Genomic DNA, 288358 nt, shown 5'->3' with positions numbered 1-288358 from the left:
TTTGGTTGGTTCTAAACTAGAATTATTTCATCAGGTTTGGTTGGTTCTAAACTAGAATGATTTCATCAGGTTTGGTTGGTTCTAAACTAGAATGATTTCATCAGGTTTGGTTGGTTCTGAACAATAATGATTTCATCAGGTTTGGTTGGTTCTAAACTAGAATGATTTCATCCGGATTGGAAGGTTCTGAACTAGAATGATTTCATCAGGTTTGGTTGGTTCTAAAGTAGAATGATTTCATCAGGTGTGGTTGGTTCTGAACTACAATGATTTCATCAGGTTTGGTTGGTTCTAAACTATAATTATTTCATCAGGTTTGGTTGGTTCTGAACTAGAATGATTTCATCAAGTTTGGTTGGTTCTAAACTAGAATTATTTCATCAGGTTTGGTTGGTTCTGAACAATAATGATTTCATCAGATTTGGTTGGTTCTGAACTAGAATGATTTCATCCGGTTTGGTTGGTTCTAAGGTAGATTGATTTCATCAGGTTTGGTTGGTTCTGAACTAGAATGATTTCATCCGGTTTGGTTGGTTCTGAAGTAGAATGATTTCATCCGGTTTGGTTGGTTCTGAAGTAGAATGATTTCATCCGGTTTGGTTGGTTCTGAAGTAGAATGATTTCATCCGGTTTGGTTGGTTCTAAACTAGAATGATTTCATCAGGTTTGGTTGGTTCTGAAGTAGAATGATTTCATCCGGTTTGGTTGGTTCTAAACTAGAATGATTTCATCAGGTTTGGTTGGTTCTGAAGTAGAATGATTTCATCCGGTTTGGTTGGTTCTAAACTAGAATGATTTCATCAGGTATGGTTGGTTCTAAACTAGAATAATTTTATCAGGTTTGGTTTGTTCTGAACTAGAATGATTTCATCAGATTTGGTTGGTTCTGAACTAGAATGATTTCATCAGGTTTGGTTGGTTCTGAACTAGAATGATTTCATCCGGTTTGGTTGGTTCTGAACTAGAATGATTTCATCCGATTTGGTTGGTTCTGAACTAGAATGATTTCATCCTGGTTTGGTTGGTTCTAAACTAAAATGATGTTCTGGGGTTTGGTTGGTGTCCTTTCATCTGTCCAGTCAGTCTGTCATGGATCATGTTGGTGTGTGACAGAGGGTAGTGCATACGGCGCAGTACATAACTGAGGCCAAGCTTCCTGCCATCCAGGACCTCCATAATAGGTGGTGTCAGAGGATGGCCCAAAAAATTGACTCCAGCCATCCAAGTCATAGACTGTTCTTTCTGCTACCTCACGGCAAGCGGCACTGGAGTCTGTGTTCAAAAGGCTCCTTAATAACAGCTTCTACCCCCAAGTCATAGACTGTTCTCTCTGCTACCTCACGGCAAGCGGCACTGGAGTCTGTGTTCAAAAGGCTCCTTAATAACAGCTTCTACCCCCAAGCCATAAGACTGTTGAACAATTGATCAAAGACAACCCATAGTATTATTTAAGATACTCTTTGAAGAGATAGGATTTCAGATGTTTTTGGAAGATGGGCAGGGACTCTACTGTCATAGCTTAAAACCTGTTTGGGATAGGGGGCAGTTTTTTCACATCCGGATGAAAAGCGTGCTCAAAGTAAACTGCCTGCTACTCAGACCCAGAAGCTAGGATATGCATATAATTGAGATGTGGGTAGAATACACTCTAAAGTTTCAAAAATTGTTAAAATAATGTATGTGAGTATAACAGAACTGATTTGGCAGGCGAAACCCCGAGGACAAACAATCCAGGAAAAAATACATTTCAGTTCACTGTGTTTTCTATTAGTTTCTATGGGAAACTAGATTCATGAGGCACCTGGTTGCAGTTCCTATGGCTTCCACTAGATGTCAACAGTCTTTAGAAATTGGATGATGTTTTTCCTTTGAGAAATTAAGAAGTAGGGCTGTTCAGACTGAGTGTCAAGCCAAGTGGATTCTTTTGTTTGGTACGCGTGACCTGGAACTCACTCCTCTTTGATTTTATCCGCTATTGATTTTATTCCGTCTTAAATTTTATGTAATTGTTATGGTGCATTATATATGATGAGGCGCTGTCCTCAGATAATAGCATGGTTTGCTTTCACCGTAAAGCCTTTTTGAAATCTGACACGGTGGCTGGATTAACAAGAAGTTAAGCTTTATTTTGGTGTATTGCACTTGTGATTTTATGAAAGTTAAATATTTCTAATCATTTAATTTGAATTTCGAGCTCTGCAATTTCACCCGATGTTGTTCCACTAGCGGAACATCTAGCCATAACAGGTTTGAAGGGGGAAGCTGGTTCCACCATTGGGGTGCAAAGACAGAGAAAAGCTGGGAAAAAAATTGGCTGTTTTTCTCCGTACATCCACGGATGAGCCAGTCACACTTCATATGCAATGTAAGATTTGGGATGGTAGCTCTCTAAATGCACAGACGCAACACAACACTAAATACTTCATCCAAGCTAGCTAATCACTGTAGCTAGCATTACCATAATACACAGCTCAAAGATAAACACAAGATTTTACTGAGTTAGAGTTCATATAAGGAAATAATTGAATTTAAATCAATTCATTAGGCTCTAATCTATGGATTTTACTTGACTGGTAATACAGATATGCTTTGTTAGTCACAGACACCTTAAAAAAAACGATAGTTGCGTGGATCAGAAAACCAGTCAGTATCTGGTGTGACCACCATTTGCTTCAGTCAGTGTGACACATCTCCTTCGCATAGAGTTGATCAGGCTGTTAACTGTGGCCTTTGGAATGTTGGCCCACTCCTCTTCAATGTCTGTGTCCAAAGTTGCTGGACATTGGCAGGAACTGGAACACGCTGTCATACACGTTGATCCAGAACAGCATACTTCTCACCCACACGACGCCATACCTTCTGTCAGGTATACTTGAAACCGGGATTCATCTGTGAAGAGCACACTTTTCCAGCGTGCCAGTGGCTATCGGAGGTGAACATTTGCCCACTGAAGTGATGAGGAGGACGAGCACGCAGATGAGCATCCCTTAGACGGTTTATGACAGTATGTGCAAAAATGATTTGGTTGTACAAACTCAGTTTCATCAGCTGTCAGGGTGGCTGGTCTCAGACGATCCCACAGGTGAAGAAGCCGCATGTGGCGTTGTTACACATGATCTGTGGTTGTGAGGCCAATAGTACCTTGTCATGCTGCTGATACAGTTTCTGCTGTAGTGCCTGTACTCTAGAACCCTAACCTGTTCACCAGACATGGTACCTGGTCATGCTGCTGGACCCAGTTTCTGCTGTTCTGCCTGAACTATAGAACCCTAACCTGTTCACCAGACATGGTACCTGGTCATGCTGCTGGACCCAGTTTCTGCTGTTCTGCCTGAACTATAGAACCCTAACCTGTTCACCAGACATGGTACCTGGTCATGCTGCTGGACCCAGTTTCTGCTGTTCTGCCTGAACTATAGAACCCTAACCTGTTCACCAGACATGGTACCTGGTCATGCTGCTGGACCCAGTTTCTGCTGTTCTGTCTGAACTATAGAAACCTAACCTGTTCACCAGACATGGTACCTGGTCATGCTGCTGGACCCAGTTTCTGCTGTTCTGCCTGAACTCTAGAACCCTAACCTGTTCACCAGACATGGTACCTGGTCATGCTGCTGGACCCAGTTTCTGCTGTTCTGCCTGAACTATAGAACCCTAACCTGTTCACTGGTCGTGCTTCCTTGTCCCGAATCTGCAGTCTCGTTTCTCTCTCTCTCTCTCCCTCGATCTCTCTTTCTACCTCTCACCGCACACGCTGTCTCGAAAAAAGGTATTATGCAGGGTAGATAAAACTAGCTTGAAACCGAGACGGGTTATGAAACCAATTAGAAAAAAGTTAGCTAACTAGTTAGCGGCCTTTGGGTTGCTTGAAAGTTGCCACGTTCAAAATGCTCAACAGCTAGTTCAGCAGCTTGATCACTCACTTTCGGCCATGCCGTCCATCCCGACTTTAAAACACTTGTTTAGGTTATTCAAACTTGATCTAGCTTGTTTTTGCTTGTTTTTGAATTGCACAAAGTGGTGATGTCGTTTTTCGCATCAATATTTTTGATTTATGCTGTTGAAGAGTGACACTACTTCTGCCTTGCCTCAAGCTAGCTAGATGGTAACCTATACCTTACACTTTTGTGTTTAGCTAAGTGCATGCAGTTGTGGTAACCTGTGTTGAATTGGCAATTCACCATCTTTGCTTTGTAGCTTGAAATACATTGTAAAACAAAGTTATTTGTTGAAATTCAACTTGATGGCTCTCACATCAGTAGAGTAAGAGTGGAACTCCTGTAGTCCTCATAGTGTGCCTGTGTCACTGCTTCTAAAGTCCACATCCACACACTGCTCTATGAATGTTCAGGGTTGGTAGAGTGGCTCTCGTTCCAGGGAATGGGAGTCCAGAGAGTGGGAGTCTGGTGGCAGGTAGCCTAGTGGTTAAGAGTGTTTGGCCAGTAACCAAAAGGTCATTGATTGGAATCTCAGAGCCGGCAAGGTGGAAAAATCAGCTGTTCTGCCCTTGAGCAAGGCACATCCCTCAACAACAACTGCTCCCCGCGGGCTAATGACATGGATGTCGATTAAGGCAGCCCCCCGCACCTCGCTGATAAAGAGGAGTTGGGTTAAATGCGGAAGACACATTTCGGTTGAATGTAGTCAGTTGTACAACTGACTAGGTATTCCCTTTCTGGGGACTGTCAGTCTCTCTTTCCAGGGAGATTGAGTCTGTCTTTCCAGGGAGTGAGAGTTTGCACAGCGTGATCGTCTCTTCTGATTCAGAGGGTAACACCTTCCCTTCTCTCGTCTCTTCTAAAGCCCAGTAAACAACACATTCTGTTCAGAAACACTTGATGTAAACAACAACATAAACATCGTAGCTCAATGTGATCTCCCTCTGCTAACAGGTGATTGACAGGTCTCTGTCTTCCTGCTGTAACTCAATACACCTTCACACATTAATGGTGGCTGTTATTATAGAGCATTAACCAATATATATTCAGCGTTTCTCTCTTCAGTTCTAAGGCCTCTCTTCAAACAGATTGCTGTTAGTGAGCTGCACCACAGTGGATTCAGGAGAGTTGAAACACCGTTTTAGAACAAGGCAGAGAGAGTCACTGCAGAACTACATTCCCCCGAGCTGTTTTTTACTAAACTAAATAAACTAAAATAACTCAAGTTTGTTTTAAATTTGAAAGTCTTCATAAGTGAAAATAAACAGTAGGTGTAAACTGTGTGCAGCTGAATTCTGTCTGCATACCAATGAACATCCCCGACTCTGTTTCTGGGCCTTTTGGATTTGACTTTCTCTTTCAATTATTCAACAGTCAGTCTCAGTTCTCTCTGGTTCCATTGTGCTCCGGTCTGTCTGATAGCTGATTGGACAGAGCAGTTAAAGGTTTCTATGCTCATGTGGCGATGATAAAGAACATAGAAATGAAAAAGTGTCCTGTGCTTTGATAGAAAACACATTGACCAAACTGGAGCAGGGAGTCTGGGGCTTTGATAGAAACATGGTGACCACAACTGCATGGCATCATCAAGGTGGCGAAATGAGTAATTGTCCAACATGCCTGGAAGATACCCAGATGAGATGTTGTACTCCAGAAGCTTTGCCTGTGTTTTGAACTTTATGTTCAGCTTACATAGGGAGAGAGGGACCTTAATAATGATCCATAAGGACGAGCTGCTAGTGACTACAGTACTGTGTTACAGCCCCTCCTAGTTGGACTGGGGCTGGAGCATGGGGTCTGGGGCTGAGGCAGGGGGTCTGGGGCTGAGGCAGGGGGTCTGGGGCTGAAGCAGGGGGTCTGGGGCTGAGGCAGAGGGTCTGGGACGGACTGGTGCGAGCTGAGGCATGCTAGGGCAGGGGTCTGGGTCGGACTGGGTCTGGGGCGGCCTGGGACAGGGGGTCTGGGACGAGTTGAGGCAGGAGTTCTGAGACGAGCTGAGACTGGAGGTCTGGGACGATCTCAGGCAATCTACACACAATACCCTATATTGACAAGGCAAAAACAGGTTTAGAAATGTATTAAAAATAAACAGAAATACCTAATTTACATCAGCATTCATACCCTTTGCTATGAGACTCGAAATTGAGCTCAAGTGCATCCTGTTTCCATTGATCGTCCTTGAGTCCACCTGTGGTAAATTCAATTGATTGGACATGATTTGGAAAGGCACATGCCTGTCTATATATACATGCCTGTCTATATAAGCTGAGACTGGATTGTGTTGAGGCACAGATCTGGGGATAGGTAGACTATGTACAGCTGCAGCGATCGGTTAGCTGCTCAGATAGCAGATGTTTGAAGTTGGTGAGGGAGATAAAAGTCTCCAACTTCAGCGATTTTTGCAATTCGTTCCAGTCACAGGCAGCAGAGAACTGGAACGAAAGGCGGCCAAATGAGGTGTTGGCTTTAGGGAGGATCAGTGAGATACACCTGCTGGAGCGCGTGCTACGGATGGGTGTTGCCATCGTGACCAGTGAACTGAGATAAGGCGGAGCTTTACCTAGCATGGACTTGTAGATGACCTGGAGACAGTGGGTCTGGCGACGAATATGTAGCGAATGGGAGAAACTCCCTAAATACAGATGAGCCAAGCTTGTAGCGTCATAGACTCCAGGCTGTAATCATTGACAAAGTTGCTTCAACAAAGTACTGAGTAAAGGGTCAATACTAATTTAAATGTCATATTTCCGTTTTCTATTTTTAAGAAATGTGCTAAACTTTTAAAAAACAAGATTTTGCTTTGTCATTATGGGGTATTGTGTGCAGATTGAATTTAATTGCTTTTCACTCATTTTAGAATAAGGCTGTAAGGCAACAAAATCTGGAAAAAGTCAAGGGGTCTGAATACTTTCCCGAATGCACTGGATGTCGGCTCAATCTGATATTACCTTAACATTTATATCATGAAATCTGAGTATGGCTCTAAATATACTGTATGACTGAGTCCAGAAGAGCCTCACCAAGCCGCCTGCATACATTAACATAAATTATACATGCTAATTACCATGAGGCTCCACTTTAATTATCTTAAAAATAACATGGTGGGTTACTGTTTGGTCTATTCATCCTCTAACAGAGCACGACCTCATGTCTTAGTGGAACATCTGACACCATAGAACAGGGACATTGTTGCTTTTGAATTTAGAGAAGTGATATCAGCAGCCTATTTTCAAACAGACTGACTCGTCTCATAATCTGAGTGTTTAGCACTCACTACAGCATCAACTAGGATTATAAAGAACTAATTTAGTACTATAAAAAAGAGAAAAGAGAAAATAGCCCCTTAACCCCTCAAGGAAATCTAATTAACAAAATACAAAAATCCCCATAAAAATCCATCTGTTTCAGCTAGTTTTTTTTTGCATGGGCTGCGTCTCAATCCACCACTGATATCACCCTTCTGCATGTGAGGTGAAGGTGGCAGAGCTACAGCGGTGTTTGTCAGACCTAGAGACATCCCTAACATCGGTCTATTCACAAAATTGTCTGTAGCGTCAGGGCGGTTTGGCCAACACACTATTAATACCGTTATCGAAAGAGGACTCACGTTGGTGCTCTGTTTTGCTCTAGGACGCCCACTTGTCTTAAGTTCCTCTCAAATCAAAATCAAATCAAACTTTGCCACATGCGCCGAATACAACAAGTGTAGACTTTACTGTGAAATGCTGACTTACAAGCCCTTAACCAACAGTGCAGTTCAAGAAGAAGAAGAAAATATTTACCAAGTAGACAAAAATAAAAAGTAGTAATACAAACACAATAAGAACAACGAGGCTATATACAGTTTCAAAAATTAATGGAAGTGCTGTATGTATGGAGATAGTTTAGTGCTTAAAGTAAGAGGATAAATAGATGTCAAAAAATGTAGAATATCTGTTGTTCCATGTAGTGAATATGTTATTCAATGGGTTTCAATTGGCTAATAGCAGTAATGCCAAATTCAATGTTTCATTCAAAAAAAATCTATAGTTTAAGGGGTCTTAAAATTCAAATAGCTAAATAATCATTGGTATGACCCTTTTAAAACAATTCCATATGTTGCAACATCAGCAAATAAAACTCTGATCTAGCTCCCGAGTGGCGCATCGGTCAAAGGCATTCAGTGCTAGAGGCGTCACTACAGACCCTGGTTCAATTCCAGGCTGTATTGCAACCGGCTGTGATTGGGAGTCCTATAGCGCGGTGCACAATTGGCCCAGTGCCGCCCGGCTTAGGATTTGGCCGGGGTAGGATGTCATTGTAAGTAAAAATGTGTTCTTAAATGACTTGCCTAGTTTAAAAAATAAAAGCAGATAGTGATTTTAAATATACATACATATATTTCACCTTTATTTAACCAGGTAAATTAGTTGAGAACACCTTTATTTAACCAGGTAAATTAGTTGAGAACACCTTTATTTAACCAGGTAAATTAGTTGAGAACACCTTTATTTAACCAGGTAAATTAGTTGAGAACACCTTTATTTAACCAGGTAAATTAGTTGAGAACACCTTTATTTAACCAGGTAAATTAGTTGAGAACACCTTTATTTAACCAGGTAAATTAGTTGAGAACACCTTTATTTAACCAGGTAAATTAGTTGAGAACACCTTTATTTAACCAGGTAAATTAGTTGAGAACACCTTTATTTAACCAGGTAGGTTAGTTGAGAACACCTTTATTTAACCAGGTAAATTAGTTGAGAACACCTTTATTTAACCAGGTAGGTTAGTTGAGAACACCTTTATTTAACCAGGTAGGTTAGTTGAGAACACCTTTATTTAACCAGGTAAATTAGTTGAGAACACCTTTATTTAACCAGGTAAATTAGTTGAGAACACCTTTATTTAACCAGGTAAATTAGTTGAGAACACCTTTATTTAACCAGGTAAATTAGTTGAGAACACCTTTATTTAACCAGGTAAATTAGTTGAGAACAAGTTCTCATTTACAACTGCGACCTGGCCAAGATAAAGCAAAGCAGTGCGACACAAACAACAACACAGAGTAACACGTGGAATAAACAAACATACAGTCAATAACACAATAGAAAAAAAGAAAGTCTATATACAGAGTGTGCAAATGGCGTGAGGAGGTAAGGCAATAAATAGGCCATAGTAGCGAAGTAATTACAGTTTAGCAAATTAACACTGGAGTGATAGATGAGCAGATGGTGATGTGCAAGTAGAAATACTGGTGTGCAAAAGAGCAGAAAAGTAAATACTAACAATATGGGGATGAGGTAGGTAGATTGGGTGAGCTATTTACAAATGGACTATTAGCTGCTCAGATAGCTGATGTTTAAAGCTTGTGAAGGAAATATAAGTCTCCAGCTTCAGCGATTTTTGCAATTCATTCCAGTCATTGGCAGCAGAGAACTGTAAGGAAAGGCGACCAAATGAGGTGTTGACTTTGGGGATGACCAGTGAGATATACCTGCTGGAGCACGTGCTCTGGGTGGGTGTTATGGTGACCAGTGAGCTGAGATAAGGTGGGGCTTTACCTAGCAGAGACTTATAGATGACATGGAGCCAGTGGGTTTGGTGATGAGTATGTAGGGAGGACCAGCCATCAAGAGCATACAGGTCGCAGTGGTGGGTACTATATGGGGCTTTGGTGACAAAACGGATGGCACTGTGATAGACTACATCCAATATGCTGAGTAGAGTATTGGAAGCTATTTTGTAAATGACATCGCTGAAGTCGAGGATCGGTAGGATAGTCAGTTTTATGAAGGTATGTTTGGCAGCATGAGTGAAGGATGCTTTGTTGCGAAATAGCAAGCCGATTCTAGATTTAATTTTGGAATGTAGATGTTTAATATGATTCTGGAAGGAGAGTTTACAGTCTAGCCAGACACCTAGGTATTTGTAGTTGTCCACATAGTGATGCTGGATGGGCGGGCAGGTGCGTGCAGTGATCGGTTGAAAAGCATCCATTTCGTTTGACTAGCATTTAAGAGCAGTTGGAGGCCACGGAAGGAGAGTTGTAATGGCATTGAAGCTCGTTTGTCCAAAGAATGGGACAGATGTATACAGAATGGTGTCGTCTGCGTAGAGGTGAATCTGCTAGAATAGTAGCGGAAAAAAGCAGGGAGTGAATTGACTGACCTGGATAAAGAGAATTGGCAGCTAGAATAGTAGCGGGAAAAAGCAGGTCGTGAATTGACTGACCTGTATAAAGAGAATTGGCAGCTAGAATAGTAGCGGAGAAAAGCAGGTGGTGAATTGACTGGCCTGGATAAAGAGAATTGGCAGCTGGAATAGTAGCGGGGAAAAGCAGGTAGTGAATTGACTGGCCTGGATAAAGAGAATTGGCAGCTGGAATAGTAGCGGGAAAAAGCAGGTAGTGAATTGACTGGCCTGGATAAAGAGAATTGGCAGCTGGAATAGTAGCGGGAAAAAGCAGGTAGTGAATTGACTGGCCTGGATAAAGAGAATTGGCAGCTGGAATAGTAGCGGGGAAAAGCAGGTAGTGAATTGACTGGCCTGGATAAAGAGAATTGGCAGCAGCATGCAGAAGTCAATATAAAGGTTGAATAGATTATTCATTTAATGATGAACGAAAATACTGTATAGACTCCAAACTTGAAGCTAGAAATTCACCACTTGTGTTTTAATCACCCGGAGTAAACATGAATACAATACACACAATGCAAGAACGGGAAACCCAGAGCACTGATGGGCAAACATGGTCAGGAGGAGGGGAGGGGTGGATTTAAATTCCAAAGGGGTCTCTGAGCCCGTTTCCCAGTTCCCCAGTCAGCAATGTGTCTGTGAGAAATCAGTCTTTTTGTCTACTCGAAAAAAGGCTAAATCTACATTGGTGGCCCAGTCGAAGTTTGCAATTCTTTGCTCTTTCTATTGAGTGAATGGAGAGAATGAAGTGGCTAGAAGGCGGTATTTGATCTAGTCAATTGGAGAAAGTGACAGAATTCTAAAGTATTTGTTTAATGCGCCGAGATGGGCTATTTCTTTCACAGCACCTGATGTCACTGACACTGAATGAATGCATTTTAATAAAAATAAAAATACAATTCAACATATAAGCTATCAATGTAGCACACTTAAGGACAACTTCACACGTGGATATATATAGGCTATTTCGTATTATACAAAAATACATAAGAAACAATTAAATAAATAGAGATAAAACATATTGTCTACTGTGATTATTGCATTGTGAAAGAATGCACATGCAGAGATACATTTCGTTGATTGTAAATTAATTTCTAAAATTGTCTTGTTAGGCTATCCATACTATCAATGTCAGCTATGTAATATATGGCTTAAACAAGTCCAATTCAAATTAACTTGTGCAAAATGGTTAGCAGTTTTGTCAATGCAAAACATAAAAACTGCATTGAATGTTAACCTTTCTTAAATGATAATTCCGATTTTTATAATGTGCTAGACCTACTCTGTTCATTTGTTGATATGTTTTGGAAGTCAGAAGAAAATCGCATGGTGTTATGTAGCCTAATGTAACTGTATTCCATCGCCGTGTGTTACTTCATTTATTGAGGGTATATTAGTGTGTAGCTGAATGAATGAGGCCGGTTGTCTGCGCTGTGACTACGGCAGTACCTCCATGCATTCTAATCACCCGCATTCTGATTCTGATTCAGCAGTTCCAAAGTTCTGTTCTGACTGCTCCTGTGGGAGCGGCGCGACGAGGGTTCTGGTGTAGCCTATACACTGTACACCGCGTTCTGTACTCAGGTCTAGACACTGAAATACACAGCAATATACCACATTGAGCTATATTCATGATTATGTAAACATGATTTGATTTACTTTATATTTGTAATGGAAATAAATTAAATATTAGAAAGTGAAGAGTCATATTGAAATCAAAAAGTTGTATTGTTGTTAATATATAATACTAATAATTATTATCATGCCATAAGGATATCTGTCTGGAAGTTTTCCCAGTTGTAAATCAGTAGGTGCATGATAACAGCATTATTCCGGCTGTTAACAGAATACACCAACCATTATAATGTTTACACTATTTACACAGAATACACCAACCATTATAATGTTTACACTATTTACACAGAATACACCAACCATTATAATGTTTACACTATTTACACAGAATATATCAACCATTATAATGTTTACACTATTTACACAGAATACACCAACCATTATAATGTTTACACTATTTACACAGAATATATCAACCATTATAATGTTTACACTATTTACACAGAATACACCAACCATTATAATGTTTACACTATTTACACAGAATACACCAACCATTATAATGTTTAGACTATTTTAATGGGAAAATATTTCGATGACCAAGTTTCTAATTCATTGCAGACTATATGAACACTTTTCAAAAGCAGTCATGCTTTTTCATTAACATAGAAAAGTCAACAGTTACATATTTTAATCACATGTATATCACCATGGTTTTAAATCGCTTTACACTACAGCTTCACAGAAAAGCTACTGCAAAATAGATATCTAAAACGTTTAACTAAAAAGTGTATTTTACAAAATTTTCATATGAACTTATTTGCAATTATTCACATTTATTCACATATTTATTTTGCATTTAGTAAAGACCCTATAGTTCCCCTTACTATTTTTTAAGATTGAAAAAAACATCACAATTCACTTAGTTATTTTTACATAGATAGCAGAAATAAATCCAAGTAAATATATTTCATGCGCCTGCCAGCCGCTGTTTGCATTGCCTCACTAATTTACAAAACACACTGATAAAACTGACACAACGAATACCTTTTAAGTTGAACAGCAATATTTCACTGTCTCTCTGCTGGAACTATGTTAGAAGACAATTAGCATTCAAAGCAAAACACCGACATCAAAATACACTGCAGCACGGAAGTCTATTGCCTAAATTAATTGTAGTTATTCTCAGCCCAAGATGTCAGCGGTAAAAGTCAAAATGAACGTTGGATTTGGTTTGAGCCTGCTGGTCTAGTTTATAAAGAGTTCTGTAGAGTTCTTAATGTTAGTGCACTGCCACGGACTGCAGTGTCGGGTTGGTGTGAGTCTCCCTGGGAGTAGGGGGGCTGCTTTGGCTGGTGTCTGTCTGCGGGGAGGTGGGGCTCAGAGATTGGGGAGAGTTCGAAAGGAAGGCGGATGTGTGTCGCGTCAGCCCCGCCGAGAGACCTACCGTGGTCGGGTTGGGCTTGATGGGCACCGGAATGGCGGGTAGGGTCTGTCCTCCGTGACACAGAGATTTAAGAGGCATGCGGTAGGCCACGTAGTCACCGCTCATAGAGATAGGAGAAACAGGGTCCACCATAGTGTTGTACATGTGAGGCCAGGCCGTAGTCAACTGGTTGTGCAGCGGGTAGCCTGCAGACATCGACTGCATGGTGGAGAACGCCAGACTCCCGGGAACCTTGTACTCTCTGGCGATGATGTTCTCTATAGCAAATGGGTGTTTAAAAGTTGATGGCTGTGACACTCCCAAGTTATAGCTGGACATCTGAGGGAGGTGTGTGCCGGTGGCAGCCAGGGCGCTAAGCCTGAGATAATGGGCTGCGTCAGACTGCTTGGACTGAGCCAGGTGCTCCTGCGCCATCATCATCATCACCTTGAACCGTTTACGGCGCCGCAAGAAGCTCCCGTTCTCGAACATGTCCCCGCAGCTGGGGTGCAGAGCCCAGAAGCTACCCTTCCCGGGCTGGTCCGGACGCCGCGGGATCTTGATGAAACAGTCGTTGAAGGACAGGTTGTGCCGTAAGGAGTTCTGCCATCGCTGGGTGTTCTCTCTGTAGTAAGGGAACCTGTCCATAATGAACTTGTAGATCTCGCTGAGAGGGAGCATCTTCTCCGGGCAGGACTGGATGGCCATGGCGGTGAGGGAGATGTAGGAATAGGGAGGTTTCTGGTCGCTGTACGTGTTCCTCCCTGGTCGGGGCATCCTGACAGTATTCTTTCACAACACTTTACTTCAAACAACTCGTTCCCCTTAGTTTAGCTTCGTTATATAAACTTCTTAGAACTCATGAAAATTACATATTCTGCATGCGTAAAATACAAAACACGTGAGTAGTAGCCTACTGCAGTAAAAGTTTAACTGATAGAAGTTGAGTTGAGATGAGCTAAGTAGCAGCTACACTTCCATGTCCTCCCTTTTCTGCCGTGTGATAGTTGATTGTGGTGACAGCCATATAATAGACCCCCCCCCCCCAGAGCAGCTCCACTAATGTGCCACCTCTACATATCACATGACAACCACCCAGGGAGGAGGGGGCTCCTCGCGGTGAAAGGCATAATCTGCTTTCATTGACACCTATTTACATGGACACCTTGGGCCAATGGAAATCCTTTCCATCTGAAGACCGAGCAACGGGTAAAAAGGCTCGGTAAGCGGAATGGAATGAACAGTGATGGCACTCGGTAGCTAAGAGTGTGTATGCGCTAACCTTTTTCAGTGGGTTTAAAGCCGTCAATTCACACTACATTTGGAGCTTTTGAGCTATGGGATGTTTGACATGGAAATTGGCTGACACTTCCACTGTGTTTTGTATTATTAGTGTGTATTAGGTGGTTTGTTGTCATGACATTACCTTATAGGAAATCGCCGTTAGTGTTTTGTTTTGTCTTTGTTTTGTATGCCACTGTCAATGTTGAAATGTATGTATGTCGCTTTGGATGAAAAAAAAAATCGGAGGAATCTGAGGAATCTGAGGAATGACCACATTATGCTCTTTACAAAGCACAATGTTCAACTACAATTTGAAGTCGTATGTTCTATTTATGTTAGTCTATGCATTCAGTAGGCAGCCTGTGTGTGAGTCGTGTGTTCTATTCATGTTAGTCTATGCATTCAGTAGGCAGCCTGTGTGTGAGTCGTGTGTTCTATTTATGTTAGTCTATGCATTCAGTAGGCAGCCTGTGTGAGAGTCGTGTGTTCTATTCATGTTAGTCTATGCATTCAGTAGGCAGCCTGTGTGAGAGTCGTGCATTGGTGTGTAAAGCTGATAAATAAGCGTTACGTTAAACTGTCAATAGTTTCACCCATAACCAAACAGGAAAATCGTATTTTAAAATTCGTAGACACACTTTATTTTATTGCTATTAAATAAAGGCACTATAATTAAAATCATAGTTCTATACTAGACCAACAATAATTATTCCCTGAAACAAAAAATAACCATCTTGATTGATTAATCCAATGGTATGAAACTTGAACCAGCCTCAACGTATTATCTTTCCCTGCTTAGCCAGGACATAAGGGTATAGTGTGGTCTATGAAACTTCATGAAGGCCAGTGAGTATTTTGTGTTCATGTAAAAAAAAAATGAAAAGTACTTCAGAAATGCAAATAAAGTCTCTGGGGTTGAAAACTATAAAATATCCATAAGTGAATTATATGAATGTGTAAACCAAATGCAAGCCTATTTTCAGCCCTGGCCATTCAAACTTTTTGCCAGGCTCACCATGGAGCAATTTTCTGCTTGGCGGGTTCTCAATGCCAGGGACCACACATGCCCACGCGGATTTGGTCATAATTTATGCTAATGAGCCTCCATAAATCCACAATACAGGCCATTGCAGGCTGACGGATTAGCAATAGAATCTGCTATGGGAGGAGACTGGAATTGTTGACTATAGTAACAGCTATGGGTTTAGAGATATCAGGAGCTTGAGGAAACTACGGCTATAAAAGATGATCTTCTCCAAGTTGTTAAATATTTACAAAACAGAAAATAAAGTAGGCAGACCAACCAAACGGGTTAGGGTTTCCTTGGTTGCCACACAATCCCTGTCGGAACAAAATAGACTGCAGGAAGTCAGATCCACGCTGCGCATGGAAGCATCTTTTTATTTCCATGGGCTTTTATTCGTCATGAAGAGATTCTTTTAACTCGTCATTCCTCTATTGGTGTTAGGCAGAAAGGAGTCTGGTTTTCAGGCTTTTCAACAGACATTTCTTAAAGTGTCCCAACTGCCCGTGAACCTCGGGACGCCCTGGGTCCAGAGGGTCCATTATTTAGGTGATAATGCCCTCGAAGCGGATGTTTGGAGGATATATTGGCACGGGTGTTGCTCATCCAGGACCGGCAAACCTGCCAATATATCCTCCAAACATCGGCTTCGAGGGCATTATCACTATTATACAACTGGTTACCAACATGTTCAAATAAAACATTATTTGTATGAATTTATTCATATTATTTCATCCTTCCCCCCTTGCAAAGAAGATTGCAGTCAGAGTGCACAATAATTGCAGTACACTGCAGTTATTCTGCAACAACTGCTTCCAAAATACCACAGTAGACTGCAGTTACAGAACTTTTACTGCAGTTTCAAAACGGCAATCTTTTTTTGTATGGGTTCCACGAGATATAGTCCCGACATAAATCTAATGCTACCCAAGCCAGCTGGTTGTTTGTTCTATCAGTTAGACCCCGTCTTTAAGTATTTTTGTTCTGTATCTATAGACGACCCAGTCGTTCGTTCTAAATGTTCTATTGCCATTCTGTCTGGCAACGTTCTTATCCCTTGCTTGCTTGCTAGCCAACTACGGCTAACTTACAGTCCGGTCAAACAGCGCAGCCAGAATAACAGCAAAGTAGCTGCATTTGCATTTGTTTAAGCATTTTTTTGTGTGACATTTAATTGAATACATCCATAACAATAAGCTAATGAGTCACGACTTTGCCTGCCATAGAAAATGTGCTCTCTAGTCAGGACACTGTTGTTCAGAGTAGCTAGCCAACAACAGACCTAACACAATCACTTCAAACTGAAGCTGGAAAGACTGCAAACTAGCTGCATTTAGTTACGTTTGACCTGTTTTCTGTTGACATTCCTTATATATATATATAAATGATGCCAGCTGATTCATTACTATGGAACAGCTGGAGATCAAATGTCCATATTGAAACAATGTTGCAAATGTCGGTGAGTCAGACAGCAAGGATATATACAAATCTCTGCTGTTGAAAATCAAATGTTAGTGTAAAAGAAATGTGAGATAATGTGAGATGCTTTTTATAGTAGAGATCAAGTTTATACATTAGATGGCTGGGCTGATGTGACAGTGGATTGTACAGTGAGAACAGTCAATAGTTATTTTAACATCACAGCTTTAGCAGGTGGTAACTTGTGGAATAGACACCCGCTGGAATGCTATTTTAACCAATCAACATCCAAGATTAGACCCACCCGTTGTATTACTCAGTACAACAGTATTTACAGTGCCTTCGGAAAGTAATCAGACCACTTTTTCCACATTTTCTTATTTAAGTTACAGCCTTTTTCTAAAATGTATTATATTGTTTTTTCCCACCATCAACCTACACACAATACTCCATAATGACAAAGCAAAAACTGGTTTCTCGAATCTTTTGCAACGTTATAAAAAAACTGAAATGTCACCTGTAAGTAAATATTCTGACCATTTACTCATTACTTTGTTGAAGCACCGTTGGCAGCGATTACAGCATCGAGTCTTCTTGGGTATGACGCTTGGCACACCTTTAAGCATTTCACTGTAAGGTCTACAACTGTTGTATTCGGCGCATGTGACAAATACTATTTTATTTTATTTGGGGAGTTTCTCTCATTCTTCTCTGCAGATCCTCTCAAGCTCTGTCAAGTTGGATGGGGAGCGTTGCTGCACAGCTATTTTCAGGTCTCTCCAGAGATGTTCGATCAGGTTAAAGTCCAGGCTCTGGCTGGGCCACTCAAGGACATTCAGAGACTTGTCCCGAAGCCACTCCTGTGTTGTCTTGGCTGTGTGCTTAAGGTCATTGTCCTGACTGTTGGAAGGTGAACATTCACCCCAGTATGGAGCAGGTTTTCATCAAGGATATCTGTCTACTTTGCTCCGTTCATCTTTCCCTCGATCCTGACTAGTCTCCCAGTCCCTGCCGCTGAAAAACATCCCCACAGCATGATGCTGCCACCACAATTCCTCACCTTTGGGATGGTGCCAGGTTTCCTCCAGACGTGACGCTTGGCATTCAAGCTAAAGTGCTCAATCTTGGTTTCTTCAGACCAGAGAATCTTGTTTCTCATGGTCTGAGAGTCTTTAGGTGCCTTTTGGCTAACTCCAACCATGCTCACATGTGCTTTTTACTGAACAGTGGCTTCCGTCTGGCCACTCTACCGTAAAGGACTGAATGGTGGACTGGTGCAGAGATGGTTGTCCTTCCGGAAAGTTCTCCCAAGTCCTTTCTACCCTGATTGCTCATTTTGGCCGGGCGGCCAGCTCTAGGAAGATAATTGGTGTAGAATGATGTAGGCCCCTGTGTTCTTGGGGACCTTCAATGATGCAGAAATGTTTTGGTATCCTTCCCCACATCTGTGCCTAGATAGGTGTGGTCAATTGAATTTACAACAGGTGGAGTCCAATCAAGTTGTATAAACATCTTCAGACAGATCAATGGAAACAGGATGCACCAGAGTGTCACGCCCTGACCGTCGATTGCTTTGTATGTTTCTATTTTTCGTTTGGTCAGGGTGTGATGTGGCTGGGTATTCTATGTTGTATGTCTAGGTGTTGTGTTTCTATGTTTAGGCCTGGTATGGTTCCCAATGAGAGGCAGCTGGTTATGGTTGTCTCTGATTGAGAACCATACTTAGGCAGTCTGTTTTCCCACTATGGGTGTGGGTAGTTGTTTTCTGTCTTTGTGTGTCTGCACCAGACAGAACTGTTTCGTTTGTTCTTGTTTTAGTTTTTTCTAGTGTTCAGTTTCTTTATTAAATGTACCATGAACACGTACCACGCTGCATTTTGGTCCTCCGATCCTTCTTACTCTTCCTCAGACGAAGAGGAGATTCGTTACACAGAGCTCAATGTCGAGTCTCATAGCAAAGGGTCTGAACACGTAAAATATATATTTATGTTTTATTTATACATTTGCAAAAATGTCAAACTTATTTTCGCTTTGTCATGATAGTGATAGGGTACTGGGTGTCAATTAGAATAAGGTTGTGACGTAACAAAATTTTGAAAAAGTCAAGGGGTCTGAATTTTTTCCGAAGGCACTGTACAGTATATGATAATGTACTATTGTCACTATCTAGTATTTGGATGATATAAGGTGCAGTAGACTACAGTACAACATTACTAAATGATAACAATATAGCCTTGTCACTAGGTAGTAGTTGATTGATGGGGTACAGTAGGCTACAATACAACATTACTAAATGATAACAATGTAGCCTTGTCACTAGGTAGTAGTTGATTGATGGGGTACAGTAGGCTACAATACAACATTACTAAATGATAACAATGTAGCATTGTCACTAGGAAGTATTTGATTGATGGGGTACAGTCGGCTACAATATTACTAAATGATAACAATGTAGCCTTGTCACTAGCTAGTAGTTGGTTGATGGGGTGGGATACAGTAGACTACAGTACAACATTACTAATTGATAACAATATAGCCTTGTCACTAGGTAGTAGTTGATTAATGGGGTACAGTAGGCTACAATACAACATTACTAAATGGTAACAATGTAGCCTTGTCACTAGGTAGTAGTTGATTGATGGGGTACAGTAGGCTACAATACAACATTACTAAATGATAACAATGTAGCATTGTCACTAGGAAGTATTTGATTGATGGGGTACAGTCGGCTACAGTACAACATTACTAAATGATAACAATGTAGCCTTGTCACTAGGTAGTAGTTGATTGATGGGGTACAGTAGGCTACAATACAACATTACTAAATGATAACAATGTAGCATTGTCACTAGGAAGTATTTGATTGATGGGGTACAGTCGGCTACAATATTACTAAATGATAACAATGTAGCCTTGTCACTAGCTAGTAGTTGGTTGATGGGGTGGGATACAGTAGACTACAGTACAACATTACTAATTGATAACAATATAGCCTTGTCACTAGGTAGTAGTTGATTAATGGGGTACAGTAGGCTACAATACAACATTACTAAATGGTAACAATGTAGCCTTGTCACTAGGTAGTAGTTGATTGATGGGGTACAGTAGGCTACAATACAACATTACTAAATGATAACAATGTAGCATTGTCACTAGGAAGTATTTGATTGATGGGGTACAGTCGGCTACAGTACAACATTACTAAATGATAACAATGTAGCATTGTCACTAGGAAGTATTTGATTGATGGGGTACAGTCGGCTACAGTACAACATTACTAAATGATAACAATTTAGTCTTGTCACCAGATAGTAGTTGGTTGATTAGGTGAGGTTTAGTAGACAACAATACAGCAAAAGTATCCTTCCTGCTGTTCGGTTATGCGTTGGGTATGGAACATGGTAAATTAGCCAAAATCAAAGATCACACATTCATGCAGCACTGGTGGTGTAACATTGTCTTTATCCATACCATAGCTGCTGTGTTGGTGTCACGTTGTCTTTATCCATACCATAGCTGCTGTGGTGGTGTCACGTTGTCTTTATCCATACCATAGCTGCTATTGTGGTGTCACGTTGTCTTTATCCATACCATAGCTGCTATTGTGGTGTCACGTTGTCTTTATCCATACCATAGCTGCTATTGTGGTGTCACGTTGTCTTTATCCATACCATAGCTGCTGTGGTGTCACGTTGTCTTTATCCATACCATAGCTGCTATTGTGGTGTCACGTTGTCTTTATCCATACCATAGCTGCTGTGTTGGTGTCACGTTGTCTTTATCCATACCATAGCTGCTATTGTGGTGTCACATTGTCTTTATCCATACCATAGCTGCTATTGTGGTGTCACGTTGTCTTTATCCATACCATAGCTGCTATTGTGGTGTCACGTTGTCTTTATCCATACCATAGCTGCTATTGTGGTGTCACGTTGTCTTTATCCATACCATAGCTGCTATTGTGGTGTCACGTTGTCTTTATCCATACCATAGCTGCTGTGGTGTCACGTTGTCTTTATCCATACCATAGCTGCTATTGTGGTGTCACGTTGTCTTTATCCATACCATAGCTGCTGTGTTGGTGTCACGTTGTCTTTATCCATACCATAGATGCTATTGTGGTGTCACGTTGTCTTTATCCATACCATAGCTGCTATTGTGGTGTCACGTTGTCTTTATCCATACCATAGCTGCTATTGTGGTGTCACGTTGTCTTTATCCATACCATAGCTGCTATTGTGGTGTCACGTTGTCTTTATCCATACCATAGCTGCTATTGTGGTGTCACGTTGTCTTTATCCATACCATAGCTGCTATTGTGGTGTCATATTGTCTTTATACCACAGCTGCTGTGGTTTTCTTTATCCATACCATAGCTGCTGTGTTGTTGTTATCCATAGCTGATGTGGTGTTGTCGTTATCCATACCATAGCTGCTGTGATGTAGTCCTTTTGTCTTTATCGATACCATAGCTACTGCTATGGATGTGCCTTTTACTTGAGAGCTCTGGCGTCTTTGCCAGGTCTCCCTTGATGTTATTGTTGACCTGGTAAAATAAGCTAAAGGTTGTGGGCACTTTCACTAGATAGTTGTGTTATCAAGTGTCAGATTTTCAAATGGAAAAAGACAGTCAGTGATTTGTTTCGAATTCAAAGCACACTTAACCGACATGGCTACCACAGCATTCTGCAGCGATACGCCATCCCATCTGGTTTGCGTTTAGTGGGACTTTATTTTTTATTTTTTAACAGGACAATGACCCAAAACACACCTCCAGGCTGTGTAAGGGCTATTTGACTGAATTAGATGACCTGGCCTCCACAATCACCCGACCTCAATCCAATTGAGATGTTTTGGGATGAGTTGGACAGCAGAGTGAAGGAAAAGCAGCCAACAAGTGCTCAACGTATGTGGGAACTCCTTCAAGACTGTTGGAAAAGCATTCCAGGTAAAGTTGGTTGAGAGGATGCCAAGTGTGCAAAGCTGTCATCAAGGCAATGGGTGGCTACTTTGAAGAATCTAAAATATATTTTGGTTTAGCACATTTTTGGTTACTACATAATTCCATACGTGTTATTTCATAGTTTTGATGTCTTCACCATTATTCTACAGTGTAGAAAATAGTACAAATAAAGAAAAACCCTTGAATGAGTAGGTGTGTCCAAACCTTTTGACTAGTACTGTATGTATATATGTGCATGTATATATGTGCATGTATATATATATGCAATTGTAAGGACTATTTCTTGACTATGGACTACTTGTCAAATTACCCTGAAATTGCACTCTTGTCCAGGACTACAGCAAAGACTGTCATTTTGCATTTGAAATATTTTTTTTACTCGTCATGGCATCTCCCTAGTGGTAGTTTCTGATTAATGCCACAGCTTGCTTGCAGTGAGTTGAAGATGTTTGCAGAGCATTATAAGATGCATTATCATAAACCACCACTAGGGTTATCCCATACCCAGCAAAACAAATGTTTTCAAATGCAAAATGAAAGTCTTTGATGTCAGAATTTGTATTTGGCGCAGAAAAATGACTCTCTGGCCCTCGCTCACATTTCTCAGCTCCCAGATGTCCTTCATGCACTCTCTGCAGCATCTCCTGACAAGTGTTTTATTTTATTTAACTAGGCAAGTCAGTTCAGAACAAATTCTTATCTACAATGACAGCCTGTGAACATTGGGTTAACTGCCTTGTTCAGGGGCAGAAGGACAGATTTTTACCTTGTCAGCTCAGGGATTCGATCTAGAAATCTTTCAGTTACTGGCCCAATGCTCTAAAAACTAGGATACCTGCCACCCTGAGTACATATCACCTTTCTGTTGTTCTTCAACAGCACACCGTTGACCTTGCAAAGAATGGAATATTTTGTGGTCTCTTCAGCTATTGTCCTTAGTTGCTGATCAGAAACAGGAAGTGACTCCATGACCATACGAACTTGCAAGGCAACCTCCTCCATAGACTCCTGACTGAGGCTGATTTGGGCTACCACTGGTAGAGCCCTTGAAAGGGCATCTGTTACCACTAAAGTTGACCCAGGCCAGTTGTGGAAAAATAACCAAATGTTCATACTTGAGTAAAAGTAAAGGTGCCTTATAAGAAAATGACTCAAGTGAAAGTAATACTACTAGAGAAAGTATTTGATTTTAAATTGACTTAAGTCGTAAAAGTATAAATCATTCAATATTAAGCAAAACTGATGGCACATTTTTTTACATTTTATTTACAGATCGCCAGGGGCACACTACAACAACACTGAGACGTCATCTACAAATGAAGCATTTCTATTTAGTGAGTCTGCCAGATCAGAGGCAGTAGGAATGACCAGTGATGTTCTCTTGATAAGTGTGTGAATTAGACAATTTTCCTCTCCTGACTACTTTTGAGATGCTTGTTCTAGGTCCCAAGAAACCGATCTTCTGTTGCATCTGACAATTCATCTTGATGGTTGGACAGTCATCTCAAATAAAACTGTGAAGGACCTTGGCGTTACTCTGGACCCTGATCTCGCTTTTGATGAACATATCAAGACTGTTTCAAGGACAGCTATGTCCCATCTATGTAATGTTACAAAAATCAGAAACTATATGTCCAAAAACTTCTAGGTTAGATTATAGCAATGCTCTACTTTCCAGCTACCCGGATAAAGCACGAAATTAACATCAGTTAGTGCTTAAAACGGCTGCTAGAATCTTGACTAGAGCCAGGAAATGTATCATTACTCCAGTGCTAGCCTCTACACTTGCTTCCTGTTAAGGCTGGGGCTGATTTCAAGGTTTTACTGCTAACCTATAAAGCATTACATGGGCTTGCTCCTACTTACCTTTCAGATTAGGTCCTGCCATATATACCTACACGTACACAAGACGCAGGCCTCCTAATTGTCCCTAGAATTTCTAAGCAAACAGCTGGAGGCAGGGCTTTCTCCTGTAGAGCGCCATATTTATGGAATGGTCTGCCTATCCATGTGAGAGACGCAGATTCGGTCTTCACCTTTAAGTCTTCATTGAAGACTCATCTCTTCAATAGGCCCTATGATTGAGTGTAGTCTGGCCCAGGGGTGTGAAGGTGAACAGAAAGGCACTGGAGCGACGAACCGCCCTTGCTGTCTCTGCCTGGCCGGTTCCCTCTCTCCACTGGGATTTTCTGCCTCTAACCCTATTACAGGGGCTGAGTCACTGGCTTACTGGTGCTCTTCCATGCCGTCCCTAGGAGGGGTGCGTCACTTGAGTGTGAGTCATTGACGTGATCTTCCTGTCCGGGTTGGCGCCCCCCTGGGATTCGTGCTGTGTTTGGGAGATATTTGTGGGCTATACTCAGCCTTGTCTCAGGGTAGTAAGTTGGTGGTTGAAGATATCCCTCTAGTGGTGTGGGGGCTGTGCTTTGGCAAAGTAGGTGGGGTCATATCCTGCCTGGTTGGCCATGTCCGGGGGTATCGTCGGACAGGGCCACAGTGTCTCCCAACCCCTCCTGTCTCAGCCTCCATTAGTTACGCTGTGTTGGGGCGCTAGGGTTATATCTCAAGTATTTCTCCTGTCTTATACTTTGTGCTGTGTGGATTTAAGTATGGTCCTTCTAATTCACTCTCTCTGTCTCTATCTGTCTCTCCTTCTACTCTCGGAGGTCCCGAGCCCCAGGACCATGCTTCAGGACTACCTGGCCTGATGACTTCTTGCTGTCCCCAGTCCACCTGGTCGTGCTGCTGCTCGAGTTTCAAATATTCTGCCTGCGGCTATGGAACCTTGACCTACTCACTGGAAGTGCTGCCTTGTCCCGGACCTACTGTTTTCGACTCTTTCTCTCTTCCGCACCTACTGTCTCTAACTCTGAATGATCGGCTATAAAAATCCAACTGACATTTACTCCTGAGGTGCTGAACTGTTGCACCGTCTACGACTACTGTGATTAATATTATTTGACCTTGTTGGTCATCAATGAACGTTTGAACATATTGGCCATGTTCTAATCTCCCTCCGGCACAGCCAGAAGTGGACTGGCCACCCCTCAGAACCTGGTTCCTCTCTAGGTTTCTTCCTAGGTTCTGGCCTTTCCAGGGGGGGTTTCCTAGCCACCATGCTTCTACATATGCATTGCTTGCTGTTTGGGGGTTTAGGCTGGGTTTCTGTAAAGCAAGTAGTAAAATTAGATGTAAAAAACAGATAAAAAAAAACACTTAAGGAACAGCGGGGACTGTGAAGCAACACAAACATTGGCACACACGCGATAACATACTATACATACACATGGATCTAGTACTGTAGATATGTGGTAGTGGCCATTAGTTCCTGCCAAAGCAGCAGCTACTCTTCCTGGGGTCCAACAAAATTAAGGCAGTTTATACATTTTTTAAAAGATTACATTACATTCACAGTTTTCACAACACACTGTGTGCCCTCAGGGGGGATCCATAATAAACCCCAGGAAGAGTAGCTGCTGCTTTGGCAGGAACTAATGGGGATCCATAATACATACAACTGCTTTGACATCTTCTGATGTGAAAAAGGGCTTTATAAATACTTTTGATTGATAAACACTTAGTTCTTGTTTTCTCCTTTACAGTTTGCAGACACAAACCTTTAGTCTCAATTGCTTGGCCATTGTACACTTTGAGAGCCACTGCCTTTTGCATGATGGCTGGTTTGTACTTTCGCTCATGAAAATCCCTCATGTTGATCAGGTGTATCCAGCTTTAAGGTCAGAATTATACCATTGACCACGAGTGGTACAACCCAGTAGACACTAGCTACAGTATGGACCTGTGATGGTTCTTGCACATCCTCCATGGAATCCACAGCGCCCAGGAACAAATCACTTTGTTCATTCTCCCCCATTTCAATGGTGTGAACATTTTTTCTCCTATACCTGTCCTTTGCCAAAAACATCAAAAAAAATAAAAAAAATCCCTTGCACTTGTTGAACATTTTTCCACAATCAGGGCACTTCCTGGCCTGGCGCTTGGTGCCACACCTGTTACAATCATATTTCCTGTGACTCCTTTGGTCAAAGTCATACTGCATGTGATTCTTTTGCTCTACCGCCCCCTTGTGTCCTTGTCTACATAATCCACTGGTGCGCTCTCCCCCTCGAAGGCAGTGTTTGTTGGTGTTGAGCTAAAGGTTTTAATATGCAATTCTGCCAGCTGATTCGCATTACATATTTTTACTGCAGTTTCCAAATGCAACTCAACTTTCCCGCAGCAATCTTTCTCTAACTCTGGATTAATTTATACCAAACACAAACTGATCTCTAAACGTAGATGAGGTTAGGTCTACAAAATTACACGTAGCTGCTATTAATTTCAAATCCATGAGAAAGACATCAAACTTTTCAACTTGCACGAAAGCGAAACACATAACATCCATATGTCTCGTTCTTCAAACTGATTCAGTACCTCCACAAACTCCATGGTCAACATCAGTGGTAGCACATGCCCTCTCAAAGGCTGTACCACTGGTGGCCTAAATAAGTGTCAGTACAATAGATACCAGTAAACAAGACATGAGCACACTAGATACTAGAAATGAGTAGACAAGATACTAGAACCATAAACATGAGTACACTAGATACTAGTACCCTAGATTTCAGAACACTAGATACAAGAAATGAGTAGACAAGATACTAGAAATGAGTACACTAGATACTAGAACCATAAACATGAGTACACTAGATACTAGAAATGAGTAGACAAGATACTAGAACCATAAACATGAGTACACTAGATACTAGAAATGAGTAGACAAGATACTAGAAATGAGTAGACAAGATACTAGAACCATAAACATGAGTAGACTAGATACTAGAAATGAGTAGACAAGATACTAGAACCATAAAGGGGGCGGGGGCATATGCCTTATGGCTAACGTGACATGGTGTGATGAAAGAAACATACAGGAACTCAAATCCTTCTGTTCACCTGATTTAGAATTCCTCACAATCAAATGTTGCCCGCAATATCTACCAAGAGAATTCTCTTCGATTATAATCACAGCCGTATATATCCCCCCCAAGCAGACACATCGATGGCTGTGAACAAACTTTATTTAGCTCTTTGCAAACTGGAAACCATTTATCCGGAGGCTGCATTCATTGTAGCTGGGGATTTTAACAAGGCTAATCTGTAAACAAGACTCCCTAAATTTTATCAGCATATCGATTGCGCAACAAGGGGTGGAAAGACCTTGGATCGTTGTTACTCTAACTTCCGCGACGCATATAAGGCCCTGCCCCGCCCCCCTTTCGGAAAAGCTGACCACGACTCCATTTTGTTGATCCCTGCCTACAGACAGAAACTAAAACAAGAGGCTCCCACGCTGAGGTCTGTCCAACGCTGGTCCGACCAAGCTGACTCCACACTCCAAGACTGCTTCCATCACGTGGACTGGGATATGTTTCGTATTGCGTCAGATAACAATATTGACGAATACGCTGATTCGGTGTGCGAGTTCATTAGAACGTGCTTTGAAGATGTCGTTCCCATAGCAACGATTAAAACATTCCCTAACCAGAAACCGTGGATTGATGGCAGCATTCGCGTGAAACTGAAAGCGCGAACCACTGCTTTTAATCAGGGCAAGGTGTCTGGTAACATGACCGAATACAAACAGTGCAGCTATTCCCTCCGCAAGGCTATCAAACAAGCTAAGCGTCAGTACAGAGACAAAGTAGAATCTCAATTCTGCTCAGACACAAGAGGCTCAGACACAAGAGGCATGTGGCAGGGTCTACAGTCAATCATGGACTACAGGAAGAAATCCAGCCCAGTCACGGACCAGGATGTCTTGCTCCCAGGCAGACTAAATAACTTTTTTGCCCGCTTTGAGGACAATACAGTGCCACTGACACGGCCTGCAACGAAAACATGTGGTCTCTCCTTCACTGCAGCCGAGGTGAGTAAGACATTTAAACGTGTTAACACTCGCAAGGCTGCAGGCCCAGACGGCATCCCCAGCCGCGCCCTCAGAGCATGCGCAGACCAGCTGGCCGGTGTGTTTACGGACATATTCAATCAATCCCTATACCAGTCTGCTGTTCCCACATGCTTCAAGAGGGCCACCATTGTTCCTGTTCCCAAGAAAGCTAAGGTAACTGAGCTAAATGACTACCGCCCCGTAGCACTCACTTCCGTCATCATGAAGTGCTTTGAGAGACTTGTCAAGGACCATATCACCTCCACCCTACCTGACACCCTAGACCCACTCCAATTTGCTTACCGCCCAAATAGGTCCACAGACGATGCAATCTCAACCACACTGTACACTGCCCTAACCCATCTGGACAAGAGGAATACCTATGTGAGAATGCTGTTCATTGACTACAGCTCGGCATTCAACACCATAGTACCCTCCAAGCTCGTCATCAAGCTCGAGACCCTGGGTCTCGACCCCGCCCTGTGCAACTGGGTACTGGACTTCCTGACGGGCCGCCCCCAGGTGGTGAGGGTAGGAAACAACATCTCCTCCCCGCTGATCCTCAACACTGGGGCCCCACAAGGGTGCGTTCTGAGCCCTCTCCTGTACTCCATGTTCACCCACGACTGCGTGGCCACGCACGCCTCCAACTCAATCATCAAGTTTGCGGACGACACAACAGTGGTAGGCTTGATTACCAACAACGACGAGACGGCCTACAGGGAGGAGGTGAGGGCCCTCGGAGTGTGGTGTCAGGAAAATAACCACACACTCAACGTCAACAAAACTAAGGAGATGATTGTGGACATCAGGAAACAGCACAGGGAACAGTAGTGGAGAGGGTAGCAAGTTTTAAGTTCCTCGGCATACACATCACAGACAAACTGAATTGGTCCACTCACACAGACAGCATCGTGAAGAAGGCGCAGCAGCGCCTCTTCAACCTCAGGAGGCTGAAGAAATTCGGCTTGTCAACAAAAGCACTCACAAACTTCTACAGATGCACAATCGAGAGCATCCTGGCGGGCTGTAGCACCGCCTGGTACGGCAACTGCTCCGCCCTCAACCGTAAGGCTCTCCAGAGGGTAGTGAGGTCTGCACAACGCATCACCGGGGGCAAACTACCTGCCCTCCAGGACACCTACACCACCCGATGTTACAGGAAGGCCATAAAGATCATCAAGGACATCAACCACCCGAGCCACTGCCTGTTCACCCCGCTATCATCCAGAAGGCGAGGTCAGTACAGGTGCATCAAAGCTGGGACCGAGAGACTGAAAAACAGCTTCTATCTCAAGGCCATCAGACTGTTAAACAGCCACCACTAACATTGAGTGGCTGCTGCCAACACACTGACACTGACTCAACTCCAGCCACTTTAATAATGGGAATTGATGGGAAATGATGTAAATATATCACTAGCCACTTTAAACAATGCTACCTTATATAATGTTACTTACCTTACATTATTCATCTCATATGCATGCGTATATACTGTACTCTATATCATCGACTGTATCCTTATGTAATACATGTATCACTAGCCACTTTAACTATGCCACTTTGTTTACATACTCATCTCATATGTATATACTGTACTCGATACCATCTACTGTATCTTGCCTATGCTGCTCTGTACCATCACTCATTCATATATCCTTATGTACATATTCTTTATCCCCTTACACTGTGTATAAGACAGTAGTTTTGGAATTGTTAGTTAGATTACTTGTTGGTTATTACTGCATTGTCGGAACTAGAAGCACAAGCATTTCGCTACACTCGCATTAACATCTCCTAACCATGTGTATGTGACAAATAAAATTTGATTTGATTTGATTTGATAAACATGAGTACACTAGATACTAGAAATGAGTAGACAAGATACTAGAAATGAGTACACTAGATACTAGAACCATAAACATGAGTACCCTAGATACTAGAAATGAGTAGACAAGATACTAGAAATGAGTACACTAGATACTAGAACCATAAACATGAGTACACTAGATACTAGTACCCTAGATTTCAGAACACTAGATACAAGACATGAGTATACTCGATACTAGAAATGAGTAGACAAGATACTAGAAATGAGTACACTAGATACTAGAACCATAAACATGAGTACCCTAGATACTAGAAATGAGTAGACAAGATACTAGAAATGAGTACACTAGATACTAGAACCATAAACATGAGTACACTAGATACTAGTACCCTAGATTTCAGAACACTAGATACAAGACATGAGTATACTCGATACTAGAAATGAGTAGACAAGATACTAGAAATGAGTACACTAGATACTAGAACCATAAACATGAGTACCCTAGATACTAGAAATGAGTAGACAAGATACTAGAAATGAGTACACTAGATACTAGAACCATAAACATGAGTACACTAGATACTAGAAATGAGTAGACAAGATACTAGAAATGAGTAGACAAGATACTAGAACCATAAACATGAGTACACTAGATACTAGAAATGAGTAGACAAGATACTAGAAATGAGTACACTAGATACTAGAACCATAAACATGAGTACACTAGATTTTTTTTAAATTTTTATTTTACCTTTATTTAACTAGGCAAGTCAGTTAAGAAGAAATTCTTATTTTCAATGACGGCCTAGGAACAGTGGGTTAACTGCCTGTTCAGGGGCAGAACGATTTGTATCTTGTCAGCTCGGGGGTTTGAACTTGCAACCTTTCAGTTACTAGTCCAATGCTCTAACCACTAGGCTACCCTGCCGCCCCAAGATACTAGAAATGAGTAGACATGATACTAGAACCATAAACATGAGTACACTAAATACTAGAAATGAGTAGACTAGATACTAGAAATGAGTAGACAAGATACTAGAACCATAAACATGAGTACACTAGATACTAGAAATGAGTAGACAAGATACTCGAAATGAGTACACTAGATACTAGTACCCTAGATTTCAGAACACTAGATACAAGACATGAGTGTACTAGATACTAGAAATTAGTAGACAAGATACTAGAAATGAGTAGACAAGATACTAGAAATAAGTACACTAGATACTAGAAATGAGTACACTAGATACTAGAACCATAAACATGAGTACACTAGATACTAGAAATGAGTAGACAATATACTAGAAATGAGTACACTAGATACGAGAACCATAAACATGAGTACACTAGATACTAGTACCCTAGATTTCAGAACACTAGATACAAGACATGAGAACACTAGATACTAGTACCCTAAACATGAGAACACTAGATACTGGAACAATAGCCATGAGAACACTAGATACTAGACGTGAGAACACTAGATATTAGACATGAGTCCACTAGATACTAGACATGAGAACACTAGATACTAGAACAATAGACATGATAACAATAGATACTAGACATGAGAACACTAGATATTAGACATAAGTCCACTAGATACTAGTACCCCAGATGTAAGAACACTAAATACAAGACATGAGAACACTAAAAATCTGTACCCTAGACATGAGAAGACTAGATACTAGTACCCTAAACATGAGAACACTAGATACTAGACCAATAGATATGAGAACAATAGATACTAGACATGAGAACACTAGATATTAGAAATGAGTCCACTAGATACTAGTACCCCAGATTTATGAACACTAGATACAAGACATGAGAACACTAAATACTAGTACCCTAGACATGAGAACACTAGATACTAGTACCCTAGTCATTAGTACACTAGATAATAGTACCGTAGACATGAGAACACTAGATGCTAGACATGAGTCCACTAGATACTAGACATGAGAACACTAGACATGAGGAAAACTAGATACTAGACATGAGGACGCTAGATGCTAGACATGAGGACACTAGATAATAGACATGAGAACACCAGATACTAGACATGAATCCAATAGATACTAGTACCCTAGACATGAGTCCACTAGATACTAGTACCCTAGACATGAGAACACTAGATACTAGAACAATAGACATTATAGCTACTAGACATGAATCCACTAGATACTAGACATGAGAACTATAAACATGAGTACACTAAATACTAGAAATGAGTAGACTAGATACTAGAAATGAGTAGACAAGATACTAGAACCATAAACATGAGTACACTAGATACTAGAAATGAGTAGACAAGATACTCGAAATGAGTACACTAGATACTAGTACCCTAGATTTCAGAACACTAGATACAAGACATGAGTATACTAGATACTAGAAATTAGTAGACAAGATACTAGAAATGAGTAGACAAGATACTAGAAATAAGTACACTAGATACTAGAAATGAGTACACTAGATACTAGAACCATAAACATGAGTACACTAGATACTAGAAATGAGTAGACAATATACTAGAAATGAGTACACTAGATACGAGAACCATAAACATGAGTACACTAGATACTAGTACCCTAGATTTCAGAACACTAGATACAAGACATGAGAACACTAGATACTAGTACCCTAAACATGAGAACACTAGATACTGGAACAATAGCCATGAGAACACTAGATACTAGACGTGAGAACACTAGATATTAGACATGAGTCCACTAGATACTAGACATGAGAACACTAGATACTAGAACAATAGACATGATAACAATAGATACTAGACATGAGAACACTAGATATTAGACATAAGTCCACTAGATACTAGTACCCCAGATGTAAGAACACTAAATACAAGACATGAGAACACTAAAAATCTGTACCCTAGACATGAGAAGACTAGATACTAGTACCCTAAACATGAGAACACTAGATACTAGACCAATAGATATGAGAACAATAGATACTAGACATGAGAACACTAGATATTAGAAATGAGTCCACTAGATACTAGTACCCCAGATTTATGAACACTAGATACAAGACATGAGAACACTAAATACTAGTACCCTAGACATGAGAACACTAGATACTAGTACCCTAGTCATTAGTACACTAGATAATAGTACCGTAGACATGAGAACACTAGATGCTAGACATGAGTCCACTAGATACTAGACATGAGAACACTAGACATGAGGAAAACTAGATACTAGACATGAGGACGCTAGATGCTAGACATGAGGACACTAGATAATAGACATGAGAACACCAGATACTAGACATGAATCCAATAGATACTAGTACCCTAGACATGAGTCCACTAGATACTAGTACCCTAGACATGAGAACACTAGATACTAGAACAATAGACATTATAGCTACTAGACATGAGTCCACTAGATACTAGACATGAGAACTATAAACATGAGTACACTAAATACTAGAAATGAGTAGACTAGATACTAGAAATGAGTAGACAAGATACTAGAACCATAAACATGAGTACACTAGATACTAGAAATGAGTAGACAAGATACTCGAAATGAGTACACTAGATACTAGTACCCTAGATTTCAGAACACTAGATACAAGACATGAGTATACTAGATACTAGAAATTAGTAGACAAGATACTAGAAATGAGTAGACAAGATACTAGAAATAAGTACACTAGATACTAGAAATGAGTACACTAGATACTAGAACCATAAACATGAGTACACTAGATACTAGAAATGAGTAGACAATATACTAGAAATGAGTACACTAGATACGAGAACCATAAACATGAGTACACTAGATACTAGTACCCTAGATTTCAGAACACTAGATACAAGACATGAGAACACTAGATACTAGTACCCTAAACATGAGAACACTAGATACTGGAACAATAGCCATGAGAACACTAGATACTAGACGTGAGAACACTAGATATTAGACATGAGTCCACTAGATACTAGACATGAGAACACTAGATACTAGAACAATAGACATGATAACAATAGATACTAGACATGAGAACACTAGATATTAGACATAAGTCCACTAGATACTAGTACCCCAGATGTAAGAACACTAAATACAAGACATGAGAACACTAAAAATCTGTACCCTAGACATGAGAAGACTAGATACTAGTACCCTAAACATGAGAACACTAGATACTAGACCAATAGATATGAGAACAATAGATACTAGACATGAGAACACTAGATATTAGAAATGAGTCCACTAGATACTAGTACCCCAGATTTATGAACACTAGATACAAGACATGAGAACACTAAATACTAGTACCCTAGACATGAGAACACTAGATACTAGTACCCTAGACATGAGAACACTAGATACTAGAACAATAGACATGAGAACACTAGATATTAGACATGAGTCCACTAGATACTACACATGAGTCCACTAGATACTAGTACCCTAGATATGAGTACACTAGATACTAGACATGCGAACACTAGATACTAGTACCCTAGTCATGAGTACACTAGATACTAGTACCCTAGTCATTAGTACACTAGATAATAGTACCGTAGACATGAGAACACTAGATGCTAGACATGAGTCCACTAGATACTAGACATGAGAACACTAGACATGAGGAAAACTAGATACTAGACATGAGGACGCTAGATGCTAGACATGAGGACACTAGATAATAGACATGAGAACACCAGATACTAGACATGAATCCAATAGATACTAGTACCCTAGACATGAGTCCACTAGATACTAGTACCCTAGACATGAGAACACTAGATACTAGAACAATAGACATTATAGCTACTAGACATGAGTCCACTAGATACTAGACATGAGAACTCTAGATACTAGACATGAGTCCACTAGATACTAGACATCAGTCCACTAGATACTAGACATGAGTCCACTAGATACTAGACATGAGTCCACTAGATACTAGACATGGGGAAACTAGATACTAGACATGAGTCCACTATATACTAGACATGAGGAAATTAGATACTGGACATGACTACAATAATTACTAGTACCCTAGACATGAGTCCATGAGATACTAGACATGAGGACACTAGATACTAGACATGAGGACACTAGATACTAGACATGAGTACACTAGATACTAGAAATGAGTACACTAGATACCAGACATGAGGACACTAGATACTAGACATGAGGACACTAGATACTAGACATGAGTACACTAGATACTAGACATGAGTCTACTAGATACTAGACATGAGTCCAATAGAGAGTAGTACCCTGGACATGAGTCCACTAGATAATGGACATGAGTACACTAGAAACTAGTACCCTAGACATGAGTACACTAGATACTAGAACCATAGAAATTAATACAATAGATACTAGTACCCTAGATATGAGTACACTAGATACTAGACATGAGTACACTAGATACTAGAACCCTAGACATGAGTCCACTAGATACTAGTACACTAGTCATTAGTACACTAGATACTAGACATTAGTACACTAGATACTAGAACCCTAGACATGAGTGCAAAAGACACTAGTACCCTAATCACGAGTACACTAGACACTAGAGGTCAGGAAGCACAACTTAGCCTCAGCGTTTAAATCAGCTAGAAAGATGTGTCGGCATCGAGTAATTGTCTCTCTTCCCCTCCAATTTAGGGGGAGTAATGAGCTCTATAGCAGAGTCTCACAACTCAATCACTGGTTGAAAAATGTTTTCTGTTCCTCCCAAAACATAGAATTTGTAGATAATTGTCCCTCATCCTGGGACTCACTCATAAACTGGACCAAGCCTGGTTTGCTGAGGAGTGACAGACTCCATCCTAGCTGGAGGGGTGCTCTCATCTTATCTACAAACATAGACAGGGCTCTAACTCCTCTATCTCCACAATGTGATAGGGTGCAGGCCAGGCAGAAGGCTGTTAGCCAGCCTGCCAGCTTACTGGAGTCTGCCACTAGCACAGTCAGTGTGTTCAGCTCACCTTTCCCCATTGAGACCATGCCTGTGCCTCGATCTAGGTTGGGAAAAACTAAACATGGCGGTGTTCGCCTTAGCAATCTTACTGCAATAAAGACCTCCTCCATTCCTGTCATTATTGAAAGAGATTCCCTCACTTCCAAGGCAGTTATAGTCAATTCACTAATCACTGATCCTGATCTTGATGTGATTGGCCTGACTGAAACATGGCTTAAGCCTGATGACTTCATCGTGTTGAATGAAGCCTCTCGTCCTGGTTACACTAGTGACCATATCCCCTGTGCATCCCGCAAAGGCAGATGATTTGCTAACATTTACGATAGCAAATTTCAATATACAAAAAAAATATGTTTTTGTCTTTTGAGCTTCTAGTCATGAAATCTATGCAGCCTACTCAATCACTTTTTATAGCTACTGTTTACAGGCCTCCTGGGCCGTATACAGCGTTCCTCACTGAGTTCCCTGAATTCCCATTGGACCGTGTAGTCATGGCAGATAGTATTCACATGGAGAAGTCCACAGACCCTCTCCAAAATACTTTCAGAGCCATCATCGAGTCAGTGGGTTCTGTCCAACATGTCTCTGGACCTACTCACTGCCACAGTCATACTCTGGACCTAGTTTTGTCCAGTGGAATAAATATTGTGGATCTAAATATTTTTCATGATCCTGGACTGTTGCACCACCATTTTATTATGTTTGCAATCGCAACAAATAATCTGCTCAGACCCCAAGCAGGAATCACCAAAAGCCATGCAATAAATTCTCGGAGCCCCCAAAGATTCCTAGATGCCCTTCCAGACTCCCTCCACCTACCCAAGGACGTCAGAGTACGACAATCCGTTAACCACTTAACTGAGGAACTTAATTTAACCTTGCGTAATACTCTAGATGCAGTCGCACCCCTAAAAACAAAAAACATTTGTCATAAGAAACTAGCACCCTGGTATACAGAAAATACCTGTGCCTTGAAGCTTCCAGAACATTGGAATGGAAATAGCGCTACACCAAACTGGAAGTCTTCTGATTAGCTTGGAAAGACAGTACCGTGCAGTATCGAAGAGCCCTCACTGCTGCTCGATCATCCTATTTTTCCATCTTAATTGAGGAGAATAAGAACAATCCTAAATGTATTTTTGATACTGTCGCAACGCTAACTAAAAAGTAGCATTCCCCAAGAAAGGAGGGCTTTCACTTCGGCAGTGATAAATCGATGAACATCTTTGACAAAAATATCTTGATCATTAGAATGCAAATTAATGCGTATTTCTCAAAAGCTCAGTTGTCCTGAGTCTGCACAACACTGCCAGGCACTAGAATCAAGGGAGACGCTCAAGTTTTTTAATATTATATCTCTTGACACATTGATGAAAATAAACCTTCAAGCTGCATACTGGACCCTATCTCAACTACTGAAAGAGCTGCTTCCTGTGCTTGGCCATCCTATGTGGAACGGCTCTCTATCCACCGGATGTGAACCAAACTCACTAAAAGTGGAAGTAAGAAAAGCCTCTCTTGAAAAAGACAAACCTTGACCAGAAAATATCAAAAACTGTCGGCCTATATCAAAATCTCCCATTCCTCTCAAACTATTTTGAAAAAGCTGTTGCGCAGCAACTCACTGCCTTCCTGAAGACAAACAATGTTTACGAAACGCTTCAGTCTGTTTTTAGACCCCATCACATTTATTTTTTATTTTTTTTACCTTTATTTAACTAGGCAAGTCAGTTAAAAACAAATTCTTATTTTCAATGACGGCCTAGGAACAGTGGGTTAACTGCCTGTTCAGGGGCAGAACGACAGATTTGTACCTTGTCAGCTCGTCATTACTGAGACTGCACTCGAGAATTGGTCAGCACGGACAAGTTCTGGCCTGGTTTAGATCTTATCTGTGGGAAAGATATCAGTTTGTCTCTGTGGATGGTTTGTCCTCTGACAAATCAACTGTACGTGTTGGTGTTCCTCAAGGTTCCGTTTAAGGACCACTATTGTTTTCACTATATATTTGACCTCTTGGTGATGTCATTGAAACATAATGTTAACTTTCACTGCTATGCGGACGATACACAGCTGGACATTTTGATGAAATATGGTGAAGCCCGAAAATTGCCCTCCCTGGAAGCCTGTGTTTCAGACATAAGGAAGTGGAGTGCGGGCAAATTGTTTTACTTCTAAACTCAGACAAAACTAGTGCTAGTTCTAGGTCCCAAGAAAGAAAGAGATCTTCTGTTGGATCTAACAATTAATCTTGATGGTTGTACAGTCATCTAAAATAAAACTGTAAAGGACCTTGGCGTTACACTGGACCCTGATCTCTCTTTTGACATATCAAGACTGTTTCAAGGACTGCTATTTTCCATCTACGTAACATTGCAAAAATCTAAAAATGTATTTAAAAAAAAAATGCAGAAAAATGAATACAAGCTTTTGTCAATTCTCCATTAGACTACTGCAATGCTCTACTTTCCGCAATGCTCTACTTTCCACCCGGATAAAGCTCTAAATAAACATCAGTTAGTGCTAAACACGGCTGCTAGAATCTTGACTAGAACCAAAAACCAGACTAGAACCAATTTTTATGGAATGGTCTGCTTATCCATGTGAGAGACGCAGACTCGGTCTCGACCTTTAAGTATTTACTGACTTAAAGGGATGTGAAGGTGAACGGAAATGCACTGGAGCGACATTAATAACATACAGCCTGTGGGTTAAACATTCTATCGGCAGGATAGAACAGCAGCCTCTGGTAAAACACGGGGCGGGGGCCTATGCATATTTGTAAACAACAGCTGGTGCACGATATCTAAGGAAGTCTCAAGGTTTTTCTGGCCTGAGGTAGTGTATCTCATGATAAGCTGTCATTTGTAATTTCATCAGTTTTTTATTTTGGCTGCCTACATAGCACCACAGACCAATGCTGGCACTAAAACCACACTCAATGAGCTGTATACGGCCATAAGCATACAGGGAAACACTCATCGAAAGACGGCGGTCCTAGTGGCCGGGGACTTTAATGCAGGGAAACTTAAATCAGTTTTACCTCATTTCTATCAACATGGTAAATGTGCAACCAGAAGGAAAAAAATTCTAGATCGCCTATACTCTACATACAGAGACGTGAACTAAATTCTCCCTCGCTCTCCATTTGGCAAATATGACCATAATTGTATGCTCCTGAATCCTGCTTACAAGCAAACATTTAAGCAGGAAGCACAAGTGACTCTGTCTGTTAAAAAGTGGTCAGATGAAGCAGATGCTAAGCTACAGGACTGTTTTGCTAGCACAGACTGGAATATGTTCCGGGATTCTTCCGATGGCATTGAGGAGTACACCACATTACTCACTGGCTTCATCAATAAGTGCATCGAGGACGTTGTCCCCACAGCGACTATACGTACAAACCCCAACCAGAAGCCATGGACTACAGGCAACATTCGCACTGAGCTAAAGGGTAGAGCTGCCGCTTTCAAGGAGCGGGACTCTAACTCGGAAACGTATAATTAATCCCGCTATGCCCTCCGATGAACCTTCAAACAGGCAAAGCATCAATACAGGACTAAGATTGAATCGTACTGCACCGGCTCTGACACATGTCGGATGTGGCAGGGCTTGCAAACTATTACAGACTACAAAGGGAAGCACACCCGAGAGCTGCCCAGTGACACGAGCCTACCAGACGAGCTAAATAACTTCCATGCTCGCTGCATGCTCAGTCCCCTCCTGTACTCCCTGTTCACACAGGACTGCAAGGCCAGGTGCGACTCCAACACCATCATTAAGTTTGCCAATGACACAACAGTGGTAGGCCTGATCACCGACAACGATGAGACAGCCTATAGGGAGGAGGTCAGAGACCTGACCGTGTGGTGCAAGGACAACCACATCTCCCTCACCATGATCAAGACAAAGAAGATGATTGTGGACTACAGGAAAAGGAGGACTGAACACGCCCCCATTCTCATCGACAGGGCTGTAGTGGAGCAGGTTGAGAGCTTCAAGTTCCTTGGCATCCACATCACCAACAAACTAACATGGTCCAAACACCAACACATCCGTGAAGAGGGCACAACAAAACCTATTCCCCCTCAGTAGATGGAAAATATTTGGCTTGGGTACTCAGATCCTCAAAAGGTTTTACAGCTGCACCATTGAGAGCATCCTCACAAGTTGCATCACTGCCTGTTATTGCAACTTCTCAGCCTCCGACCTCGACGTATTACAGTATGGCCCAGTACATCACCAGGGCCAAGCTTCCTGCCATCCATGACCCATATACGGTGTGGCAGTTAGCCTAGTGGATAGAGCGTTGGGCGAGTCCCTGAGCTGACAAGGTAAAAATATGTTGTTCTGCCCCTGAACTAGGCAGTTAACCCACTGTTCCCCGGTAGGCCGTCATTGTAAGAATTTGTTCTTAACTGACTTGCCTAGTTAAATAAAAGTTAAATAAATACATATATCTACCAGGCAGTGTCAGAGGAAGGTCCAAAAAAGCCCCCCCAAAAAATTGTCATAGACTGTTCTCTCTGCTACTGAATCGCAAGCTGTACCAGAGCACGAAGTTTATGTTCAAGAGGCTTCTAAACAGCTTCTAACCTCAAGCCCTCAGACTCCTGAACAGCTAATCAAATGGCTACCCAGACTATTTGAATTGCCCCGCCTCCTCGACTATGCTACTACCCTTATTATCGCTGCAAAGTCACTTTAATAACTCCAACTACATGTACATATGATTTGATGGTGTGATTGTGATAACAAACAGAACCTCAAGTCCTTTTGTTTTCCCAACCTAGAATACCTCGCAATAGAATTATCTTTGGTTATAGTCAAAGCAGTGTATATTCGCCCACAAGCTGATACCACGACAGCCCTCAAAGTCTCGTTGTTGTCGGTGATCAGGCACTGTTGTGTTGTCTGCAAACGTAATGATGGTGTTGGAGTCATGCCTGGCCATGCGGTCGTGGGTGAACAGGGAGTACACGAGGGGAATGAGCACGCACGCCTGTGGAGCTTCAGTGTTGAGGATCAGCGTGGCAGATGTGTTGCTACCTACCCTCACCACCTGGGGGTGGCCCGTCAGGAAGTCCAGGATCCAGTTGCAGAGGGAGGTGTTTAGTCCCAGGATCCTTAGCTTAGTGATGAGCTTTGATGGCACTATGGTGTTGAACGCTGCGCTGTAGTCAATGAATAGGATTCTCACATAAGTGTTCCTTTTGTCCAGGTGGGAAAGGGCAGTGTGGAGGGGCAATAGAGATTGCATCATCTGTGGATCTGTTTGGGCGGTATGCAAATTGGACTGGGTCTAGGGTTTCTGGGATAATGGTGTTGATGTGAGCCATTACCAACCTTTCAAAACACTTCATGGATACAGACGTGGGTGCTACGGGTCTGTAGTCATTTAGGCAGGTTGCCTTTGTGTTCCTGGGCACAGGGACTACGGTGGTCTGCTTGAAACATGTTGGTATTACAGACTCAATCAGGGACATGTTGAAAATGTCAGTGAAGACACCTGCCAGTTGTTCAGCACATGCCCGGAGCACACATCCTGGTAATCCGTCTGGCCACGCAGCCTTGTGAATGCTGACCTGTTTAACCTTTCTGATCCACCCATCCCGGATCCGGGATAATTGTCATCAGCAACGCTGAATAGCATAGCGCCACAGTCAAATAATATTACTAGAAAATATTAATATTCAAGAAATCACAAATGCAATATTGCAAAACACAGTTTAGCCTTTTGTTAATCCACCTGTCGTCTCAGATTTTGAAATGATGCTTTACAGCGAAAGCAATACAAGCATTGGTGGACATGTCCGAGGCTGGGATAGGTGGACGTGTCCGAGGCTGGGATAGGAGCCATGCTCTCACAGCGCTCGGGTACGCCACCAAAACCCCGCCCCTGTGCTTTCATCTCAAAGAAGCTCAGCCCAGCGGAGCATAACTATGATGTGGGAGACCGGGAGCTGTTGGCTGTGGTTAAAGCGTTGAAGGCGTGGAGACATTGGCTGAAGGAGGTTAAACACTCTTTCCTCATCTGGACTGACCACCTTGTCAGGAATCCTTGTCAGGAATCCTCGTTACCCTGTCCTACAGACCAGGTTCTCAGAATACGAAGGCAGACGCATTGTCCCGGCTGTATGACACAGAGGAGCAGCCCATGGATCAGACTCCCATACTCCCAGTCTCTTGCCTGGTAGCGACGGTCGTGTGGGAGTTGGACACAGTCATTGAGCAGGCGTTGTGTACAGAACCCGCTCCCCTCCAGTGTCCGGTCGGGCGTGAGGATCTATGTTTCCTCCTGCTCGGTGTGTACCCAGAGTAAGGCTCCGAGACACCTGCCCAGAAGTAAGCTACACCCCTTACCCGTTCCACAACAACCTTGGTCACACCTGTCTGGGGATTTTTTAACTGATCTACCTCTTTCACAGGGAAACACTACAATCCTGGTCGTTGTGGATCGTTTCTCTAAGTCCTGTCGTCTCCTCCATCTGCCCGGTCTTCCTACGGCCCTATAGACTGCGGAAGCCCTGTTTACTCATGTCTTCCAGCACTACGGGTTCCTGAGGATGTAGTGTCTGATCGGGGTCCCCAGTTCATGTCAAGAGTCTGGAAGGCGTTCATGGAACGTCTGGGGGTCTTGATCAGCCTTACCTCGGGTTTTCACCCCGAGAGGCAGGTAGAGAAAGTCAACCAGGATGTGGTCAGGTTTCTCAGGTGCTATTGCCAGGACCGGCCAGGGGAGTGGGCGGCGTTTGTGCCCTGGGCCGAGATGGCACAGAACTCGCTTCGCCACTCCTCCACTAATCTCTACCCCTTTCAGTGCGTATTTGGGTAACAGCCGGTTCTGGCATCGTTTCATCAGGGTCAGACCGAGGCTCCTGTGGTGGACGACTGGTTCAGGCTTGCGGAGGAGACATGAGAGGCCGCACATGTACACCTTCAGTGAGCCGTGCTTCGCCAGAAAACCTGTGATTATTTTATTACATTTTGCACAAGGAGGATTATTAAAGATATTTTTAAGTGTCACAAAACCATTAGAATCAGAGGACTCAAAAAATACTATCTTGAAAAGTTTAGGGAGGAAGTGGGTAAAAATGACTGGTGACCTGTGCTAGATAGTGTAGGTGTAGACAGTGCCTGGGAAGACTTTAAATGTAGATTCCTTGATGTGGTGAATGTGATGGCTCCCATTAGACGGGTCAGGGTAAAGCAGAGATCAAGCCCTTGGTTTAATCATGAGATTCTATAATCTATCCAAGTAAGGAATAGGGCCTTTAAGAAATGTAAGAACTCTCAAGAGCAGCATGATGTTGTCCTATATAAACGTCACAGAAATGAAGCACAGAGCAGGATGGATGAAGCTAAGAGGAGGATGGATGAAGCACAGAGCAGGATGGATGAAGCACAGAGCAGGATGGATGAAGTTAAGCTTAAATGCTCCAAAGCCTGAGGCCTGGATAATATTTGTTATAGATTCTGCTGAGCAAATTGGCCCTTGTATATTGTGCATATCGTTAATCTCTCTCTTGAACAAGGTACCTTACCCAGGGACATGAAACAAGCTAAAGTTATACCTCTGTATAAGAAGGGGATGAAGTCTGACCCTGGGAATTATAGGCCTGTATCTATCCTCTGTGTACCATCAAAGATCCTGGAGAGAGTTGTACATGATGTATGAATATGTGTAACAAACAGGGTCTAATATATGATTTTCAAACGGGTTTTTAAAAAACATACTCCACTGATTCATGTCTACTTCAGGAAAGAGATTGATGAGGGAAATCTGTGTGGAATGCTACTGCTTGACCTACAGAAGGCCTTTGATATAGTTAACCACTGTCTCCTAATGTCCAAACTGGAGGCACTGGGGTTAAGCAGTATCCCTCTAGGCTGGGTAAAGTCCTATTTATCAGGAAGGGAGCAAGTAGTAGAGGTTAATGGTTCACTGTCTCAGGCAAAAACCAATGAGTTGTGGCGTTCCGCAGGGGAGAGTGCTTGGGCCTCTTCTGTTTTTATTGTATATTAACCATATGAAAGATGCTTGTTCTTGCCGTCTTTTGTCTTTATGCGGATGACTCTACACTTCTGGTGTCTCACAAAAGTAAAACTACGTTGGAGAGAATACTTAGCACAGAGCTTGCTAACATTAGCAAATGGCTTGGAGATAACAAGCTATCTCTACACTTATTTCTCTACAATTATTTTGGGATCCAGACCTACATTGAATATGTCCTCTGAAATCAGAGTGGAGTTAGGGGGTGAGGTGCTGACTACTAAAACCTCTGTTAGCTACTTGGGACGTATCCTTGATGGAAGCTTGGGAGGCGTGAGAATGGCCAATAAAGTGCTAGGGAAGGGTAATGCCAAGTTCTTGTCTAGAAAGTCCAAGCTGCTTGATAAGGACTCCATGAAAGTGCTAGCTACTGCCCTCATTCAATGCCATCTTGACTATGCTAGTACTTCCTGATTTGGGTGCTTATCTAAACTAATGAAGGGGAAGCTCCATATAGCCCAGAATAAGCTGATCAGGGTAGTATTGAAGATGAGTCCACGTACTCACATAGGCAGGAGCTGCTTTCAGAAACTAGACTGGCTGCCTGTTGAGGCTACGGTGTCCCAGATTAGACTAGGTTGGTTTACAGGAGTATTTATGGTCCTACGCCCAGATATCTAAGTGATTACTTTCCTCGTGTTAGGGATGCACACAATCACAGCACCAGATCAGGTGTTGTTGATGTGTGCTTATACGGGTTCAGGAGTAATGCTGGGAAAGGTACTTTCTTGTATACTGGAGCCTCAGAATGGAATGATTTTCCTCTGCCCATAAAAATAACATCCTCTATGGGCAGCTTTAAGAATAAAAATACATTTGATGTCTTCTGTGCCCTTATGAATAACCCCTATGATGTAACTGGAATGATGAGATAGACGTTCTTCTCTGTTTTTGTTTTATTATTTCACTGACATACTGTGTTCCATCTTGTCTCAAGAGGACCACAATGGAAATAAGTCCCAGACTTTACTGTTTGTTATCCTCTATGATTTTATTTATGTGCATGTACAGCATTTTCAAGTTTTATGTGTGCTTGTTTTATAAAATGGTCAAACTAATAAACTAACCTAAACTAAACCGTACCTCTCTCCCCTGATTCCACAGAACCCTATCCCTCTAACCCCTACCTCTCTCTCCCACCTCTCCCCTTATTCCACAGAACCCTACCCCTCTAACCCCTACCTCTCTCCCCCACCTCTCCCCTTATTCCACAGAACCCTACCCCTCTAACCCCTACCTCTCTCCCCCACCTCTCCCTGGATTCCTCAGAGCCCCATCCCTCTAACCCCTAACTCTCTCCTGATTCCACAGAGCCCTATCCCTCTAACCCCCACCTCTCTCCTGATTCCACGGAGCCCTATCCCTCTAACCCCCACCTCTCCCTGGATTCCTCAGAGCCCCTACCAACCCTCCTTTACCCAGCCCCAGCCTGTGCTACACCTTGATGAGTATCTGAATGGGTAATTCAGACTGCAGGCTTAATTAATCCTGTGTCTAGTTTGATTAATGAATCCTGTGTCTATTGTGATTAATTGTGTGTCTGGATTGATTAATTGACTCTGTAACTGAGCAGTAATGGTCTGATATTTCACTTCCTGAACAAGGACCATGTGACTCTATTGTTAACAGTGGAACTGGGGAAAGTCAAAGTCATGAATTCCAAAGCAACCCATACTCCTAGCTCGGTTACTGCCTTCTGTGGACTCCTGTTTCCTGTGTTCCTCATGTCCTCTGTGGACTCCTGTTTCCTCTATAATTCCTGTCCTCTGTAGATCCTGTAGAATCCTTTTTCCTGTATAACTCCTGTCCTCTGTGGACTACTGTTTCCTGTGTTACTCCTGTCCTCTGTGGACTCCTGTTTCCTGTATTACTCATGTCCTCTGTGGAATCCTGTCCTCTGTGGACTCCTGTTCCCTGTATAACTCCTGTCCTCTGTGGAATCCTGTCCTCTGTTTACTCCTGTTTTCTGTATTACTCCTGTCCTCTGTGGACTCCTGTTTCCTGTATTAATCATCTCCTCTTTGGAATCCTGTCCTCTGTGGACTCCTGTTTCCTGTGTTACTCAGAAACTAGCTCCCTGGTACACAGAAAATACCCGAGCTCTGAAGCAAGCTTCCAGAAAATTGGAACGGAAATGGCGCTACACCAAACTGGAAATCTTCTGACTAGCTTGGAAAGACAGTACCGTGCAGTACTGAAGAGCCCTTACTGCTGCTCGATCATCCTATTTTTCTAACTTAATTGAGGAAAATGAGAACAATCCAAAATTCCTTTTTGATACTGTCGCAAAGCTAACTAAAAAGCAGCATTCCCCAAGAGAGGATGGCTTTCACTTTAGCAGTGATAAATTCATGAACTTCTTTGAGGAAAAGATCATGAGTATTAGAAAGCAAATTACGGACTCCTCTTTAAATCTGCGTATTCCTTCAAAGCTCAGTTGTACCGAGTCTGCACAACTCTGCCAGGACCTAGGATCAAGAGAGACGCTCAAGTGTTTTAGTACTATATCTCTTGACACAATGATGAAAATAATCATGGCCTCTAAACCTTCAAGCTGCATACTGGACCCTATTCCAACTAAACTACTGAACGAGCTGCTTCCAGTGCTTGGCCCTCCTATGTTGAACATAATAAATGGCTCTCTATCCACCGGATGTGTACCAAACTCATTAAAAGTGGCAGTAATAAAGCCTCTCTTGGAAAAGCCAAACCTTGACCCAGAAAATATAAAAAACTATCGGCCTATATCGAATCTTCCATTCCTCTCAACATTTTTTAGAAAAGGCTGTTGCGCAGCAACTCACTGCCTTCCTGAAGACAAACAATGTATACGAAATGCTTCAGTCTGGTTTTAGACCCCATCATAGCACTGAGACTGCACTTGTGAAGGTGGTAAATGACCTTTTAATGGCATCAGACCGAGGCTCTGCATCTGTCCTCGTGCTCCTAGACCTTAGTGCTGCTTTTGATACCATCGATCACCACATTCTTTTGGAGAGATTGGAAACCCAAATTGGTCTACACGGACAAGTTCTGGCCTGGTTTAGATCTTATCTTTCGGAAAGATATCAGTTTGTCTCTGTGAATGGTTTGTCCTCTGACAAATCAACTGTAAATTTCGGTGTTCCTCAAGGGTCCGTTTTAGGACCACTATTGTTTTCACTATATATTTTACCTCTTGGGGATGTCATTCGAAAACATAATGTTAACTTTCACTGCTATGCGGATGACACACAGCTGTACAGTTCAATGAAACATGGTGAAGCCCCAAAATTGCCCTCGCTAGAAGCATGTGTTTCAGACATAAGGAAGTGGATGGCTGCAAACTTTCTACTTTTAAACTCGGACAAAACAGAGATGCTTGTTCTAGGTCCCAAGAAACAAAGAGATCTTCTGTTGAATCTGACAATTAATCTTAATGGTTGTACTGTCGTCTCAAATAAAACTGTGAAGGACCTCGGCGTTACTCTGGACCATGATCTCTCTTTTGAAGAACATATCAAGACCATTTCAAGGACAGCTTTTTTCCATCTACGTAACATTGCAAAAATCAGAAACTTTCTGTCCAAAAATTATGCAGAAAAATGTATCCATGCTTTTGTCACTTCTAGGTTAGACTACTGCAATGCTCTGCAGCTGCTAGAATCCTGACTAGAACCCAAAAATGTGATCATATTACTCCAGTGCTAGCCTCCCTACACTGGCTTCCTGTCAAAGCAAGGGCTGATTTCAAGATTTTACTGCTAACCTACAAAGCATTACATGGGCTTGCTCCTACCTATCTCTCTGATTTGGTCCTGCCGTACATACCTACACGTACGCTACGGTCACAAGACGCAGGCCTCCTAATTGTCCCTAGAATTTCTAAGCAAACAGCTGGAGGCAGGGCTTTCTCCTGTAGAGCTCCATTTTTATGGAACGGTCTGCCTACCCATGTCAGAGACGCAAACTCGGTCTCAACCTTTAAGTCTTTACTGAAGACTCATCTCTAAAGTGGGTCATATGATTGAGTGTAGTCTGGCCCAGGAGTGGGAAGGTGAACGGAAAGGCTCTGGAGCAACAAACCACCCTTGCTGTCTCTGCCTGGCCGGTTCCCCTTTTTCCACTGGGATTCTCTGCCTCTAACCCTATTACAGGGGCTGAGTCACTAGCTTACTGGTGCTCTTTCATGCCGTCCTTAGGTGGGGTGCGTCACTCGAGTGGGTTAAGTCACTGATGTGATCTTCCTGTCTGGGTTGGCTCCCCCTTTGGGTTGTGCCGTGGCGGAGATCTTTGTGGGCTATACTCGGGCTTGTCTCAGGATGGTAAGTTGGTGGTTGAAGATATCCCTCTAGTGGTGTGGGGGCTGTGCTTTGGCAAAGTGGGTGGGGTTATATCCTTCCTGTTTGGCCCTGTCCAGGGGTGTCCTCGGATTGGGTCACAGTGTCTCCTGACCCCTCCTGTCTCAGCCTCCAGTATTTATGCTGCAGTAGTTTATGTGTCGGGGGGCTAGGGTCAGTTTGTTATATCTGGAGTGCTTCTACTGTCTTATCCGGTGTCCTGTATGAATTTAAGTATGCTCTCTCTAATTCTCTCTTTCTCTCTTTCTTTCTCTCTCTCGGAGGACCTGAGCCCTAGGACCATGCCTCAGAACTACCTGGCATGATGACTCCTCTCTGTCCCTAGTCCACCTGGCCGTGCTGCTGCTCCAGTTGGGTTGAAATATGCTACTCTCTTTGTTGACATTGTGACATCATCAGTTAATAGCTTCTTTCGCCGAAAAGCTTTTAAAAATTGGACATGTTGGCTGGATTCACAACGAGTGTAGCTTTATTTGAGTATCTTACATGTGTGATTTAATTCAATTAGATTTTTATATAATTATTTGAATTTACCGCGCAGCATTTTCCCTGTTTTTTTCCCAAGTGGGACGCAACCGTCCCCTATACCATAAGAAGTTAACCTCTCTGGGATATGTGGGACGCTAGCGCCAAATGCCAGTGAAAATGTGGAGCGCCAAATTAAAATAAATTCATATAAAAATTAAACTTTCATGAAATCACACATGCAAGATAGCAAATTAAAGCTACACGTGTTGTGAATCCAGCCAACATGTCAGATTTCAAAAAGGCTTTTCGGCAAAAGCAAACGATACTACTTTCTGAGGATAGCACCATAGTAAGCAAAGAGAGAGAAGCATATTGCAACCCTGCAGGCGCGACACAAAACGCAGAAATAAAAATATAAATCATGCCTTTGACGAGCTTCTTCTGTTGGCACTCCAATATGTCCCATAAACATCACAAATGGTCCTTTTGTTCGATTAATTCCGTCGATATACAGTGCCTTGCGAAAGTATTCGGCCCCCTTGAACTTTGCGACCTTTTGCCACATTTCAGGCTTCAAACATAAAGATATAAAACTGTATTTTTTTGTGAAGAATCAACAACAAGTGGGACACAATCATGAAGTGGAACAACATTTATTGGATATTTAAAACTTTTTTAACAAATCAAAAACTGAAAAATTGGGCGTGCAAAATTATTCAGCCCCCTTAAGTTAATACTTTGTAGCGCCACCTTTTGCTGCAATTACAGCTGTAAGTCGGTTGGGGTATGTCTCTATCAGTTTTGCACATCGAGAGACTGACATTTTTTCCCATTCCTCCTTGCAAAACAGCTCGAGCTCAGTGAGGTTGGATGGAGAGCATTTGTGAACAGCAGTTTTCAGTTCTTTCAACAGATTCTCGATTGGATTCAGGTCTGGACTTTGACTTGGTCATTCTAACACCTGGATATGTTTATTTTTGAACCATTCCATTGTAGATTTTGCTTTATGTTTTGGATCATTGTCTTGTTGGAAGACAAATCTCCGTCCCAGTCTCAGGTCTTTTGCAGACTCCATCAGGTTTTCTTCCAGAATGGTCCTGTATTTGGCTTCATCCATCTTCCCATCAATTTTAACCATCTTCCCTGTCCCTGCTGAAGAAAAGCAGGCCCAAACCATGATGCTGCCACCACCATGTTTGACAGTGGGGATAGTGTGTTCAGGGTGATGAGCTGTGTTGCTTTTACGCTAAACATAATGTTTTTCATTGTTGCCAAAAAGTTCAATTTTGGTTTCATCTGACCAGAGCACTTTCTTCCACATGTTTGGTGTGTCTCCCAGGTGGCTTGTGGCAAACTTTAAACAACACTTTTTATGGATATCTTTGGCTTTCTTCTTGCCACTCTTCCATAAAGGCCAGATTTGTGCAATATACGACTGATTGTTGTCTATGGACAGAGTCTCCCACCTCAGCTGTAGATCTCTGCAGTTCATCCAGAGTGATCATGGGCCTCTTGGCTGCATCTCTGATCAGTCTTCTCCTTGTATGAGCTGAAAGTTTAGAGGGACGGCCAGGTCTTGGTAGATTTGCAGTGGTCTGATACTCCTTCCATTTCAATATTATCGCTTGCACAGTGCTCCTTGGGATGTTTAAAGCTTGGGAAATCTTTTTGTATCCAAATCCGGCTTTAAACTTCTTCACAACAGTATCTCGGACCTGCCTGGTGTGTTCCTTGTTCTTCATGATGCTCTCTGCGCTTTTAACGGACCTCTGAGACTATCACAGTGCAGGTGCATTTATACGGAGACTTGATTACACACAGGTGGATTGTATTTATCATCATTAGTCATTTAGGTCAACATTGGATCATTCAGAGATCCTCACTGAACTTCTGGAGAGAGTTTGCTGCACTGAAAGTAAAGGGGCTGAATAATTTTGCACGCCCAATTTTTCAGTTTTTGCTTTGTTAAAAAAGTTTGAAATATCCAATAAATGTCGTTCCACTTCATGATTGTGTCCCACTTGTTGTTGATTCTTCACAAAAAAATACAGTTTTATATCTTTATGTTTGAAGCCTGAAATGTGGCAAAAGGTCGCAAAGTTCAAGGGGGCCGAATACTTTCGCAAGGCACTGTATATCCAAAATGTCAATTTATTTGGCGCGTTTGATCCAGAAAAACGCCAGTTCCAACTTGAGCAACGTGACTACAAAATATCTAAAAAGTTACCTGTAAACTTTGCCAAAACATTTCAAACTACTTTTGTAATACAACTTTAGGTATTTTTTTAAAGTAAATTATCAATAAAATTGAAGACGGGATGATCTGTTTTCAATACAGGAGGAAAACAAACTGCAGCTAGCTTTCTGGTCACGCGCCTCTATCTAACAGTACACTACACGTTACCCTCGTTCAAGATGGCCGTACTTCTTCATTACACAAAGGAAAAACCTCAACGAATTTCTAAACACTGGTGACATCCGTTTGAAGCGATAGGAACTGCAAGAAGGTCCCATAGAAATCTCGATTCCCAATGAAACTCATTGAAAAGGGAGTGACTTCAAAAACAAAAATCTGAATGGTTTGTCCTCTGGGTTTCGCCTGCTACATAAGTTATTTTATACTCACAGACATGATTCAAACAGTTTTTGAAACTTCAGAGTGTGTTCTATCCAAATCCACTAATAATATGCATATCTTATCTTCTGGGGATGAGTAGCAGGTAGTTGAATTTGGGCATGCATTTCATCCGGACGTGAAAATACAGCCCCCTGTCACCAAGAAGTTAAGCATGTCCTTGTTTAGGTCACCTAACTGCACAAGCTCTGAAGATAGATGGGGGGTAAATCAATTCACACATGCTGTCCAGTGCACAGCTGGGGGCAGAAGTTGATCTATAACAAGTGGTAACAGTAAGAGACTTGTTACCTGGAGAGGTGGATTTTTAAAAGTAGAAGCTCAAATTGTTTGGGCACAGATCTGGATAGTTAGACAGAACTCTGCAGGCTAACTCTGCAGTAGATTGCAACTCCGCCCCCTTCGGCAGTTCTATCTTGTCGGAAAATGTTATTGTTAGGGATGGGAATTTCTGGGTTTTTGGTGGTCTTCCTAAGCCAGGATTCAGACATGGCTAGGACATCTGTGTTGGCAGAGTGTTCTAGGGCAGTGATTAAAACAAACTTAGGGGGGTTGACCTGCATTAAACCAAGGCTTTTACGGTTACAGGAGTCAATGAGAGCACCTGGGGAATAGGAGTGGAGCTAGGCACTGCAGGGCCTTGATTCATCTCTACATCACCAGAGGAACAGAGGAGGAGTAGGATAAGGGTACGGCTAAAGGCTATAAGAACTGGTCGTCTAGTACGTTCGGAACAGAGAGTAACAGGAGCAGATTTCTGGATGTGGTAGGATAGATTCAGGGCATAGTGTACAGGCAAGGGTACGATAGGGTGCGAGTACAGTGGGGGTAAACCTAGGCATTGAGTGATGATGAGAGAGATTGCATCTCTGGAGGTGCCAGTTAAGCTCGGTGTGGTCTCCGCATGTGTGTGGGGTGGGACAAGGGGGCTATGTGAGTCATGTTGAGCAGGCTTAGGGGCTCAGCAGTAAAATAAAACAATGAAACCTGCCCTAAACAACAGTATACAAGGCATATTGACATTACAGAAAGGCATAAAGCAATCACAGGTGTTGATTGGGAGAGCTAAGACAACAACAGGTAATGGCGATGAATGGGCAGAGATGGTCAGTTAGCTACACACGGGGCCTGAGTTCGAGGCCGGGGCCGACAGATGTTCATGTCAGTAATAATAATAGTAGCATGCTCATTGTCCATGTTTAGCCTTATATTGTCCTATTATGTATTCTAGTTTTCTATTTTGATTAACTGTTGCTAGGCGATTGTTGTTATTTCAATGTATTATTATTTACTACCATTTTATATTAGTATTCTTCATTATTTTATTACAATGTATATTGTATAGATTGTTGCTTTGGCAATATTGACACAATGGTGTTCATGCCAATGCAGCAGCTTGAATTTGAAAGAGAGATAGAAGACAAAGAGAGAGACAGAGAGATCAACCGTTAACCGTTGATAGCCGACACCCGCATAGCTGGTGTTTTGTGTCAGAGGTGGAATATTGGAGCTATGAAATCTGTGAGCAGCTGCTCTTGTCATCATGGTCACGAAGCTACACCCATTCCAGTCCTGTTAGAAGTTCAGAACGAGAAGATGCAGGCTATATAGAAATTATTATGCTCAAATTTAGAATCCTAAATCAGCCTAATCGACGTGTAGATTACATATCACATTCCAGTGTTAGATCTTGTAAGAAAGGCTGCCTGGGATTTATGTTACTGTGACTCCATGAAGCGAATGGCAATGTCCTCTTTAAGAATAATGCCAGGAGCCGCTTGTGGATTTGACAGCTCTAACGCAGTTCCTCCTCCAACACCATCAAAACATAATCTATGCGGATGTTGGCTGAAGCAGATCTGATTAACTCAAGCTTTGAGAAATAGAGAGAGGGAGATGCTGCTGCTGCAAACTTGGCCTCTGCTGGTGTTTCAGTGTGTCTAACGGCCTGTAACTTCACCTGGGAATCTCCCTCCTCTACGGTGGATAATTAGCCAAGTAATTACCAGGTTGAACATGAGTTTTTGCTCTGCCCTCTCTGACAGAGTCATCAAGGATAACAGGTGTTCACCATGCCTAGGAGGGACAGAGATTAAATATGATTTCCTTATTCTGAGTCTCCTTCAGGCAGGTCTGTCCTGTGTTCTGTCCTGTCATGCAGATACAGAGAGGAGGGGAGGGCCGTGAAGGGCTGGTTGTCCCCTGACTGGGTGGGTTTAGAGCTGGGACGAGCTGGGATACAGCTGGGGGGGGCAAAGCGAGGCCGTTTGACAGAGACTGAATGCTGTTTCATCTGGGAGAAGAGCCTGTCCTTGAAAATCCCAGACGCCCAAATAAAAGTTTATTTGTCGCACACACAGTTTTCCAGATGTTATTGCAGGTGCAGCAAAAATGCTTATGTTTCTAGTTCAGAAATGCAGCAATATCTAGCAACCCCATAGCAATACAATTAAAATACAATAACAGCACCATAACAATAACATAATACAATTACAATTACATAACAATCTAAATATGATAACAATACCATTACAATACAATTACAATACCATAACAACACCAGAACAATACAATCAAAATACCAGAACAAAACTATAACAATCAAATCAAAATACCAGAACAAAACTATAACAATAAAAAAAGATAAAATAACCAAACTATAACAATACAATCAAACTATAATAACAATCCAATAACAAGACTATAACAATCCAATAACAAGACCATAACAATACAATCAAACTATAATAACAATCCAATAACAAGACTATAACAATACAATAACAAGACCATAACAATACAATAACAAGACCATAACAATACAATAACAAGACCATAACAATACAATAACAAACCATAACAATACAATAACAAACCATAACAATTCAATAACAAGACCATAACAATACAATAACAAGACCATAACAATACAATAACAAGACCATAACAATCCAATAACAAGACCATAACAATCCAATAACAAGACCATAACAATACAATAACAAGACCATAACAATACAATAACAAGACCATAACAATACAATAACAAGACCATAACAATACAATAACAAGACCATAACAATACAACAACAAAACTATAACAATACAATCAAACCATAATACAATAACAAGACCATAACAATACAATAACAAGACCATAACAATACAATAACAAACCATAACAATACAACAACAAAACCATAACAATACAAAAAAAATGAAACCATTTTTAAAATGTAACCTTTATTTAACTAAGTCTTAACCATCAGAAGAGTGTTTTGGAGATTTGCAATCTGAGTGACTACTAACTACTCTGTCGCTGTTGTCTAGGGCCATTTGACTTGATAGGTCTTTAACCTTCTCACTGACTGTTGCTGATATTGGTACTGGTACTCAAGTGGACCAGGTATCCTACTGATATATTCTGGAATACATGATTAGAGATTTTGCTAGGTGCATTGTAGTTGAAACTACATCTGATATGGACTGATACATTTTAGCTATTTGTTTTGGAGGTGCAACGTCCACTGGACTTCTTTTACTACCAGTGTGGTACGCCTCAATGATATCATAGATGTGTTCTAAGGTTCTGTTGCATGTAGTCTTGACCCCCCCCCCCCCCCCACTGGCCTTGATCATGGGTCTGGGCTGGTATTCCCCCCCTTTGCATCTCGGGATCCTTCCACCAGCGGTTAGTGTTTGTGTCTGAGGCACGAACGAAAAGATCGGACCCTGTGTACGAGTTGTCAGCGGCCGCTTTGTCATTAGAATGGCTGTAACCTTTCAACCAAATCTCCTGGTATTTGTGGTTGAAAACGCTTAGTGGCTCTCGAGGCCTGTCAGTCACCACAGTGTCCACTTGTGGCAACCTCTTCAGTACCTGCAAACTGAGGCGAGGATATCTGTCTTGTGATATTACAAAGTGTTTCACCAGTGGGAGTCATTGGGTCAGTTGTGGGACTGATGCCATTAGTGTCATTGTAAGGTGTGACAAAGGTGTGACAAAGGTGTCACAAAGCGGAAGATGTATCATCGGAAGCATGGGTCACTGTGTGTCACATTCTGACCTTTATTTCCTTTGTTTGTATGTATTTAGTATGGTCAGGGCGTGAGTTGGTGTGGGCAGTCTGTTTGTTTTTCTATGGTTTGGGGATTTGTATGTTTCGGCCTAGTATGGTTCTCAATCAGAGGCAGGTGTCATTAGTTGTCTCTGATTGAGAATCATACTTAGGTAGCCTGGGTTGCACTGTTTGTTTGTGGGTGATTGTCTATGCTAGTTGCTTGTGTCAGCACAAGTCTCATTTATAGCTTCACGGTCGTTATTGGTTTATTGTTTTTGTATTCAGTGTTCAGTACTTTCTTTAATTAAATATTCACCATGAACACATACCACGCCGCATTTTGGTCCTCCGATCCTTCTCGCCTCTCCAGATGAAGAGGAGGAAGACCGTGACACTGTGCTTCTATATTTTTTTTGCTGAGACGGCCGCATTACTTGCGGCCAAAGGGCAAGAAAAGTTAATCTCAACCACAGTATTGCACGACTTCAAAGAAGAAGGAAGTTCAAATCAAATCAAATTTATTTATATAGCCCTTCGTACATCAGCTGATATCTCAAAGTGCTGTACAGAAACCCAGCCTAAAACCCCAAACAGCAAGCAATGCAGGTGTAGAAGCACGGTGGCTAGGAAAAACTCCCTAGAAAGGCCAATACCTAGGAAGAAACCTAGAGAGGAACCAGGCTATGTGGGGTGGCCAGTCCTCTTCTGGCTGTGCCGGGTGGAGATTATAACAGAACATGGTCAAGATGTTCAATGTTCATAAATGACCAGCATGGTCGAATAATAATAAGGCAGAACAGTTGAAACTAGAGCAGCAGCACAGTCAGGTGGAAGTTGAAACTGGAGCAGCAGCATGGCCAGGTAGACTGGGGCCAGCAAGGAGTCATCATGTCAGGTAGTCCTGGGGCATGGTCCTAGGGCTCAGGTCAGTTGAAACTGGAACAGCAGCATGGCCAGGTGGACTGGGGACAGCAAGGAGTCATCATGTCAGGTAGTCCTGGGGCATGGTCCTAGGGCTCAGGTCCTCCGAGAGAGAGAAAGAAAGAGAGAAGGAGAGAATTAGAGAACGCACACTTAGATTCACACAGGACACCGAATAGGACAGGAGAAGTACTCCAGATATAACAAACTGACCCCAGCCCCCCGACACATAAACTACTGCAGCATAAATACTGGAGGCTGAGACAGGAGGGGTCAGGAGACACTGTGGCCCCATCCGAGGACACCCCCGGACAGGGCCAAACAGGAAGGATATAACCCCACCCACTTTGCCAAAGCACAGCCCCCACACCACTAGAGGGATATCTTCAACCACCAACTTACCATCCTGAGACAAGGCTGAGTATAGCCCACAAAGATCTCCGCCACGGCACAACCCAAGGGGGGGGGGGGCGCCAACCCAGACAGGATGACCACAACAGTGAATCAACCCACTCAGGTGACGCACCCCCTCCAGGGACGGCATGAGAGAGCCCCAGCAAGCCAGTGACTCAGCCCCTGTAATAGGGTTAGAGGCAGAGAATCCCAGTGGAAAGAGGGGAACCGGCCAGGCAGAGACAGCAAGGGCGGTTCGTTGCTCCAGAGCCTTTCCGTTCACCTTCCCACTCCTGGGCCAGACTACACTCAATCATATGACCCACTGAAGAGATGAGTCTTCAGTAAAGACTTAAAGGTTGAGACCGAGTTTGCGTCTCTGACATGGGTAGGCAGACCGTTCCATAAAAATGGAGCTCTATAGGAGAAAGCCCTGCCTCCAGCTGTTTGCTTAGAAATTCTAGGGACAATTAGGAGGCCTGCGTCTTGTGACCGTAGCGTACGTATAGGTATGTACGGCAGGACCAAATCAGAGAGATAGGTAGGAGCAAGCCCATGTAATGCTTTGTAGGTTAGCAGTAAAACCTTGAAATCAGCCCTTGCTTTGACAGGAAGCCAGTGTAGAGAGGCTAGCACTGGAGTAATATGATCAAAAAAAAATTCTAGTTAGGATTCTAGCAGCCGTATTTTGCACTAACTGAAGTTTATTTAGTGCTTTATCCGGGTAGCCGGAAAATAGAGCATTGCAGTAGTCTAACCTAGAAGTGACAAAAGCATGGATAAATTTTTCTGCATCATTTTTGGACAGAAAGTTTCTGATTTTTGCAATGTTACGTAGATGGAAAAAAGCTGTCCTCGAAATGGTCTTGATATGTTCTTCAAAAGAGAGATCAGGGTCCAGAGTAACGCCGAGGTCCTTCACAGTTTTATTTGAGACGACTGTACAACCATTAAGATTAATTGTCAGATTCAACAGAATCTCTTTGTTTCTTGGGACCTAGAACAAGCATCTCTGTTTTGTCCGAGTTTAATAGTAGAAAGTTTGCAGCCATCCACTTCCTTATGTCTGAAACACATGCTTCTAGCGAGGGCAATTTTGGGGCTTCACCATGTTTCATTGAAATGTACAGCTGTGTGTCATCCGCATAGCAGTGAAAGTTTACATTATGTTTTCGAATAACATCCCCAAGAGGTAAAATATATAGTGAAAACAATAGTGGTCCTAAAACGGAACCTTGAGGAACACCGAAATTTACAGTTGATTTGTCAGAGGACAAACCATTCACAGAGACAAACTGATATCTTTCCGACAGATAAGATCTAAACCAGGCCAGAACATGTCCGTGTAGACCAATTTGGGTTTCCAATCTCTCCAAAAGAATGTGGTGATCGATGGTATCAAAAGCAGCACTAAGGTCTAGGAGCACGAGGACAGATGCAGAGCCTCGGTCCGATGCCATTAAAATGTCATTTACCACCTTCACAAGTGCCGTCTCAGTGCTATGATGGGGTCTAAAACCAGACTGAAGCATTTCGTATACATTGTTTGTCTTCAGGAAGGCAGTGAGTTACTGAGCAACAGCCTTCTCTAAAATTTTTGAGAGGAATGGAAGATTCGATATAGGCCGATAGTTTTTTAATATTTTCTGGGTCAAGGTTTGGCTTTTTCAAGAGAGGCTTTATTACTGCCACTTTTAGTGAGTTTGGTACACATCCAGTGGATAGAGAGCCGTTTATTATGTTCAACATAGGAGGGCCAAGCACAGGAAGCAGCTCTTTCAGTAGTTTAGTGGGAATAGGGTCCAGTATGCAGCTTGAAGGTTTAGAGGCCATGATTATTTTCATCATTGTGTCAAGAGATATAGTACTAAAACACTTGAGCGTCTCTCTTGATCCTAGGTCCTGGCAGAGTTGTGCAGACTCAGGACAACTGAGGTTTGGAGGAATACGCAGGTTTAAAGAGGAGTCCGTAATTTGCTTTCTAATAATCATAATCTTTTCCTCAAAGAGGTTCATGAATTTATCACTGCTAAAGTGAAAGTCATCCTCTCTTGGGGAATGCTGCTTTTTAGTTAGCTTTGCGACAGTATTAAAAAGGAATTTCGGATTGTTCTTATTTTCCTCAATTAAGTTAGAAAAATAGGATGATCGAGCAGCAGTAAGGGCTCTACGGTACTGCACGGTACCGTCCTTCCAAGCTAGTCGGAAGACTTCCAGTTTGGTGTGGCGCCATTTCCGCTCCAATTTTCTGGAAGCTTGCTTCAGAGCTCGGGTATTTTCTGTGTACCAGGGAGCTAGTTTCTTATGAGACATTTTTTTTGTTTTTAGGGGTGCAACTGCATCTAGGGTATTGCGCAAGGTTAGATTGAGATCCTCAGTTAGGTGGTTAACTGATTTTTGTCCTCTGGCGTCCTTGGGTAGGCAGAGGGAGTCTGGAAGGGCATCAAGGAATCTTTGTGTTGTCTGTGAATTTATAGCACGACTTTTGATGTTCCTTGGTTGGGGTCTAAGCAGATTATTTGTTGCAATTGCAAACGTAATAAAATGGTGGTCCGATAGTCCAGGATTATGAGGAAAAACATTAAGATCCACCACATTTATTCCATGGGACAAAACTAGGTCCAGCGTATGACTGTGACAGTGAGTGGGTCCAGAGACATGTTGGACAAAACCCACTGAGTCGATGATGGCTCTGAAAGCCTTTTGGAGTGGGTCTGTGGACTTTTCCATGTGAATATTAAAGTCACCAAAGATTAGAATATTATCTGCTATGACTACAAGGTCCGATAGGACCTTGTGAGAAACGCTGTATATGGCCCAGGAGGCCTGTAAACAGTAGCTATAAAAAGTGATTGAGTAGGCTGCATAGATTTCATGACATTTGCTATCGTAAATGTTAGCAACACCTCCGCCTTTGCGGGATGCACGGGGGATATGGTCACTAGTGTAGCCAGGAGGTGAGGCCTCATTTAAAACAGTAAATTCATCAGGCTTAAGCCATGTTTCAGTCAGGCCAATCACATCAAGATTATGATCAGTGATTAGTTCATTGACTATAATTGCCTTTGAAGTAAGGGATCTAACATTAAGTAGCCCTATTTTGAGATGTGAGGTATCATGATCTCTTTCAGTAATGACAGGAATGGAGGTGGTCTTTATCCTAGTGAGATTGCTAAGGCGAACACCGCCATGTTTAGTTTTGCCCAACCTAGGTCGAGGCACAGACACGGTCTCAATGGTGATAGCTGAGCTGACTACACTGACTGTGCTAATGGCAGACTCCACTATGCTGGCAGGCTGGCTAACAGCCTGCTGCCTGGCCTGCACCCTATTTCATTGTGGAGCTAGAGGAGTTAGAGCCCTGTCTATGTTGGTAGATAAGATGAGAGCACCCCTCCAGCTAGGATGGAGTCCGTCACTCCTCAGCAGGTCAGGCTTGGTCCTGTTTGTGGGTGAGTCCCAGAAAGAGGGCCAATTATCTACAAATTATAACTTTTGGGAGGGGCAGAAAACAGTTTTCAACCAGCGATTGAGTTGTGAGACTCTGCTGTAGAGCTCATCACTCCCCCTAACTGGGAGGGGGCCAGAGACAATTACTCGATGCCGACACATCTTTCTAGCTGATATGCACGCAGAAGCTATGTTGCGCTTAGTGATTTCTGACTGTTTCATCCTAACATCGTTGGTGCCGACGTGGATAACAATATCTCTATACTCTCTACACTCGCCAGTTTTAGCTTTAGCCAGCACCATCTTCAGATTAGCCTTAACGTCGGTAGCCCTGCCCCCGGGTAAACAGTGTATGATCGCTGGATGAAGTTGCTCATTCACAGAGACTGATGGCTTGAAATCATGAGAAGAATGATCAATCAGGTTTACTGATGGAATGTGTCGAGATATCGTAATATCTCCTTGGATCGGATTCTGCACCAAGAGGTTACGAAACGTCTTTTTCCCAAGGGGTGCTTTCGACAGATACCCATCGTGGATTACTGTGTTTCAGTTAGCGTTGGGGGAGGACAGTGTGGTCAGTGGCGAAGGCACTGTGACCTGTGACCATATGTGGTATGTTTTGCAATACATCAGTGGGAGTAACACATCAATCAAGTTTGCTCCAAGTTGCAGGGTTTCTGATTCGTGGCTGGTAATATACACAGAGTGAACAAGGGATACGTCCTGGAAATGTAGCTTCAGCATGACTCTCAATGTGAGAGGCAAGGTAGTCTGAGTGAAACCTCGAAGTGTAGTGTAGCATCGTTTCACTTTTAACCAACGTTTAGATGGCTTCAAAGCCCCTTTGAGATCATTGAACAATGTTTGAGATCTATGCTAATATTTGTCATACGCAAAATAATTTGCGCATGACAAGTTAAGCAGTCCTCCAGGACTGTTTCCAGATATGGCCTTTTAGAGTTGCGTTTAGTGGAGTGGTGTGATGTGTAATTTATGTTCAATTTGAAAGCAGATCGACTTATCAGAATTTGAATGGACTTGGCTTTTGCGAATCTTTTGACCTCTTTCTTCGCAGCCTTTTAGTCAGAGTTTACAGACAAACGCCTGTGGGCTTGTTTCTTGATCGAGCCGGCCCTGGATAGGGTCTTGAATAAGAACGGGAGAAATTAGATTTTTAACGTCCTTGCTAAGGGTTTTAATACCTGCAGACCTGGTGTGCGGCAATTCCCTGCTTAGTCCCTGTGACATATATTTTTCCATATTCTCACATTTTTGTCGCTTTAGTTCTTCATGTAGTGGAACTTCTAGAGAACATTGGTCTTTGTTTTGATCATCCTTGAACCTTTTGTTACCCTTGTGCTCTGACTCTTTGTGTAGGTTGGGTGCAGGAACGTAGCGAACAGGTCGATTGTAGCGGTATTCGTTTCAATGTCGACGTACTTTACAGTTATTTTGACCTAAGTGGTTATTGGAATCGGGGTTTGTGGTTGAAACCGTTGTTGTGCATCATGTCTCAACTCTCCAATACCTGATAAGGCACCCTCTAACTGGAGTGAGTGCTCATGGTCAAACTTCAAAACCAAGATGTCAGGGCTCTTAGCATTGCATGCTTTTGATGCCTCAAAAGCTGTGCTTGCAAGCTGTAAGTTGTAAGATAGGCAAGCCAAAGTGGGCTGTATGGCCCAAGTAGGTAATGAAGGTGGGATACATGTTCGACAGAAACATTTGTTTGAATGGTAACAGCTCTTCCATTCCTGTTTCAGTGAGTAGGCCAAAGTAAGCTGAATGAAGCCTATGAAAGTATGCCTGTGGGTGTTCATTCCCTAGCATGTTTGACAGTTTAAGCCAGTGAGCTATTGTGTTTGCGAGTCGCAGAACAACTGAATTCTACTTTCAAACCTGTGGCAAGTTTAGCGTAGTCGTTTAGCACATGTTGCAGTTGTAGACCACTGAACCTCGTCATGTGTCTTTTTGATGTTCGCATCAACAGGTAAAGCCTGTCAGTACCAGTAGCGTTCGAGTAGCCATTCAATATATTCTCCATGTCAGCTATGAACGTCTCAGTGTCGTTTGACTGACCTGTAACGGGGTCAAAGGTGGGGAAGTTTTTGACAAGTATATCAAGGTGTTCCGTGCCAATATGGGAAATGGGAATATGGGAAAATTAGGGCCTAAAGCCAAGCCTTGGCTTTGTTGGCGAAGAGGCGCCATATTTCTCTGTGGCCAAGAGTAGAAAACTGAGGGACACATGAGGGTTGCAATGTCTGAAACCTTTTATCGTCTTCACTCCAACCGGGCTCCGGTTGCTTGGTTTGGGTAGTCACGCTGTAGCGCCTGATCATTCTGGAATTCCACCCGATGGTACCCAAGGGTGGTATTCTGCATCATCATAGAGTCCATTTAAGCACTTAGAGCACTTATTTTTTGACACGTGAGTGTTGCATTTTCTCCATTCGGCCTCATACTTATTTGTCATGGTTTTCAGATAGAGGTCTTGAGTACGGAGCGAGAAATTCAGTGATGAGAATTCCTCCGCTTGCTTAGAAATCAATATTTCCATATACATCACCTGAGTTCTCTCTTCATTCATTTGGTCAGCAACTTCAATGAGTTCTGCTGATTTGTCATCCAACTTAATCATTGTGGTCATTAATGGATTGTCTTTGGTCTGCATCATTTGGAGGAGAACATTGTTACTTTGAGTAACGTTCAACAAAACTGCATGCGTATTATCAACGTATTATCAACGCTCCCGACAGAGTTAACTCTCGTTCCAGTGCTTTTCTGCAGACAAAGGAATTCTCCGGTTGGAACATTATTGATGTTTATGTTAAAAACATCCTAAAGATTGATTCCATACATCGTTTGACATGTTTCTAAAGGATCATAACAGAACCTTTTGAGTTTCTATCTGGACGAAGTGCCTGCGCCTCATGAAGATGGATTACTGGGCTGAACACGCTAACAACAAGTGGCTAGACATAAATGATGGACTTTATGGAACAAATCAGTCATTTCTTGTCGAACTGGGATTCCTGGGAGTGCCTTCTGATGAAGATCAAAGGTAAGTGAATATTTATGGTGTTATTTCTAACTTTGTGGACTCCAAAATTACAGATATTCCTCTGGCTGTTTTGGGTTCTGAGCACCGTTCTCAGATTATGCTTTTTCCGTAAAGTTAAAAGAAAATCTGACACAGCGGTTGCATTAATTAAGGAGAAGTCTATCTTTAATTCTGTGAATAACAGTTGTATCTATATTTCAGCTTTTTGTGACTCCTCTCTTTGGCTGGAAAAATGGCTGTGTGTTTTTTTTATTTGGCTATGACCTAGCATAATCATATGTTGTGCTTTCGCTGTAAAGCATTTTTTAAATTGGACACGATGGGTAGATTAACAAGATGTTTATCTTTCATTTGCTGTATTGGACTTGTTAATGTGTGAAAGTTACATATTTCTAAAACATATTTTTGAATTTTGAGCACTGCCTTTTAAGCTGAATGTAGCCCTAGAAAGATTAATCAATGATAATGATTAATTATAACTGAATAGGCTATCTGGAAATTAAACTTTAATTAACCTGAGAAGTTGGTTCATCTAGGTTAATATTGGAAAGTTTAAAATATCTAATTTAATTGGAAGAACCTGAATAGGTATGTTCAGCAATTTAACTTCTTAAATTGAATGAGACGATGATATCCAATCGATTGAGATTACTGGTTGCACTTATTATAATCCAGTCAGTTTAAATATGAGGGTACTTTCACCACCAGGGTCACTTATCGCTAAGGCTGAAGCCACGTGGGATTCCCGTGAAGGCAGGACTTTGTCAATACTGGAGCAGTACTGGGGGTTTGGTTCCAATTATCTTTTAAAAGCAATTTGAATTCATTAGTCAGTGATAATGATTAATCATTAATCATAGGCCATCTGGGGATTAAACATGAATTAACCAGAGAGCATTCCTTCATCTAGGTTAATATGGAAAAGTTTAAAATGTGTAACCAGTAGTTCAAATGTGAGGGTACATTCACCACCAAGGTCATTATCCCTAAAGCTGAAACCACATTGGATTCCCACGAAAGTGGGACTTCCGTCAGAACTGGGGAGAGAGTCAGTGAGCTTTGCAAAAACAAATTTGATTGATTAATCAATGTTAATGATAAATCAAACCTTTTTAGGCTATTTGGGAATTGAACTTGAATTAACCGGAAAGCATTCTGTATCAAGGTTAATGTGAAAACGTTTAAATTAGCCATTTGATGAAACCAAATAAATGTGGATATTATTCAAAATGTCAATTTGAAAAAGGTAAGTCTGGCAACTTTACCTCTTAGTTAAATTGAATGAGACAACGACATCTAATCAGTTGAGATTAGCCATATCAGAAGAGTAACCACTTGTTATAAATGTGAGACCACGTTGGGTGGCAAATAGAACTAAATGTTTTTTTTTTTAAATGACTGCCGATTCTTCACTGATCGCAGAAAGCTGAAATCAAACAGAAGTACAGAGGGGTGGGACTCCCGTCACCCAAGACGGGGGAATTTCAACGTGACACAGGAAACAAAATGGCTGCTCTCCCATTGTTAGCTTTAGCATCTCGTGCACAGCTAGCTGTTCATATACTGTTCCAAGCACACAACAGAATAATTTACACTATGGGAAGAGGGTTTGCAAGTGACGTCTCACATTCAACCCATTCGGCATTCTGCTTTGCTAGCCCTTTATTACCGGGATGCGCGGTAATTTAAAAAGAGATACGCTTGTGGCCTACCCGCAAGTGAGGTAGATGGATAGATAATACTCCGGCCCGGTTAACAAATAGAGCTATCCTCAAATTTCTAACATTGCTTGCTCTAGAAATTACTACTGACCGAATCACTTGCTCCTAAGACGCGAGTGACAGAAATAGTACACATTTGGTCTAACGGACTATATCTGAAATTGAACATCTCATGTAACTCTGATGTCTTCAGATACACAACACCGGGGACAACTTTGATGGTTACACAGACACACCAAAATCCTGCCAGTGGCTCTCTTCCTATACAACAGTCTGCTTGCACAATTCATATTTATACAGTACTTAATTCAACAGTTAAGTCTCGCTCTTAGACGCTTCACACGTGGCAACATATGTCGTAAAGTGACTATTCATTAATGTGAAGACTGTTATCTCAAATCAATGTGTAATTATTATTACGTGATTAAACTAATCATGTAAACATGAATTAACTAAGAAGTCGGGGAACCACGGGAAAATGTTTTATTTATTTACGATCGAATTAAACAATTACAGAATACACAAATAGACACTAACAATATACAGCAAATAGTCTCGAGAAGACAGGACAGATTGGTTGTAAACACAGTGGTGAATTCAGAGAGCGCGTGGGGGTGAGACAAATTAGTTACTCTATCGGACATTGAGCTTCGCTCATGAAAATACTAAATATTTACTCTAACTGCTCATTTGGAAAAAGAGATTGCAATTTATAAATTTATGATTGAGCTGTCCTTAATCGTCCATTCCTTTGGTCATGGAGATGTTGGGTGTCCGACTGGTTCGGCCACCAAAGATCACCATGTCCTTAAGAAAACTACCTCTCTATAGACCAAGCAGACTAAGGCGTGAGCTGGATGTGGCAAAATGGTTTAAAACTACAACTCTACCAAAGGACAAGGCCAGAGAATGTGAGGACGCTGGTCCCCAAATTGAAATGTTTACCACCCTATAGACCAAGTAGACTGAGATGTAAGCTGAATGTCGCAAAATTGTTATAAACTCTGAATCTATTGATCACTACAGAAGAAGCAAATCCTAGATGTCGCATTATCAGTCTGCAGCTGAAAATGTACGCAGCCTAGGAAGAGAACACCAACAACCTCTGAAGTATTCTAATGAGATCAACTCTAAGAAATACTGTACAGGGTACGTCAAAGTATCCATTCTTACCACTACCACGACCAGGAGCTCTCCCTGGTGCTTCATGTAACTGGTCTAATATGTTAATTCTTCAGCGCATCCTTTTAAACACTTGAGGAAAAAGCGTGTTCCATTACGTTTTGCATAATCTCTGTGCATACTTGGGCATGGTTATTGACTTGATGAACTTTACATGAAAAAATATTTTCTCATTTAGAAGACTAAAATCACATTTCTATCTTTTTCTAAAGTTTTCTTATACTTAATGATTGATTTTATACAACATTCAGATGTAAACCTCATAATTGAGAAGTGTATATAAACAGAGATACAGTTATGTGGTTCTACCGTCTTTCATGATGTCACAACATAAAAAGTACATATATTTTAGTCTCCACTGACCATTTCCACCTAAATATTGTTCAATTCTCCAATTTCAGGGAGGTAGGAGTTTTGGGGGGAGAAAACGGTGTGGAGGTCTCTCCCTCCACACTGCTTGGCAAGGAACGTATTTACAACCATCATAAAACTGGCCAACATCACCAGGAGGGGGAGCACCCCCGATCAGCACCCACGATCTCCATCTCAGGACTGGCAAGTCATGACACTTCTCTTCCTCTGTATCTGCCACTTTCAATCACTCAAAATGTATTGCGTCTGCCTCTAACCCTATAAAACTATTTCACACCTTCTCCTCGCTCCTTAACCCCCCTCCCCCTCCCTCCTCCCTCTCTACAGATGACTTTGTCAACCACTTTGAAAATAAGGTTGGCGACATCCGCTCCTCATTCACTCAGCCTATTTTATTCACTTGTCCCACTCACACAGAACTACTCTACGCCTTGACCTCTTTCTCACATCTCTTTCCAGATGAAATCCTATGACTAGTGAGCTCTGGCCAGCAAACAACCTGCCCGCTCGACCCCATCCCCATCTCTGTAGACCTTCTCCCGCTCCTCACTTCCCTCACCAACTCATCCCTGACCACTGGCTGCATTCCCTCTGGCTTCAAAATGGCCCGAGTCCCTCCCCTTCTCAAGAAATCAACACTTGACTCCTCTGACATCAAAAACTATAGACCAGCATCCCTTCTTTCTTTCCTTTCCAAAACACTTGAGCGTTGTGTCTCTGACCAACTCTCACTATCTCTCTCATATCAATCTTCTTGACCCTAACCAGTTAGGCTTCAAGATGGGTCACTCAACATGAGACTGCTCTTCTCTGTGTCACAGAGGCTGTCAAAGCTACATCTCTATCCTCTGTTTTCATCCTAGTTCTGTCCACTGCCTTCAACAGCATGAACCATCAGATCCTCCTCTCCACCGTCTCAGGGCTGGGCGTCTCAGGCTCTGAAACACTCTTGGATTGCATCCTACCTGGCAGGACGCTCCTACCAGGTTACATGTAGAGGATCTGTGTCTGCACCACGTACTCTCACCTGGAACTGAGCCCTGAGTCCCCCAGGGCTCAGTTCTAGGCCCTCTTCTCTCTTTACACCAAGTCACTTGGCTCCATCATATCCTGACATGGTCTCTCCTAGCATTGCTATGCAGATGAAACTGAAGACCCTTTCTCCTCCCCCTTTCTGACACCCAGGTGGCAACACCCATCACCTCGTGCCTAGTTGATATCTCAGCTTGGATGTCGGCCCAACACCTCAGGCTAAACCTCAACAAAACGGAGCTGCTTCCTCCCGGGGAAGGCCTACCTGCTTCAAGACCTCTCCATCACAAATGACATGTCCACCATGTCCCTCTTCCTGAGTGCAAAGAAACTTGGCGTGACCCTTGACCAAACCCTGTTGTTCTCTGCAAACATCAAATCACTGACTCACTCCTCCAGGTTCATGCTCTACAACATCTGCATAGTTCGACCCTACCTCATATAGGAAGCAGCGCAGGTCCTAATCCAGGCACTTGTCATCTCCCATCTGGACTACAGCAAATCTCTGTTTGGCTGGGCTCCCTGCTTGTGCCATCAACCCCCCTCCCAACTTATCCAGAACCCTGCAGCCTGGTGTTTAATCTTCCCTAGGTCTTCCATGTCACCTCTCTCCTCCACACACTCCTCTGGCTTCCAGTCAAAGCTCACATCCACAACAAGACCATGGTACTTGCATACGGAACAGCAAGAGGAACTGCTCCTCTCTACCTTCAGTCTATGCACAAACCATACAACCCAACCCGAGAACTCCATTCTGCCACCACTGGTCGATTAGCCATCCCACCCCTACAGGAGGGCATCTTGCGCTCAGCCCAAGCTCATCTGCCCATCTTCCAAAAACATGTTAGTTCACAAAAGTATACTTTACTAACATTTCCTCCCCCCCTTAACTTGCTGATAGGGTTAAGGTTACCTTGCTGACAGCTACTTTATTGAGGAAAATGTACTTACTATGAATCTGATGTGGTTGTCCCACCTAGCTATTTTAAGATGAATGCACTAACTGTAAGTCCCTCTGGATAAGAGCATTTGCTAAATTACTAAAATGTAACAATATGAAAAAAAGATGGTTGTGTTTTGCTCTACCTCGTGTAGGGGTATCTCAAATTAACACACTTTTTAAGGATTGGCCACTAGCCTACAACGCCAACCTCCTGATCTCTAACTAATCTCTCCACCATGCTCTGTTGAATTTCGATAACCTTTTATGTATCAAGCCAAAGGTAGAGATGTTGACTTTGTCTTAGTTACTGTTGTATCTTCAATGTATTTAAGGCACTCTGTTAAGGCTTGATGCATATTATTCATTACATTTCAATCTTTATTTCCAGGTGAAAGGACAGAGATTCATATATTTTTATGGTTTCTTTGATTTGAGCCTAATTCTAGGTCACATGACCTCTACAGAGTTAAATAGAGCAGGTTTCACAGCACCTGGAAATGCTTTACTGCATGTCTCAGAGCACCTGGAAAGGCTTTACTGCTGATGTCTTTGTAGGAATCCTGCATGAAAAAAAAGTTGCTGTCCCAACTGTCCCCTCTCCCCTGAATGTGTTCTCTCCGCCTGTCTGTATATTTCATGTGAAAACAGAAAAGAGATATAGGTTGAGGCTAGAACTGAATGTGATGCCAGTCTAACTGTCTGTATTTATGAGGAAGGATTGGACAGAAGAGCACACTGCTTCCGAAGTGTATGACATATAGTTACTACAGTAGTTGGCAATACATACAGTTGGCATTGTTACGGTTTTCTTCCTCCTCCTCTGAAGAGGAGGTGTAGCAAGGATCGGACTAAAATGCAGCGTGGTTATTCTGATACATGTTTAATAAAAGATTAACACAAACAAATACAAAACAATAAACGTACCGTGAACAGCCTCTACTGGTGCAAACTAACACAGAGACAGGAACAATCACCCACCAAACACTCAAAGAATATGGCTGCCTAAATATGGTTCCCAATCAGAGACAACGATAAACACCTGCCTCTGATTGAGAACCACTTCAGGCAACCATAGACTTTTCTAGATAACCCCACTATACCACAATCCCAATACCTACACAAAAAACAAGACAAAACACACCACATAATATACCCATGTCACACCCTGGCCTGACCAAAATAATAAAGAAAATACAAAATACTAAGACCAGGGCGTGACAGGCATATTTATTCTTAATAAATGATATACTACAGTAACACTAAATTACATGACAAGACTGGGTTTCATGTTGGACTCAAGTTAGATACAATCATGTCTTAGGTATACAGTCAACATACAGTACGCTGTGCAAAAATGATTGATGATGGTTCCAACAACATTTTTTTTTAATGAGTAGGCAAAGTAACAAGCAGCCTTAGTACCTTGGTGTAACTCAAGATATTGTTGACATTAATTAAAGTGACATTGATTAAAACACTGAGAGAAGATTAGCTGATTCTGTAATCAATAACTTATCATGATATATACAACCTTCACCCCGGCATTGTTGAGTACACATATATAACTGTGTCCAGTTAGACAAGTCATTCCACTAGATGGCGGTGCTGCGTAATAAATAACGAGTACAGGAGGATATATATCTAGGAAATACAGTACATGGCATTCAGAAAAATCTACAGTGCAACCCCAACAGTTAAAGAAACATAAATGAACATACATGACTGTATTTCCAACCTTCAATACAGTATCATCAGAAATATACAACAATCACTAATGTTAAGTTGCTCTGGATAATAACGAAAATGTCAATACAATCCAAAACATATTTTAAATAAGCATGGCAATCATAAATATACAGTATTAACATAAATATTCTGTACAAATCAGAAATATATCATATATTATAAATAAATGTGTATTACCGTATTTACAACCTGTAAACATTTAATAGTTTTGGTACGATACTCCCAGATTCCACTGTCTTTAAGGATACACGGTGTGTTGCTTTGAAGCGCAGGTATGACTCCAGACATCTAATAGCCACATCATCCACCTCGGGGTCAAACTTGTTAGCGATAAGGTGGTGTTGGTTTAGGAGCCACTGCAGGTCTCCAGCTCCATAGACACACACAGCTCTCCTGTAGGTCCCGGAGCAGTGGGGGTAGGGGGCTCCGCTCCTCACATCCCCAGCCAGGTAGCTCCACCTCACTACCCTGGCTATGGAGTTCATATCAGACTGCTGGTACTTACTGTTGGAGGGGTTGGAGCCTGGGACAGCGGTCATGCGCTGCAGAGTGGCCCACAGGTGTTCATCAGGACTATATGTGTCCTTCTCCCACTCCAGCAGAACCTGGACCTCCTGACTCTTCATCACGTGACGGACGAAGGCCCTGGATGCCACAAAGTAGGCGTTGCCAGAGAACATGGGGGTGTTGATAGGTGGAGGGGTCTTCTTAACCTCTGTCCTGACCACGGTGTTGGTGACGTTGTGGTGGAACTGCCATCTGCCCTTCTTGTAGCTGTTGGTGACCTCTGACTCCATGCTGTTCTTTCCGTTCAGCAGCTTGAGGGCCTGAACCATCTCAGCATTGGTCTTAATGGGGAAGTCGGTTCCACAGGTGTTGAGAAGGTATCGCCACTGGACAGGTGATTTTAGCAGGTCCTCCATGCAGTTCAGGTCAGCCTGCACTCTGGACCAGGAGGCATAGATGACACTCTCTATCTTACTGGCCACAAACACATTGGGTAGGCAGGACACAATAGCCCTCACTGCACTCTTGAAGTCCTCGGATGATTTCTGGTCGATGTGGACGCAGTAGATGTTCTGAGGAGTGTATAAAGCACGCAGGAGCCGGTCAAACATCTCAATCTTCTCGTGGATGACCATGGAGAATGCAATAGGGAACTCTTCCTCCTCCCGGCTGAGAGGCATGGTAATGAACTCTCTGTCTGTGACGAATCTCTGGCAGTCCTGTGTCACGTTGTGGTAGAATGCCTCCGACAGCAGCTGGCTCTTCTTCTTGGTCTTCAGCAGTCTCCTGAGCTGTTCCTTCTCCAGACCCTCTATGTCTCCTCGGATGATGGCTGAGCAGGCAGGCAAGTCTACAGCGTAGTGCAGAGGGAGGAGGTCTGGAGAGCGGAGAGGCTTCCTGTCAGAGCAGGGTCTGAGAGCTGCCCACAGGAACAAACAGACAGAGCCACTCAGTATGATCAGAGATACGTTCCTGAAGACTCTCTGAGAGCTTGACAACCGAAGTAGAGACATGCCTAGTCTTTTATTATCTATGATGTATTATTCTCTGTAGCAGTGACGGTCTATGTGGTGGTATTAGTATCTACATCCAAGGAGCTGCCCACTGCTGCTCAACTGAGTAATGCTCATACCTCAGAGCTAAAACAAATGACAAGTCTCACACCTCAGTATAAAAGGACATTTGTATCATTGACTTTAGTGGGCATGGTCTGTGTGCATGGGGTAAACACTCTAGTTGGTATGGGAGTGGCTCAAGAGTGGCTCAACCTGTAGTACGCTATGCATGGTTTCCCCTGTACATGGATCATTTGCTGGTCGATGTGCGACTGACGTTTTGTGGGCGAGGAGAGCTCTGGACATCTTGTTGATATGACATGCATTACCACAGACTTTTACCTACGGAGGAGCGGCAATTTGGGAAGAAATTTGAATGTCTTTGAACTTCAGAGAGTTGGCTCAACTAATGTTGGACCAGAGCTAACAATTGATCATGACTCAGTTCCATTACATTACAGATAATACTGCCTAGAGTTTTACAGAGCTAGACCAGAGTTAGCTAACAAGCTAGCAATAAGCTAACAAACATGTTTGTGCAGACTGGCACCAGAATTCAAATAAAAACATGTCTTACCTTTTTGTAGTTAATAAATCCAATGTGATAACTATCATGTGATAACTATCCAAATATGAAAACTATCATATCCTTAACTAGCATTGAAAAAGTTAATCCACTGTTCTCTAAATAAATATCTCTCCTTAATTACTGAATTGGCGAGGGGCAGGTAGCCTACACACACACTGGTAAAGATGTTCAGCTGGCAGGCAAACACTGGCAGTAACTTTTATAGTGGCTTTGAGGGCTTTGCATAATGACTTCGTTGCATTTTTTGTGGGGCTGGAGAAAAAAATGGAATGTAAAAGAACGTTATTGACCGGGTCCCATGCTCTTAAAATAACAGTTCTGTTCTGGAACAGATCACTTTCTTTCTCGGTTCTGTTCCTTGAAAATGTTTGTTATTTTCTGGTTTTCGGATCTGTTCCAACCCCTGTTTGAAATAAATGATAAAGGTCAACTTCCTCTCTCCTCTCTGTAACTTGACCTGTTTAGAAACCATGAAAATTATAATGGGAATTATGTCCTTGAGCAGCAGAGAAACAGAAATGGATTAAATACCTATTCTCTCCTATGTTACAGGTGTCAGCAGTTACAAAACACTAGATTTATTAATCCATGTGAAGGATCACCTCCGTTTATTTTGGTTAGCAATGGTGTCTGGGCATTTCCCTTCTTTTTAATCAGTAAATATCCTTGACTAACATCTTAGACATCATATTACCACCGACAGACAGCAACCAACTTTATTGAATCATGATAAACAAAAGGCAGAGCTGAGGGTGAAGATAAGTTATATATACACTGGAAAAAAATATAAACGCAACATGCAACAAGTTCAGAGATTTTACTGAGTTACAGTTCAAATAAGGAAATCAGTCAATTGAAATCAATTCATTAGGACTAATCTATGGATTTCACATGACTGGGAGTCCAGCTATGCATCCATTGGTCATAGATACCTTAAAGAAAAGGTAGGGGCATGGATCAGAAAACCAGGCAGTATCTTGTGTGATCACCATTTGCCTCATGCAGAGTGACGAAGAGGAGTAGTAGGAAGGATTGGAGGACCAATGTGCAGCGTGGTAAGTGTCCATTTTAATATATAAAACTGAACACTACAAAAATACTAAATAACAATGTGAATGAACAAACGAAAATCGAAACAGCCCCGTATGGTACAAACACAGACACAGGAAACATTCACCCACCACTCAAAAGTGAAACCAGGCTACCTAAGTATGGTTCTCAATCAGGGACAACGATTGACAGCTGCCTCTGATTGAGAACATTACCAGGCCAAACACAGAAATCCCAAATCATAGAAAAAGGAACATAGACAACCCACCCAACTCACGCCCTGACCATACTAAAACAAAGACATAACAAAAGAACTAAGGTCAGAACGTGACAGTACCCCCCCCCCCCCCCCAAAGGTGCGGACTCCGGCCGCAAAACCTGAACCTATGGGGGAGTGTCTGGGTGGGCGTCTCTCCGCGGTGGCGTTGGCGGCACGGGACATGGACCCCACTCCACCACAGTTTTTGTCCGTCTCTTCACCTGCCTCCGAGGCCTCTTTAGAGCGGCGACCCTCACCGCCGACCTCGGACTGGGGACCCTAGCAACGGGAGGACAGTCAGGACAGACGGGAGACTCTGGCAGCGCTGGACAGGGGGAAGACTCTGGCAGCGCTGAGCAGGCGGGAGCACCTGTAGGGAGGAGACGGAGAGACAGCCTGGTTGGTGCGTGGAGGCGGCACCGGATAGACCGGACTGTGGAGGCGCACTGGAGGTTTCGAGCACCGAGCCTGCCCAACCCTACCTGGCTGAATGCTCCCCGTAGCCAGGCCAGTGCCGCAAGGTGGAATAGCCCGCACTGGGCTGTGCTGGCGAACCAGGGACACCGTGCGTAGGGCTGGTGCCATGTACCACGGCCCGAGGAGACGCACTGGAGACCAGATGCGCTGAGCCGGCTTCATGGCACCTGGCTCGATGCCCACTCTAGCCCGGCCGATACGAGGCGCTGCTATGTATTACACTTTGCATGGTTATCAATACACAGTCACTACAAAGATACAGGTGTCCTTCCTAACTCAGATGCCAGAGAGGAAGAAAAATACTCAGTGTCACGCCCTGACCTTAGTTACTTTTTTATGTCTCTATTTTGGTTTGGTCAGGGCGTGTGTTGGGGTGTTGAACACAAAACATGTTGTTTTTCTATGTTTTTGTTTCTATGTGTTTGGCCTGGTATGGTTCCCAATCAGAGGCAGCTGTCTATCATTGTCTCTGAGTCTTTGTAGCGAGATAGGAAGCCGATTCTAGATTACATTTTGGATTGGATATGTTTGATGGCAGGAGAGTTTATAGTCTAGCTAGACATCTAGGTATTTATAGTTGTCCACATATTTTTAGTCAGAACTGCACAGAGTAGTGATGCTAGTCGGGCGGGCGGGAAGGTGCGGGCAGCGAACGTTTGAAAAGCATGCATTTAGTTTAAATAGCTGAATTTACCAATGTGTCACAATGTTGACCAGGAAAAGGGAAACCCTGAATTGAGGTTCTCCCAACAGAGCTTGTATTACCAATTAACATCGTAGTTATTTGAACATACCACAATAACATCCTAGACATTTCATTAACGTCTTATGGCTGGGGGCAGTATTGAGTAGCTTGGATGAATAAGGTGCCCAGAGGTGCTCAGAGCAAACGGCCTGCTCCTCAGTCCCAGTTGCTAATATATGCATATTATTAGTTTTTACAACTTTTTGAATGATGTCTGTGAGTATAACAGAACTCATATGGCAGGCAAAAACCTGAGAAAAATCAAATCAGGAAGTGGGTTGGTCGATTTTCAACTCAGCCCCTATCGAAAACACAGTGGGATATGGTTCAAGTTGCACTTCCTAAAAAAAAAATTGACATTATCGTACAAATCAAACATTTATTGTGGAAGTAGGATTCCTGGGAGTGCATTCTGATGAACATCATCAAAGGTAAGTTAATATTTATAATGTTATTTCTGATTTCTGTTGACTCCGTTCTCAGATTATTGCATGGTTTGCTTTTTCCATAAAGCTTTTTTTAAAATCTGATATTAAGAAGAAGTATATCTATAATTCCATGTTTAACACTTGTATTTTCATCAACATTTATGATGAGTATTTCTGTAAAATTGATGTGGCTATGCAAAATCACGGGATGTTTTTGGAACTACTGAACGTAACGCTCCAATGTAAACTCAGATTTGTATATAAATATGAACTTTATCAAACAAAACATACATGTATTGTGTAACATGAAGTCCTATGAGTGTCATCTGATGAAGATCATCAAAGGTTAGTGATTCATTTGATCTCTATTTGTGCAGTTTGTGACTCCTATCTTTGGCTGGGAAAATGGCTGTGTTTTTCTGTGGCTTGGTGGTGACCTAACATAATCGTTTGTGGTTTCGCTGTAAAGCCTATTTGAAATTGGACACTGTGGTGGGATTAGCAACAAGATTACCTTTAAAACGGTATAAAATACATGTGTGTTTGAGGAATTTTAATTATGAGATTTCTGTTGTTTTGAATTTGGCCCCCTGCACTTTCACTGGCTGTTGTCATATCGATTCGATTGGGTTCCCAATCCATCCCAATGGAATGCAGGTCGCTATCATGTGAATTGCGCGTGACCAGCCCTTGGCTCTCTGCCAGACACCTGGCTCATTCAGCTCCCACTCATTCCCACAACACAGTAGAAGCCTCATTCAAGTTTCTAAAGACAGTTGACATCTAGTGGAAGCCATAGGAAGTGCAAAATAACCAATATTCCACTGTGTATTCAATAGGGGTGAGTTCAAAAAACTGGAAACCTCAGGTTTCCCACTTCCTGTTTGGATTTTTTTCTCAGGTTTTAGCCTGCCATATGAGTTCTGTTATACTCACAGACATCATTCAAACAGTTTTAGAAACGTCAGAGTGTTTCTATCCAATACTAATAATAATATGCATATATTATCATCTGGGACTGAGTAGGAGGCAGTTCACTCTGGGCATGCTATTCATCCAAAAGTGAAAATGCTGCCCCCTATCCCAAATAAGTTTTAATACAGGCAAGATAAACGGTTTCCATTTTCCAAACAATGAGTCCAACCAGCTTGTAAACGCGGTGTCTACTCCTGAATTGTCAGCAATCTCATGTGCCAATGTGGTGAGACCTTGCAGTGCCTTAGTCACGGATCCATCCATCTGTGTTATTTTGGATAAAAGTACAACATATCGATCCAAACATAACACACACACCTCCCTTCTCCGCCAACAGCCATGCCATAAGACTAGGAGCCACTGTCTGTTCTGCCAGGCCCTTGATAGCATCCCTAAAATGATTAATGAATCTTTGTTGATTATAATAAATGTAATTGATCCAATCAACAATCTTAAGACTTGACCACCAGAAGATGCTAGACTCCAGTCCAGCTAATATCTGATTCCTGGCTCTGATTTCTTCTGGCACCCCTCGAGGCACGCCTATGTAATCTTTATATACCCCACCATCAAATGACCCCTCGGGCAATCACATGCTTCCATGAGTTACAAGGTGACATGCGGATATATCTTCCCTAGGTTGTAAGACTCCTGGTTTACTGTTATGAACCCCTTTTGCCCTGCAGTCTGGGGGGGATGGAAATGAGACCCGTAACATATCTCATGCAAATCATAATAGTGAAACTATTATTAGAAACTAACAGTGAGAACAAAAAACCACAGACAACTTAAATCTACCATCAAACACTCATAGTTTATTTGGTAAACACAGGGTAATGGGGGGGACTGAGCTGGACCCAAAGGAAATAAGTAATAAGTATCCAAAAAACCCTAAGCTAGACCACCTGCTTCAACAACAGCTAGCTCACTAAACAATAAAATACAGTGGGTGTGCTGCCCAGTTCTAACTAGTGTTCTTTAGACAATATTTACCTACGGGTAGTCTATACCCATGGGCGACTTGTCTTGGTACCCCTTTTTACCACCAACAAAAAAACAGTCATGAAGCACAACAATACATACTCACATGATTATGGACAAATGTGACATGTACGCAAGCTATTTTAATTAGTTCCCCGCATCCAGTGCAGGCGGGAGGGATTGTTAATTGCGATACCAAACTGCCCCTAATCAAAACGAAACAAAACGGCCTAAACCCAGCCGTCAGAAAACACAGAAAATGTAACTTTTTTCAATGTGTCAATCACTCTCGAGTCATCTGGGACCCACGTGCTAAGCCCAAGGGACTACTAGGGGGGCACTTGAACATTCGTAGTGGCATTCCAAAAAGTGATAAAATTCAACATCTACTCACAGACTCCAACCTTGACTTTCTCTGCCTCTCAGAGACATGGCTCCATAAACACTCTCCATGTGCTGCTTTGGTTGTGCCTGGCTACAATGTTTTCAGGAGAGACAGGATTGAGGGAAGAGGAGGGGGTGTGATGATTTACATTAAAGAACATGTCCGATGTAAACAAATTGAGTGGTCATGTGATAATGAACTAGAATGTATCGGCCTGAACGTTACACTGTCTCCCCAAATGTCTTTTACCCTCATTGGAATGTATAGTCCACCTTCCACCAAAAGTGTGTTTTTTGATCAGTTTAATACCATGCTTAGGGAATGTGATTTTGGGAAAGAGGTCATCTTAATGGGAGATTTTAACATTAATTATGAAGACAAGTGTTGTAGGAAAACCCTCAAACGGATCACTAATACCTTTGACCTTACACAGCTAGTTAAAGGGCCAACCAGGGTGACTTGTTGCTCTAAAACACAGATTGATTTGGTGTTCAGTAATAAACCAGAGAGAGTGACTAAATCATTCAATATGGTTACTGGGCTGTCTTATCATAATCTGACACTTATAGCCAGAAAGCTGTCTAAGAGCAGGTTTAACCTCTCTACTGTTAGAAAGCCGGATCAACTCAGAATACCTAAGATTGAATTAAATAATTTTGAAAAAGCAATTAAGGGAATAAACTGGAATGATCTCTTGTCCTATACAGACGTGGAAGCTGATAGTCAGGTTTTTCTATCCACAATCCAGACTACAATAAATGGCTTCCTAAAGAAAATCAAATCCATCCCTGGCCAAAAGAGCACTCTTCCTTGGCTAAATGGAGAAATCTGGAAATTGATGAAAGAACGAGATTATGCTCTAAAAATAGCCCTAAAATCTAAATTAGAGCATGACAGACGTAGGTTTACCATGTTGAGAAATAAGGTGATGAAAGAAATCAGACAGGCCAAGGCAAACTTTTTTATTAACATAATTGGTGAAGCAAAGGGAAATTCTAAATTTATGGGAGAATCTAACAAAGTTAACAGGGAAAGACCATAGTAACACTGCAAAAAGACTAGAAATCATGGCGAATAACAATCTAACACAGGATGCAGTCGAAATAGCAATAGCCTTCAATTCCTACTTTATTGACTCTGTCAGGGTACTGACACAGAACCCCTCCACTTGTTTCTTGGGCTCAGTGCTAGTGAATGACACTCAACCTGTCTTCATCATAAGGGAGGTTTCTGAGTCAAAGGTGAACAAGGTGATTAGCTCACTAAAGAACTCTAAAGCCAAAGATGTGTTTGGGATGGACTCTACCTTTCTTAAAAACTACAAAGAGTCACTCATTGGCCCCATTACTAAGGTCACCAACACATCTATTGGTCTCGGTGTGTTTCCAAGGGTATGGAAGTCGGCCATAATAACGGCCATCTTTAAATCAGGCGACCCTGCTGATGTGAGTAACTACAGGCCCATTAGTATACTACCTGTGGTGTCAAAGGTTGTTGAAAAGTGTGTAGCAGAACAACTGATTGCCCACCTCAACAACAGCCCCTTCACATTACACTCCATGCAGTTTGGCTTCAGAGCGAAACACTCCACAGAAACGGCCAACTGCTTTTTTCTGGAAAATGTGAAGTCCAAGATGGACAAAGGGGGTGCTGTTGGGGCTGTGTTTCTGGACCTAAGGAAGGCTTTTGAGATGTGATGAGATTCTCATCACAAAATTGTCCAAGTTCAACTTTTCCCCTGATGCCTTGAGATGGATGAAATCATACCTTGAAGGCAGAACTCAGTGTGTCAGAGTGAGCAATGAGCTGTCGCCCACTCGTAGCTATGATGTGGGCGTGCCCCAAGGGTCAATACTGGGGCCCCTCCTGTTCAGCCTGTACATTAATGATCTGCCTTCTGTCTGTACTGGGTCTGAAGTTCAAATGTATGCAGATGATACAGTGATATATGTGCATGCAATGAGCAAACAACAAGCTGCACAAGAACTCTGTAATGGTCCAGGTTACAAAGTGGCTCAGTGACTCGTGTTTGCATCTCAATGTGAAAAAAACTGTTTGCATGTTCTTCACAAAGAGGGCAACAGATGCTACTGAGCCAGATGTCTATGTGTCAGGGGAGAAGCTCCAGGTGGTATCCGATTTTAAGTACCTTGGCATCATACTTGCTGTACAACATTAAAACCTATTCAGTCTGTCTACAAACAGGCTCTCAAAGTGCTTGATAGGAAGCCCAATAGCTATCATCATTGTCACATCCTTAGAAAGCATGAGCTCTTGAGTTGGGAAAATCTTGTGCAATACACCGACGCATGTCTTGTATTCAAGATCCTTAATGGCCTGGCTCCCCCTCCACTCAATATTTTTGTTAAACAGAAAACCCAGACATATGGCAGCAGATCCACAAGGTCTGCCATGAGAGGTGACTGTATAGTTCCCCTAAGGAAAAGCACCTTTAGTAAATCTGCATTCTCTGTGAGAGCTTCCCATGTCTGGAATACACTGCCATCAGACACACATAACTGGACCACATATCACACTTTCACAAAATGCTTGAAGACATCGCTAAAGGTCAATCAGATTTGTGAACATGGTCCCTAGCTGTGTGTTGCCGCTCTCCATGTTGTCTGTTGTCTGTAGCTTGTGAGGTGTGGAAATACTTTGTTGCTTTTATGAATTTTGTCTTGCTGCTTTTTGTTTTATGTTGCTCTGTCTGAATGCTACGTCTTGCTTGTCCTATGTTGCTCTGTCTGTATGCTATGTCTTGCTTGTTCTATGTTGCTATGTCTTGCTTGTTCTATGTTGCTATTGTCTATATTGTAATTGTTTTTAATAACCTGCCCAGGGACTGCGGTTGAAAATTAGCCGGCTGGCTAAAACCGGCACTTTTACTGAAACGTTGATTAATGTGCACTGTCCCTGTAAAAATAAAAATAAACTCAAACTCAATCTCATGTAGGAGTAACAACTAAGAGAGAGATCACTCTATCCAGCGAGAGAGGGAGAGAGACAGAGAGAGTTTGAGAGAGAGATTGAGCTAATGAGAAAACCTGCACCTGTGAATAGGGCAGAAGGAAAGAAAATACACACACAGGATACCTGTATCCATAACATTTGCCATGATGGCAATTTCCCTGCTGATCTAGATAAAATGCAAACGTCACTTCTCCGTTCAAACTAACGTAAAACTGGTTTCCCTCAACATCTGTATTTCTTTTCTCCCTTTTTGTGATTACCGTCGGAGATGCCCTCTTGGCTTCCTGTATTTCCCACCACAGTATTGAGGTTATGACTGTGATGAGGATTAATATCACTATGGTGCAGCGTCCCCAAAAAACTATCCTCCTCCCTCGACCCCGAATTTCACTCCACGTCTAACTCCCTGGGAGTTCAGTTGGTTTCTTCACCAGGTTGAGATAGGACTCTAAACCTATTGGTACCGCCACCCTTTGTAGCGGTCTTCCCCCCCAGGAATATTGTGGTATATCGACCTGGGGAGATCTCCTCTCTTTACCTTTTTGCAATGTGTCACATGTACCCAGGTGGATCGTACTTGAATTCTTACTGCAAATGGAGTGGTCAGCAACACTTGGTAGGGTCCCTCCCACGTCGGAGTCCAATTTTTATTTTTCCTGTTGGAAACACTTCAACCCACTTAGTAAATGTATCCATTACAATTAAGCACCATTTCTTGCCTTCACATTTTGACATCTCAAAAAAATCCATCTCCATTTTCTGAAATTAATATGTCGCTTCTGGGAATTTAGTCTTGTTTTATTCTCCCTTGAAGATTGTGTTTTGCACAGATGTTACATGTAGCACAATTTTTTTTAGGTAAGTTATTAGTCCATACGCTGTAAATACTTTGTTTACCATATTATACATCCCCCACGGTTGACATGACTAGCAAAACTACATATCTAAACAGAGATTGTGGTAGAATGCATTTATCATCTGGTCATTTCCATAACCCTCTGTCTTTTACGACACCTTTCTTGGTCCATTTTGTTTGCTCTTTCAGTGCTACACTGTTTTGCATGTCTTTGAATAAGTCTAATGTTAGTTCCTCTTCTAGATTGAGCAATAGCTGCTTCTGTGGTTTTTGAGATGACAGTTTTGTTGCTACATCCGCCTTCATATTTCCTCTTGAAACTGGGTCTTTGTTCGAGGTGTGTGCAGCACATTTACCTACAGTGTTTCCATTGGTAATGTGACTGCAACTAATAGATCTCATATCAGATTCGCATGTGTAATCTGCTTGCCCATAGTATTTACCCCTATTCCTCCATTGTGCTGCAAATACATGCAGAACATTGTAAGCATATGCACTGTCTGTGTATAAGGCTTTTTCCTTTCCAAAGTTCGCACTCAGTCTGCTGTATAAGGAAATAAGCAAACAGGAAACCAGTCTCCCTCTTCAAAGGGGGTCACACTCTAGAACCAAACTGCTACAGACCTATATCTATCCTACCCCGTCTTTCTAAGGTCTTCGAAAGCCAAGTTAGCAAACAGATTACTGACTATTTCGAATCCCACCATACCTTCTCGAGCAATTCTCGGGCCGACTCTCTTTTGTGTATACATCAATGATGTTGCTCTTGCTGCTGGTGATTCTCTGATCCACCTCTACGCAGACGACACCATTCTGTATACTTCTGGCCCCTCCTTGGACACTGTGCTAACTAACCTCCAGACGAGCTTCAATGCCATACAACTCTCCTTCCGTGGCCTCCAACTGCTCTTAAACGCAAATTAAACTAAATGCATACTATTCAATCGATCACTGCCCGCACCTGCCTGCCCGTCCAGCAACACTACTCTGGACGGCTCTGACTTAGAATACGTGGATAACTACAAATACCTGGGTGTCTGGTTAGACTGTAAACTCTCCTTCCAGACTCACATTAAGCATCTCCAATCCAAAATTAAATCTAGAATCGGCTTCCTATATCGCAACAAAGCATCCTTCACTCATGCTGCCAAACATACCCTCGTAAAACTGACCATCCTACCGATCCTCGACTTCGGTGATGTCATCTATAAAACTGCCTCCAACACTCTACTCAACAAACTGGATGCAGTCTATCACAGTGCCATCCATTTTGTCACCAAAGTCCCATACACTACCCACCATTGCAACCTGTACGCTCTCGTTGGTTGGCCCTCGCTTCATCCACGTCGCCAAATCCACTGGCTACAGGTCATCTACAAGTCTCTGCTAGGTAAAGCCCCACCTTATCTCAGCTCACTGGTCATCATAGCAGATATATCTCACTGGTCACCCCCAAAGCCAATTCCTCATTTGGTCGTCTTTCCTACCAGTTCTCTGCTGCCCATGACTGGAACAAATTGCAAAAATCTCTGAAGCTGGAGACTCACATCTCCCTCACTAGCTTTAAGCACCAGCTGTTAGAGCAGCTTACAGATCACTGCACCTGTACATAGCCCATCTGTAAACAGCCCATCTATCTACCTACCTCATCCCCATACTGGTATTTATTTATTTTGCTCCTTTGCACCCCAGTATCTCTACCTGCACATTCATCTTCTGCCAATCTACCATTCCAGTGTTTAATTGCTATATTGTAATAACTTCTCCACCATGGCCTATTTATTTCCTTAACTTACCTCATTTGCACTCACTGTATATAGACTTTTTGTTTTCTTTTGTTCTACTGTATTATTGACTGTATGCTTAGTTTATTCCATGTGTAACTCTGTGTTGTTGTATGTGTCGAATTGCTATGCTTTATCTTGGCCAGGTCGCAGTTGCAAATGAGAACTTGTTCTCAGCTAGCCTACCTGGTTAAATAAAGGTGAAATATTTTTTTTTAAATATAGGCGGCGCTCCTAGTGGCCAGAGACTTTAATGCAGGGAAACTCAAATCAGTTCTACCAAATCTCTATCAACATGTTAAATGTGCAACCAGAGGGAAAACAATTGTAGATCACCTGTACTCCACACACAGAGACGAGTACAAAGCTCTCCCTCGTTCTCCATTTGATAAATCAAACCACAACTCTATCCTCCTGATTCCTGCTTACAAGCAAAAATTAAAGCAGGAAGCATCAGTGACTCGGTCTATAAAAAAGTGGTCAGATGAAGCAGATGCTAAACTACAGGACTGTTTTACTATCACAGACTGGGACATGTTCCGGGATTCTTCAGATGACAATGAGCAATACACCACATCAGTCACTGGCTGTATCAATAAGTGCATCGAGGACGTCGTCCCCACAGTGCCTGTACGTACATACCCCAACCAGAAGATTACAAGAAATCCCTCTATGCCCTGCGATGAACCATCAAACAGGCAAAGCGTCAATACAGGGTTGAGATTGAATCATACTACACCGGCTCCGACGCTCGTCTTATGTGGCAGGGCTTGCAAACTATTACAGACTACAAAGGGAAGCCGCGAGCTGCCCAGTGACACGAGCCTACCAGATGAGCTAATTCACTTCTTTGCTCGCTTTGAGGCAAGCAACACTGAGGCATGCATGAGAGCATCAGCTGTTCCGGACGACTGTGTGATCACGTTCTCCGTAGCTGAAGTGAGTAAGACCTTCAAACAGGTCAACACACACAAGGCTGCGGGGCCAGACAGATTACCAGGACGTGTGTTCCGGGCATGTGTTAACCAACTGGCAGGTGTCGTCACTTACATTTTACTTACACATCACTTACATGTTTCAAGCAGACCACCATAGTACCTGTGCCCAAGAACACAAAGGCAACCTGCCTAAATGACTACAGACCCGTAGCACTCACGTCCGTAGCCATGAAGTGCTTTGAAAGGTTGGTAATGGCTCACATTAACCCTTGACCCACTCCAATTTGCATACCGCTTAAACAGATCCACAGATGATGCAATCTCTATTGCACTCCACACTGCCCTTTCCCACCTGGACAAAATACATTAACGTGAGAATGCTATTCATTGACTACAGCTCAGCGTTCAACACCATAGTACCCTCAAAGCTCATCACTAAGCTAAGGAACCTGGGACTAAACACCTCCCTCTGCAACTGGATCCTGGACTTCCTGACAAGCCACCGCCAGGTGGTGTGGGTAGGTAACTACACATCTGCCACGCTGATCCTCAACACTGGAGCTCCCTAGGGGTGCTTGCTCAGTCCCCTCCTGTACTCCCACGACTGCATGGCCAGGCACAACTCCAACACCATCATTAAGTTTGCAGACGACTCAACAGTGGTAGGCCTGATCACCGACAACAAAGAGACAGCCTATAGGGAGGAGGTCAGAGACCTTGCCGGGTGGTGCCAGAATAACAACCTATCCCTCAACGTAACCAAGACTAGGGATGATGATTGTGGACTAGAGGAAAAGGATCACTGAGCACGCCACCATTCTCATCGATGGGGTTGTAGTGGAGCAGGTTGAGAGCTTCAAGTTCCTTGGTGTCCACATCAACAACAAACTAGAATGGTCCAAACACACCAAGACAGTCATGAAGAGGGCACGACAAAGCCTATTCCCCCTCAGGAAACTAAAACGATTTGGCATGGGTCCTGAGATCCTCAAAATGTTCTACAGCTGCAACATCGAGAGCATCCTGACCAGTTGCATCACTGCCTGGTACTGCAATTGCTCGGCCTCCAACAGCAAGGCACTTCAGAGGGTAGTGCGTACAGCCCAGTACATCACTTGGGCAAAGCTGCCTGCCATCCAGGAACTATACACCAGGCTGTGTCAGAGGAAGGCCAGAAATTGTCAAAGACCCCAGCCACCCCAGTCATAGACTGTTCGCTCTACTACCACATGGCAAGTGGTACCGGAGTGTCAAGTCTAGGACAAAAAGGCTTCTCAACAGTTTTTACCCCCAAGCCATAAGACTCCTGAACAGGTAACCAAATGGTTACACGGACTATTTGCATTGTGTGCCACCCCAACCCCTCTTTTACGCTGCTGCTCCATTCTGTTTTTCATATATGCATAGTCACTTTCCCTATACATTAATGTACATACTACCTCAATTGGCCGACCAACCAGTGCTCCCGCACATTGGCTAACCAGGCTATCTGCATTGTGTCCCACCACCCGCCAACCTCTCTTTTACGCTACTGCTACTCTCTCTTCATCATATATGCATATTTACTTTAACCATACCTACATGTACATACTACCTCAATAAGCTTGACTAACCGGTGTCTGTATATAGCTTCGCTGTGTTGTTTTATTTCTTTACTTACCTACACTCACACTCACACACACACACACACACCTTTTTTTCGCACTATTGGTTAGAGCTTTTAAGTAAGCATTTCACTGTAAGATCTACACCTGTTGGATTCGGCGCATGTGACAAATACATTTTGATTTGATTTGATGCTCGAGTTAAAGCTATCAGTTCTGCTTGCTGTGCCGAATAGTGAAAACCATCCACAAACATGGTAAATTCCGCCCTAGTTAATGGCACATCCTTTAGATCCTGTCTAGTCATTACTTGTGTTTGTCTTAGCTACAAAATCATGTGGCTCCCCATCCTCAGCGATAGGGAGGAGTGTGGCCATGTTTAGAGTTGTGCATCTCTCGATTGTAACGTTCGGTTGTCCTAACAGGATAGCTGCACAAATGTCTCGCTGGGAACGTAAGATATTTTTTGTTCTAATAGTAATAGAGAAACAGCGTCTAATTTAATTTTAGTAATAGGCCACCGGTATCGCCTTTTCACCGGTCTCGTTTTGTTTTGCCATATATCCCTGTCTACTATTTAAATAAAAACATTGTTGTAATTAAATAAAACAAAAATTAATGCTGAACATAGCATATGTTTAATCTGTACAAATTAAATCTCTCCTTAGGGAGTCCATTGTATTTTATCTAAAAATAACATGGGTTAACCTGTTATGGCTGCAATCCCGATATCGGGAACGATATGACAACTACCAGTGAAAAAAAGAGGGTGCCAAATTCAAACCACAGAAATCTCATACTTACAATTCCTAAAACATACATGTATCTCATATCATTTTAAAGCTATTCTCGTTGTTAATCCCACCAAAGTGTCCGATTTCAAATAGGCTCTTCAGCGAAAGCACTACAAACGATTATGTTGGGTCTCCACCAAACCACAATAAGCACAGCCATTTTCCAGCTAAATATAGCATTCACAAAAAGCACAAATAAAGATAAAATTAATCCCCAACCTTGAATTATCTTCATCAGATGACACTCATAGGACTTCATGTTACACAATACATGCATGTTTTGTTTGATAAAGTTCATATTTATATTTAAAAATTCTGAGTTTACATTGGTGCGTTAGATTCACTAGTTCCAAAAACATCAAGTGATTTTGCATAGCCACATCGTTTCAACAGAAATACTCATCATAAATGTAGATGATAATACAAGTTATACACATGGAATTATAGATATACCTCTCCTTAATGCAACCGCTGTGTCAGATTTCAAAAAAAGCTTACGGAAAAAGCAACCCAAGCAATAATCTGAGATGGCGCTCAGTACAGTAGCCAAATTAGCCTCCATGTTGGAGTCAACAGAAACCAGAAAGTACATGATGAATGTTTCCTTACCTTTGATGAACTTCATCAGAATGCAGTCCTAGAAATCCCAGGTCCACAATAAATGCTTGATTTGTTCGAAAATGTCTGTTATTTGTGTCCAATTAGCTACTTTGGTTAGCGCGCTTGGTAAACAATTCCAAAGTCACAAAGCACGTCCACTATAACGTGACGAAATGTCCAAAAGTTCCGTAACAGTCAGTAGAAACATGTCAAACGATGTACTGAATCAATCTTTAGAATGTTGTTTACATATATCCATGAATAACGTTCCAACCGGAGAATTAGAATGACTTCAGATGAGCAGTGGTACGCAAGTCCTTCCCCTGTGAACGCGCCTGGTGAAAGCATGGTCCATTCATGGCTGTGGTGACTATTTCCTGTGTCAATCGACCCCCCTTCACATTAGAGTGATCAGACACAGTTCTATTGACTGCTGACATCTAGTGGAAGGCTTAGAAAGTGAACACTTATCCATATCTCTCTGTAATTTCAATGAGACCTTGGTTGAAAATCTGCCACCTCCAGAAAAATAAACAGGAAGTGGATTTTCTCAGGTTTTTGCCTGCTATATGAGTTCTGTTATACTCACAGGCATAATTCAAACAGTTTTAGAAACTTCAGAGTGTTTTCTATTCGATAATAATAATAATATGCAAATATTAGCAACTATGACTGAGGAGCAGTCCGTTTGATATGGGCACCTTTCATCCAAGCTACTCAATACTGCCCCTGCAGCCATAAAAAGTTAATCATAAATCAGTCTCATCAATAATTTAACTTGTTATGGCTGCAATCCCGATATCGGGATAAGTGTCATCAACAACTGCTGAATAGCACAGCTCTACATACAATAAATATTACTATATATATTTATATTCATGAAATCACAAGTGCAATATAGGAAAACACACCTTAGCCTTTTGTTAATCCACCTGTCGTGTCAGATTTTGAAATTACGCTTTACAGCGAAAGCAATCCAAGAGTTTGTGTAAGTTTATCGATCGCATGATAAACATTAAGTACACTCAGCATCAGGTAGCTCGGTCACGAAAACAGAAACCCAATCAAATTAATCGTTTACCTTTGATGATCTTCGGATGTTTTCACTCACGAGACTCCCAGTTACACAACAAATGTTCCTTTTGTTCCATAAATATTATTGTCACGTTATGTTCAGAAATCCACAGGAAAGAGCGGTCACGACAAGACAGACGAAAATTCCAAATAGTTTCCATAATGTCCACAGAAACATGTCAAATGTTTTTTATAATCAAAATATATAATCGATAATATATCAACCGCAAATGTCTTTCACAGTTTTTATTTTTATTTTTTATTTCACCTTTATTTAACCAGGTAGGCTAGTTGAGAACAAGTTCTCATTTGCAACTGCGACCTGGCCAAGATAAAGCATAGCAGTGTGAGCATACAACAAAGAGTTACACATGGAGTAAACAATTAACAAGTCAATAACACAGTAGAAAACGAAGGGGGGGTCTATATACAATGTGTGCAAAAGGCATGAGGAGGTAGGCAAATAATTACAATTTTGCAGATTAACACTGGAGTGATAAAAGATCAGATGGTCATGTACAGGTAGAGATATTGGTGTGCAGAAGAGCAGAAAAGTAAATAAATAAAAACAGTATGGGGATGAGGTAGGTGAAAAGGGTGGGCTATTTACCAATAGACTATGTACAGCTGCAGCGATCGGTTAGCTGCTCAGATAGCTGATGTTTGAAGTTGGTGAGGGAGATAAAAGTCTCCAACTTCAGCGATTTTTGCAATTCGTTCCAGTCACAGGCAGCAGAGTACTGGAACGAAAGGCGGCCAAATGAGGTGTTGGCTTTAGGGATGATCAGTCCCTAAAGCCAGTAGGAAAGGGGGGAAACAAATGCTGTCCAAATTCTGTTGCGTGAGCAAAACTCATGTGACCACTTGACGCGATGTTATCGTTCTGGCTCATTTTTCAAAATAAAAGCCTGAAACTATGTCTGAAGACTGTTGACACCTTGAGGAAGCGTTAGGAAAAGGAATCTGGTTCGAATCCCTTTAAATCCAGCAAAGGGAGGCTATGGTTTTCAAAATAGAGGCCACTTCCTATTTTGATTTTCCTCAGGGTTTCGCCTGCAATATCAGTTATGTTATACTCACAGACAATATGTTGACAGTTTTGGAAACTTTAGAGTGTTTTCTATCCAATACTAATAATAAAATGCATATATTAGCAACTGAGACTGAGGAGCTGGCCGTTTACAATGGGCATCTTTTCATCCAAGCTACTCAATACTGCCTCTGCAGCCATAAAAAGTTAATATAGTTTATATTTAATATAGCATAGTGTGGGATCCATTATCTACAGTAATTGACCATCCCTCATTTCTTTTCATAATTCATTTTAACGCTTATATAATCACTGTTTTTCTATCTCCATCTATTTCTCTGCCCTGTTGTTTTAAAATATGTCCTAAATACTTAGCATAAGTCTAACATAATTCAAACCTAATCTTGCTAACTTTATAACCTTATTCAGCTTAAAATATAATAATACTATAAAATCAATTTCACGGCCTTGTTGTGTTAAATTTCACACAAAAATACAATCTGCATAACAACATCTCCCTAAGGGAGAATACAACTTGGCTAGGTTACTAAACATGAATTAAGCAAGAATAGTGGGACTTTCAAAATAACCTTATAACAATCTCTTACAAACCCACCTTTGCCCCAAAAATATAAATCCAAACCACCCCTAACTATCTGGGTGAACTAAATTTAAGAAAAACTCATTTACCAAATCAATCACAGTGAAATATCTACTATCTAATTTGACCAAATTTAGGAGAGTACTAGGATCAGGGACGCAAGAAGCTCTTAAAATATACTTGCGTTTCACCATTCTCCATCCCACAACGGGTGGAGCCTTTCTGACTAAAAACAGTTACAAGTTACTAAAAAACATCTTCTCCTCCAAAAATAACATCATTTATTTATTTTTATTTTTCACCTTTATTTAACCAGGTAGGCAAGTTGAGAACAAGTTCTCATTTACAATTGCGACCTGGCCAAGATAAAGCAAAGCAGTTCGACACATACAACGACACAGAGTTACACATGGAGTAAAACAAACATACAGTCAATAATACAGTATAAACACGTCTATATACGATGTGAGCAAATGAGGTGAGATAAGGGAGGTAAAGGCAAAAAAGGCCATGGTGGCAAAGTAAATACAATATAGCAAGTAAAACACTGGAATGGTAGATTTGCAATGGAAGAATGTGCAAAGTAGAAATAAAAAGAATGGGGTGCAAAGTAGCAAAATAAATAAATAAATTAAATACAGTAGGGAAAGAGGTAGTTGTTTGGGCTAAATTATAGGTGGTCTATGTACAGGTGCAGTAATCTGTGAGCTGCTCTGACAGTTGGTGCTTAAAGCTAGTGAGGGAGGTAAGTGTTTCCAGTTTCAGAGATTCATGATCTTGATCCACTAATGAATTAAACAAATCAAATCAAATGTATTTAGGTTAGCCTAGTGGTTAGAGCTTCGGACTAGTAACCGGAAGGTTGCAAGTTCAAACCCCCAAGCTGACAAGGTACAAATCTGTCGTTCTGCCCCTGAACAGGCAGTTCCACTGTTCCTAGGCCGTCATTGAAAAGAAGAATTTGTTCTTAACTGACTTGCCTGGTTAAATAAAGGTAAAATAAATAAAAAAAATAGACCTTCTTACATCAGCTGATATCTCAAAGTGCTGTACAGAAACCCAGCCTAAAACCCCAAACAGCAAGAAATGCAGATGTAGAAGCACGGTGGCTAGGAAAAATTCCAGAGAAAGGACAAAACCTAGGAAGAAACCTAGAGAGGAACCAGGCTATGTGGGGTGGCCAGTCCTCTTCTAGCTGTGCCGGGTGTAGATTATAACAGAACATGGCCAAGATGTTCATAAATGACAAGCATATTCAAATAATAATAATCACAGTAGTTGTCGAAGGGTGCAGCAAGTCAGCACCTCAGGCGTAAATGTCAGTTGGCTTTTCATAGCCGATCATTAGAAGTATCTCTAACGCTGTCTCTAGAGTGTTGAAAACAGCAGCTCTGGGACAGGTAGCACGTCTGGTGAACAGGTCAGGGTTCCATAGCCGCAGGCAGAACAGTTGAAACTGGAGCACCAGCACGGCCAGGTCCGGACTGAGGACAGCAAGGAGTCTTCATGCCAGGTAGTCCTGAGGCATGGTCCTAGGGCTCAGGTCCTCCGAGAGAAAGAGAGAATTAGAGAGAGCATACTTAAATTCACACAGGACACCGGATAAGACAGGAGAAGTACTCCAGATTTAACAAACTGACCCTAGCCCCCCGACACAAACTACTGCAGCATAAATACTGGAGACTGAGACAGGAGGGGTCAGGAGACACTGTGTCCCCATCCGATGTTACCCCCAGACAGGGCCAAACAGGAAGGATATAACCCCACCCACTTTGCCAGAGCACAGCCCCCACACCACTAGAGGGATATCTTTAACCACCAACTTACCATCCTGAGACAAGGCAGAGTATAGCCACAAAGATCTCCGCCACGGCACAACCTAAGGAGGGGAGCCAACCCAGACAGGAAGATCACGTCAGTGACTCAAGTGACGCACCCCTCCTAGGGACGGCATGAAAGGACACCAGTAAGCCAGTGACTCAGCCCCTGTAATAGGGTTAGAGGCAGAGAATCCCAGTGGAGAGAGGGGAATCGGCCAGGCAAAGACAGCAAAGGCGGTTCGTTGCTCCAGAGCCTTTCCGTTCACCTTCACACTCCTGGGCCAGACTACACTCAATCATATGACCCACTGAAGAAATGAGTCTTCAGTAAAGACTTAAAGGTTGAGACCGAGTCTGCGTATCTCACATGGGTAGGCAGACCATTCCATAAAATTGGAGCTCTATAGGAGAAAGCCCTGCCTCCAGCTGTTTGCTTAGAAATTCTAGGGACAATTAGGAGGCCTGCGTCTTGTGACCGTAGCGTACGTGTAGGTATGTACAGCAAAACCAAATCAGAAAGATAGGTAGGAGCTGCTGTAAGTTAGCAATAAAACCTTGAAATCAGCCCTTGCCTTAACAGGAAGCCAGTGTTGGGAGGCTAGCACTGGAGTAATATGATCACATTTTTGGGTTCTAGTCAGGATTCTAGCAGCCGTATTTCGCACTAACTGAAGTTTATTTAGTGCTTTATCCGGGTAGCCGGAAAGTAGAGCTATATAACATCCTAGTTATATTACCAACTAACATCCTGTGTAAATTACCATACCCCAAAACATCCTAGAATGTATATTACCATATGACAATAGCATTATATTGTGATATTAAAATACCACAGTAACATCCTAGATTGTATATTACCAACTAAATTCATATTTATAATACCATATCACATTAAGGTTAGCCTACCTGCTAAGAAATGGTATTACTAAATAACATCCTAGATATATTAAGATAGCACAATACCATCCTAGTAATTTTGCCATACCACAATAACATCCAAGGTATCTTACCATACCACATAAACATCCAATTTCTATTACCAAGTAACATCCTAGATTTGTTACAATACAACAATAACATCCTAGTTACACAAAGAACAAAGACATTCTTCCCGCCAAAACACCATCATCCAAAGTGGGGAATTAAACAATATTTCTGTATTCCAAACAGTTGGAATGCTCCGTGGGTACTTACAGAACAATCATGTCGAATTCATTAATAATTTGTGATGTACAGTGGGGCAAAAAAAGTATTTAGTCAGCCACCAATTGTGCAAGTTCTCCCACTTAAAACCTGTTGTGACTCGGGAGCAGTATTTTCATTTTTGGAAGAAAAAAACGTTCCCGTAGTAAACGGGATATTTTGTCAGGACAAGATGCTAGAATATGCATATAATTGACAGCTTAGGATAGAAAACACTCTAACGTTTCCAAAACTGTAAAGATATTGTCTGTGAGTATAACAGAACTGATGTTGCAGGCGAAAGCCCGAGAAAAATCCAATCCAGAAGTGCCCCATGTTTTGAAAGCGCTGCGTTCCAAAGAGTCCCTATTGAGCTGTGAATGGGCTATCAACCAGATTACGCTTTCTACGTATTCCCCAAGGTTTTTCCCCAACAGCATTGTGACGCAATTTTACTCATTTATATTGAAGACTAGCCATAGGCGGCTACATTGCGCAAGTGGTCACCTGATGCCCCCAGAGAGATTCTCGTGTAAAATACAGAGGTAGCCATTACTCCAATCGGTCCTACTGAAAAACGAATTGTCCCGATGGATATATTATCGAATAGATATTTGAAAAACACCTTGAGGATTGATTATAAACAACGTTGGCCATGTTTCTGTTGATATTATGGAGCTAATTTGGAATATTTTTTGCCGTTTCGTGACTGCAATTTCCTGGGCGATTTCTCAGCCAAACGTGAGAACTATTTCGCCTACAAAAATAATATTTTGGGGAAAAAAGGAACATTTGCTATCTAACTGGGAGTCTCGTGAGTGAAAACATCTGAAGCTCATCAAAGGTAAACGATTTAATTGATTGCTTTTCTGATTTCCGTGACCAAGTTACCTGCTGCTAGCTGGACAAAATGCTATGCTAGGCTATCGATAAACTTACACAAATGCTTGTCTAGCTTTGGCTGTAAAGCATATTTTGAAAATCTGAGATGACAGGGTGATTAACAAAAGGCTAAGCTGTTTCTCAATATATTTCATTTGTGATTTTCATGAATAAGAATATTTTCTAGGAATATTTATGTCCGTTGCGTTATGCTAATTAGTGCCAGGCGATGATTACGCTCCCGCATGCGGAATGGGGAGTCAGTAGAGGTTAAAAATGATGAGAGAGGCCTGTAATTTTCATCATAGGTACACTTCAACTATGACAGACAAAAATGAGAAAAAAATATCCAGAAAATCACATTGTAGGATTTTTAAAATAAGTGTATTAAGTATTTGGTCACCTACAAACAAGCAAGATTTCTGGCTCTCACAGACCTGTAACTTCTTCTTTAAGAGGCTCCTCTTTCCTCCTCTCGTTACCTGTATTAATGGCACCTGTTTGAACTTGTTATCAGTATAAAAGACACCTGTCCACAACCTCAAACAGTCACACTCCAAACTCCACTATGGCTAAGACCAAAGAGCTGTCAAAGGACACCAGAAACAAAATTGTAGACCTGCACTAGGCTGGGAAGACTGAATCTGCAATAGGTAAGCAGCTTGGTTTGAAGAAATCAATTGTGGGAGCAATTATTAGGAAATGGAAGACATACAAGGCTACTGATAATCTCCCTCGATCTGGGGCTCCACACAAGATCTCACCCCGTGGGGTCAAAATGATCACAAGAACGGTGAGCAAAAATCCCAGAACCACACGGGGGGACCTAGTGAATGACCTGCAGAGAGATAGGACCAAAGTAACAAAGCCTACCATCATTAACACACTACGCCGTCAGGGACTCAAATCCTGCAGTGCCAGACGTTTCCCCCTGCTTAAGCCAGTATATGTCCAGGCCCGTCTGAAGTTTGCTAGAGAGCATTTGGATGATCCAGAAGAAGATTGGGAGAATGTCATATGGTCAGATGAAACCAAAATAGAACCTTATGGTAAAAACTCAACTCGTCGTGTTTGGAGGTCAAAGAATGCTGAGTTGCATCCAAAGAACACCATACCTACTGTGAAGCATGGGGGTGGAAACATCATGCTTTGGGGCTGTTTCTCTGCAAAGGGACCAGGACGACTGATCTGTGTAAAGGAAAGATTGAATGGGGCCATGTATTGTGAGATTTTGAGTGAAAACCTCTTTCCATCAGCAAGGGCATTGAAGATGAAACGTGGCTGGGTCTTTCAGCATGACAATGATCCCAAACACACCGCCTGGGCAACGAAGGAGTGGCTTCGTAAGAAGCATTTCAAAGTCCTGGAGTGGCCTAGCCAGTCTCCAGATCTCAACCCCATAGAAAATCTTTGGAGGGAGTTGAAAGTCCGTGTTGCCCAGCAACAGCCCCAAAACATCACTGCTCTAGAGGAGATCTGCATGGAGGAATGGGCCAAAATACCAGCAACAGTGTGTGAAAACCTTGTGAAGACTTACAGAAAACGTTTGACCTCTGTCATTGCCAACAAAGGGTATATATTGAGATAAACTTTTGTTATTGACCAAATACTTATTTTCCACAACAATTTGCAAATAAATTCATTACAAATCCTACAATGTGATTTTCGGGAATTTTTTTCTCATTTTGTCTGTCATAGTTGAAGTGTACCTATGATGAAAATTACAGGCCTCTCTCTGGGAATACTTGCACAATTGGTGGCTGACTAAATACTTTTTTGCCCCACTGTAACTGTAAGGTCCTGGGTGTCGTGAGGGTGAAATCAGGTGCAGGAAAGCAGAGTTCAATAAAGTGCTACTTTAATGCACACACGGTGAACTACGGTCAACCCACTTACGGGTGCTCAAACCAAATGCCCCAGACACAGGGAAACGAAAACAGTCTTGCACTAAATACACAAACATGTACATCTAATGGGGGCGGCAGCGTAGCCTAGTGGTTAGAGTGTTGGACTAGTAACCGGAAGGTTGCGAGTTCAAACCACCGAGCTGACAAGGTACAAATCTGTCGTTCTGCCCCTGAACAGGCAGTTAACCCATTGTTCCCAGGCCATCATTGAAAATAAGAATATGTTCTTAACTGACTTGCCTGGTTAAATAAAATTAAAATTAAATAATGCAAACACCAGGTTTACAATAATCAATCCCGCACAAAGAACCAGGCAGGCCGGCTGACTAATAAAGCCTCACTAATTATCACCAACTCAAAACAAGTGTACTCAATAAACACATAAGGATGGGGAGAAAATAATCAGTGGCAGCTAGTAGGCCGGCGCTGACGACCGCCGAGCCCCACCCGAACGGGAAGGGGAGCCACCTTCGGTCAGAGTCGTGACAGTAACTAAGGACAGTAGAGCAAAATAACTGTATCATTGAATGTGTATATTTCCCAGGGATCAAAATGACATCCAAATGATGGGGAATTTATATGATTAAATATGAAACTATTTGTGATAAGATGTAATGTGATGTTAGACGTCTAAATGAGAGAATTGTTTTTCATATGAAGTCTTAACCAAGCCACGCCCACTTGAGCACAGACAAAAGGAGGGAACACTCTTTTCCCCAAGTGCTTAAATAGGACTCGTGATGAAATTTACATTACACCAAGCAGGTGGACGGTGTGTACCCGACGTCACAAATGGTTATGAAATCGACAAGACTAAAGACAGAGAACGTGAGGAAGTGCGTCCCCACGCTGAAATGGTTACCACTCTATAGGCCAGCGAGACCAACAGCGTGAGCTGAAACTTTCTCCATTGAAGAAGATAAAGACTAATTTAAAAAATATATATATTTCACCTTTATTTAACCAGGTAGACCAGTTGAGAACAAGTTCTCATTTACAACTTGTCACGAACCCCGCTTCCTGAGTCTGTGTTTGCCTGTGTTTCTGTCCTGGAGTGAGTTTCCGGTGTCCTGGATAATTGCCGGGCAGATTAGCTTGTTGGGAGATCATGTTCACCCGCACCTGTATCCCATCAGTAATCTGCACACCTGTCCTGATCATCACCTCTCCCCTTCAAAAGCTCTGACCTGACATCCATTCCCTGCCGGATCGTTAGCCATGAACAGTATGTTGTGCCATAGTATCAGCCTCAAGTTGGATAGAATTTGTTTTGTTGTTTTGTACGTCTTGCTTGCCTTCAACTTACCTCCGTTTGTTCTGTCTTCAGTTACTCACCCGGATCATTTACCCCATTCCCGCCTGATCATCGGAGGATTCCGCTTCCCCATTGGATCCACCTATTTACTCCCATCAACTCACCACCGCTGCCCGCTACGCCACCTGGATGTATCTACCCACTCACATTCACTTGTAAATAAATACTCACCTTCTTCCTACTCTCCTTGTCCTGGTCTGCTTCTGGGTTCGATTTTGAAGAAACGTGACACAACTGCGACCTGGCCAAGATAAAGCAAAGCCATGTGACAAAATCAACAACACAGAGTTACACATAAACAGACGTACAGTCAAAAACACAACAGAAAAATCTATGTCCTGTGTGTGTAATTGTAGAAGAATAGGGTGGTAAGGCAATGAATAGGCCATAGAGGTGAAATAACTACAATTTAGCATTAACACTGGAGTGATAGATGTGCAGATGATGATGTGCAAGTAGAGATACTGGGGTGCAAAAGAGAAAGGATAAATAACAATATGGGGAGGGGGTAGTTGGGTGTGCTATTTACAGATTGGCTGTGTACAGGTACAGTGATCGGTAAGCTGCTCTGACAGCTGATGCTTAAAGAGAGAGGGAGATATAAGACTCCGCTTTCAGTGATTTTTGCAATTTGTTCTAGTCACTGGCATGAGAGAACTGTAAGGAAAGGCAGCCAAAGAAAGTGTTGGCTTTGGGGATGACCAATGAAATTTATCTGCTGGAGCCTGTGCTATGGTTGAGTGTTGCTATGGTGACCAGTGAACTGAGATAAGGCTGGGCTTTACCTAGCAAAAACTTGATTGATTGATTGAAATTGATGACCTGGAGCCAGTGGGTTTGGCGACGAATATGTAGTGAGGGCCAGCCAACGAGGGTATACAGGTCGCAGTTGTGGGTAGTATATGGGGCTTTGGTGACAAAACGGATGGCACTGTGATAGACTTCATCCAATTTGCTGAGTAGAGTGTTGGAGGCTATTTTATAAATGAAGTCAAGGATCAGTAGGATAGTCAGTTTTACGATGGTATGTTTGGCAGCATGAGTGAAGTTGGATTTGTTGAGAAATATGAAGCCGATTCTAGGTTTAATGTTGGATTGAGGATGCTTAATGTGAGTCTGGAAGGAGAGTTTACAGTCTAACCAGACACCTAGGTATTTGTAGTTGTCCACATAGTATAAGTCAGAACTGTCCAGAGTAGTGATGCTAGTCGACTACACAGGAACATTCAGTCTGTAGCTGTTCTTTAGTCTGGTAAAAGCGACCGAGAACCACCGGTTGGTACTCGGAAAGACCCATTTTAATGCAATTTTCCCAATCAAACAACCATTGGTACATCTGACCTATCTATTATAACAGGCTATAACTACGAAAGACTTTGATCTCTGGTGAACAAACCAGATACTTTCTGAATTACTCCCTGACGGATCGAGTGTTTTCAACAGAGAGACAGCAGACATACACACTTAAATATGTACATTGCAATTCTGTCGAATGAGCGGCGGTTCATGTGTAAGATTTGGCATTGTTCTCAGATATATGTACAGTTGAAGTTGGATGTTTACATACAGTCGTGGCCAAAAGTTTTGAGAATATCACAAATATTAATTTCCACAAAGTTTGCTGCTTCAGTGTCTAGATATTTTTGTCAGATGTTATTATGGAATATTGAAGTATAATTACAAGCATTTCGTAAATGTCAAAGGCTTTTATTGACAATTACATGAAGTTGATCCAAAGAGTCAAAACTTTTTCAGGACCACTGCAATCCACCCTGACAAGCTGTTAATTAACTTCTGGGCCACGTCCTGACTGATGGCAGCCCATTCTTCCATAATCAATGCTTGGAGTTTGTCAGAATTTGTGGGTTTTTGTTTGTCCACCCGCCTCTAGAGGATTGACCACAAGTTCTCAATGGGATTAAGGTCTGGGGAGTTTCCTGGCCATGGACCCAAAATATTGATGCCACTTAGTTATCACTTTTGCCTTATGGCAAGGTGCTCCATCATGCTGGAAAATGCATTGTTTGTCACCAAACTGTTCCTGGATGGTTGGGAGAAGTTGCTCTCGGAGGATGTGTTGGTACCATTCTTTATTCAAGGCTGTGGTATTAGACAAAATTGTGAGTGAGCCAACTCCCTTGGCTGAGAAGCAACCCCACATATGAATGGTCTCAGGCTGCTTTACTGTTGGCATGACACCGTTCTGATGGTAGCGCTCACCTTGTCTTCTCCGGACAAGCTTTTTTCCGGAAGCCCCAAACAATTGGAAAAGGGATTCATCTGAGAAAACAACATTTCCCCCAGTCCTCAGCAGTCCAATCCCTGTACATTTAGCAGAATAGCAGTCTGTCCCTGAGGTTTTTCCTGGAGAGAAGTGGCTTCTTTGCTGCCCTTCTTGACACCAGGCCATCCAACAAAATTCTTTGCCTCACTGTGCATGCAGATGCACTCACACCTGCCTGCTGCCATTCCTGAGCAAGCTGTGTACTGGTGATGCTTCGATCCCACAGCTGAATCAACCGTAGGAGACGGTCCTGGCGCTTGCTGGACTTTCTTGGGCACCCTGAAGCCTTCTTCACAACAATTGAACTGCTCTCCTTGAAGTTCCTGATGATCCGATAAATGGTTGATTTTGGTGCAATATCCGTGCCTGTGAAGCCCTTTTTGTGCAAAGCAATGATGATGGGTACGTGTTTCCTTGCCGGTAACCATGGTTGACAGAGGAAGAACAATGATTCCAAGCACCACCCTCATTTTGAAGCTTCCAGTCTGTTATTCGAACTCAATCAGCATGACAGAGTGATCTCCAGACTTGTCCTCGTCAATACTCAAACCTGTGTTAACGAGAGAATCACTGACATGATGTCAGCTGGTCCTTTTGTGGCAGGGCTGAAATGCAGTGGAAAATATTTTGGGGGGATTCAGTTCATTTGCATGGCAAAGAGGGACTTTGCAAGTAATTGCAATTCATCTGATCACTCTTCATAACATTCTGGAGTATATGCAAATTGCCATCATACAAACTGAGGCAGCAGTCTGTGAAAATTCATATTTGTGTCATTCTCAAAACTTTTGGCCATGACTGTACACTTAGGTTGGAGTTATTAACTCGTTATTCAACCACTCCACCAATGTCTAGTTTTGGCAAGTCAGTTAGACATCTACTTTGTGAATGACACAAGTCATTTTTTCAACAATTGTTTACAGACAGATTATTTCACTTATAATTCAATGTATCACAATTCCAGTGGGTCAGAAGTTTACATACACTATGTTGACTGTGCCTTTAAACAGCTTGGAACATTCCAGAAAATTATGTCATGACTTTAGAAGCTTATGACAGACTAATTGACATAATTTGAGTCAATTGGAGGTGTACCTGTGGATGTATTTCAAGGCCTACCTTCAAACTCAGTGCCTCTTTGCTTGATGGGAAAATAAAAATAAATCAACCAAGACCTCAGAACAAAAACTGTTGACCTCCACAAGTCTGGCTCATCCTTGGGAGCAATTTACAAATGCGTGAAGGTACCACGTTTATCTGTACAAACCATAATGTCAATTCGACGTGTTTGCATCTGGGTCTTACCCTCATTCCTGATAGTACGAACTGACCATGCCTGACCCAGCAGACCCGGGCCAGCATTCCACGGGTTGTCTGGGAGGCCACCTACCACGGTGGTAACCCAACAGCCCCTCAGTGACTCAGCTGCTAGCAGCGCCATCTCATCGGTCACTCCACTTTCTCGGGAGCCCTGCTTACCTCCTCCGGAATACTTCAATGGAGAGCCGAACACCTATTGGGCATTTCTAGCTCAGTGTGCCCTCGTCTTTGAGGTTCAGCCCTCCTCCATCCCATTGGAACACTCCAAGATAGCTGACCTCATCAAGCTGGGCTACTGCCTTGTGGGAACAACAGCCGGCCACATGTGCTAGTCTGGAGTTGTTCATGGGAGAAGTGAGGAAGGTCTTTGATGCCCGTTCTCCGGGCGATAGGCCGCCCGGAAGCTAATCCAGCTTTGGCAGGACTCCCGCAGTGTCGCTGATTATGCGATGGATTTCCGGAAATTGGCAGTAGAGAGTGCTTGGAATCAAGAGGCACTGTTTGATATGTTCCTGCACGGCGTCTCGGAGGAGGTCAAGGATGAGCTTGCAGCCCCAGAGTTACCTACGGAGCACAATTCCCTCATTGCTTTGACCATCCGTATCGATGGGCCTTGGTAGAGCTGTGCTGTCGCTAGCAGAACGGCAATAAAGGCTCGACACGAAGAGTTGTCTGTATTGCGGGACTTATGGTCATTTCGTGTCCTCTTGTCCATTAAAAAAACAGGCTCACCGGTAGAAGCGAGTACTCTGGTGGGCCATATGGAAAATGTTCCTGCTTCTCTTGCTCGCACCCCTTTTCATGTGATTCTGCTGTTGGGAGACCAGTCCAAATCTCTCGGTGACTCTGGGGCTGGCGAGAGCCTTTTGGACGCTACCCTCGCGTATAATCTGAACATCCCCACTCAGCCCCTCTCTATTCCCATGGATGGTAGAACGCTGGACGGGTGACCCACAACACAACTCCCACCAACCAACAGCGAGGCTATCCAGTTCCTGTTCATCAAGTCCCCTCAGATTCCCGTGGTATTAGGATTCTCCCGGCTCCAGTGACACAATCCTCTCATTAACTGGTCTACTGTTGTCATCATGGGCTGGAGCCCGGGCCAGTTTGCTCCTGCCGCACTGACCTTATGACTGCAGGATTTACCTTCTCCCTAGCACGACTCCGCCTCGGGGACAACTGTACTCACTGTCGGGACCAGAGACCAACGTGATGGAGACCTACATTGGGGACTACATTGGGGACTCCCTTGCTCCCTTGCCATCTGTCTTCTTCTCCCACCAGGTTCCACAGGGTTCTTCTTTGTGGAGAAGAAGGACAGGACACTGCACCCGTGCATTGACCAGAGGGATCTCAATGACATGACGGTGAAGAACCGCTACCCGCTACCACTCATCTCCTCGGCCTTAGAGCCGCTCCAGGGGGCCACCGTGTTTTCCAATCTGTGATCTACGGAACGCCTACCCACTGGTGCGGATCTGGGAAGAACACGTGCTCCACGTCCGACAGGTTCTTCAACGCCTCCTGGAGAACCAGCTGTTTGTAATAGCAGAGAAGTGCGAGTTCCATCATTCCACCATCCCTTTTTTGGGTTTCATCATCGCCGCAGGTAGTGTGCAAATTGATCCCAGGAAGGTGAGAGCGGTGGTGGATTGGCCCCAGCCTACATCCAGGGTGCAGCTGCAATGCTTCCTGGGGTTCACCAACTTCTATCAGTGCTTTATCTGGGGTTATAGCATCTTGGCTTCTCCCCTGTCCGCACTCACCTTGCCCAAGGTCCTGTTCACGTGGTCTCCATTTGCTGACCGGGCATCCCGGGACCTCAAATATCGCTTCACCACAGCTCCCATCTTGCGGAACGCCTCGACAACATTCCGCTGAAAAGGCAGTGAGCGCAATTCAAAATTTTTGGGGGGAAATATGTAACTTTCACACATGAACAAGTCCAATACCGCAAATGAAAGATAAACATCTTGTTAATCTACCCACCATATCCAATTTCAAAAAAAATTTACACCTAAAGCACAACATATGTTAGGTCTTAGCCAAGTCGAAAAAAACACACAGCCATTTTTCCAGCCAAAGACAGGAGTCACAAAAAGCAGAAATATAGATAAAATTCATCACTAACCTTTGATGATCTTTATCAGATGACACTCATAGGACATCATGTTACACAATACATGTATGTTTTGTTCGATAATGTGCATATTTACATCCAAAAATCTCAGTTTACATTGGCGCCTTTCGTGCAGTAATGTTGATTCCAAACATCCGGTGATTTTGCAGAAATAATCATAATAAACATTGATAAAAGATACAACTGTTATTCACAGAATTAAAGATAGACTTCTCCTTAACCCATCCCGCATCCGGGAGAATTGTCATCAACTACACTAACTAGCATAGCGCAACGGTCAAAAAATATTACTAGAAAATATTCATATTCATGAAATATAGTGAAACACAGTTTAGCCTTTTGTTAATCACCCTGTAATCTCAGATTTTGAAATGATGATTTACAGCCAAAGCAAGACAAGCGTTTGTGTAAGTTTATCGATAGCCTAGCATAGCATTATGTCCAGCTAGCAGCAGGAAGCTTGGTCACGAAAATCAGAAAAGCAATCAAATGATTAGTTTACCTTTGATGAGCTTCGAATGTTTTCACTCACGAGACTCCCAGTTAAACAGCAAATGTTCCTTTTTGTTCCATAAAGATCATTTTTATACCCAAAATACCTCAGTTTGGTTGGTCACGTTATGTTGAGAAATCCACCGGAAATAGAGGTCACGCCAACGGCGGAAAAAAAATCTAATTATATCCATAATATCGACAGAAACATGGAAAACGTTTTTTTTTATAATCAATCCTCAAGGTGTTTTTCAAATATCTATTTGATAATATATCAACCGGAACAATTGGCTTTTCACTAGGAGCGAGAGGAAAAATGACTACCTCTGTCTTTTACGCAAGAATCACTCTGAGAGCCCTCAGCTGGCCACTTACGCAATGTAGTCATTTACGCTCATTCATCAACATAAAGGCGTGAAACTACGTCAAAATGCTGTAGACACCTTAGGGAATACGTAGAAAAAGGGATCTGGTTGATATCCCTTTCAAGAGGTTGAACCTAACCAATGTACATAGTCCATCCGTAAATAGCCCACCCAAACTACCTACCTCATCCCCATATTGTTTTTATTTTATTTACTTTTCTGCTCTGTTGCACACCAGTATCTCTACTTGCACATCATTATCTGCTCATTTATCACTCCAGTGTTAATCTGCTAAATTGTAATTATTCGCTCCTATGGCCTATGTATTGCCTACCTCCTAATGCCTTTTGCACACACTGTTTATAGACTTTCTTTTTTCTACTGTGTCATTGCCTTGTTTATTGTGTTATTGGCTTGTTTATTGTTAACTCCATGTGTAACTGTGTTGTCATCTGTGTCACACTGCTTTGCTTTATCTTGGCCAGGTCGCAGTTGCAAATGAGAACTTGTTCTCAACTAGCCTAACTGGTTAAATAAAGGTAAAATGAAGCTCGTTTGGAGGTTAGTTGCAACAATATTGGCTCATCATTTTAGAAAGAGAGGGTCCAGATTGTCTAGTCCTGCTCATTTGTAGGGGTCCAGATTTTGCAGCTCTTTCAGAACATCAGCTGTCTGGGTTTGGGTGAAGGAGAAATAGGGGAGGCTTGGGCAAGTTGCTGTGGGGGGTGCAGGGCTGTCGAGCAGGATAGGGGTAGTCAGGTGGAAAGCATGGCCAGCCGTAGAAAAATGCTTATTGCAATTCTCAATTATTATGGATTTATCGGGGGGTGACAGTGTTTCCTAGCCTCAGTGCAGTGGTCAGCTGGGAGGAGGTGCTCTTATTCTCCATGGACTTTACAGTGTCCCAGAACCTTTTGGAGTTTGTGCTGCAGGATGCAAATTTCTGTTTGAAAAAGGTAGCCTTTGCTTTCCACTGCCTGATGGAGGTGGTGTCAGAAGATATTGTTCAATATGCAAGTAGAATGGGTAAATAGTGTCAGAATGTAAGTAATGTCAGAAGGCATTATAGAATATGTAAAAGGGTATGAAGATATTGTAGAATCGGTACATATTGTCAGAAGGTATTGTAGAACGGATAAATAGTATCAGAAGGTATTGTAGAATGGGAAAATAGTGTCAGTAGATATTTATTTTATTTTACATGGCAAGTCAGTTAAGAACAAATTCATATTTACATTGACAGCCTAGGGACAGTGGGTTAACTGCCTTGTTCAAGGGCAGAAAGACAGATTCTTAACTTGTCAGCTCAGGGATTCAATTTAGCAACCTTTCAGTTACTATCCCAACACTCTAACGACTAGGCTACCTGCCGCACAGAGTGTCAGAAGGTAAATAGTGTCAGAATACATTGTAGAATGAATAAATAGTGTGATAAGATATTGTAGAATGAATAAATAGTTCCAGAAGATATTGTAGAATGGGTAAATAGTGTCAAAGTATTTTAGAAGGAGTAAATGGTGTCAGAAGCTATTCTGTCAAGAGATACACAACATCCTGAAATATATTTAGATATCTTTGTTAGAAGAATACTATATTTCCCTTGAAGTAGTGATGCTGAATTTCAGCAGGCATGAGACTTAGGGCTGTCCCAACTCTTTCTGACACTGCTAACCCTGGTCTCTTAGCTCCCTAGCCTCCATGCCCTCTCTCTTTATAAGCCTTTTTTGGGGCAGTGGTGTGAGGGGGGGGGGCGTCTGGTGTGCAGCATTGTGCCAAAGTAGATTTACCTTCAATAACCATTTGCTAAATCTCCATCCATTAGACTGAAGCTCCAACAGCTGTGGCATTAAGCCCGATTAGAGCGCCGTACTGCAGAGGAGAGGAGAGGAGAGAGGTCCAAAGCTGCATCCCAGCCACATGTCATCTAGTGATTTCTATCCTGTGTCTCTGTATTTTGTCAATTGCTTCTGGAGCGGCAGAGAGGGCTGAGGAAAGGAGGGATAGGATGCTCTATTCTGGACTGTCTCCCCAACGCTTGAATTCTCTCTGCTCTGACTCCCAGTGACTCTGCTCTGCCATAGTTCTGCTGAATATTTGCTGCTGCTACTGCTGACTTTTAAACAGCAGACAGAGGACGTCTCTATTGACACGGCATGCTGTGCTGAGATAAGATACTGAGCTACGTTGCTGTGAATTAGAACCAGAGACTATGTTTCTGTAAGTGCCACCAGAAAGGGTCCACCTGTGAGGTGCTACCAGAAAGGGCCCATCTGTAAGGTGTTACCAGACAAGGCCCATCTGTGAGGTGCTACCAGAAAGGGCCCATCTGTGAGGTGTTACCAGACAAGGCCCACCTGTGAGGTGCTACCAGATACATGGAGAACTGACACGAGAATGGAGAAGGGAGCCGGAGGGAAGTGGGGCAGCGGCTCCTTTAAACGAGTTTCCATCAAACGCTCGGCATCCAGTGCCTCCAATAAGGTAAGAGGAGACTAACTATCTGACTGTCGAACTGACTAACTGACTAACTGCCTGACTGTCTGACTGTCTAACTGACTGACTGTCGGACTGACAAACTGACTAACTGTCTGACTGGCTGTCTGACTGACTGCCTGACTGACTAACTAACTGACTAACTAACTAACTAACTGTCGGACTGACTGACTCACTGACTGATTGTCTAACTGACTAACTGAATGTCTGACTGGCTGGCTAACTGACTAATTAACTGTCTGACTGACTGACTAACTGACTGATTGTCTGACTGACTGACTAACTGACTGTCTGACTGACTAACTGACTGCTGTCTGACTGACTGACAAGCTGACTTATTAACTGTCTGACTGACTAACTGACTGAATAACTGTCTGACTGACTAACTGACTGGCTGACTGACTAACTGACTGATTGTCTAACTGACTGTCTGACTGACTAACTGACTGTCTGACTGACTAACTGACTAACTGGCTAATTGACTAACTGACTAACTGGCTAATTGACTAACTGACTGTCTGACTGACTAGCTGACTGTCTGACTGACTAGCTGACTGTCTGACTGACCGGCTAACTGACTTGTTGACTGGCTGACTGACTAGCTGACTGACTGACTGGCTAACTGACTAGCTGACTGTCTGAATGACTGGCTTGTTGACTAGCTGGCGAACCAATGGTCTCTTGTCATGCATGGAGCTGTCACTGCTCCATGTACAACAGGGGATTCTGCCTGTTAGTGTCTTTCTGATGTTCAACAGGTGATTCTGTCTGTAGTGTTAGTGTGTGGCTGATGTTTAACAGGTGATTCTGCCTGTTAGTGTCTTGCTGATGTTCATCAGGTGATTATGTCTATAGTGTTAGTGATTGGCTGATGTTCAACAGGTGATTATGCCTGTAGTGTTAGTGATTGGCTGATGTTCAACAGGTGACTCTGCCTGTAGTGTTAGTGATTGGCTGATGTTCAACAGGTGATTCTGCCTGTAGTGTTAGTGATTGGCTGATGTTCAACAGGTGATTCTGCCTGCAGTGTTAGTGATTGGCTGTGCTCAGCATCTCGTTCATGAGTTCTAATCTAATAAAGATGTATTTGTCACATGCTTTGTAAACAAAAGGTGTAGACTAACAGTGAAATGCTTACTTATGGGTAATTTTCCAACCATGCAGAGTTCAAGATAAAAATAAAAAAAAAAAATAGAAAGTGACAGGAGTTATAAATACACAGTGAATAGTAATACCAAGTAAAAATAACATGGCTGTGTGCAGGAAGTACAATGTAATAAAATGACTATATGCAGGAAGTACAAGGTAATAACATGGCTATATAAAGGGAGTCCCGGTTATTAACATGGTTATGTACAGGAAGTACCAGGTAATAACATGGCTATGTACAGGGCGTACCAGGTAATAATATGGCTATATACAGGGCGTACCAGGTAATAACATGGCTATGTACAGGGAGTACCAGGTAAAACAATAGCTATATACAGGAAGTACCAGGTAATAACATGGGTATGTAAAGGGAGTACCAGGAAATAACATGGCTATGTACAGGGAGTACCAGGTAAAACAATAGCTATATACAGGAAGTACCAGGTAATAATATGGGTATGTACAGGAAGTTTCATGTAATAACATGGCTATACACAGCGAGTACCAGGAAATAGCATGAATATTTACAGGAAATTCCAGGTAATAATATTGATATATAGAGGAGGTTCCAGGTAATAGCATGGCTATATGCACAAAGTAACAGTACGAGTCAGGGGTATGAGGTAATAACATGGGTATATACCGTAAGTACCAGGTAATAGCATGGCTATATGCACAAAGTAACAGTACGAGTCAGGGGTATGAGGTAATAACATGGGTATATACCGTAAGTACCAGGTAATAGCATGGCTATATGCACAAAGTAACAGTACGAGTCAGGGGTATGAGGTAATAACATGGGTATATACCGTAAGTACCAGGTAATAGCATGGCTATATGCACAAAGTAACAGTACGAGTCAGGGGTATGAGGTAATAACATGGGTATATACCGTAAGTCAAATCAAATCAAATCAAATTTATTTATATAGCCCTTCGTACATCAGCTGATATCTCAAAGTGCTGTACAGAAACCCAGCCTAAAACCCCAAACAGCAAGCAATGCAGGTGTAGAAGCACGGTGGCTAGGAAAAACTCCCTAGAAAGGCCAATACCTAGGAAGAAACCTAGAGAGGAACCAGGCTATGTGGGGTGGCCAGTCCTCAGGTAATAACATGGCTATATACAAGGATTACCAGTACGGAGTCGATGTGCTGGGGTATGAGGTAATTACATGTCTATATACAGGGAGTACCAGTACTGAGTCAATATGCAGGGGTACGAGGTAATTACATGTCTATATACAGGGAGTACCCGTACTGAGTCAATATGCAGGGGTACAAGATAATAACATTGCTATATACAGGGAGTACCAGTACTGAGTCAATATGCAGGGGTACGAGGTAATTACATGTCTATATACAGGGAGTACCAGTACTGAGTCAATATGCAGGGGTACAAGATAATAACATTGCTATATAAAGGGAGTACCAGTACTGAGGCGAATGTGCTGGGGTACTAGGTAATAACATGGCTATATACAGGGAGTACCAGTACTGAGGCGATGTGCAGGGGTACGAGGTAAATACATGTCTATATACAGGAAGTACAAGTACTGAGGCGATGTGCAGGGGTATGAGGTAATACCTCGTCTGTATAAAGGGAGTACCAGTACTGAGTCAATGTGCAGGGGTACGAGGTAATAACATGGCTATATACAGGGAGTACCAGTACTGAGGCGATGTGCAGGGGTACGAGGTAAATACATGTCTATATACAGGAAGTACCAGTACTGAGTCAATGTGCAGGGGTACTAGGTAATAACATGACTATACAGGGAGTACCAGTACTGAGTCAATGTGCAGGGGTATGAGGTAATAACATGACTATATAAAGGGAGTACCAGTACTGAGTCGATGTGCTGGGGTACGAGGTAATTTAGGTAGATTTGTACATCAAATCAAATCAAATCAAATCAAATGTATTTGTCACATACACATGGTTAGCAGATGTTAATGCGAGTGTAGCGAAATGCTTGTGCTTCTAGTTCCGACAATGCAGTAATAACGAACAAGTAATCTAACTAACAATTCCAAAAAAAACTACTGTCTTATACACAGTGTAAGGGGATAAAGAATATGTACATAAGGATATATGAATGAGTGATGGTACAGAGCAGCATAGGCAAGATACAGTAGATGATATCGAGTACAGTATATACATATGAGATGAGTATGTAAACCAAGTGGCATAGTTAAAGTGGCTAGTGATACATGTATTACATAAGGATGCAGTCGATGATATAGAGTACAGTATCTACGTATGCATATGAGATTAATAATGTAGGGTAAGTAACATTATATAAGGTAGCATTGTTTAAAGTGGCTAGTGATATATTTACATCATTTCCCATCAATTCCCATGATTAAAGTGGCTGGAGTAGAGTCAGTGGCATTGACAGTGTGTTGGCAGTCACTCAATGTTAGTGGTGGCTGTTTAACAGTCTGATGGCCTTGAGATAGAAGCTGTTTTTCAGTCTCTCGGTCCCAGCTTTGATGCACCTGTACTGACCTCGCCTTCTGGATGACAGCGGGGTGAACAGGCAGTGGCTCGGGTGGTTGATGTCCTTGATGATCTTTATGGCCTTCCTGTAGCATCGGGTGGTGTAGGTGTCCTGGAGGGCAGGTAGTTTGCCCCCGGTGATGCGTTGTGCAGACCTCACTACCCTCTGGAGAGCCTTACGGTTGAGGGCGGTGCAGTTGCCATACCAGGCGGTGATACAGCCCGCCAGGATGCTCTCGATTGTGCATCTGTAGAAGTTTGTGAGTGCTTTTGGTGACAAGCCGAATTTCTTCAGCCTCCTGAGGTTGAAGAGGCGCTGCTGCGCCTTCCTCACGATGCTGTCTGTGTGAGTGGACCAATTCAGTTTGTCTGTGATGTGTATGCCGAGGAACTTAAAACTTGCTACCCTCTCCACTACTGTTCCATCGATGTGGATGGGGGGGTGTTCCCTCTGCTGTTTCCTGAAGTCCACAATCATCTCCTTAGTTTTGTTGACGTTGAGTGTGAGGTTATTTTCCTGACACCACACTCCGAGGGCCCTCACCTCCTCCCTGTAGGCCGTCTCGTCGTTGTTGGTAATCAAGCCTACCACTGTTGTGTCGTCCGCAAACTTGATGATTGAGTTGGAGGCGTGCGTGGCCACGCAGTCGTGGGTGAACAGGGAGTACAGGAGAGGGCTCAGAACGCACCCTTGTGGTTGCCCCAGTGTTGAGGATCAGCGGGGAGGAGATGTTGTTGCCTACCCTCACCACCTGGGGGCGGCCCGTCAGGAAGTCCAGTACCCAGTTGCACAGGGCGGGGTCGAGACCCAGGGTCTCGAGCTTGATGACGAGCTTGGAGGGTACTATGGTGTTACATATAGGTAAGGATAACGTGACTCGGCAACAGGATAGATTATTTGTTTGCCAATTAGCTGCTGCTGTTCTGGACTTGAGGACTGTGATGGGACATCTGGTGGCATGTATTTTGGGGTATGCATGAGTGTCTGAGCTATGTGCCAGTAGTTCAAACAGACAGCTCTTTGCATTCAACATGTCAATACCTCTCATAAATACAAGTAGTGATGAAGTCAATCTCTCCTCCAGTTTGAGCCAGCAGAGATTAATATGCAAATTATTAAATTAGCTCTCTGTGTTCATCCAAGGGCCAGCCGTGCTGCCCTGTTCTGAGCCAATTGCTATTTTCCTAAGTCCCTCTTTGTGGCACCTGACCACACGACTGAACAGTAGTCCAGGTGCGACAAAACTAGGGCCTGTAGGACCTGCCTAGTTGATAGCGCTGTTTAGAATGTAGAGCAGCGCTTCTATGGACAGACTTCTCCCCATCCTAGTTACTATTGTATCAATATGTTTTGACCATGACAGTTACAATCAAGGGTTATTCCAAGCTGTTTAGACTTTTCAACTTGCTCAATTACCACATTATTCATTACAATATTTAGTTGAGTTTAGGGTTTAGTGAATGATTTGTCCCAAACACAATGCCTTTAGTTTTTTGAAATACTTAGAATTGAACGTATTCCTTACAACCCATTCTGAAACTAACTGCAGCTCTTCAAATCAAATGAAATCAAATGTTATTTGTCACATACACATAGTTAGCAGATGTTAATGCGAGTGAAGTGAAATGCTTGTGCTTTTAGTTCCGACCATGCAGTAATATCTAACAAGTAATCTAACCTAACAATTTCACAACAACCACCTTATACACACAAGTGTAAAGGACTGATTAAGAATATGTACATACAAATATTTGAATGAGTGATGGCCGAAAGGCATAGGCAAGATGCAGTAGATGGTATAGAGTACAGTATATACATATGAGATGAGTAATGTAGGCTATGTAAACATTATATAAAGTGGCATTGTTTATAGTGGCTAGTGATACATTTATTACATCCATTTTTCCATGATTAAAGTAGCTAGAGTTGAGTCAGTATGTTGGAAGCAGCCATTCAATGTTAGTGATGGCTGTTTAACATTCTGATGGCCTTGAGATAGAATCTGTTTTTCAGTCTCTCGGTCCCAGCTTTGATACACCTGTACTGACCTCGCCTTCTCGATTGTGCATCTGTAAAAGTTTGTGGGTGTTTTTGGTAACAAGACAAATTTCTTCAGCCTCCTGAGGTCTTTGTTAAGTGTTGCAGTCATTTCACTCACTGTGGTAGCTGCCGTGCAAAGTGTTTAGTCATCAGCATACATAGACACAAAGCCAGTGGCATGTCAATTCGTAAAGATTTTAAAAACGGGACCAAGACAGCTGCCCTTGGGAATTCCTGATTCTACCTGGATTTTGTTGGAGAGGCTTCCGTGAAAGAACACCCTCTGTGTTCTGGTAGACAGGTAACTCTTTATCCACAATATAGAAGGGGGTGTAAAGCCATAACACATACATTTTTCCAGCTACAGACTATAATCGATCATGTCAAAAGTATCGCTTAAGTCTAACAATACAGCCCCCACATTATTGTTATCATCAATTTCTCTCAGCCAATCCTCAGTCATTTCTGTAAGTGCTGTGCTTGTTGAATGTCCTTCCCTATAAGCGTGCTGAAAATCTGTTGTTAATTTGTTAACTGTAAAATAACATTGTATCTGGTCAAGCACCATTTTTTCCAAAACTTTATAGAGTGTTGGTAACAGGTTGATTGGTTGGCTGTTTGACCCAGTAATGGGGGCTTCACTATTCTTAGGTAGGGGAATAACTTTAGCTTCCCTCCAGGTCTGAGTGCACAAGCTCTCTAGTAGGTTTAAAATGAAGATGTGGAAAATAGGAGTGGCAATATCATCTGCTATTATCCTCAGTAATTTTCAATCCAAGTTGTCAGACCCTGGAGGTTTGTCATTGTTGATAGACAACAATACTTTTTTCACCTCTTCCAAATATACTTTACGGAATTCAAAATTACGATGCTTGTCTTTCATAATTTGGTCAGATATACTTGAATGTGGTGTCAGCGTTTGTTGCTTGCATGTCATGCCTGAATTTGTTAATCTTGCCAATTAATAAATCATTGAAGTAGTTCGCAATATCAGTGAGTTTTGTTATGAATGAGCCATCTGATTCAATGAATAATGGAGAGCAGTTTTCCTTTTTGGCGAAAATGTCATTTAAGGTGCTCAACTTTTTTTTACTAGCATTCTTTGTAACTTATCTATGTTTCATAGTGTAGTTTCTTCTTTTTATTCAGTTTAGTCACATGATTTCTCAATAATTTTCAGGACGTTTGCCAGTCGGTTGTACAGAGACCTATTTGCCATTTATTTTGCGTCATCCATCTCAACCGTACAATTTTTCAATTTTTCATCAATCCAGAGCTATTTAACAGTTTTGACTGTCATTCTCTTAATGGGTGCATGCTTATTAGTAACTAGGATAAACAATTTCATAAATGTGTCAAGTGCAGCGTCTGATTGCTCCTCATTACACACCACAGACCAACAAATATTCTTTACATCAACAACATAGGAATCACTACAAAATGTATTGTATGACCTCTTATAAATGATATTAGGCCCAGACATTGGAACCCCTGGTTTTCCTAGATATGGCTTTTATATTGTGATGACTACAGCTTATGGATTTGGATAATGCTTTCAAACAGACTTCTGAAGCATTAGTGAAAATTGTGATCAGTACATGTTGATGATTTCATTCCTGTTGTAAGGATCAACGCTGTTAGACGAGAAGCAGGTACAGGAGAATATTTAATGAATAACGGACATGAAACAGGACAGGAACAGCGTCTGGAAAAATAACGACATCAATGCTGATACAGGGAACAGACTGAGGAGCAGACAGAAATAGGGTAGGCAATCAACAAAGTGAAGGAGTCCAGGTGAGTCCAGTGAGCGCTAATAATCATAGTGATGGTGTCAGGAGTGCGTAATGAAGTGCAGCCTCGGGTGCCAAATAAATTAAAATAAAATAAAATGTATTTTCGTAGCCCTTCGTACATCAGCTGATATCTCAAAGTGCTGTACAGAAACCCAGCCTAAAACCCCAAACAGCAAGCAATGCAGGTGTAGAAGCACGGTGGCTAGGAAAAACTCCCTAGAAAGGCTAAAACCTAGGAAGAAACCTAGAGAGGAAACAGGCTATGAGGGGTGGCCAGTCCTCTTCTGGCTGTGCCGGGTGGAGATTATAACAGAACATGGGCAAGATTTTTAAATGTTCATAAATGACCAGCATGGTCAAATAATAATAATCACAGGCAGAACAGTTGAAACTGGAGCAGCAGCAGGCCAGGTGGACTGGGGACAGCAAGGAGTCATCATGCCAGGTTGTCCTGAGGCATGGTCCTAGGGCTCAGGTCCTCTGAGAGAGAGAAAGAAAGAGAGAACGAGAGAATTAGAGAGAGCATACTTAAATTCACACAGGACACCAGATAAGACAGGAGAAGTACTCCAGATATAACAAACTGACCCTAGCCCCCCGACACATAAACTACTGCAGCATAAATACTGGAGGCTGAGACAGGAGGGGTCAGGAGACACTGTGGCCCCATCCAATGATACCCCCGGACAGGGCAAAACAGGACGGGTATAACCCCACCACTTTGCAAAAGCACAGCCTCCACACCACTAGACGGATATCTTCAACCACAAACTTACCATCCTGAGACAAGGCCGAGTATAGCCCACAAAGATCTCTGCCACGGCACAACCCAGGGGGGGGGCACCAACCCAGACAGGGCGATGACATCAGTGACTCAACCCACTCAAGTTACGCACCCCTCCTAGGGACGACATGAAAGAGCACCAGTAAGCCAATGACTCAGCCCCTGTAATAGGGTTAGAGGCAGAGAATCCCAGTGGAAAGAGGGGAACCGGCCAGGCAGAGACAGCAAGGGCGGTCCGTTGCTCCAAAGCCTTTCCGTTCACCTTCACACTCCTGGGTCAGACTACATTCAATCATATGACCCACTGAAGATGAGTCTTCAGTAAAGTCTTAAAGGTTGAGACCGAGTTTGCGTCTCTCACAGGGGTAGGCAGACCGTTCCATAAAAATGGAGCTCTATAGGAGAAAGCCCTGCCTCCAGCTGTTTGCTTAGAAATTCTAGGGACAATTAGGAGGCCTGCTTCTTGTGACCATAGCGTATGTGTAGGTATGTACGGCAGGACCAAATCAGAGAGATAGGTAGGAGCAAGCCCATGTAATGCTTTGTAGGTTAGCAGTAAAACCTTGAAATCAGCCCTTGCCTTGACAGGAAGCCAGTGTAGGGAGGCCCCTGGGATAATGTACATTTGCTGAAGCATTATGATAACTCAGCGACACAATGGTAAAGACTAAATGTGCTGGGATTGGGACAATGATAAGTCACTGTCTCATTGCAGCCTTATAATGCAAATGATTTGGGTGGATCCCATCCTCGTTAATATTTGAGCTTTGTTTCCAGAAGGTATCAAAATTGTCAATTAATCTTACACCCACAGAGCTGTAATAGACTCGTAGCCAATTGGATTCCACGCTTCAAGATTGCTTAGATCACATGGACTGGGATATGTTCCGGGTAGCCTCAGAGAACAACACTGACATGTACGTGAGCGAGTTTATATAAGGAAGGGCATAGGAGATGTTGCAACCACTGTGACTACTAAAACATTCCTTAACCAGAAACCGTGGGTTGATGGCAGCATTTGCTCAAAACTGAAAGTACTTACCACTGAATTTAATCATGGCAATGCGACTGGGAATATGGCTGAATACAGTGTAGTTATTCGCTCCATAAGTCAATCAAACAAGCAAAGTGCCAGTATAGACACAAAGTGGAGTCGCAATTCAACAGCTCAAACACGAGACGTATGTGGCAGGGTCTACAGACAATTACGGATTACAAAAAGAAAACCAACCCCGTTGTAGACATCTACGTCTTGCTTGCAGACAAATTAAACAACTTCTTTGAGGACAATACAGTGCCACTGATGCATCCCGCTACCAAAGACTGTGGGCTCTCCTTTTCTGTTTCCGACGTCAGTAAAACATGTAAATGTGTTGAACCTCGCAATGCTGCCGGCCCAGACGATATCCCTTGCCGCGTCCTCATAGTATGCGCAGACAAGCTAGCTGGTGTGTTTACGGACATATTCAATCAATCCCTATCACAGTCTGCTGTCCCCACATGCTTCAACATATTCCTGTTCCAAAGAAATCCAAGGTAACTGAACTAAATTACTTTCGCCCTGTAGCACTCACTTCTGTCTTCATGAAGTGCTTTGAGAGACTAGTTAAGGATCATATCACCTCCACCTTACCAGGCACCCTAGACCCACTTCAAATTTGCTTACAACCCCAATAGGTCCACAGACGATGCAATCACCATAACACTGCACACTGCCCTAACCCATCTGGACAAAAGGAATACCTATGTAAGAATGCTGTTCATTGACTACATCTCAGCATTCAACACCATAGTACCCTCCAAACTCATCGTTAAGCTCGAGACCCTGGGTCTCGACCCCGCCCTGTGCAACTGGGTACTGGACTTCCTTTTCACCCACGTCTGCGTGGCCATGCACGCCTCCAACTCAATCATCAAGTTTGCAGACGACACAACACTGTTAGGATTGATTACCAACAACAACGAGACAGCCTACAAGGGGGAAGTGAGGGCCCTCTGAGTGTGGTGTCAGGAAAATAACTTCTCACTCAATGTCAGCAAAACAAAGGAGATGATCGTTGACTTCAGGAAACAGCAGAGGGAGCACCCCCCTATCCACATCGACGGGACAGCAGTGGAGCAGGTGGAACATTTTACATTACTCGGTGTGCATATCACCTACAAACTGAAATGGTCCACACACACACAGAGAGTGTGGTGAAGAAGGCGCAACAGCAGTTAAAAAAATACCAAAATTAAGCTCACCTTGAGTTGAACAAGGAGCAGCCATTTCCTGGTTCTATGTAGTAGAGGGGTGCAGTGGGGGAAACTGATCATAGTCCAGGAAGGTCCCATTATGATCCTCTTGGATGTTTTGATAGGAAACATTTAAAGATTAACATTTAGTCCACACATGCCTATCTCAGGATATCTAAGGAATCAGGATATCTGGAGGGAATCCAACAATTATTTGCAGACGAATATATATATATTTTTTAAATCATATTTGTCAAATTTATTGAGCATGTGGTGAAAAGTCAGAAATGCATCAGAAATTATCCTAATTTACAGCATATCATAAAGCCTATTAGGATTTGGATGTGGACCCCAGCCAGGAGAAGCATACCTGGATTAAATTCAGCTTCCTCTCTTGAAGGTGCTGAGAAAACAGTACTCTAGTACCAACTCGTTCCCCTGACTCTGGTATCCACAGATTAAAACAACTCATTCCCCTCACTCTGGTATCCACAGATTAAAAGTAGCGTGCAATCCCCAGGAAAGTTACTCTATTTACAGACACAGTACATTCATCACTACTTTCTCTACATATAGTACATCATGACTATACTACAGTACAGGGACTGTTACAGCAGGGACTGTTACTGTTACAGCATATAGTAGGCTACAGCACATCATGAATATACATACAGGTATCTCCTGGCACCAAAACTAGATGTCATGACCTAATGTCATAAAAACTCTACACTGTCTGAAAAAACACAATCCAGGATTAACGGTCACAATGTCAACAGACATTTTCATTTGAGCAGCTGGGCTGTATTCTTTTCTCCTCTGTCTCTCTTTATTTGAGCAGCTGGGCTGCACAACAAGTTTAATGTGTGCATAGTTACTGTATTGTAAGGATAACCCTTACATTTTTATCTTACCTTTATTTAACTAGGCAAGTCAGTTAAGAACAAATTCTTAATGACATCTTAGGAACAGTGGGTTAACTGCCTGTTCAGGGGCAGAACAACAGATTTTACCTTGTCAGCTCGGGGATTCGATCTTGCAGCCTTTCAGTTACTAGTCCAATGCTCTAACCACTAGGCTACCTGCCGCTATCTACTCTAATATCAATGTTGATATTTGTAACAGAAAGATAATAATATATGTATGCCATTTACTAGATGCTTTTTATCATATGGATGGCCCCAGTGGTAAATCAAACCCAACATCTACCAACTGAGCGACAAAACACTAGGTGAGGTGATGATACAGTGATTAGTGACAGTAGACCTTACAGTGAAATGCTTACTTACAGGCTCTAACCAATAGTGCAAAAAAAGGTATTAGGTGAACAATAGGTAGGTAAAGAAGTGAAACAACAGTAAAAAGACAGTCTATATACAGTAGCGAGGCTATAAAAGTAGTGAGGCTACATACAGACACCGGTTAGTCAGGCTGATTGAAGTAGTATGTACATGTAGATATGGTTAAAGTGACTATGCATATATGATGAACAGAGAGTAGCAGTAGCGTAAAAGAGGGGTTTGTGAGCGGAATTACGACAAGCCTTTTATTTTCCTATAACTTCCAAATCTTGCTTATTGCGCTTCAGACTACACACACTTTGTACATTCAGATCCACAGAACCAGATACGCAGCTTGTGAACAGGCAAGGCAGGCAACTGCTTGGGGCCCCTGACCATTAGGGGGCTCCTGAGCGCTGACAAACTTTACTTCACAGCAAAGTCTCAAAATGTGGCAACCGCAGTGATTGCAGCCCCCTCCCCTAAAACAAACTATGGATGACTTACAATTATATCTCAGTAGGAGATGGGCCCATGGGCCCCATGAAGAGAGGGGAAACTAAAAGCAAATATTCTCTCAGCTCCAACGTGACAATGGCAAGTGCTAGTGAGACCGAGAGAAGCACATTTGAAGAGGTACCGCCGTCTTTCAAAGCTGCTGTGTGGGAACATTTTGTATTCAGCGTTTAATACAATGACGAGGGTAAGAAGACCGTAAACAAAGTAGATTCTGCAAGCATTGCTTTGCCACTGTCGGCTACTGGAAACACTTCTAACAGGATGTGTCATTGACTTGGCCATCACCGGCCAGTATCCCTTGCAGGTGGAGCTGGAGCAAGGAGTCAACTCCTTAGCGAAAACATAACAATCTCTCGCTGCAGCCTTCCAACAGCAATTTGCTACAATTCAGAAAAACATAAATAAATAACGAAAGCAGTGTGAGTATTCATAGCCAAAGATTTGCAGCCCTATGCGGTGGTTACTTACCCGGGATTTCGTCACCTGATGAAAAAAATTGTTACAATGTCCCCTCCAGCACACATTTCAGCAGCAAAGTAATTCCCAAACTCTATGAAACACCACAGAGAGAAATTGAAAAAGAATTAACACAGACACCCTATCTAGCTCTCTCCACTGACAGCTGGATCTCCACAGTAACTCAAAGCTACCTCACTGTGACGGTTCACTATGTAAAGGAAGCTGACTTGATGTTGCACTTTGTAATTTTTTATGTTTTTCTCCCCTTGATTTCCCACAGTAGAGACAGAAATCAGGCCTAGTCAGTCATGCTGCCATTTTTCTGAATGGAATGTTTAATTTGTCTTAAGGCAAAATAAAGAGTTCATTGTTTAAAGGGTGATGTGTTTTTATTATTTTCTTAAATATAAAGATAGTGAAACCGTACTGTTACCGTACTGTACTGGCACACAAACCGTGATATATAGCGAACTGCTTTCAAGCACATTTCAGAGTGACTTAATCACAGGAGTGCAGCAGCCATTAGAAAGAATCAGTCTGCCGCCTCTGGTGGTCACACTGGACCATTACCAGGGGTTTTACTGCTGTACTGGAGAGAGAGACAATGGGGAAAGGGGGGAAGAGATTGAGTGAGTGGGTGAGTGAGTGAGTGAGTGAGTGAGTGAGTGAGTGAGTGAGTGAGTGAGTGAGTGAGTGAGTGAGTGAGTGAGTGAGTGAGTGAGTGAGTGAGTGAGTGAGTGAGTGAGTGAGTGAGTGAGTGAGAGACTCCCCTCGCAGAACTGCTTTCCCCAGACATGAATACATACTGTCCGGTAACTCAAATCCAATTTGATTCATCACAGGCATCGTAAACAGCAAGTCTGGACTAACAGTGAAATGCTTATTTTGTTCCCAACAATGCAGAGAGAAAGAAAATAGAGAAATACTAGAAAGATAATCGTATTACACACAATAATACATGTAATAATAGATACACAATGAGTAACGATAACTTGGCTATATACAGGGGGACCAGGTAATAACTTGGCTATATACAGGGGGACCAGGTAATAACTTGGCTATATACAGGGGGACCAGGTAATAACTTGGCTATATACACGGGCACCAGGTAATAACTTGGCTATATACAGGGGGACCAGGTAATAACTTGGCTATATACAGGGGGACCAGGTAATAACTTGGCTATATACACGGGCACCAGGTAATAACTTGGCTATATACAGGGGGACCAGGTAATAACTTGGCTATATACAGGGGGACCAGGTAATAACTTGGCTATATACAGGGGGACCAGGTAATAACTTGGCTATATACAGGGGGACCAGGTAATAACTTGGCTATATACACGGGCACCAGGTAATAACTTGGCTATATACAGGGGGACCAGGTAATAACTTGGCTATATACAGGGGGACCAGGTAATAACTTGGCTATATACACGGGCACCAGGTAATAACTTGGCTATATACAGGGGGACCAGGTAATAACTTGGCTATATACAGGGGGACCAGGTAATAACTTGGCTATATACAGGGGGACCAGGTAATAACTTGGCTATATACAGGGGGACCAGGTAATAACTTGGCTATATACAGGGGGACCAGGTAATAACTTGGCTATATACATGGGTACCAGGTAATAACTTGGCTATATACATGGGTACCAGGTAATAACTTGGCTATATACATTACGTTGCTCCACATTGCAGGACTCATACAGACTTGATGGAGCAGATTATGATGATATGCCTATTATTCATATAATCTGTATTCAACACCTCTTAGGGATAGGCGAGACACAAATGTCTCAACTGGCCAATTACCAGGGAAAAGGCAGAGCGCCAGATTCCCCCCCAAAAATACTATAAAATTCAAACGTTCATTAAATCACATGTAAGATACTCAATTAAAGCTACACTCGTTGTGAATCCAGCCAACATGTAAGATACTCAATTAAAGCTACACTCGTTATGAATACAGCCAACATGTAAGATACTCAATTAAAGCTACACTCGTTATGAATAGCTACACTCGTTATGAATACAGCCAACATGTAAGATACTCAATTAAAGCTACACTCGTTGTGAATCCAGCCAACATGTAAGATACTCAATTAAAGCTACACTCGTTGTGAATCCAACCAACATGTCAGACTTTATAAATGCTTTTCGGCGAAAGCATAAGAATCTATTATCTGATAGCCTGCACCATCAGCACCAGCAGTGAACAAAGGAGATAGCATATTTCAACCCTGCAGGCGCTACACAAAACTCTGAAATAAAATATAAAACATGCATTACCTTTGACAAGCTTCTTTTGTTGGCACTCCAATATGTCCCATAAACATCACAATTGGTCCTTTTGTTTGATTAATTCCGTCCATATATATCCAAAATGTCCATTTATTTGGCGTGTTTGATCCAGAAAAAACAGCTTACAAAAAACACAACGTCACTACAAAATATTTCTAAAGTTGCCTATAAATTTTGCCAAAATATTTCTAACTACTTTTGTAATACAACTTTAGGTATTTTTAAACGTCAATAATCGATCAAATTGTAGACGGGGAAATCCATATTCAATACATGAAAGAAAACAAACCAGCGCTGCTTTTCACGTCTTGCGCAACTCACAAAAGTGTCCCCAGTTCCGAGTTGGCCTACTTCTTCATTGCACAAAAGAATAACCTCAACCAAATTCCAAAGACTGGTGACATCCAGTGGAAGCGGTAGGAACATAGGTTCCTATGAAATATCCTTTCGCAAAGACAATTCAGGGAACAGCGAGGGGAAAAAATTATTCTGCCTATCCCCAAGAGGATTTATTAAGCAGATGTAGTTGAGATGGTTTTAACTAGAAGACTAATATTAATTTATCATTATTGTAAGTATGAAATTCAGTAGCAGAGGCTTGTTTTGTTGGAGCAGATCTACATTTGTGAAGTCAGCACTGAAGCTCCAAGAAAGACTTACTACTATACAAATGTATTAATATAATGGCCCAAGACCCCACCAAATATACTATTAATATAATGGCCCAAGACACCACCAAATATACTATTTTATGTAATGGCCCAAGACACCACCAAATATACTATTTTATGTAATGGCCCAAGACACCACCAAATATACTATTTTATATAATGGCCCAAGACACCACCAAATATACTATTTTATATAATGGCCCAAGACACCACCAAATATACTATTTTATATAATGGCCCAAGACACCACCAAATATACTATTTTATGTAATGGCCCAAGACACCACCAAATATACTATTTTATATAATGGCCCAAGACACCACCAAATATACTATTTTATATAATGGCCCAAGACACCACCAAATATACTATTTTAAGACTTTCTAACTAATATAATTATGTGAAAGGTAATTGTATGTCTTTGCTTGAAGATGGAAACTCTGTGATGTCTCATGGTGTTTTAGCAAAGGCTGTGATTCTTGGACCGTAAATAATCTGGCTGGAAAGGGCACTAAAATTGTGGGAGCATTAGTACTATACTTTGCCTGATTTTTTAAATTAATTTTGTTAATGGCAAGTAATACAATTCTGGACGATTTATTTTTGTTTTGTTGGATTAAAAATAATGGATTAAAAATAATCCAACAATTGGATTTTTAGCAATAGGGGCGATTTAGTACTGTGGATTCTTCTGAAACTACTGCAGCTGAACATGTGTTTTGGCCAAACATGGACAGTGCTGTATCATGTATCCAGCCCTCTATGGGAGATATAATACATGAGCCTTTGGGCTTCAGCATCAACCCTGACCTAGACAGACAGATCACGTCTTCTATGTCCCAAATAGCATTCTATTCCATATATAGTGCACAACTTTGAAGGATGTTATTTTAGCCCAGTTCTCTGGAACCACATCAGTCGATCTCACAGCCCGACGTGACCTATCGAGACAGAGCAGTGCTCTTGTTTGAGTGAATTTCATTGGCTCTCCTTCTCTCAATTGAAATAACAAGCAGAGTCAGACTGGGTACTGGTATGTTGTTTCATTTGCTATGTACTAATAAGACAAACAGAGAGTCAGACTGGGTACTGGTTTGATCTAATAACCACAGACATAACAAGTCATGCCATGTTATGATGTCATTAAGACATCTTTCCTTTATCCACTGACCCTTCTATCTACTCTTCAAACCAGCCTCATCTTCTGACCCTTCTATCTACCCTTCAAACCAGCCTCATCCATTCTATAATACATAGTACTGCTGCTAGACTCAGGGTGGGTTTCTAGGGCAGACAGACAGTTATAACACAAGACATACAGCTCCAAATGTCACAGTGGGTGCGAGACCTGGAGAGGCCTACAAGCCACAGTGTCTCGCACCCAATGTGTCATTTAGTGGAGGCTGGAATCGGGCAGATTTGTCTTTGTGAAGGACACATGAATCAAGCCATGTACAAGGTTGTCCTGGAAGAAAACATGCTTCCTTCTGCTCTGACAATGTTCCCCAACTCTGAGGATGGGTTTTTCCAGCAGGAAAATGCTCCATGCCACACAGCCAGGTCAATCAAGGTGTGGCAGGAGTGGCATTAAGTCACCCAGCATCAATGTGAAAGGCTGGTGGAGGGCATGTCAAGACGCATGAAAGCTGTGATTGAAAATCAGGGTTATTCCACCAAATTTTGATTTCTGAACTATTCCTATGTTTAAACATTAGTATTGTGTTATTTTTCTTTTAATTATTTGATGTCTGACAACACTGCATCTATTTTTGTAACTTTGACCAGTGTCATTTTCTACAAATAAATGCTCTAAATGACAACATTTTTATTTGGAATTTGGGGGAAATGTTGTGAGTTGTTTATAGAATGAAACAAAAAATAATAATTTTACCCAAACACAGACCTATAAACAGTAAAACCACAGAAACTGGTCATTTTGCAGCGGTCTCTTCATTTTTTCAAGAGCTGTACATAATCAGTTCATAATCTAGGTTTAAAATATATTTTCCTCAACAGAATAAGACATGGTTCTACAGCTAGAACCTGTAAATAACTAGCGATATGTTTGGTGGGTTTTCTCCGTCCTGCACCACCTACTTCCCCTAGTCCCTCAGCCGTCCGTAGAATTTTGTCTGGATTATGATGATCAGCCTTTATCAGCCTCAGAGCTAAGAGGATTTAGAAGGTTCTGGATAGTGAAACTTGGCTAAAAGCTGGTATCTTGCGTTAATGGGCATTAGGTATTAGTACAGGGCTATGAGTTGTCAGATCTCAGCTTCTTCCGTCTGCCTGGTCTAGTAGCCACCACACTACTGTACACTAAACCCTTCATGTGAATCAGTCTTAAGGAGCGGACCCTTTTTTTCCATTTCCTCCTAAAATGACATACCCAAATAGAAAGGCCTGTAGCTCAGGACCTGAAGCAAGGATATGCATATTCTTGATACCATTTGAAAGGAAACACTTTGAGGTTTGTGGAAATGTGAAATTCATGTAGGAGAATATAACACATTAGATCTGGTAAAAGATGATACAAATAAAAAAACATGCATTTTTTGTTTGTTTTTTGTTCCATCATGTCCCTCCCTGACCTGAGTATTCTTTGTTTTCTTTATTGTTTTGGTTAGGTCAGGGTGTGACATAGGTGATGTATGTGTTTTTGTACTGTCTAGGGGTTTTGTAGGTTTATGGGGTTGTTTACCATCTAGGTGTTTATGTATGTCTATAGTTGCCTAGATTGGTTCTCAATTAGAGGCAGTTGTTTATCGTTGTCTCTGATTGGGAACCATATTTAGGCAGCCATCTTCTTTGGGTATTTCGTGGGTTATTGTCTATGTGTTAGTTGCCTGTGTCAGGACTATATTTAGCTTCACGTTCGTTTTGTTGTTTTTGTAGTTTGTATTTCTTCGTTGTCATTAAAGTAACATGTGTTCATATCATATCTCCTCCATTCAACGAACGTGACGCATCATCTTTGAAATGCAAGAGAAAGGCCATAATTTATTATTCCAGATTAGGCACTATTTAGATTTTGGCCACTAGATGGCAGCAGTGTACGTGCAAAGCTTTAGACAGATCCAATGAACCATTGCATTTCTGTTCAAAATGTTGTATCAAGACTGCCCAAATGTGGCTAATTGATTTATTAATACATTTTCAAGATCATAAGTGTACACTCTCCTCAAACAATAGCATGGTATTATTTTAATGTAATAGCCACTGTAAATCGGACAGTGCAGTTAGATTTAACAAGAATTTAAAGGAAAGAGGAGAAGGAACAAGACGCTATGATGACACAGTTGTATACATTCCCTCGGTTTCTACTTCCTTCAGGCCTTGTAGTTCTGTTGAGTCTTGCTTCTGTACATTATGACGATCACTGACATGTTTCTACCTTCTTTCAGGCCCAGAAAGCGTGGATCGAGAGGATTTTTCAGAAGAGAGAATGTATTCACATATTCCCCAGCAAGGACCCTACAAGGTAAGATGAACTGACAAACACCACACATTATGGTGGGGAGGTCAAAGGTGTTGAGTGGGCGGGGAGGGGGGAGAGGGGGTGGATTGGAGATGGAAAGGGATGAAGAGGAGATTGAGGATTGGAGATGGAGAGGAAATGTAGGCGAGATGGAGGGGTGGATTGGAGATGAAGGGTAGATGGTGAAGGAAAGGGATGAAGGGGAGATGGAGGAGGGTGGAAGGAAGATTTAGGGAAGATGGAGATGGAGGGTGGAGAGGGAAGGAGGGGAGATGGAGAGAGTGGAGAGGGATGGAGGAGGTGTACACCATTATATACTGTCCATTCTGTATATACACACCATTATATGTCTATACTGGCTATACACACCATTATATACTGTCTATACACACCATCATATACTGTCCATACTGTCTATACACACCTTTATATAGTGTCTATACCGTCTATACACACTGTAATATACCATCTATACAGACTATTATATACCGTATATACACACCATTATATATACTGTCTCTTTACACCATTATATACTGTCTATACCGTCTATACACACTGTAATATACCATCTATACAGATTATTATATACCGTATATACACACCATTATATATACTGTCTATACATACCATTATATACTGTCTATACACACTGTAATATACCATCTATACAAACTAATATATACCGTATATACTATCTCTTTACACAATTATATACTGACCATGCTGTCTATACACACCATTATATATACTGTCTCTTTACACCATTATATACTGTCCATGCTGTCTATACACACCATTATATACTGTCTATACACACTGTAATATACTATCTATACAGACTATTATATACCGTATATACACACCATTACATACCGTATATACACACCATTATATATGCTGTCTATACACACCATTATATACTGTCTATACACACTGTAATATACCATCTATACAAACTATTATATACCGTATATACACACCATTATATACCGTATATACACACCATTATATATACACTGTCTCTTTACACAATTATATACTGTACATGCTGTCTATACACACCATTATATACTGTCTACACACGTCACTATATACTGCCTATGCACACCATTATATACCGTATATACACACTAGTATATACTGTCCACACTGTCTATACACACCATTAAATACTCTCTATACTGACGATACACACCATGATGTCTACACTGTCTATACACACTATTATACACTTTCTATACCCACCATTATACACTCTCCACACGGTCTATATTCACCATTGCATGTCTATACCATCTATACGCACCATTAAATACTCTCTATACTGACGATACACACCATTATGTACTGTCTGTACACACCATTAAATACGTTCTATACTGACGATACACACCATTATATGTCTACACTGTCTATACACACTATTATACACTTTCTATACCCACCATTATACACTCTCCACACTGTCTATACTCACCATTGCATGTCTATACCATATATACACACCATTATATACTGTCTGTACACACCATTATATACTCTCTATACATGCCTTCATATATTATATATATATATATATATATATATATATATATATATTGTCTATAATGTCTATACACACCATTATATTCTGTTGATACACACTGCTTTAAACTGTCTATACAGAACATTTTATACTGTCTATACACACCACTATGTATTGTCTATACACACCACTATATAAAGTCTGTACACAACATTATATACACACCATGATATACTGTCTTCATACACCATTATATACTGTCTGTCCACACATTTTATATACTGTCTATACACTTCATTATATAGGGTCTATATTGTATATACACACACCATTATATACTGTCTATACCCACCATTATATATTGTCTATACCAACAATTATATACTGTCTAGACACACACCTTTATATACCGTCTATACCTTCTATACACACCATTATAAACTGCCCATAGTGTCTATACCACCCCTACTTTGTCGCAACACAATTGATTGGCCAAAACGCATTAAGAAGGAAAGAAATTCCACAAATGAACTTGTAACAAGGCATACCAGTTAAATGAAATGCCTTCCGGGTGACTACCTTGCTTGGTTGAGAGAATGCTAAGAGTGTGCAAAGCTGTCATCAAGGCAAAGGGTGGCTTTTGGACTATTTTAACACCTTTGTGGTTACTACATGATTCCATATGTGTTATTTCAAAGTGTTGATGTCTTCACTATTATTAAAAAACCCTTGAATGAGTAGGTGTTATAAAACTTGACCGGTAGTGTATATAAAAACAATATTTAATAAAAAAACTCTACTTCATTATTTTCCCCAAACCCACACTTAGGCTTCTACTTCCAGCTTATGTATACTAAACTCAGAAAAAAGAAACGTCCTCTCACTGTCAATTGTGTTAATTTTCAGCAAATTTAACATGTGTAAATATTTGTACGAAAATAACAAGATTCAGCAACTGAGACATAAACTGAACAAGTTCCACAGACATGTGACATGTAACATAAATGGAAAAATATGTCCCTAAAGAAAGGGGGGGTCAAAATCAAAAGTAACAGTCAGTATCTGGTGTGGCCACCAGCTGCATTAAGTACTGCATCTCCTCCTCATGGACTGCACCAGATTTGCCAGTTCTTGCTGTGAGATGTTACCCCACTCTTCCACCAAGGCACCTGCAAGTTCCCGGACATTTCTGGGGGAAATGGCCCTAGCCCTCACCCTCCAATCCAACAGGTCCCAGACGTGCTCAATGGAATTGAGATCCAGGCTCTTTGCTGGGCCATGGCAGAACAGGAAATCACGCACAGAATGAGCAGTATGGCTGGTGGCATTGTCATTCTAGAGGATCATGTCAGGATGAGCCTGCAGGAAGGGTACCACATGAGGGAGGAGGACGTCTTCCCTGTAACCGACAGTGATGATATTGCCTGCAATGACGACAAGCTCAGTCCGATGATGCTGTGACACACCGCCCCAGACCATGACGGATCCCCAACCTCCAAATCGATCCCGCTCCAGAGTATAGGCCACGGTGTAATGCTCATTCCTTCGACGATAAACGCAAATCCGACCATCACCCCTCCCTGGTGAGACAAAACTGCGACTCGTCAGTGAAGAGCACTTTTTGCGAGTCCTGTCTGTTCCAGCGATGTTGTTGCCGGTGATGTCTGGTGTGGACCTGCCTTACAAAAGGCCTACAAGCACTCAGTCCAGCCTCTCTCAGCCTATTGCGGACAGTCTGAGCACTGATGGAGGGATGGTGCGTTCCTGGTGTAACTCGGTCAGTTGTTGCTGCCATCCTGTACCGGTCCCGCAGGTGTGATGTTGGGATGCACCGATCCTGTGCAGATGTTGTTACACGTAGTCTGCCACTGCAAGGACGATCAGCTGTCCGTCCTGACTCCCTGTAGTACTGTCTTTGGCGTCTCACAGTACAGACATTGCAATTTTTGCCCTGGCCACATCTGCAGTCCTCATGCCACCTTGCTGCATGCCTAAGGCACGTTAACGCAGATGAGCAGGGACCCTGGGCATCACTCTTTTGGTGTTTTCCAGAGTCAGTAGAAAGGCCTCTTTAGAGTCCTAAGTTTTTTCATAACTGTGACCTTAATTATCTTTTCTTTTTTGCTGAGTTTATATACATTTTACATTTTACGAACAGTGTATTTTACAGTATTTATCTTTTTGTTTATTTTTTGTCCATCCTTCAGCTACCCTCAACCCCTCCCATCTATCTCTGAACACCATCCAGTTTTGATTTCTATTTGTCATATAGTTTTTCAACTGTACAGTGATGTTTCAAACATTCTGAACCTTTCTATTCTCGTAGAGTCTACATATTATAAATTAAATATACAATTTTTGCTAACAGTATTATGCTATTATTGATCGAATGACTATGAATTTTCAAATCACCCAGCAGTGCTATATGCAGAGTTAGCTCCAGGTAAATATTGCAATTTTCAGCCATTCCTAAACCTGTGACCAAAAACAAGCTACATATGGACAGTACCAAAATAAATGATCTAATGACTCTCTCTTTGCAGCAAAATCTGCAGAGCTGGGATCTTTGTAACCCTCATATAGATAACATTATATTGTTTGTAAGAATTTTGTATAATAACTTCAATAAAAAAACTCAAAGTTTTTAATCCAGCATTGTTTTGTGCATTAGATCATAATCCATGTTCCATGGAATCGGTTCATCAAATCTCTTCCCAACTATTTTGCAATCTATATGGAACAGCTGTCAATTTTTTGGTCCTTAAATGAAGCTGGTTTACTTTTCACTAATCACAATACTTTATTTGACAATTGTGGTCTTTAATGGAGGGCCGACAGACAAGTTCCTTACCTTATCCCCCTTCCACTTGCCTCTTACATGTTTACGGTAGTGCTGCAATTAGTTGGTTGCAATTTTGAGTAGAGCAGACATTTCCATATATTTCTGTTAGCTGCATGTGTGACATAACTCCCCCAGTCCTATTTATTTAACTTTAAGATAACATATTTTAAAATAAAGTTTTTTTAAAGAATTAGTGTATTTGAGTTTAATATACAATATTCATATTTGTTCTTTTCTGGTGGATTAAACTGAAATTGCAATCCATTTACTATGGCTTTTTAAAATTGTGATATTTTGGAGATTATTTCATTTTCAAATAACTGAAAGTGAGAGGTTGTAATTTGAATAAAGGGAAAATGGCCATTCTTGAACATGTGGGGAGACATTCTTACTAATCTGCTAGAGAACCAGTTCGATTTTAAGTATAACTTTTTTATGATTGATGTCTTTAGTGAGAGGTCTCATGCATTAATATTAATTTCTGCCCATTGAATTCATTATATAAATGAGCTTGTTTAATTTAGTCTGGCTTGCTGTTCCAAATAAAGTTGAATCATTTTTACTCATATTATAAAACAAGTAGCATGGTGAATGCAAGGCCATAAGCAAATACGTAAACTGGGATATGGGAAACTGCTCTGCCTCTGACTGCAAGGCACCAGAGAGTGTAGTGTGTACGGCCATAAGCAAATACGTAAACTGGGATATGGGAAACTGCTCTGCCTCTGACTGCAAGGCACCAGAGAGTGTAGTGTGTACGGCCATAAGCAAATACGTAAACTGGGATATGACTAAAAAGTTAATCAGGGTGATTTTTCCACAAATAGACAGGTATGATCTTTTTCATGATTGCACAATCTTATCTATTTTTACTTCTATGCTCGCCTCGAGGCAAGTAACACTGAAGCATGCATGGGAGCATCAGCAGTTCCAGACGACTGTGTGATCATGCTCTCCGTAGCCGATGTGAGTAAGACCTGTAAACAGGTGAACATTCACAAGGCCACAGGGCAAGACGGATTACCAGGATGGGTACTCCGAGCATGCACTGACCAACTGGCAAGTGTCTTCACTGACATTTTCAACCTGTCCCTGACTGAGTCTGTAATACCAATATGTTTCAAGCAGACCACCATTGTCCCTATGCCCAAGAACACTAAGGTAACCTGCGTAAATGACTACCAACCGTCTGTAGCCATGAAGGCTGGTCATGGCACACATCGACACCATTATCCAAGAAATGCTCGACACACTCTAATTTGTGTACATATCCACAGATGATGCAATCTCTGTTGCAATCAACACTGCCCTTTCCCACCTGGGCAAAAGGAACACCTATGTGAGAATGCTATTCATTGACTACAGCTCAACATTCAACACCATAGTACCCTCAAAGCTCATCACTAAGCTAAGGACCCTGGGACTAAACACCTCCCTCTGCAACTGGATCCTGGACTTCCTGACGGGCCGCCCCCAGGTGATAAGGGTAGGCAACAACACATCTGCCAAACTGATCCTCAACACGGAGCCCCTCAGGGGTGTGTGCTCAGTCCCCTCCTGTAATCCCTGTTCAACCACGACTGCATGGCCAGGCACGACTCCAACACCAACATCAAGTTTGCCGATGGAACGACAGTGGTAAACTTGATCACCAACAACGATGAGACTACATGGAGGTCAGAGACCTGACCGTGTGGTGCCCTCAATGTGATCAAGAGAAAGGAGATGATTGTGGAAGAGAGGAAAAGGAGGACCAACCACGACCCCATTCTCATCAACTGAGCTGCAGTGGAGCAGGTTGAGAGTTTCCATTTCCTTGGTGTCCACATCACCAACAAACTATCATGGTCCAAACACACTAAGATATGAAGAGACAAAGTCTATTCCCCCTCAGGAGACTGAAAATATTTGGCATGGGTCCTCAGATTCCCAAAAGGTTATACAGCTGCAACATCGAGAGCATCCTGGCAGGTTGCATCACTTTCTGGTATGGGAAACTGCTCTGCCTCTGACTGCAAGGCACCAGAGAGTGTAGTGTGTACGGCCAAGTACGTCACCGGGGTCCAACTTCCTGACGTCCAGAACCTCTATACTAGGCGGTGTCAGAGGAAGGCCCTAAAACTTGTCAAACTCCAGCCACCCCAGTCATAGACTGTTCTCTCTACCACCGCATGGCAAGTGGTACCGGATTGCCAAGTCTAGGAAAAATACTTTTTTTACCCCCAAGCCATAAGACTCCTGAACAGGTAATCAAATGGCTACCCGGACTATTTGCATTGTGTTCCCCCCCAACCCCTCTTGTACGCTGCTGCTACTCTGTTTATCATATATGCATAGTTACTTTAACCATATATACATGTACATACTACCTCAATCAGCCCGACTAACCGGTGCCTGTATGTACCATTATACCCATGATATCTGTGACTTCCTAAAGTGCATGACGGTAGGTAGCCTAGTGGTTAGAACGTTGGGCTAGTAACCAAAAGGTTGCAGGATTGACTCCCTGAGCTGACAAGGTAAAAACCTATTGTTCTGCCCCTGAACAAGGCAGTTAAACCACTGTTCCTTGGGAGGCCGTCATTGTAAATAAGAAATTTTTCTTAACTGACTTGACGTGTTAAATAAAATAGAAAAATGACTGTGGTACTATGATTTCCTTTACGGTCCATTGAGGTATTTAAAACCGTATTATAATCTCCCATCATAATAATATAATCTTGTTTTGCTTGTAGGGTTGATAAACTATTATATATATTTTCCAAAAAGTGGATAATCATTATTTGGACATGAGCCAAATATGTTTATGGTCAGATAACATATTAAAAAAAGTCCATCTAATTGCATATCTGTTTTAACAATTTGCACATTCAGATCAAAAGTACTGTTAATTAATATCGTCACCCATTTTGAGTTCCTTTACCCATGGGAGAAGTGTATTTCACCTCCCCAGTCAACTTTCTACTCACCTTCCTCTACAATAGTGAGTTTCCTATACAATAGATATTATATTCCTTCTCTTTTAGCCAGGTAAATACTGATCGTCTTTTCTTATTATCTGCTAAGCCATTATAATTATAACTGCTACCTTTTACCATAATGATACAAGATTAAAGTATTTTACTCATAATATACAGTACATTTGGAAAATATTCAGCTCCTTCACTTTTTCCACATTTTGTTACGTTACCGTCTTAGTCTAAAATTGATTAAATCGTTTTTTCCTCTCAATCTACACACAATACCCCATGATGACAAAGCAAAAACAAGGTTTTTAGAATTTTCTGCAAATGTATTAAAAATAAAAACTGAAACATCACATTTACATAAGTATTCAGACACTTTACTCAGTACTTTGTTGAAGAACTTTTGGCAGCGTCAAGTCTTCTTGGTGAGGGCCATGTCATGACAGATAAGTATTCAGACCCTTTACTCAGTATTTTGTTGTCATGCCAATAAAAAGTACCAAGATGATTGAGCGTCCATATAGCCATACCATGGTATTTGCACTGCTACTGAGAAACCTCCAATTGTTCGCCACTATTCCACCCGCTAAAACCTCCCCCATCCCAATTTGGATTGCCGTCACAGTGACTGGCAGACCACCTCTGTCCACCTGGGTCCTAAGGCCTTCGAGAGATTGGGACCCATCCTTTAAAAAGAGCACACAGTGCCATCCACAGATCAGAAGCAGATGAACTGCCACAAGCATTTCCAACGCACCCATCTGGATTGTATATAGTTATTGAAAAAAATATGTATCAAAAAACCTTGCATATCTTAATGAATAATGTATGATTATTTGGGCAAACAATGGTGTTGTTATTGTATTGCTAGATATTGCTGCACTGTTGGAGCTAGAAACATAAGAATTGAACCTGTGATAATGTCTGCAGGTCTGTGAACGCTACAAATACATTTTGTTTTGATCTGTGTACACTACTTTCAGACAGCTTCCCTATGGGGCCACGTCAGTCCACTGCTGTCTTAACTAGTGTAGTGACCTGTACCCTGCTGTCTTAACTAGTCTAGTGCCCTCTCCCCCGGTAGATGTTCGTGTGGTCAGCTCATAACGCAGCACGTGGTGATCCCGCTGGGCGCTCTGACCAACAAGCTGTCGGAAGAGAACCATCAGCTAGTCCAGATCGACCCGCCCCAGCAGGAGAGGTGGTCTGTGGCCAGAAACACACAGACCTCCCCCACGGATGCCTTCGGGACCATCGACTTCCAGGGTGGAGGCCTCATCAACAAGGCAATGGTAGGACCTATGACCTGTCTAACTATAAACAGCTTTACCACACCTCAACCATACCAGAACCATACCACAAACACACCATAACTACGCCATAACTACACCTCAACCATACCACAAACACACCATAACTATGCCATAACTACACCTCAACCATACTAGAACCATACCACAAACAAACCATAACTACACCATAACTATTCAATACCACGCCACAACTGCATCAAAACTACACCACAACCACACCACAACTGAGCCATAACTGCGCCATAACTATTCAATACCACACCACAACATCAAAACTACACCACAACTACACCAAAACTACACCATAACTACTCAATACCACACCACAACTACACCAAAACTGTGCCAAAACTGCGCCATAACTACACCATAACTACACCATAACTACAACATATCTACTCAATACTACACCCCAACCACACCATAACTACACCATAACTACACCATAACTACAACATATCTACTCAATACTACACCCCAACCACACCATAACTACACCATAACTACCCATTACCATAACCACACCATAACTACTCAATACCACAACAACAACAAATTACTACAACCACACCACAACCATTCAATACCATAACCACACCATAACTACTCAATATCACAACCACACCACAACTACAACCACACCACAACTACTCAATACCACAACCACACCACAACCACTCAATACCACAACGACCCCATAACTACTCAATATCACAACCACACCACAACCATACCATAACTACTCAATATCACAACACCATAACTACGCAATACCACAACCACACCACAACCATACCATAACTACTCAATACCACACCACAACTTCTCAATACCACATCCACACCACAACCACTCAATACCACAACCAAACCATAACTACTCAATACCACACCATAACTACTCAATATCACAACCACACCACAACCATACCATAACTACTCAATATCACAACACCATAACTACGCAATACCACAGCCACACCACAACCATACCATAACTACTCAATACCACACCACAACTACTCAATACCACAACCACACCACAGCTACTCAATACCACAACCACACCATAACTACTCAATACCACAACCACACCACAACCACTCAATACCACAACCACACCATAACTACTCCACACCACAACAACTCAATACCACAACCACACCACAGCTACTCAATACCACAACCACACCACAGCTACTCAATACCACAACCACACCATAACTACTCAATACCACAACCACTCAATACCACAACCACTCAATACCACACCATAACTACTCAATACTACAACCACACCACAACCACACCATAACTACTCAATACCGCAACCGCACCACAGATACTCCACACCACAACTACTCAATAAAACAACCACACCACAACCACACCATAACTACTCAATACCACACCACAACTACTCAATACCACTACCACACCACAACTACTCAATACCACACCACAACTACTTAATACCACAACTATACCACAACTACTCAATACCACAACTACACCACAACTACTCAATACCACAACTACACCACAACTATTCAATACCACAACTACTCAATACCACAACCACACCATAACTACTCAATACCACAACCACACCACAACTACTCAATACTACAACCACACCACAACCACGCCACAACCATTCAATACCACAACCACACCATAACTACTCAATACCACAACTACTCAATACCACAACCACAACTACTCAATACCACAACCACACCACAACCACTCAATGCCACACCATAACTACTCAATACTACAACCACACCACAACCACACCATAACTACTCAATACCACAATCACACCACAGCTACTCAATACCACAACTACTCAATACCACAACCACACCACAGCTACTCAATACCACAACCACAGCTACTCAATACCCCAACCACACCACAGCTAGTCAATACCACAACCACACCACAGCTACTCAATACCACACCACAACCACTCAATACCACAACCACAGCACAACCACAACTACTCAATACCACACCACAACTACTCAATACCACAACCACACCACAACTACTCAATACCACAACCACACCACAACCACTCAATACCACAACCAGACAATAACTGCACAGTCCCCAAAATAAGCACAATCAAATGAATCCAACACACCACACACACAATTATAACTACACTAGACTAGTTATGCTCCATCCACAACACAACCACAAGAGCTTGCATACAGAATTCAACAAACGTCCCCCAAACCAACCAAAATATTTTCTTCTGCGTGCTTGTCCCTGCAGGAGAGCCCTTTATTGTTTTTAGGTAGAATCATTTCTGCAATGTGTAGAGCACAGAGTTGAACTATTTTCCTCTCCCCTTCCAGTACATCAGAGTGTCCCATGACTCTAAGCCAGACAATCTGCTCCAACTGATGGTGAAAGACTGGCAGCTGGAACTCCCCAACCTGCTCATCTCCATCCACGGAGGCCTGCAGAACTTTGACCTGCAGCCCAAACTCAAACAGGTGTTAGGGAAGGGACTCATCAAGGCTGCAGTCACCACCGGAGCATGGATCTTCACTGGTGGAGTCAGCACTGGTGGGTACCTGCTATAGCATGATGAACTACATTACCCATGATGCTCTGTACAAGCTACCCTGACCCTTAACAATGGAGACTCACTTTATAGTTCAGAACAGGAATACCATTGAGAGAATGAGGCCCAGATTCAATTCAACACAGATTCAACACGATTAACAACCTGAGCAAAGTGATAGATTTAGGCCACATCCCATATATTTACAGAAATCAAGTTCGCTGTAAACTCTGAAGTCGGCTCAAACAGAAATCACCTTTTAAAGTAATTTACCATGCACAGGTCTCTTGAATCCTGGCCTGCTGCTTAAATATCACTCACATCAAATCTTCCCATGGTGATACACATGATATTAATTCAGCCATGTCAGAAGGGAAACATGGATTACACATGTCAGAGGTCAGATAGTACTAAAGATCGTGTGTTCAATCTGTATATTCATCTACTGTAGTGTAGGTCAGGTTTTGTATTTATTTATTTATTTCACCTTTATTTAACCAGGTAGGCTAGTTGAGAACACCTTTATTTAACCAGGTAGGCTAGTTGAGAACACCTTTATTTAACCAGGTAGGCTAGTTGAGAACACCTTTATTTAACCAGGTAGGCTAGTTGAGAACAAGTTCTCATTTGCAACTGCGACCTGGCCAAGATAAAGCATAGCAATTCGACACATACAACACAGAGTTACACATGGAATAAACAAAACATAGTCAATAATACAGTAGAACAAAAGAAAACAAAGTCTATATACAGTTAGTGCAAATGGGGTAAGATAAGGGAGTTGTTAAGGCAATAAATAGGCCATCGTGGCGAAGTAATTACAATATAGCAATTAAACACTGGAATGGTAGATGTGCAGAAAATGAATGTGCAAGTAGAGATACTGCGGTGCAAAGGAGCAAGATAAATAAATAAATACAGTATGGGGATGAGGTATGTAGATAGATGGGCTGTTTACAGATGGGCTATGTACAGGAGCAGTGATCTGTAAGTGCTTAAAGCTAGTGAGGGAGATATGAGTCTCCAGCTTCAGTGATTTTTACAGTTCGTTCCAGTCATTGGCAGCAGAGAACTGGAAGGGAAGACGACCAAAGGAGGAGTTGGCTTTGGGGGTACATCAGTGAGACATACCTGCTGGAGCGTGTGCTACGAGTGGGAGCTGCTATGGTGACCAGTGTGCTGAGATAAGGCGGGGCTTTACCTAGAAGAGACTTGTAGATGACCTGGAGCCAGTGGGTTTGGCGAATAATATGAAGCGAGGGCCAACCAACGAGAGCGTACAGGTCGCAATGGTGGGTAGTGTACCTGTCCTTAATGCATCCGCTGTGTCAGATAAAAAAAAAAAATGTACGGAAAAAGCTAAACATTCTAAAATCTGAACAATCAAGTCAAATTAGCCACGATGTTGTAGTCAACATAAACCATAAATTACATGCTAAATATTCCCTTACCTTTGATCTTCATCAGAATGCACTCCCAGAAATCCCAGGTCCGCAATAAATGATTTGATAATGTCCGTTATTTGTGTCCAATTAGCTACTTTTGTTAGCGCGTTTGGTACATCTATCCAAACGCTGGTGCTGGTCGACCATTTTTTCGGACAAAATCTTCTAAAAGTTATATTACAGTTCGAAGAAACATTTCAAACGAAGTACAGAATCAATCTTTAGGATGTTTTTATCATAAATCTTCAATAATGTTCTAGCCAGAGAATTCCTTTGTGTCTTGAGGAGGAACGAAACGCAAGTGGATATCATGTGGAATGCGCGTGACCAGGAAATGGCTGACTGCCAGACACATGGCTCATTCTGCGCTTATTCAGTCCCACAACAGATTAGAAGCCTCATTCAAATAGACGGTTGTATAGACGGTTGACATCTAGTGGAAGCCCTAGGAAGTGAATCTTCATTCATATCGCAATGGGATTTCAATTTGGAATGGTTTGAAAATATATCAACCTCAGATTTCTCACTTCCTGTTTGGATTTCTTCTCAGGTTTTTGTCTGCCATATGAGTTCTGTTATACTCACAGACATCATTCAAGCAGTTTCAGAAATGGCAGTGTGTTCTTTCCAATACTAATAATAATATGCATATATTAGCAACTGAGACTGAGGAGCAGGCCGTTTACTCTGGGCACCTCTGGGCACCTTTCATCCAAGCTACTCAACAGTGCCCCTGCAGCCATTTAACACAGTGTCCAAGTTGAGGTTGAGGTTTCTGATGATCTCTCTAAAGCAGCCTTTCTGGGCCACGACGAGTCAGATTACATTTATAATAATTTATTAATTGCTGGAATTGATTTTGGCCTAGTGCAACTGCGCTCTCTGTTCAGTGCTCTCTGTGTTCAGTGATCTCTGTTCAGCTGCGCTATTGGGTGGAAGATGCAAATGTACTTCACGTTTTGCAGGATATTTTTTTATGCAGTTTTCTTGAAGATCACCCCACGACCCACACTCTGCAGGGCTGTTTTTCAGCAGCAGATCACTCCACGACCCACACTCTGCAGGGCTGCTGCTTAGCAGCAGATCACTCCACGATCCAAACTCTGCAGGGCTGCTGTTCAGCAGCAGATCACTCCACGACCAACACTCTGCAGGGCTGCTGTTTAGCAGCAGATCACTCCACGACCCACACTCTGCAGGGCTGCTGTTTAGCAGCAGATCACTCCACGACCCAAACTCTGCAGGGCTGCTGTTTAGCAGCAGATCACTCCACGACCAACACTCTGCAGGGCTGCTGTTTAACAGCAGATCCCTCCACGATCAATGCCTGGCTGAGAAAGCAATAGATGTTCTGATCCAGTTTGGCACCACATACAGTGCATTCAGAAAGTATTCAGACCCCTTGACTTTTTACAGATTTTGTTAGGTTACAGCCTAAAATTGATTAAATATTTTTTATCCCTCAACAATCAACATAACACCCAATAATGACAAAGCAAAAACCGGTTTTTAGAAATGTTTGCCAATTTATAAAAAATACAAAATCTGAAATATCACATTTACATAAGTATTCAGACCCTTTACTCAGTACTTTGTTGAAGCACCTTTGTCAGTGATTACAGCCTCGTGTCTTCTTGGGTACGACACTACAAGTTTGGCACACCTGTATTTGTGGAGTTTCTCCCATTCTCCTCTGAGGATCTTCTCAAGCTCTGTCAGGTTGGATGGGGAGCCTTGCTGCACAGCCTTTTTCAGGTCTCTCCAGAGATGTTGACCAGGTTCAAGTCCGGGCTCTGACTGGGCCACTCAAGGACATAGAGCGACTTATCCTGAAGTGATTCCTCCGTTGTATTGGCTGTGTGCTTAGGGTTGTTGTCCTGTTGTAAAGTGAACCTTCGACCCAGTCTGAGGTCCTGAGCGCTCTGGAGCAGGTTTTCATCAAGGATCTCTCTGAACTTTGCTTCATTCATATTTGCTTGATCCTGACTAGTCTCCCAGTCCCTGCCCCTGAAAACATCCCCACAGCATGATGCTGCCACCACCATGCTTCACCGTAGGGATGGTGTCAGGTTTACTCCAGACATGACGTTTGGCATTCAGGACAAAGAGTTCAATCGTGGTTTCATCAGGCCAGACAATCTTGTTTCTCATGGCCTTAGTCTTTAGGTGCCTTTTGGCAAACTCCAAGCAGGCTGTCATGTGCCTTTTACTGAGCAGTGGCTTCCGTCTGGCCACTCTAACATAAAGGCCTGATTGGTGGAGTGCTGCAGAGATGGTTGTCCTTCTGGAACGTTCTCCCATCTCCAGAGAGGAACTGTAGAGCTCTGTCAGAGTGACCATCAGGTTGTTGGTCACCTCCCTCACCAAGGCCTTTTTCCACCGATTTCTCAGTTTTGGTTCATCCTTGTTCATCCTTCTGTTTCATTCTTCTGGTTCCTCATTCTGGTTATATCCCCTGGTTCTTCATTCTTCTTCTTATGGCCTATAGGTGTGATCCGTCAGATGAGGGATGCCCTGAAGGACCATTCCTCTAAGTCCATTGTCTCATATAAGTTACCTAGCTTCCTTCTGGTTCATCCACCTTGCTCCGTCCCCTGGTTTGTCTTTCTGGTTCATCCATCTAGTTCCTAATTATGGTTCATCCTTCTGGTTCATCCTTCTGGTTCCTCATTCTGGTTCCATCCCAGGTTTCAACATTCTGGTTCATCCTTCTGGTTCCTCATCCTGGTTCCATCCCAGGTTTCAACATTCTGGTTCATCCTTCTGGTTCATCCTTCTGGTTCCTCATTCTGGTTCCTCATTCTGGTTCCATACCCTGGTGCATCCTCCTGGTTCCTCCTTTTGGTTCATGCTTCTGCTTCCTCATTTGGGTTCATTCTTCTGCTTCTTCATTCAGGTTCATCATTCTGCTTCCTCATTTGGGTTCATCATTCTGCTTCCTCATTCAGGTTCATCATTCTGCTTCCTCATTTGGGTTCATCATTCTGCTTCCTCATTCAGGTTCATCAATCTGCTTCCTCATTTGGGTTCATCATTCTGCTTCCTCATTCGGGTTCATCATTCTGCTTCCTCATTCAGGTTCATTCTGCTTCCTCATTCAGGTTCATTCTGCTTCTTCATTTGGGTTCATCATTCTGCTTCCTCATTCTGGTTCATCTTTCTGGTTATGTCCCCTGGTTCTTAATTGTTCTTCTTCTTCTGTCCTATAGGTGTGATTCGTCACGTGGGGGATGCCCTGAAGGACCACTCCTCTAAGTCCAGAGGGAAGGTATGTGCCATCGGCATCGCTCCCTGGGGCATCATAGAGAACAAGGAGGACCTCATCGGTAGAGATGTAAGTGTTACAAGCCAGTTGCTCAGTCCCCCTCTTACCACCACAATCAGCCATGAATCATTCACACCTGTGACCATTCACTCCATTACTCCAAGCACCAGTTATCTGTTGTAAAGCATACCCAGGCCTGTATCACGAGAGAAAGTGTTTTCCAGTGTGCTGTTTTTTGGTATGTGTTCCTCAGTCAGTGATATTGTATTTCTTTTTCCTTCTCACCAGGTAACACGGCCGTACCAGACCATGTCCAACCCGCTGTCCAAGCTGTCTGTCCTGAACAACAGCCACTCCCACTTCATCCTGGCCGACAACGGCACTACAGGGAAGTACGGAGCGGAGGTGAAGCTACGCCGCCAGCTGGAAAAACACATCTCACTGCAGAAGATCAACACACGTAAGTCAACCATACAGAACTCAGCCTACGAATCAAATTAGATTGATTGAGTCCACTAATGATAAAATCAAATGTTATTTGTCACATGCACCAAATACAACATGAAATACAACATTTGTAGACCTTACCATGAAATGCTTACTTACAAGCCCTTAACCAACAATGCAGTTCAAGAACTAGAGATAAGACAATTATTTACTAAATAAACTAAAGTAAAACATTAAATAAAAGTTACGCAAAAATGAAATAAACTAAAGTAAAAAACTAAATAAACTAAAGTAAAACATTAAATAAAAGTAACACAATAAAATAATAATACTGAGGCTATGTACAAGGGGTACTGGTTCTGAGTCAATGTGCTGGGGTACAGCTTAGTCAAGGTAATTTGTAGTAACATGTAGGATGAGCATTGTCTTGTTTGTTTACAGCTTGTTGAGTCTTAATGTCTGCATCGGTTTGTGGTGTAAAATAAACGGTTTATGAAATATATACATGAAAACTCTCTTGGTAGATAGTGTGGTCTACAGTTACTCATGAGGTACTCTACCTCAGGTGATTAATACCTGGAGATCTCTTTAGTATTAGACATCACGCACCAGCTATTACTGACAAATAGACACACACCCCCACCCCTTGTCTACCAGGCGTAACTGTTCTGTCCTGTTTCGTCATTCAGCCAAGAAAAAATCTTCGTCCAGTTCGAGGTGAGTAATCACTGTTGTGATATCCAGAAGCTCTTTTCGGTCATAAGAAACGATTGCTGCAACATTATGTACAAAATAAGTTACAAACAATGTGAACAAATACACAAAATAGTACAGTAGGTTAGGAGCCCGTAGAACGGCAGCCCTCCCCTCCGCCGCCATTCTTCCCCAATGTGGAGTCCTGGAGCGTGTTATTCTCTGTGACCTGTGGGTTTCCCTTTGTCATCCTATGCCTGGAGATTGTGATAAGGCAGGGACAGCAAAGGGATGCTCAGCTTTCACCTCTGACTTCAACCCCCCCAACACTGATGGTCTGGCCAAACCGCAAAGAGATGATCAATGAACCATTCTCTGACCAAGATGGCCATCCTGTAGTTATGTTGCCGGGATGCCAATATCCATTCTTGTGTTGTATGAATTACATTTTTGAATGATATTTTATTTTTGTATGAAATCGCCAGTTGGTAAACCATCCCCTATGCGAATAATTGGCACATTAACAAACATAATATTTCACTGTGATAATTCTATTGTATTTCATTTTGTGTGTGTTACTGTGTGTTGCAGGCCTGGGCCAGGGGGTCCCGTTGGTGTGTCTGATAGTAGAGGGAGGTCCTAATGTCATCTCCATCACCCTGGAGAGTCTGAAGGAGGAACCTCCCGTCCCCGTGGTGGTCTGTGATGGCAGCGGGAGGGCATCGGACATCATGTCCTTCGCTCACAAATACTGCGAGGAGGGAGGGTGAGGATATACCTGTCTATCTACTGCTTCTAGTCTTTCTTCTTCAATCAATTCTTCATTTCTTCTTCTTGTTCTCATTCTTCTTCGTCCTGTACTACTACTAAATCACTCCCTCCTTCTAAAGTCTGATAACTGACGACGTGAGGGACCAGCTGCTGGTGACCATACAGAAGACCTTCAACTATAGTAAGAGCCAATCACAGCAGATCCTGCTCATGGTCATGGAGTGCATGAAGAAGAAGGAGCTGGTGAGTAGAGGAGTAACTCAAATAGGATCTACATTTTTGCATATTAAATTCAATGACATAAAATACATGTATATAACTAATTACATTGGATTACATAAAAACTATACATCATTGAACTCAATGTACTTAAAATATTTACTTTAAAGGCCCAGTTGCTGTCAAAAATGTGGTTTATCTTTTTTATTTCACCTTTATTTAACCAGGTAGGCTAGTTGAGAACAAGTTCTCATTTACAACTGCGACCTGGCCAAGATAAAGCAAAGCAGTTCGACACATATAGCAACACAGAGTTACACATGGAGTAAAACAAACATACAGTCAATTATACAGAAGAAAATCTTTAAACAGCATGTTCAAAGGAGGTAGGTTAAGAGAGGTAAGGCAATAAATAGGCCTTGGTGGCGAAGTAATTACAATCTAGCAATTAAACACTGGAATGGTAGCGTGTGCAGAAGATGAATGTGCAAGTAGAGATACTGGGGTGCAAAGGAGCAAGATAAATAAATACAGTATGGGGATGAGGTAGATTGGATGGGCTATTTACAGATGAGATATATACATTTCCAGTGATCTGTGAGCTGCTCTGACAGCTGGTGCTTAAAGCTAGTGAGGGAGATGGGAGTCTCCAGCTTCAGAGATTTTTGTAGATCGTTCCAGTCATTGGCAGCAGAGAACTGGAAGGAGAAGCGGCTTTGGGGGTGACCGGTGAGATATACCTGCTGGAGTGCGTGCTACGAGTGGGTGCTGCTATGGTACCTTTGTTTGATATATATATATATTTCCACACTATAAGGTTGGAATAATACTGTGAAATTGTGAATATTATGATAAAGAAATGTCTGCATGTTTTGGTGGGATGTGGCTTTGGCATAACTGGTGACATCACCAGGTGGTAAATGAGTTAATAGACAAATGAAAAAGAAAGTTCCAAATCTCTCTATGTAGTTTTCAGATTACCCCATCCTCACTCAGACCACTTGCAGACAGTCCTAGCCAAATTCATGCTTGAGAAATTGCTCTTTGCTAAGAAGATATTTTTGTTTATTTTTGACCATTTTAATTGATAACAATTACAGAAAGGTTCTTAATTGCTACCAAGAAATTATTTGAAATTGAGATAAAATGGGTGCGTTGGACCTATTGTACTGTTGAAAAATGTGTTCATCCATTCATTCCCTCATCTGTGGACTTCCTCCATTGGTATTATGAATAAACATGTTCCCTACAACTCTCCCATATCTGTCTGTTGCAGTAACAGGTTGGTCATTATGTCACGTGTTTTTCATCATGTAATCAGGCCTGTGTGTATCACTCATACAGCTCTACCTCCCAGCCCTGAGTGATTCATATCTCATCACCACCAGTAATGTAAGGATTTATCTCCCAGCCCTGAGTGAATCATATCTCATCACCACCAGTAATGTAGAGCTTACAACCCGCGACTAGAGTGGAAAGGTTCTAATCTACACTGTAGATCTTTTTAATTCCATGTATTTTATATTTGTATTTATTAGGGATCACCATTAGTCAATGCCAAGGCAGAATCTACTCTTCCTAGGGTTCAAACACATTAAGGCACTTACATTACATATAAAACAAGAGAAAACATCATTACACCACTACAATATAACATGTATAATACCACCATACAACAATTATTTTACTAGGCAAGTCAGTTAAGAACAAATGTTTAATTTCAATGACGGCCTAACACTGATCAGGGGCAGAACGACAGATTTATACCTTGTCAGCTCAGGGATTTGAACTTGCAACCTTTCGGTTACCAGTTCAACACTCTTAGCACTAGGCTACCCTGCCACCCCGCAATATGCAGTACCAGTCAAATGTTTGGACACACCTACTCATTCAAGGCTTTTTCTTATTTTTACTATTTTCTACATTGTAAAATAATAGTGAAGACATACATAAATGTTTTACGGCGAAAACACAGCATATATTGATGTTAGACCACCACCAAAACAAAGAGAATACGTAGCCATTTTGTACCACAAAAGATAAAATGACAAAAGCACGATTTTAAAAAAAATCATTCACTAACCTCTTGAAAATCTTCATCAGATGACAGTCAAATGACATGTTACACAGTACATTTATGTTTTGTTCGATAATATGCATTTTATATCCATAAATCTCGGTTTACATTGACGCCATGTTCAGAAAATTCTCCAAAATGTCCGGAGGAATTATAGAAAGCTACGCCAGATAACAGAAATACTCATCATAAACTTTGACTAAAGATACATGTTCTACATATAATTAAAAAGATACACTGGTTCTTAATGCAACCGCTGTGTCACATTTTTTTTTTACGTTACGGAAAAAGCCGACCATGCAATAATCTGAGACGGCGCTCAGACGTAACAATATTTCTCCTGTTGGAGTCAACAGAAATACAAAATTACAACATAAATATTCCCTTACCTTTGATGGTCTTCGATCAGAATGTAGTGCAAGGAGTCCTACTTCAACAATAAATCGTTTTGTTTCATAATGTTCAATTCTAGTGTCCATGTAGCAGCATCTGCTACCACTTTCAGCTCAAATGCCCAAAAAATGACTTCTGGTCCAGGATAATTTTGCATCAAAACTTCCAAATTACATATTACAGGTCGACGAAACTGGTCAAACTAAGTGCAGAATCAATCTTCAGGATGTTATAAACGTACAAAACGAATGGCATTCCAACCGGGCAATCCTAGTTCATCTCGGGCTGATTGGAACAGACGAAGCACTCCAAATGCATACGTGCTTTCAAGCACATGAATCTTTTGCGACACTGTGGCAATTTCCTTCCCATTAGGTCAAAGTTCACAGCAAATGCTCCATTACACTTTCTACTGAATGGGGACATCTAGTGGAAGACATAGGAAGTGTTTCCAGATCCATAACTTGTTGGGAAGGGAGGGGGCGATGACTTTCAGGATTCCAAAACTAGTTTGGAAGATTGCCTGCCCTGTGAGTTCTGTTATACTCACAGACATAATTCAAACGGTTTTAGAAGCTTCAGCGTGTTTTCTATCCAATCATAATAATAATATGCATATATTAGCAATTTAGGAGAGATTTTGATGCAGTTCACTATGGGCACGCAATTCATCCAAAGGGGAAATACTGCCCCCTATCCTTAACAATTAACTGACTTGCCTAGTTAAAATAAATAAAATAAGGTATTTTTAAAAATCTGATTCTACTGCTTGCATCAGTTACCTGGAATAGAGTTCCATGTAGTCATGGCTCTATGTAGTAGTGTGCGCCTCCCATAGTCTGTTCAGGTGATTGTGAACAGACCTCTGGTAGCATGTCTTGTGGGGTATGCATGGGTGTCTGAGCTGTGTGCTAGTAGTTCAAACAGACCTCTGGTAGCATGCCTTGTGGGGTATGCATGGGTGTCTGAGCTGTGTGCTAGTAGTTCAAACAGACCTCTGGTAGCATGCCTTGTGGGGTATGCATGGGTGCCTGAGCTGTGTGCTAGTAGTTCAAACAGACACCTCGCTGCATTCAGCATGTCAACACTTCTTACAAAAACAAGTAGTGATGAAGTCAGTCTCTCCTCCACTTTGAGACGTGATAGATTAAATGCATATTATTAATTTTAGCACTCTGTGTACATCCAAGGGCCAGCCTTGCTGCCCTGTTATGAGCCAACTACAATTTTCCTAAGGCCCTTTTTGTGGCACCTGACCACACCACTGAACATTAGTCCAGGTGCAACAAAACTAGGGTCTGTATGACCTGCCTTGTTAATAGTGCTGTTAAGAAGAGAGAGTAGTGCTTTATTATGGACAGACTTCTCCCCATCTTACCTACTGTTGTATCAATATGTTTTGACAATCCAGAGTTACTCCAAGCAATTTAGTCACCTCCGCTTGCTCCATTTCCACATTATTCAATACAATGTTTAGTTGAGGTTTAGGGTTTAGTGAATGATTTGTCCCAAATACAATGCTTTTAGTTGTAGAAATATTTAGGACAAACTTTTTATTTAACCTTTATTTAACTAGACAAGTCTTAAGAAAAAAACAATGACAGCCTAGGAACAGTGTGTTAACTGCCTTGTTCAGGGGCAGAACGACATATTTTTATCTTGTCAGCTTGAGGGTTCGATCTAGCAACCTTTCAGTTACTATCACTATCATATGTAAATGAGAACGTGTTCTCAGTCAACTTACCTGGTAAAATAACGGATAAATACAATTTTTTTTTTAAATAGTCCAACGCTCTAACCACTAGGCTACCTGCCGCCCCTATTCCTTGCCAACCACTCTGAAACTAACTGCAGCTGTTAAGTGTTGCAGTAATTTCACTCACTGTAGTGGCTGATGTGTATAGTGTTGAGTCATCTGCATACCATTAGTAAAGATTGAAAAAAGGAAAGGGCCTAGACAGCTGCCCTGGGGAATTCTTGATGTAATCAGTATAAAGTACTGACAATCCATCAGCCTAAGTGTCTTCACAGTCAGCAGAGTACTGATCGATCAGTATGGAGCAGTCTGATAGGCTGATAGGTCAACTGCAAGCAGCCTGTAAGGTTGATAAGTCAGCAATGGACAGCCTGATAGGGCAGTGCAGCGGCACCATTTATGCACCTGCAGCAGATCCTTAGTGGTACTAAGTGATGTGATTAGTGGTTTAAAACTCAGGGAAGATAATCCATCTGAGACTCACTCCTCCCTTCATACATGTGGACTGGACAGATCAGAGCACAGGACCACCTGGTCTGCCAACAGCCAGGCCTCAGCCCATCCATCCACACTAGCAATAACCTGGACAGCCCTGCTCTGAGCAGTCCTGACCTACAGTATATTACATACTGAGCCAGACAGATAGAAAAGAGGATCCATCTCCCTAATCCACCCAGAGGTTCCTCAGCTCATGCTAATATACCCAAGCCTATCCCGGTCCATCCCCAGAGTGCAGAGCTGTCTCACAAAGACAGTGATGTGATATCACTATCACCAATGTCTGTATCCTTGGAGTAATATACCTTAATTCCCTTGACCAACACAGCAGACTTTCCAGCCCTCTCATATCAGACTTATTTAAGCTGACCATGTTAAGACGAACAGTCCCTGCTATGATTTTTTAAAACTGACATTTAAAGGCAATTATACCACATTAGCAGAGACTGCATTCACAGTAAACTTCGCATATGTCGGCTTAATCTTAAATGATCTTTACATTTAAATTGTGAAGTCTAACACTTCAGGGAAACAAAATTAATAGAGCCCTTAGTTTCCATATAAGCAAATATCATGAAGAAAAACGTATATAATATTCACTCATTTATTTAATCACTCACATGATCAGACTTTCACATAAAGTATCTGACCTGGATGTTGTTTTTTGACCTGAACCTTAAACTGAGAGCCTGAGCACTTGAGGTATTGCCAACCTGAGATAGAGTACTTCATGACAAGATGTAGACCACACCATCTATCAAGAGAGTTTACATCAATATTTTTTGTACCAGTCTATCTTCCACCACTTACCGACGCTGGCACTAAGACCGCAGTCAACGAGCTGTATAAGGCCATTAGCAAACACAAAAATGCTCATCCAGAAGCGGCGCTCCTAGTGGCCAGGAACTTTAATGCAAGCAAACTTAAATACGTTTTACCTCATTTCTACCAGCATGGCACATGTGCAAACTGAGGACCACGTTTATTCCACAAACAGACGCATACAAATCTCTCCCCCGCCCTCCATATGGCACATCTGACCATACTTATATCCTCCTGATTCCTGCTTACAAGCAAAAAGCAGGAAGTACCAGTGACTTGCTCAATATGGAAGTGGTCAGATAACACGTATGCTACGCTATAGGACTGTCTTGCTAGCACAGACTGGAATATGTTCCGGTATTCATCTAATGGCATTGAGGAGTACACCACCTCAGTCACCGGCTTCATCAATGAGTACAGCGACGACATACCCACAGTGACCGCTCGTACATATCCCAACCAGAAGCCATGCATTACAGGCAACGTCCGCACCAAGTTAAAGACTAGAGCTGCCTCTTTCAAGGAGCAGGACACTAATCCGGACGCTTCTAAGAAATCCCGCTATGCCCTCAGACGAACCATCAAACAGGCAAAGCATCAATACAGGACTAAGATTGAATCCTACAACACCAGCTCTGGCACTCGCAGGATGTGGCAAACTATTACGGACTTGCAAGGGAAACCAACTCCGAGCTGCACAGTGACGCGAGCCTACCAGATGGGCTAAATGCCTTTTATGATTGCTTCAAAGTAAGCATCACTGAACCATGCATGAGAGCACCAGCTGTTCTGGATGACTGTGTGATCACACTCTCCGTAGCCGATGTGAGCAAGAACTTTAACCCTTGTGTGGAGTTCGGGTCTGTGGGATCCATTTTAAAAGTTTACAAAAATAAAAATGATACAATGAATAATTTATTGGCATTGGCTCATTTTCTGTGAAGAACCTGTCAAACAACACTGTGCACCCCCCTACACATTTATATTACATATGTGGTGACCGGGGTAATACAAGTGTGGAAATTGAGTGATTAGGTGAAAACAAGTAAAAATGAAACAAAAAGGTTTAATGTGTGCCCTCACTCTGTCTCCCTCTCCTTCCTGGGCCTGCTGTTTCAACACAGCACCAAGAACATGCCTGTCTCCCGCTTTTCTTGCACTCTTTACCCTTTGTATTGTGTGAAACTACACAATGCCCTGAGGAACCTGCACAATGTTATTACATTACATTATTTCAATACAATGTAAAAAGGTATGTTCTACACACACTACACCAGCCAGATGCAAATTGGGGGAGGGACAAAACAAATGAATAGCTTTGCGTGTGTGGCTCCGTACAACAATCAATCAGTAAGGCAAAAATAATCTCTGCTCAGAGCACTTAGAAATAATAATAACTCATCAGCAGCCTGCAGGAGGAGAAATATGTATGTCAAAATATTTTGAAATTGAATGGTCTTCTTTCCCAAGGAATGAACCACACCGAAAGGCTACCAATTTGAAAAGAATGCAACCAGGGCTGACACAGATGGCGGTTGCTCGTGTGCAGAACATAGTCTTCTTTTGAACTGTTCATCCCAGACACCATCCAGAAAATCATTCTGGACTGGACTCATTTGGAGGGAAGGCGTGTTTATGGAGAGAGATGGACCAAACTCATTTGCATGCAAACTTCTGGGTTCTTATCATTGCTGGTGTTTCAGGTCCAATGGGGAATCCACATAATCCTTGTGGAATGCAGAAACTGGCAAAGAACCTGTCTGTGTAACAATGTCTTTGGAAAACATCCACATTATTTCCAGGATTATCCGCTTCGATAATCGAGACACCAGACCAGCTTGGCGGCAGAGAGACAAGCTAGCTGCAATCAGGTCAGTGCAGAGAGACAAGCTAGCTGTAATCAGGTCAGTGCAGAGAGACAAGCTAGCTGCAATCAGGTCAGTGCAGAGAGACAAGCTAGCTGTAATCAGGTCAGTGCAGAGAGACAAGCTAGCTGCAATCAGGTCAGTGCAGAGAGACAAGCTAGCTGTTAATCAGGTCAGTGGAGAGAGGCAAGCTAGCTACAATCAGGTCAGTGCAGAGAGACAAGCTAGCTGCAATCAGGTCAGTGCAGAGAGACAAGCTAGCTGTAATCAGGTCAGTGCAGAGAGACAAGCTAGCTGCCATCAGGTCAGTGCAGAGAGACTAGCTAGCTGTAATCAGATCAGTGCAGAAAGACAAGCTAGCTGTAATCAGGTCAGTGCAGAGAGACAAACTAGCTGCAATCAGGTCAGTGCAGAGAGACAAGCTAGCTGCAATCAGGTCAGTGCAGAGAGACAGGCTAGCTGCAATCAGGTCAGTGCAGAGAGACAAGCTAGCTGTAATCAGGTCTGTGCAGAGAGACAAGCTAGCTGCTATCAGGTCAGTGCAGAGAGACAAGCTAGCTGTAATCAGGTCAGTCTCATTGACGGGGATGTAGTGAAGCTGGTTGACAGTTTCAAGTTCCTTGGTGTCCACATCACCAACAAACTAACATGGTCCAAACACACCAAGAAAGTAATGAAGAGGGCACTACAATGCCTTTTCCCCCTCAGGAGACTGAAAAGATTTGCCAAGTGTCCCCAGATCCTCAAAAGGTTCTAGAGCTGCACCATTGAGAACATCCTGACAGGTTGAATCAGCGCCTGGTATGGCAACTACTCGGCATCCAAACGTAAGGCTTTACGGGTAGTGTAGTGTGTACAGCCCAGTACATCACTGGGGCCAAGCGTCCTGCAATCCAGAACCTATTTAATATGCGGTCTCAGAGAAAGGCCCAAAAATGTGCCTAAAAACTCATCACCCAAGTCATAGACTTTTCTCTCTGCTACCGCAAGGCAAGCGGTACCGGAGCGCCAAATCTAGTTCCAAAAGGCTCCTGAACAGCTTCTACCCCCGAGCCACAAGACTGCTGAACAATTGATCAAATGGCCACCCCCACCTTTGTTTTTACACTGCTGCTACTCGCTGTTTATTATCAATTCATAGCCACTTTACCCCATGTACAAATTACCTCGATTAACCTGTGACCCCGCACATTCACTCGGTACCGGTACCCCCTGTATATAACCTCCACATTCACTCGGTACCGGTACCCCCTGTATATAACCTCCACATTCACTCGGTTCCGGTACCCCCTGTATATAACCTCCACATTCACTCGGTACCGGTACCCCCTGTATATAACCTCCACATTCACTCGGTACCGGTACCCCCTGTATATAACCTCCACATTCACTCGGTACCGGTACCCCCTGTATATAACCTCCACATTCACTCGGTTCCGGTACCCCCTGTATATAACCTCCACATTCACTCGGTACCGGTACCCCCTGTATATAACCTCATTATAGTTATTTTATTGTGTTATTTGTATTTGAAATGTTTTCTTAACTATATCAATAACAGAATGTGGTGAATGTTTGTTCTATTCCTCATCTCTTCCATAGATAACAGTGTTTCGAATGGGTTCTGAAGGACAGCAAGATATTGAAATGGCCATTCTGACTGCTTTATTAAAAGGTAACTCTTTTAATTATTCTTAGATTTTTTTTGTTTTTAGGGGTTAGATCAGCTGTAATATTGCAGATAGATTGTCGTTTCCATTAATGTAATTTTCTGCATCATTTCCAATCCTCCACATTTTTGTTAATATATATATATATAAATATATATATTATATATATATATACTGTATATACAGTACCAGTCAAAGGTGTGGACACACCTACTCATTCCAGGGTTTTTGCAGTTTGGGTGTCTTCACTATTATTCTACAATGTGGAAAATAGTAAAAATAAAGAAAAACCCTGGAATGAGTACGTGTATCCAAACTATATGTGTGTGTGTGTGTGTGTGTGTGTGTGTGTGTATGTGTGTATGTGTGTATGTGTGTGTGTGTGTGTGTGTGTGTGTGTGTGTGTGTGTGTGTGTGTGTGTGTGTGTGTGTATGTGTGTATGTGTGTATGTGTGTATGTGTGTATGTGTGTGTGTGTGTGTGTGTGTGTGTGTGTGTGTGTGTGTGTGTGTGTGTGTGTGTGTGTGTGTATGTGTGTGTGTATGTGTGTGTGTGTGTGTGTGTGTGTGTGTGTGTGTGTGTGTGTGTGTGTGTGTGTGTGTGTGTGTGTGTGTGTGTACTTTACCAACTTAGTCAATGGTTTTTCTTTATTTGTACTATTTTGTACTTTAAGACAAGTTCAGTCAATCCGAAACATTTCAAGTGCTGTCACAAAAACCATCAAACGCTATGATGAAACTAGCTCTCATGAGGACCGCCACAGGAACGTAAGACCCAGAGTTACCTCTGCTGCAGAGGATAAGTTCATTAGAGTTGCCAGCCTTAGAAATTACTGCTCAAATAAATGCTCCACAGAGGTCAAGTAACAGACACATCTTAACATCAACTGTTCAGAGGAGACTGCATAAATCAGGCCTTCATGGTTGAATTGCTGCAAAGAAACCACTACTAAAGGACACCAATAATAAGAAGAGACTTGCTTGGGCCAGAAACCCGAGCATTGGACATTAGACCAGTGGGAATTTGTCCTTTTGTCTGTTGAGTCCAAATTTGCGATTTTTGGTTCCAACCGCCGTGTCTTTGTGAGACGCAGAGTAGGTGAACGGATGATCTCCGCATGTGTGGCTCCCACCGTGAAGCATGGAGGAGGAGGTGTGATGGTGTGGGGGTGCTTTGCTGGTGACATGGTCTGTTTGTTATTTAGAATTCAAGGCACACTTAACCAGCAAGGCTAGCACAGCATTCTGCAGCGATACGCCATCCCATCTGGTTTGCGCTTAGTGGGACTATCGTTTGTTTTTCAACAGGACAATGACCCAAAACACACCTCCTGGCTGTGTAAGGGATTATTTGACCCCTGTTGAGTGCTGCACCAGATGACCCGTCCTCCACAATCACCCGACCTTAACCCAATTGAGATGGTTTGGGATGATTTTGACCGCAGAGTGAAGGTAAAGCAGCAACAAGTGCTCAGCATATGCGGGAACTCCATCAAGACTGTTGGAAAAGCATTCCAGGTGAAGCTGGATGAGAGAATGCCCAGAGTGTGCAAAGCTGTCATTTTTTAAATTTACCTTCATTTAACTAGGCAAGTCAGTTAAGAACAAATTCTTATTTTCAATGACTGCCTAGTGGGTTAACTGCCTGTTCAGGGGCAGAACGACAGATTTGTACCTTGTCAGCTCAGGGGTTTGAACTTGCAACCTTCCGGTTACTAGTCCAACACTAACCACTAGGCTACCCTGCCGCCCCGTCATCAAGGCAAATGGAGGCTACTTTGAAGAATCTAAAATCTTTCATGTATTTTGATTTGTTTAGCACTTTTTGGTTACTACATTATTCCATATTTTATAGTTCTGATGTCGTCACTATTATTATACAATGTAGAAAATAGTACAAATAAAGAAAAACACTTGAATGATACACATCTTTCAAAATATATTTTCCTTTATTATTTTCCCCTAACCCTACCACCTCTCCCCTAATTGGATTAAACTAATGGACAATAACACTTACAGTGGCATGAAAAAGTATGCTAACCCTTTGGAATTACCTGGACTTCTGCATAAATTGGTGATAAAATTGAATCTGATCATCTAAATCACAACAATAGACAAACACAGTCTGCTTAAACACAGTCTGCTAATAACACACAAACAATTATACATTTTCATGTCTTTACTGAACACACCATATAAACATTCACAGTGCAGGATGGGAAAAGTATGTGAACCCTTGGATTTAATAACTGGTTGACCCTCCTTTGGCAGCAATAACCTCAACCAAACATTTTCTGTAGTTGCGGATCAATATTCTTAGGATGTGTGGTGTATACCGCTCTCTTGAAGTCATGCCACAGCATCTCAATCAGGTTGAGGTCAGGACTCTGACTGGTTCACTCCAGAAGGCATATTTTCTTCTGTTGAAGCCGTTCTGTTGGTGATTTACTTCTGTGAGCAAAGCAGCTCCAAACCATGTTGCTCCGTTCACAATACATTGTTTTCTACCACAAAAACTGTTGCGTGTTCCTTCCAAACAACTCGACTTTAGTTTCATCTGTCTACAGAATATTTTGTCAGTAGCACTGTGGAACATCCAGATGCTCTTTTGCGAACTTTAGACTGTTTTTTTCGACAGCAGTGGCTTCTTCCGTGGTTTCCTCCCATGAACACCATTCTTGTTTAGTGTTTTACGTATCGTAGACACGTCAACAGAGATGTTAGCATGTTCCAGAGATTTCTGTAAGTCTTTAGCTGACCCTCTAGGATTCTTCTCAACCTCATTGAGCATTCTGCGCTGTGCTCTTGCAGTCATCTTTGCAGGACAGACACTTCTAGGGAGAGTAGCAACAGTGCTGAACTTTCTCCATTTATAGACACTTTGTCTTACCGAGGGCTGATGAACATCAAGGCTTTTAGAAATACATTTGTAACCCTTTATGCAAATCAACAATTCTTATCATCTGATATTTTTTTGTGCGAGGCATGGTTCACAGCAGTCAATGCATATTGTGAATAGCAAACTCAAATTTTGTGAGTGTTTTTTTATAGGGCAGGGCAGCTCTAACCAACATCTCCAATCTTGTTTCAATAATTGTACTCCAGGTTAGCTGACTCTTGACTACCAATTAGCTTTTGGAGAAGTCATTTGCCTAGAGGTTCACAAAATTATTTCAACCTACACTGAATGTTTAAATGATGTATTTGATATAGCCAAGAAAAATCTATATTTTTGTGTTATTAGTTTAAGCACACTGTGTTTGTCTGTTGTTGTGACTTAGATGAAGATCAGATCTAATTTTAGGGTTCACATGCTTTTTCTTGCCACTGTATGCTTCTACTTTCAGCTTATACACAATATATGCATTTTATGGACACAATCTTTTTTACAATAGTTATCTTTTGTTTGTTTTTACTCCTATCCTTCCGCTACCCTTTAACCATCTATTTCTGAACATCATCCTTTTAGATTTCTATATTTTTGTAATTTAACACTTTTCAGATGTACACTTTGAAAATGTTGTTTTTAACTCTGTGGGTGTTAACATCACTAAGGAGATGTTTTCTGTGTACTTACTTACTTTTCTGTTTTAAAACAGAATTCCATAACTGCCCTGTGAAGTCATGGCACACAGTTCTTCAGTGTATAGCAGATGTCCTGTGAGTTGCTAGGCACCGAGGCCTCTACCAATGACAGTGTCTATGTTGTGTACTCACAGGAACCAATGCCTCTGCCCCGGACCAGCTGAGTCTAGCTCTGGCCTGGAACAGAGTGGACATAGCACGCAACCAGATCTTTGTCTACGGTCACCATCTACCAGTGAGTCATTCACCAGGCTACCCTGCAGTCCACTTGTAGTCCACTTACTGTTGCAAAATCCAGAAACCCCAGGTGGATAATTTAAGCATGCAATTCAGAATACTCTAAACAGCATTTCTGTAAAATAAGAATGTTGGGAAGGTTACAGGAATGTTGCAACCCTGGCTAAGACCACCTCATCTGTTGCTGTTCAGAGAAAACACCATACAAACCTGCCATGAAGCATCACCTTTACATGTACAGTATTAACAGGAAGGATGTCAGACAGCACTAACTGAAATGATTTTTGATACAGACAGACACACAGGTTTAACGGCAGAGATCTAGGAACATCCTGAACAGTAGATCATAACCTGCCGTAATATGATCCCTATATGATCCAATAGGTACAGTGATCACACCAGGGTATTAAGGCTTTGTAAGGACCCTCTATATATAAATCACAATTTAAGGAATTGGACTCTTAACATTTCCCCTCATCTTTCTGGATAAAGATGATTAATCCTACTAGTTGATTATGAACATGAACACAAAAACCAATCCGTTTTAATGAAAATGTTTTTTTTTGCAATGAACCACCCCTCCTCCCCCAGCCTGCCAGTGCCCTAGCTAACAGCAGTGGTACCGTAGCCACTACCACAGAGAGGCCGAAGAGTCCAGCCGCTGCCCCCAGGAACAAGGCCAAGGCCCGGGGGAAAAAGGGGAAGGGAGGGAAGGCCAAGCCTGAACCACCAGAGGAGACTGACCCTAGGAAGATAGAACTAATGCGATGGGTAAGACCTGAGTTGGCCCGGTGCTTAACATTTTAAACTGCTTGAGTACTTGGACTTCCTATGGGAATATTAGCTCTGAAATACCATGAGCACCGGCATCTAAATAGAAAGAGTAGTGGCACCAGTCATGAATGTGTCTCCCAGGTGAACTCTCTGGAGCAGGCCATGATGGATGCCTTGGTGCTGGACAGGGTGGACTTTGTCAAGCTGCTGATAGAGAACGGCGTCAACATCCACCACTTCCTCACCATCCCTCGCCTGGAGGAGCTGTACAACACGGTGAGACAGACAGACAGAGAGACAGACAGACAGACAGACCATAACGTCCACCATTCCTCGCCTGGAGGAGCTGTACAACACGGTGAGACAGACAGACAGAGAGACAGACAGACAGACAGATCATAACGTCCACCATTCCTCGCCTGGAGGAGCTGTACAACACGGTGAGACAGACAGACAGAGAGACAGACAGACAGACAGACAGACAGACAGATCATAACGTCCACCATTCCTCGCCTGGAGGAGCTGTACAACACGGTGAGACAGACAGACAGACAGAGAGACAGACAGACAGACAGATCATAACGTCCACCATTTCTCGTCTGGAGGAGCTGTACAACACTTTTAGATGAGACAAGACCACACTAATGTAGAGACTTGCCCTGAATCCCAAATCAACCCCATATCCAGTTGTAGGGTTATTCATATTGAACAACTTTCTCTTCCTAACACACAGAGACTGGGTCCTGCTAACACGTTGCATGTTGTGGTGAGAGATGTCAAGAAGGTACGATGATCTCTCTGATTCATGGAACCTATTCTTCCTCATTCAACATTATTTGTCCTGTTTCAGCTGAATTAAACTGTAGTTTGTGCTGTTACAGCCAGGTGTGTAATCAGGGATTACAGAAATGTCATCTGTGAATATAATCTGTGGTGTTCCAGGGCAACCTCCCGCCAGACTACCAGATCACTCTGATTGACATTGGTCTGGTGATGGAGTACCTGATGGGTGGGGCGTACCGCTGTAACTACACCAGGAAGAACTTCAGGGCGCTTTACAACAACCTCTACGGGCTGAAGAGGGTAAGACTAGTTATCTCTATAACAACCTCTACAGGCTGAAGAGGCAACACTAGTTCGCTCTATAACAACCTCTACAGCCAGAAGAGGGTGAGACTAGTTAGCTCTATAACAACCTGTGTTGACTGAGGAGGACAAGACTAGTTAGCTCTATAACAATCTGTATTGATTGAAGAGGACAAGACTAGTTCACTCTGTCTCAACCTGTATTGACCGAAGAGGACGAGTAGTTAGCACTATAACAATCTGTATTGACCAAAGAGGACAAGACTAGTTAGCTCTATAACAACCTGTGTTGACCGAAGACGAGAAGACTAGTTAGCACTGTAACAATCTGTATTGATTGAAGAGGACAAGACTAGTTAGCACTATAACAATCTGTATTGACCGAAGAGGACAAGACTAGTTAGCTCTATAACAACCTGTGTTGACCGAAGACGAGAAGACTAGTTACTTCTATAACAATCTGTATTGACCGAAGAGGACAAGACTAGTTCACTCTGTCTCAACCTGTATTGACCAAAGAGGACAAGACTAGTTAGCACTATAACAATCTGTATTGACCGAAGATGACAAGAATAGTTAGCTCTATAACAATCTGTATTGACCGAAGAGGACAAGACTAGTTAGCACTATAACAATCTGTATTGACCGAAGAGGAGAAGACTAGTTACTTCTATAACAATCTGTATTGACCGAAGAGGACAAGACTAGTTCACTCTGTCTCAACCTGTATTGACCAAAGAGGACAAGACTAGTTAGCACTATAACAATCTGTATTGACCGAAGATGACAAGACTAGTTAGCTCTATAAAAACCTGTGTTGACCGAAGATGACAAGACTAGTTAGCACTGTAACAATCTGTATTGATTGAAGAGGACAAGACTAGTTCACTCTGTCTCAACCTGTATTGACCGAAGAGGACAAGACTAGTTATCTCTATAACAATCTGTATTGACCGAAGAGGACAAGACTAGTTAGCACTATAACAATCTGTATTGACCGAAGAGGACACGACTAGTTAGTTCTATAACAATCTGTATTGACCGAAGAGGACAAGACTAGTTCACTCTGTCTCAACCTGTATTGACCGAAGAGGACAAGACTAGTTAGCACTATAACAACCTGTGTTGACCGAAGAGGACAAGACTAGTTAGCGCTATAACAACCTGTATTGACCGAAGAGGACAAGAATAGTTAGCACTATAACAATCTGTATTGACCGAAGAGGACAAGACTGGTTAGCACTATAACAATCTGTATTGTCCGAAGAGGACAAGACTAGTTCACTCTGTCTCAACCTGTATTGACCGAAGAGGACAAGACTAGTTAGCACTATAACAATCTGCATTGATTGAAGAGGACAAGACAAGTTCACTCTGTCTCAACCTGTATTGACCGAAGAGGACAAGACTAGTTAGCTCTATAACAATCTCTATTGACCGAAGAGGACAAGACTAGTTAGCACTATAACAATCTGTATTGACCGAAGAGGACAAGACTAGTTACTTCTATAACAATCTGTATTGACCAAAGAGGACAAGACTAGTTAGTTCTATAACAATCTGTATTGACCGAAGAGGACAAGACTACTTCACTCTGTCTCAACCTGTATTGACCGAAGAGGACAAGACTAGTTAGCACTATAACAACCTGTATTGACCGAAGAGGACAAGAATAGTTAGCGCTATAACAACCTGTATTGACCGAAGATGACAAGACTAGTTAGCACTGTAACAATCTGTATTGATTGAAGAGGACAAGACAAGTTCACTCTGTCTCAACCTGTATTGACCGAAGAGGACAAGACTAGTTAGCTCTATAACAATCTGTATTGACCGAAGAGGACAAGACTAGTTAGCACTATAACAATCTGTATTGACCGAAGAGGACAAGACTAGTTACTTCTATAACAATCTGTTTTGACCGAAGAGGACAAGACTAGTTCACTCTGTCTCAACCTGTATTGACCAAAGAGGACAAGACTAGTTAGCACTATAACAATCTGTATTGACCGAAGATGACAAGACTAGTTAGCTCTATAACAACCTGTGTTGACCGAAGATGACAAGACTAGTTAGCACTGTAACAATCTGTATTGATTGAAGAGGACAAGACTAGTTAGCTCTATAACAATCTGTATTGATTGAAGAGGACAAGACTAGTTCACTCTGTCTCAACCTGTATTGACCGAAGAGGACAAGACTAGTTAGCACTATAACAATCTGTATTGACCGAAGAGGACAAGACTAGTTAGTTCTATAACAATCTGTATTGACCGAAGAGGACAAGACTCGTTCACTCTGTCTCAACCTGTATTGACCGAAGAGGACAAGACTAGTTAGCACTATAACAATCTGTATTGATTGAAGAGGACAAGACTAGTTAGCACTATAACAACCTGTGTTGACCGAAGAGGACAAGACTAGTTAGCACTATAACAACCTGTGTTGACCGAAGAGGACAAGACAAGTTCACTCTGTCTCAACCTGTATTGACCGAAGAGGACAAGACTAGTTAGCTCTATAACAATCTCTATTGACCGAAGAGGACAAGACTAGTTAGCACTATAACAATCTGTATTGACCGAAGAGGACAAGACTAGTTACTTCTATAACAATCTGTATTGACCAAAGAGGACAAGACTAGTTAGTTCTATAACAATCTGTATTGACCGAAGAGGACAAGACTAGTTCACTCTGTCTCAACCTGTATTGACCGAAGAGGACAAGACTAGTTAGCACTATAACAACCTGTATTGACCGAAGAGGACAAGACTAGTTAGCACTATAACAATCTGTATTGACCGAAGAGGACACGACTAGTTAGTTCTATAACAATCTGTATTGACCGAAGAGGACAAGACTAGTTCACTCTGTCTCAACCTGTATTGACCGAAGAGGACAAGACTAGTTAGCACTATAACAACCTGTGTTGACCGAAGAGGACAAGACTAGTTAGCGCTATAACAACCTGTATTGACCGAAGAGGACAAGAATAGTTAGCACTATAACAATCTGTATTGACCGAAGAGGACAAGACTGGTTAGCACTATAACAATCTGTATTGTCCGAAGAGGACAAGACTAGTTCACTCTGTCTCAACCTGTATTGACCGAAGAGGACAAGACTAGTTAGCACTATAACAATCTGCATTGATTGAAGAGGACAAGACAAGTTCACTCTGTCTCAACCTGTATTGACCGAAGAGGACAAGACTAGTTAGCTCTATAACAATCTCTATTGACCGAAGAGGACAAGACTAGTTAGCACTATAACAATCTGTATTGACCGAAGAGGACAAGACTAGTTACTTCTATAACAATCTGTATTGACCAAAGAGGACAAGACTAGTTAGTTCTATAACAATCTGTATTGACCGAAGAGGACAAGACTAGTTCACTCTGTCTCAACCTGTATTGACCGAAGAGGACAAGACTAGTTAGCACTATAACAACCTGTATTGACCGAAGAGGACAAGAATAGTTAGCGCTATAACAACCTGTATTGACCGAAGATGACAAGACTAGTTAGCACTGTAACAATCTGTATTGATTGAAGAGGACAAGACAAGTTCACTCTGTCTCAACCTGTATTGACCGAAGAGGACAAGACTAGTTAGCTCTATAACAATCTGTATTGACCGAAGAGGACAAGACTAGTTAGCACTATAACAATCTGTATTGACCGAAGAGGACAAGACTAGTTACTTCTATAACAATCTGTTTTGACCGAAGAGGACAAGACTAGTTCACTCTGTCTCAACCTGTATTGACCAAAGAGGACAAGACTAGTTAGCACTATAACAATCTGTATTGACCGAAGATGACAAGACTAGTTAGCTCTATAACAACCTGTGTTGACCGAAGATGACAAGACTAGTTAGCACTGTAACAATCTGTATTGATTGAAGAGGACAAGACTAGTTAGCTCTATAACAATCTGTATTGATTGAAGAGGACAAGACTAGTTCACTCTGTCTCAACCTGTATTGACCGAAGAGGACAAGACTAGTTAGCACTATAACAATCTGTATTGACCGAAGAGGACAAGACTAGTTAGTTCTATAACAATCTGTATTGACCGAAGAGGACAAGACTAGTTCACTCTGTCTCAACCTGTATTGACCGAAGAGGACAAGACTAGTTAGCACTATAACAATCTGTATTGATTGAAGAGGACAAGACTAGTTAGCACTATAACAACCTGTGTTGACCGAAGAGGACAAGACTAGTTAGCACTATAACAACCTGTGTTGACCGAAGAGGACAAGACAAGTTCACTCTGTCTCAACCTGTATTGACCGAAGAGGACAAGACTAGTTAGCTCTATAACAATCTCTATTGACCGAAGAGGACAAGACTAGTTAGCACTATAACAATCTGTATTGACCGAAGAGGACAAGAATAGTTACTTCTATAACAATCTGTATTGACCAAAGAGGACAAGACTAGTTAGTTCTATAACAATCTGTATTGACCGAAGAGGACAAGACTAGTTCACTCTGTCTCAACCTGTATTGACCGAAGAGGACAAGACTAGTTAGCACTATAACAACCTGTATTGACCGAAGAGGACAAGAATAGTTAGCGCTATAACAACCTGTATTGACCGAAGATGACAAGACTAGTTAGCACTGTAACAATCTGTATTGATTGAAGAGGACAAGACAAGTTCACTCTGTCTCAACCTGTATTGACCGAAGAGGACAAGACTAGTTAGCTCTATAACAATCTGTATTGACCGAAGAGGACAAGACTAGTTAGCACTATAACAATCTGTATTGACCGAAGAGGACAAGACTAGTTACTTCTATAACAATCTGTATTGACCGAAGAGGACAAGACTAGTTCACTCTGTCTCAACCTGTATTGACCAAAGAGGACAAGACTAGTTAGCACTATAACAATCTGTATTCACCGAAGATGACAAGACTAGTTAGCTCTATAACAACCTGTGTTGACCGAAGATGACAAGACTAGTTAGCACTGTAACAATCTGTATTGATTGAAGAGGACAAGACTAGTTCACTCTGTCTCAACCTGTATTGACCGAAGAGGACAAGACTAGTTAGCACTATAACAATCTGTATTGACCGAAGAGGACAAGACTAGTTAGTTCTATAACAATCTGTATTGACCGAAGAGGACAAGACTAGTTCACTCTGTCTCAACCTGTATTGACCGAAGAGGACAAGACTAGTTAGCACTATAACAATCTGTATTGATTGAAGAGGACAAGACTAGTTAGCACTATAACAACCTGTGTTGACCGAAGAGGACAAGACTAGTTAGCACTATAACAACCTGTGTTGACCGAAGAGGACAAGACTAGTTAGCACTATAACAATCTGTATTGACCGAAGAGGACAAGACTAGTTAGCACTATAACAATCTGTATTGTCCGAAGAGGACAAGACTAGTTCACTCTGTCTCAACCTGTATTGACCGAAGAGGACAAGACTAGTTAGCACTATAACAATCTGCATTGATTGAAGAGGACAAGACAAGTTCACTCTGTCTCAACCTGTATTGACCGAAGAGGACAAGACTAGTTAGCACTATAACAATCTGTATTGACCGAAGAGGACAAGACTAGTTAGTTCTATAACAATCTGTATTGACCGAAGAGGACAAGACTAGTTCACTCTGTCTCAACCTGTATTGACCGAAGAGGACAAGACTAGTTAGCACTATAACAATCTGTATTGATTGAAGAGGACAAGACTAGTTAGCACTATAACAACCTGTGTTGACCGAAGAGGACAAGACTAGTTAGCACTATAACAACCTGTGTTGACCGAAGAGGACAAGACTAGTTAGCACTATAACAATCTGTATTGACCGAAGAGGACAAGACTAGTTAGCACTATAACAATCTGTATTGTCCGAAGAGGACAAGACTAGTTCACTCTGTCTCAACCTGTATTGACCGAAGAGGACAAGACTAGTTAGCACTATAACAACCTGTGTTGACCGAAGAGGACAAGACTAGTTAGCACTATAACAATCTGTATTGACCGAAGAGGACAAGACTAGTTAGCACTATAACAATCTGTATTGATTGAAGAGGACAAGACTAGTTCACTCTGTCTCAACCTGTATTGACCGAAGAGGACAAAACTAGTTAGCACTATAACAACCTGTATTGACCGAAGAGGACAAGACTAGTTAGCTCTATAACAATCTGTATTGACCGAAGAGGACAAGACTAGTTAGCACTATAAGAACCTGTATTGACCGAAGAGGACAAGACTAGTTAGCGCTATAACAACCTGTATTGACCGAAGAGGACAAGACTAGTTAGCTCTATAACAATCTGTATTGACCGAAGAGGACAAGACCAGTTAGCGCTATAACAACCTTTACGGGCTGAAGAGGGTAAGACTAGTTAGCGCTATAACAACCTTTACGGGCTGAAGAGGGTAAGACTAGTTAGCGCTATAACAACCTTTACGGGCTGAAGAGGGTAAGACGGGTGACATTAGAAACTAGATCTGAGAACAAACACAGTAGAAAGCCTCACCATGTAACAGATGTGTCTTCATCATGTGATGTTTATGACACGTGTCTTTATCATGTGATGTTATTGACACTTTCTAACATATATCTATTTTCTTCTGGTTGTTTGCAGCCAAAAGCCTTGAAGATGCTGGGGCTGGAGGTAATAGCAAGTCTTTGTTCAAGAAATACTGTACATATTTCCTTCATTCAACAATGCTGGAAACGTTATTTTCCTTTACAATGAGAGATGTTAGAGGGTACAGTTCACAAACACAAAACTATTATAAATAAAGTTATCTGCACAACACTATTCTAAAAGTTCCCCTCTGTGTGTTATCTGCCCTAACATCCTCACTTCACACGTGTCACTTCCTGTGTCACCAGGACGACGAGCCGAGGGGAAAGAAGAAGAAAGGGAAGAAGAAGAAAGAGGAGGAGGTAGAGATAGATGTGGACGACCCTGAGGTCTGTCGCTTCACCTACCCCTTCCACGAGCTGATGGTGTGGGCAGTTCTCATGAAGCGCCAGAAGATGGCGCTGTTTCTGTGGCAACGTGGGGAGGAGGCCATGGCCAAGGCTCTGGTGGCCTGTAAGCTATACACAGCCATGGCTAAAGAGTCATCTGAACTGGTGGACGACATCGCCCAGGACCTGGACAACAACTCCAAGTGAGTTCCTGTCTTAAACTTCTCCCAATACTGAGATAGTGGTTCCTGTCTTATACTTCTCCCACTACTGAGATAGTGGTTCCTGTCTTATACTTCTCCCACTACTGAGATAGTGGTTCCTGTCTTAAACTTCTCCCAATACTGAGATAGTGGTTCCTGTCTTATACTTCTCCCACTAATGATAGTGGTTCCTGTCTTATACTTCTCCCTCTAATGATAGTGGTTCCTGTATTATACTTATCCCTCTAATGATAGTGGTTCCTGCCTTGTACTTCTCCCACTACTGAGATAGTGGTTCCTGTCTTATACTTCTCCCACTACTGAGATAGTGGTTCCTGTCTTATACTTCTCCCACTACTGAGATAGTGGTTCCTGTCTTATACTTCTCCCACTACTGAGATAGTGGTTCCTGTCTTATACTTCTCCCACTACTGAGATAGTGGTTCCTGTCTTATACTTCTCCCACTACTGAGATAGTGGTTCCTGTCTTATACTTCTCCCACTACTGAGATAGTGGTTCCTGTCTTATACTTATCACACTACTGAGATAGTGGTTCCTGTCTTGTACTTCTCCCACTACTGAGATAGTGGTTCCTGTCTTGTACTTCTCCCACTACTGAGATAGTGGTTCCTGTCTTGTACTTCTCCCACTACTGAGATAGTGGTTCCTGTCTTGTACTTCTCCCACTACTGAAATAGTGGTTCCTGTCTTGTAATTCTCCCACTACTGAGATAGTGGTTCCTGTCTTGTACTTCTCCCACTACTGAGATAGTGGTTCCTGTCTTGTACTTCTCCCACTACTGAGATAGTGGTTCCTGTCTTGTACTTCTCCCACTACTGAGATAGTGGTTCCTCTCTTATACTTCTCCCACTACTGAGATAGTGGTTCCTGTCTTATACTTCTCCCACTACTGAGATAGTGGTTCCTCTCTTATACTTCTCCCACTACTGAGATAGTGGTTCCTGTCTTATACTTCTCCCACTACTGAGATAGTGGTTCCTGTCTTATACTTCTCCCACTACTGAGATAGTGGTTCCTGTCTTATACTTCTCCCACTACTGAGATAGTGGTTCCTGTCTTAGACATCTCCCACTACTGAGATAGTGGTTCCTCTCTTATACTTCTCCCACTACTGAGATAGAGGTTCCTCTCTTATACTTCTCCAAATGAGGTAGTGCTTCCTCTTGTGATCATCAGACAGGCAGGTTGTCCCTGATTAAAACGTTACACAATCCCTAAAATAGTTATACTTTTGCCTCACCTACGGTCTCCTAATTTTCATGGTCCTTCAAGCAAGTTCTTATTTACAATGACGGCATATTTCAACCTATAGTTCCATACACCCTATTTCCCATTGTGCTTAGTATAGCAAGCCGGATTAAGATCAGATTTTTCAGGCCATATAGTTAGTAAACTTAGTAAAAAGATATTACTCTTTCTCCACAGGGAGTTTGGCCAGCTTGCCTACGAGCTCCTGGACCAGTCCTATAAGCACGATGAACAGGTGGCCATGAAGCTGCTGACGTATGAGCTGACCAACTGGAGCAACTCTACCTGTCTGAAGCTGGCCGTGGCCGCCAAGCACAGAGACTTCATCGCCCACACCTGCAGTCAGATGCTGCTGACCGACATGTGGATGGGAAATCTGAGAATGGGGAAGAACCCTGGGCTTAAGGTAAATTAACGGAGTTGAACTGGTAAACCTCCCTCCTTAGCTTGACATACCAACACCAGCATCACTGAACTCTAACCCTAACCCCATGAGTTGAGAAACAGACTGTCATGCTTTACTCTTTGCTGTAGAGCAGAAACATCCCCATGAGTTGAGAAACAGACTGTCATGCTTTACTCTTTGCTGTAGAGCAGAAACATCCCCATGAGTTGAGAAACAGACTGTCATGCTGCTTTACTCTTTGCTGTAGAGCAGAAACAACCCCATGAGTTGAGAAACAGACTGTCATGCTGCTTTACTCTTTGCTGTAGAGCAGAAACAACCCCATGAGTTGAGAAACAGACTTTCATGCTGCTTTACTCTTTGCTGTAGAGCAGAAACAACCCCATGAGTTCAGAAACAGACTGACTTTCATGACCACACGGACAATACCCTTCATATCTATACGGTACAGACAGTTCTGCAGATCTGCTCTGCAAGCTCTTTGGGGTCTGGGCCGGGTTACTGTTTAAGCACTTTGTGACAAGGATTTTTGTCTTTCTAGGTGATTCTGGGCATCATATTCCCTCCATCAATTCTGCTGCTGGTGGACTTCAAAGGAGAAGACCAGTCCTACACAGCTGACTCTGAAGAAGGGAAAGACAAGGACGATGACGCTGGCAAGGTACAGAAGACTCTGGTTGGCCAACATATCATAAAATGCTTGTCAGAGTGATGAGATGTTCATCCACAAGTCTCTGTTCCTTGAACTTATATTGACATTTTAGTCATTTAGCAGGTGCTCCAGAGTGACCTATCAGCAAAGTCACTACTTGTAACAATTATCACAATTTTTTTATTTAACCATTATTTATCTAGGCAAGTCAGTTAAGAACAAATTCTTATTTACAATGACGGCCTACCCCGGCCAAACCCAGACGACACTGGGCCAATTGTGCACCACCCTATGGGAATCCCAATCAGGGCCGGATGTGATACAGCCTGGATTCGAACCAGGGACTGTAGTGACACCTCTTGCATTGAAAAGCAGTACCTTAGACAGCAGCGCTACTCGGGGGCCCCCAAAAAATACAACAACAAAAAAATTACATCAAACAGATAGAACCATAGCAACAGTGTAAAAGATAGGCCCCTAGTAACACTGAGACCGATAGGCCCATAGCTACAGTGTAAAAGATAGGCCCCTAGTAACACTGAGACCGATAGGCCCATAGCTACAGTGTAAAAGATAGGCCCCTAGTAACACTGAGACCGATATGCCCATAGCTACAGTGTAAAAGATAGGCCCCTAGTAACACTGAGACCGATAGGCCCATAGCTACAGTGTAAAAGATAGGCCCCTAGTAACAATGTAACCGATTGGCCCCTAGTAACAGTGTAACCGATTGGCCCATAGTAGCAGGGTAAAATATAGGACCCTAGTAACAGTGTAACCGATTGGCCCATAGTAACAGGATAACAAATAGGACCCAAGTAACAGTGTAACTGATAGGTCCCTAGTAACAGTGTGAAAGATTGGCCCCTAGTAACAGTGTAAAATGTAGGCCCCTAGTAACACTGTAATAGAATGGCCCATAGTAACAGTGTAATATATAGGCCCTCAGTAACAGTTTAACAGATCGGCTCCTAGTAACATTGGAACAGACAGATAGGCCCCTAGTAACAGTGTAACAGATAGGTCGATAGTAACAGGATAAAAGGCTTCAAACTTTTCTAAGATAAATCAAATGTATTTACATAGCCCTTCGTACATCAGCTGATATCTCAAAGTGCTGTACAGAAACCCAGCCTAAAACCCCCAAACAGCAAGCAATGCAGGTGTAGAAGCACGGTGGCTAGGAAAAACTCCTTAGAAAGGCAAAAACCCTGGAAGAAACCTAGAGAGGAACCAGGCTATGAGGGGTGGCCAGTCCTCTTCTGGCTGTGCCGGGTGGAGATTATAACAGAACATGGCCAAGATGTTCAAATGTTCATAAATGACCAGCATGGTCCAATAATAATAAGGCAGAACAGTTGAAACTGGAGCAGCAGCATGGCCAGGTGGACTGGGGACAGCAAGGAGTCATCATGCCAGGTAGTCCTGAGGCATGGTCCTAGGGCTCAGGTCCTCCGAGAGAAATAGAGAAAGAGAGAATTAGAGAGAGCATACTTAAATTCACACAGGACACCGGATAAGACAGGAGAAGTACTCCAGATATAACAAACTGACCCTAGCCCCCTGACACATAAACTACTGCAGCATGAATACTGGAGGCTGAGACAGGAGGGGTCAGGAGACACTGTGGCCCCATCCGATGATACCCCCGGACTGGGCCAAACATGAAGGATATAACCCCACCCAAATTGCCAAAGCACAGCCCCCACACCACTAGAGGGATATCTTCAACCACCAACTTACCATCCTGAGACAAGGCTGAGTATAGCCTACAAAGATCTCCGCCGCGGCACAACCCAAGATAGGCTCCTAGTAACATGCTAACAGACAGATAGGTCGATAGTAACAGGGTAACAGATACACTTACTAGTGGCCTATCTGTTACACTGTTACTAGGGGCATGTCTGTTACACTGTTACTGTGCCCCTAGTAACAGTGTAACATATAGGTCGATAGCAACAGGGTAACAGGTAGGCCCCTAGTAACAGGGTATCTGTTACCCTGTTACTACTAGGTAGGCCCCTAGTAACAGTGTAGCAGAGGTCGATATGTGAATGTTTTTGGCGCCGACAGAGATGGACGCCTCGCTTCGCGTTCTTAGGAAACTATGCAGTATTTAGGTGTTTTACTTATTATTTCTTACACTGTTAATCCCAGGAAAATGTAAGTCTTATTACATTCAGCCGGGGGGAACTAGTGGATATAAGAGCAACTTCAACTTACAAACATTACGACCAGGAATACGACTTTCCCGAAGTGGATCCTCTGTTTGGACCACCACCCAGGACAATGGATTGGATCCCAGCAGGCGACCCAAAACAACGGCACCGCAGAAGGGGCAGACGGAACGGTCTTCTGGTCAGATTACGTAGACGGGCACACGACCCACCGCTCCCGAGTATACTACTCGCCAATGTCCAGTCTCTTGACAACAAGGTAGACAAAATTCGAGCAAGGGGTGCCTTCCAGAGAGACATCAGAGATTGTAATATTCTTTGTTTCACAGAAACATGGCTCATTCGGGATACGTTATCAGAGTCGGTACAGCTACCCGGTTTCTTCACTCATCGCTCCGACAGAAACAAACATCTCTCTGGTAAGAAGAAGGGCGGTGTTTTCCTTAAGATTAACGAGTCGTGGTGTGATCATAACAACATACAGGAACTCAAGTCCTTTTGTTCACCTGACCTAGAATTCCTTACGATCAAATGCCGACCGCATTATCTACCAAGAGAATTCTCTTCGATTATAATCCCAGCCGTGTATATCCCTACCAAGCAGACACCTCGACGGGCCTGAAAGAACTTAATTGGACTCTATGTAAACTGGAAACCACATATCCTGAGGCTGAATTTATTGTAGCTGGGGATTTTAACAAGGCTAATCTGAAAACAAGGCTCCCGGAATTTTATCAGCATATCGAATGCGCTACCCGGGCTGACAACACCCTGGATCATTGCTACTCTAATTTCAGAGATACATACAAAGCCCTTCCTCGCCCTCCTTTCGGCAAATCTGACCACAACTCCATTTTGTTGCTCTCAGCCTATAGACAGAAACTAAAACAGGAAACGCCCGTGCTCAGGTCTGTTCAAAACTGGTCTGACCAATCCAATTCCCCGCTTCAAGATTGCTTCGATCAAGTGGACTGGGATATGTTCCAGATTGCCTCAGACAATAACATTGATGAATACGCTGATTCGGTGAGCGAGTTTATTAGCAAGTGCATCGGTGATGTGGTACCCACGGTGACCATTAAACCATTCCTCAACCAGAAACATTCGCCCAAAACTGAAAGCGCGTACCATGGCTTTTAATCATGGCAAGGCGACCGGAAACATGACCAAATACAAACAGTGTAGCTATTCCCTCGCCAAGGCAATCAAACAAGCTAAGCTTCAGTATAGAGACAAAGTAGAGTCTCAATTCCATGGCCCAGACATGAGACGTATGTGGCAGGGTCTACAGCTGTTCTAACATGCTTCAAGAGGGCCACTATTGTTCCTGTTCCCAAGAAAGCTAAGGTAACTGAGCCAAAACGACTATGGGACGTAGCACTCACTTCCGTCATCATGAATTGCTTTGAGAGACTCGTCAAGGATCATATCACCTCCACACTACCTGACACCCTAGACCCACTTCAATTTGCTTACCGCCCCAATAGGTCGACAGACGACACAATCGCAACCACACTGCACACCGCCCTAATCCATCTGCTCAGCATTTAACACCATAGTACCCTCCAAACTTGCCATTAAGCTCGAGACCCTGGGTCTCAACCCCGCCCTGTGCAACTGAGTCCTGGACTTTGACGGGCCGCCCCCAGGTGGTGAGAGTAGGAAACATCTCCACCCCGCTGATCCTCAACACTGGGGCCCCACAAGGGTGTGTTCTCAGCCCTCTCCTGTACTCCCTGTTCACCCATGGCCTTGCACGCCTCCAACTCAATCATCAAGTTTGCAGACGACACTACAGTGGTAGGCTTGATTCCCAACAACAAGGAGACAGCCTACAGGGAGGTGAGGGCCCTCGGAGTGTGGTGTCAGGAAAATAACCTCACACTCAACGTCAACAAAACAAAGGAGATGACTGTGGACTTCTGGAAACAGCAGAGGGAGCACACCCCTATCCACATCGACGGGACAGTAGTGGAGAGGGTAGTAAGTTTTAATTTCCTCGGCGTACACATCACGGACAAACTGAATTGGTCCACCCACACAGACAGCATGGTGAAGAAAGCACAACAGCGCCTCTCAAACCTCGGGAGGCTGAAGAAATTTTGCTTGTCAACAAAAGCACTCAAACCTTTACAGATGCATCGAGAGCATCCTGTCGGGCTGGATCACCGCCTGGTACGGCAACTGCTCCGCCCACAACCGTAAGGCTCTCCAGAGGGTAGTGAGGTCTGCACAACGCAACCCCCGGGGGCAAACTACCTGCCCTCCAGGACATCTACACCACCCAATGTCACAGGAAGGCCAAAAAGATCATCAAGGACAACAACCACCCGAGCCACTGCCTGTTCACCCCGCTATCATCCAGAAGGCGAGGGCAGTACAGGTGCATCAAAGCTGGGACCGAGAGACTGAAAAACAGCTTCTATCTCAAAGCCATCAGACTGTTAAACAGCCATCACTAACATTGAGTGGCTTCTGCCAACATACACACTCAATCTCTAGCCACTTTAATAATTAAATAATTGGATGTAATAAAGTTCTCTAGTCACTTAAACAATGTCACTTTATATAATGTTTACATAGCCTACATTACTCATCTCAAATGTATATACTGTACTCTATACCATCTACTGCATCTTGCCTATGCCGTTCGGCCATCGCTCATCCATATATTTGTATGTACATATTCTTAATCATTCCTTTACACTTGTGTGTATAAGGTATTTGTTGTGAAATTGTTAGATTACTTGTTACATACTACTGCACGGTCGGAACTAGAAGCACAAGAATTTTGCTACACTCGCATTAACATCTGCTAACCATGTGTATGCAACCAATAACATTTTATTTTATTTGATAGTAACAGGGTAACAGGTAGGCCGATAATAACAGGGTAACAGGGAGGCCGACAGGCCGAAAATAACAGGGTAACAGATAGGCCCCTAGTACCAGTGATTCCTGGTGTTATTTTGTATTGATTGATTTATTGGTTGATTGATCAATTTATTGTTTCAGGATGACGTTGTGTCAAGGAAGGGGGATGAAGAGGAGGGCAGCAGTAATGTCAGGAGGAAGCCCATTGGACGGAGGATCTATGAGTTCTATGATGCCCCGTTCACCAAGTTCTGGTTCAACACCGTAAGTATCACTACAGTAATAAAACACTAAACAGACCTCCTACCTGATCCTAATAAAACACTGAACAGACCTCCTACCTGATCCTAATAAAACACTAAACAGACCTCCTACCTGATCCTAATAAAACACTAAACTGACCTCCTACCTGATCCTAATAAAACACTAAACTGACCTCCTACCTGATCCTAATAAAACACTGAACAGACCTCCTACCTGATCCTAATAAAACACTAAACTGACCTCCTACCTGATCCTAATAAAACACTGAACAGACCTCCTACCTGATCCTAATAAAACACTAAACAGACCTCCTACCTGATCCTAATAAAACACTAAACAGACCTCCTACCTGATCCTAATAAAACACTGAACAGACCTCCTACCTGATCCTAATAAAACACTAAACAGACCTCCTACCTGATCCTATTAAAACACTGAACAGACCTCCTACCTGATCCTAATAAAACACTAAACAGACCTCCTACCTGATCCTAATAAAACACTAAACTGACCTCCTACCTGATCCTAATAAAACACTAAACTGACCTCCTACCTGATCCTAATAAAACACTAAACTGACCTCCTACCTGATCCTAATAAAGCACTGAACAGACCTCCTACCTGATCCTAATAAAGCACTAAACAGACCTCCTACCTGATCCTAATAAAACACTAAACAGACCTCCTACCTGATCCTAATAAAGCACTGAACAGACCTCCTACCTGATCCTAATAAAACACTAAACAGACCTCCTACCTGATCCTAATAAAACACTAAACAGACCTCCTACCTGATCCTAATAAAACACTAAACTGACCTCCTACCTGATCCTAATAAAACACTGAACAGACCTCCTACCTGATCCTAATAAAACACTAAACTGACCTCCTACCTGATCCTAATAAAACACTGAACAGACCTCCTACCTGATCCTAATAAAACACTAAACTGACCTCCTACCTGATCCTAATAAAACACTAAACTGACCTCCTACCTGATCCTAATAAAACACTAAACTGACCTCCTACCTGATCCTAATAAAACACTAAACAGACCTCCTACCTGATCCTAATAAAACACTAAACAGACCTCCTACCTGATCCTATTAAAACACTAAACAGACCTCCTACCTGATCCTAATAAAACACTAAACAGACCTCCTACCTGATCCTAATAAAACACTAAACAGACCTCCTACCTGATCCTAATAAAACACTAAACTGACCTCCTACCTGATCCTAATAAAACACTAAACAGACCTCCTACCTGATCCTAATAAAACACTAAACAGACCTCCTACCTGATCCTAATAAAACACTGAACAGACCTCCTACCTGATCCTAATAAAACACTAAACAGACCTCCTACCTGATCCTAATAAAACACTAAACAGACCTCCTACCTGATCCTATTAAAACACTAAACAGACCTCCTACCTGATCCTAATAAAACACTAAAGAGACCTACCTGGGCTACCTGATGTCTAGCGGCATGTTGTGTTATGTTATGTGGTCTATCTATTTCTCTGTTAGATCTCCTACCTGGGCTACCTGATGCTGTATAACTACATAATCCTGGTGAAGATGGAGCGATGGCCGTCCATCCAGGAGTGGACCGTCATTGCCTACATCCTAACGCTCGGCTTCGAGAAAGTCAGACAGGTAAATTAACGTCAAGTTCAAGTAAGCTTGGGGAATTCATTCTCAGCTGAAAATAAAATATTCCCAACAATATTGCATCTATAGTGCACTATATACCATCTTACCTCCTATATAAATATGTTATAGGTAATAGGCTATTTCAGATGCAACTGTACTGTATGTGAGCATTGATTGATGCTTTGTACTTCCTTCATCGACCCTGAAGTCAGACAGGGTGTAGTGTACATCAAGATGCTTCGCTACAGAAATAGGACATCGTACCCCATGCCCGGTTCTGGCTCAGACAAGGCTTACTTACTAACTTCGACCTTAACCCATAGATCCTGATGTCAGAGCTGGGATTACTAACTTTGACCTTGACCCATTGATCCTGATGTCAGAGCCTTACTTTGAATTTGACCCTTAGATCCTGATGTCAGAGCCTGGGTTACTAACTTTGACCTTGACCCTTAGATCCTGATGTCAGAGCCTGGGTTACTAACTTTGACCTTGACCCATAGATCCTAATGTCAGAGCCTGGGAAGCTGAAGCAGAAGATCAACGTATGGCTGCAAGAGGTCTGGAACATCACTGACCTGGCAGCCATCTCCACCTTCCTGGTTGGTCTTCTGCTGAGGCTGCAGAACGAACCCCTCCTGGGCATCGGACGTGTCATCTACTGCATAGACATCATCTTCTGGTACATCAGGGTGCTCGACATCTTCGGGGTCAACAAGTACCTGGGACCCTATGTCATGATGATTGGGAAAATGGTAACATCATTGATTGATTGATTTTTGTTTGATATTTCAAAGTTAGTAGGCTGCTCCAGAGACAACATTACATACATGAAATATTATAGAGGATAAAACCACAACAAATCCTGAAAGATTATTACTATGGTGGTTTTATAACTTCATCCAGCTGCTTTCTCCTCATCTTACATCACTAATATTCCCCAATCAAAAAGTATTGTGTCATACAGCACAGGTTACAGGGGGTTAGCCCCCCATACAGAAGATACTCAGTCTGCTTGTCTTGAGGCCTACTACCTCTGAAGATACCAGAGGAGGAAGGGGAGGAGGGTACTGCTCCAAATGTTGAGGACATGTTAGAAGCAAAACAAATAATGGCATCCCATTGGCTTAATTATAAATCATTTAATCCAGATGACTGACATTCTATGTTCCAAATTACAATGATTAATATGCTGTGTTCCATGTTCTATATTAGAATGATTAACATGCTGTGTTCTATGTTCTATATTAGAATTATTAGCATGCTGTGTTCTATGTTCTATATTAGAATTACTGACATGCTGTGTTCTATGTTCTATATTAGAATAATTAACATGCTGTGTTCTATATTAGAATGATTAACATGCTGTGTTCTATGTTCTATATTAGAATTATTAACATGCTGTGTTCTATGTTCTATATTAGAATTATTAACATGCTGTGTTCTATGTTCTATATTAGAATTATTAACATGCTGTGTTCTATATTAGAATTATTAACATGCTGTGTTCTATATTAGAATGATTAACATGCTGTGTTCTATGTTCTATATTAGAATTACTGACATGCTGTGTTCTATGTTCTATATTAGAATTATTAACATGCTGTGTTCTATGTTCTATATTAGAATAATTAACATGCTGTGTTCTATGTTCTATATTAGAATTACTGACATGCTGTGTTCTATGTTCTATATTAGAATGATTAACATGCTGTGTTCTATGTTCTATATTAGAATGATTAACATGCTGTGTTCTATGTTCTATATTAGAATGATTAACATGCTGTGTTCTATATTAGAATGATTAACATGCTGTGTTCTATATTAGAATGACTGACATGCTGTGTTCTTTGTTCTATATTAGAACGATTAACATGCTGTGTTCTATATTAGAATTATTAACATGCTGTGTTCTATGTTCTATATTAGAATTACTGACATGCTGTGTTCTATGTTCTATATTAGAATGATTAACATGCTGTGTTCTATGTTCTATATTAGAATGATTAACATGCTGTGTTCCATGTTCTATATTAGAATGATTAACATGCTGTGTTCTATATTAGAATTATTAACATGCTGTGTTCTATGTTCTATATTAGAATTACTGACATGCTGTGTTCTATGTTCTATATTAGAATAATTAACATGCTATGTTCTATATTAGAATGATTAACATGCTGTGTTCTATATTAGAATGATTAACATGCTGTGTTGATTATTAGAATGATTAACATGCTGTGTTCGATATTAGAATGATTAACATGCTGTGTTGATTATTAGAATGATTAACATGCTGTGTTCTATATTAGAATGAATAACATGCTGTGTTCTATGTTCTGTAGATGATCGACATGCTGTACTTCGTGATAATCATGTTGGTGGTGTTGATGAGTTTCGGGGTGTCGCGGCAGGCCATCTTGCACCCTGATGAGGAGCCAACATGGCGTTTGGCCAGGAACATCTTCTACATGCCCTACTGGATGATCTATGGAGAGGTGTTTGCTGACTCGATCGACCGTAAGACTCAGATTTATAGTAAGATTCTGTTTCCTGTTTCACGGGCAGATGATCTGTCCTGTTTGCCCATGTTTTGATCTGTCCTGTATTTATCCATAATGTGTTTTTGACTTCACCTGGTCTCCCAGTGGCACAGAACAGTCTTTGTCTTCACCTGGTCTCCCAGCAGCACAGGACAGTCTTTGTCTTCACCTGGTCTCCCAGTAGCACAGGACAGTCTTTGTCTTCACCTGGTCTCCCAGCAGCACAGGACAGTCTTTGTCTTCACCTGGTCTTTCAGCAGCACAGGACAGTCTTTGTCTTCACCCGGTCTCCCAGCAGCACAGGACAGTCTTTGACTTCACCTGGTCTCCAAGCAGCACAGGACAGTCTTTGACTTCACCTGGTCTCCCAGCAGCACAGGACAGTCATTGTCTTCACCTGGTCTCCCAGCAGCACAGGACCGTCTTTGACTTCACCTGGTCTCCCAGCAGCACAGGACAGTCTTTGTCTTCACCTGGTCTCCCAGCAGCACAGGACAGTCTTTGTCTTCACCTGGTCTTTCAGCAGCTTAGGACAGTCTTTGACTTCACCTGGTCTTCCAGCAGCACAGGTCAGTCTTTGTCTTCACCTGGTCTTTCAGCAGCTTAGGACAGTCTGACTTCACCTGGTCTCGCAGCAGCTTAGGATAGTCTTTGTCTTCACTTGTCTTTCAGCAGCACAGGACAGTCTTTGACTTCACCTGGTCTTTCAGCAGCACAGGACAGTCTTTGTCTTCCCCTGGTCTCCTAGCAGCTTAGGACAGTCTTTGTCTTCACTGGTCTTTCAGCAGCTTAGGACAGTCTTAGACTTCACCTGGTCTCCCAGCAGCACAGGACAGTCTTTGTCTTCACCTGGTCTTTCAACAGCTTAGGACAGTCTTAGACTTCACCTGGTCTTTCAGCAGCACAGGAGAGTCTTTGTCTTCACCTGATCTCCCAGCAGCACAGGACAGTCTTTGTCTTCACCTGTTTTTTCAACAGCTTAGGGCAGTCTTAGACTTCACCTGGTCATTCAGCAGCACAGGAGAGTCTTTGTCTTCACCTGGTCTCCCAGCAGCTTAGGACAGTCTTTGTCTTCACCTGGTCTCCCAGCAGCTTAGGACAGTCTTTGTCTTCACTGGTCTTTCAGCAGCACAGGACAGTCTTTGACTTCACCTGGTCTTTCAGCAGCTTAGGACAGTCTTTGACTGCACCTGGTCTCCCAGCAGCACAGGACAGTCTTTGACTTCACCTGGTCTTTCAGCAGCTTAGGACAGTCTGACTTCACCTGGTCTCCCAGCAGCTTAGGACAGTCTTTGTCTTCACTGGTCTTTCAGCAGAACAGGACAGTCTTTGTCTTCACCTGGTCTCCCAGCAGCACAGGACAGTCTTTGACTTCACCTGGTCTCTCAGCAGAACAGGACAGTCTTTGACTTCACCTGGTCTCTCAGCAGAACATGACAGTATTTTACTTCACCTGGTCTCCCAGCAGCACAGGACAGTCTTTGACTTCACCTGGTCTCCCAGCAGCACAGGACCGTCTTTATCTTCACCTGGTCTTTCAGCAGCTTAGGACAGTCTGACTTCACCAGTTTTCCCAGCAGCTTAGGTCAGTCTTTGTCTCCATGGTCTTTCAGCAGCTTAGGACAGTCTTTGACTTCACCTGTTCTCCCAGCAGCACAGGACAGTCTTCGAATTCACCTGGTCTTTCAGCAGCTTAGGACATTCTTTGTCTTCACCTGGTCTTTTAGCAGCACAGGACAGTCATTGTCTTTACCTGGTCTCCCAGCAGCACAGGAGAGTCTTTGTCTTCACCTGGTCTCCCAGCAGCACAGGACAGTCTTTGACTTCACCTGGTCTCTCAGCAGAACAGGACAGTCTTTGACTTCACCTGGTCTCCCAGCAGCACATGATAGTCTTTGTCTTCACCTGGGCTTTCAGCAGCTTTTGACAGTCTTTGACTTCACCTGGTCTTCCAGCAGCACAGGTCAGTCTTAGACTTCACCTGGTCTTTCAGCAGCTTAGGACAGTCTGACTTCACCTGGTCTCCCAGCAGCACAGGACAGTCTTCGACTTCACCTGGTCTTTCAGCAGCTTAGGACATTATTTGTCTTCACCTGGTCTTTCAGCAGCTTAGGACAGTCTTTGACTTCACCTGTTCTTTCAGCAGCACAGGACAGTCTTTGTCTTCACTGGTCTTTCAGCAGCTTAGGACAGTCTTTGTCTTCACCTGGTCTTTCAGCAGCTTAGGACAGTCTTTGACTTCACCTGGTCTCTCAGGAGCACAGGACAGTCTTTGTCATCACCTGGTCTTTCAACAGCACAGGACAGTATTTGTCTTCACCTGGTCTTTCAGCAGCACAGGACAGTCTGTCTTCACCTGGTCTTTCAGCAGCTTAGGACAGTCTTTGTCTTCACTGGTCTTTCAGCAGCTTAGGACAGTCTTTGTCTTCACCTGGTCTTTCAGCAGCATAGGACGGTCTTTGACTTCACCTGGTCTTTCAGCAGCTTAGGACAGTCTTTGACTTCACCTGGTCTCCCAACAGCACAGGACAGTCTTTGACTTCACCTGGTCTCTCAGCAGCAAAGGACAGTCTTTGACTTCACCTGGTCTCCCAGCAGCACAGGACAGTCTGACTTCACCTGGTCTCTCAGCAGAACAGGACAGTTTTTGACTTCACCTGGTCTCTCAGAAGTACAGGACAGTCTTTGACTTCACCTGGTCTCCCAGCAGCACAGGACAGTCTTTGTCTTCACCTGGTCTCCCAGCAGCACAGGACAGTCATTGTCTTCACCTGGTCTCCCAGCAGCACAGGACAGTCATTGTCTTCACCTGGTCTCCCAGCAGCACAGGACTATCTTTGTCTTCACCTGGTCTCCCAGCAGCACAGGACAGTCTTTGTCTTCACCTGGTCTCCCAGCAGCACAGGACAGTATTTTACTTCACCTGGTCTCCCAGCAGCACAGGACAGTCTTTGTCTTCACCTGGTCTCCCATCAACACATGACAGTCTTTGTCTTCACCTGGTCTCCCATCAACACAGGACAGTCGTTGTCTTAACCTGGTCTCCCAGCAGCACTTGACAGTCTTTGTCTTCACCTGGTCTTTCAGCAGCTTAGGACAGTCTTTGACTTCACCTGGTCTTCCAGCAGCACAGGACAGTCTTTGTCTTCACCTGGTCTTTCAACAGCTTAGGACAGTCTTAGACTTCACCTGGTCTTTCAGCAGCACAGGAGAGTCTTTGTCTTCACCTGATCTCCCAGCAGCACAGGACAGTCTTTGTCTTCACCTGTTTTTTCAACAGCTTAGGGCAGTCTTAGACTTCACCTGGTCTTTCAGCAGCACAGGAGAGTCTTTGTCTTCACCTGGTCTCCCAGCAGCTTAGGACAGTCTTTGTCTTCACCTGGTCTCCCAGCAGCTTAGGACAGTCTTTGTCTTCACTGGTCTTTCAGCAGCACAGGACAGTCTTTGACTTCACCTGGTCTTTCAGCAGCTTAGGACAGTCTTTGACTGCACCTGGTCTCCCAGCAGCACAGGACAGTCTTTGACTTCACCTGGTCTTTCAACAGCTTAGGGCAGTCTTAGACTTCACCTGGTCTTTCAGCAGCTTAGGACAGTCTGACTTCACCTGGTCTCCCAGCAGCTTAGGACAGTCTTTGTCTTCACTGGTCTTTCAGCAGAACAGGACAGTCTTTGTCTTCACCTGGTCTCCCAGCAGCACAGGACAGTCTTTGACTTCACCTGGTCTCTCAGCAGAACAGGACAGTCTTTGACTTCACCTGGTCTCTCAGCAGAACAGGACAGTCTTTTACTTCACCTGGTCTCCCAGCAGCACAGGACAGTCTTTGACTTCACCTGGTCTCCCAGCAGCACAGGACAGTCTTTATCTTCACCTGGTCTTTCAGCAGCTTAGGACAGTCTGACTTCACCAGTTTTCCCAGCAGCCTAGGTCAGTCTTTGTCTCCATGGTCTTTCAGCAGCTTAGGACAGTCTTTGACTTCACCTGTTCTCCCAGCAGCACAGGACAGTCTTCGAATTCACCTGGTCTTTCAGCAGCTTAGGACATTCTTTGTCTTCACCTGGTCTTTTAGCAGCACAGGACAGTCATTGTCTTTACCTGGTCTCCCAGCAGCACAGGAGAGTCTTTGACTTCACCTGGTCTCTCAGCAGAACAGGACAGTCTTTGACTTCACCTGGTCTCCCAGCAGCACATGATAGTCTTTGTCTTCACCTGGGCTTTCAGCAGCTTTTGACAGTCTTTGACTTCACCTGGTCTTCCAGCAGCACAGGTCAGTCTTAGACTTCACCTGGTCTTTCAGCAGCTTAGGACAGTCTGACTTCACCTGGTCTCCCAGCAGCACAGGACAGTCTTCGACTTCACCTGGTCTTTCAGCAGCTTAGGACATTATTTGTCTTCACCTGGTCTTTCAGCAGCTTAGGACAGTCTTTGACTTCACCTGGTCTTTCAGCAGCACAGGACAGTCTTTGTCTTCACTGGTCTTTCAGCAGCTTAGGACAGTCTTTGTCTTCACCTGGTCTTTCAGCAGCTTAGGACAGTCTTTGACTTCACCTGGTCTCTCAGGAGCACAGGACAGTCTTTGTCCTCACCTGGTCTTTCAACAGCACAGGACAGTATTTGTCTTCACCTGGTCTTTCAGCAGCACAGGACAGTCTGTCTTCACCTGGTCTTTCAGCAGCTTAGGACAGTCTTTGTCTTCACTGGTCTTTCAGCAGCTTAGGACAGTCTTTGTCTTCACCTGGTCTTTCAGCAGCTTAGGACGGTCTTTGACTTCACCTGGTCTTTCAGCAGCTTAGGACAGTCTTTGACTTCACCTGGTCTCCCAACAGCACAGGACAGTCTTTGACTTCACCTGGTCTCTCAGCAGCAAAGGACAGTCTTTGACTTCACCTGGTCTCCCAGCAGCACAGGACAGTCTGACTTCACCTGGTCTCTCAGCAGAACAGGACAGTTTTTGACTTCACCTGGTCTCTCAGAAGTACAGGACAGTCTTTGACTTCACCTGGTCTCCCAGCAGCACAGGACAGTCTTTGTCTTCACCTGGTCTCCCAGCAGCACAGGACAGTCATTGTCTTCACCTGGTCTCCCAGCAGCACAGGACAGTCATTGTCTTCACCTGGTCTCCCAGCAGCACAGGACTATCTTTGTCTTCACCTGGTCTCCCAGCAGCACAGGACAGTCTTTGTCTTCACCTGGTCTCCCAGCAGCACAGGACAGTATTTTACTTCACCTGGTCTCCCAGCAGCACAGGACAGTCTTTGTCTTCACCTGGTCTCCCATCAACACATGACAGTCTTTGTCTTCACCTGGTCTCCCATCAACACAGGACAGTCGTTGTCTTAACCTGGTCTCCCAGCAGCACTTGACAGTCTTTGTCTTCACCTGGTCTTTCAGCAGCTTAGGACAGTCTTTGACTTCACCTGGTCTTCCAGCAGCACAGGACAGTCTTTGTCTTCACCTGGTCTTTCAACAGCTTAGGACAGTCTTAGACTTCACCTGGTCTTTCAGCAGCACAGGAGAGTCTTAGACTTCACCTGGTCTTTCAGCAGCTTAGGACAGTCTGACTTCACCTGGTCTCCCAGCAGCACAGGACAGTCTTCGACTTCACCTGGTCTTCCAGCAGCACAGGACAGTCTTTGTCTTCACCTGGTCTTTCAACAGCTTAGGACAGTCTTAGACTTCACCTGGTCTTCCAGCAGCACAGGTCAGTCTTAGACTTCACCTGGTCTTTCAGCAGCTTAGGACAGTCTGACTTCACCTGGTCTCCCAGCAGCACAGGACAGTCTTCGACTTCACCTGGTCTTTCAGCAGCTTAGGACATTATTTGTCTTCACCTGGTCTTTCAGCAGCTTAGGACAGTCTTTGACTTCACCTGGTCTTTCAGCAGCACAGGACAGTCTTTGTCTTCACTGGTCTTTCAGCAGCTTAGGACAGTCTTTGTCTTCACCTGGTCTTTCAGCAGCTTAGGACAGTCTTTGACTTCACCTGGTCTCTCAGGAGCACAGGACAGTCTTTGTCCTCACCTGGTCTTTCAACAGCACAGGACAGTATTTGTCTTCACCTGGTCTTTCAGCAGCACAGGACAGTCTGTCTTCACCTGGTCTTTCAGCAGCTTAGGACAGTCTTTGTCTTCACTGGTCTTTCAGCAGCTTAGGACGGTCTTTGACTTCACCTGGTCTTTCAGCAGCTTAGGACAGTCTTTGACTTCACCTGGTCTCCCAACAGCACAGGACAGTCTTTGACTTCACCTGGTCTCTCAGCAGCAAAGGACAGTCTTTGACTTCACCTGGTCTCCCAGCAGCACAGGACAGTCTGACTTCACCTGGTCTCTCAGCAGAACAGGACAGTTTTTGACTTCACCTGGTCTCTCAGAAGTACAGGACAGTCTTTGACTTCACCTGGTCTCCCAGCAGCACAGGACAGTCTTTGTCTTCACCTGGTCTCCCAGCAGCACAGGACAGTCATTGTCTTCACCTGGTCTCCCAGCAGCACAGGACAGTCATTGTCTTCACCTGGTCTCCCAGCAGCACAGGACTATCTTTGTCTTCACCTGGTCTCCCAGCAGCACAGGACAGTCTTTGTCTTCACCTGGTCTCCCAGCAGCACAGGACAGTATTTTACTTCACCTGGTCTCCCAGCAGCACAGGACAGTCTTTGTCTTCACCTGGTCTCCCATCAACACATGACAGTCTTTGTCTTCACCTGGTCTCCCATCAACACAGGACAGTCGTTGTCTTAACCTGGTCTCCCAGCAGCACTTGACAGTCTTTGTCTTCACCTGGTCTTTCAGCAGCTTAGGACAGTCTTTGACTTCACCTGGTCTTCCAGCAGCACAGGACAGTCTTTGTCTTCACCTGGTCTTTCAACAGCTTAGGACAGTCTTAGACTTCACCTGGTCTTTCAGCAGCACAGGAGAGTCTTTGTCTTCACCTGATCTCCCAGCAGCACAGGACAGTCTTTGTCTTCACCTGTTTTTTCAACAGCTTAGGGCAGTCTTAGACTTCACCTGGTCTTTCAGCAGCACAGGAGAGTCTTTGTCTTCACCTGGTCTCCCAGCAGCTTAGGACAGTCTTTGTCTTCACCTGGTCTCCCAGCAGCTTAGGACAGTCTTTGTCTTCACTGGTCTTTCAGCAGCACAGGACAGTCTTTGACTTCACCTGGTCTTTCAGCAGCTTAGGACAGTCTTTGACTGCACCTGGTCTCCCAGCAGCACAGGACAGTCTTTGACTTCACCTGGTCTTTCAAAAGCTTAGGGCAGTCTTCGAATTCACCTGGTCTTTCAGCAGCTTAGGACATTCTTTGTCTTCACCTGGTCTTTTAGCAGCACAGGACAGTCATTGTCTTTACCTGGTCTCCCAGCAGCACAGGAGAGTCTTTGTCTTCACCTGGTCTCCCAGCAGCACAGGACAGTCTTTGACTTCACCTGGTCTCTCAGCAGAACAGGACAGTCTTTGACTTCACCTGGTCTCCCAGCAGCACATGATAGTCTTTGTCTTCACCTGGGCTTTCAGCAGCTTTTGACAGTCTTTGACTTCACCTGGTCTTCCAGCAGCACAGGTCAGTCTTAGACTTCACCTGGTCTTTCAGCAGCTTAGGACAGTCTGACTTCACCTGGTCTCCCAGCAGCACAGGACAGTCTTCGACTTCACCTGGTCTTTCAGCAGCTTAGGACATTATTTGTCTTCACCTGGTCTTTCAGCAGCTTAGGACAGTCTTTGACTTCACCTGTTCTTTCAGCAGCACAGGACAGTCTTTGTCTTCACTGGTCTTTCAGCAGCTTAGGACAGTCTTTGTCTTCACCTGGTCTTTCAGCAGCTTAGGACAGTCTTTGACTTCACCTGGTCTCTCAGGAGCACAGGACAGTCTTTGTCATCACCTGGTCTTTCAACAGCACAGGACAGTATTTGTCTTCACCTGGTCTTTCAGCAGCACAGGACAGTCTGTCTTCACCTGGTCTTTCAGCAGCTTAGGACAGTCTTTGTCTTCACTGGTCTTTCAGCAGCTTAGGACAGTCTTTGTCTTCACCTGGTCTTTCAGCAGCATAGGACGGTCTTTGACTTCACCTGGTCTTTCAGCAGCTTAGGACAGTCTTTGACTTCACCTGGTCTCCCAACAGCACAGGACAGTCTTTGACTTCACCTGGTCTCTCAGCAGCAAAGGACAGTCTTTGACTTCACCTGGTCTCCCAGCAGCACAGGACAGTCTGACTTCACCTGGTCTCTCAGCAGAACAGGACAGTTTTTGACTTCACCTGGTCTCTCAGAAGTACAGGACAGTCTTTGACTTCACCTGGTCTCCCAGCAGCACAGGACAGTCTTTGTCTTCACCTGGTCTCCCAGCAGCACAGGACAGTCATTGTCTTCACCTGGTCTCCCAGCAGCACAGGACAGTCATTGTCTTCACCTGGTCTCCCAGCAGCACAGGACTATCTTTGTCTTCACCTGGTCTCCCAGCAGCACAGGACAGTCTTTGTCTTCACCTGGTCTCCCAGCAGCACAGGACAGTATTTTACTTCACCTGGTCTCCCAGCAGCACAGGACAGTCTTTGTCTTCACCTGGTCTCCCATCAACACATGACAGTCTTTGTCTTCACCTGGTCTCCCATCAACACAGGACAGTCGTTGTCTTAACCTGGTCTCCCAGCAGCACTTGACAGTCTTTGTCTTCACCTGGTCTTTCAGCAGCTTAGGACAGTCTTTGACTTCACCTGGTCTTCCAGCAGCACAGGACAGTCTTTGTCTTCACCTGGTCTTTCAACAGCTTAGGACAGTCTTAGACTTCACCTGGTCTTTCAGCAGCACAGGAGAGTCTTTGTCTTCACCTGATCTCCCAGCAGCACAGGACAGTCTTTGTCTTCACCTGTTTTTTCAACAGCTTAGGGCAGTCTTAGACTTCACCTGGTCTTTCAGCAGCACAGGAGAGTCTTTGTCTTCACCTGGTCTCCCAGCAGCTTAGGACAGTCTTTGTCTTCACCTGGTCTCCCAGCAGCTTAGGACAGTCTTTGTCTTCACTGGTCTTTCAGCAGCACAGGACAGTCTTTGACTTCACCTGGTCTTTCAGCAGCTTAGGACAGTCTTTGACTGCACCTGGTCTCCCAGCAGCACAGGACAGTCTTTGACTTCACCTGGTCTTTCAACAGCTTAGGGCAGTCTTAGACTTCACCTGGTCTTTCAGCAGCTTAGGACAGTCTGACTTCACCTGGTCTCCCAGCAGCTTAGGACAGTCTTTGTCTTCACTGGTCTTTCAGCAGAACAGGACAGTCTTTGTCTTCACCTGGTCTCCCAGCAGCACAGGACAGTCTTTGACTTCACCTGGTCTCTCAGCAGAACAGGACAGTCTTTGACTTCACCTGGTCTCTCAGCAGAACAGGACAGTCTTTTACTTCACCTGGTCTCCCAGCAGCACAGGACAGTCTTTGACTTCACCTGGTCTCCCAGCAGCACAGGACAGTCTTTATCTTCACCTGGTCTTTCAGCAGCTTAGGACAGTCTGACTTCACCAGTTTTCCCAGCAGCCTAGGTCAGTCTTTGTCTCCATGGTCTTTCAGCAGCTTAGGACAGTCTTTGACTTCACCTGTTCTCCCAGCAGCACAGGACAGTCTTCGAATTCACCTGGTCTTTCAGCAGCTTAGGACATTCTTTGTCTTCACCTGGTCTTTTAGCAGCACAGCACAGGACAGTCATTGTCTTTACCTGGTCTCCCAGCAGCACAGGAGAGTCTTTGACTTCACCTGGTCTCTCAGCAGAACAGGACAGTCTTTGACTTCACCTGGTCTCCCAGCAGCACATGATAGTCTTTGTCTTCACCTGGGCTTTCAGCAGCTTTTGACAGTCTTTGACTTCACCTGGTCTTCCAGCAGCACAGGTCAGTCTTAGACTTCACCTGGTCTTTCAGCAGCTTAGGACAGTCTGACTTCACCTGGTCTCCCAGCAGCACAGGACAGTCTTCGACTTCACCTGGTCTTTCAGCAGCTTAGGACATTATTTGTCTTCACCTGGTCTTTCAGCAGCTTAGGACAGTCTTTGACTTCACCTGGTCTTTCAGCAGCACAGGACAGTCTTTGTCTTCACTGGTCTTTCAGCAGCTTAGGACAGTCTTTGTCTTCACCTGGTCTTTCAGCAGCTTAGGACAGTCTTTGACTTCACCTGGTCTCTCAGGAGCACAGGACAGTCTTTGTCCTCACCTGGTCTTTCAACAGCACAGGACAGTATTTGTCTTCACCTGGTCTTTCAGCAGCACAGGACAGTCTGTCTTCACCTGGTCTTTCAGCAGCTTAGGACAGTCTTTGTCTTCACTGGTCTTTCAGCAGCTTAGGACAGTCTTTGTCTTCACCTGGTCTTTCAGCAGCTTAGGACGGTCTTTGACTTCACCTGGTCTTTCAGCAGCTTAGGACAGTCTTTGACTTCACCTGGTCTCCCAACAGCACAGGACAGTCTTTGACTTCACCTGGTCTCTCAGCAGCAAAGGACAGTCTTTGACTTCACCTGGTCTCCCAGCAGCACAGGACAGTCTGACTTCACCTGGTCTCTCAGCAGAACAGGACAGTTTTTGACTTCACCTGGTCTCTCAGAAGTACAGGACAGTCTTTGACTTCACCTGGTCTCCCAGCAGCACAGGACAGTCTTTGTCTTCACCTGGTCTCCCAGCAGCACAGGACAGTCAATGTCTTCACCTGGTCTCCCAGCAGCACAGGACAGTCATTGTCTTCACCTGGTCTCCCAGCAGCACAGGACTATCTTTGTCTTCACCTGGTCTCCCAGCAGCACAGGACAGTCTTTGTCTTCACCTGGTCTCCCAGCAGCACAGGACAGTATTTTACTTCACCTGGTCTCCCAGCAGCACAGGACAGTCTTTGTCTTCACCTGGTCTCCCATCAACACATGACAGTCTTTGTCTTCACCTGGTCTCCCATCAACACAGGACAGTCGTTGTCTTAACCTGGTCTCCCAGCAGCACTTGACAGTCTTTGTCTTCACCTGGTCTTTCAGCAGCTTAGGACAGTCTTTGACTTCACCTGGTCTTCCAGCAGCACAGGACAGTCTTTGTCTTCACCTGGTCTTTCAACAGCTTAGGACAGTCTTAGACTTCACCTGGTCTTTCAGCAGCACAGGAGAGTCTTTGTCTTCACCTGATCTCCCAGCAGCACAGGACAGTCTTTGTCTTCACCTGTTTTTTCAACAGCTTAGGGCAGTCTTAGACTTCACCTGGTCTTTCAGCAGCACAGGAGAGTCTTTGTCTTCACCTGGTCTCCCAGCAGCTTAGGACAGTCTTTGTCTTCACCTGGTCTCCCAGCAGCTTAGGACAGTCTTTGTCTTCACTGGTCTTTCAGCAGCACAGGACAGTCTTTGACTTCACCTGGTCTTTCAGCAGCTTAGGACAGTCTTTGACTGCACCTGGTCTCCCAGCAGCACAGGACAGTCTTTGACTTCACCTGGTCTTTCAACAGCTTAGGGCAGTCTTAGACTTCACCTGGTCTTTCAGCAGCTTAGGACAGTCTGACTTCACCTGGTCTCCCAGCAGCTTAGGACAGTCTTTGTCTTCACTGGTCTTTCAGCAGAACAGGACAGTCTTTGTCTTCACCTGGTCTCCCAGCAGCACAGGACAGTCTTTGACTTCACCTGGTCTCTCAGCAGAACAGGACAGTCTTTGACTTCACCTGGTCTCTCAGCAGAACAGGACAGTCTTTTACTTCACCTGGTCTCCCAGCAGCACAGGACAGTCTTTGACTTCACCTGGTCTCCCAGCAGCACAGGACAGTCTTTATCTTCACCTGGTCTTTCAGCAGCTTAGGACAGTCTGACTTCACCAGTTTTCCCAGCAGCTTAGGTCAGTCTTTGTCTCCATGGTCTTTCAGCAGCTTAGGACAGTCTTTGACTTCACCTGTTCTCCCAGCAGCACAGGACAGTCTTCGAATTCACCTGGTCTTTCAGCAGCTTAGGACATTCTTTGTCTTCACCTGGTCTTTTAGCAGCACAGGACAGTCATTGTCTTTACCTGGTCTCCCAGCAGCACAGGAGAGTCTTTGTCTTCACCTGGTCTCCCAGCAGCACAGGACAGTCTTTGACTTCACCTGGTCTCTCAGCAGAACAGGACAGTCTTTGACTTCACCTGGTCTCCCAGCAGCACATGATAGTCTTTGTCTTCACCTGGGCTTTCAGCAGCACAGGTCAGTCTTAGACTTCACCTGGTCTTTCAGCAGCTTAGGACAGTCATTGTCTTTACCTGGTCTCCCAGCAGCACAGGAGAGTCTTTGTCTTCACCTGGTCTCCAAGCAGCACAGGACAGTCTTTGACTTCACCTGGTCTCTCAGGAGCACAGGACAGTCTTTGTCATCACCTGGTCTTTCAACAGCACAGGACAGTATTTGTCTTCACCTGGTCTTTCAGCAGCACAGGACAGTCTGTCTTCACCTGGTCTTTCAGCAGCTTAGGACAGTCTTTGTCTTCACTGGTCTTTCAGCAGCTTAGGACAGTCTTTGTCTTCACCTGGTCTTTCAGCAGCTTAGGACGGTCTTTGACTTCACCTGGTCTTTCAGCAGCTTAGGACAGTCTTTGACTTCACCTGGTCTCCCAACAGCACAGGACAGTCTTTGACTTCACCTGGTCTCTCAGCAGCAAAGGACAGTCTTTGACTTCACCTGGTCTCCCAGCAGCACAGGACAGTCTGACTTCACCTGGTCTCTCAGCAGCAAAGGACAGTCTTTGACTTCACGTGCACCTGGTCTTGACCATGACATAAGTATGTTGTTGTCTTTGTATTCATGCCTTTTTATTCTGCCTCTCTCTCTTTATTTCCTTATTTCTGGAACTGCTTCAAGTCTATGCAATGGAAATCAACCGTGAGTATTCTTCAATAAGTTGTATATTTTCAAAGTGGCAATGTGGAGAGTGTTATTTTGAATACTAAAGCATTCTTGTTCTTCTTCCGCTAACCTCCTAGCGCCGTGTGGTGAGAACCTGTACGATGAGGATGGTAAGAAGCTGCCTCCGTGTATCCCTGGAGCCTGGCTGACCCCGGCCATCATGGCCTGTTATTTACTGGTGGCCAACATCCTGCTGGTCAACCTGTTGATTGCTGTCTTCAAGTAAGTTGACAAAAACAGGAAAATGTTTACATTGCCATGTTGACAACTAGTCTCTTGTGACAGAGCTAGCTAGGTGGCGCAGGAAATATTTGACTCTGGGTTCTGAGATTAGTACAAACGTTGGACACAAGTTATTAGTACTTACTGTGTCTGACCTCAGGGATGTAGGCTTGTTTCTTCCATGTAAACAACAGCAGAAACTCACGCCCTACAGATAACTTTGTCTTTAGGAAACTCTCATGAGATGGCCCCAAGTACACCACACCTACACACCCTACAGATAACTTTGTCTTTAGAAAACTCTCATGAGGTTGCCACATCTACACCTATCTTTGTTTGGCGGAGGTTAGTTGGTTAGCTAGTCAACCCAGTCAAAACTCTTCTATGTCCTGGCACCCAAATGGGGGAACCTGCTTCCCTTGGTGCTAGAACAGCAGAGTCCCTAGTCTGGCTGACACCAGTCTTTCTGACTTGAGAGTCTGGAAAGGCTGCTTTGATGTGTTGGCACGAAGCATCGATAATGAAGGTGCTGTGGCCTCAGACTTCAAGGCTACGCTGGTTGGATAGCCCCGATTTGAATTGAACGAATCATGATCTATTATTTTACATAGGACCGCCCCAGCCCTTCTGCTTCCAGCCAGCCCTTCCGGGATAAGCAAACACAGTAGCTTGCTAGCTAAAGCAAACCTTCTAGGTTCGGACATCGTTTGTTGCTAAGATCATGAATAAGGCACATAAATCATCATTTTCAAAACGTTATAAAAAGCTGTCTACACTAAAATGAGTGACATTAGACAACTGCAACCTGTTAAATGTTACCGTCTTTTGACTAGCAAGTAGGAACTAATGTTAGCTAGCATAGCTAATTTTAGCTTGCATTGTTAAGCCCATAGAAAGCCAGCCAGCTAATAACTTTAGCTTGCTTGCTAACAACTTGAAATTGACTAGCTAATAAAATGTATGTTTTAGTTATAAATGTTAGTTTAATTAGTTAGCTAATTATAGATTGTAACATTTCCTTACTGCAATGAAGTTACACATTTTCCTTCTTGGATGTCCTCTGTTTAATTAAATAGTAGGGCAATTATGTGAATTACCCATGCATTCTAGCTAGCTACTTCTGTACTACCCATGTTCACTTCTGGCAAGTTTCCCACTGCCCCCTAATTTTGTCAATGCAAGCCCACAACGAAGAGTAATGAAACTAGGGGGCACTATTTTCATTTTTGGAAAAATAACGTTCCCAAAGTAAACGGGCTATTTTGTCAAGACAAGATGCTAGAATATGCATATAATTGACAGCTTAGGATAGAAAACTCTCTAAAGTTTCCAAAACTGTAAAAATATTGTATGTGAGTATAACAGAACTGATATTGCAGGCGAAAGCCTGAGAAAATCCAATCAGGAAGTGACTCATGTTTTGAAAGCGTCCCTATTGAGCAGTGAATGGGCTATCAGCCAGATACCTTTTTCTACATATTCCCCAAGGTGTCCACAGAATTTCGACCTAGTTTCACGCCTTTATGTTGAAGAATGAGCTTAAACGAAGTGTCCGGCTGAGGGCTCTCAGAGTAATTATTGCGTAATAGACAGAGGTAGCTATTTTTCCTCCTGTTCCTGCTGAAAATACAGCTGTCCCGGTGGATATATTATCGAATAGATATTTGAAAAACACCTTGAGGATTGATTATTAACAACGTTTGCCATGTTTCTGTCGATATTATGCCATGACCGCAATTTCCGGTCGAATTCTCAGCCAAACGTGAAGAACTAACGGAGTTATTTCGGGTACAAAAATAATATTTTTGAAAAAAATGAACATTTGCTATGTAACTGGGAGTCTCGTGAGTGAAAACATCCAAAGCTCATCAAAGGTAAACGATTTCATTTGATTGCTTTTCTGATTTTTGTGACCAGGTTGCCTGCTGCTAGCTAAAAAATAAGGGGTTAATGCAAATAGGGTAGCAATTTGATTAACTGTTCAGCAGTCCCACTTTTTAATGGCTTCCTCTGACACTGCCTGTTATGATGGCAGGAAGCTTGGCCCCAGTGATTTACTGGGCTTTACATATTACCCTCTTTAGCGCTTTTCGGTCAGATTCAAGCAGTTTCCATACCAAGCGGTGATGCAACCAGTCAAGATTCTCTCGATGGTGCAACTGTAGAACTTTTTGAGGATCTTGCCACATTTTTCAGCCTCCTGAGAAGATGTTTTATTTCTACTTTGCACATTCTTCCACTGTAAATCTACCATTCCAGTGTTTTACTTGCTATATTGTATTTACTTTGCCACCATGGCCTTTTTTTGCCTTTACCTCACCTCATTTGCTCACATCGTATATAGACTTGTTTATACTGTATTATTGACTGTATGTTTGTTTTACTCCATGTGTAACTCTGTGTCGTTGTATGTGTCGAACTGCTTTGCTTTATCTTGGCCAGGTCGCAATTGTAAATGAGAACATGTTCTCAACTTGCCTACCTGGTTAAATAAAGGTGAATTTTTTATTTATTTTAATAAATGTATATATTGTCATGCACTCTTCACAATGATAGGTCTTTAGTGATGTGGATTCCGAGAAACTTGACGCTCTCGACCCTCTCCACTACAGCCCTATTGATGATAATGGGGGCATGCTCAGCCCTCCTTTTCCTGTAGTCCACAATCAGCTCCTTCGTCTTCCTCACGCTGAGGGAGAGGTTGGAGGAGACTAAGCACTCACCCCTGAGGGGCCCCTGTGTTAAAGATCAGCGTGGTAGATGTGTTGTTGCTTAACCTTACCAACTGGTGGCGGCCCGGCAGGAAGTCCAGAATCCAGTTGCAGAGGGGAGTGTTCAGTACCAGGGTCCTTAGCTTAGTGATGAGATTGGAGGGTACTATGTTGTTGAATGACCCATAAGGTCAAAGTGGAATTTTGTTTGTAGAACATTTTTTAAATTAATATAAAAAATGTGTCTGGAGTCAATAAGTATCCAACACCTTTTCTATGGCAAGCCCAATAGGTTAAACAGTACAAATCTGACTTACGCAGATAGATCAAGATGGCGAAACACAAGTATAGAGAGAAAGTGGAGGAGAAATTCAACTGGTCAGACACAAGGTGTATATGACAGGGGCTCCTCACGATCACAGGTTAAAAAATAATTCCAGCCACATCACGGTCACCAACGCCACCCTTGCGGAAGAGCTGAACACCTTTTTCTCATGATTCGAGCACAATGACCCTGAGCTGCCGAGGAGACAGCACAATGACACTGAGATTCCATGGGGACTGCACAATGACCCGAGCTGCCGAGGGGGCAGCACAATGACCCCGAGCTGCCGAGGGGGCAGCACAATGACCCCGAGCTGCCGACGATGACAACGTGGGGTACACACTAAAAGTCTCCACTGAGGACGTATGGAAGTAATTCAAATGTTTTAGCCGGTTGGCATCTCTAGCCATGCCCTTAGAGCAGACCAGATGGTTGTTATATTAGCTCAGGTCACTATACCCACCTGTTTCAAGATTTCCGCTATCATCCCTGTCCCCAATAAATGGAGGTAACTGAACTGAATGACAACCGTCCAGTAGCGCTCACTTCCGTTTTCATGAAGTACCAAAGGGTGCGTCCTAAGTTCCCTCCTGCATTCCCTGTATACCCATGACTGCTTGGCCTCATACAGTTCCAACCCCATCATCACGTTCGCTGGCGACACAATAGTAGTAGGCCTGATCACTGACGACGATGAGACCGCCTACAGGGAGGAGGAGGTCAAAGACCTGAAAGTGTGGAGCCAGGACAACAACCTCTCCCCCAACATTAGTAAGACAAAGGAACTCATTGTGGACTACAGGAAACGGAGGGCCGAGCTCAACGAGCCGGCTGAGGTGTGGGAGCCCGACGAGCTGGTTGAGATGTGGGAGCCCGACGAGCCTACTGAGGCATGACTTGGGGTGGGAGCCTGTCGAGCCAACCGAGGCAAGGAAACCTCTTGAGCCAGCTAAGGTGTGGAAGCCTGACGAGCCAGCTGAGGTAGCCCCGGTTCCTTTGGCAGCGGCACCCGGACCCGACATCACCAGCTAAACAAAAAACAAAACTCCCGATGCCTCCAATATTTGTGTCAGCATTCTGTGAGGACCGATACTGGGAGACGAGAAGCAATTAAAGGGATTGGATATTTAATAAATAACCGACATGAAACAAAACAAGGACAGTGTCTGGACAGGGTAAACAAAATGACATTAATTCTGACATGGGGATCAAACTGAGGAACAGACAGATAGAGGGGAAAATCAACAAAGTGAATGAGTCGGGGTGAGTCCAATGAAGCGCTGATGCTCGTAATGATCGTGTGCATAATGATGGACAGCCTGGTGCCCTCGAGCGCCAGAGAGTGGGAGTGGGGGCAGGCTTAACACAAAAGTTTACCATTAAGATCCTATTGACTGGCTGCATCACAGCTTGGTAAGACTGTTCTCTCTGCTACTGCACGTCAAGCGGTACCAAGTCTGTGACCAAAAGGCAACTGAACAGCTTTTTTTTTGTTGCCATAAGCGTCTCCCTAGCCATTAGACTGCTGAACAGTTAATCAAATGGCCACCCGGTCTATTTACATTGACCACCCTTATTAATTAATTAATTCATCTGAATTGTTTAGCACCGACTCCCTTGCACTCACTAGACTCTACCCACTCACACATACTACACCGATACTCCAACACACACCTTCTACAGTCGTGGCCAAAAGTTTTGAAAATGACACAAATATAAATTTTCACAAAGTCTGCTGCCTCAGTTGTATGATGGCAATTTGCATATACTCCAGGGGCGGCAGGGAAGCCTACTGGTTAGAGCATTGGTTAGAGCGTTGGACTAGTAACCGGAAGGTTACAAGTTCAAATCCACGAGCTGACAAGGTCTGTTGTTCTGCCCCTGAACAGGCAGTTAACCCACTGTTCCTAGGCCGTCACTGAAAATAAGAATTTGTTCTTAACTGACTTGCCTAGTTAAATAAAGGTACAAAAATATATATATGTTATGAAGAGTGAACAGATTAATTGCAGTCCCTCTTTGCCATGCAAATGAACTGAAACCCCCCAAAACATTTCCACTGCATTTCAGCCCTGCCACAAAAGGACGGGCTGACATCATGTCAGAGATTCTCTCGTTAACACAGGTGTGAGTGTTGACGAGGACAACGCTGGAGATCACTCTGTCATGCTGATTGAGTTCGAATAACAGACTGGAAGCTTCAAAAGGAGGGTGGTGCTTGGAATCATTGTTCTTCTTCTGTCAATCATGGTTACGTGCCGTCATCATTGCTTTGCACAAAAAGGGCTTCACAGGCAAGGATATTGCTGCCAGTAAGATTGCACCTGAATCAACCATTTATCAGATCATCAAGAACTTCAAGGAGAGCGGTTCAATTGTTGTGAAGAAGGCTTCAGGGCGCCCAAGAAAGTCCAACAAGCGCCAGGACCATCTCCTAAAGTTGATTCAGCTGTGGGATCGGGGCACCAACAGTACAGAGCTTGCTCAGAAATGGCAGCAGGCAGGTGTGAGTGCATCTGCACGCACAGTGAGGTCGCAGACTTTTGGAGGATGACCTGGTGTCAAGAAGGGCAGCAGAAGCCACTTCTCTCCAGCAAAAACATTGGGGACAGACTGATATTCTGCAAAAGGTACAGGGATTGGACTGCTGAGGACTGGGGTAAAGTAATTTTCTCTGATGAATCCCCTTTCCGATTGTTTGGGGCATCCGGAAAAAAGAACACAGCCATGAAAACACATCCTCCGAGAGCAACTTCTCCCAACCATCCAGAAACAGTTTGGTGACGAACAATGCCTTTTCCAGCATGATGGAGCACCTTGCCATAAGGCAAAAGTGATAACTAAATGGCTCAGGGAACAAACCATCGATATTTTGGGTTAATGTCCAGGAAACTCCCCAGAACTTAATTCCATTAAGAACTTGTGGTCAATCCTCAAGAGGCTGGTGGAAAAACAAAAACCCACAAATTCTGACAAACTCCAAGCATTGATTATGCTAGAATGGGCTGCCATCAGTCAGGATGTGGCCCAGAAGTTAATTGACAGCATGCCAGGGCGGATTGACAGCATGCCAGGGCGGACCTCTGGGTCTTGAAATAGAAGGGTCAACACTGCAAATATTGACTCTTTGCATCAACTTCATGTAATTGTCAATAAAAGCCTTTGACACTTATGAAATGCTTGTAATTATACTTCAGTATTCCATAGTATCATTGACAAAAATATCTAAAGACACTGAAGCAGCAAACTTTGTGGAAATTAATATTTGTGTCATTCTCAAAACCTTTTGCCACGACTGTACATACGCACACACACACACACACACACACACACACACACACACACACACACACACACACACACACACACACACACACACACACACACACACACACACACACACACACACACAGAATCACTCATATTGATGCCACACACACTCACACATGCTGCTCTGCTTATTGTTTTCCTTATTGAGTGGCTGCTGCCAACACACTGACTCAACTCCAGTCACTTTAATAATGGGAAATGATTTAAAATACAGTGCCTTGCGAAAGTATTCGGCCCCCTTGAACTTTGCGACCTTTTGCCACATTTCAGGCTTCAAACATAAAGATATAAAACTGTATTTTTTTGTGAAGAATCAACAACAAGTGGGACACAATCATGAAGTGGAACGACATTTATTGGATATTTCAAACATTTTTAACAAATCAACAACTGAAAAATTGGGCGTGCAAAATTACAGTTCCCTAACCCTAACCCTCTAACCCTAACCCTAACCCTAACCCTAACTCATTACATTTATACAGATACAAAACTTTCAATCAATAATTCACTGTTGCAACGGTCACCATAATTTCCAATTGACAACGATTGACAGCTGCCTCTGATTGGGAACCATACCAGGCCAAACACATAGAAATACAAACATATAATGCCCACCCCAACTCACACCCTGACCAACCTAAAATAGAGACATAAAAAAGGAACTAAGGTCAGGACCTAACATAGATCAAATTAAGGTTTAGGTAGATAGGACATATGGACTTCATCCACAAAGATTCAAATGATTTTAGAACTGTATAGGACTGAGACTAACTCGTTGTCTACTAGCACGGACTCTGCTGATAGTAAGTACATTTGTCCTCAAAATAGCTATGACTGTGATATGTGGTTGTCCCACCTAGCTATCTTAAAACCTCTACGGGATCGGTGTCCCCCGGCGGGATGGTTGACCTGACGTAGGCTAATGCGATTAGCATGAGGTTGTAAGTAACAAGAACATTTCCCAGGACATAGACATATCTGATGTTTGCAGAAAGCTTAAATTAGTGTTCATCTAACTGCACTGTCCAATTTACAGTTGCTATTATAGTGAAATAATACCATGTTATTGTTTGAGGAAGGTGCACAGTTATGAACATTTATTAATAAACTAATTAAGCACATTTGGGCAGTCTTGATACAACATTTTGAACATACATATAATGGTTCATTGCATCAGTCTAAAACTTTGCACACACTGCTGCCATCTAGTGGCCAAAATCTAAATTGCCCCTTAACTGGAATAATACATTGTGGCCTTTTTCTTGCATTTCAAAGATGGTTATAAAAAACAAATATTTGGAATATCTTTTACCAGATCTAATGTGTGAAAATCATGGTATGGTTGGTATGGAAAGCCATGGTATCAATAATATGCATATCCTTGCTTCAGGTCCTGAGTTACAGATTAGATTTGGGTATGTCATTTTAGGAGAACATTCTAAAAACGGGTCCGATCCTATCAAGATAAATGCACTAAGTCTCTCTGGATAAGAGCATCTGCTAAATGCCTGACATGTAAATGTAAAATGTCTTCCCCAACCAGCTCTCTGGACTTCCGAAGACAAAGTTGCATGAACCCTCCCATATAGCGTTTTTGTCTTCCTCCACAACCACCGCTCTGAGACCCAGAGCTATTGCCTCACGGATGTGGTCCTCTGTCCTTTGCAGGCTTTAGCGGGGACACCACTGTGACTGTTTTCCTAGCTTCTGGAAGACTAGAAGTAGCTAGCTATACATCATCCCCTCACACAAAGGCTTGAAATGCTTCAAGTTGCTCCTATTTCAATTCAATCCCGAAATTGGTCATTACAATGTGGCAGTGTCGTCTCTATCACCGTTTCAGAAAGGTCCAGAGTTTTTCTTCCCACAGTTTTAGTTCGCTAGAAAAGCTAGCCTATCTTTAGCTTGGCTTGTTTACCTCTCTAGTGGGGGCCTAGCAAATTGATGAGGAAGCGTACAGGGGCGTTGAGCATGCAAATAGCGTGCATATGAGAACCAGACAAAAAGTTGCCAAAAATTTGAGCTAACTTCCACTTTTACAAGCCTGAGTTATCAGACCAGTGAGTCACAGCTCACTGTTTAGTCACGTGTGTCGCTCGTCTCTGGCCATCGTCAAAAACCTCTTCAAATAGTATCTAAAATAAGACATCTGTCTTATTCCCCCCCTTCTTGCAAGGCTAGGTAGAGTTAGGGTCAGAGTTAGTGTTAGTTAGGGTTAGTTAGGGTCAGGGTTAAGTTTAGTTAGGGTCAGGGTTAGTTAGGGCCAGGGTTAGTTAGGGTCAGGGTTAGTTAGCGCCAGGGTTAGTGTTATTTAGGGCCAGGGTTAGGATTAGTTAGGGTCAGGGTTAGCTATAACTCTACTGACCTGTACCTCCTCTCCCACAGCAACACTTTTATGGAGGTGAAGGCCATCTCCAACCAGATCTGGAAGTTCCAGAGATATCAGCTGATTATGATCTTCCATGACCGTCCGATCCTCCCTCCGCCCCTCATCGTGTTCAGTCACCTCTACCTCCTGTTCAGAAGCTTTCGCTGCACCAAGAAGAATGATGGAGATCTGAATGAGAAGGACAGAGGACTCAGTGAGTGTATTTTTCATTAAAGTAACTAGAGTAGCATTGAAAAAACTCCTAGTCAGGGATGTTTACTAAAAGTTCCACCAATGATCCTTAGTGCAGAGTTCTTCAAAGAGGGATGTAGATATTTTCAGTCAAGTGGATTACAAAGAAGAGTGCATACTGGACGGCAAACTCTGAACACTTTTCCCATCATAGTGTGGTGCTAGTGCATCATTGCGAAGTAAGTTGTCATGCTCAGGGGTGCAACTTTGGTTTTAGAAGTGGGGTGGACATAACCTGGCAGAGCTTCTGAAGGTCTTCCCTTAGAATTTTCTGGGCATCTAAAGCTTGTTTCCTGCATTTCTACATAATCTAAAATGACCGTTTTGGGATTATTTTTGGGTCACATTTATTTTAAATAAGAATAGAATATGTTTAGGACTTAAAAAGAACACCTGCAAAATGTGGGTAGATGTTGGTGTGTAAGATGTTTATTTCCCTATGCACGTCAAGATCACATAAGGGCTCCACAGTGTGAGCATTTTACTCTCGTTTGCGAATAAAAATAGTCAAGTATGATCACATTTATAGTAAAATAAAGTATTTCTTCTGTTTTGTTTCCTAGCTGGTAAAGTAATCGCACAATGTCAAAAAATGATGAATCCTATATAGCCTATCCCACTTCACGCTGCAACACTGCCTGGTTGGGGTCTGTGCACACATTTTTAGAAGCAAACAGGCATAAAAGTTTGTCTAATTTCAAATCAAATGTTATTTGTCACATGTGCAGACCTTACATTGAAATGCTTACTTTCAAGCCAACAATTATTTAAGAAGTTTAAAAAAATGTGTTATTAACAGCTTCTACCCTGAACAGCTAATCAAAGGGCTACCCAGACCCTTCTTTTATGCTGTTGCTACTCTCTGTTCATTATCTCTACATGGTCATTTTAACGCTACCTACATGTACATATTACCTCAATTACCTCGACTAACCGGTGTCCCTGCACATTGACTCTGTACTGGTACCCCCTGTATATAACCTCGCTATTGTTATATTACTGCTGCTGTTGAATTATTTGTTACTTTTATTTTCTATTTTCTACTTATTTTCTTGACGCTACCTAAACCTGTAGCGGGATACTTTCCGTCTGAAACCGCTGAATAGCATAGCGCAACAGTCAAATAATATTACTAGAAAATATTCATATTCATGAAATCACAAGTGCAATATTTTGATACACAGCTTAGCCTTTTGTTAATCACCCTGTCGTCTCAGATTTTGAAATTATGCTTTACAGTGAAAGCAATCCAAGCGTTTGTGTAAGTTTATCGATAGCCTAGCATAGCATTATGTACACTTAGCATCAGGTAGCTTGGTCACGAGAATCAGAAAAGCAATCTAATTAACCGTTTACCTTTGATGATCTTTGATGATCTTCGGTTTTCACTCACGAGACTCCCAGTTACACAGCAAATGTTCCTTTTGTTCCATAAATATTATTTTTATACCCAAAATACTGACGTTTGTTTGTCGCGTTATGTTCAGAAATCCACAGGAAAGAGCGGTCACGACAACGCAGACGGAAATTCCAAATAGTCTTCATAATGTCCACAGAAACATGTCAAACGTTTTTTATAATCATTCCTCAGGTAGTTTTTAAAATATATATTCGATAATATATCAACCGAGTGTGTAGCTTTTTCCATAACAGCGGGAGGAACAATGGCCGGTTTACTCAATTGCGCACCAACTCACTCTGAGAGCCCCCACCTCTCCACTTACGCAATGTGATCCTTCCCGCTCATTTTTCAAAATAAAAGCCTGAAACTATGTCTAAAGACTGACACCTTAGGGAAGCCACAGAAAAAGGAATCTTGTTGATATCCCTTTAACATCGTCACTCCACTTTATTAATCTGTTAATCTTGCTTAGTTTCCATTCTCTTATTGGCTCAGACATTGGGGTATAGATTATAATGGTGGCGTAACATGCACACTCCTACTGGTGCATATAACTGATTTGCTAAAGTTCCTGTCCAAAGGTATTCACAAGTTCAGGCCGATGTTATCTATGTGTGATTAACCCATGTGCCGGATTCAGATATGGCTCAGACCAGTCACACCTTGTTGGTCTACCTTGCCTCATCCATACAGATTTAGCTTACATTCTTACATGTCTAATGGTTAATGCGATGTTGATCTAGCTTTGTACACTCACATGGCCCCAGCCTTAATTATGCTTACACATGTCTAATATTTAAACTTATATCGATTCCTCTTTCTACTTCAAAGAGAACAGTATATGTACTGAAAAATCACCAGATGACTGGAAAATCTCTAACAGCAGTTGGTCAACGTGTGCTCAGAGTACACGTCCTGGTAATCCGTCTGGACCTGCGTTCTTGTGAAGGTTGACCTGTTGAAAGGTCTTACTTACATCGGCTATGGAGAGCATGATCACACAGTCGTCCTGAACATCTGATGCTCTCATGCATGCGTCAGTTTTGCTTGCCTCGAAGCATAGAATAGCATAGAAGTTATTTAGCTTCTCTGGTAGGCTCGTGTCACTGAGCAGCGTGCGACTGTGCTTCCCTTTGTAGTCTAATAGTTTGCAAGCCCTGCCACATTTGACAAGCGTCAGAGCCGGTGTACTACGATTCATTCTTAGCGATTCCCTTCTCAGAGTGCATAGCGGGATTTCTTATAAGCATCTGGGTTAAAATTCCGCTCCTTGAAAGCGGCAGCTCTGCCCTTAAGCTCAGTGAGGGTATTGCCTGTTAACCATGGCTTGCGGTATGTACGTACAGTCACTGTGGGGACGATGTCATTGATGCATTGATGAAGCCAGTGACAGATGTGTACTCAATGCCATCGGAAGAATCCTGGAACATATTCAAGTCTGTGCTAGCAATACAGTCCTGTAGCTTAGCATCTGCGTCATCTGACGACTTCTTCATTGGTGCTTCCTGCATTAGATTCTGGTTGCACATTTAACATGTTGGTAGAAGTTACGTAAAACGTCAAATGTATTAAAGTTTCCCTACCTTAATGTCCCCGGCCACTAGGAGCGCCACCTAAGGATGAGCATTTCCTGTTTGCTTATGTCCTTACACAGCTCATTGAGTGCACTTTTAGTGCCAGCATCAGTTTGTGGTGGTAAACAGACAGCTACGAAAAATATAGATGAAAACTCTTGCTAAAATTGCTAACGTGGTCTACAGCTTATCATGAGATACTCTACCTCAGGTGAGCAAAAACTTGAGACTTCCTTAATATTAGATTTCATGCACCAGCTGTTGTTTACAAATATACACAGACGCCACCCTGTTCTATCTTGCCGATGGACCGACAACTCAGCCAGCTGTATGTTATTCATGTCGTTGTACAGCCACGACTCTGTCCAACATATTACAGTTTTTAATGTCCCGTTGGTAGGTAGGATATTCGTGATCGTTTCTCGTCTATTTTGTTATCCAATGATTGTTTGTTGGCTAATAGGACAAATGGTAGAGGCAGATTACCCACTTGACATCGGAGTCTTACAAGGCACTCTGACCTACGTCCCTGATATCTCCATCTCATTCTCCTAACAATGACTTGGAATGTGGGCTTAATCGGGTATCTGAAATAAATATTGTGTCTGACTCGTTAAAGAAAAATCTTTGTCCAGTACGAGGTGAGTAATCACCGTCCTAATATCTAGAAGCTCTTTTCGGTCATAAGCAACAGTGGCAGAAACATTATGTACAAAATACATTACGAATAACGTGAAAAAACACAATAGCACAATTTGTTAGGAGACCGTAAAATGGCAGCAAAATGACTATCATTATCCTTTCCACCATTACCAACCCTAGTACTACAATTCACTGCTGTGTGTTTGCTTGTTGCAATAAAATAGTGACTTGAGAATGTCTCGTGACCGGGGACACGTCAATTGTCTCTAGTGTAAATTTCTCAGAGTTCTCCAACCACCAGGTAATGCTCTTTTTCATGGTCCTTTGAGACGGGTTAGAGACAATTACCCTGGAGAAATTACCAGTAGGGTCTGCTCACAGTACGCTCAGTTCCCCAGCCAATTTCTGGTCTGGATCAGGTTGGTCCTGACTACAGTTACGCAAGCAGTTGAAGCCCTCGACCAACTCAATTGTGAACAGCTCCAAGCACTGTTCAATCCCCAATCCTCAGAAGACTCTGCCTAGATACTGGTACGAGCAACCCTTTCAGACCATGGACCTCTACGCCCATGCCTGGACAGGGTCTGCTCCCGGTCTGCCCCCCACCACATCAGTGGGACCTACCTAGGACAGTCACGACTTGGCTAAGGTGTGCCCTTCCAGAGGATGGTCACTCTGCCCCTCAGCACCTCCCCCGTCACCAATCTACTTGGAACCTGCTACTCGTTACTCGGCTCCATCATACAAAGATGACAGTAGGGAGTTTGTTCACCACAAGATGGCCTTGGTTACCGTTTCATCCTCGTCTGGGAGCAACCGGTTATGTTCCACCCCTTAAGCTGCTGAACGCCTAGCTTATAGCCACACCTCCATGACCCGGCACCATACACCGCAGCCATGTCACACCTCCATGTTCCGGTGCCATAAACTGAAGCCATGGCACATCTCCAGCTTCTGTTTTGTGAAGAAGTAGAAGGAGGGAGGTCTCCGCCCCGTATCGATTACCAGACACTGAATAAGGCTACTGTTAAATTCAGTTATCCCCTGCTTCTCACACCCCCTATGATCAAACAGATGCATGGTGCTCAGTACTTTACCAAATTAGATTTACGAGGTGCCTACAACCTGGTGCCCATCAGAGAGGGGGGTGAATGGAAGAACGGGTACTGCGAATACAGGGTAATGCCCTACGGCCTGACAACTGCACCCTCTGTGTTTCATTAACGAGGTGTTTAGAGACATGTTCAGTCGCTGTGGGTCGCTGTGTAGTGGTGTACATAGACAACATCTTGGTGTGCTCCACTACAAGCGAGCAACATGTCTCTCATGTCAGGTCCGTTTTGGAAAGGTTGATAGGGCATCACCTGTACGCCAAGGCGGAGAAGTGCCTTTTCTTCCAGCAGGTGTTCTCCTTCCTGGGCTATTGGATATCCACCGCGGGAGTGGAGATGGAAGAGCAGAGGGTCAGTGTAGTACGGTTGTGGCCTGTTCCACCCAACATCAAGGCGGTGCAGCGCTTCCTTGGTTTTGCCAAATATTTCAGGCACTTCATTAGGGGTTTCAGCACAGTGGTGGCCCCTCTCACCTCCCTCCTGAAGGGAGGTCCTTGACAGCCGCTCTGGACTGGGGAGGCCAACAAAACCTATGCGCTCAAGGAACGTTTTACTAATGAACCTGTTCTGGCTCAACCTGGCCCATCTCTGCTCTTCATTGTGGAGATGGACGCCTCCAAGTTTGGAGTAGGGGCTGTTCTCTCCCAACGCACTGAATCACCACCTAAACTCCATCCATGCACCTTCTACTCACAGAAGCTGTCTCCCACGGAGTGGAATTACGACGTGGGGGATTGTGAGTTGTTGGCCGTCAAGAAGGCGCTGAAAGCATAGCGGCACAGGCTGGAGGATGCTAAACACCCATTCCTTGTCTGGGTGGAAAACAGGAACTTGGACTGCATTCGAGCAGCGAAGAGGCTGAACCCGCGTCAGGCCAGATGGGCCCTATTTTTCCCCACGTTTGACTTTACCCTCTTCTACCGGCCCGGGATCAAAGAATGTTAAAGCCAATGTGTTGTCCCGGGTGCATGACATAGAGGAGTAGAGGGAGAAATTTACACCCATTATTCCCCTGTCCCGCATTGTGGCTCCTGTCGTGTGGAATGCGACACTGAGCCCTCAACTGCACACCATCCTGAGGGGCGTATCTAAGTGCCCTCTGACTCACCTGGGCACACACAGCACCTGTGTCGGGCCACCCAGGTATAACTCGTACTATCGATTGTCTCTCCACCAAGCACTGGTGAATCTACTTGGCCCGGGACGTCCGGGTTTGCGTTTTTTTTCTGCTCCTCCTGCGCACAGAGCAAGACACCTAGACACCTCCTCTATGGCAAACTCCACCCGCTGCAGGTTCCACAATGACCCTGGTCCCATCTCTCTGTGGACTATGTCACAGACCTTCCCCCTCTGAGGGGCACACCACCATCCTGGTTGTTGTGGACCGGTTTTCCAAAGCCTGTCATTTGATTCCTCTACCTGGTGTCCCTACAGCCCTGCAGACTACAGAGGCTCTCTTCACTACAGGATCCCAGACGACATCGTGTCTGACCATGGTCCTCAGTTCACCTCCCGTGTCTGGAAGGCCTTAATGGAACAACTGGTTGTCACCGTCAGTCTCACCTCCGAGTACCGTCCCCAATCAAATGGGCAGGTGGAAAGGGTAAATCAGGAACTGGGTAGGTACTTTCATAGTTACTGTCAGGACCAACTGGGGGAGTGAGTTGCATTTCTGCCTTAGGCAGAATACGCACAAAACTCCATCCGTCACTCCTCCACTAACCTCACACCCTTTCAGTGTGTTCTTGGCTATCAGCCGGCCCTGGCACCGGAGTCAGATCGAGGCTCCTGCGGTGGGCGATGTCAGGCCAATCGTCACCACAGTGTGTCCCCGGTCTTTCACCCCAGTGACAGGGTCTGGCTTTCTACGAAGGACCTGCCCCTCCGCCTGCCCTGCCGGAAGCTGTGCCCACAGTTTGTGGGGCCATTCAAAGTCCTGAGGAAAGTCAATGAGGTGATGTACAGATTACATCTCCCCGTCAATTACAGTATCTCACCCTCATTTCATGCATCTCTCCTCAGGCCGGTGGCAGCTGGCCTGAGGACCTCCCCCTCCCTTGAACATCAAGGGGGCCCCGGCGAACTCCGTCCGCAGCCTGTTGGACTCACGGTGTCGTGGGGGACATTTGCTGTACCTGGACGAATGGGAGAGGTACGGTCCCGAAGAGCGGTGCTGGGTTCCAGCGCGGGACGTTATGGATCGCTCACCCTCCTGCCAGCTCTGGCGTTCGGTGTTGCCAACATTCTAGCTGCTGCTGAACCTACTGCTGGCAAACACCCTTCACTCATCAACCCCAGACTTGTCGTCATCATTACACACACCTGGTTCCAATCCCCACTCTATCACTGTATATACAGTATATTCCCTCTGCCATTTGCCTTTGTCGGTCATTGCAAAGTTTCTTGTTTTCCTGAGAGGAATCTCTCCAAATATTTCCTGAGTACTTTATATTTAGCATTTTCGGTTCGCCCTCTGCCTTTTTGTTTATGAAGATATATTTGAGCACAACAGCATTTGGGTTTAGTCCCGCTTTGATCTATGGTACTTAAACTCAGTAAATCTAAACGTGTGACTGCCTCCTGCCTAGTCCTCTCTACACCAGTGACAGTGCCGGATATGGATGAGTCTTTGACTGGTTATAATGTTTTTTGATCTGACAGAGTTGGCAGAGGTGGAGGTGTTGCCATATTTACAAAGTACAACTTAAATGTTACTGTATCTCTCACTGTCCCTAAGCAATTTGAATGTCTTGTCATGAATTTGGCCCTTGGTAATAATGCCCAACTTACTCTAGTAGGAATGTATCACCCTCCCTTCCTCCCTCAATATGTGCTCATAGCTGATTGTCTGACTTGCTAACTATATTACACCTGAATTATACATTTTGGGCGATCTTAATTAGAATTGGTTGATGCCAGCTTCCGAAATATATCTGCATTGAGCTAAATCGAACGCAACTGAACCAACCTGCCCCAACTTCAAACACCCGGAAAAATCTTACACTTTCAGATATTATTTTGTGCAACTCCCCTCATAAGTATACAGACAATGAAATGTTTGCTAATGAGTTCAGTGACCAATTCAAATTTATAGGTCACATACACATGGTTAGCAGATGTTATTGCAAGTGTAGCGATATGCATGTGCTTCTAGTTCTGACATGGCTGCAAAATCTAACAAGTAATCTACCAATTCCATAACAACTACCTAATACACACAAAGTAAAGTAATAGAATTAGAATATATACATATGAGATGAGTAATGACAGAGCAGCAAGGGCAAGATGCAATAGATAATGTAAAATATAGTATATACATATGAGATGAGTAATGGAAGATATGTAAACATTATTAAAGTGGCATTATTAAAGTGACTAGTTATCCATTGTTACGCACGCCTCTTGGAGGGGGCAACGCAACACCCTGATACACTCAACTCCCCTTGGAGTGAAAGAGGTATGGGATTGCAGGTGCTGGTAAGGATGACAGAGACAGAATTTTACCATTTACAGGGAATTTATTTCCTTCGTTAATTTGGGGAAAAGGGGCTGGACGGAACCAAAGCAAAGAAAGTTAAAGTTAGAGAGCCCCCTCTCCCACCTACCCACTACCTACCTACTCTTACCTACCCACCTATTCTTACCTACCCACTACCCACCTATTCTTACCTACCCACCTATTCTTACCTACCCACCTATTCTTACCTACCCACTACCTACCTACTCTTACCTACCCACCTATTCTTACCTACCCACTACCCACCTATTCTTACCTACCCACTTACCCACCTATTCTTACCTACCCACCTATTCTTACCTACCCACTACGTACCTATTCTTACCTACCCACCTATTCTTACCTACCCACTACCCACCTATTCTTACCTACCCACCTATTCTTACCTACCCACTACCTACCTATTCTTACCTACCCAACTATTCTTACCTACCCACTACCTACCTATTCTTACCTACCCACTACCTACCTATTCTTACCTACCCACCTATTCTTACCTACCCACTACCTACCTATTCTTACCTACCCACTACCCACCTATTCTTACCTACCCACCTATTCTTACCTACCCACCTATTCTTACCTACCCACCTATTCTCACCTACCCACTACCTACCTATTCTTACCTACCCACCTATTCTTACCTACCCACTACCTACCTATTCTTACCTACCCACCTATTCTTACCTACCCACTACCTACCTACTCTTACCTACCCACCTATTCTTACCTACCCACTACCCACCTATTCTTACCTACCCACCTATTCTTACCTACCCACTACCTACCTATTCTTACCTACCCACCTATTCTTACCTACCCACCTATTCTTACCTACCCACCTATTCTTACCTACCCACTACCTACCTATTCTTACCTACCCACCTATTCTTACCTACCACTACCCACCTATTCTTACCTACCCACCTATTCTTACCTACCCACCTATTCTTACCTACCCACTACCTACCTATTCTTACCTACCCACCTATTCTTACCTACCCACTACCCACCTATTCTTACCTACCCACCTATTCTTACCTACCCACTACCTACCTACCCACTACCTACCTATTCTTACCTACCCACTACCCACCTATTCTTACCTACCCACCTATTCTTACCTACCCACTACCCACCTATTCTTACCTACCCACTACCCACCTATTCTTACCTACCCACCTAGTCTTACCTACCCACTACCTACCTATTCTTACCTACCCACTACCCACCTATTCTTACCTACCCACTACCCACCTATTCTTACCTACCCACTACCCACCTATTATTACCTACCCAGCTATTCTTACCTACCCACTACCCACCTATTCTTACCTACCCACCTAGTCTTACCTACCCACTACCCATCTATTCTTACCTACCCACCTATTCTTACCTACCCACTACCCACCTATTCTTACCTACCCACTACCCACCTATTCTTACCTACCCACCTATTCTTACCTACCCACTACCCACCTATTCTTACCTACCCACCTAGTCTTACCTACCCACTACCCATCTATTCTTACCTACCCACCTATTATTTTTACCTACCCACCTATTATTTTTACCTACCCACCTATTCTTACCTATTCTTAGCGCTAACTGCATAGCCACTAACCATATCTACATACTACCTCAAATCAGCCCGACTAACCGGTGTCTGTATGTAGCCTCTACTGTATATAGCCTCGCTACTGTTATTTTTATTTATTTCCATACCTATTGTTCACCTAACACCGTTTTTGCACTACTGGTTAGAGCCTAAGGGTGTATGTACAGTGGGGCAAAAAAGTATTTAGTCAGCCACCAATTGTGCAAGTTCTTCCACTTAAAAAGATGAGAGGCCTGTAATTTTCATCATAGGTACACTTCAACTATGACAGGCAAAATTTGAAAAAGAAATCCAGAAAATCACATTGTAGGAATTTTTAATGAATGAATTTGCAAATTATGGTGGAAAATCAGTGTCACAGATAAGATGGAAATGTGTGGTGCTTTTAATAACCACTTTGCCACAGAGGGTCACCTATTTGATAGAATAGCTTCTGAAAACTCTGAGAGGAGTCCTATACTCACCTTGAGCCAGGTTGCAGACAACGATACATTCCCAGATACACATTCCTCTTTATATCATTTCAATCACTTGATGTCTATAATGTACTAAGTCCCTTATTGAAGATAAATGTAAATAAATCCACTGGGGCTGACTCACTTGCTGCTATAACAGCCTCCAATCTTCTGGTAAGGCTTTCGACTAGATGTTGGAATATTGCATTCAGGACTTGCTTCCCATTCAGCCACAAGACCATTAGTGAGGTCTGGTATTGATGTTGGAAGATTAGGCCTAGCTCGCGGTTGGCGTTCCAATTCATCCCAAAGGTATTCGATGGGGTTGAGGTCAGGGCTCTGTGTAGGCCTGTTAAGTTCTTCCACATTGATTTCAACAAACCATTTCTTTATGGACCTTGCTTTGTGCACGGGGGAATTGTGATGCTGAAACAGGAAAGGGCCTTCCCCAAACTGGTGCCAAAGTTGGAAGCACAGAATCCTCTAGATTGTCATTGGTTGCTGTGGCGTTAAGATCTCCCTTCACTGGAACTAAGGGGCCTAGCCCGAACCATGAAAAAGCCCCAGACCATTATTCATCCTCCACCAAACTTTACAGTTGGAGCTATGCATGGGGGCAGGTAGAGTTCTCCTGGCATCCGCCAAAACCAGATTCGTCTTTCGGACTGTCGGATAGTGAAGCGTAATCAATCACTCCAGAGACCATATTTCCACTGCTTCAGAGTCCAATGGTGGCGAGCTTTACACAGCTCCAGCCAACGATTGGCATTGCACATGGTGATCTTAGTCTTGTGTTCGGACATGGAAACCCATTTCATGACGCTCCCGGCGAACAGTGTTTGTGCTGATGTTGGTTCCAGAGGCAGTTTTGAACTTGGTAGTGAGTGTTGCAACCGAGGACAGACAATTTTTACGCGTTACGTGCTTCAGTACCGGCTGTCCCGTTCTGTGTGCTTGTGTGGCATACCACTTTGCGGCTGAGTTGTTGTTGCTCCTAGACGTTTCCTCTTCACAATAACAGTACTTACATTTGACCGGGCAGCTCTATGACGGTGCCAAATTGAAAGTCACTGAGCTCTTCAGTAGTCCATTCTGCTGCCAGTGTTTCTCTGTGGAGATTGCATGGCTGTGTGCTGAAGTTTATACACCTGTCAGCAACGGGTGTGGCTGAAATAGCCGAATCCATTAATTTGAAGGGGTGTCCACATAATTTTGTATACAGTAGTTTAGTGCCTAAAATAAGGGTAAAAATACATGTTAAAAAAATTATAATAGTTTCCTGATCTTTCTTATATCACTCAGATATAGGACAGACACTTCAGAACAAACCTCCTTTTGATTTTTGGGGGGACTATCTGTTCTTCCATCTAGTGAATCTGCTATTCAATGCGTTTCTTTTGGCTAATAGCAGTAATGTCAAATTCAGTGTTTCATCCAATTATTTTTTTTGTTGTATTTTTGATGTCTTAAGGGGTCTTAAAATTCTAAATCAAATAACTCATTCATCCTCAGTATGACCATCCTAAAACAATTCCATGTGTTAGCTTAGAACCCCACCCACTCCCTCCTCCGGCTTAGACAGGGCTTAGACTCTAGAGTGTTATTAACAGTCATTCATTCACGGGTCTGTACAAGCACTCCACTTCCACTGACTAGAGCATAGATATCCTGTCTCCATGTTAGTTTTCAGAAATGTACCTAATATTGATATCCTGCCTTCTCCCTCCAGAGCTACGGCTAAACCCTGAGGAGCTGAAGGCTCTATTTGAGTTTGAGGAGCAGTGTGTGGAGGAATACTTCAGAGAGAAGGAAGACGAGCACCATTCATCCAGTGACCAGAGGATCAAGGTCACATCAGAACGGTAAGACAATCCCACACAATCCCATTGCTCACTGCAAAACACTCCCACCCAATTAAAACATCTGCTGAAGATGGGACAGAAGCTTCATTAAATTAAAATGACCATGTCCAAAAGTGTTTTTGAATCTGGTATTTTATAAGTGTGAAGTATTAGTAAGTCTGTTCCTGAAGCTCCTGTTGTTCCTTCAGGGTGAATAGAAATATGTTATTCTAGGAGCTTGTCTAATATTAAAGTCTTGTCTCTCCTTCCTCTCCCCAGGGTGGAGAACATGTCCATGCGTCTGGAGGAGGTGAATGAGCGGGAGAACACCATGAAGGCGTCCCTGCAGACGGTGGACCTTCGCCTGGCTCAGCTGGAAGACATCCACAGCCGCATGATGAACGCCCTAGAGAAGCTGGCTGGGGTCGACCATTCAGAGCTTAAACGCTCCCACTCCACACACTCCTCCTACTGCGACCCGTCCTCCCTGCTCCGAGCCAGCTCCATCAACAGCGCTGACGGCTACAGCATGTACCGCTTCCAGATGGACGTGGAGGAGGCTGAGAGGAAAGCCCAGCTTGGCACTGAGAGGCAGGGCAGTGTACGGTCTCGCCTAGGGTCTGAGAGGCAGGGCAGTGTGCTGTCTCGTCTAGGGTCTGAAAGACAGGGCAGCGTACTGTCTCGTCTAGGGTCTGAAAGACAGGGCAGTGTCAGCAGAACATCCAACCTGTCTGTAGGTCCGGAGAGACAGGGCAGTCTACAGAAATTGTCTAGCGCATCTACCCTGACTGTAGGCCGGGAGCGACATGGCAGCCTACAAACTAGAGTTTCCAAGGACTACGGCCAGCCGTTAGACATGGACAGAGCAGACAGGACACGGCCCAGCTCCTATGTGGACATCCTGATCTCCCCATGTGAACAAAGGGCTGAAGGGGAGACAGATGGAGGAGAAACCAAGTCTGACATACCTAAAGACAAAGTACCAGAACCCACAGATCCACTGGATGTTGCATTAGCTAAAGCAGGTCTACCAAGAGAGAAGACCAAGCTGGAGAAGTCTAGATCTGTTAAATGCTATCCCAGCAACCCTGTGGATCACTGCATTACCTCTAGAAGCAGGGCTAAGAGCACTATCCTCTATGACCAAACTGCTGCCAATTGCGAGGCCCTCTGGGTTGCAGACTACAATCCTAAACAGGAATCCCCAGACAGTAGAGATCCTCTGGATAGTGCATTAGCTAAAGAAGGTCTGCCAAGAGAGAAGTCCAAGCTGGTGGCAACCATGTCCTCCCCATTGGCAAAGTTTATCCATCCTATCCCATACTACCACACCACACCTCCGTTTACCCCTCGATCCACTAGGACCAGGGCTAAAAGCAACATCTCCCCAACCACAGCAGGGGATGAGAGTGAGGCCCTCTGGGCTGCAGACTACAGATCTGTGATAGACCAGGTATCCGATGCTCCAGGCCAGTTGCCAGCCTGCTGGGAGTACAAGGTCCACCACATCCACATCGGACAACAGCCCAAGGTCTCTGTGGTCAGGCCTCATGGCCAGCTACCTGACACACAGAGATTCTCTGAACCTGAGCCTGAAAAACTAGAGTCTAACATGGTTCCTCTGATTCCACCAGCTGTAGAGACTGAACTACTTAAACCGCATTCTGACATGGTTCAACAAGATGCTTTGCTGGTTCCACCAGAGGCTTTGCTGGTTCCTCCAGACATTAAGTTGTCACCTCCTCCTCTGACTGAGCTGGATCCTCCAGAGACTGAGTTGGTTCCACGAGTTCTTCCACTGGGTCCTCCAACTATAGCAACATACCTGGTTCTTCCAACCATAAAAACACACCTGGTACCTCAAACCATAGAGAGGGAACTAGTTATTCCAGCTATAGAGACTGAACTAGTTGTTCCAGCTATAGATACTGCACTAGTTATTCCAGCTACAGAGACTGAACAAGATGGTCCAACCACATACACTGGATTCATTATTCCAACCGTAGAGAGTCAGCTACTTATTCCAACCATAGAGAGTGAACTACTTATTCCATCTATAGAGACTGAACTATGTATTCCAACCATAGAGACTGAACAACTTTTTCCAACCATAGAGACTGAACTACAAATTCCAATCATAGAGACTGAACTTAAAATTCCAAACAAAGAGACTGAACTTCTTATTCCAACCAGAGATTAAAATAGTTATTCCAGCTGTAGAGACTGAACTACCTATTCTAACCATAAACTAAACTAATTCCTCCAACCATAGAGACTGAACTAGTAATTCCAACCATAAACACTGAACTAGTTATCCCAGCTATAGAGACTGAACTAACTATTCAAACCACAGAGAATTAACTAGGTATTACAACCATAAAGATGAAACTAGCTATTCCAGCTATAGAGACTGAAGTAGTTATTCCAGCTACAGAAACTGAACTAGTTATTCCAACCATACAGACTGAAATAGTTATTCTAACAATAGACACTGAACTAGTTCCTCAAATAACATAGACTGAACAAGTTATTCCAACCACAGAGACTGAAGTAATTATTCCAGACATAGAGACTGAGCAGGTTATTCCAGCTATACAGACTGAAATAGTTGTTTCAAACATTGAAGTTGAACCAGTTATTCCAACAATAGAGATGTAACTAGTTATTCCAGCTATAGACTGAACTAGTTATTCCAACCACAGAGACCAAACTAGTTATTCCAACAAAAGACAATGAACTAGTTCCTCAAATAACAGAGACTGAACTAATTATTCCAGAGACATAGTCTGAGCTAGTTATTCCAGCTGTACAGACTGAACTGCTTATTTCAAGTATTGAGACTGAACAAGTTATTCTAACAATAGAGAGTTAAATAGTTATGCCAAATATATACTGAACTAGTTCATCCAATCATAAAGACTGAAGTAGTTATTCCGACTATAGCTACAGAACTAGTTATTCTAGCCATACAGACTAAACTAGTTGTTCCAACAATATACGCTGAACTAGTTCCTCCAATAGTAAATACTTACATAGTTATTCCAAACATTAAGACTGAAATAGTTATTGCAATTATTGAGATGGAACCAGTTATAACAACCATAGAGACTGAACTAGTTATTTCAACCACACAGACTGAACTAGTTATTTCAACAATATACACATAACTAGTTCCTCAAACAACAGAGACTGAAATAGTTATTCCAACCATAGTGATTGAACTTGTTATTCCAACCATAGAGAATGAAATCATTTTTCCAGTCAATGAGAATAATCTAGTTATTCCAGCTGTACAGACTGAACTAGTTATTTCAACTAAACTACTTATTCCAATAATAGAGACGGAAATAGTTATTTCAAAGATATGCTGAACTAGTTCCTCGAACCATAAGAGACTGAAAATGTTTTTCCAACCAAAGAGCTTGAGAAAGTTATTCCAACATTAGAGACTGAACTAGTTCCTTCAATCATACAGACTGAACTAGTTATTCCAGCTATAGAGTCTGAACTAGTTTTTCAAAGAGAGACTGAACTAGCTATTCCAGCCATAGACTCTGAACTAGTTATTCCAGCCATAGAGACAGAACTAGTTATTCCAACAAAAGAAACCGAACTATTTATGTCAACAATATACATTTAAATAGTTCCTCCAGCAAGAGATACTAAACGAATTATTGCAACCATAAGACTGAACTAGTTATTCAAATTTTAGAGACATAACCAGTTATTCCAACCATAAAGACCAAACTAGCTATTCCAGCTATAGAGACAGAAGTATGTATTACAGCTATAGATACTGAAGTAGTTATTCCAGCTATAGAGACTGAACTAGTTGTTCCAGCTATAGATACTGAAGTAGTTATTCCAGCTATAGATACTGAACTAGGTATTCCAGATACAGAGACTAAACAAGTTAGTCCAACCATAGAGACTGAACTAGGTATTCCAACCATATACACCGGATTAGTTATACCAACCATAGAGACTGAACTACTTATTCCAGGTATAGAGAGTAAACTACATATTCCAAGCATAGAGGCTGAACTACAAATTACAACCATAAAGACTGAACTGCTTATTCAAACTGAAGACTGAACTAGTTCCTCCAACCATATAGACTGAAGTATTCCAACTATAGAGACTGAACTAGTTCCTCCAACCATATAGACTGAAGTATTCCAACTATAGAGACTGAACTAGTTCCTCCAACCATATAGACTGAAGTATTCCAACTATAGAGACTGAACTAGTTCCTCCAACCATATAGACTGAAGTATTCCAACTATAGAGACTGAACTAGTTCCTCCAACCATATAGACTGAAGTATTCCAACTATAGAGACTGAACTAGTTCCTCCAACCATATAGACTGAATTCGTTATTAAAACCCATGGAGACTAAACTAGTTATTTCAAACTTAGAGACTGAAGTAGTTCCCCCAACCATACAGACTGAAGTATTCCAACTATAGAGACTGAACTAGTTATTCCAACCACAGAAAATTAAATAATGTTTCCAGTCATAGAGATTGATCTAGTTACTCCAGCTATACAGACTGAACTAGTTATTTCAATCATAGAGACTGAACTAGATATTTCAAACATATACTGAACTAGTTCCTCGAACCATAGAGACTGAATACGTTTTTCCAACCAAAGAGACTGAGCAAATTATTCCAACCTTAGAGACTGCACTAGTTCCTTCAATCATACAGACTGAACTAGTTATTCCAGCTATAGGGTCTGTACTAACTATTCCAACCATATCAACTGAACTAGTGTTTCAAACCATGGAGACAGAACTAGTTATTCCAACAATAAAAACGGAACTATTTATGTCAACAATATACATTGAAATAGTTCCTCCAACCATAGATACTGAACAAGTTATTCCAGTTATAGAGACCGAAGTAGTTAATTCAACCATGGGGACTGAACTAGTTATTCTACTATATAGACTGAACTAGTTCTTCCAACCATAGAGACTGAACTCTCCACATATAGAGACTGAATTAGCTATTCTAGCTGTAAAGACTGAACATATTCCAAATATAAAGACTGAACAAGTTATTTCAGCTACATACACTGAACTAATCATTCCAGCTTTACAGACTGACCTAGGTATTTCAGCTACATACACTGAACTAATCATTCCAGCTTTACAGACTGACCTAGGTATTTCAGCTACATACACTGAACTAATCATTCCAGCTTTACAGACTGACCTAGGTATTTCAGCTATAGAGAATAAACTGGCTATTCCAACCACAGACACTGAACTAATTATTCCAACCATAGAGACTGAACTAGTTATTCCAACCATAGGGACTGAAAAAGCGATTTCAGCCATTGAGACTGAACTAATCACCCCAACCATTGAGACTGAACTAGTTATATCAACTATAGAGACTGATCTAGTTATTTAAACCATAGAGACAACTAGTTATTCCAAAAATAGACATAATTAGTTATTTCAACCATTGAGACTGAACTAGTTATTCCTGCTATAGAGACTTAAATAGTTATTCCAACCGCAGTGAATGAACTATATATTCCATCCAGAGTGATTTAACTAGCTATTCCAACTATAGGCTGAATAAATTGTTTCAACCATTGAGACTGAACTAGTTATTCCTACAAAAGAGACTGAAGTAGTTATTCCAACTGTAGAGACTGAACTAGTTATTCCAAGCAAAAAGGCTGAACTAGTTATACCAGCTATAGTGATTGAACTACACATTACTACCAAAGTGATTGAATTAGTTATTCTAACCGTAGAGACTGATCTAGTTATTCCAACCATAGAGACTGAAAAAGTTCCTCCTGCAATAGAGACTGAAGTAGTTATCTAGTTATTCCAACCATAGAGACTGAACTAGTTATTCCAAACAACAGACTGAGCTAGTTATTCTAACCATAGACACTTTTTTTATTTTTGCTACGGGTGGGTGCTGCTATGGTGACCAGTGAGCTGAGATAAGGCGGGGCTTTACCTAGCAAAGACTTATAGATGACCTGGAGCCAGTGGGTTTGGCAACGAGTATGAAGCGAGGGCCAGCCAACAAGAGCATACAGGTCGCAGTGATGGGTAGTATATGGGGCATTGGTGACAAAACGGATGGCACTGTGATAGACTGCATCCAATTTGCTGAGTAGAGTGTTGGATGCTATTTTGTAGATGACATCGCCCAAGTCAAGGATCGGCAGGATGGTCAGTTTTACGATGGTATGTTTGGCAGCATGAGTGAAGGATGCTTTGTTGCAAAATCGGGAGCTGATTCTAGATTTAATTTATGATTGGATATGCTTAATGTGAGTTTGTAAGGACTATTTACAGTCTAACCAGACAACTATATATGTGTAGTTGTCCACATATACTAAGTCATAAACGTCCAGAGTAGTGATCCTGGACGATCGGGCAGGTGCGGGCAGCGATCGGTTGAAAAGCATGTATTTAGTTTTACTTGCATTTAAGAGCAGTTGGAGGCCAAGGAAGGTGAGTTGTATGGCATTGAAGCTCGTTTGGAGGTTAGTTAACACAGTGTCCAAAAAGGGCCAGATGTTTACAGAATGGAGTCATCTGCATAGAGGTGGATCAGAGAATCACCAGCAGCAAGAGGAACATCATTGATATATACAGAGAAAAGTGTCGGCCCAAGAATTGAACCCTGTGGCACCCCCATAGAGACTGCCAGAGGTCCGGACAACAGGCCCTCCGATTTGACATACTGAACTGTCTGAGAAGTAGTTGGTGAACCAGGCAAGGCAGTCATTTGAGAAACCAAGGCTTTTGAGTCTGTCGATAAGAATGCGGTGATTGACAGTCGAAGGCCTTGGCCAGGTCGATGAATACATCTGCACAGTATTGTCTCTTATCGATGGTGGTTATGATTTCGTTTAGGACCTTGAGTGTGCTGAGGTGTACCCATGACCAGTTCGGAAACCAGATTGCATAGCGGAGAAGGTACAGTGGGATTCTAAATGGTCAGTGATCTGTTTGTTAACTTGGCTTTCGAAGACTTTAGAATGGCAGGGCAGGATAGATATAGGTCTCTAGTAGTTTGGGTCTAGAGTGTCTCCCCCTTTAAAGAGGGGGATGACCGCGGCAGCTTTCCAATCTTTGGGGGATCTCAGACGATACGAAAGAGAGGTTTAACAGGCCAGTAATAGGGGTTGCAACAATTTTGGCGGATAATGTTAGAGAGGGTCCAGATTGTCTAGCCCGGCTGATTTGTAGGGGTTTTGCAGCTCTTTCAGAACATCAGCTGTCTGGATTTGGGTGAAGGAGAAATGGGGGAGGCTTGGGCATGTTGCCGTGGGGGTGAAGGGCTGTTGACTGGGGTAGGGGTAGCCAGATAAGGCGGGGCTTTACCTAGCAAATATTTATAGATGACTGAAGTAGTTAACTAGTTCCTCAAACAACAGAGACTGAAACATTATTCCAACCATAGAGACCGAACTAGCTTAGCCGAACTTGCTATAGTGAATGATCTCCTTACTCCAACAATAGCAATTGAAATAATTATTCTATCTATATAGACTGAAGTAGTTGTTTCAACCATAGAGACCTGAATAGTTATTCCAAACATAGAATAACTATTTCCTTCACCCCCACAGCAACTTGCCCAAGCCTCCCCCATTCTCCTTCACCCAAATCCAGACAGCTGATGTTCTGAAAGAGCTGCAAAATCGTGTTATTTCAACCAGTGAGACTGAATTAGTGATTCCTATTATAGAGACTGAACTAGTTATTCTAACCAAAGAGGTTGAACTAGTTATTCCAAAAATAGAGATTTAACTATTTATTCCAACCATTGAGACTGAATTAGTAATTTCAACAATAGAGACAAACTAGTTATTCCAGCTATAGAGATTGAACTAGTTATTCCATCCATACAGACTGAGGAGGACCCCACCCAGGTCTGGCAGGCTACTGGCCCTGTCAAGGCTACCTGCTGATGGCTGAGAAGAAGAGGATGTTCTCCCTAAGATCTAAGGGCTGGAAGGCCAGCAACCGGAAGGGAAGAGCCTGGGATAGAGCATAGAGAAACCAAGAGCCACTAGCAGCGACAAAGACCACTGTCAAACACTCCAGGATCATCCACCATTGGACCACTGTGAAAAACTCCAGAACCATCCACCACTGGACCACTGTCAAATACTCCAGAACCATCCACCACTGGACCACTGTCAAATACTCCAGAACCATCTACCACTGGACCACTGTCAAATACTCCAGAACCATCCACCACTGGACCACTGTCAAATACTCCAGAACCATCCACCACTGTCAAATACTCCAGAACCATCCACCACTGGACCACTGTCAAATACTCCAGAACTATCTACCACTTTGACCACTGTCAAATACTCCAGAATCATCCAGCACTGGACCACTGTCAAATACTCCAGAATCATCCAGCACTGGACCACTGTCAAATACTCCAGAATCATCCAGCACTCCTGCTGAACACTTGTAGTCCCGGTCAAATGTAAACTGTCCTACAAAAATAATACTTTTTTCACTAATCAACCTCCCAGAATAAATGATTTTCCCTATATAGTATTGTGGGGATGAAAAATAAAAACTACATCATTGTAATACCTACAAAATTAGAATAAAATAAATAATCTATTGCCATTTAGTCCACTTCCTTTGTGAAGCTGCATTCACATCACCACACTCTGAACTGCTTGCCTTATGACCGGTACTAGCTATCATCCTCTACCTGAGCATTGAAACACAACCATTTAACTGACTGTTACCTGGAAATATTGTTACCAAACCAGTTAGTCAGACTACTGAAAAGCCTTCACTATGTCTGGGCTCCTAGACCTACCAACCAGCTCCAGACAGGACAGGTGTTGTCTGTGTACCACGAGGCAGGTAGCTCACCTTCTCCAGGTTCTGACCTCTGACAGGCAGCGTTTGTCATCTGGGTCGAGCAATTCCAGTGTTGTTTGGTCATTCAATTGTTTGTATGTCTCGTGCTACCAAGTATAGGCCTATATGTTACAGGCCCCAGGAATGTGGCTTGAAATTAATTGACAGGAAAGCATGATCAAGTTTGGATTGTTTTACTGCATCAGCTTCAGGAGTTGTCAATACAGTGTAATTTCATTGTATTCAATACTTCATAAAACAATTAACAAAGCAGCTAGCTGACTACATAGACAGACTGAAATACAGATAGGTTAGCTATCCATAAACAACTGGTATCTAGCTAAACCAATAGCTAAATGTAGATACAAATAGCACTTACATAGTTTGACATAACATTATACGGGCTATAAAACGAAAGACCAGCTGTTACATATAAGCTTCTTCTGCTATGGTATTATGGCGGTCTGGAAACCAACGCTGCCACCAACTGGACGGGATGAATAAATTCACAAATGGAAAGTAAATTCCATTACAGGAAGGGGGAACAAATGACATGAATTAAATATATATATACAGTATATATACTGTATATAATACAAATGATCACATAAAAATCTTCCCACTCCTTCAGTCATCAGATATTTGTGACTCGTTTCAGGAAACTAGGCGTATGTCGCAAGTCACGACTTCACAGGAGAGCCATTTTAACTTTTTTTAATTTTTTTTTATCCAAATGCGTTTTTTGGCAGAAATGTCTTCTGGAACATGTGAACTTTCATGTGCCTTAATAACAAACTTGTATGCCATCTGTAAATACGAATAAAATTGTTAAATTACCAGCCTTGTTGGTTAAGCCACTGAAAAACACAGCAACCTTCCCACTAGCCACGATTGGCTGAGATAATGAGTGGGCTGGACATGACAAGAGAGGAGTTGGAATTGGTATATAAAAGGCTTCTGTCTATTGGAGCTGGTCAGTCTGTTTTGGTAATCCTGTGAAATGCGGCTTTTAATTTTTTTTATTGTGTAGTGGACCTGCATAAGTGTTGCTCTCCACTTTCTGGAGGATCAAGTTCTGAAATCGGTGGAAATAGAGTATGATAGTTAAAGAGATGGAGGTAACACCTGTCTCCGGATGACATCTTCAAACTAAGGGCAACCGTGGTATGGTGTCCGTGACAGGGAGACACGTCCATCATGCATGATGATGTATACAGGTAAGATAGTCGAGCATTAGCTAGCTACATTTTCAGATATTACACATTTCAAGTGGTTTCATTTCAAGCTAAAGTGTGATGTTAGCTAGCTTGCTAACGTTAGCTGGATGGCTCCCTAGCTGAAGTTATTCATATCCCAGAGTCGTTTGCTTTTCTAGTCAGAGCCTAATGTTAGCTAGCTAACATTGAACCTGGTTGGTTAGCTCCCAGCATATTCATGCAGGGTAGTAATGTGATTTTATTTGTCACATGCGGCGAATCCAACAGGTGTAGACTTTACAGTGAAATGCTTACTTGCAAGCTGTCACGCCCTGGCCATAGAGAGACTTTTATTCTCTATGTTGATTAGGCCAGGGTGTGACTCGGGTGGGCATTCTAGTTTCTTTATTTCTATGTTTCCTGTTTCTATGTTTTGGTCGAGTATGTTTCTCAATCAGGGAAAGTTGTCTATCGTTGTCTCTGATTGGGAATCATACTTAGGCAGTCTGTTTTTCCACCTTAGTTGTGGGTAGAGGTCTTTGTTAGTGGTCTGTATAGCCCTAGTAAGCTTTAAAGGTTTTAAGAGAAACAAAAGTGTTAAGTAAAACATATAAAATAAATAAATAGAAAAGAAAAGTAACAAATAAACAGCAGTAAAATAACAATAGCGAGGCTATATACAGGGGGCACCAGTACAGAGTCAATGGGCGGAGGCACCAGTTAGTCGTGGTAATATGTGACCGATTCAGGAAACTAGGCATATGTCGCAAGTCACGACTTCACAGGAGAGCCGTTTAAATGAAATGTTTTTTAACACAAAATGCGCTTTTTGACAGAAATGCCTTCTCGAACATGTGACCTTTCATGTGCCTTAATAACAAACGTGTATGCCATCTTTAAATACGAATACAATTGTTAAAGTACGAGCCTAGTTGGTTTAGCCACAGAAAAAGTTAGCCATGATTGGCTGAGATAATGAGTGGGCCGGACATGCCGTGAGATGAGTTTGAATTAGTCTGCGGGGTAAAATCTTGTCTATAAAATGAGCTGGTGGTTATGTTTAGATAATCCTTTCTGCTGCAGTTTTTTGTTGTACCATTATCTCTGAAATGCAAGACAAAGATGACACATTTAGCCATGAAGCTGGATGTAAAATGAGATGGTGTCCACAAGAGGGCAACAGTGTGTGTGCAATATTTCAGACTGATAACTTGAAGAATGAGCAAGCTACATGACATTTATTATGAAGTCACCCAGGTGTCCTTCACGATTTGCCCAAATGTACCCAAGTTTCCAAATGGTTAAATTGATACATAGTCAAGAACATAACTATAGAAAACATACAAAAATGCTATTCTAATAAAAAATACAAGTGTACACACTCCCAGAAGTGTCATACATTATGAATCATTAGCTTCCCTACATAAAATGTACTAACAGGAGACCCGACAAGAATGCTGATCCAATGTCTCCAAACACAGAGGTGAAATATTTAAGATAAGGGCCAAGTTAGCAGCCAACACCGATCTAATGTCATAAGTGAGGTAGAAATAGGAAGCTGATTCTAGATTTAGTTTTGGATTGGAGATGCTTAACCTCTAGTGACACCCCATCCCGTGAACGGGGCCGTTGTCATCATCTGACACTAATTAGCATAACGCAACGGACATAAATCTTCAGAGAAAATATTCCTATTCATGAAAATCACAAGTGAAATGTATTGGAACACAGCTTGGCCTTTTGTTAATCACCCTGTCATCTCAGATTTTCTAAATATGCTTTACAGCTAAAGCTAGACAAGCATTTGTGTAAGTTTATCGATAGCCTAACATAGCATTATGCCTTGCTAGCAGCAGGCAACCTTGTCACAAATCAGAAAAGCAATCAAATTCAATTGTTTACCTTTGATGAACTTCGGATGTTTTCACTCACGAGACTCCCAGGTAGAGAGCCAAAGTTTATTTTTTCCCAAAATATTATTTTTGTAGGGGAAATAGCTCTGTTTGTTCTTCACGTTTGGCTGAGAAATCTGAAATGAGTCTGGAAGGAGAATTTACCGTCTAGCTAGACACCTAGGTATTTGTAGTTACCCACGTATTCTAAGTCAGAGCCGTCCAGAGTAGTGATGCTGGATGGGCGGGCAGGTGCGGGCAATGATCGGTTGAATAGCATGCATTTAGTTTTATTTGCGTTTACGAGCAGTTGGAGGCCACGGAAGGAGAGTTGTATAGCATTGAAATTCGTCTGGAGGTTAGTTAACACCGTGTCCAAAGAAGGGCCAGAAGTATACAGAATGGTGTCATCTGCGTAGAGTTGGATTAGAGAATCACCATCAGCAAGAGCAACATCATTGATGTATCCAGAGAAGAGAGTCGGCCCGAGAATTGAACCCCGTGGCACCCCCATAGAGACTGCCAGAGGTCCGGACAACAGGCCCTCCGATTTGACACACTGAACTCTATCAGAGAAGTAGTTGGTGAACCAGGTGAGGCAATCATTTGAGAAACCAAGGCTTTTGAGTCTGCCAATAAGAATGTGGTGATTGACAGAGTCGAAAGCCTTGGCCAGGTCGATGAATACAGCTGCAGAGCAATGTCTGTTATCGATGGCGGTTGTGATATCGTTAAGGACCTTGAGCGTGGCTGAGGTGCACCCATGACCAGCTTGGAAACCAGATTGCATAGCAGAGAAGGTACGATGTGATTCAAAATGGTCAGTAATCTGTTTGTTAACTTGGCTTCCGAAGACCTTAGAGATGCAGGGTAGGATAGATATAGGTCTGCAGAAGTTTGGGTCTAGAGTGTCTCCCGCTTGGAAGAGGGGGATAACCGCGGCAGCTTTCCAATCTTTGGGAATCTCAGATGATACAAAAGAGGTTGAACAGGCTAGTAATAGGGGTTGCAACAATTTCGGCAGATAATTTAAGAAAGAGAGGGTCCAGATTGTCTAGCCCGGCTGATTTGTAGGGGTCCAGATTTTGCAACTCTTTCAGAACATCAGCTATCTAGATTTGGGTGAAGGAGAAATGATGGGGGCTTGGGCGGGTTGCTGTGGAGGGTGCCGGGCAGTTGACTGGGGTAGGGGTAGCCAGGTGGAAAGCATGGCCAGCCATAGAGAAATGATTGTTGAAATTCTCAATTATAGTGGATGTATCGGTTGTATCAGTTGTAACAGTGTTTCCTAGCCTCAGAGCAGTGGGTAGCTGGGATGAGGTGCTCTTATTCTCCATGGACTTTACAGTGTCCCAGAACTTTTTTGAGTTTGTACTGGAGGATGCAAATTTCTGTTTAAAAATGCTAGCCTTAGCTTTCCTAACTGCCTGTGTATATTGGTTCCTAACTTCCCTGAAAAGTTGCATATCACGGGGGCTAATCGATGCTAATGCAGAACGCCACAGGATGTTTTTGTGCTGGTGAAGGGCAGACTGGTCTGGAGTGAACCAAGGGCTATATCTGTTCCTGGTTCTACATTTTTTGAATGGGGCATACCTATTTAAGATGGTGAGGAAGACACTTTTAAATAAAACCAGGCATCCTCTACTGTCGGGATGAGGTCAATGTCGTTCTAGGATACCCCGACCAGGTCGTTTAGAAAGGCCTGCTCGCAGAAGTGTTTTAGGGAGCGTTTGACAGTGATGAGGGGTGGTCGTTTGCTCGCAGACCAATTAGGGATGCAGGAAATGAGGCAGTTCTCGCTGAGATCTTGGTTGAAAACAGCAGAGGTGTATTTAAAGGGTGAGTTAGTTAGGATCATATCTATGAGGGTGCCCGTGTTTACGGATTTGGGTTTATATCTGGTGGGTTCATTGATAAATTGTGTGGGATTGAGGGCATCAAGCTTAGATTGTAGGATGACTGGGGTGTTAAGCATGTCCCAGTTTAGGTCACCTAGCAGCATGAGCTCAGAAGATAGATGGGGGGCAATCAAATCACATATGGTGTCGAGGGCACAGCTGGGGGCAGAGGGTGGTCTATAGGAAGTGGCAATGGTGAGAGACTTGTTTCTGGAAAGGTACATTTTTAGAAGTAGAAGCTCAAATTGTTTAGGTACAGACCTGGATAGTAAGACAGAACTCTGCAGGTTATCTTTGCAGTAAATTGCAACACCGCCCCCTTTGGCAGTCCCATCTTGTCGGAAAATGTTATAGTTAGGAATGGAAATTTCAAGGTTTTTGGTGGTCTTCCTAAGCCAGGATTCAGACACGGCTAGGACATCCGGATTGGTGGAGTGTGCTATGGCAGTGAATAAAACAAACTTAGGGAGAAGGCTTCTAATGTTAACATGCATGAAACCAAGGCTTTTACGGTTGCAGAAGTCAACAAATGAGAGAGCCTGGGGGATGGGAGTGGAGGTAGACACTGCGGGGCCTGGATTAACCTCTACATCACCGGAGGAACAGAGGAGGAGTAGGATAAGAGTACGGCTAAAGAACTGGACACCTAGTACGTTCAGAACAGAGAGTAAAAGGAGCAGATTTCTGGGCACGGTAGAATATATTCAAGGCATAATGTACAGACAAAGGTATAGTAGGATATGAATACAGTGGGGGTAAACCTGTGCATATAGTGATAATGAAAGAGATATTGTCTCTAGAAATAGCATTTAAACCAGGTGATGTCACTGCGTGTGTGTGGGGTGGATCTAAATTGTTAGCTGAGGCTTGTTGAGCAGTGCTAGAGGCTCTACAGTGAAATAAAACAATAGTTACAAACCAGAACAGCAATTGACATGGCATGGTGACGTTAGGGAAAGGCATGCATAGCCGGGTGATCATACAAGTCCAGTGCGTGGCTTTAAGCAGCTAGCGGCATGGGGCTAGCAGGCTAACAGAAAGGCCTTAGAGGGATGACGCGACGGAGAGAAATGCTTATTGAAATGACACATCTGTTGTGCCCCCCTCGTACAGTTACATCAGCGGACGGATCAGCAGGGCTCCGTGTGGTAAACCAGGTCAATTGGCAAAATATGTCTAGTGAACGAAGAAATATGTCCGAAGGGCCTCTTAAGCCAGCAGTCCAACGTGCTTTAGATGGCTAGCAGGCCGTAGATTAGCGCCTGTGCGTTCAGGGGTCGTTAGCTGCTATAATTCCAGGTGGATTTTAAACTAGAAAAAAATTAAGAAAAGAATAATAATATCATAATATTAGATAAGATATTAGATCATAATATAATATCATAATATTAGATAAGATATTAGATCATAATATAATATAATAATATTAGATAAGCTATTAGATCATAATATAATATTAGATAAGCTATTAGATCATAATATAATATCATAATATTAGATAAGATATTAGATCATAATATAATATCATAATATTAGATAAGATATTAGATCATAATATCATAATATTAGATAAGATATTAGATCATAATATAATATCATAATATTAGATAAGCTATTAGATCATAATATAATATAATAATATTAGATAAGATATTAGATCATAATATAATATCATAATATTAGATAAGATATTAGATCATAACATAATATCATAATATTAGATAAGATATTAGATCATAATATAATATCATAATATTAGATAAGATATTAGATCATAATATAATATCATAATATTAGATAAGATATTAGATCATAATATAATATCATAATATTAGAAAGATATTAGATCATAATATAATATCATAATATTAGATAAGATATTAGATCATAATATAATATCATAATATTAGATAAGATATTAGATCATAATATAATATCATAATATTAGATAAGATATTAGATCATAATATAATATCATAATATTAGATAAGATATTAGATCATAATATAATATCATAATATTAGATAAGCTATTAGATCATAATATTAGATAAGATATTAGATCATAATATAATATCATAATATTAGATAAGATATTAGATCATAATATAATATCATAATATTAGATAAGATATTAGATCATAATATAATATAATAATATTAGATAAGATATTGCGAGCTTGCGGTAGGAATCCAGAGATATGGAGAAGAATAAGTCCTCTGGTTTGAGTCACGCTGTACAGACTGGCGAGAGTTGTGGCCAGAGCTTGCGGTAGGAATCCAGAGATATGGAGAAGAATAAGTCCTCTGGTTTGAGTCGCGCTGTACAGACTGGCGAGAGTTGTGGCCAGAGCTTGCGGTAGGAATCCGGAGATATGGAGAAGAATAAGTCCGACTAGCTCTGGTTTGTCACGCTGTACAGACTGGCGAGAGTTGTGGCCAGAGCTTGCGGTAGGAATCCGGAGATATGGAGAAGAATAAGTCCTCTGGTTTGAGTCACGCTGTACAGACTGGCGAGAGTTGTGGCCAGAGCTTGCGGTAGGAATCCAGAGATATGGAGAAGAATAAGTCCTCTGGTTTGAGTCACGCTGTACAGACTGGCGAGAGTTGTGGCCAGAGCTTGTGGTAGGAATCCGGAGATATGGAGAAGAATAAGTCCTCTGGTTTGAGTCACGCTGTACAGACTGGCGAGAGTTGTGGCCAGAGCTTGAGGTAGGAATCCGGAGATATGGAGAAGAATAAGTCCTCTGGTTTGAGTCACGCTGTACAGACTGGCGAGAGTTGTGGCCAGAGCTTGCGGTAGGAATCCGGAGATATGGAGAAGAATAAGTCCTCTGGTTTGAGTCACGCTGTACAGACTGGCGAGAGTTGTGGCCAGAGCTTGCGGTAGGAATCCAGAGATATGGAGAAGAATAAGTCCTCTGGTTTGAGTCACGCTGTACAGACTGGCGAGAGTTGTGGCCAGAGCTTGTGGTAGGAATCCGGAAATATGGAGAAGAATAAGTCCTCTGGTTTGAGTCACGCTGTACAGACTGGTGAGAGTTGTGGCCAGAGCTTGCGGTAGGAATCCGGAGATATGGAGAAGAATAAGTCCTCTGGTTTGAGTCACGCTGTACAGACTGGCGAGAGTTGTGGCCAGAGCTTGCGGTAGGAATCCAGAGATATGGAGAAGAATAAGTCCTCTGGTTTGAGTCACGCTGTACAGACTGGCGAGAGTTGTGGCCAGAGCTTGTGGTAGGAATCCGGAGATATGGAGAAGAATAAGTCCTCTGGTTTGAGTCACGCTGTACAGACTGGCGAGAGTTGTGGCCAGAGCTTGTGGTAGGAATCCGGAGATATGGAGAAGAATAAGTCCTCTGGTTTGAGTCACGCTGTACAGACTGGCGAGAGTTGTGGCCAGAGCTTGTGGTAGGAATCCGGAGATATGGAGAAGAATAAGTCCTCTGGTTTGAGTCACGCTGTACAGACTGGCGAGAGTTGTGGCCAGAGCTTGCGGTAGGAATCCGGAGATATGGAGAAGAATAAATCCTCTGGTTTGAGTCACGCTGTACAGACTGGCGAGAGTTGTGGCCAGAGCTTGCGGTAGGAATCCAGAGATATGGAGAAGAATAAGTCCTCTGGTTTGAGTCACGCTGTACAGACTGGCGAGAGTTGTGGCCAGAGCTTGCGGTAGGAATCCAGAGATATGGAGAAGAATAAGTCCTCTGGTTTGAGTCACGCTGTACAGACTGGCGAGAGTTGTGGCCAGAGCTTGCGGTAGGAATCCAGAGATATGGAGAAGAATAAGTCCTCTGGTTTGAGTCACATTGTACAGACTGGCGAGAGTTGTGGCCAGAGCTTGCGGTAGGAATCCAGAGATATGGAGAAGAATAAGTCCTCTGGTTTGAGTCACGCTGTACAGACTGGCGAGAGTTGTGGCCAGAGCTTGCGGTAGGAATCCGGAGATATGGAGAAGAATAAGTCCTCTGGTTTGAGTCACGCTGTACAGACTGGCGAGAGTTGTGGCCAGAGCTTGCGGTAGGAATCCGGAGATATGGAGAAGAATAAGTCCTCTGGTTTGAGTCACGCTGTACAGACTGGCGAGAGTTGTGGCCAGAGCTTGCGGTAGGAATCCGGAGATATGGAGAAGAATAAGTCCTCTGGTTTGAGTCACGCTGTACAGACTGGCGAGAGTTGTGGCCAGAGCTTGCGGTAGGAATCCAGAGATATGGAGAAGAATAAGTCCTCTGGTTTGAGTCACGCTGTACAGACTGGCGAGAGTTGTGGCCAGAGCTTGTGGTAGGAATTCGGAGATATGGAGAAGAATAAGTCCTCTGGTTTGAGTCACGCTGTACAGACTGGCGAGAGTTGTGGCCAGAGCTTGTGGTAGGAATCCGGAGATATGGAGAAGAATAAGTCCTCTGGTTTGAGTCACGCTGTACAGACTGGCGAGAGTTGTGGCCAGAGCTTGTGGTAGGAATCCGGAGATATGGAGAAGAATAAGTCCTCTGGTTTGAGTCACGCTGTACAGACTGGCGAGAGTTGTGGCCAGAGCTTGTGGTAGGAATCCGGAGATATGGAGAAGAATAAGTCCTCTGGTTTGAGTCACGCTGTACAGACTGGCGAGAGTTGTGGCCAGAGCTTGTGGTAGGAATCCGGAGATATGGAGAAGAATAAGTCCTCTGGTTTGAGTCAAGCTGTACAGACTGGCGAGAGTTGTGGCCAGAGCTTGCGGTAGGAATCCAGAGATATGGAGAAGAATAAGTCCTCTGGTTTGAGTCACGCTGTACAGACTGGCGAGAGTTGTGGCCAGAGCTTGCGGTAGGAATCCGGAGATATGGAGAAGAATAAGTCCTCTGGTTTGAGTCACGCTGTACAGACTGGCGAGAGTTGTGGCCAGAGCTTGCGGTAGGAATCCGGAGATATCGAGAAGAATAAGTCCTCTGGTTTGAGTCACGCTGTACAGACTGGCGAGAGTTGTGGCCAGAGCTTGCGGTAGGAATCCAGAGATATGGAGAAGAATAAGTCCTCTGGTTTGAGTCACGCTGTACAGACTGGCGAGAGTTGTGGCCAGAGCTTGCGGTAGGAATCCGGAGATATGGAGAAGAATAAGTCCTCTGGTTTGAGTCACGCTGTACAGACTGGCGAGAGTTGTGGCCAGAGCTTGCGGTAGGAATCCAGAGATATGGAGAAGAATAAGTCCTCTGGTTTGAGTCACGCTGTACAGACTGGCGAGAGTTGTGGCCAGAGCTTGCGGTAGGAATCCGGAGATATGGAGAAGAATAAGTCCGACTAGCTATGGTTTGAGTCACGCTGTACAGACTGGCGAGAGTTGTGGCCAGAGCTTGCGGTAGGAATCCGGAGATATGGAGAAGAATAAGTCCGACTAGCTCTGGTTTGAGTCGCGCTGTACAGACTGGCGAGAGTTGTGGCCAGAGCTTGCGGTAGGAATCCGGAGATATCGAGAAGAATAAGTCCGACTAGCTCTGGTTTGAGTCACGCTGTACAGACTGGCGAGAGTTGTGGCCAGAGCTTGCGGTAGGAATCCGGAGATATCGAGAAGAATAAGTCCGACTAGCTCTGGTTTGAGTCACGCTGTACAGACTGGCGAGAGTTGTGGCCAGAGCTTGCGGTAGGAATCCAGAGATATCGAGAAGAATAAGTCCTCTGGTTTGAGTCACGCTGTACAGACTGGCGAGAGTTGTGGCCAGAGCTTGCGGTAGGAATCCGGAGATATGGAGAAGAATAAGTCCGACTAGCTCTGGTTTGAGTCACGCTGTACAGACTGGCGAGAGTTGTGGCCAGAGCTTGTGGTAGGAATCCGGAGATATGGAGAAGAATAAGTCCGACTAGCTCTGGTTTGAGTCGCGCTGTACAGACTGGCGAGAGTTGTGGCCAGAGCTTGCGGTAGGAATCCGGAGATATCGAGAAGAATAAGTCCGACTAGCTCTGGTTTGAGTCGCGCTGTACAGACTGGCGAGAGTTGTGGCCAGAGCTTGCGGTAGGAATCCGGAGATATCGAGAAGAATAAGTCCGACTAGCTCTGGTTTGAGTCACGCTGTACAGACTGGCGAGAGTTGTGGCCAGAGCTTGCGGTAGGAATCCGGAGATATCGAGAAGAATAAGTCCGACTAGCTCTGGTTTGAGTCACGCTGTACAGACTGGCGAGAGTTGTGGCCAGAGCTTGCGGTAGGAATCCGGAGATATGGAGAAGAATAAGTCCGACTAGCTCTGGTTTGAGTCACGCTGTACAGACTGGCGAGAGTTGTGGCCAGAGCTTGCGGTAGGAATCCGGAGATATCGAGAAGAATAAGTCCGAATAGCTCTGGTTTGAGTCACGCTGTACAGACTGGCGAGAGTTGTGGCCAGAGCTTGCGGTAGGAATCCGGAGATATCGAGAAGAATAAGTCCGACTAGCTCTGGTTTGAGTCACGCTGTACAGACTGGCGAGAGTTGTGGCCAGAGCTTGTGGTAGGAATCCAGAGATATCGAGAAGAATAAGTCCGACTAGCTCTGGTTTGAGTCGCGCTGTACAGACTGGCGAGAGTTGTGGCCAGAGCTTGCGGTAGGAATCCGGAGATATCGAAAAGAATAAGTCCGACTAGCTCTGGTTTGAGTCACGCTGTACAGACTGGCGAGAGTTGTGGCCAGAGCTTGCGATAGGAATCCGGAGATATCGAGAAGAATAAGTCCGACTAGCTCTGGTTTGAGTCACGCTGTACAGACTGGCGAGAGTTGTGGCCAGAGCTTGCGATAGGAATCCGGAGATATCGAGAAGAATAAGTCCGGCTAGCTCTGGTTTGAGTCACGCTGTACAGACTGGCGAGAGTTGTGGCCAGAGCTTGCGGTAGGAATCCGGAGATATGGAGAAGAATAAGTCCGACTAGCTCTGGTTTGAGTCGCGCTGTACAGACTGGCGAGAGTTGTGGCCAGAGCTTGCGGTAGGAATCCGGAGATATCGAGAAGAATAAGTCCGACTAGCTCTGGTTTGAGTCACGCTGTACAGACTGGCGAGAGTTGTGGCCAGAGCTTGCGGTAGGAATCCAGAGATATGGAGAAGAATAAGTCTAACTAGCTCTGGTTTGAGTCACGCTGTACAGACTGGCGAGAGTTGTGGCCAGAGCTTGCGGTAGGAATCCGGAGATATCGAGAAGAATAAGTCCTCTGGTTTGAGTCACGCTGTACAGACTGGCGAGAGTTGTGGCCAGAGCTTGCGGTAGGAATCCAGAGATATGGAGAAGAATAAGTCCTCTGGTTTGAGTCACGCTGTACAGACTGGCGAGAGTTGTGGCCAGAGCTTGCGGTAGGAATCCGGAGATATGGAGAAGAATAAGTCCTCTGGTTTGAGTCACGCTGTACAGACTGGCGAGAGTTGTGGCCAGAGCTTGCGGTAGGAATCCAGAGATATGGAGAAGAATAAGTCCTCTGGTTTGAGTCACGCTGTACAGACTGGCGAGAGTTGTGGCCAGAGCTTGCGGTAGGAATCCGGAGATATGGAGAAGAATAAGTCCGACTAGCTCTGGTTTGAGTCACGCTGTACAGACTGGCGAGAGTTGTGGCCAGAGCTTGCGGTAGGAATCCGGAGATATGGAGAAGAATAAGTCCGACTAGCTCTGGTTTGAGTCACGCTGTACAGACTGGCGAGAGTTGTGGCCAGAGCTTGCGGTAGGAATCCGGAGATATCGAGAAGAATAAGTCCGACTAGCTCTGGTTTGAGTCGCGCTGTACAGACTGGCAAGAGTTGTGGCCAGAGCTTGCGGTAGGAATCCGGAGATATCGAGAAGAATAAGTCCGACTAGCTCTGGTTTGAGTCACGCTGTACAGACTGGCGAGAGTTGTGGCCAGAGCTTGCGGTAGGAATCCAGAGATATCGAGAAGAATAAGTCCTCTGGTTTGAGTCACGCTGTACAGACTGGCGAGAGTTGTGGCCAGAGCTTGCGGTAGGAATCCGGAGATATGGAGAAGAATAAGTCCGACTAGCTCTGGTTTGAGTCACGCTGTACAGACTGGCGAGAGTTGTGGCCAGAGCTTGTGGTAGGAATCCAGAGATATCGAGAAGAATAAGTCCGACTAGCTCTGGTTTGAGTCGCGCTGTACAGACTGGCGAGAGTTGTGGCCAGAGCTTGCGGTAGGAATCCGGAGATATCGAGAAGAATAAGTCCGACTAGCTCTGGTTTGAGTCACGCTGTACAGACTGGCGAGAGTTGTGGCCAGAGCTTGCGGTAGGAATCCGGAGATATGGAGAAGAATAAGTCCGACTAGCTCTGGTTTGAGTCACGCTGTACAGACTGGCGAGAGTTGTGGCCAGAGCTTGCGGTAGGAATCCGGAGATATCGAGAAGAATAAGTCCGACTAGCTCTGGTTTGAGTCACGCTGTACAGACTGGCGAGAGTTGTGGCCAGAGCTTGTGGTAGGAATCCAGAGATATCGAGAAGAATAAGTCCGACTAGCTCTGGTTTGAGTCGCGCTGTACAGACTGGCGAGAGTTGTGGCCAGAGCTTGCGGTAGGAATCCGGAGATATCGAGAAGAATAAGTCCGACTAGCTCTGGTTTGAGTCACGCTGTACAGACTGGCGAGAGTTGTGGCCAGAGCTTGCGGTAGGAATCCGGAGATATGGAGAAGAATAAGTCCGACTAGCTCTGGTTTGAGTCGCGCTGTACAGACTGGCGAGAGTTGTGGCCAGAGCTTGCGGTAGGAATCCGGAGATATCGAGAAGAATAAGTCTGACTAGCTCTGGTTTGAGTCACGCTGTACAGACTGGCGAGAGTTGTGGCCAGAGCTTGCGGTAGGAATTCGGAGATATCGAGAAGAATAAGTCCGACTAGCTCTGGTTTGATTCACGCTGTACAGACTGGCGAGAGTTGTGGCCAGAGCTTGCGGTAGGAATCCGGAGATATCGAGAAGAATAAGTCCGACTAGCTCTGGTTTGAGTCACGCTGTACAGACTGGCGAGAGTTGTGGCCAGAGCTTGCGGTAGGAATCCGGAGATATCGAGAAGAATAAGTCCGACTAGCTCTGGTTTGAGTCACGCTGTACAGACTGGCGAGAGTTGTGGCCAGAGCTTGCGGTAGGAATCCAGAGATATGGAGAAGAATAAGTCCGACTAGCTCTGGTTTGAGTCGCGCTGTACAGACTGGCGAGAGTTGTGGCCAGAGCTTGCGGTAGGAATCCGGAGATATCGAGAAGAATAAGTCCGACTAGCTCTGGTTTGAGTCACGCTGTACAGACTGGCGAGAGTTGTGGCCAGAGCTTGCGGTAGGAATCCGGAGATATGGAGAAGAATAAGTCCGACTAGCTCTGGTTTGAGTCGCGCTGTACAGACTGGCGAGAGTTGTGGCCAGAGCTGACGGTAGGAATCCGGAGATATCGAGAAGAATAAGTCCGACTAGCTCTGGTTTGAGTCACGCTGTACAGACTGGCGAGAGTTGTGGCCAGAGCTTGCGGTAGGAATCCAGAGATATGGAGAAGAATAAGTCCGACTAGCTCTGGTTTGAGTCACGCTGTACAGACTGGCGAGAGTTGTGGCCAGAGCTTGCGGTAGGAATTCGGAGATATCGAGAAGAATAAGTCCGACTAGCTCTGGTTTGATTCACGCTGTACAGACTGGCGAGAGTTGTGGCCAGAGCTTGCGGTAGGAATCCGGAGATATCGAGAAGAATAAGTCCGACTAGCTCTGGTTTGAGTCACGCTGTACAGACTGGCGAGAGTTGTGGCCAGAGCTTGCGGTAGGAATCCGGAGATATCGAGAAGAATAAGTCCGACTAGCTCTGGTTTGAGTCACGCTGTACAGACTGGCGAGAGTTGTGGCCAGAGCTTGCGGTAGGAATCCAGAGATATGGAGAAGAATAAGTCCGACTAGCTCTGGTTTGAGTCACGCTGTACAGACTGGCGAGAGTTGTGGCCAGAGCTTGCGGTAGGAATTCGGAGATATCGAGAAGAATAAGTCCGACTAGCTCTGGTTTGAGTCACGCTGTACAGACTGGCGAGAGTTGTGGCCAGAGCTTGCGGTAGGAATCCAGAGATATCGAGAAGAATAAGTCCGACTAGCTCTGGTTTGAGTCACGCTGTACAGACTGGCGAGAGTTGTGGCCAGAGCTTGCGGTAGGAATCCGGAGATATCGAGAAGAATAAGTCAGACTAGCTCTGGTTTGAGTCACGCTGTACAGACTGGCGAGAGTTGTGGCCAGAGCTTGCGGTAGGAATCCAGAGATATCGAGAAGAATAAGTCCGACTAGCTCTGGTTTGAGTCACGCTGTACAGACTGGCGAGAGTTGTGGCCAGAGCTTGCGGTAGGAATTCGGAGATATCGAGAAGAATAAGTCCGACTAGCTCTGGTTTGAGTCACGCTGTACAGACTGGCGAGAGTTGTGGCCAGAGCTTGCGGTAGGAATCCAGAGATATCGAGAAGAATAAGTCCGACTAGCTCTGGTTTGAGTCACGCTGTACAGACTGGCGAGAGTTGTGGCCAGAGCTTGCGGTAGGAATCCGGAGATATCGAGAAGAATAAGTCAGACTAGCTCTGGTTTGAGTCACGCTGTACAGACTGGCGAGAGTTGTGGCCAGAGCTTGCGGTAGGAATCCAGAGATATCGAGAAGAATAAGTCCGACTAGCTCTGGTTTGAGTCACGCTGTACAGACTGGCGAGAGTTGTGGCCAGAGCTTGCGGTAGGAATCCGGAGATATGGAGAAGAATAAGTCCGACTAGCTCTGGTTTGAGTCACGCTGTACAGACTGGCGAGAGTTGTGGCCAGAGCTTGCGGTAGGAATCCGGAGATATCGAGAAGAATAAGTCCGACTAGCTCTGGTTTGAGTCACGCTGTACAGACTGGCGAGAGTTGTGGCCAGAGCTTGCGGTAGGAATCCGGAGATATGGAGAAGAATAAGTCCGACTAGCTCTGGTTTGAGTCACGCTGTACAGACTGGCGAGAGTTGTCCGGGATAAAGGTAGCTGATGACCGCTAGCAAACGATAGCTGACTGCTAGTTCGTGGCTTCGGAATGTATTCGATGGGCCTCGTAAGCCAACAGTCCGTTGTGCTCTAGACAGCTAGCATTCAGGGGACGTTAGCTGCGAATGTCGGAAGGTGAGAAGGTTCAGAGCTTGCGATAGGAATCCGGGGATATAGAGAGAGAAAAATAGGTCCGGTATGCTCTGGTTGAATCGCATTGTACAAACTGGTGAGAGCTTTCCGAGCTAAGGTTAGCTGATGACCGTTAGCTGGCTAGTTAGCTGGCTAGTTTATATTGGAGAGATTCCAGTAAGAGGCAAAGAGAAATACGTTAGAGAAAAAGCAGGTCCACACCACATTGGGTGAGGCGGATTGCAGGAGAGTATTTTGAAGTAAGGGTTTAGAAAAATAGAAAAAGATATGCGTAGAAAAATATATACAAAATATATATATACATGGGACACGACAAGACGAAGGACAAATACGTCTGACTGCTACGCCATCTTGGAATAAGCCAGTTCCAAACGACGGATCCATAGTGGAATAATGCCATATTTGGATAAGAGAATGTTAAACAAGGTCAGAATGTTGTTACATAACTTACAAAATAAATACATGTGACAATAAACATCACAAAAAAAAAGTCTAATCACTCTGTGGATGTATTAGACTGCATAATAGCATTTGGGGAATGCATAACGGCACTGTGGAGTCTTACTTATGGAGTGTGCACCCATGAAATGTGGTATCAGCCTAGTCAGTGACACCCACAGATTAGAAATGTCAAAAAGTTTACACAAATAGAGTCATATCTCTTATTGCAGGATTTCGACTGTGTCAAATCACCTCGTCAGTCAGTCTATTGTGTGTAATGGACATTTATATTGAAATGGGGTATCAGCCTTTTCAGTGACACCCACAGATTACAATTCCAAAGAGTTTACACAGATATTTCACGCAAATCGTAAATGTTTTTTAAACTTGCATTCTGGAACTAGAAAACGGAGGCTACGAATTAGAATTCTTCTAATACATGAGGAAAATACGATTGAGCTTTTCTGCAGATGAAACAGGAGCCATATTTACGTCTGAGAAAGAAAGGTGTTTTCTGAATTCCAATGCTTGCGTGGGTGTGATGCAGCCGCCCCCTGGTGGTAACTACAGTTCATTATCGGTACGATTCTCTCGTCAGTTGTGGACAGCCGCCTGTGCTGAAACTGAAACTGCCCAAGGCGTCAGCAGATTCTGCTCTTCAGACCTTTTCGGACTTTTGTCTGTCTGTAGGCTACTTCTGCTGCTTCAACAACTGGCTGCACTGAGAATTGTGCTAATTTTTCTTCTTCCTCTGCGTTTCAATACTTTTACAACATCTCATTGGAATACACCACCAACTGTTTCAGAGTTTGCCATTCTTTGGACACTGAACATCTATGCGGAGTCATAATTCTTGTTTGACCACGTCGTGTAAATGCCCTAAATGACCAGACTTGAGAAAACGCATCGAAGTTCCAATGTGATGAATCTGTACAAGAGGAAAATTACTAGGCTAAGATGGGTAATAAGCAAACGATATTTACTGATGAACAGCTAGACGCTTACCAGGTAAGATCCCGTATGTGCGAACATTTATTGTAGTTTGATCATTGCAATGCATCTTTATGTTCAGAAACTCTGCTGTGATCAATAGTGACATTAGCAACCTGTTGTTGTCGCTCCAGAATAATTGTCGATCAATGAATGATGTAATAAAAAAATGAAAATGCCTCGTAACACAAAAATGCATTGACTTCCTTACTGCTTATTTTACACAAAAGAAAATAAAGTCCTATTTTCGATTGTGGACAAAAATATTTTGAAAAAATATAGACACGTAGGTCAGCTTCAAATACATATTGTGTTGACACTGCTCAGATTGACATTTTGCTTCATATTAAAATATATTATACCACTTAGCTCATTTCTAATGCATAGGGAAAAGCTACCTACCAGTTTTTCCAACCCAGGGTATGTTTTAGATCTGTCGGTCTACTGCAAGCCTAGATAACTGTCTCTCTCTGTCCACCACGCTAAAAAGCAAAGTCCATCTTATAATGGTAGAGTGGTTACATTTACCAAATTTATGTCAGGTAAATGGCTGTTTTACTCTGTCCATCTCTTTAATAAAGAACACACAGCACTTTACTACAACTGTCTGCTAGAAGAATAGCCGTGGGAAGTAGTGGTGCTTAGGGTGCTGCAGAACCCCCTGAAACATGGGTGGGGGGGGGGGTATATATACTCCAAATAAATTCTCACAAAAGTAGAAGCCTTTACTAGTCCTGTAACAGTGGACCGATAGAGTAGTGCACTGGGCCTTTACTAGTCCTGTACCAGCTTAATGATAAAGTAGTGTTCTGGGCCTTTACTAGTCCTGTATCAGCTTAATGATAAAGTAGTGTTCTGGGCCTTTACTAGTCCTGTATCAGCTTAATGATAAAGTAGTGTTCTGGGCCTTTACTAGTCCTGTATCAGCTTAATGATAAAGTAGTGTTCTGGGCCTTTACTAGTCCTGTATCAGCTTAATGATAAAGTAGTGTTCTGGGCCTTTACTAGTCCTGTATCAGCTTAATGATAAAGTAGTGTTCTGGGCCTTTACTAGTCCTGTATCAGCTTAATGATAAAGTAGTGTTCTGGGCCTTTACTAGTCCTGTATCAGCTTAATGATAAAGTAGTGTTCTGGGCCTTTACTAGTCCTGTATCAGCTTAATGATAAAGTAGTGTTCTGGGCCTTTACTAGTCCTGTATCAGCTTAATGATAAAGTCTTCTGTAGCGTTGGCACATTTTTTCTTTATCCCCAAAGACCAGTGAGTTTTTCCAATGGTTCGCAAAGAAGGGCAGCTATTGGTAGACAGGGAAAAAAAGCAGACATTAAATATCCCTTTGAGCATGTTGAAGATATTAAATTAGACTTTGGATGGTTATCAATACACCCAGTCACTAAAAGGATACATGCTCCGTTCTTAACTCTGTTTCCGGAGAGGAAGGAAATCGCTCAGGGATTTCACCATGAGGCCAATGGTGACTTTAAAACACTTACAGAGTTTAATGGCTGTGATAGGAGATAACTGAGGATGGATCGACAACATTGTAGAGACTCCACAATACTAACCTAAAGGACAGAGTGAAAAGAAGGAAGCCTGTACAGATCACAGATATTCCAAAACATGCATCCTGTTTGCAATAATATATAAGGCACTTAACTAAACCTGCTAAAAATATGGGAAAGAAAATAACTTCACGCCCTGAATACAAAGTGTTATGTTAGTGGCAAATCCAACACAATACAACACATCACTGAGTGCCACTCCTCATAATTTCAAGAATGGTGGTGGCTGTGTCATGTCATACCGTATGTAGCCTGTATCATACCGTATGTAGCCTGTATCATACTGTATGTAGCCTGTATCATACTGTACGTAGCCTATATATTATTGTATGTAGCCTATATCATACCGTATGTAGCCTATATCATACCGTATGTAGCCTATATCATACCGTATGTAGCATGTATCATACCATGTGTAGCCTGTATCATACTGTATGTAGCCTATATCACACTGTATGTAGCATATCATGTATGCAGCCTCTATCATACCGTATGTAGCCTATATCACACTGTATGTAGCCTATATCAGACTGCATTTAGCCTATATCATACTCTATGTAGCCTATATCATACCGTATGTAGCCTATATCAGACTGTATGTAGCATTATCATACTGTATGTAGCCTGTATCATACTGTATGTAGCCTGTATCATACTGTATGTAGCCTGTATCATACTGTATGTAGCCTGTATCAGACTGTATGTAGCATTATCATACTGTATGTAGCCTATATCATACTGTATGTAGCCTGTATCATACTGTATGTAGCCTGTATCATACTGTACGTAGCCTATATATTATTGTATGTAGCCATATCATACCGTATGTAGCCTATATCATACCGTATGTAGCCTGTATCATACTGTACGTAGCCTGTATCAGACTGTATGTAGCATTATCATACTGTATGTAGCCTATATCATACTGTATGTAGCCTGTATCATACTGTATGTAGCCTGTATCATACTGTATGTAGCCTGTATCATACTGTATGTAGCCTGTATCATACTGTATGTAGCCTGTATCAGACTGTATGTAGCATTATCATACTGTATGTAGCCTATATCATACTGTATGTAGCCTGTATCATACTGTATGTAGCCTGTATCATACTGTACGTAGCCTATATATTATTGTATGTAGCCATATCATACCGTATGTAGCCTATATCATACCGTATGTAGCATGTATCATACCATGTGTAGCCTGTATCATACTGTATGTAGCCTATATCACACTGTATGTAGCATATCATACTGTATGTAGCCTGTATCATACTGTATGTAGCCTGTATATTATTGTATGTAGCCATATCATACTGTATGTAGCCTATATCATACTTTATGTCGCCTATATCATACTGTATGTATCCTATAGTATTTTTGTGTAGCCTATATCATGCTGTATGTCATCTATATCATGCTGTATGTGGTCTATATCATACTGTATGTAGCCTATATCATGTATGTATGGGTCGGCAGGGTAGCCTAGTGGTTAGAGCATTGGACTATTAACCGAAAGGTTGCAAGTTCAAATCCCTGACCTGACAAGGTTCAAGTCGTTCTGCCTGTTCTGCCAAATCTGTCGTTCTGCCAAATAATTTGTTCTTAACTGACTTGCCTAGTTAAATAAAGGTAAAATAAATGTCTCTATCATAGTTCCTATCATACTGTATATAGCCTATATCATGTATGTAGCCTCTATCATACTGTATGTCAAATCAAATCACATTTATTTGTCACATACACATGGTTAGCAGGTGTTAATGCAAGTATAGTGAAATGCTTGTGCTTCTAGTTCCGACCATGCAGTAATATCTAACAAGTAATATAACCTAGCAATTTCACAACAACTACCTTATACACACAAATGTAAAGGAATGAATATGAATATGTACGTAAAAAATATAAATGAGTGATGGCTGAACGGCATAGGCAAGATGCAGTAGATGGTATAGCGTACAGTATATACATATGAGATGAGTAATGTAGGGTATGTAAACATTATAAAGTGACTAGTGATACATTTATTACATCAATATTTCCATTATTTATTTATTTATTTATTTTATTTTACCTTTATTTAACCAGGTAGGCAAGTTGAGAACAAGTTCTCATTTACAATTGCGACCTGGCCAAGATAAAGCAAAGCAGTTCGACAGATAAAACGACACAGAGTTACACATGGAGTAAAAACAAACATACAGTCAATAATGCAGTATAAACAAGTCTATATACAATGTGAGCAAATGAGGTGAGAAGGGAGGTAAAGGCAAAAAAGGCCATGATGGCAAAGTAAATACAATATAGCAAGTAAAATACTGGAATGGTAGTTTTGCAATGGAAGAATGTGCAAAGTAGAAATAAAAATAATGGGGTGCAAAGGAGCAAAATAAATAAATTAAAATTAAATACAGTTGGGAAAGAGGTAGTTGTTTGGGCTAAATTATAGGTGGGCTATGTACAGGTGCAGTAATCTGTGAGCTGCTCTGACAGTTGGTGCTTAAAGCTAGTGAGGGAGGTAAGTGTTTCCAGTTTCAGAGATTTTTGTAGTTCGTTCCAGTCATTGGCAGCAGAGAACTGGAAGGAGAGGCGGCCAAAGAAAGAATTGGTTTTGGGGGTGACTAGAGAGATATACCTGCTGGAGCGTGTGCTACAGGTGGGAGATGCTATGGTGACCAGCGAGCTGAGATAAGGGGGGACTTTACCTAGCAGGGTCTTGTAGATGACATGGAGCCAGTGGGTTTGGCGACGAGTATGAAGCGAGGGCCAGCCAACGAGAGCGTACAGGTCGCAATGGTGGGTAGTATATGGGGCTTTGGTGATAAAACGGATTGCACTGTGATAGACTGCATCCAATTTGTTGAGTAGGGTATTGGAGGCTATTTTGTAAATGACATCGCCAAAGTCGAGGATTGGTAGGATGGTCAGTTTTACAAGGGTATGTTTGGCAGCATGAGTGAAGGATGCTTTGTTGCGAAATAGGAAGCCAATTCTAGATTTAACTTTGGATTGGAGATGTTTGATATGGGTCTGGAAGGAGAGTTTACAGTCTAACCAGACACCTAAGTATTTGTAGTTGTCCACGTATTCTAAGTCAGAGCCGTCCATATTAAAGTGGCTGGAGTTGAGTCAGTATGTTGGCAACAGCCATTCAATGTTAGTGATGGCTGTCTGATGGCCTTGAGATAGAAGCTGTTTTTCAGTCACTCAGTCCCTGCTTTGATGCACCTGTACTGACCTCGCCTTCTGGATGATAGCGGGGTGAACAGGCAGTGGCTCTGTGGTTTTTGTCCTTGATTATCTTTTTGGCCTTCCTGTGACATTGGGTGGTGTAGGTGTCCTGGAGGGCAGGTAGTTTGCCCCCGGTGATGCGTTGTGCAGACCTCACTACCCTCTGGAGAGCCTTACGGTTGTGGGCGGAGCAGTTGCAGTACCAGGCGGTGATACAGCCTGACAGGATGCTCTCGATTGTGCTTCTGTAAAAGTTTGTGAGGTTGAACAGGTGCTGCTACGCCTTCTTCACCACGCTGTCTGTGTGTGAGGACCTTTTCAGTTTGTCTGTGATGTGTATGCCGAGGAACTTAAAACGTACTACCCTCTCCACTAGTGTCCCGTCGATGTAGATAGGGGGCTGCTCCCTCTGCTGTTTCCTGAAGTCCACGATTATCTCCTTTGTTTTGTTGACATTGAGTGTGAGGTTATTTTCCTGACACCACACTCCAAGGGGCATCACCTCCTCCCTGTAGGCTGTCTCGTTGTTGTTGATAATCAAGCCTACCACTGTAGTGTCATCTGAAAACTTGATGATTGAGTTGGAGGCGTGCATGGCCACGCAGTCATGGGTGAACAGGGAGTACAGGAGAGGACTGAGAATGCACCCTTGTGGGGACCCAGTGTTGAGGATCAGCGCGGTGGAGATGTTGTTACCCACCCTCACCACCTGGGGGCGGCCCGTCAGGAAGTTCAGGACCCAGTTGCACAGGGTGGGGTCGAGACCCAGGGTCTCGAGCTTAATGACGAGTTTGGAGGGTACTATGGTGTTAAATGCTGAGCTGTAGTCGATGAACAGCATTCTCACATAGGTATTCCTCTTGTCCAGATGGGTTAGGGCAGTGTGATGGCGATTACGTCGTCTGTGGACCTATTGGGGCGGTAAGCAAATTGGAGCACTTCATGATGACGGAAGTGAATACTACAGGGCGGTAGTCATTTAGCTCAGTTACCTTAGCTTTCTTGGGAACAGGAACAATGGTGGCCATCTTGAAGCGTGTGGGAACAGCAGACTGGGATAAGGATTGATTGAAAATGTCTGTAAACACACCAGCTGCAGCCTTGCGAGGGTTAACACGTTTAAATGTTTTACTCACGGTGGCTACAGTGAAGGAGAGCCCGCAGGTTTTGGTAGCGGGCTGTGTCAGTGGTACTGTATTGTCCTCAAAGCGAGCAAAAAAGTTATTTTGTCTGTCTGGGAGCAAGGCATCGTGATCCGCGACGGGGACGTTTTTTTTTTTTTTCAGCCAGCCAGGAGCTGCCAGAGCCGTCAGCCAGACAGGAGCTGCCAGAGCCGCCTGTCATGCCGGCGATGCTGGAATCGCCCTTCACTCCAGAGCTGCCGGAGTCTCCCGCCTGTCCGGCGCTGCCGGAGTGTCCCGCTTTCTGGATTGTATTTTCAAATTGTTTTCACAGAATGTATATTCTGAGTTTATCCTGATGGGTGATCTGAATCAGGACTGGCTAACATCTAGCTCTGATCATCTTAAAATGCTGTGTAATACCTATAATCTCACTCAGATTGTCAACAGTGCAACTAGGTTGAATATAAAATATCCTCTGAAATCCTCTTTTATTGATTTGATCTTAACCAATACTCCTCATCGTTTTAATGCTTCTGGTATTTTTGCAAATGACATCAGTGATCACTGTGCTATTGCCTGTGTGAGAGATGGTAAAATTCCTAAGCAATCTCCACATCATCTGCCAATCTCTGCTGCTATTGGACCAGGTATCTCTTGGAAAAGAGATATTATCTCAATGAGAAAAAAACCTGTATAAATAAATAAAATAAAAATATAATGCTATATGTAGCCTATATCATATACCGTATGTAGCCTGTATCATACCGTATGTAGCCTATATCATACTGTATGTAGCCTATATCATACTGTATGTAGCCTATATCATACTGTATGTAGCCTGTATCATACCGTATGTAGCCTGTATCATACCGTATGCAGCCTATATCATACTGTATGTAGCCTATATCATACTGTATGTAGCCTATATTATACTGTATGTATCCTCATCAAATTCTATTGGTCGGAGACATGCATGGTTGGAGACGTGTGTGGCCCTCAGTCATGGGTGAACAGGGAGTACAGGAATGGGCTGAGCACAGAACATTCCCAAAACATTCTCATTAGGTTTCCAGGTAAAGAACGGACAAAATGCGAATGTTGTATACAAACATTGAATAATATTCAGCACAACTGGACAGTATTCGTTTTATGAGAACATTTGCCGCAACATAACAAATGTTCTGGGAACGTTTGCTGGGGTGCCTGTGTTGTCCATTAACCCTAAGCAGTCTTATTCTGCACAGGTTTACCTGGTGATTCTGGCCTGTTTAATAATGGATGCCAGAGGATTCTGATAGCAGCATGGCTGGAAACCTTACACTCCTCAGAAGATACCTCATACATACCTCAACATTAACCCTAATCCTAATGTCAGATACCTTAGGTTACACTAACCAAGACCGTCTCTGGTTACTTCTCTGGAAGCTTCTCTTAGCTGCTGTTCTTAACTGTTACCTTAGCATTTCAGCAGTCAGTTCTGATGTCCATGAAATACAGTGAGCTCCAATATTATTGGGACACGTGTTGTTGTTCTGGTTCTGTATTCCAACACTTTGGAATTGAAATGATAACTTAACTATGAGGTTAAAGTGCAGACTGTAATGTTTAAATTGGAGGGGGTTTTCATCCATAGCCATTTGGATATCACAGCACTTTTTGTACATAGTCCATTCATTTTAGGGCACCAAAAGTATTGGGACAAATTCATTAAATGTGTATTAAAGTAGTAAGAAGTGTAATATTTGGTTATTCTTAGTACACAACATCTACTTCAAGCTTGTGACTCCAAAAACTTGTTGGATGCATTCGCTGTATGTTTTGGTTGTGTTTCCGATTATTTTGTGCCCAATAGAAATGAATGGTAGAGATAACACAATACTTTATCTTGGAGTCGTTGTTATTGTCAATAAGAATATAATATGTTTCTTAACACCTCTACATTCATTGTGATGTTACCATGATTACGGATAATCCTGAATGAATCCTGGATAATGATGAGTGAGAAAGTTACAGATTCACAAATATCATACCCCCAAACAATGCTAACCCACTTGTTATTGTAATGGTGAGAGGTTAGAATGTCTTGGGGGTTATGATATTTGTGTGTCTCTGTGGTAGACCTGTTCCCTTCCCATCTCTCTGTCCTCTTCCCTTCCCATCTCTCTGTCCTCTTCCCTTCCCATCTCTCTGTCCTCGTCCCTTCCCATCTCTCTGTCCTCGTCCCTTCCCATCTCTCTGTCCTCGTCCCTTCCCATCTCTCTGTCCTCGTCCCTTCCCATCTCTCTGTCCTCGTCCCTTCCCGTCCCTTCCCTTCCCTCTGTCCTCTTCCCTTCCCGTCCCTTCCCTTCCCTCTGTCCTCTTCCCTTCCCATCTCGCTGTCCTCTTCCCTTCCCATCTCGCTGTCCTCGTCCCTTCCCATCTCGCTGTCCTCGTCCCTTCCCATCTCGCTGTCCTCGTCCCTTCCCATCTTGCTGCATTGTTCCTTTCTTATTTCTCTGTCATGTTCCCATCTAATCTCTCCAGACATTTTTTCTTTTTTTTTAACCAGGTAGGCTAGTTGAGAACATTTGCAACTGCGACCTGGCCAAGATAAAGCAAAGCAGTTTGACACATACAACAACACAGAGTTACACATGGAATAAACAAAACATAGTCAATAATACAGTAGAACAAAATAAAACAAAAAGTCTATATACAGTGAGTGCAAATGAGGTAAGATGAGGGAGTTAAGGCAACAAATAGGCCATGGTGGCGAAGTAATTACAATATAGCAATTAAACACTGGAATGGTAGATGTGCAAGTATAGATACTGGGGTGCAAAGGAGCAAGATTAATGAATAAATACAGTATGGGGATGAGGTAGGTAGATAGATGGGATGTTTACAGATGGGCTATGTACAGGAGCAGTGATCTGTAAGCTGCTCTGACAGCTGGTGCTTAAAGCTAGTGAGGGAGATATGAGTCTCCAGCTTCAGAGATGTTTACAGTTCGTTCCAGTCATTGGCAGCAGAGAATTGGAAGGTAAGACGACCAAAGGAGGAGTTGGCTTTGGGGGTTGACCAGTGAGATATACCTGCCGGTAATCAAAATCAAATCAAATGTATTTATATAGCCCTTCGTACATCAGCTGATATCTCAAAGTGCTGTACAGAAACCCAGCCTAAAACCCCAAACAGCAAGCAATGCAGGTGTAGAAGCACGGCGGCTAGGAAAAACTCCCTAGGAAGAAACCTAGAGAGGAACCAGGCTATGTGGGGTGGCCAGTCCTCTTCTGGCTGTGCCGGGTGGAGATTATAACAGAACATGGCCAAGATGTTCAAATGCTCATAAATGACCAGCATGGTCAAATAATAATAATCACCGGCAGAACAGTTGAAACTGGAGCAGCAGCAAGGCCAGGTGGACTGGGGACAGCAAGGAGTCATCATGCCAGGTAGTCCTGAGGCATGGTCCTAGAGCTCAGGTCCTCCGAGAGAGAGATAGAAAGAGAGAATTAGAGCATACTTAAATTCCCACAGGACACCGGATAGGACAAGAGAAGTACTCCAGATATAACAAACTGACCCTAGCCCCCTGACACATAAACTACTGCAGAGTAAATACTGGAGGCTGAGACAGGAGGGGTCAGTTGACACTGGCCCCATCCGATGACACCCCCGGACAGGGCCAAACAGGAAGGATTTACTAGATATAGTAGTAAAACACTTGTGTCTCTCTTGATCCTATGTCCTGGCAGAGTTGTGCAGACTCAGGACAACTGAGCTTTGAAGGAATACGCAAATTTAAAGAGGAGTCCGTAATTTGCTTTCTAATAATCATGATCTTTTCCTCAAAGAAGTTCATGAATTTATTACTGCCGAAGTGAAAGCAGTCCTCTCTTGGGGAATGCTGCTTTTTCGTTAGCTTTGCGACAGTATCAAAAAGGAATTTTCCTCAATTAAGTTGAAAAATAGGATGATCGAGCAGCAGTAAGGGCTCTACGGTACTGCACGGTACTGTCCTTCCAAGCTATTCAGAAGACTTCCAGTTTGGTGTGGCGCCATTTCCGTTCCACTTTTCTGGAAGCTTGCTTCAGAGCTCGGGTATTTTCTGTATACCAGGGAGCTAGTTTCATATGAAAAATGTTTTTCATTTTAGGGGTGCAACTGCATCTAGGGTATTGCGCAAGGTTAAATTGAGTTCCTCAGTTAGGTGGTTAACTGATTTTTGTCCTCTGGCGTCCTTGGGTAGACAGAGAGATTCTGGAAGGACATCAAGGAATCTTTGTGTTGTCTGTGAATTTATAGCACGACTTTTGATGTTCCTTGGTTGGGGTCTGAGCAGATTATTTGTTGCAATTGCAAACGTAATAAAATGGTGGTCCGATAGTCCAGGATTATGAGGAAAAACATTCAGATCCACAACATGTATTCCATGGGACAAAACTAGGTCCAGAGTATGACTGTGACAGTGAGTAGGCCCAGAGACATGTTGGACAAAACCCACTGAGTCGATGATGGTTCCGAAAGCCTTTTGGAGTGGGTCTGTGGACTTTTCCATGTGAATATTAAAGTCACCAAAGATTAGAATATTATCTGCTATGACTACAAGGTCCGATAGGAATTCAGGGAACTCAATGAGGAACGCTGTATATGGCCCAGGAGGCCTGTAAATTGTAGCTATAAAAAGAGTAGGCGGCATAGATTTCATGACTAGAAGCTCAAAAGACGAAAATGTTATTTTTTTTGTAAATTGAAATTTGCTATCGTAAATGTTAGCAACACCTCCGCCTTTGCGGGATGCACGGGGGATATGGTCGCTAGTGTAGCCAGGAGGTGAGTCCTCATTTAACACAGTAAATTCATCAGGCTTAAGCCATGTTTCAGTCAGGCCAATCACATCAAGATTATGATCAGTGATTAGTTCATTGACTATAATTGCCTTTGAAGTAAGGCATTAAGTAGCCCTATTTTGAGATGTGAGGTATCATGATCTCTTTCAATAATGACAGGAATGGAGGAGGTCTTTATCCTAATGAGATTGCTAAGGCGAACACCGCCATGTTTAGTTTTGCCCAACCTAGGTCGAGGCACAGACACGGTCTCAATGGTGATAGCTGAGCTGACTACACTAACTGTGCTAGTGGCAGACTTCAATATACTGGCAGGCTGGGTAACAGCCTGCTGCCTGGCCTGCACCCTATTTCATTGTGGAGCTAGAGGAGTTAGAGCCCTGTCTATGTTGGTAGATAAGAGGACAGCAGCCCTCCAGCTAGGATGGAGTCCTTCACTCCTCAGCAGGTCAGGCCTGGTCCTGTTTGTGGGTGAGTCCCAGAAAGAGGGCCAATTATCTACAAATTCTATCTTTTGGGAGGGGCAGAAAACAGTTTTCAACCGGCGATTGAGTTGTGAGACTCTGCTGTAGAGCTCATCACTCCCTCTAACTGGGAGGGGGCAAGAGACAATTACTTGATGCCGACATCCTTCTACCTGATTTACACGCTGAAGCTATGTTGCGCTTGGTGATCTCTGACAGTTTCCTCCTAACATTGTTGGTGCCAACGTGGACAACAATATCTCTATACTCTCTACACTCGCCAGTTTTAGCTTTAGCCCGCACCATCTTCAGATTAGCCTTAACGTTGGTAGCCCTGCCCCGTGGTAAACAGTGTATGATCGCTGGATGATTCATTTTAAGTCTAATACTGCGGGTAATGGAGTCGCCAATGACTAGAGTTTTCAATTTGTCAGAGCTAATGGTGGGAAGCTTCGGCGTCTCAGACCCTGTAACGGGAGGAGTAGAGACAAGAGAAGGCTCGGCCTCTGACTCTGACTCGTTGCTTAATGGGGAAAACCGGTTGAAAGTTTCTGTCGGCTGAATGAGCGACACCGGAGGAGCATTCCTACAGCATTTCCCTCCAGAAACCGTGAGAAAGTTGTCCGGCTGCGGGGACCGTGCGAGGGGTAGCCAAGTGAACATATGGGTCCAGTGAGTGGTTGGGCTGACTGGGGAAACGGCGATTCAGACAGTTAGCAGGCCGGGGCTAAACAAGCTAGCAGTTAGCAGACCGGGGCTGGCAAGCCAGCAGTTACCAGACACAGTTTGCAAGCAAGCAGTTAGCAGGGGCTAGCAGTTAGCAGACCGGGGCTAGAGAGTTAGCCTTTAGGGGACGTCACGATGGGGGTAAGTCTGTTTTTGCCTCTCTGTGCGGTGACGTCGATAGACCAGTCGTGGAATTAGTAGGGTTCCAAGTAGCTCTAGGTAGCTAGCAGGCCTAGCAGGTTAGCAGAATGGGCCTTCAGCGGACGTCTACAGTACAGTTCATCTCCAGTACAGTACATCTACAGTACAGTCCATCTACAGTACAGTACATCTCCAGTACAGTACAGTACATCTCCAGTACAGTACATCTACAGTACAGTACATCTACAGTACAGTACATCTACAGTACATCTACAGTACAGTCCATCTACAGTCCATCTACAGTACAGTACATCTACAGTACAGTCCATCTACAGTCCATCTACAGTCCAGTACATCTACAGTACAGTACATCTACAGTACATCTACAGTACAGTTCATCTACAGTACATCTACAGTACATCTACAGTACATCTACAGTACAGTACATCTACAGTACATCTACAGTACATCTACAGTACAGTTCATCTACAGTACATCTACAGTACAGTACATCTACAGTACAGTCCATCTACAGTCCATCTACAGTCCATCTACAGTACAGTACATCTACAGTACATCTACAGTACAGTACATCTACAGTACATCTACAGTACAGTACATCTACAGTACATCTACAGTACAGTACATCTACAGTACATCTACAGTACATCTACAGTACAGTACATCTACAGTACATCTACAGTACATCTACAGTACATCTACAGTACATCTACAGAACAGTTCATCTACAGTACAGTACATCTACAGAACAGTACATCTACAGTACAGTACATCTACAGTACAGTACATCTACAGTACATCTACAGTACATCTACAGTACAGTACATCTACAGTACATCTACAGTACATCTACAGTACAGTACATCTACAGTACATCTACAGTACAGTACATCTACAGTACATCTACAGTACATCTACAGTACATCTACAGTACAGTACATCTACAGTACATCTACAGTACATCTACAGTACAGTACATGTCCAGTACAGTACATGTACAGTACATGTCCAGTACAGTACATGTACAGTACATGTCCAGTACAGTACATGTACAGTACATGTCCAGTACAGTACATGTCCAGTACATGTCCAGTACAGTACATGTCCAGTACAGTACATGTACAGTACATGTCCAGTACAGTACAGTTAATCTACATCTACATCTACAGTTGTGTTGGCCTGGCAGAGCTGTGTTGGCCTGGCAGAGCTGTGTTGGCCTGGCAGAGCTGTGTTGGCCTGGCAGAGCTTTTTTGGCCTGGCAGAGCTTTTTTGGGCTGGTAGAGCCGTGTTGGGCTGGTAGAGCCGTATTAGCCTGGTAGAGCTGTGTTGGGGTGGCAGAGCTTTTTTGGCAGAACTGTGTTGGCCTGGCAGAGCTGTGTTGGCCTGGCAGAGCTGTGTTGGCCTGGCAGAGCTGTGTTGGGCTGGTAGAGCTGTGTTAGCCTGGTAGAGCTGTGTTGGGGTGGCAGAGCTTTTTTGGCAGAACTGTGTTGGCCTGGCAGAGCTGTGTTGGGCTGGCAGGGCTTTTTTGGCAGAACTGTTGGCCTGGCAGAGCCGTGTTAGCCTGGTAGAGCCGTGTTAGCCTGGTAGAGCTGTGTTGGTCTGGCAAAGCTGTGTTGGTCTGGCAGAGCTGTGTTGGCCTGGCAGAGCTTTTTTGGGCTGGTAGAGCCGTGTTGGCAGAGCTGTGTTGTTCTGGTAGAGCCGTGTTAGCCTGGTAGAGCTGTGTTGGGCTGGTAGAGCTGTGTTGGGCTGGTAGAGCTGTGTTGGGCTGGTAGAGCTGTGTTGGTCTGGCAGAACTGTGTTGGGCTGGTAGAGCTGTGTTGGTCTGGCAGAGCTGTGTTGGCAGAGCTGGCACCATGTGACAGAGAGAGAAAAGGAAAGGGTGAACAGGGTCAGACTATAAACAGGGTCAGACTATAAACACAGTCAGACTATGAACTGGGTCAGATTTGAAATGTCTCTGTCTTCAGAAGCTGAGAGACTGACTGACTGTGTTATTCAGGGTGCTGAGAGGCTGCCATTAAGGCTGGCAGAGAGGGAGGATGGCAGGATTGAAGGAGAAGAGAGGGTGGCAGGGTTGAAGGGGTAGGGAGGGTGGCAGTGTTGAAGGGGTAGGGAGGGTGGCAGGGTTGAAGGGGTAGGGAGGGTGGCAGTGTTGAAGGGGTAAGGAGAGTGGCAGGGTTGAAGGGGTAGGTAGGGTGGCAGGGTTGAAGGGGTAGGGAGGGTGGCAGGGGTAGGGAGGGTGGCAGGGTTGAAGGAGAAGAGAGGGTGGAATGGGTTTAAGGGGTAGGGAGGATGACAGCGCTGAAGGAGAAGAGAGGGTGGAATGGGTTGAAGGGGTAGGGGAGGTCACAGGTTTTAATGTGATGGTACAGTGTGTCTGAACTAGTAGGTGATGGTACAGTGTGTCTGGACTAGTAGGTGATGGTATAGTGTGTCTGGACTAGTAGGTGATGGTACAGTGTGTCTGGACTAGTAGGTGATGGTGCAGTGTGTCTGGACTAGTAGGTGATGGTGTGGTGTCTGGACTAGTAGGTGATGGTGAGGTGTGTCTGGACTAGTAGGTGATGGTACAGTGTGTCTGGACTAGTAGGTGATGGTACAGTGTGTCTGGACTAGTAGGTGATGGTACAGTGTGTCTGGACTAGTAGGTGATGGTGTAGTGTCTGGACTAGTAGGTGATGGTGTAGTGTGTCTGGACTAGTAGGTGATGGTGCAGTGTGTCTGGACTAGTAGGTGATGGTGCAGTGTGTCTGGACTAGTAAGGTGATGGTGCAGTGTGTCTGGACTAGTAGGTGATGGTGCAGTGTGTCTGGACTAGTAGGTGATGGTACAGTGTGTCTGGACTAGTAGGTGATGGTACAGTGTGTCTGGACTAGTAGGTGATGGTGCAGTGTGTCTGGACTAGTAGGTGATGGTGCAGTGTGTCTGGACTAGTAGGTGATGGTGCAGTGTGTCTGGACTAGTAGGTGATGGTGTGGTGTCTGGACTAGTAGGTGATGGTGAGGTGTGTCTGGACTAGTAGGTGATGGTACAGTGTGTCTGGACTAGTAGGTGATGGTACAGTGTGTCTGGACTAGTAGGTGATGGTGTAGTGTCTGGACTAGTAGGTGATGGTGTAGTGTGTCTGGACTAGTAAGGTGATGGTGCAGTGTGTCTGGACTAGTAGGTGATGGTGCAGTGTGTCTGGACTAGTAGGTGATGGTACAGTGTGTCTGGACTAGTAGGTGATGGTACAGTGTGTCTGGACTAGTAGGTGATGGTGCAGTGTGTCTGGACTAGTAGGTGATGGTGCAGTGTGTCTGGACTAGTAGGTGATGGTGAGGTGTGTCTGGACTAGTAGGTGATGGTACAGTGTGTCTGGACTAGTAGGTGATGGTGCAGTGTGTCTGGACTAGTAGGTGATGGTGCAGTGTGTCTGGACTAGTAGGTGATGGTGTGGTGTCTGGATTAGTAGGTGATGGTGAGGTGTGTCTGGACTAGTAGGTGATGGTGAGGTGTGTCTGGACTAGTAGGTGATGGTACAGTGTGTCTGGACTAGTAGGTGATGGTGCAATGTGTCTGGACTAGTAGGTGATGGTGCAGTGTGTCTGGACTAGTAGGTGATGGTGTAGTGTCTGGACTAGTAGGTGATGGTGTAGTGTCTGGACTAGTAGGTGATGGTGCAGTGTGTCTGGGCTAGTAGGTGATGGTGTAGTGTCTGGACTAGTAGGTGATGGTGTAGTGTCTGGACTAGTAGGTGATGGTGCAGTGTGTCTGGACTAGTAGGTGATGGTGCAGTGTGTCTGGACTAGTAGGTGATGGTGCAGTGTGTCTGGACTAGTAGGTGATGGTGCAGTGTGTCTGGACTAGTAGGTGATGGTGCAGTGTGTCTGGACTAGTAGGTGATGGTGCAGTGTGTCTGGACTAGTAGGTGATGGTGCAGTGTGTCTGGACTAGTAGGTGATGGTGCAGTGTGTCTGGACTAGTAGGTGATGGTACAGTGTGTCTGGACTAGTAGGTGGTGGTGCAGTGTGTCTGGACTAGTAGGTGATGGTGTAGTGTCTGGACCAGTAGGTGATGGTGTAGTGTCTGGACTAGTAGGTGATGGTACAGTGTGTCTGGACTAGTAGGTGATGGTGCAGTGTGTCTGGACTAGTAGGTGATGGTGCAGTGTGTCTGGACTAGTAAGGTGATGGTACAGTGTGTCTGGACTAGTAAGGTGATGGTGGAGTGTGTCTGGACTAGTAGGTGATGGTACAGTGTGTCTGGACTAGTAAGGTGATAGTGAGGTGTGTCTGGACTAGTCGGTGATGGTACAGTGTGTCTGGACTAGTAGGTGATGGTACAGTGTGTCTGGACTAGTAGGTGATGGTACAGTGTGTCTGGACTAGTAAGGTGATGGTGAGGTGTGTCTGGACTAGTAAGGTGATAGTGAGGTGTGTCTGGACTAGTAGGTGATGGTACAGTGTGACTAGTAGGTGATGGTGCAGTGTGTCTGGACTAGTAGGTGATGGTACAGTGTGTCTGGACTAGTAAGGTGATGGTACAGTGTGTCTGGACTAGTAGGTGATGGTGCAGTGTCTGGACTAGTAGGTGATGGTGTAGTGTCTGGACTAGTAGGTGATGGTGTAGTGTCTGGACTAGTAGGTGATGGTGTAGTGTCTGGACTAGTAAGGTGATGGTACAGTGTGTCTGGACTAGTAGGTGATGGTACAGTGTGTCTGGACTAGTAAGGTGATGGTGAGGTGTGTCTGGACTAGTAAGGTGATAGTGAGGTGTGTCTGGACTAGTAGGTGATGGTACAGTGTGTCTGGACTAGTAGGTGATGGTGCAGTGTGTCTGGACTAGTAGGTGATGGTGCAGTGTGTCTGGACTAGTAGGTGATGGTGCAGTGTGTCTGGACTAGTAGGTGATGGTACAGTGTGTCTGGACTAGTAAGGTGATGGTGTAGTGTCTGGACTAGTAGGTGATGGTACAGTGTGTCTGGACTAGTAGGTGATGGTACAGTGTGTCTGGACTAGTAGGTGATGGTACAGTGTGTCTGGACTAGTAGGTGATGGTGCAGTGTGTCTGGACTAGTAGGTGATGGTGCAGTGTGTCTGGACTAGTAGGTGATGGTACAGTGTGTCTGGACTAGTAAGGTGATGGTGTAGTGTCTGGACTAGTAGGTGATGGTACAGTGTGTCTGGACTAGTAGGTGATGGTACAGTGTGTCTGGACTAGTAGGTGATGGTACAGTGTGTCTGGACTAGTAGGTGATGGTACAGTGTGTCTGGACTAGTAGGTGATGGTACAGTGTGTCTGGACTAGTAGATGATGGTGCAGTGTGTCTGGACTAGTAGGTGATGGTGCAGTGTGTCTGGAATAGTAGGTGATGGTACAGTGTGTCTGGACTAGTAAGGTGATGGTGGAGTGTGTCTGGACTAGTAGGTGATGGTACAGTGTGTCTGGACTAGTAGGTGATGGTACAGTGTGTCTGGACTAGTAGGTGATGGTACAGTGTGTCTGGACTAGTAGGTGATGGTACAGTGTGTCTGGACTAGTAGGTGATGGTACAGTGTGTCTGGACTAGTAGGTGATGGTACAGTGTGTCTGGACTAGTAAGGTGATAGTGAGGTGTGTCTGGACTAGTAGGTGATGGTACAGTGTGTCTGGACTAGTAGGTGATGGTACAGTGTGTCTGGACTAGTAGGTGATGGTACAGTGTGTCTGGACTAGTAAGGTATTAGTGAGGTGTGTCTGGACTAGTAGGTGATGGTACAGTGTGTCTGGACTAGTAAGGTGATGGTGGAGTGTGTCTGTACTAGTAGGTGATGGTACTGTGTGTCTGGACTAGTAGGTGATGGTACAGTGTGTCTGGACTAGTAGGTGATGGTACAGTGTGTCTGGACTAGTAGGTGATGGTACAGTGTGTCTGGACTAGTAAGGTGATGGTGGAGTGTGTCTGGACTAGTAGGTGATGGTACAGTGTGTCTGGACTAGTAGGTGATGGTACAGTGTGTCTGGACTAGTAGGTGATGGTACAGTGTGTCTGGACTAGTAAGGTGATAGTGAGGTGTGTCTGGACTAGTAGGTGATGGTACAGTGTGTCTGGACTAGTAGGTGATGGTACAGTGTGTCTGGACTAGTAGGTGATGGTACAGTGTGTCTGGACTAGTAAGGTGATAGTGAGGTGTGTCTGGACTAGTAGGTGATGGTACAGTGTGTCTGGACTAGTAAGGTGATCAAATCAAATCAAATCAAATGTATTTATATAGCCCTTCGTACATCAGCTGATATCTCAAAGTGCTGTACAGAAACCCAGCCTAAAACCCCAAACAGCAAGCAATGCAGGTGTAGAGGCACGGTGGCTAGGAAAAACTCCCTAGAAAGGCCAATACCTAGGAAGAAACCTAGAGAGGAACCAGGCTATGTGGGGTGGCCAGTCCTCTTCTGGCTGTGCCGGGTGGAGATTATAACAGAACATGGCCAAGATGTTCAAATGTTCATAAATTACCAGCATGGTCGAATAATAATAAGGCAGAACAGTTGAAACTGGAGCAGCAGCACAGTCAGGTGGAAGTTGAAACTGGAGCAGCAGCATGGCCAGGTGGACTGGGGACAGCAAGGAGTCATCATGTCAGGTAGTCCTGGGGCATGGTCCTAGGGCTCAGGTCCTCCGAGAGAGAGAAAGAAAGAGAGAAGGAGAGAATTAGAGAACGCACACTTAGATTCACACAGGACACCGAATAGGACAGGAGAAGTACTCCAGATATAACAAACTGACCCCAGCCCCCCGACACATAAACTACTGGTGGTACAGTGTGTCTGGACTAGTAAGGTGATGGTGAGGTGTGTCTGGACTAGTAAGGTGATAGTGAGGTGTGTCTGGACTAGTAGGTGATGGTACAGTGTGTCTGGACTAGTAGGTGATGGTGCAGTGTGTCTGGACTAGTAGGTGATGGTGTAGTGTCTGGACTAGTAGGTGATGGTGTAGTGTCTGGACTAGTAGGTGATGGTGTAGTGTCTGGACTAGTAAGGTGATGGTACAGTGTGTCTGGACTAGTAGGTGATGGTACAGTGTATCTGGACTAGTAGGTGATGGTACAGTGTGTCTCTATCTGTCTTGTGCCATGATCACAGACACCAGCTGATCATGTTCCTTCCCCTGGCTGGCTCAACTCACCTTTCTGTGTGGCGAGAGACAGCTGACAACCTATAGCTCTATAGTGACATCAGAGAAACATGAGTCTTTTCACTGCAGGGGTCACACTTTGAGATCACACTTTAGGTGATTGAGGTCACACTGTAGGGAGTCCAGTAGACAATGTTTCAGGAGCGCTAACCCTCCTAAGGCTTTAGGGTTGATTTATGTGAAATAAATGCATTTGTTCTATATTCTAAAAACATTCTCAGATATGTGCTGCATGTAACAATATTTGGCCTTAATGTCGTATAGCAATGATAAATAATGTTTTCTTCTTTTCCTCATAGGACTGTACCTTCTTCACACGGAAAGAGATCCTCCGGTAAGTGGAGCTTCTGGCATTCTGTTGCAGCTGTCCTCTTTCTACGAGCTACTCCAGTCCAGCCTCACATTAACCACCTGTCCACAGGTCATATCTCCCTCTCTCTCCCCTATTCCATTCCTGTTCCTTACTGCTTTCAGGCAGACTTGTTCAGAGAAGGTATTATTTATCTAGATAGATAGCTGATAGGTAGGTATAGTAATCTGAGGTATTATTTATCTAGATAGATAGCTGATAGGTAGGTATAGTAATCTGACGTATTTATTCGCTAGCACAGCCTGGTCGTAGAAACCATCCGTCACTGACAGATCTGGCTACCCAAGGAGGACAGGTTGTGTTCACTCCACCCTCAGAGAGCGGTGAAGACAGAGCTGCATTTTCTCCTACACTGCCAGAACTATACAGATTTACGGGCATTTTTACCCCATCAAAATTGAAAACAAATACAATGATTTTGAAACCAAAACAGAAAATCCCTCTTTGTGCCGTATTTAACACCTTTTAGGAATGACCCAGATGTAGACAGTGTCGAAATAACAAATGTTTGTTACTAGAACAGGGGACAGGCAAAACGACAGGTCAAGGGCAGGCAGAGGTCAGTAATCCAGAAACAGGAGACAAAGGGCTCTGAGACATGGGTTTGATTTTAGAAACTTGAAAAGTGGGAACAGAGAATCAAGCACCTTCCGAAATTCCGCCACAAACTCCTCTAGACTGAGGCAGACGATGGACTGTTGCTCCCATACCGCCGTAGCCCAGGCAAGTGCCCTCCCGGACATCAGCGTTATGATGTACAATATCCTCGAGCAGTCCAAGGGGAACAAAGAAGGCTGCAGCTCGAAAATGAGGGAGCATTGGGAGAGAAAAGCCTGGCAGGTTACATGGTGACTCATTGCAGGGAGACAGCATTGTGGAGCTGATTTGAGTCTGCTGGGTCATTTTTCCATCGATGATAGCAAGCTGTCCAGGCCCCGAGGCAGCAAAGCAGCCCCAAACCACGATGCTCCCTCCACCATACTTTACCGTTGGGATGAGGTTTTGTGCCTTTTTTTCTCCACACATAGTGTTGTGTGTTCCTTCTAAACAACTCAACTGTAGTTTCACCTGTCCACAGAATATTTTGCCAGTAGCCCTGTGGATCATCCAGGTGCACTTTTGCAAACTTCAGACATGCAGAAAATGTTTTTTGGGGGGATAGCAGTGAATTCTTTCGTGGTGTCCTCCCATGAACACCATTCTTGTTTAGTGTTTTACATATTGTAGACTCATCAGAGATGTTAGCATGTTCCAGAGATTTCTGTAAGTCTTCAGCCCACACAATAGGATTCTTCTTATCCTCATTGAGCATTCTGCGCTGTGCTCTTGCAGTCATCTTTGTAGGACGGCCACCACTAGAAAGAGAAGCAACAGTGCTGAACTTTCTCCATTTATAGACAATTTGTCTTACCGAGGACTGATGAACATCAAGGCTTTATAAAGATACTTTTGAAAAAAAGTATCAGCTTTATGCACTTTTTTCCAGCTTTATGCAAGTCAACAATTCTTAATCTTAGGTCTTTTGAGATCTCTTTTGTTAGCGGCATGGTTTACATCAGGCAATGCTTCTTGTGAATAGCAAACTCACATTTTGTGAGTGTTTTCTGTAGGGCAAGGCAGCTCTAACTAACCAACATGTACAATCTCATCTCATTAATTGAACTCCAGGTTAGCTGACTCCTGACTCCAATTAGCTTTTGGACAGTCATTAGCTTAGGGGTTCACATACTTTTTCCAACCCTGTGAATGTTTAAATTATGTGTTCAATATAGACAAGAAAAATATATTGGAAATTGGATACTTTTCCTAGGGTAGATTTTGGCACTAATAATAGTCTACAGTTGCCAGACCCATTGTGAGATTATAAATAATGTTAAATGTTTACGGCAGTAAATTACAGAACCCAGGTCTCCTGCTTGTCAAACGACTGCCTAAGACCACTCCTTTTGTGCTGAACCCCCCTTGTTACCACATGGGCCTGATTCAGACTTGAGATACTAGACATGGACTTATTAAAATATGGACTTAAGTAAAAAAATATATATATATACAGTGGGGCAAAAAAGTATTTAGTCAGCCACCAATTGTGCAAGTTCTCCCACTTAAAAAGATGAGAGGCCTGTAATTTTCATCATAGGTACACTTCAACTATGACAGACAAAATGAGAAAGAAAATCCAGAAAATCACATTGTAGGATTTAAAAAATATATATTTGCAAATTATGGTGGAAAAGAGGTATTTGGTCACCTACAAACAAACCAACAAGATTTCTGACTCTCACAGACCTGTAACTTCTTCTTTAAGAGGCTCCTCTGTCCTCCACTCATAACCTGTATTAATGACACCTGTTTGAACTTGTTATCAGTATAAAAGACACGTGTCCACAACCTCAAACAGTCACACTCCAAACTCCACTATGGCCAAGACCAAAGAGCTGTCAAAGGACACCAGAAACAAAAGTGTAGACCTGCACCAGGCTGGGAAGACTGAATCTGCAATAGCTTGGTTTGAAGAAATCAACTGTGGGAGCAATTATTAGGAAATGGAAGACATATAAGACCACTGATAATCTCCCTCGATCTGGGGCGCCACGCAAGATCTCACCCTGTGGGGTCAAATTGATCACAAGAACGGTGAGCAAAAATCCCAGAACCACACGGGGGGACCTAGTGAATGGCCTGCAGAGAGCTGGGACCAAAGTAACCTCCTTCCATCAGCAAGGGCATTGAAGATGAAACGTGGCTGGGTCTTTCAGCATGACAATGATCCCAAACACACCGCCCGGGCAACGAAGGAGTGGCTTTCTCAAGAAGCATTTCAAGGTCCTGGAGTGGCCTAGCCAGTCTCCAGATCTCAACCCCATAGACAATCTTTGGAGGGAGTTGAAAGTCCGTGTTGCCCAGCAACAGCCCCAAAGCATCACTGCTCTAGAGGAGATCTGCATGGAGGAATGGGCCAAAATACCAGCAACAGTGTGTGAAAACCTTGTGAAGACTTACAGAACACGTTTGACCTCTGTCATTGCAAACAAAGGGTATATAACAAAGTATTGAGAAACTTTTGTTATTGACCAAATACTTATTTTCCACCATAATTTGTAAATAAATTCATTAAAAATCATACAATGTGATTTTCTGGATTTTTTTTCTAATTTTGTCTGTCATAGTTGAAGTGTACCTATGATGAAAATTACAGGCCTCTCTCATCTTCCTAAGTGGGAGAACTTGCACAATTGGTGGCTGACTAAATACTGTTTTTGCCCCACTGTATGTGTATATCCATGTTAAATCAACCTAAATCTGAATGGGCCCGAGGGAGAATATCTTTGGTGTGAAATTCCACCTTTAGTTTTTCAGTGCTTTGTTTAGAGAGATAAGACACATTAGAAACAGGAGGAGACCGAGAAGGAGTGAGTTGGAAACTGGAATTGAACCCCTGTAAAATATTTATTTGGAATCTGACCCACTCAACCACATAGCCATGTACCATGTGAGGAACTGGGCCCCATATCAGAAGACACATTTTAAGAATAAAGGCTAAATGTGAACTTCAAACATTGTGCTGCCATACTGTTCAGAATTATCCCAGTCTGCGGCATGGAGGTGGAGAGAGGGTATTTGTGGCAGGTGTTCTCTCTAGCAAACCAAGTATAAAAACAGGCAAGTTTGCAGGCACCTCTCCTGTATTTGGATCATTCACACAGCCAGACAGGTGAGAGCACACCAGACATTCAGATGAAACTCTCCAAAACAATCCCTGAAAGTATGTGTGAATGGTTTATTGCAGGGATCATCACATTGAACAAGGAAACAGAAAAGGAATTCACTCAATAACAACATTTGTTTGGTGTAGCATTTCAGCCGCTAATGCTAATAGTTTGGACAGCCATTTTGATTCATTGATCAGTTTTTCGTGAAGCTACATGTAGTTGGTAATTGACATGTCATTGTTTGCACTTGTCGGGAACTAGTTTTTTATGCAAATTAAGGCACTCTTTAGTTGATACTGCTGGAAAGCCTACTAACTATATAAGCTTCATCTATTGTTTGATGTATGCTACACTATAGCCACTTATTTTAACCTGCACTAGCGCTGGACTACCACACTGCATGTTACTGCAGCCCAATGGATGGTAGATGAGCCCTGGGCTGAAGTTGAGCCCTGGGCTGAAGTTGAGCCCTGGGCTGAAGTTGAGCCCTGGGCTGAAGTTGAGCCCTGGGCTGAAGTTGAGCCCTGGGCTGAAGTTGAGCCCTGGGCTGAAGTTGAGCCCTGGGCTGAAGTTGAGCCCTGGGCTGAAGTTGAGCCCTGGGCTGAAGTTGAGCCCTGGGCTGAAGTTTTGCAGGAGTGCTACTGCTAAAATTAGCAGTCATAGCCTCTATTTTTCCCATGAATGTGAAATATAATGCCATATTTCCATTCTCTCTATTATTCTGACATTTCACATTCTTAAAACAAGGTGGTGATCCTAACTGACCTAAGACAGGGCATTTTTACCCGGATTAAATGTCAGGAATTGTGAAAGACGTATTTGGTGTATTTGGCAAATTTGGCTAAGGTGTATGTAAACCTCTGACTTCAACTGTATATACACCTGTTCTGAAAGGCCCCAGAGTCTGCAACACCACTAAGCAAGGGGCACCACCAAGCAAGCGGCACCATGAATACCAAGGAGCTCCTCAAACAGGTCAGGGACAAAGTTGTGGAGAAGTATAGATCAGGGTTGGGTTATAAAAAAAATATACAAAACATTGAACATCCCACGGAGCACCATTAAATCCATTATTAAAAAATTCCACCACAACAAAACTGCCAAGAGAGGGCCGCACACCAAAACTCACAGACCAGGCAAGGAGGGTATTAATCACAGAGGCAACAAAGAGACCAAAGACAACCCTGAAGGAGCTGCAAAGCTCCACAGCGGAGATTGGAGTATCTGTCCATAGGACCACTTTAAGACGTACACTCCACAGACCTGGGCTCCCCAAACATATGAAAGAAGGTTCTCAAATGAGACTAAAATTGAGCTTTTTGGCCATCAAGGAAAAAGCTGTCTGGCGCAAATCCCAACACCTCTCATCACCCCGAGAATACTATCCCCACAGTGAAGCATGGTGGTGTCATCATCATGCTGTGGGAATGTTTTTAATCGACAGGAACTAGGAAATTTAAGGAATGATGACGCTAAATACAGGGAAATTCAGTCTTCCAGAGATTTGAGACTGGGATGGAGGTTCACCTTCCAGCCGGACAATGACCTTAAACATACTGCTAAAGCAACACTTGAGCGGTTTAAGGGGAAACATTTAAATGTCTTGGAATGGCCTAGTCAAAGCCCAGACCTCACTCCAATTGAGAATCTGTGGTATTACTTAAAGATTGCTGTACGCCAGTGGAACCCATCCAACTTGAAGGGGCTGGAGAAGTTTTGTCTTGAAGAATGAGAAGAATTAAGAAAATCCCAGTGGCTAGATGTGCCAAGCTTATAGAGACGTACCCCAAGAGACTTGCAGCTGTAATTGCTGCCAAAGGTGGCAAGGATTGACTTTGGGGGGGTGAATAGTTATTCAGTTTTTTTGTCTTATTTCTTGTTTGTTTCACAATAAATAAAAAATTTAGCATCTTCAAAGTGGTAGGCATCAAATGATACAACCCCCCCCCCCAATTTTTTTTAAATATATTTTAATTCCAGGTTAAGACAATAAAATAGGAAAAGTGCCAAGGGGGGGAATACTTTCGCAAGCCACTGTATGGTAACTACCTTACAGATCTGTGAACTGTTTTACTTTGTCAATATAAAAATGTGAAAGACCTGGTGTGTATTCATTACGGAAACCGTTTACCGTTTAAGAACCAAACGGACAGGTGCATCAAAGCAGGGACTGAGTGACTGAAAAACAGCTTCTATCTAAACAGCCATCACTAACATTGAGTGGCTGCTGCCAACATACTGACTCAACTCCAGCCACTTTAATAATGGAAAAATGTATGTAAAAAATGTATCACTAGTCACTTTAAACAATTCCACTTAATATAATGTTTACATACCCTACATTACTCATCTCATATGTATATACTGTACTCTATACCATCTACTGCATCTTGTCATCATTATGTATTACAAGTATCACTAGCCACTTTAAACAATGCCACTTTTATATGTTTACATACCCTACATTACTCATCTCATATGTATATACTGTACTCTATACCATCTACTGCATCTTGCCTATGCCGTTCTGTACCATCACTCATTCATATATTTGTATACATATTCTTCATCCCTTTACGCTTGTGTGTATAAGGTAGTAGTTTTGGAATTGTTAGGTTAGATTACTCGTTGGTTATTACTGCATTGTCGGAACTAGAAGCACAAGATTTCGCTACACTCGTATTAACATCTGCTAACCATGTGTATGTGACAAATACAATTTGATTTGATTTGGAAGCAAACCGAGCAAAACAAGAGTTTATATTGGACAAATTCAGGTAGATCCCTCCACGTTTCGTTTGCTTCAGTTTAAGAAACGTTTTGCAACAGAATTGAAATAATGAATATTACCCAGTTAATGTTTTGTTGTCGTTTGATAATTTGCTAAGAAAAGATAAAACATTTGAAGCTACAAAATCATGTCTTTAAAAAGTTATGTTGTACTCATTAATTATTATACTGGACAAACTTTAAAATACAAACTTGTGTTTTCACCAAACTATCTTTTCTTTTGTCTTTTGTTTGACCTTTTGGACCAATGAGAAGTTAATCAGCACACCGTGTAAGAGCAGCTACACAATAGGAGGGACTCCTGAAGAAGGGATCTAATTCTGAAACACCACCATAGTGTTTTCAACCTTATTCAACCCAACACAACTTGCAGGCTTGTTTTCGAGTTGCTGTGCGTTTTGTTGCCAACCTGTTTTGCTACCTGACAACTTTACGGTTTTCACTTTTTAATTACCGTTCATATATTTATTTATTTTTTCCTCAACTTTTTCACTCCGGACGCTTTATCTGGACACGATTCGTCAGGACCTCCAACAGCCGAAGCTAAGTAGTAACATTAACATGATGCCTTCTAATTGCAGCCGCTGTACTCGCCTTACGGCGAGGATAGCTGTGCTGCAAGCCCAGCTTCAGACGCAATCGTTAGGCAAGGGTAATTTCAGTGTAGGAAAGGATGAAACAGCGTCTGTGGCACCAGTAAGTACAGATAGTAGTGTAAATCCCCTGGCACAGTCCCCGCAGCCGGACAACTTTCTCACGGTTTCTGGAAGGAAATGCTGTAGGAACGCTCAACCGGTGTCGCTCATTCAGCCGGCAGAAACTTTCAACCGGTTTTCCCCATTAAGCAGCGGGTCGGAATCAGAGGCCGATTCTTCTCTGGTCTCTACTCCTCCCGTTACGGGGTCTGAGATGCCGAAGCTTCCCACCATTAGCTCTGACAAATTGAAAACTCTAGTCATTGGCGACTCCATTACCCGCAGTATTAGACTTAAAGCGAATCATCCAGCGATCATACACCAACGATGTTAGGATGAAACAGTCAGAAATCACCAAGCGCAACATAGCTTCTGCGTGCATATCAGCTAGAAAGATGTGTCGGCATCGAGTAATTGTCTCTGGCCCCCTCCCAGTTAGGGGGAGTGATGAGCTCTACAGCAGAGTCTCACAACTCAATCGCTGGTTGAAAACTGTTTTCTGCCCCTCCCAAAAGTTTGAATTTGTAGATAATTGGCCCTCTTTCTGGGACTCACCCACAAACAGGACCAAGCCTGACCTGCTGAGGAGTGACGGACTCCATCCTAGCTGGAGGGGTGCTCTCATCTTATCTACCAACATAGACAGGGCTCTAACTCCTCTAGCTCCACAATGAAATAGGGTGCAGGCCAGGCAGCAGGCTGTTAGCCAGCCTGCCAGCATAGTGGAGTCTGCCACTAGCACAGTCAGTGTAGTCAGCTCAGCTATCACCATTGAGACCGTGTCTGTGCCTCGACCTAGGTTGGGCAAAACTAAACATGGCGGTGTTCGCCTTAGCAATCTCACTAGGATAAAGACCACCTCCATTCCTGTCATTACTGAAAGAGATCATGATACCTCACATCTCAAAATAGGGCTACTTAATGTTAGATCCCTTACTTCAAAGGCAATTATAGTCAATGAACTAATCACTGATCATAATCTTGATGTGATTGGCCTGACTGAAACATGGCTTAAGCCTGATGAATTTACTGTTTTAAATGAGGCCTCACCTCCTGGCTACACTAGTGACCATATCCCCCGTGCATCCCGCAAAGGCGGAGGTGTTGCTAACATTTACGATAGCAAATTTAAATTTACCAAAAAAAATATGACATTTTTGTCTTTTGAGCTTCTAGTCATGAAATCTATGCAGCCTACTCAATCACTTTTTATAGCTACTGTTTACAGGCCTCCTGGGCCATATACAGCGTTTCTCACTGAGTTCCCTGAATTCCTATCGGACCTTGTAGTCATAGCAGATAATATTCTAATCTTTGGTGACTTTAATATTCACATGGAAAAGTCCACAGACCCACTCCAAAAGGCTTTTGGAACCATCATCGACTCAGTGGGTTTTGTCCAACATGTCTCTGGACCCACTCACTGTCACAGTCATACGCTGGACCTAGTTTTGTCCCATGGAATAAATGTGGTGGATCTTAATGTTTTTCCTCATAATCCTGGACTATCGGACCACCATTTTATTACGTTTGCAATTGCAACAAACAATCTGCTTAGACCCCAACCAAGGAACATCAAAAGTCGTGCTATAAATTCACAGACAACACAAAGATTCCTTGATGCCCTTCCAGACTCCCTCTGCCTACCCAAGGACGCCAGAGGACAAAAATCATTTAACCACCTAACTGAGAATCTCAATTTAACCTTGCGCAATACCCTAGATGCAGTTGCACCCCTAAAAACTAAAAAAATGTCTCATAAGAAACTAGCTCCCTGGTACACAGAAAATACCCGAGCTCTGAAGCAAGCTTCCAGAAAATTGGAACGGAAATGGCGCCACACCAAACTGGAAGTCTTCCGACTAGCTTGGAAGGACAGTACCGTGCAGTACCGTAGAGCCCTTACTGCTGCTCGATCATCCTAGTTTTCTAACTTAATTGAGGAAAATAAGAACAATCCGAAAATCCTTTTTAATACTGTCGCAAAGCTACAAGCATTCCCCAAGAGAGGATGACTTTCACTTTAGCAGTGATAAATTCATGAACTTCTTTGAGGAAAAGATTATGATTATTAGAAAGCAAATTACGGACTCCTCTTTAAACCTGCGTATTCCTCCAAACCTCAGTTGTCCTGAGTCTGCACAACTCTGCCAGGACCTAGGATCAAGAGACGCTCAAGTGTTTTAGTACTATATCTCTTGACACAATGATGAAAATAATCATGGCCTCTAAACCTTCAAGCTGCATACTGGACCCTATTCCAACTAAACTACTGAAAGAGCTGCTTCCTGTGCTTGGCCCTCCTATGTTGAACATAATAAACGGCTCTCTATCCACTGGATGTGTACCAAACTCACTAAAAGTGGCAGTAATAAAGCCTCTCTTGAAAAAGCCAAACCTTGACCCAGAAAATATAAAAAAACTATCGGCCTATATCGAATCTTCCATTCCTCTGAAGACAAACAATGTATACGAAATGCTTCAGTCTGGTTTTAGACCCCATCATAGCACTGAGACGGCACTTGTGAAGGTGGTAAATGACATTTTAATGGCATCGGACCGAGGCTCTGCATCTGTCCTCGTGCTCCTAGACCTTAGTGCTGCTTTTGATACCATCGATCACCACGTTCTTTTGGAGAGATTGGAAACCCAAATTGGTCTACACGGACATGTTCTGGCCTGGTTTAGATCTTATCTGTCGGAAAGATATCAGTTTGTCTCTGTGAATGGTTTGTCCTCTGACAAATCAACTGTAAATTTCGGAGTTCCTCAAGGTTCCGTCTTAGGACCACTATTGTTTTCACTATATATATTACCTCTTGGGGATGTTATTCGAAAACATAATGTAAACTTTCACTGCTATGCGGATGACACACAGCTGTACATTTCAATGAAACATGGTGAAGCCCCAAAATTGCCCTCGCTAGAAGCATGTGTTTCAGACATAAGGAAGTGGATGGCTGCAAACTTTCTACTATTAAACTCGGACAAAACAGAGATGCTTGTTCTAGGTCCCAAGAAACAAAGAGATCTTCTGTTGAATCTGACAATTAATCTTAATGGTTGTACAGTCGTCTCAAATAAAACTGTGAAGGACCTCGGCGTTACTCTGGACCCTGATCTCTCTTTTGAAGAACATATCAAGACCATTTCGAGGATAGCTTTTTTCCATCTACGTAACATTGCAAAAATCAGAAACTTTCTGTCCAAAAATGATGCAGAAAAATTAATCCATGCTTTTGTCACTTCTAGGTTAGACTACTGCAATGCTCTATTTTCCGGCTACCCGGATAAAGCACTAAATAAACTTCAGTTAGTGCTAAATACGGCTGCTAGAATCCTGACTAGAACCAAAAAAATTGATCATATTACTCCAGTGCTAGACTCTCTACACTGGCTTCCTGTCAAAGCAAGGGCTGATTTCAAGGTTTTACTGCTAACCTACAAAGCATTACATGGGCTTGCTCCTACCTATCTCTCTGATTTGGTCCTGCCGTACATACCTACACGTACGCTACGGTCACAAGACGCAGGCCTCCTAATTGTCCCTAGAATTTCTAAGCAAACAGCTGGAGGCAGGGCTTTCTCCTATAGAGCTCCATTTTTATGGAACGGTCTGCCTACCCATGTCAGAGACGCAAACTCGGTCTCAACCTTTAAGACTTTACTGAAGACTCATCTTCAGTGGGTCATATGATTGAGTGTAGTCTGGCCCAGGAGTGGGAAGGTGAACGGAAAGGCTCTGGAGCAACGAACCGCCCTTGCTGTCTCTGCCTGGCCGGTTCCCCTCTTTCCACTGGGATTCTCTGCCTCTAACCCTATTACAGGGGCTGAGTCACTGGCTTGCTGGGGCTCTCTCATGCCGTCCCTGGAGGGGGTGCGTCACCTGAGTGGGTTGATTCACTGTTGTGGTCATCCTGTCTGGGTTGGCGCCCCCCCCTTGGGTTGTGCCGTGGCGGAGATCTTTGTGGGCTATACTCAGCCTTGTCTCAGGATGGTAAGTTGGTGGTTGAAGATATCCCTCTAGTGGTGTGGGGGCTGTGCTTTGGCAAAGTGGGTGGGGTTATATCCTTCCTGTTTGGCCCTGTCCGGGGGTGTCCTCGGATGGGGCCACAGTGTCTCCTGACCCCTCCTGTCTCAGCCTCCAGTATTTATGCTGCAGTAGTTTATGTGTCGGGGGGCTGGGGTCAGTTTGTTATATCTGGAGTACTTCTCCCGTCCTATTCGGTGTCCTGTGTGAATCTAAGTGTGCGTTCCCTAATTCTCTCCTTCTCTCTTTCTTTCTCTCTCTCGGAGGACCTGAGCCCTAGGACCATGCCCCAGGACTACCTGACATGATGACTCCTTGCTGTCCCCAGTCCACCTGGCCATGCTGCTGTTCCAGTTTCAACTGACCTGAGCCCTAGGACCATGCCCCAGGACTACCTGACATGATGACTCCTTGCTGTCCCCAGTCCACCTGGCCATGCTGCTGCTCCAGTTTCAACTTCCACCTGACTGTGCTGCTGCTCCAGTTTCAACTGTTCTGCCTTATTATTATTTGACCATGCTGGTCATTTATGAACATTTGAACATCTTGGCCATGTTCTGTTATAATCTCCACCCGGCACAGCCAGAAGAGGACTGGCCACCCCACATAGCCTGGTTCCTCTCTAGGTTTCTTCCTAGGTATTGGCCTTTCTAGGGAGTTTTTCCTAGCCACCGTGCTTCTACACCTGCATTGCTTGCTGTTTGGGGTTTTAGGCTGGGTTTCTGTACAGCACTTTGAGATATCAGCTGATGTACGAAGGGCTATATAAATAAATTTGATTTGATTTGATCCTAGTTAGTGCTCCCAGTCTCTGGCAAGGTGTTGCACAACTATTGATTATGTGGTGTTACAACGCACATGATTCAGATGAACGTTTCAGAACACTTTAAATCTGTCCCAATACCCTCTCCTGTAACGGATCTCTTCCTCTTCTGAGGACGAGTAGCGAGAAGGATCGGAGGACCAAAACGCAGCGTGGTAAGTGTCCATAATGTTTATTTTAAAACATAAACTGAACACTACGAAATACAAAACAATAAACGTGAAATGAACGAAACAGTCCCGTGTGGCGACAAACACTGACATGGAAGACAAACACCCACGACCCAAAAGTGAAACCCAGGCTACCTAAGTATGATTCTCAATCAGGGACAACGATTGACAGCTGCCTCTGATTGAGAACCATACTAGGCAGAACTCAAAAACCAAAATAGAAAAACAAACAGGCTGCCCACCCAACTCACACCCTGACCATACTAAAACACAGATAAAATAACAGAACTAAGGTCAGAACGTGACATCTCCACCATGTTTCAATATAAGGTGGTGGCAGATCAGTTGCGACTCGTTTTAGTGTTCCAAAGCACTTCATTTGATCTCTTTAACAGGCTTCTTCACTGGTATTGATCCAGACCTGTTTTATGGCTTCTTGGCGACAGGTAGAGAGGATCAAACATTCCAGATCTGTGGTTTTGATGAACCTGCTCAACATGTTGTCATCTGTGTTACTTAATGGTGATCTACTGTCTTCTGTCAGTGGTTTCTTGGCGTTTCAGGATTGTTTAATTTCTAATGGGAAGAGCAAATGGATATATTGGGACTAGGTACCAGTGTCAGACCGACAGGCAGACAGACAGAGTTCTGTAATACACCAGGCCAGTCCAGGTCTTAGTCTGAATCCAACATATCAATTATTAATTTGTCGACAACCAAACACAATTACAACTAAACCAAAAATCAGACATTGTTTTTCCATTAGAATTTGGTTGTGCTTTTAATGGTTGAGAGGATACAGCCCCATCTCTTCACACAGAGGAGTGCATTTAACGGTTGAGAGGATACAGCCCCATCTCTTCACACAGAGGAAAGAAGGTTTTCTTGATCCACTGGATCTTGTGAAATGATTTCCCCATGGTCGTCAAAACAGTGATAATACACTCCTTCTACTCCACTGTCTGAATCCTTAGTGATCGTTGAGGGCCCAGCTCGGCACACCTCGTACTCCACTGTCTGAATCCTTAGTGATTATTGACAGCTCAGCATGGCTCACCTCATACTCTTATGTAATAGATATCCTGCTCGGAGCACTGTGCTGTGGATGAATAGATATCCTGCTCGGAGCACTGTGCTGTGGAAGAATAGATATCCTGCTCGGAGCACTGTGCTGTGGATGAATAGATATCCTGCTCAGAGCACTGTGCTGTGGATGAATAGATATCCTGCTCAGAGCACTGTTCTGTGGATGAATATATATCCTGCTTGGAGCATTGTGCTGTGGATGAATAGATATCCTGCTTGGAGCACTGTGCTGTGGATGAATGGATATCCTGCTCGGAGCATTGTGCTGTGGATGAATAGATATCCTGCTCGGAGCACTGTGCTGTGGATGAATAGATATCCTGCTCGGAGCATTGTGCTGTGGATGAATAGATATCCTGCTCGGAGCACTGTGCTGTGGATGAATAGATATCCTGCTCGGAGCACTGTGCTGTGGATGAATAGATATCCTGCTCGGAGCACTGTGCTGTGGATGAATAGATATCCTGCTCGGAGCATTGTGCTGTGGATGAATAGATATCCTGCTCGGAGCATTGTGCTGTGGATGAATAGATATCCTGCTCGGAGCATTGTGCTGTGGATGAATAGATATCCTGCTCGGAGCATTGTGCTGTGGATGAATAGATATCCTGCTCGGTGCATTGTGCTGTGGATGAATAGATAACCTGCTCGGAGCACTGTGCTGTGGATGAATGGGTCCACCATGACATTGAGACGGAGATGGGCTGTGACAACACAGTGATAACAGGGCCAGCGGCAGAGCTCTGGAAACCAAATGGACAATCGGCTGGAACCTAATGGACTCCTGGTCTTTATGACCTCACTAAAACACCACAGGTTCTGTCTCCACACAGCTGTACCAGCATACTGTATATTGGGACAGTATGATGTAAGGATTATCATCAGGTATTTGATACCGGTTCCGTTGGAGGATGGAGAAGACATTTTGAACAGTGTAAGTCATGGAAGGAGACAGGAATAGACAATTTGGTCTTTCACAGAAATCTCATCCAGTAGGACAGTTGGAACTAGTCAGCCAATGGCAGGAGGTAAGAAGGTGTATTATCTGATCAATCAATCAGAGGTCAAGGTCATCAGGAGGTGTTTAATCTGTCCTGTATGTAACACGATCTCAGACACAGGCTCATCCTGGCAGGTTTATATTATGCTACCTCAGTGGGCTCGTCATCAGAGACCAATGGCCTTCCAGATGCATAGTGCTGCCATGGCAACTGAGATGGCACCTGGAAGGGGTCAGAGGTTTAGCTCTGACCTCCCTGCCTGTCCAGAGAACAGAACAACACTGCTGACTGTTCAAATAACTGTTCTTCTATATGACAACATGGATCAGATCGCTATGATAGATCAGATCGCTATGATAGATCAGATCGCCATGATAGATCAGATCGCCATGATAGATCAGATCGCCATGATAGATCAGATCGCCATGATAGATCAGATCGCCATGATAGATCAGATCGCCATGATAGATCAGATCGCCATGATAGATCAGATCGCTATCATAGATCAGATCGCCATGATATATCAGATCGCTACAATGGATCAGAGTGCTATGATAGATCAGAGAGCAACGATGGATCAGAGAGCTACGATAGATCAAAGAGCTATGATGTCCATGACTTTTATTTTCTTTGTGTGTGCGTACTCATCATTGTTTCATTGCAGTGATTCTAACATCATATCTGTTGTCTGTATTGTCAGTCTTTGTGGGTCCAGTCCTCTCTGCTGTCCTGGTATGTCCTGTCGATTGTTGTTATGGTCAGTCTTTGTGTCTAGTCCTCTCTGCTGATTTCAGTCGGTAAACATAGCGTTTGAACCATGGCACTGAGAGCACATGTTGTTTGATATCTAATAAACATACCTCTTTATAGGAGGGTATTGGTTTTAATGGCCAGTGTCATCGTGACTCTGTTTGTGTTACATTGCACAGCGGGGTGTGTAAATATAGTTTTTACCCTAATTTTACCAGGTAAGTTGACTGAGAACGCATTCTCATTTACAGGAACGACCTGGGGAATAGTTGAAGGGGAGAGGTGGATGAATGAGCCAATTGGAAGCTGGGGATGATTAGGTTGCCATGATCGTATGAAGGCCATGATTGTAGATTCGGAATTTAGCCGGGACGCCACGGTTAATGACTTCAGTGAACACAGAGAGTCCAAACACCTGTTTAAATTCCATCTGGAAGACAGCAACCTACAGGGGTTAACCAACCCTGCTTAAACACAATCACTGCCCTGGGATATTATTTTAGACCAGATGAGTGCCTCCTTCTTCTCCTCCAACACCACATCCAGCAGCATCTGGTCTCCCATCCAGGACAAACCCTGCTTAACTTCAGAGACATGTCAGCAGTGGGATGCAGGGTGGTGTGCTGCTGGCATGTAAACCACATGTTTTCAGCTCCTACACATCCCCATGTAAACAGCACTGTGCTGTGGATGAATATATATCCTGCTCGGAGCATTGTGCTGTGGATGAATAGATATCCTGCTTGGTGCACTGTGCTGTGGATGAATGGATATCCTGCTCGGAGCATTGTGCTGTGGATGAATAGATATCCTGCTCGGAGCACTGTGCTGTGGATGAATAGATATCCTGCTCGGAGCATTGTGCTGTGGATGAATAGATATCCTGCTTGGTGCACTGTGCTGTGGATGAATGGATATCCTGCTCGGAGCATTGTGCTGTGGATGAATAGATATCCTGCTCGGAGCACTGTGCTGTGGATGAATAGATATCCTGCTCGGAGCACTGTGCTGTGGATGAATAGATATCCTGCTCGGAGCACTGTGCTGTGGATGAATAGATATCCTGCTCGGAGCACTGTGCTGTGGATGAATAGATATCCTGCTCGGAGCATTGTGCTGTGCATGTTTTTTTAGGTTTTTATTTATTTATTTTACCTTTCACTTAACTTGGCAAGTCAGTTAAGAAGAACAAATTCTTATTTTCAATGACGGCCTAGGAACAGGTTAAATAAACTGCCTTGTACAGGGGCAGAACAACAGATTATTACCTTGTCAATTTGGGGATTCGATCTTGCAACCTTTAGTTTAAGCTGCTACACATCCCCATGTTAAGAGCATGTTTTCAGCTCATACACATCCCCATGTTAACCGCATGTTTTCAGTTCCTACACATCCCCATGTTAACAGCATGTTTTCAGTTCCTACACATCCCCATGTTAACAGCATGTTTTCAGCTCCTACACATCCCCATGTTAACAGCATGTTTTCAGCTCCTACACATCCCCATGTTAACTGCATGTTTTCAGCTCCACATCCCCATGTTAACAGCATGTTTTCAGCTCCTACACATCCCCATGTTAACAGCATGTTTTCAGCTCCTACACATCCCCATGTTAACTGCATGTTTTCAGCTCCTACACATCCCCATGTTAACAGCATGTTTTCAGCTCCTACACATCCCCATGTTAACAGCATGTTTTCAGCTGCTACACATCCTCATGTTAACCGCATGTTTTCAGCTCCTACACATCCCCATGTTAACAGCATGTTTTCAGCTCCTACACATCCCCATGTTAACTGCATGTTTTCAGCTCCTACACATCCCCATGTTAACAGCATGTTTTCAGCTGCTACACATCCTCATGTTAACCGCATGTTTTCAGCTCCTACACATCCCCATGTTAACAGCATGTTTTCAGCTCCTACACATCCCCATGTTAACTGCATGTTTTCAGCTCCACATCCCCATGTTAAGAGCATGTTTTCAGCTCCACATCTCAATGTTAACAGCATGTTTTCAGCTCCTACACATCCCCATGTTAACAGCATGTTTTCAGCTGCTACACATCCCCATGTTAACAGCATGTTTTCAGCTCCACATCCCCATGTTAACAGCATGTTTTCAGCTCCTACACATCCCCATGTTAACAGCATGTTTTCAGCTCCTACACATCCCCATGTTAACAGCATGTTTTCAGCTCCTACACATCCCCATGTTAACAGCATGTTTTCAGCTCCTACACATCCCCATGTTAACAGCATGTTTTCAGCTCCTACACATCCCCATGTTAACAGCATGTGTTCAGCTCCTACACATCCCCATGTTAACAGCATGCTTCATCTCATCCAGTATCTTTATTCAGTAACATTGTTTGTTTTCTTACATCCAATATATTGTAGGAATGAAAGAAGTGAAAGCCAATGTGTTGATACCACTACTAATAGTCATTATTGTCTTGTGTTCTAGGTTACATGGGCGATACCATGAGCTGGCTCCACACCTAGTACCCATGGACTACACCAACGAGCCTGATGTTACAATACCCTTAGCTCTTATAGTCAGCATGCCGGAACTAAATGTAGGTAACACTAGTAATCACACTGGTAATCAACACAAACTGGTAATCACACTGGTAATCAACACAAACTGGTAATCACACTAGTAATCAACACAAACTGGTAAACAACCAACCCTGGTAATCAACACACATTGGGAATCACACTAGTAATCAGACTGGTAATCAACACACACTGGTAATCAACACTGGTAATCAGACTGGTAAACAACACACACTAGTAATCAACACACACTGGTAATCAACACTGGTAATCGGACTGGTAATCAACACACACTAGTAATCAACACACACTAGTGATCAACACACACTAGTAATCAACACACAATGGTAATCAACACTGGTAATCAACAGACATGGGTAATCACACTGGTAATCACACTAGTAATCACACTGGTAATCAACACACACTGGTAATCAACACTGGTAATCAACACACACTGGTAATCAACACTGGTAATCAGACTGGTAATCAACACACACTTGTAATTATCACTGGTAATCAGACTGGTAATCAACACCCACTGGTAATCACACTAGTAATCACACTGGTAATCAGACTGGTAATCAACACACACTAGTAATCAACACACACTGTAATCACACTGGGAATCAACACACTAGTCATCAGCACACACTAATCACACTGGTAATCAACAAACACTGGTAATCACACTGGTAATCAACACACACTGGTAATCACACTCGTAATCAACACACACTAGTAATCAACACACTCTAATCTACACACACTGGTAATCAACAAACCCTGGAAATAAACACACACTGGTAATCAAACTTGTAATCAACACACACTGGTACTCACACTGGTTATCAACACACACTAGTAATCAACACACACTGGTAATCAGACTGGTAATCAACACACACTGGTAATCACACTGGTTATCAACACACACTAGTAATCAACACACACTGGTAATCAGACTGGTAATCAACACACACTAGTAATCAACACTGGTAATCAGACTGGTAATCAACACACACTGGTAATCAACACTGGTAATCAGACTGGTAATCAACACACACTTGTAATTATCACTGGTAATCAGACTGGTAATTATCACTGGTAATCAGACTGGTAATCAACACACACTGGTAATCACACTGGTAATCAGACTGGTAATCAACACACACTAGTAATCAACACACACTAGTAATCAACACACACTGTAATCACACTGGGAATCAACACACACTGGTAATCACACTCGTAATCAACACACACTAGTAATCAACACACTCTAATCTACACACACTGGTAATCAACAAACCCTGGAAATAAACACACACTGGTAATCAAACTGGTAATCAACACACACTAGTAATCAACACTGGTAATCAGACTGGTAATCAACACACACTGGTAATCACACTAATAATCACACTGGTAATCAACACACACTAGTAATCAACACACACTGGTAATCAGACTGGTAATCAACACACACTAGTAATCAACACTAATAATCACACTGGTAATCAACACACACTAGTAATCAACACACACTAGTAATCAACACTAATAATCACACTGGTAATCAACACACACTAGTAATCAACACACACTGGTAATCAGACTGGTAATCAACACACACTAGTAATCAACACTGGTAATCAGACTGGTAATCAACACACCCTGGTAATCACACTAGTAATCACACTGGTAATCAACACACACTAGTAATCAACCCACACTGTAATCACCCTGGTAATCAACACACACTGTAATCACACTGGTAATCAACACACACTAGTAATCAACACTCTAATCAACACACACGGGTAATCAACACACACTAGTAATCAACACACTCTAATCAACACACACTCTAATCAACACACACTAGTAATCAACACACACGGGTAATCAACACACACTAGTAATCAACACACACTGTAATCACACTGGTAATCAACACACACTAGTAATCAACACTCTAATCAACACACACTGGTAATCAACACACACTGGTAATCAACACACTCTAATCAACACACACTGGTAATCAACACACTCTAATCAACACACACTGGTAATCAACACACTCTAATCAACACACACTGGTAATCAACACACTGGTAATCAACACACACTGGTAATCAACACACACTAGTAATCAACACACTCTAATCAACACACACTCTAATCAACACACACTAGTAATCAACACACACGGGTAATCAACACACACTAGTAATCAACACACACTGTAATCACACTGGTAATCAACACACACTAGTAATCAACACTCTAATCAACACACACTGGTAATCAACACACACTGGTAATCAACACACTCTAATCAACACACACTGGTAATCAACACACTCTAATCAACACACACTGGTAATCAACACACTCTAATCAACACACACTGGTAATCAACACACTGGTAATCAACACACACTGGTAATCAACACACACTAGTAATCAACACACTCTAATCAACACACACTGGTAATCAACAAACACTACTAATCACACTGGTAATCAACACACACTGGAAAGTGTGTGCCCTCAGGCTTGGAGGGAAGCTTAAGTAATTCCGCTTCCTAAGAATAGTAAAGCCCCCTTTACTGGCTCAAATAGCCGACCAATCAGCCAGTTACCAACCCTTGTAAATTTTGGGGAACAAGTGTGCTTGACCAGATACAATGCTCTCTCACAGTAAACAAATTAACAGATTTTTGGCACTTTTTTATAGGGAAGGGCATTCAACATGTACAGTACTTAAACAAATGACTGATTATTGGCTGACAGAAATTGATGATTTAATGATTGTGGGGGCTGTCTGTTAGACGTCAGTGCAGCTTTTGTATTTATCGATCATAGTCTGGAAAAAACGTATGTGTTATGGCTTTACACCCCCTGCTATAATGTGTTCTGTCTAACAGAACACAGAGGTTATTCATTAAAGGAAGCCTCTCCAACATAATCCAGGTAGAATCAGGAATTCCCCAGGGCAGCTGTCTAGGCCCCTCTTTCTTTTTTCAAGCTTTACTAATGATCTGCCACTTGTTCTGAATAAAGCCTGTGTGTCTACGTACAGTATATGTTTTGACTGGGACAGTTTACAATCTAAGGTAAAGCCAAGTAATTTAGTCTCCTCAACTTGTTCAAGAGCCACACCATTCATTACCAGATTCAGCTGAGGTCTAGAACTTAGGGAACAACTTGTACCAAATACAATGTTCTTAGTTTTAGAGATGTTCAGGACCAGTTTATTGCTGGCCACACCTTCCAAAACTGACTGCAACTCCTTGTTAAGGATTAGCCCCTTTTTTCAATTTTCGCCTAAAATGACATACCCAAATCTAACTGCCTGTAGCTCAGGACCTGAAGCAAGGATATGCATATTCTTGGTACCATTTCAAATGAAACACTTTGAAGTTTATGGAAATGTGAAAGGAATGTAGTAGAAGATAACACAATAGATCTGGTAAAAGATAATACAAAGAAAAATCCAACCATTCTTTGGTATTTTTTTTGTACCATCATCCTTGAAATGCAAGAGAAAGGCCATAATGTATTATTCCAGCCCAGGTGCAATTTAGATTTTGGCCATCCCTGTATGTGCAAAGTTTTAGACTGATCCAATGAACCATTGTATTTCTGTTCAAAATGTTGTATCAAGACTGCCCAAATGTGCCTAATTAGTTTTTAAATAACTTTTCATGTTCAAATTTGTGCACTCTCCTCAAACAATAGCCTTGTCCTCGTGGTATTTAAGCTTTCTGCCAATATCAGATATGTCTATGTCCTGGGAAATGATCTTGATCCTTACAACCTCATGCTAATCGCATTAGCCTACGTTAGCTTAACCGTCCCGTGGAAGGGATACCGATCCCGAAGAAGTTTTAAGGGCTTCAGTGACTTCATTAGCTGTGGTTGCTGACCCGCATATTGTTGAATAATCAGCATACATAGACACACAGGCTTTGTTTAATCATAATAAATAGATATGACACTTATTTGCTTTCCACATTAAATTCCATTCACACATAGTAAATAAGTAATTGTCTGACCACTGGCTCACTGTCTTCTATCAGTGATGTCCTCTTGTCTCTCTCTGTTTCTTGTAGAATAAAACCCTTATTGTATCAGTGACATACTGACGATAGCCTTCATAGAAAGTGATGTATGAGTAATGACAGCCTTGCCTTGTCTCCCCCTCTCACTGTATGTCCTGTAGGAGAACCCGTTCAGGAACAGGATCGTGGAGTCCTTCTCTGAGGACGGAGCGGGGAACCTGAGCTTCAACGACTTTGTGGATATGTTCTCTGTCCTCAGTGAGACAGCCCCCAGGGAGCTCAAGGCCATATACGCCTTCAAAATATACGGTGAGTATGCTAATATACTGTGCCTTCAGAAACTATTCACACCCCTTAACCTTTTCCACATTTTGTTGTGTTACAGCCTTAAATAAAAATGTATTACATTGAGATGTTGTGTCACTGATCTACACACAATACTCCATAATTTCAAAGTGGAATTTTGTTTGTAGAACATTTTCTAAATTAATAAAAAATTAAAAGCTGATATTCAACCCTTTTGCAAGCCTACATAAATTCAAGAGTAAAAATGTGCTTAACAAATCACAAGTTTTTTGGACTCCTTCTGTGTTCAATAATAGTGTTTAACATGATTTTAAATGACTACCCCATCTCTGTACCCCACACATACAATTACATGTAAGGTAACTCAATTGAGTAGTGAATTTCAACCACAGATTCAACCAATGCCTTGCAAAGAAGGGTACAGATGCTGAATATCCCTTTTGGCATGGTGAAGTTATTAGATACACTTTGGATGGTGTATCAATACACCCAGTCACTACAAAGATACAGGTGTCCTTCCTAACTCAGTTGCCAGAGAGGAAGGAAACTGCCCAGGGATTTCATCATGAGGCCAATGGTGACTTTAAAACAGTAACAGAGTTTAATGGCTGTGACAGGAGAAAACTGAGGATGGATCAACAAAGTTGTAGTTACTCCACAATACTAACATAAATAACAGAGTAAAAAGAAGGAAGCCTCTACAGAATAACAATATTACAAAACATGCCTTCTGCTTGGAACAAGGTACTTAAGTAATACTGCAAAAAACATGTGGCAAAGAAATTAACTTTTTGTCATAAATACAAGGCATTATGTTTGGGGAAACTGTCACGCTCGTGATTAAAGACGGACCAAGGTGCAGCGTGATTGAAGTTCCACATCTTTATTACGGTGAAACTTTAAACGAAAACCAATAACAAAACGTGAAAGTAGTGGTGCACATGCACAAACACAAAACAATATCCCACAAACACAGGTGGGAAAAATGGCTACCTAAATATGATCCCCAATTAGAGGAAATGATTACCAGCTGCCTCTAATTGGAACCATACAAAACACCAACATAGAAATATTGAGCTAGAACACCCCCTAGTCACGCCCTGACCTACTACACTATAGAGAACAAAGGGCTCTCTATGGTCAGAGCGTGACGGAAACACATCATTGAGTACCACTTTTCATATTTCTTTAAGCATAGTAGTGGCTGCATCATGTTATGGGTATGGTTGTCATTGGCAAGGACTATGGAGTTTTTTTATGATATAAAGAAAGAGCTAAGCACAGGCAAAAGAGGAAAACTTAGTTCAATTTTCTTTACAAGAGACACTGGGAGACAAATTCACCTTTCCACAGGACAATAACCTAAAACACAAGGCCAAATATACAGTAGAGTTGCTTACCAAGATGATATTGAATGTACCTAAGTGGCGTAGTTACAGTTTTGACTTAACTTGGCTTGAAAATCTATGGCAAGACTTGAAAATGTCTTTCTAGCAATGATTAACAACCAATTTGACAGAGTTTGAAGAACTTTTTAAAGAATAAATGGGCAACTTGCCTAGATAAATAAAAGTTAAATAAATAAATACAAATTAATAAATATTGTACAATCCAGGTGTGCAAAGCGCTTAGAGGCTTATCCCAAAAGACTCACAGCTGTTATCGCTGCCAATATGTATTGTTTTAGGGGGGTGAATTCAAATCTAATCAAGCTATCTATATTAGTGGTTTATTTTTCATATTAAAAAACAAAGTTTTTCTTCCACGTTCACATGATGGAGTATTGTGTAGATCGTCGACCAAACATTACAATTAAATCCATTTAATTTCACTTGTAACACAACAAAATGTGGAAAAGGTCAAGGGGTGTGAATACTTGCTGAAGGCACTGTATATGATAATCACATTTAATCCAACATGAATCTCTGTTAAAAGGGTAATTCTACCACTTGTCAACTTCATTTTCAATATTTCAGCACAAATCCAGTGTATACATATGTGAAAACGGCACATTTCTGCATTTTGTAGAAAAAAACTATAGTTTCATGTTAACCCTACCTGTTGACATTAAGTGTCCCAAAGCTGAGGGAGTAAAAATGATGGAGGGTGTAGGGGCTAATTAGACCCTTTGATAGTCACTTCGACCAAGTCAGTTGCCAGCACAAAAATAATATTACGTACGTACACCAGATAGTGGTATCCCATAATGCATTGCATTATATTATATTTTATATTTCACACAATCTGTTTGTCTGACTTTGAGTCTTGACACGTGTAACATATGAAATAACTCCAAATTAAATGTTTAACTGTTAAATGAGGTTCACATCTTGTAAAACTACAGGGGGGATTTTCTTATTTGAGTTTCATGCTCTTTCTATTACTAAAATGTGGAACATGAATTGCATCATTCAAGTGTCCAGTCTGTCCTGATATTGATGGGTTTATTTGATCCCCTCACCACTCTTGAAGTCACCCTCTGAGTTTCATCAGTGACACGCTACAACAGAGGGCCTTCCGAGCGAGTTGGTAGGGGTGAGGAGCTGGTTTGGGATTCATCACCTATGTAACTTTCTGTGTTCGTTTTGAACTTGGATAACATCCCGTGTATGTGTGTGTGTGTGTGTGTGTGTGTGTGTAGATTTCAATGTGGATAACTTCCTGTGTAAGGAGGATCTGGAGAAGACTTTGAACAAGCTGACGAGGGAGGAGTTGAGCCCTGAAGAGGTCACCCTGGTCTGTGAGAAGGCCATCGAAGAGGCTGACCTAGACGGAGATAGCAAACTGTCCTTCGCCGACTTTGAAAACATGATCACCAGGGCCCCTGACTTTTTAAGGTAACAGTATTATTTTAGTCAGTGTAACACTGTACATGAACTGCATTCGGAAAGTATTCAGACCACTTGACGTTTTCCACATTTTGTTACATTACAGCCTTATTCTAAAATGGATTAAATAAATTTAAAATCCTCATCAATCTACACACCGTACCCCATAATGACAAAGCAACCTGTTTCCATTGATCATCCTTGAGATGTTTCTAAAATTGATTGGAGTCCACCTTTGGTAAATTCAGTAGATTGGACATGATATAGACAGGTACACACCTGTCTATATAAGAGGTGGCCGCCCAACGAGATTGAGCAATCAGGGGAGAAATGCCTTGGTGGTCCAGAGTTAATCTGTGGAGAAGGGAGAACCTTCCAGAAGGACAACCATCTCTGTAGCACTCCACCAATCAGGTCTTTATGGTAGAGTGGCCAGATGGAAGCCACTCCTCAGTAAAAGGCACATGACAGCCTGCTTGTAGTTTGCCAAAAGGCACCTAAAGACTCTCAGACCATGAGAAACAAGATGCTCTGGTCTGATGAAACCAAGATTGAAGTCTTTGGCTTGAATGCCAAGCGTCACTTCTGGAGGAAACCTGGCACCATCCCAATGGTGATGCATGGTGGTGGCAGTATCATGCTGTAGGGATGTTTTTCAGCTGCAAAGACTTGGAGACTAGTCAGGATCGATGGAAAGATGAACGGAGCAAAGTACAGAGAGATCCTTGTTGAAAACCTGCTCCATGACCTCAGACTGGGCCGATGGTTCTCCTTCCAACAGGACAACAATCCTAAACACACGGCCAGGACAATGCAGGAGTGGCTTCGGGACAAGTCTCTGAATGTCCTTGAGTGGCCCAGCCAGAACCCGGACTTGAACCCAATCGAACATCTCTGGAGAGACCAGAAAATAGCTGTGCAGCGACGCTCCCCATCCGACCTGACAGAGCTTGAGATTACCTTTGAATTAATTTATTTTTATTTAACCTTAATTTAACTAGGCAAGTCAGTTTAGAACACATTCTTATTTAAAATGACGGCTTACCCCGGCCAAACCCTAACCCAGACGACGCTGGGCATTGTGCGCAGCCCTATGTGTCTCCCACTCACAGCCGGTTGTGATACAGCCTGGAATCAAACCAGGGTCTGTAGTGACACCTCTAGCACTGAGATGCAGTGTCTTAGACCACTGCGCCACTCGGGATATCTGCAGAGAAGAATGGTAGAAACTCCCCAGATACAGGTGTGCCAAGGTTGTAGCGTCCTACCGGAGAAGACTCGAGGCTGTAATCGCTGCCAAAGGTGCTTCAACAAAGTACTGAGTATAGGGCCTGAATACTTATGTAATTGTGATATTTCAGTTTTTATTGATAAAAACCTTTTTTTTATCTTGTCATTATGGGGTATTGTATCCAGCATCATCTAATCCTGATTAGCCTACTGTACAGTACTGTCTGTATCCAGCATCATCTAATGTGTGGTATATTAGCCTACAGAACTGTCTGTCTGTATCCAGAATAATCTAATGTGTATTATGTTAGCCTACAGTACGTTACTGTCTGTTGTATCCAGCATCATCTAACGTGTGTTGTATTAGCCTACAGTAGAGTAATGTCTGTATCCAGCATCATCTAATTTAAGTTTTGTTAGCCTACAGAATAATCTAATATGTGTTATTGAGGTCATGATAGTAGGTCAGTGTGTTATTGAGGTCATTATAGTAGGTCAGTGTGTTATTGAGGTCATGATAGTAGGTCAGTGTGTTATTGAGGTCATGATAGTAGGTCAGTGTGTTGTTCCTTAACATGTTCTCTGTCGGTTCTGTCTCTGTTTTGCAGTACCTTCCACATAAGAATCTGAAAGGGCTCCTTGGAAAGGTCTATATTCTGATTTTATGGCAGAGATCCTGACCATGCAAAAAACACTGCCCACACACACCCTGACCACAGCACAGTGCCTCTCTGTGGCTACAGACTCTCCCTGGATGTCTGTCTGTAGAGATGTCAGCTGAACCAGGAACAGACTGGCTTCATTCTCACTATGACCCTGGATCTCTTCAGTTTGGTTGTCCTCTCTTAGACACACCCACATCCTCTTTGGCCTCCTGTGTTTCCTCTTCATTAGCCTTACTTGTTTTTCCTCTGTTTGGTTTGAGGATGTCGTTTAGTTTTTTTGTTGACGTTTATATGTCGTAGTAATTTTATTACTAGAGCCTCTGATGGAACGATGATGCTTTGTATGTTTTCTTAAAACGACAGAGAAACAGAAGGTGAAATGGTGAAACGAGAGAAACAGAAGGTGAAATGGTGAAACGACAGAGAAACAGAAGGTGAAATGGTAAAACGACAGAGAAACAGAAGGTGAAATGGTGAAACGACAGAGAAACAGAAGGTGAAATGGTAAAACGACAGAGAAACAGAAGGTGAAATGGTGAAACGACAGAGAAACAGAAGGTGAAATGGTGAAACGACAGAGAAACAGAAGGTGAAATGGTGAAACGACAGAGAAACAGAAGGTGAAATGGGAGCCTTTATAAACTGTTCCTCCCCACTCAAACCCAGACCCTGGAGGAGTACAAGCAGATCCACAGAAACATTCCCCTTGTGCCTCAGGTCTCCTTAATGAACGGATGAGGACCATCTACAGCCCTGGAGGAGTACAAGCAGATCCACAGAAACATTCCCCTTGTGCCTCAGGTCTCCTTAATGAACGGATGAGGACCATCTACAGCCCTGGAGGAGTACAAGCAGATCCACAGAAACATTCCCCTTGTGCCTCAGGTCTCCTTACTCAGGTCTCCTTAATGAACGGATGAGGACCATCTACAGCCCTGAGAGGTCAGGAGCTGGAACATGCCTGGTTGAAACCTGCCTGGTGTACATTATACAAGACCAGACGACAGAGAGAGAGCACAGACAGAGAGAGAGCACAGACAGAGAGAGAGCACAGACAGAGAGAGAGCACAGACAGAGAGGACAGCGCTGCACTATTTACTCATCACGCGTATAAAACATAATCTGTTTCTCCTGTTGTTAGTGAATTGTTGGGTCATTTCTATGTCTTGTCCAAAATGGCAACCTAGTCCCTTGATAGTGCACTAGTTTTGACCCGGGCCAGTAGTGCACTATCTAGTGAATAGGGTGCCATTTGGAACTCCCTCCTGCTCTTGATGAATTTCTCCGGACATTTCTATGTTCTGTTGTTGCTATAATTAATGATGACGACATCACACCTGACTGTTCTCTAGTTCTCATGAAGACATGTACCCATCTCTACTATCTCTACCATAGCCTCAGACATCTCTACTGCTACCAGTCTCTTACCCCTCTCCTCTGGGGACCCTCAGACATCTCTACTGCTACCAGTATCTTACCCCTCTCCTCTGGGGACCCTCAGACAATTCACAATGTTGATATAGCCCTGAAGTAGCTCACCTGATTCACCTATAAGGGCCTGATTATTAGTTGACAAGTTGAATCAGGTGTGCTAGCTGTGGTATAGGTAAAATACGTTGAATGTCTGGGAGTCCAAGAGGAGAGGTTTGGAACAGCTGGGGGTCACCGAGGAGAGGTTTGGAACAGCTGGGGGTCCCCGAGGAGATGTTTGGAACAGCTGGGGGTCCCCGAGGAGAGGTTTGGAACAGATGAGGGTCTCAGAGGAGAGGTTCGGAACAGCTGGGTGTCCTGAGGAGAGGTTTGGAACAGCTGGGGGTCCTGAGGAGAGGTTTGGAACAGCTAGTTGTCCTGAGGAGAGGTTTGGAACAGCTGGGGGTTTCAGAGGAGAGGTTTGGAACAGCTAGGGGTCCCAGAGGAGAGGTTTGGAAAAGCTGGGGGTCTCAGAGTAGAGGTTTGGAACAGCTGGGGGTCCCAGATGAGAGGTTTGGAACAGCTGTGGGTCCTGAGGAGAGGTTTGGAACAGCTGGGGTTCCCAGAGGAGAGGTTTGGAACAGCTGTGGGTCCTGAGGAGAGGTTTGGAACAGCTGTGGGTCCTGGTCCTGAGGAGAGGTTTGGAACAGCTGTGGGTCCCGAGGAAAGGTTTGGAACAGCTGTGGGTCCTGAGGAGAGGTTTGGAACAACTGTGGGTCCTGAGGAGAGGTTTGGAACAGCTGTGGGTCCTGAGAGGAGGTTTGGAACAGCTGGGGGGTCTCAGAGGAGAGGTTTGGAACAGCTAGTTGTCCTGAGAAGAGGTTTGGAACAACTGGGGTTCCCAGAGGAGAGGTTTGGAACAGCTGGGGGTCTCAGAGGAGAGATTTGGGACAGCTGGGGGTCCTGAGGAGAGATTTGGAACAGCTGGGGGTCTCAGAGGAGAGGTTTGGAACAGCTGGGGGTCTCAGAGGAGAGGTTTGGAACAGCTAATTGTCCTGAGAAGAGGTTTGGAACAGCTGGGGGTCCAGAGGAAAGGTTTGGAACAGCTGGGGGTCCAGAGGAGAGGTTTGGAAAAGCTGGGGTTCCTAGAGGAGAGGTTTGGAACAGCTGGGGGTCTCAGAGGAGAGGTTTGGAACAGCTAGTTGACCTGAGGAGAGGTTTGGAACAGCTAGTTGTCCTGAGGAGAGGTTTGGGACGGCTGGGGGTCCCAGAGGAGAGGTTTGAGAACCCCTGTCTTACCCGCTTTATCAAGCCATCCACCATTCACATCTTTATACAGTGATTCTCTGATTAATACAAATGTTCCTGTATTTAAACTCCTTGTTATTGTCTCTTAAATAAACATTTTTCAGTATTTGATGTGAATTTGGGGCATTTGGCTTAACTTTAATAAACAAATTTTCTGTGGCTTGTTGACTGGATGGTTTGACTTCTGACAACTGTCGACTCTCTCATCTTCTAAGAAAAGTGTTACCGTTCATGGTACTTTCTTGAGGTGACCATAAAGGAGTGATGTATGGTAATCATCATACCTTGACCGGGATTCAATCTGATCGCCCCTTTGTCAGAAGCCTTTAAAGGCAATGTTCCCATATTCGCGGAGACTCCATTCACGGTAGATTTCGTATATGTCAGCTCTATTGGAAAATGCTTTTTAAGGGCTAGCACTATAGCATGTATGTTTTTTATACTTAGTCATCAATAAATATATGACCGTTAAACAATTATTGCATGAAAAGCCCAAACCATGTAATTTTCACCCTGTGGTGCTCCCTACCAGTCTCCCCCTCGTCCCCACGCCAGCAGCAGTAGGAGTTGATCTTTAACCCTGTGGTGCTCCCTACCGGTCTCACCCCTGCGCTAGCAGCAGTAGGAGCTGATCTTTAACCCTGTGGTGCTCCCTACAAGTCTCACCCCCACGCTAGCAGCAGTAGGAGCTGATCTTTAACCCTGTGGTGCTCCCTACCAGTCTCACCCCCACGCTAATAGCAGTAGGAGCTGATCTTTAACCCTGTGGTGCTCCCTACCAGTCTCACCCCCACGCTAGCTTATATCGACATATTAATCAATATACCTGGTTAAATAAAGGTAAAAAAAATAAAAAACTGCCTGTAGCTCAGGACCCAAATTTAACTGCCTGTAGCTCAGGACCTATTTTTGATACAATTTGAAAGGAAACACTGAAGTTTGTGGAAATATGAAATGTGTTTTTTTGTACTATCATGTTTGAAATGCCATAATGTATTATTCCAGGTGTGATTTAGATTTGTGCAATATGGGGTTTTAGGCTGGGTTTCTGTACAGCTCTTTGATATAGCAGCTGATGTAAGAAAGGCTAATAAATAATAAATAAATAATAATAAATATATAAATACATTTCATTTGATCAGTGCTGTGCAGAAACCCAGCCTAAAACCCAAACAGCAAGCAATGCAGATGTCGAAGCACGGTAGCTAGGAAAAAATTCCCTAGAAGGGGTGGCCAGTCCTCTTCTGGCTGTGCCGGGTGGAGATTATAACAGAACATGGCCAAGATGTTCAAATGTTCATAAATGACCAGCATGGTCAAATAATAATCATCACAGTAGTTGTCGAGGGTGTAAACAAATTGACAACAGACTTTCAACATGCTTACAGGGAAGGACGCTCGACAAGCATGGCATGGCACTTTACACAAATGACTTTTTTATTTATTTCACCTTTATTTAACCAGGTAGGCTAGTTGAGAACAAGTTCTCATTTACAACTGCGACCTGGCCAAGATAAAGCATAGCAGTGTGAGCAGACAACACAGAGTTACACATGGAGTAAACAATTAACAAGTCAATATCACAGTAGAAAAAAAGAGTCTATATACATTGTGTGCAAAAGGCATGAGGAGGTAGGCGAATAATTACAATTTTGCAGATTAACACTGGAGTGATAAATGATCAGATGGTCATGTACAGGTAGAGATATTGGTGTGCAAAAGAGCAGAAAAGTAAATAAATATAAACAGTATGGGGATGAGGTA

At 43.1% G+C, this 288358-nt stretch overlaps 4 protein-coding genes across 8 annotated transcripts; 2 read left to right on the top strand and 2 right to left on the bottom strand.

The window, feature by feature from the left end:
* Nucleotides 1-10253: 10253 nt before the first annotated feature.
* LOC109866846 (forkhead box protein B1-like) lies at nucleotides 10254-14125 on the bottom strand. The gene has a single exon (XM_031801121.1). It carries the CDS (start codon nucleotides 13891-13893, stop codon nucleotides 12973-12975), a length of 921 nt encoding a protein of 306 aa, XP_031656981.1. The 5' UTR covers nucleotides 13894-14125; the 3' UTR covers nucleotides 10254-12972.
* Nucleotides 14126-69340: 55215 nt separating this feature from the next.
* On the bottom strand, nucleotides 69341-73351 carry LOC109867067 (beta-1,3-galactosyl-O-glycosyl-glycoprotein beta-1,6-N-acetylglucosaminyltransferase 3-like). The gene has a single exon (XM_020455975.2). It carries the CDS (start codon nucleotides 71471-71473, stop codon nucleotides 70136-70138), a length of 1338 nt encoding a protein of 445 aa, XP_020311564.1. The 5' UTR covers nucleotides 71474-73351; the 3' UTR covers nucleotides 69341-70135.
* Nucleotides 73352-105762: 32411 nt separating this feature from the next.
* Nucleotides 105763-217156, top strand: LOC109867068 (transient receptor potential cation channel subfamily M member 1-like). The gene is made up of 27 exons (XM_031801479.1): nucleotides 105763-105849; nucleotides 125010-125086; nucleotides 133504-133711; nucleotides 136101-136314; nucleotides 140967-141091; nucleotides 141311-141482; nucleotides 142754-142928; nucleotides 143053-143176; nucleotides 152166-152238; nucleotides 155952-156052; nucleotides 156646-156825; nucleotides 156970-157104; nucleotides 157562-157612; nucleotides 157771-157911; nucleotides 164542-164571; nucleotides 164796-165079; nucleotides 166528-166756; nucleotides 167298-167417; nucleotides 172601-172723; nucleotides 174257-174385; nucleotides 174886-175137; nucleotides 176728-176902; nucleotides 189738-189758; nucleotides 189860-190004; nucleotides 198756-198952; nucleotides 211040-211172; nucleotides 211431-217156. The coding sequence occupies exons 1-27, from the start codon at nucleotides 105763-105765 to the stop codon at nucleotides 213349-213351; spliced, it is 5622 nt and encodes a 1873-aa protein (XP_031657339.1). The 3' UTR covers nucleotides 213352-217156.
* Nucleotides 217157-237159: 20003 nt separating this feature from the next.
* LOC109867451 (calcium and integrin-binding family member 2) lies at nucleotides 237160-286753 on the top strand. 5 transcript variants are annotated; one of them, XR_004204847.1, is made up of 7 exons: nucleotides 237160-237551; nucleotides 257090-257124; nucleotides 274683-274794; nucleotides 279009-279156; nucleotides 281795-281990; nucleotides 283820-284279; nucleotides 284342-286753. XR_004204847.1 is itself a non-coding variant. In XM_020456620.2 (6 exons), exons 1-6 carry the CDS (start codon nucleotides 237501-237503, stop codon nucleotides 283839-283841), a joined length of 564 nt encoding a protein of 187 aa, XP_020312209.1. In that variant the 5' UTR covers nucleotides 237160-237500; the 3' UTR covers nucleotides 283842-286753. The 5 variants fall into 5 exon arrangements, 2 of the variants coding, with proteins under 2 accessions (XP_020312209.1, XP_031657634.1); XR_002251813.2 differs by having other exon boundaries at nucleotides 283820-284465; nucleotides 284497-286753; XR_002251812.2 differs by having other exon boundaries at nucleotides 283820-284677; nucleotides 284762-286753.
* Nucleotides 286754-288358: the final 1605 nt, after the last annotated feature.

The sequence above is a fragment of the Oncorhynchus kisutch genome, linkage group LG22, assembly GCF_002021735.2.
Source record: "Oncorhynchus kisutch isolate 150728-3 linkage group LG22, Okis_V2, whole genome shotgun sequence".
Classification (NCBI taxonomy): domain Eukaryota; kingdom Metazoa; phylum Chordata; class Actinopteri; order Salmoniformes; family Salmonidae; genus Oncorhynchus; species Oncorhynchus kisutch.
The sequence above is the reverse complement of the archived record's forward strand: the minus strand, read 5'-3'. Positions and strand labels throughout refer to the sequence as shown.

Bases quoted from the DNA above. Each gene is read 5' to 3' on its own strand.
- LOC109866846 (XM_031801121.1), bottom strand. From the start codon at position 13,893: ATGCCCCGACCAGGGAGGAACACGTACAGCGACCAGAAACCTCCCTAT.
- LOC109867067 (XM_020455975.2), bottom strand. From the start codon at position 71,473: ATGTCTCTACTTCGGTTGTCAAGCTCTCAGAGAGTCTTCAGGAACGTA.
- LOC109867068 (XM_031801479.1), top strand. From the start codon at position 105,763: ATGGAGAAGGGAGCCGGAGGGAAGTGGGGCAGCGGCTCCTTTAAACGA. The intron at 141,483-142,753 runs GTAAGTCAACCA...TGTGTGTTGCAG, and splicing joins ACTGCAGAAGATCAACACAC to GCCTGGGCCAGGGGGTCCCG. The intron at 157,613-157,770 runs GTACGATGATCT...GTGGTGTTCCAG, and splicing joins TGGTGAGAGATGTCAAGAAG to GGCAACCTCCCGCCAGACTA.
- LOC109867451 (XM_020456620.2), top strand. From the start codon at position 237,501: ATGGGTAATAAGCAAACGATATTTACTGATGAACAGCTAGACGCTTAC. The intron at 257,125-274,682 runs GTAAGTGGAGCT...CTTGTGTTCTAG, and splicing joins ACACGGAAAGAGATCCTCCG to GTTACATGGGCGATACCATG. The intron at 274,795-279,008 runs GTAGGTAACACT...TATGTCCTGTAG, and splicing joins TCAGCATGCCGGAACTAAAT to GAGAACCCGTTCAGGAACAG.